Source organism: Anarhichas minor, unplaced genomic scaffold (assembly GCF_050575085.1).
Source record: "Anarhichas minor isolate MPS153535 unplaced genomic scaffold, ASM5057508v1 ptg000050l, whole genome shotgun sequence".
Lineage (NCBI taxonomy): Eukaryota > Metazoa > Chordata > Actinopteri > Perciformes > Anarhichadidae > Anarhichas > Anarhichas minor.
In genome coordinates, this window is record NW_027466496.1 from 522,668 (window position 1) to 772,952 (window position 250,285).

The 250,285-nt window shown below is 45.6% G+C and overlaps 3 protein-coding genes across 13 annotated transcripts; 1 reads left to right on the plus strand and 2 right to left on the minus strand.

The window, feature by feature from the left end:
• Positions 1-82,302: 82,302 nt before the first annotated feature.
• Positions 82,303-86,710, minus strand: bambia (BMP and activin membrane-bound inhibitor (Xenopus laevis) homolog a). Its single transcript, XM_076112622.1, has 3 exons — positions 86,078-86,710; positions 84,103-84,384; positions 82,303-83,370 (listed from the first exon to the last, which is right to left on the minus strand). Exons 1-3 carry the CDS (start codon positions 86,151-86,153, stop codon positions 82,952-82,954), a joined length of 777 nt encoding a protein of 258 aa, XP_075968737.1. The 5' UTR covers positions 86,154-86,710; the 3' UTR covers positions 82,303-82,951.
• A 4,586-nt stretch (positions 86,711-91,296) lies between these two features.
• waca (WW domain containing adaptor with coiled-coil a) lies at positions 91,297-112,662 on the minus strand. Of its 4 annotated transcripts, none has more exons than XM_076112511.1 (13): positions 112,425-112,662; positions 112,219-112,249; positions 111,189-111,381; positions 103,251-103,342; positions 101,415-101,530; positions 101,174-101,289; positions 96,265-96,513; positions 94,728-94,850; positions 94,439-94,587; positions 94,119-94,297; positions 93,471-93,672; positions 93,148-93,275; positions 91,297-93,042 (listed from the first exon to the last, which is right to left on the minus strand). In XM_076112511.1, the coding sequence occupies exons 1-13, from the start codon at positions 112,463-112,465 to the stop codon at positions 92,973-92,975; spliced, it is 1,689 nt and encodes a 562-aa protein (XP_075968626.1). In that variant the 5' UTR covers positions 112,466-112,662; the 3' UTR covers positions 91,297-92,972. The 4 variants fall into 4 exon arrangements, with proteins under 4 accessions (XP_075968626.1, XP_075968625.1, XP_075968624.1 ...); XM_076112510.1 differs by having other exon boundaries at positions 94,439-94,590; XM_076112509.1 differs by having other exon boundaries at positions 94,722-94,850.
• A 2,470-nt stretch (positions 112,663-115,132) lies between these two features.
• Positions 115,133-234,442, plus strand: mpp7a (MAGUK p55 scaffold protein 7a). 8 transcript variants are annotated; one of them, XM_076112540.1, is made up of 21 exons: positions 115,134-115,422; positions 132,068-132,139; positions 140,812-140,984; positions 153,872-153,990; positions 165,125-165,202; positions 172,861-172,941; positions 178,771-178,902; positions 192,899-192,980; positions 193,459-193,544; positions 194,231-194,305; positions 196,513-196,709; positions 197,292-197,356; positions 202,747-202,794; positions 203,539-203,559; positions 204,628-204,660; positions 212,315-212,485; positions 219,341-219,421; positions 222,690-222,783; positions 224,689-224,797; positions 226,534-226,677; positions 232,027-234,442. In XM_076112540.1, exons 3-21 carry the CDS (start codon positions 140,948-140,950, stop codon positions 232,204-232,206), a joined length of 1,833 nt encoding a protein of 610 aa, XP_075968655.1. In that variant the 5' UTR covers positions 115,134-115,422; positions 132,068-132,139; positions 140,812-140,947; the 3' UTR covers positions 232,207-234,442. The 8 variants fall into 8 exon arrangements, with proteins under 8 accessions (XP_075968657.1, XP_075968655.1, XP_075968656.1 ...); XM_076112541.1 differs by lacking the exon at positions 132,068-132,139 and adding an exon at positions 135,614-135,699; XM_076112539.1 differs by lacking the exon at positions 132,068-132,139.
• Positions 234,443-250,285: the final 15,843 nt, after the last annotated feature.

The window sequence follows — 250,285 nt, forward strand, 5'->3', positions numbered from 1 at the left end:
GAATTGGAATACATTTCCCATTCCCCTCGTCCTCAGCTGTACCTTGTGTTTAGTGCTAATTAGTGAATGTCACCATGCTTAAACACTAAAATAAGATGGTGAACATGGTGAAGTTATACCTGCTGACATGCATCAGCATGTTAGTATTGTCATTGTAACTTTCTAGCTCAAATTGCTCAGAGCCTCACAGAGCTTTTAGCACGGCGGTAGACTCTTAGACTTGGAAATAAAAGTGAAGTTAAATAAATGCCGACACCATGTCTTGTAATAGTGTCTTCTTCTGTAACCCTGTAATAATGTTAAGATACTTTTTTATCATATACTAGCTGTTTGTTTAAAATCCTACATTGTAAAAAAAACACACAAATGGATGTTGTCAAAAGTCGTATCAAAAAACATATTGCATACCATTTGAATGACATATTAGCATTAGCTAAGTGCTATATTAATTGGCTTTCGAATGCTTTTCATTTGCTTTTTGGCAGTTTGTGGCACTCGCCTTGTTCCTCTGCATGGCAACTCCCATCGAACGGGCTAAAACAAAAACAAAACAATTATTATTGACCCATGTCTGCACTCCACCTTATCATAAAACAATGCTGCAAACAGAAATGTGCACAACATACACATCAGCACCAAATACACGCCAACAGATGTTCACATCAAACCTTGTGTACATACAGCTTTTTATTGACGTTAGTTGATTCTTTCTGAGGTCCAGCATGAGCTAGCGGCAGCAGCATTTTATTATCATTTTTTTTTTACTTTCCAGTAGATGTTGGAGCACAGTTTAATTGCTGCATGAATCATGCTTGTTCTGCATTCCCAGGGCTGTGTATTAAATGCTTCATTAGACGGGCCAAGTGAACATTAGTTTCCAAAATCACTCCTCACCCCCCAGGCGCTGGAGTGTGGGTGTGATGTCTGCTTCTGGCTGCCCGCCCACCTGTGTCATATGGGCCGACAAAGAGTGTGTGTGTGTGTAGAAAAAAACGGTCTGATTGTTTATTCCTTTGCTTAAATGTCAGGAACTCATTGGCTCAAAGTATTTATTTTGAACTGAAGCTATTAAGAAGGCTGTGTGAACTGTGCTACCATGTGTTCCTCAGGAAGTACCATCCCCGAAATCTCCCCAGGCACTTATGACTGCAACCCTACAACTTAATTTCATGCTGCTCTTTGTTGATGTGCGTCACCCTGGGAGTGTTTTCCTGCACCGATTCAACAAGAAATAGTGTTGAGCAACTGTCAGAAGTCATTTCTATTAATTATCCGCACCTCTCATTAGAGCTAATCACCGCTCGTAGCATCTCTTTGCCAGTTGTGACATGTACGGATACACAGTTCCGTACATGAGTAAGCAAAAGACATTCACTGTGTGTTGGCAGCACAGTTGGTGGCCTTTAAACAAACGTGCATAATTACACTTTATTTGTCCTCTGTAATATACAATAAAGATGCTAACTAGACCCACCCTAAAACAGTGCTGGGAAACCAGCAGTCAGACTAAACAAACGTCTCCCATATAACAGAGGGTAAGTTATCAAGTTAACATGACTTAAATGAAACCATCATAAGAGCATATAAGAACATATCCACACAGTCAGACGTATAAAGACACTCATGAAAGGCATGTAAGCTTATAATGGGACTGCTAATTTTATTGGCCTACAGCAGAGCAGAGTGTAAACTCAACACCCACTGTAGCTCAGCTTTTATTTAACCACAGAGTTGAGCAAAATGATCTAAGTTTAGCTGTAAATTGGAGAGTTTTGACACACTAAAGATAGATTATTATATTTTGTTAGCTAGTGGCATGGGTCTCTAGAGGTTGCAATGTTGGTCTGTCGGTCAGGCTTCCACTTCGGTCCAGACTGAAATATCTTAACAGCTATTTGATGCATTGTCATGGAATTTTGTACGAACATTAATGTGATGGATCACTTTGTTGATCCCATCCTCGCATCAGAATACATTTTTCCTACAAAACTAAAGACATCCCCATCAGCCTCAGCTGTGCTTTGTGCTAATTCGCAATTGTTAGCATGCTAACACACTATACTAAGATGGTTAAAACACTGCACCTATCGTTGTTAGCATGTTGCCATTCTGGCAATCTCGGAAACCATAGGTCTGATTTAGCCTCTGGCGTCATTGGCCAATCCTTCTGGAGTTCCCATGTAGCCAGTAGATATCCGGATAACTGATATCCAGGCCAACACATTGTTTACAGTTCGATTAGCAACTTGAGAGGCGAGAAGGAAGCGAGAACGAGTTGCAGTTGATAGATGACATCACTCAGTTAAAAGTCTGCTACTAAAAAGCTAAAACGTCTTCACATAGCAGATAAATTGCATTTCAGCCAATGCCCTCCGCCGCCTTATCTCCACATGGGCTGTTTACCTGAACGCAAACAAAAGCCTGCTACGTGATTGGTCGGTCAATACTACTCGGACTACAAACCCGAATGCTTCCCACACCAAAATGATGTCCCGTTGCCTTAGGATTCTGCATTCAAAGGCTAATATCTGTTAATAGAGATAACATTAGTTTCGTTAGCATTGAGCTCAAAGCTCTGCCTCAATAAACAGCTGGCTATAGACTTCTTGTTTATATTCTTTGTCTTTTCCTTTGCCACTACTACATCCCAGTTGTTGTTCTGTTTTTGTCAATCGAGTTGGAAAACCAATACATCAAGTCTTTAAGAAAATGTGTCGCAAGAAAAATCAACACCAATAAATGCTTTAATGAGCTGACTGTACTGTAGGTCGTATTGAATATTCAAGTATATCAATGACAGCATGGTTGTCTATGATTTTAGAAATATCTTCAACCTCTGTAGAAAAATTAAACCTTTTCAACACAGAGGTCCGTGTGTCTTTAGCTGCTGATATTTGAAAAGAAATCCTTGTACAGACATACAATTTCCCTTTTTTTTTTTTTACTCAGCCCAAACAATCACACACACAGAGAGACAGTCAGCCGACTGAGGCAGACTAAGGGGCTGGGGCCGGTGGTTGTGTTGGTGCCGGGGGGCCCGGCGGGTTTGTTTGTGGTTTGTTTGCTGGGGTGGGGGGGAGTGAGGTTTACCCACAGCGCTTTCTCTGGCACCAGCCTGTCCCGAAGGAGAAAAAACCAGCCTCTGTTCCTAGACGGATGCTGCCGCTTTGGGGATGTGGCAGGGCAGATATGTGAGAGGAATACAGCAGGGGGTTATGAGACGGGACGGTCTGTTGGTCACTTAACATGTTCAGTGATTAGAGCATAGACACCACAATCATCCATGTGATGCCTTTAAGTGCCCTCAGATACACACTTAACACTTTATGTTGAGTGTGATTAAATGAGAAGACTGGCGTTTTAAAAATGAACTATATATTGTTGAAAAACCAAAAGTGCATTGCTTGACATTCACTACACTAAAATCACCAGCTACCACTGAGTGTGAGAAGAAAAAAGATAATGTGTGTGCGTGTGTGTATGTGTAGGGCTTCAGCTATTATCCACTTGGTCTGCCTCCACCATGATTTATTATTCTGTTTCCTAACAGAACCAGACAAGGCTCCACAAAATAAGCTTCCTAGTAATTGTCTTCTGACATGACGAGGCCTGGAGTCGGCCTCAAAAATATAAATACGCAGTAATAATGCCTGTGAGAACACAGCGAATTACAAAATCCACTTATCACGGAGGCAGAGAGATCATATGGACTGCAGCTGACACGGCAGCAGGAGGGAGGGGGAAAAAGAGAGAGAGAACAAAGTGAACGCAAGTGAGAGTGAGAACAAGAGTCAGACATCCGACACGGGAAAAAAATGTTTGAGAAAGAATGCAAACAAGGAAGTGGCAGACAGTCAGAGCTTGTATGGGCAAATGAGCAAACATTCATTTATATTCCAAGGAGCCAAAATTCAGTTATTTTTTTCCTCCCTTTTCTCTCCATTCCAGCCTCAGGGATAATAAAAGCCATCTTTATGTTAAAGTTTTGACTTTCAAAAAACCTAAATTTAAGCTGTCAAGTCAGCTCTGCAGTCACAAATCATCCTACAGAGGAGCCTACTGTATATTCCACTTTCATTTTTTGACAAAGCAAGCTTTCCATTTATTGAAGAAATGAAAATATGACTCATAGGTATTACCAACAAGGTCTTAAAAGAGAAATATCATGTGTGAAAAGGAGCCAGAGAACAGCTTAACCAAAACCATAATTATTATGATTCATAACACAAATGTGGACCAAAAGCATCATTGTGAGATTTGATATTCAAGTACTGAGCAGTGGGAACTTGACTGTTCCATACATATATTATTTACTTTTATGTTTTCCTGTCCCAAAGTTGTGTTTTAAAACAGATATTGATCAAGTCCAGTTCATGTCTTTATTGATTAATCAACACTGAAAGTGATAGGTTCCAGTCTGATCACAAAAACTGGACCATCTATGGCTTTTATGGGTTGGCATCAGTGAAACTGCATTAGACAAGGTCATATCGCAACACTTTTGTTAAAGTTGTAGTTGTGAGTAGGTGTTGCTGATGCTTCCTCTTCGGTGGCCCCCCTGACCTGTGGTGTTCCCCAAGGCTCCATCCTTGGCCTCCTTTTTTTCTCTGTGTAGATGCTTCCACCGGGAGACGCAACATTCACTACCATCGTTAAGGCCTGGACACACCGGAAGTTTATTTTGAAAATATATTGTGCTTGTAATGGGCAGAGAGTGACACACTTCCATGCCACGTCCGTACCTAGAGCGTCGTAGTTTGAAGCTTAGGGCCAATGACCGAGCGTCGTATTTGACAAGTTGGGAGTGAGAATGTGTTGGACTAAGTGTGAAAGCACCCTTTATTGTAATTGGTTGTATTAAAAGTAAAGCCAAAAAACAATTTCACACCGTTAGTTTTCAACTTGTACAAATTGAAAGTGATCAAGATTATTTCCAATATGTTTTATTTGTTATTTATACTCTTTTTGTTTACTATTATTGTTAAGTATTGCCCTGATTTATTGAATTGCTAAATTGTTTTAATCTATATTTTCAATATTTGATTATCAGATCATATATGTCCCTTAAAAATTCGACCATAATAAACAGCCTTCTGCCGCTTGGGTACATGTACATTGTTCTCTATATAATTCCCATGCGCGCTGCAGTTCAAACATCCTGACAGTTTGGAAAAGGTGGATCAAAGTGGATATTTTAGGATGGGCGTGGATGCTGAATAAAAGCAGAATCACAGAATCATCATTTTGTGCACCTGCTCCATTGTAAACACGTCAACCAAATCACACCGCTAATCCCTTACGTTTAACACACTTCAACAGCTCTTGCCTGCGCGGCTTCAAAATAAAGCTCACAGTCAACAAAATTACGAAGATGTCCATTAACATTTTGTGGCAGAGGGTTATTTTTAATGGGGGAATTGCAGTGCGTGTGCCAGTGAGATGAATTGCCTGGATAAAAAGATACTTAATTTCAAAAATCTTTCTTTCAACACTGACTTAGCTGACATTGCTCAAGCATTTTCACATGAGGAAATAGGATTTGCAAACATATATTCATTCAAATGATAATGTCGGCCCAAAAAGTGCTGTATTTTTAGATTTTTACAAATAATCCAAACATGGGAGTCAATTTTTATACCGTACAAGAGGATGTTTTTGTTGTGCCTGCCAAATGAAAACTTTCCCCAAAGAAATTACATCTCCTTTTTCGTGTTAATCGTGTTTTGCTTGCCTACTGCGAGTCTTGTTTTACTCCCTTTAAGCTGTGTCTAGAGGCTACGCTGTGCCATCCTGTTTGAGAAGGGAAATCTTTTAATTCAGGACCACAAACTCAGTGTTTACCCAGCGTGGCGGATGATTAGCCTGATGCTAACGCGAGCCAACCTTTTTTTTTCCTTTTTGGACCAGGCATTGAACTTGCTAATGTTGTGTTTATAGGAGTGTGCCTGAACATTAATGGCAAATTAGTTTAAGTCCGATCCAGAGGTTAAAGCAGCCCCCCCTCTCCCCTTCGCCCCTGCTTTTAAAGGTCTTGTTGACTGTCAGTTCAAATGACATTTGTTGCACTGTTTGGTTTCAAAGACTTTTCCATGTAATGGGTGTTCCTGTCCTGGGAGAGGTGAAGTGGGTTCATGTTTTTTTACTTGTGCGGCAAAGTTTTCCATCTGACAAAAAAATCATGGGGAAATAAATTGAGAGACAAAATAAGAGAGAAGGAAAGAGAGAGAGCGAGAGAGAGAGGGGGGGGGGGGGAGACAAATGACTTATGAGGAGAGCTTCCTTCCTCCCTCCGTCATGATCGGCCCCTCGGAGCAGCCTCGGTATTTTTAGCTCTAATCGGAGGGGAAATGCCACCTCGCGGTCCTCGGGGGTCGTTGAGGAGCGGGGAGGGAGCAGTCCAGTGTTTCCTGGCCCATCCGGAGCCACACCGACAGGGACACCCAGGGCCGACCCCGGGCCCTGCGGGACGCCACAGCCAGGGTCAGAGAGCACGAGCTTTCAGTGTGGGTATGTGAAAGAGTCAGTGGTGGCAGAACCGGACAGAGGCCCCTGAATTATAGATATTTCACTTCTTAGAGCCCCGGGGGAGCTGTTGTCAGGGGCCCATGATTATTCAGCAGAAATACTGTGTGTGTCAGAGAGGCGGAATGCATTTTCAGTTTTTTCTGTGCTGGCAAAACTTTTATTTTCTGTGTGCTGTTGCTGTATATCTGAATGAGAGTAGGCCTGTGTGTGTGTGTGTGTGTGTGTGTGTGTGTGTGTGTGTGTGTGTGTGTGTGTGTGTGTGTGTGTGTGTGTGTGTGTGTGTGTGTGCGTGCGTGCGTGTGTGTGTGTGTTTTAGAGCAGTAGTGGAAGTATTTCGACCCGTTATATAAAGAGCAATGTATAATTCGAAATTTCTAACTGAATTTAGACTTAAGATTTCATTAAATCGTGACCCCTACATGCAACACAGTCTCACGACAGTTTATGAAATAGTCACACTAAAAATGTATTGGTTTCAAGCCATTTCTACCTTTGCCGCTTGGCACAACTTCTTTCCGACAGTCAGGACGCTACAAAACAAAGTTAAGTTTAGGAAACAAAACTACTTAGTTAAGTTTAGGAAAACCGTCACTTAACAACAAATCTTTGGGACACGCACTGTCGAACATCGGTCTCGTGGTTGGGTGGTGTTTGCTGAACCCATCCATCTCCCGTCCTGCCCCACCCACCATAAGTGGTCTTTCTCGATATTTATTACTTCGTCAGAGCTTTGACAGTTACTACGCCACATGGATGCGTTTAATTTATGTGTCCACCACGAAAACAGATCCTACCATCGACATTGTTTACGTGCTCAGCGACACCAAAAAATTGACTGCATTTCGGAACTTTTTCAGCAACTGCCATGCGACTGTGCTGCAAATTGTTTGGAAGGGTTTTGACCCATTCTGACAGTTAAAAGCACATTAATTTAGCCCTACATTTTGACGACTTTTTCTCCAGTGACTCCTAATTTGCAGACAGGCTTTAGGTTTTTGTTCAGCTTCAACACAATTGCAAATTCGACCAGTATTTATCAATGGGGGGGGGGTTCTTGGAACAGTAAAACTGAGAAAAATTAAGAGGAACTAGAGGGAGCTCTTTTTGGAGGAGCTTGGAAAGGGACCTTGTGACTGCTTTGATGCAAATGCAAACTACCTTCCCAGCACAGCAGCCACAGCAGTCTTTGTCGAGACCGTGCAGCAGTCGGAATCAGGCCATAATCAAACCAGCGGCCCCGTGATTAGTCAACACAAGAGGACCCATTTATTACTGACTTATTGCCTGTTTATGAATGCAAAACAAATTTGTGGTTTAAAATTGGGCATGGAGAGTGATTTAGGAGGGAATCTTGGGCCGAGCCACCCTTCTGTGAGGAGATAAATACATGCAAATGTACTGAGATGCATTAGCAGCAGATACACTCTAATTAAGCGCCATGAGAAGTAGATTATCTTTCTTTGCCTTCTGCCACCTCATTAATCTTTTCCTCCAGATCAGATCTCAGTGAGCGCAGCATCGCTCTGCTGCGGTGGTGATAGATGGAGTGATTCCCTTTGATTTCAGAGAGCCGCACACGTCGGAACTAAAAACCCCGGATTCAAAGTAACCTTGGTAAGACAAGACCTCCCTCTCTGCTACTCTATTTGTTTTTATTTTGGGACATCCACATGCATACAATCAAACTGCAACCACGCACACAAACCCACAGTCCATCAATCTGATACAACACAAACTGTTGGAGGAGTTGCTAATCTTTAATCCAGATATTGAAAATTAGAGGCTCCTTTTTCAGGCTGTCTCTCTCTCTCTTTCTCTCTCTCTCTCTCTCTCTCTCTCTCTCAACCTTTTTCTTCCCTCCCTTCCGAATGGAGAATCCCTCTCCCAGATCCTCTGGTTAGGAAAATGTTTAGCGGTCGGCCCGTGCTTCCTGTAATTACTCCATTATTCACATCCCACTGGTGGGGAGAGACAGTAGGGCAGAGGGCGCCCAGGCTTTACCCCAGAGTGCGGCAGGGAATTCAGTGCAGAATGTCAGACGTGCACGCCGCACAATCGCCCACGCACGTGCAGCGCTCAATCAACGCTGCTGCAAAATGTTGCTGCACTTTACGCCCGTTTAAGGCTGGGCTCGAATGATTGAGAGAGATTGATGCCCAGCTGCAAAATGAATTTGGTTATGCTCTGATCTCTAAAGGATAACCCTCCCACACACACACACACACACACACACACACACACACACAGTGGTCATGTCAGTGCAGTTTTAATGGAGTGGTCAATCAGACAGAGAGTGAGCCAAAGCAGAGAGGCAGCCTCTCTATTGAGTTAGAGCAGACATTAGCACCAGGCCCGTCTCTCTCGCCTTTAGACTCTGTCTCCTCTATCTGCTGTACAATACAAAAGGGGCCAGCGCCGCGTTCTCCGACGCCCAACAGCAGCGACCGATCATAACCTAATTGGATTGATCTAACTTGTTTTCCGGCCCATTCAATCTAATTTGCCTGGAGCCAGCAGCCCAGAAAAAAATTGTCAATATGATCGACTCTTTTTGCTCTCGCTCTCTCTCTCTCTCTCTCTCTCTCTCTCTCTCTCTCTCTCTCTCTCTCTCTCTCTCTCTCTCTCTCTCTCTCTCTCTCTCTCTCTCTCTCTCTCTCTCTTCTTCTGTGGATTTCCCAAAGAAGGATGTGGGAGCCGGATGAGAGGCTGAACTGTGCAGGAATGCACAGATACTGACAGCAGTGCTGATGGGTGTGGAGGCAATCGAGTTTGTATTTAATTCAGCGTTCTCAGCCCTGGGACATTTTTATTACCACAAACTTAGGGTTAGGGTTCGCCATGTTAGACCTACGTCAGTGACATCCGCCGTAGCATCATAATTACGTAGTTTAGTGAAAGTGTAGTCGGATTCTCTAAACACCACGGGTGTCTTTAACTCCTCATGAATTGGTTAGGAATAGAAGTTAGGGGGTAATTTTTGAACTTTTCAACCGTAGCCTTAGACTCAGGTGTGACAGAAACAGCTGTGTGGTAATATAGAAATCCCTGAAAGAGAAATATTCCGATAGATCAACGTAATGCACTGGTCCCACATGGTTTAAATTACTCATTCACCTTTAAGCTTTCTTTGTAATGTCATTTAATGTTTTTGCTAAACTGTTGGATATTGTAAATATGGTTGTGGTATGTATTTTTTTAATTATTATTTTGTGTTTTTAATTTTTTTATTTGGTTGAAAAAAATCCATTTTATTTTTGTTGTGGGGAGCCTGGAGCAAATTCTTGCAGGTGTACAGGTGTGTTGATTGATGATCACATGATGTGTCCTTAAAAGGCACGCTCTGATGGAGGCTTCATGCTGAAATGGGTCAGATGATTTGCCAGCCGACTGACGGCAAATACATTTACTCACAAGATCGACGCGTAAAGTGACTCTTTAGCTCTGACTTTGTTTTTCGGTAAATACAGACCGCACCAGACGGACAGACTCAGGTCTACTGATCGTACACTCAACTTACATTGACCCCATATCGTACACGTGAGACTGATGAGACATGCTTATCTTTGGTCATCGTCATCACACAGACGACAGTCTGCTGCTGCATTTCCATACACTTGCGTCTAAACCGCAGAACACAGCATTACATTAGATGTAATGCTGAACTAAATGAGGTTTTGTTTCAGTCCTCTCCACACGCTCTCTCTCTCTCTCTTTCTCTTTCTGCCTGTAGGAGTCCTTGAGTGGGCTAAATGACATTTAAACAACAGAAACATTCAATTGAATCTCTCTCAGTCTGACCAGTCTGGCAGCTTTAGTTACTAGTTACTTTGTTATATTTTTCAAACCCTTCCTAAGTACCCAAACTGAACAACAATGTATAAAGGAGTTAAAATGAGCTCCAGCTTAAACATCTGCAGCAGAAATAATGATCCAAATAATATACATCAATAAAATAAAAGTAATGCAGCTGTATTCCATGCATGATGTACACTTATTTACGTTTTATTCCTAGTTTCCCGCGGGCCGGTTGGCGACAGCCAAAGGGCCGGGTATGGCCCGGGGGCCGTCAATGCTCAGGCCTGCTGTAGTCTCCCCGTAGAGGGAGATTTAGAAAGATGGCGAGAGACGGTGCGAGAGGCTGTTTTGACATGAAAAAGCCAAGAAAGCAATCCAAAAGATAAACAGTCCAAAACATCCTCAAGAGTTTGTCCTCGGTCCAAATCGACCCTTCGTCCAAAATTCGCAGCCGAAGCGAGCACAGGCCCAACGTAATCACAAGAGCCCTCGTATAAATTAGTAAGCACTCACCCAAACTGTTAAACTCTGGTTGACATCTGGGAGCGTCGTTAAACGCTCTGCATATGGACAGAAGAGCTTTTCCCTCTTTACGTGTGTTTACGCAGGGTGTTGGCATACGTACGTCTGTGTAAACAGACATGACTACTTCAGTGTACATTCAGCCCAGTCAAGAGGTTACAGCCAAATTCACTTGTCAACTGTGTTTTGTTTTTTTTCCAGCGGTGTAAAATGGTGCCTGGCTAAAAGTTGACAAAAGAAAACTGATCCGCGATGAAGTATCTCTCGCCGTGGCTATTGTGCGGACCCTCACAATGGTCCGTGTGATATGGATCCCTCTCAGACGGGCAAAGTGGCCACCTATTGTGAGAGCCGAGCACGCGGGATCCAAGGCGAGCCTCTCCCCTCAAAGCGGCCGGAGTAATTATGATATAATTTTTCTTCAGGATTTCAGCAGGTCTTCTCACTTTACTCAAAAGGCCCTGGAATTGGGCTGGAGTTCGGTGGCGAAAGCACCTCAATGCTGGAGGGTGTCGGGGTTTCACAACAGTTATGCAGAAATCCTGCTCTGGGAGTTTTTGTGCCGTTTTAATCTCTACTTTTAAATGTTGCCGATACAGTCGAGTCATTTTCCACTAAAGGTTCAAGACAAGCAGCAAGATTCTTTCATCATGAAGGTGCAATTCCCCCCACAGAAAGGGTCAATATGAATATAAAAAGCATTGTAATATTCAATTCAATCAATTTATATTAGATTAATACACTTTATTCCTTTATGTCTATTGATAAAATCTTTAATGACTCATTTTTACTCATTTTTCTGACACTCAGTGATGTGAACGCAAACCATTTGCCAAAAATATACCAAAGTCAAATAGTGTCCTGACAACCTGTTTGTTTTCTATATAAAATTGGAGATTGCTAATGGCAGTAATGTTGGCATACATTGTATTCACTAGCTTAGGACCCCGCCTCAGCTGAGGGCAAACCTTAGTAGATTATTTGGAGTGTTGAGGAATGGTTGATGGAGATTTAGCCCGTGGCGGTTTGGGGGAGGCTTAGCTGAGGATCCACTGCGGCTCCCGGGCCTTGCAGATCCCCCGGTCTCCATGAGGGATAGGAGGATGATGACTATGGGGTGAGATAACCTTGGGTGGAATGGTTTAACAAGAGGGAGGGAGGGTGGGATGCAGAAAGCACGAGCCAGCTGAGGCTTATTAGCTGAGGGTAGGTATTTGTAGGAGTGTGGCCGGAAGTGGGCGAGTGGCTGAAGTGTGGTCCTGCTCCTGAAATTCAGCTAAATAAATAAATACATTTGGCCTTCATTTGCTGTTATCAGAGGCTCTGGCATGCAAACTGACATCATCCTCCCACAGAGAACCAAAATGATATCATCACTAATGTCCCACAACGTGCTGACACGACGCCTGCAGCCAACAGGTTGTTCCTGCTGTTTACACAATAGGTCGTCACCGAGATGGACTGATAGTGCAGACTCCACGTCCTCCCGTCTCCCCTTGTCCTCACCACACAAGCCGACCGCTGCATGACCACATTTCTATATAACACAGAGTCGCGTATAGGGCAAATAGTAAGAGGCGGCCCGCGTCTCGGTCCCCATTCCCCTCCCTGCACGTACAGGGGGGGGTTAGGGTAAGTGGGGAACCTGAGAGATGGCCCATGTTTACCCAAAGCAGGCGGACTACATTGCACATGATAGCCTCGGTCTCCGAGGTTTCACGTCAACGAGGAACGCGGGAGCGCCAGTCTATTGATCTCATCCGCAGGGAGAGATAAGCTGTCGCCACTCATGAAGTCATTTCATAGGTTACATGCTGGGAGTTAGGGCAAAGAGCCAGTCTAGGTGGACTGTATACATACACCGAGCTATTATGTTGACGCTGATAAAACAAGACCATGACGGTAGCAGGTGGTCTGCTGTGGTATAATTTTCTTATTCACACACAAGGTTAAATCTGGTTATATTCCATATTTTATTGCCATGTTAATAGTTAATAAATCCAGTGAAAATACCCAAAACAGCTATGAATGCATCTGCTAACAAGTATTGTGTTTGTATCAAAGCCTTATACAGTTTCTTGCTCTGTACCATGGAGCTCCAGCGTGAGACTGTTGCACTGGGTGACATGCGCCTTCATTACCATGAACACAATGTAGTTTATTTTCACTCAATCTCGTACAATCCCAAGTTGTATCCATATCATCGAGCACTAAAGGACATTTTTACGACTCATTTAGAAAAGCCGTCGTCGGCTGGAAACCGATGACAGCTTGAGACAGAAAACTGACTCATGGAGTTTGAGCAGCCTGCACTCATTCTAGTCAATAGCCTTTGAACACAAAGGATAGGCTACTGAGATAAACGTTACATCCTTATCCACGGATATTCTTTTCCTTCTAAAAAATTGGTTATAAGTGCCCAGCTATTTTAGGAAAATACTGAACCTATATATATAGAAAATAAATAAATATATGCATATTGAAAATAAATATGTATTTGTAAGCCTTTTGGGGGAAAAAAAGATTTATATCTTCAGTAGGAACCAATGGGTTTGGGACTTAGTGCCACAATCGGACTAGGGAAGTCACAACACATTGTTGATTTGGGCTATTTCATGGAGTTTGTCGACAGAATATTTACAAAGATACACATTTCTGCATGAAATCAGGTACAGAGTACCAATGTTTTCAGCTCAAGTACGAACAAATTAAGTTTCTTTGCTGAAATGGGACTAGTCTTGAACAAATTCTACAGTAAAATAGAAACCCTCTTGAAACCCTATTCCTGCAATACAAGATGCATGAACATGACAAAGTGCTCAAAGCAATTAATCAACAGTAATTTAGCGGTTGTGTTAGTTTTGGTTTCTGTGCAACCACCATTCAGTTCTTCCCCAAGATACTCCGACAATGTTTTCAGAGCTGTAAAAAGAGGTCGGGGCCATGTGTTCGGGGTGAGGAGGTGGTTTACATCTGATGACTAACTTTCCCTTACCTTGTTTCCCTCACTCATCACTCTCATCGAATGATTATGGAGCCTGGAAAAAAAAAAGCACTCTGGATCAGATGTCATGTCAATTAAGTAAGACAGAGTCAAAATAAAAGCTGAACTAGTAAGCAACAGACAGCGGGAATAAGCGCATGGGGTTATGTCTAATTGAGGGAAATCTTTAAACGTTTGTATACTCTCTTCTTTTTCGTCCATATTTTTAACAAAAAATAGCCAGATGTCCTGCATAATCAGTCTGTGATAGATAACGCTGTCTGCTCCGTCTCCTGTCAAGTCAGCCCCCCCCCCCCCCTCCCAGTTTCTCAGCACACAAAAGAGGATGACTGACAACGCCGGCCACGGAGAGCCAGAAATCCATCTATGGATTTCAGAGTCCTGTTGCCCGCCCCTCCCTCCTGTCCCCACTTCCATTCTCTTCCCCTGGCAAATCAATTCTGTGCAGGGACTTTATTGACTCAGGTAGAGGGGTTTGTGATCCAGCAGTCAATGTCTGTGTCTGCACAGCGGAGGGAGGGCTGGAGACACACGGGCAGTGGGCAGCGTTAATGCAGCCCTCTCACTGGGGGGTCAGGGGAGCATGGTGTGTGTGTCTGAACGTACTTCTTCCATGCATATAAGCGCGCACACAGACACACACACACACACACACACACATGCATACTTTATGTCTGTGACTGCGCTTGTGTGTGTATCAGGCATCTTTATAGGAGCTGAGGAGGCAGGCCTGGGCCTCGGGGTGCTGAGGGGCAGACATCGATTATCAGGCTCCGTGGAGCCACTGGTCTGTCTCCACTGGTGGGAGGAAGGCTGGGCTGGTTTGCTGAGGAGCTCCTGTGGCTGGGGGCTACAGAGACTGAGACGGGCCGGGGGGGGTTAAATGGTAATGGTTGTTGATAGGTGGGGGTCTTCCTGCTTCTTTAATGATTAAAGGAGGATGTGACACCCTCCCTGGAGTCACAAGAATCCACCCTGAGGCGCTTTACTGCTACTGACCGTTGTCACAGCGCTGATACGCTGTTCTCCCCTGGAGCCTTGATCAAAGTGTTGATCACACCCGGAGAGACACTTTATTACTTCAGGTCACATTTATCCCAGTCGTCACACAGCTCCTGGCTCTGCTGAAGACCTTTCATCCGTCTTTCTTAAAAAGAGTAATGTGGTCCCGGGGTTAAGCCCAATCAAACCTTGACTGTTGCGGAAGCAGATGAAGAGACATGGCTCCTTTTTGTGACAGTGATTTGTACTGTAAAACTTTTGGAAGTTACTGTTCCTGTCAACAGATCAGAAAACACCAACACGGGACGTTTTTTTAAAAGTAGGGATGCACCGATCAAACTTTTTCAGTCCCGAGAACGATCGCGATACCCGGGCTTTGAGTAATGTCAGATACAGAGTACCGATCCGATACCAGTGTTTAATTAATAAGCTGTATGCCTCACTGTGTGGAAGTGACTTGGGGCATTCTTTTATTGTGAGGAAGCATCAGGCTTGGCTTGAGCATTGCTTTCCTAACTTATAAAACAAACTTTCACAAATAGATACATAGATATAAATGTACTGAACTGTTATTTTATTAAAGTAATGTTATTTGATATCAATCCTATAATCAGTATAGGACTATTATCAGTATCATTGCATTTTTTCTATGTTTTTTTCTACATGTGGGAAATAATGTTTGTGGTCTTTTCTAAAAATGTACCAGCCTTGTATAGGCAAAAGAAGTGAACACACGACATTCTGTTGAGCAAACTTATGTTGGAAAGGCTGGATTATCAGTCATTTGTGTTATTAGAAGAGTTCCAATGTTAGATTTTCTCTCAGAATCTGAAAACTCTAGTTGGGTTTTGGCTGTCTCTTGTTTTGATGATTCTTATCGGCATAGTTTTTGGTCTCTAAAAGGCCCATTCCTTGAAACTGCCGCAGTGCCGTACCAGAGCTTTAGTCCCGTGTTCCTGGCTCTCGTGAAGGCAGCATAATGTGGAGCGTCATTCTAGCTCGTACGTCTTGTTTGCCTGTCTGCAGCCTCTGTACTGTACAGCAGCGCAGGTCACCCTGGTGCCAGCCTACCTCCAGCAGCCCTTTGATCAATAGCGGCCCGACTGCCTCGTCTCTGCTCCCCCCATTCACTGCTCTTCAGCTCAGCCTGCTCTCTAACCCCTCCATGACTGGAGCCTCATTAAAAATAGATCACATCCAAATTACATTGATCTCTTTTACTCTTTTCATTTACTTTCACCGAATCGCTGCCCCCACCTCCCTCCTTCTCCTATTCTGCTGTGTCACGATGAGGAATCGGAGAGCAGATCTCTTACTGCGAAACACTGTCTTCTTTTCTCATCCTTGTGCACATGCTGAATTGGATGTTTTTCTGCAGCTACTCTGTGTCTTCAGTGAGAATAGCTACTTTTCAACCTGATGGGATGCACTTGGGCGCCCTTCATGTTTGCCTATTTTCATACAATACGCTTCACTTGTTTGGATGTTCCTTCTGCATTCTTGTTCAAATTGCAGTTTCTCCATCTGACTTGGGTGGCATTCCTCTGGGAGATAATAATGAGTATAGCTGAGGGCCGCCGGCTCACCTGGGGACTGCAGGGCGAGTCTGTACAGGCCGCTCGTCTCCATCACAGACCGACCTCACTGTGTGATGTGCTGATACCCAGCCTGCCAGGCCGGCTCTCCCCCGCTGCACGCATGCGCTCATCTTACTGTACGGTCCGCCTCACTTATTCTACAGTCACACTCTCATTCTAACGGCCTTGACACGCCAGCATTTAAAATGGCAAAATTTCACGGCAAAATCAGTTCATTCCGAGGTATTCGCCTCAAGCGGTGGATTTGCTTGTAAGGCCGAAGTAAATCCACATGAATGTTTGAGAGAGTTCAACTTATCTGATGCAAATTTGCGCAGGTAACACATAGCAAGCCGTCCTGACAGCGCTGCCCTTTGAGGGAATGTAGCCAGAGAGTCTAAAGTGGAGGACGTTAAAGTACCATATTAGCTATGAGTCAGAGTTTTAAACTCACTCCACAAAAGATGTTTTAGAGACAGAAGTCACGTCTCTTCACACAAGTCTTTTGAATAAGTCAGTGTGTATTTAGCATCCCTTTAGGAACCAAGCTGATTTGCTTGCTAGCTAACAGTTACAGAGCTCTAACTGTTGTCTTGCTGACTGTCACTTAGCTAGCTTGTTAGCTTCAATCTTAAATGACTTTTTATTGAATTAAATGATGTACAATCCTGGGAACAAAATGCCAGTGTGGGAGTAAAGGGCCCAGTACACTGTAAATAAAAATAAGCTTGGAAAGCTGTTGTGACTGACTGTTGCTAACATGTTCTCCGTCTGGCTACTATGTTAGCAGTTTCCAACAAAAAACTGATCTTCTTAAGATGAAAAGCTTTGTTTATTATTGGTAGAATATGTTGCAGTCTTTAAAATATTTGTTCACGTGTGTTCTGTAATGTAACTACTGTCTGAATGAGTAGATTAACATGGAAAAAGTATACCAGCCTGAAGGAATACACTAAGCCTTGAGGAACTGCATCCTCATTGCATAAGATGTTGGAAAGTAGGAACCTGAGCTCTTCCCTAATCCCACTTTTATCCCCTGTGCTCCAGGTAAGCCTGACCCGAGGTTATCTCTTAGACAAAAATGTGGGGATATGTTTCTTAAATCAACATCAAACTATTAACATTTAAGAATCCAGATGCCTTCTATATAATCTGTACTATGGTCAATTTGACATTATTCTTTCCTCTGCATACGATAAATTGGAACTCCTTTTCATTGTAAAGTGAAAATTGAAGGTATTGCATGTTGAATTTAATGTGGATTTTGGAGTTTTAGCAAAACTGAGTTTACGTTCTACAATCAAAATCCTGAACATTACGGGTACTTGATTCCAGTATTTTAGACAATATTAAAATGTAACTACTTATAAGGCCAACAAAGATTACGTATTTCTCCACCAGAATTAGTTCCTTGCAAATGCTTTGAAACAGCATTTAAATGGTAAATTGACTTCCCTCTTCAACCCAAACCTGGTCATTGGGAGCAATTTTGGGTTTCATATCTTGGTCAGGGAATCTTTGATATGAAGAAGGTGAACCGGGACAAATTAAAAGCTTTAAAAACATTTTTTTTTTTAAGTTTGTTGGTCTCTCCGTTAATCTGAATCTGTGTTAAAGACGAGCCATTAATAAGGAATTAGTGATTCATTCTTGATCGTGATGCAGTGGCAGATACAGATAACACTTTTACAAACATTTATCTCATTGAAAAAAAAAAAAGTATTAATAATAATAATGTAACATTTTAAAACCTGCTTAGTGCTTAAAAGGAAACACATTTTATCTGTCGACTTATTGAGCCGATTGTGAATGCTGCGAGAAGAACAAAGCAGTGGAAATGACTTGGTCAATGATGATGAATGGAGGTGACAGACTTCAGGTGAGTGTTGATGAGATGGTGAGGCAGAGGAGAGGAGAGGGCTGGAGGGAGCTATGGACTTTGAGCTCAGCAGAGGGAGCCCTTTTCTTCTGTGTGTGTGTGTGTGTGTGTGTGTGTGTGTGTGTGTGTGTGTGTGTGTGTGTGTGTGTGTGTGTGTGTGTGTGTGTGTGTGTGTGTGTGTGCGCTTCCGTGCATACAGTACATGTGGCAAAGTACGTATGCAGATAGTGATGAGTTTCTTGGGGAAGCGGCAGATCCACCTTCTCCTTGCATACTTTAACTTTTCACTTTGAATCTTCAAACATTTTGCAAATCACACTGTAAAACTGTGAACTGGGTTCTAGAGTGGGACAGAAAATAGAAAAAAATTGCAGCTTTCAGGAGACACAGCTCAGTGTCTGCACGGTTCCCTGTTCGAAACCCCCTCGACCACAGTGATGGCTGAGAAAGAAAAACACCTCTCACAGACGCTACAAAGACGGAACCTTTGGCAAACCCTGCGCTTACTATGTAAAACATACACACTCATCACGAGTCTTCGACACGGCAAATACCAGTGGCCAGATTAATCAAAAATAATGGACTGGCTGTGCTTGCTGATCCACTGAGTGGGCCCTTTTGCTGCCTTCATAAAGATCATAAAAGATATTTTTCTCCAAGTTTTGCTGCCTGGAGCTGTTCCAGAGTCAAGAAACCTGATCCACACCCTCGCGGTTCTGCGTCCACCAGAAATGACCTGCTCCCAAAAGTTCATAGAGGGAAAAGGTCTCTGAACGTCACACTTAATATCACACGCTTCTACACACACACACACACACACACACACACAAAGGGGCGGCTACTGGCCACAAACACTAGAGTAATCTAGTCACACAGTAGTTGCTGTTATCAGAAGATTCAGCCCCCACACACACACACCCTGCTATCGCTCCCATCACTTCTAAACTGCTATAAAAATTCCACTCATCCACACACTGTGGGAGGGGTCGCCTGGAGGTGATGAGGGGAGAGAGTTTCTATGGCGACAGTAATGAGCGAATGAGGTCGAGTGCAGGGACCCGGGGCTGCGATGCGCTTTGTGCCTTCCTTTTGTCCCCATAACAGTGGAAATTAAGGGACGCAGGAACAACAGGATTGAGTACACATGACCTAATGAGGGTCCAGCGTGGGCCAGTCCTCCGGGAGGGGGGGTGGGGGGGGGGGTTTGAAAATCAGGGGAATGTGGGTTGGAAAGTAGGAGGGGTGGGATTATGGGTCTTATGTCACTTTGGTGTTTGTTTTTGCTTGTGAACACATTTTATACTGTGCGGTGTCCTAGAAGAATATCTATAATATGAATGTTCTCCTGGATTGTTCTCCCAAACTTTCCATTCAAACATTTCTTCCCCTCTTTATTCTCTTTCCGTCTACTACTCTCTCTCTCTCTCTCTCTCTCTCTCTCTCTCTCGCTGCTGACTGCCCTGAATCGAAGTGACAGCAGCTCTCATTAAATACGAAACACCGGTCACATGCAGAATTGACCCCGCAAGTGTTCGGGCTCACCCTGTCCGTCCACCGGGCTTGACTCCCATCAGCCCCCCTGGGGGGAGGCGACCGAAGCCCCAGAGGTGTCAGGTATGGAGAGGGGAGGGGGTCAGAACGGATTGTTTTGCTTTGTTTTTAGCAGCGGATTAAATGGATTTCAATAGACCGCCTATTATCACCAGTTTATCCGAAATTAAAGTAGCTTTTTTCCCAAATATCCTCTTTACCAGAAAAGCCAAGTTTGTGGTGGCTTGCATGAACTCCGGTCAAAAAGTCCTGACCAACGACCCTCCAGTTCCCTCTCAGGTAAACACCATCAGCTCCGTCAACATTTTCGCTGTAGTTTGCGCTGTTAGCACCGCTAGCTGCAAGCCGCCGGCTAAGCTGTCGTTGTGGCGAGGCGATAAATCCCAAAGCTGTATATTGCACATTTAAATGATAAATTTACATGTGAAGTCATCAAGAACAAGTGTTTATGGGAAATCTCCACTGTCTGATCTGAAACGCGGGGGTCACTTTGCGATTGAGCGGTGTGTCAGAGAAGCAGGGCCCTTGGATGAGCCCAACTGAATCAGGATTCAGGATCAGAAACTGTTTCAGGAAGCCGACTCAGAGCTTAAAACCAAACCTGGTTGAAGAAGACATACTCAGTTACTTAGGTCAGACTTACTTAAACTTCCTTTATAAAACAGAAATACCTGAAAATAAGCCTGGTTTAACTGGTATTCTTGAACGGCGATACTTGTTTAGAGACTTGTGCAGGACTTTGTACATGCCGTGTCCGCCTGTCTTTCCGTCTGCCCGTCCGTCTGCGGACGAGGCCCAGATGCTGTGTTATTGCACTTGGCTGCCTCCGACAACTTAATGGGATGTTTGATTTCCACATTCGGCTTCCTGCTCGACATTTAGCCCTTTGATATTTCGGCTTCCCCTACTCACTACTCAAAACAAACACACACACACACACATATCAATACACAAACACAACGCTGACCTCACGTCACCTGCAACACACATTATTAATTTAATTTGCTCAACCATAAGCAAGGACCAAGCCAAAACACACACGGAGGCCGTCAGCTCTTGCTTGCAGGGGCTGGTTATTTCCCATAGTTTCCCCTTAAAGTGCGTGAAATACCTCTGAGTGGGGAAAAGGTCTCATTCCAGGACGGCCAGACATCTTGTTTGTCATCACTTATAGGCCATGAGGATGACCTGCTCTCCGCACAGCAGTATCACTTACACCCAGAGATGGCTATCGAGCAGCCGTCAATGTCTGCTCTCTATCTCTGTGGCATAAGATGATAAAAGACGTCTCCTTAGACTCAGAGTTATGGCCCCGCGTGACCTTTTTCCGACGAGTCCATTTTGTGTAAAGGACGTGAATGTTGCATTGTCACTCATTAGGTAGCACTGCCACTATTTATGTCTCTGTAGAATGGGCCTGTTTCTCATACGAAACGGCTAAGATAGTTAGCATAAATAGTGGCACCGGCAACAGAATAACACCACCCAGGGTGGTTTGCTGGTGTTGGAAATGGATCGTGGATATAAAAACACAACAAAATTATTAATTATGTAGTAATGATAATAATATTTAGTCATGTAGGAACACCCAGTAGTCAATCAATCAGCGTTTGTAGGTCTGTTTCCTGTTTTTGACGTGCCTCGCTCGGGGCCTCAGGTAATAACACCATCCTTTTAAAAACAAGCATGTGTCAGTCACACCGGTTTTAATAACGTCAAGAGTCTCGTAAAGTATCACATAATCGACACGTCTTTTGTTTAATGCCATGGCATTTGAAAGCAGACAATTGAAGAGTGTGAAACAGCACCTACACCTTGTGCGACATGTCAGAATGTGTATAGCTGTTGTCGGTCATCTTTAGGCGTGTTTGTTTTTCTGGCAACAGAAGCAGAACAAACGTGTGGCAATAGCAGAGGGCAGGTGGGGACAGATTTGGCCAGGACGCACAGTTTTGCTGTTGGCCAACTAAGAAGAGGATTACAATTAAGTTATTGGCTGTTTATTCAGGTTTTAAGATTTCTTTTTTTTTGTTACAAAAAATGCTTTGAAAATACTTCAAGTCGTATCGAAAATTCCCATGAGTCTAGACGGAGTTAGTCGCTTACCGTCAATCTTTGTGCAGTCCAAATATTAAGTAGAGAAAAGACTCATCTGGTCCAACATGCTGCATGTTGCCTGTAAAGCAAACAAACACAGCAACCAGCAACTGTGAGCACTCTGTGAACCCTTCAGGCTGTGTGTGTGTGTGTGTGTGTGTGTGTGTGTGTGTAATCAGAGATCATGCAGAAGATTATGCACATGTAAGTAAACAGAAGAAGCAGACGATTAGGAATTTAAAAGGAAGACAAACATTCCCTGACGCTGCATATGTTTGAGAATATGCGCAAGTGTCAAAAAAAGTTAATCCGTGTGTGTGTGTGTGTGTGTGTGTGTGTGTGTGTGTGTGTGTGTAGGAAGACAGTATGTGAAGACAATGTGCTCTGGCTCTGTGGACATGGTCCCTCTGCCCTCATTAGATGGTTAACCAGTGTCCAGTCAGGCACACACACAAAAAATATGGGCCCCTCCAACTGGCCATCCGTCTCATCTCCAGAGACAGCAAACAAACCTCCCCGCTGCATCGATCCAGCGCTCCAAGGAGGGAACACCCGCCGCAGCTCGAAACAGTCCAAAAATAAAGGACGGGTCAGAGGCATGAAAGGGCCGGGTTTGTTGAGAGAACAAGCAGGGAATGTGGGGGGGGTTTCAATCGATTCGCTACATATAACCGCATCCGACATGCATGTCTGTAGCTGCTTGCTAATTATGGGCTGAATCCCCACCAGGAGGTTTGTTGTGTCACGGGGTCCCAGGAACAATCTGCCGATTGTTGTGTGAGAAGATTGGTCAGACAAGGGCCGGCCACTTCCCCCCTACCCAATTATCCCCATTTAGTGGTTCTGCTTCAAGCTGCCTGGACGGGGAAGAGGGGAAAAAAGGAGGAAGCGCAGGAAAAATGAAAGACAGGAAGGAGACAGAGTTGACCACTGGGCCATTTTGTCAACTGTGGAAACTTGAACAGGCTGAGGTTTTTACTTTGCAGTGGCGGTTATTTTTTAGAGTGAAGCGAGCGATGGTTCTTGGCCTAATGAGCTCAGCTCAGCTCCCCCCCCCCCCCCCACCTCTACTTACCTAGCCAGTAGGGGCGAGAGGAGGAGGGGGGTGAGGGCGAAAAGGGACGATTATCAATTGAGTTAATGAGCCTGGATTGGGGTCGGGGCAGATGGGTTAGGGGGCAGCCTGAGAATTCACCCTTTCCCCCCTTTCTATCCTCTATTTCCTTCCTCCCTTCCTTCCCTGGTGACAAAAATAAATCTTCAGCAGGTGTTTTCAAAGTGTGCTGATTCCCAGTGATGGACTCCTGTTGTTAAATGCAGAAAGTGTCAGAGTCTCCAGACCTGATTGACGCTTCTCTCAGATCCCCGACTGCTTTACTGTAACTATTCACGACCCCTGACCTCTTTCAGTGAATACAAAAGAATGTAAGCTAAAACACACGCTTTGTGATAAATTTGTGGACACAGGATCTCATTGTCAGTTTAGGGCTAACTATATTTCTGTACGTTACGCTACAGCATTTTGACAGTATGCAACGTTATAGTGGAATTATGATACATCATAAAGCTATGCAGTATTATGTCTACAGTAACTTGCTTAACACGTAGCTAATATTAGCTCGATAACAGGCACATAACCCTTTGACAAATCTAACTTTTTCAGCTAGCTACGTGACATTTTGTTAGCGTTTCATCCCTTGGTTGTATGTGTTGCTGTATGTTTTAGGTGTGGTTTTTACAGTATTTACAATTTGCTACGCTACTGACTGACCCACATCATAGCCCCGTAGCGTAGAGGCAATGTAAGAAGCATGTCCCTTCGCAACATTCGTCACTTAGGAGGACCCATTGTGCGGTTGACTTTGTATTTCACTCGGAATGTGGAAGCTCGTGGTAAATAGTTTCCATTTGGAGTTCCATTCAAAAAAGTGCAGCTCGTTAGCCTAGCTTAATAATATTAGCATTTAGCCAGCAAGTAGAGGGGCTGGGCTAGGTCAGGCATGACTGTGAAAACCGCAGGACTGACAAAATGGAGAGTAAACCTCAGGAACATGCTTCATTTTTTTAGCTAGCTGAACAGAGGCTAGCTTGACGTTGGGACTTTGCACAAAATATATTTGTACTTATTTTGTAGTAAAAATTGATACTTTAATTTCAGTTTGACTTTAAAGCATCTTGTTTTTATCCCTGAGTCAAAGATAAAATCCACTCTGAGAGTGATAGTAGCCCTGTACGTGATTTATTTTCATCCATCCCCTTCTCGGTGTATTCATACACCCATGCTGGTGTGAGAGTGGAGAGGTGAGTCTGTGGACACAATGAACCCTATGGCCGAGGGTGGAAGGACAGAGAAAGAGAGGGAGGGGAGGTGTGTTTGTGTTCGGCCCGGCCTACTTAGACTGATTTCAGCCCCAGCAGCGACCTGCCGGAGCTCCTGCGCTTCACCCACTGAGCTCGCCTCAACACCCCGACTTGATCAGTCACCCATGTGACTCCGGCCTGGAGCCAAGAGGGCTAGAGACGGACAGGACGGGAGGGGAGAGGCAGACAGAGAGGGGCTTGACCTCATGAGATCGCAAACATTGCTCGCATTTATCAATTTCATTTCCAATCTAATAGAGCCAAATTTGGTGGCTGGGGATTTGCATCCAACCACTTATCTGGACAATTTATCAAGCGTCCTCAAAGGCTCCGCCCATTAGCAGAGGCCCACGGGGATGACATAGGGTCAGAGCGACGGACAAAAAGCCCCTTTCTGCATCTGCCCTCTTTAAAAAGCAGGCTGAATTTTTTCCGCCGCAGATGATAGCAGACTGCTGATCCCCAGCTCTGTATCAAAAGAAGGCCGTTTCCCACACTGGGGCCTGTCTCTTTCCCACAGACGACCTCTGAAAATGCTCTGAGCAGATAGCCGCGCTCTGTCTCGATTGGTTCAATACGAGCCATGCCGAGCTTATCATCAGCACATGCTGACACAACTCTCCACAGCCCCCCCCCCCCCCCCCCTCATTCGTTATTTTCGTTCTCCTTCATCCCAAAAATGCGTATTGTTTGCTGCAAAAAAAAGAGGACTCAAACAAGAGGGCTTTTTGTGTGACATTCAGGCGCCGACTAGAGTAAACACAGCTCGGCAATAAAAGAGCTCAGTTACATTTGTTATTTATTTGCTCCGGTCACTGTTTGCCGAGTCATGGCAATTTAAAATGCCCTCACATGGTGCGACGTATGAAACTGCATAAGCATTCGCATTGTCCGAGATCTGTCCATCTCCGTCTGTAGCATGTTTGATGTTTTCATGCACCTCAAGCAGCAAGACTGTAGCCTATTGTTCGGAGAGACTTACCACGAGAGACAGACGGGCTGGACAGAAGCAGAAGCGGCCTGGTGACATTTAACTGGCGACAGCGGCAACAGACTGTGACCTTTCAGCTAGGGGATGCGCGCTGCAGGGCCAGCACTGATCGTAGAGATAGGACTCCGTGTGTGTTTACGTAGGACACTAAAGAGCAAACACTGATGGCAGCGATGTCTCCATGTCTGTCTGTCTGTCTGTCTGTCTCCGTGACTGCAGTGATCCATAGCCACTGCACTCAGGGCTGTCGGTCAAAGTGGTAAAAGTTACAAACGCGTTGACGCCATTTCGATTTTTTTTATGCTCAGTTTATACAGCAATACAATGGGTGAAGTGTTTGTCTTTGCACGACCTGGAAAAATATGTTGTAATTTACTCAACCTCACTGAACCGTCGCTACCTCTCACAACGGAGTTTTCATCTGATTTTCTGATTGGTTTTAGGAGGCTTTTTGGGGCAAACAGAGTCAACAATGGAATAAAATTTAGTTTGTTCTCATAATGGGTAGCTTCTACTGACTAGTAGTCCAACAACCTTCAGCCCCTTGGACCCTCACTGGACAGAAAACCCACTAACACCCGCTTGTATCTGGCTTTTGTCTTTAGTGGGAATGATTACAATCAACATCCATTCCTTGGACCAATGTCTCTACAGTTATCGCGGGTATTTATCGGCTTCAGCGCCGATCAGCAGTGATGGAAACTTGTTACCAGGGTGGACACGCCAACTAGAGCCCCATTTTCCATTGCAATGCTATGTGACTCGTGTCAAATTAAATAATAAACCAAACCAAGTTATTATAATGTATTATCGTAGAAAACATACAACCAACATGCTGTCTTCAAAGCCACGAGACTCCAGTCAGACAACAGCATTTATTTCCTCACTGATCATCGAACACATTTCATTCAAAGTCGGCAGAAACAAAATAAAACTCATCAAAGCCGTCTTTGTCAGTCCTTCCACAGTTCTAACTCTGATTTGAGAGTTTGAAAGACAGACTGAATCAGTAACAGATATAAAAATTAAAAAAAATAAGTAACCACCGTAGCATTTCCACTGTTTTAATAGCCCTGATTTTGATCACACACCAGCAGAAAAACACATCAGCATACTTGTCTACTTACAATGAGAAGGGAGTCTAAAGAAATCTCAAATACGCGCTAATTTTGGTGGAAAATGGGTATTATATAGAAAGTTCACCTGGGGAAGGCTGGTACAAACAGACAGGGCTCAGAGGCTCCATGGTGTCCCGTTAGCTGTTTAGCACCCAGGTGCCACATGGAGCCTGCTTTAGCATGTGGGTGTTAGCGCAGTGATGGTGATATTCAGGAGGATTTCTGGCTTCCACTCATCTTTTGTTCCCTCTGCCTGTCAAGTCTTTTCATTCCCAGTGTGAATCCGCTGAAGTTTGAAGCCTTCAAACTTTGTCTTTTCTTTCTAACTATTTGGCTTGATATTAGGCATTGATTAGTATTATGTTATTATATTCTGTGCATTTGTCCGACCAAAGTTCATTTCCGTGTAAGTGGAGCTGCAATAAACTGTGCAGATTAGAAAAATGTACAAAGAAAAATGCCACCTTTCTGGGTTAATTAGTCGTTTTAATGTCTCATGACTCTTTATCTCTCTCTTTAAATGCTCACTCTGTCAGCGGCTCTCTCCTTGTTCTCACGGCCAAACTTTTCATTCTCTTGTCAGGTTGTACACTGTTCAATAAAAACCTCCATTTTACCTGGAGGGTGAAAAACAAATGCCAACCAGTTGGCTGTCTTTCAAGTTATTTTATATCCTGTCACCTGCTGTCTGTTGCCAATCAGGGAGGATCTCTGGAATAAGTGCTGCTGTAGCCCAGGTGACTTCATTCTCCTCTGATTTGGAGCCAATTGGTTGTCAAATGCCAATTGAAAAGAGATATTAATCAAACGTGCCCTCTCGAGAGGCATAAGCAATGCATAAATATTGTTGGTGAAGTAGAAAAAAAACAAGTAAAAATTCCCTTCTTTGAAATTTTTCTACTGCAGGAAAAAAATTACCCTCAAAAGACATTTTAAAGGGGAAGCGCACTCCTTCAGGGTCAGGCAGGTCAGGGAAATTAAAGCACCCCTACAGAAAACCTGTGTGAGCAGAAAGACTAAACACGTGAAGTTAACAAGAATTTCTTAAACACTATTCTTCGAAGTTTATTTTGAAAAGACACCATGCATGTTGAGTGGAAAGTGACACGCCGTCCCTAACGTGCACAGGTCTTCACTGCGGTAGTTCCCACAAGCAAACAGAGGTCAATGGCGACCATGATTTCCAAATTGTTTTTCTTAAAAATCCAAATCTCTCATTTGACTTGAGGGAGGAGATGAAGGAAGGAGCTCCGGAGCCAAAACTAAAAAATGAATGAACTGATGGTTTAAGTTATTTTTAGTTTTAGTTTTTTACCTGAGCTGCCACATAATCAAGCTGTCAGACAAAATGAAGGGACAAGTCATACAAGTGCTTAACAGCCATGCAGCAATTTTCTTACACCTCTCAAAGGTGTGTTTAGATTCCAGCTCTCCCTCTCATGTGTTTATTTCTGCCTTTATTTTCTTTGATTGAAATAAATGCTTCTCTGGGGCGAGAGAGACACAGAGGAAAAGTTATGGGAGGAAAAAAAAGAATTCCCTCTCCCGGCTCAGGATGTGATGTTGATGTGTGCCGAACAGGGTTCCACAAAAAGGTTATTGTGCGGCTTAATTGCGCCCAGTGGATTGTGACGGTGGTGGGGTGGTGAGGTAAGGGATCGTGGATCGCGAGTTGGGCCGAGGCCTTGCCCTTGTGCTGCGCCGGTTCCACAGCTGTCATCGCCTTATTGTCCCGCCAATTACCCGTAATTACTCCTGGCAGCGGCAGCGCCATTCAGCGGCGCTAACAAAGGACGCTACCTTCCTGCCTGTTTGATCGGGTAAAGCTGAGGATGTTGCAGTCTCGTCTGGAGGATTCACAGAGAGGAAGGACGTGCAGATAATCTGCTGTAAAGGTCAGTGCTCTCCTTAAGGTCAGGCCCCCTTTATAATAAAGTAGCTAACGGACGATTCATTCGGCAATCACACATGCTAAAAAAAGTCACGAATAAAGGTTTCTTACTTAACAACCTAACCATGCCAACAGCAACATTTAGCATATCATATGTAATTATTAATGTTCAAAAATCTGTAGTTGACTATGTTAATCAGTTGTTTACAACCTAACCCAGCAGCCGTTTTCCAGAAGTTAACAGTCCATTGGATAGCTCTTAAAGAATTAAAGAGCTAGCTAAAAAGGTTTGATTAATCGATTAGAACTCGACAGAAAAGAATTAGCAAGTATTTCGTTATTATTTCGTTTTTTGTTATTATTTTCTGGCATTTTATAGACCAAACGATTAATCTATTAATTCAGGAAAATAATCTACAGATTAACCAAAAATGACAATAATCCGTAGTTGCAGTGCCAAAAATGACAAGACAAGTGTCATGCTGGAGGAGGATTCTCAACAACCTGGCAACCCAAAAGTTGTTCTCATGAATAGTTTATCAAAGATCCATGAGGCCTTAATTAATAAATGATTCAATGTCCGTTAGAGGCCCTTAAAACCTCATTTCTCAGTCGAGTCACAGACGAACACAGTCGTTGCCAGTTGTGTTTGATAGTTCTGGCAACCTGATGCAACCAACTGATCAAACCAAGGATAGAATTTGAAACAAAGTGTTCCGGACATTAATAGATGTTTTATAAATGGTGCTTTTTGAAAAAGTGACACATTGTGAGAGATGAGATATTCAGTTCCCTTCCTGTTCCAGACTTTTCCTATTGCGTTCATTATCAAGGTAAATGTGACAACATGTCACCACATGGATTCTTCTAACCCCAGCTACATGTGCTGTGATGTTATGGTAGTGCAGTGTAGCAGTGTAGATAATTGGCATATAACTCACACAGTGCTCCGTGCGACATACTCTAAATCATCCCACAGTGAAGCCTCCTATATATGATACGGAGTACACTGCAGATGTTTCTACTCGCCTAGTTACCACCGCCCCGCGGATGTGTATCTGTCTGCTACTGGTTATCCGAACCAGGGGCTTAATGATTACAGAGGGCCCAGACATGTTCCCATGCTGCGGCCGATTTCACTGTCATTTTTCATCCGCGAGCGGCTGGAACGAACTTTACGGCCGCGGCTCCCTCACTCAATCATGTTTTATTGCTCCTCTGACCCTCGCTGCCGAGAGGAGATGGCAGAACACGGCGGGCCGGGGCCTTAAACCAATAATTATAAAGCAGCCCGCTCTGTCCGTTTAGCAGACAGCCACTTCCTCAGTTAATACACAAAGCTGGAACAGTGGCAGTGGCTCTTATAGAATACATAGATTAACTCTTGAGTAACTTACGCACAGTTGCACACACACTGCCAAGGAGATGGGTCGGCATTCGGCTAAGATTCATATTGTTTGTGCACAAACTGCAAAATAGTGGAAAAAGTGTAACATGCAATGGTATTATGTTTTTTAAATTTAAATTAGAGCTTTACAAATGCTAAAAAAAAATTAAACAGGAGCATGAGTTGTCATAAAGTCAGCAAAGCAACCCAGCAATGTCGCTAAGACAGCAATATCTCCCCAAAGGTAGCTAAAGTGCGCTAACAGCCACTTTAAGCTGCTGCTCATACCAGAAGAAGTAAGGCTGTAACGGTAAAATATCTTGAGTGTATGACTTGAGCAATAGCGCGTTTTATTGCTCATAAATTCAACTTTTCATATGCAAGGAGACTGTGTTATTTCTTCTCTCAAAAGCTACATAGTCTCACTTAAAACTCCCTTTTCAGTGTTCGTGTTATTTTGTCTACCCCCCCCCCCCGGAAAGTACAGACATCGCTGCCAAAATGCCGTATTTCTCGCACACACACACACACAAGCTCAGTAAACGGTGGCCCGCGGAACAAGGAAGTTCTATGAAAGTCACAAGTGAATACGATTCCGTGGCGTGACGCCACAGCTTTTACACCTCGCAGTGCCAGCGTCAACAGTCGAGCCCTCCAAACCGCACCGCGCTCACATCCAGGGACGCAACGCCGCACACTCAACTGCAGCGTTTCTTAAGAATCGGTTTATTAAGAAGACGGGACCTTCGACCTATTTGTGCGAGGCGAGACCAAGGTCAGCCGGAGACCTGTCGCCGAGCGGCTCACCAACACCTCTGCCGCGTCGGGCGGAGAGGCCAACATTTCTGACTCGGCGTGTAAGACTTGAACACAGAGAGCCGTGACTCCCCAAGCTGATGTAATACGTCCTGGAAGGCCCTCGTGTTGCAGTGCCTGGTTAAATTTCACCTCTTGCAATTAACTAGTGCACGCCCTGGTATATGGAATGTGATGTGTGGGTTTAATACAGTGAGTGCGGAGCCGTGACGTCCAAACAGACATCTTGGAAGTGACCCAAATCAGGGAGGACTCAGCTGAAGTGATGCCCGCTGCTATGGAGCTCAACTCGACTCCCACAGTCAGACCGAAGAGCCTTTCATTTTACTATCTGTTTATGTTAGTTGAAGCAGGGACCATTCTCCAGTCCCCCCCCCCCCCCCCCCCCTCAGCTCGGGTCTCCTGTACCCCATCCCATCGGATGGATCAGGAAACTCTGGATCCAGCAGCGTGGGAACATACTTTGCACACAGAACATACATGGGTGCACCCGTGCTAGACACACCACCGCTCCCCCCCCCCAGCGCTGTCCTCACCTGCGGCAATAACTTTGTCACGTCGTAAAACAAAAAAAAGCAGTGGCTAGAATGAACACCACTTCCACCTCGGCCTGAGGTGTTTTTTTTACTCGGACTGCAACTTTTGCCTGTGTCTCTCGCACTTGGCTCTGGGGGGCCCCGCACAGTTAACCAGACATCACAAACAGCTTCTCTTTGTGGATGCCACGTGTATTTCTGGCGGGTTTTTTTTTGGGGGGGGGGGGGGGTTGGCTGCGATATGCACAATGTTGCGTGTTATTTTTTACGCAAGTTACGCTTTTCATGTCAGGGCAGGGTTGCCAGTGGGGACGAGGGTCTGGTACCAGCTCGTCCCAGCTCTACCCGAATCTTTCCGTTCTTTTATTTCTTTCACCTCTCGTTTCATTCCCTTCTCGCAGAGCTCAGGGGGGGGGGGGGGGGGGGCGTGGGGTTAGAGTAGCGTTAGCTCACTATACGCACGGAACTTTCCACGTTCGTCAGATGTGCGTCAGCTTCCTATTTTATCACTGCACTCAGATCTAATGGCGCTTGCGTCTGCTCGATTGCCACGGTTTTTGATGGTCTGGCACACAACGCTCTTCCAGCGTGCCCCCTATAGCTCCAAAATGGCATTATTAAAGCGGTAGCTGACTTAATTCAAAAAGCTCCAGCTGCTTTTTATGCCTGTAATTATAACATTTACACCCCCACAGCTACCTATTCCGTTTTTGTTTTTTTCATTGAAAATTTTTCCACCTCAATTTTCAGTTACATCCTTAGACGAGTGAAGGAGCTCAAATTAAGAGGCCGCAGTGGCAATCTGGTTCCTATTTTTGGGACGTAAAAAAATCGAAAAATAAAGAGAAAAAGAACAGAGAGCGGAGCTGCTGCCTGCCACCACAGTGACACTAACCATTGCCATGTGTCTGTGTGTCTTTGCTAAATCCCCCACCTCTTTTTTTTCATTCCGGCTGCGTCCCGCTGCTTCTTCCCCTCGCTAAAAAGACTATAAACAGCGCGCATGGTAGCCGGGAGGGACTCGACAAGGTGCAAGCACTCGAGGCAGCCAACCACAGTCTTCCGTCCCAGGGCTCTGCTCCCCTTGATTGGCTGCGGCGGCGCACAGATGTTTCTTCTTTAATGATTTTTGTAGCCATTAAGTTAATAGTTGTTTATGGCAGTGAAATGCAGGAATGCGAGGGGTGGGAAGAAGGCTGGTGGATAGGGAAGTAACAGAGGAGGGGGGGGGGGGGGGGGTACATGGGATAAATATGAGGAGGGGGGCTGGCAGACTTTGGGCCAACTGCGGTGGAGACTGTGGGTTGACGTTAGAAGGGGGATGGAGACAGGGGCTTCACACGTACTCTGTCAGGGTGAGACGCTCACGCGCACTCGCTCACGGCCACATCATGAATGCAAGCGCTTCCTATTGTGGACCATCAAAGTCCTGACTATGGAGACCCAGACAGAGAGGCAGGTACATCATGTAGAATAGGGGTTTCCTTCTCAGACAATTCGGAAATCGAGATGTAGACGATCCGTTCCAAAAACAACGCTGATCTGTCATGAATGAAAGAAGAGGTTTGAGTGTGTATTTTGGAGTAGCGCCAGTTTACTTAAAAAGCGTCTCTGGTCAGTTAGCTGCTGCCGGAACTCAATTGTTCAGTTGAGTTTTTATAAAAGGGAAACTGGATAGCGCTTCTCATAACTACAAATCATAGTATGTGGACCACAAGAAGACTAGCAACTTCTGCAGAGGATAATGGGCTAATTAATTATAAAGAACATGTATTCCATGGACACATATCTGAATAAGAACACATATACACAATACAGGCCCATGCCGGAGTATAAACCATCTTAAAAGAGGGACATTTTAACTATCTGAGACGCGAAGAGATTAACGGTTACTGGAACATGTAAAGAAAAGGATCACTCTGCCAGAAGCTTCTCTCTCCGTGTGTACACGTATATGCGTGTTTGTGTGCGTATGCTTTCACATCATCATCGCACGGCACACATGTGGTACATTATGCATCCGTTTCCCTCGCGGCGTTTGAACTTTCTCTCAGACTTCTGCGATAATCCCACTTCCTCCTCTGGCTTTTTTTTTTTTTTTTTTTTTTAAAGCACCCATCTCAATCCAATCAGATGCAGTGTCCATAGTACTGCAGGAGCCCCCGACGTGTAAACACGTGAGTCAGCATTCAAACACAAACGGTTACTGCCTGTATTTCACTGAATTTATGGAGGGTGGGGTGGGGAGGTAAGAGCACCAAAATGGGCCAGAGTGGGGCCCCCCCAGCGAAGGCGTGGCCGGCTGGGTCAGAATGAGTCCCAGGTGTCCCTCAGAGGAGGGGGTAGCGTGGACGGGGCCGTGGCTATCGCTAACGATGCTAACACAAACCTTCTGTCCCCGGCCATATAAAAACGCTGCCCCCTTATTAAGAGGGGAAAATGAGGGATGGGTTTCCTCGAGGGGGCTCTGTGGAGCGTGACGTGGGGGGTTGGGGGACTGCTTCTACTGTATGTATCTATCAATCTGTCCCTCCCTCCCTCTCTGGCTCCAGATCGAGCGTGAATGATGTGCAGAGGCAAACCGCAGGCACATGTGTGTCGTCTCCGTGTTTGTTTGCCGATTTGCCGGTGTTTGCTTTAGAATCAGCCTCCGAGCGCGGCCCACATCCATTACACGAGGCAGAGTTATTCCAGGCCGAGGTGAGCTGGACCGAGACACAGATTATTTCCTTGTTTGCTAAAACTAACTTTTGCAACCGTTTTCATCAGTTAAAATGTTTTTTTCAAAATTGTGAAAAATTAACCACAGGCCCAAAAAGTCAGAAGAACTCATTTGACAAGAATGTAAAACTGAAAAAATGCAGCAAACCCGTACATGTGGGAAGCAGATCATGCTTGATAAATGACTGAAACAACAATCACTTATCAAAATTGCTTCTTAATTTCTCTATAAATTGACTTGTCGATTTATCAACTAGTCTGCTGGTCTCCTTTTTCGACCCCTTCATCAGAGCAATAAGTAAGAGTTTGGAAATTCTTCATATATATAGCTCCAAACACTGCGTAATCTTTTTATTTTTAGCTTTTGGGCAAAGAGTTACGAAACCCAGTAGAGACGCTTTGCTTTACACAAAACCTGGCTCCAGGCAACCGCAATCTAAACCTCTCTGTATCCAAGAATCTTCTCAACAATTCCACGCTCTCCCCGCACTACCTGTACGCATTGGCCTAATACCTCGGATTTAATGCTACACTTCACCTACCAGTCTCACCTCCTAAACAGCTGAGTGCTACATGCTCTGCCTAATCCCCCCCCCAAACCTGTTCCTATCTGCAAGCCAGCCACGTCCATCAACAGGAAATTAACCCCAGCTTCCCTGTAATGCGAAACAGCATCGGGCTCCATAACAGCAGTTCTCATTCACAAGTCTCACACACACACACACACATGCGCACGTAGTAAAAAATATGCCCCAACGCCTGGGACCGGGGGGTGAGGATGAAGTCATCAACGCACACACACACACACATGCACGCACAAAGAGAACCCCCCCCCCCCCCCGACGAGCCGCGTAGACGGCAGTGTTATGGCTTCATCGCGGGCGGACGTACAGCTGGGAATGTGGGACGTGCCGGCTGAAAGGACCTGGCTCAGGCCGAAAGTCTGGGAGAGGAACGCTGCGCTGACAGGAAGGTATGGACAGGAAACTCCAGGTATGTGCGTGTAGCGGGGAAAACAAACAAAACAGAGACGGGCATTATCATTTGTGGCTAAAGGTAAGAATGTAGTTTGTTTTGTGTGTGTTGAGGTGGGGGGGGGGGTGAGATAAGGGAGTAAACAGAAGGGTTTACAGAGATAGATATGTAGGCTTGATCTAATCAAGAGGAAAACAAATGAGGGCCTCTGATCCAAGTCCACCTCTATTGGAGCGGCAGGAGGGAGCGTCACCAGCGCTGATAAGGCCCCGTTAAGTAGGACATGTGGACTACCTACGTTCTGTTGTTGTTGTATTGAAAAAGAGGTCGGTGCTGCCTCCCAAGGAATGTAAAAACCCATCACTTCCTGTGCTGGAAGAGACTTTTTTTTTTCCTTCAGGAAAAGACCTTCGAGACGCAAAGAGTTCAGAAGATTTTTGTGATTTGTGTCAGATCAAGTGGGAGTCCTTCACAAAAGCAAAACAAAACATTTATTGATATCAAAAAAAGGTAACTGCATAACAATGCTAAAGCTGCGTCTAACAATCACTCCCTCGTTCACTCCCGCACAGCTCTCCCGCATGGAGTTTATTCGGGCACGAGGTCACGCATCGTATAAAATGTGGACTTTTAGCATAAAGTATTGTACGTAGGCTACCAAGTTGGAGTGTTTGAGGTCGCTATATAGTGGTTGCACTCAAAATTCAGACATAGGTTTAGAATGAAGTGATGACGTCAGATAATCTTGGAAATCGTTATCAAAATTACATTTCAGCCTGAATCAAAGTGGCGGCACCGACACAGAGAGCCACGCCCCCGCTGACGTGGTTAAAACACTTGGGATTTCTTGAATGTAAATGAACAGACTGACTGTGCCTGTTTGCACTCATCACAGCAAATGGGACAATTATTGATAAATATATACATATACAAAAAGTGGCTGATGTCCAATTCCTCCAGCATTGGCTGATTGGGACAGGATACAACACATAATTAAAAGCAGGGGGTGTAATTTTCAAACAATCTGCAGAGAGATTACGCAGCGGGATGACGTCTTAAAGTCTGACAACCTAGAGTGGTAGTTGACTCCAAAAAAAAGATTTGGGGGGGGGTGGAGCGAAAAAAACATGCTGCACTCAAACAACATCTGAAAGTGATCTACTTCTCAGCTACCGACTTTAGTCTGACACCGACCGACACTCATTTACCCACCAACATCCAACAGCAATCCCACGTCTAGTTAAGAGCCACGTATTGGAAACCACTCTCTCCCTCCCCATGAAATTAAATTCCTCTGGATCCATTAAGCAACCGTAAACCTCAATGTGGGTTAGAAATTCTCAAAACATATTTCCCCCCCCTCCCCCGACACCAAGTCACAGCTAAAAGTAAATAGGTACGGCGCGCGGGGCCACAGTGTCGCTTAACGCCAGGGATTATTGCGGAGCAGGCCGGGTGTGTTAGCTGCCGCTTTAAGGCTCCGCGCACTTCAAAGGAAAGGCGCGGAGAGACGGAGCAGATGTTGCCGATTTATTAACACAACAAGGAAGCTGCTAATGGTATCTGAGCTTTATTTGTGTTGGCTAATTACAAGGGAGCAAAGTCCTCTAAACTGACAACCGTGATAATGCTGAGAAATCTGTCTGGTTCGCTCTCTCTCTCTCTCTCTCTCTCTCTCTCTCTCTCTCTCTCTCTCTCTCTCTCTCTCTCTCTTGGGCCCACACTCACAGTCTGATGCGCCACGGCTTCAGGTCACAGTGGTCGGTGCAGCCCCATACAGTCCTCCATACAGTGCCATTGTCTGTGGACAATACACACACGGGGCTGTGCCGCGGTCACTGGGGCAAATACATCACACACACACACACTGTTGTCAGGCAAAAAAAAAAAAGACGTGGACTCCAACAGAAAACGATTCTACATCACAGTGACATTCTTTCACCGTTTTCTATTGTTTCATTAATGTTTTAACTGCAGCACTGTTATGCACAGTGTTTTGTGTTTTTTAGCCACACCTCTTGGGATCTCAATGACATTTCAGTCGCACCAACATTTTAGTCTGCACTGAAATATCTTGACAAATATGGGATGGGGGAGAAATAACCATAATTATGTCATAGTGATGTCATCAGGGTCATCTCAGCGAGGGTTTGGGGTCTAAATGCTTTTAAAGGAGAAATCGTGGTTTGAAATAATTATACCAGGTGAGGTGGGTCTAAATAAAGACACAATTTTCAGTTGCATTATGGGAGGTGATGGATATCAAGGTTTCAATACTAAGACAGGACGTAAGATATCTTGGCCTCTGCAGGATCAATTTTAAGTATTGTTTTTATCATCTCTCGCAATTCATCTTCATGGAAGTTGAACACTAAACTGCTGGACTGCTCCGATAATGACGCTTCAGCGTGTACGGGTTTGTATTGCAGGCCTCTTCCCATTTCACCACAGATGGCACCATCTTTTTATACATTTTGTTTCTGGTCTAAACCACAAATCTCACTTTAATTTACTCGTCTTCCCTCCCTCCCAACATCTTCATCTTCTATTCAGTGCTGGGAGCTGAAGGAATAATTTCCCATCCTCTCTTTACCACAATTTTTTTTCACCACCGTTAAGTGTTCCTTGAAAATGTCAACAAGAGTTCTCCAGGGTTCTTCTTACGTAAGCCACCAAACAGCGAGTCGAAGTGGGAGTCCAATCGAAGCCGCATGCTAACCGTTGATGTAACTGCGTCCACCGCTAAAGATCATTTGGTGGAACAACTAATTCTGGCCCCCTGGTTAACAGAGGGATGTTTTCCATTAATGGGAGGAGTAGGAGGGAGCACTCACGGGCAGACGTTAATGAGCCAAGAGGCCTCTGTTTGTGGATGTGTGTGTGTGTGTGTGTGTGTGAGGGAGCAACAGTGGGAAGCAACATGTTCCGCACAAACGGGTACATGAGTATGTATGTACAGCGTGCACATGTATATATGAGTGACAATTAGTAAAAATACAGTACAGTAGTGTGTGTGTGTGTGTGTGTGCAGCACTTTGGCATGTCTATCACATGTATCACACAAAGGTAAATCAAATCTGACAATGCTTTAACTTATCGTATGAATATGCAGTTGGGGATAGCTTTAGTCAAGTGATATGAAGCATTCATTTACACATACATTAATGTCTAAGGATACACACATTTGTTCAAATGTCAAGGGTGACATTTGCTATATATACCCTCAAGAAGGCTAACCCCAAAGGCTTTTTTGGGTGGGGGTTAAAATCATAGACTGTACATAAGAAGTGGACAAAGTCACCGTGATGTCACCCGTTGGTTTGTGGACTGCCGGTTCTGAAGCCTCAAATTGACGATTTCGCCGTCGCTATCTTGGATTACGGCCGTCGCCATGTTGTTGTTTTTGCAACCGATAAACTGACTGAATGAGAAGTGACGTAGAGACGCCGGATACGGCTCTGGTTGCGGCAGCGACCTGTCAATCACAGTAAGCCCGCCCTAAAGCATACTCCACTTTATGGTCTGTTTGACTCTAAATGGACCATCATTTACTAAATGAACAGGTTGTATTAAAGAAGACCTGAAACTAGAGATTGAGACCATAAACTCATGTTTACAATGTTTACTGAGGGAATATACTTCTATACTTCTATACAATCTGACTTATTTTTGCAACCAGAGGAGTCGCCCTTGCTGGTCAGTAGAGAGAATGCAAGTTGTAAGACACTTCCGCATCTTCACTCTGCAGAACCGGAGGTTGCCACCTGGTTAAAATCGTCGGTAGCAAAATGATGTGCTAATTCTACATAAACTTTGAAAACTATGAATAAAAAAATACTATTCAATTTAAGGAATCGTTTCTCATTGTCTTTGGTTTTCTTATTATTTACAGATATTCAATGATGATTTCTGGCTAATATATATGTAGATGTTGTCCAATCTCAAGTCTCTATTTGATTATGTGATGAGACAATACAGTAGTGTGTGTGTGTGTGTGTGTGTGCTTCATAACTAGTAATTAGCATACGCTAGGTCCCGTCCTAACTACCTTATGCCACTGCTACAGTGCCCCACCCTGTGTGTGCGTGTGTGTGTGTGTGTGTGTGTGTGTGTGTGTGTGTGTGTGTGTGTGTGTGTGTGAAAGAAAGGGGATGAGCCCCATTTGGAAGCCCAGGGGGGAATCATGGGGTAGTGGGGGTAATTTTCATACCTGTCCCATTGGTAATGGTGCACGGATTTCTCAGGGGCCCCAAATAAGACTGTAGGGATTAGATGAACCTGCTCTACTGAAGAGAGAGGAAGAGTTTGTGAGTATTAGCGTCCTGAAGAACAGAAAAAAGACATGAATGTACACAAAAATAGACTTGTTTTGTGGCTGCAAAAGCACTCTGGACCGACTGAAAAGTCTTCACACCGTGACTTATGCAGATAATATTTAATGCAGTTGAATCCAAGCCCTTCCTCAGTGTGCTAATTGTGCTAATAGGCTGTTTAGCGTGCATTAAATCATGTTTTCTGCATAAGTCACATTGTGCAGACTTTTCAGTTTGTCCTATAAGTTTTGAAGTTCTAGCCCCCTTGTGTGTCGTTTCCTATAAGACAGCCAAGCATGTATCTTAACATTCCTGTACTAAAGCACTTAAACATATGAGCTATGACATCGTCTGAATGCGCAAATGTGCGTGTAAGCATAATTACATTAAAGACTAATTATATACTTAATTTGACACATTTCGAGGTGAGGTTAGCTCAACTCAAAAACATCTAAATTGCACAACAATTTCAATTTTTGATCGTCACAATATTTTAGGGGTTTGATGAGTCGAAAATCGTCTGATCTTACTTCAAGCTAAAGTAAAGGCTCTTTGTTATTTATTTTTTGCTATAAAGAGACACATACAGACTAAGACAAAAGGTGGATCGGGATGGAAACAGCAAAGGAAAAGCTGGTTTGGAGAGCTGGAGGGTGAAAATTGCAGGAGTGGGATTATGGAAGATTACCGAGCAGGAGCATGATGCGGGGGCCAGAGAGAGTTAACTTTCATCAGGTCGCAGAAGACAAAGGAGCTGCCGGTGACGAGCCCGGGTCCCTAACAGCCATGCTGGATGGTGGATGAGGTGTTAGGGAATGGAAGTGTGTGTGCGTGTCTGGGGAGGCGGGGCTTATCGGGGAGGTTACCACAAAAAGTGACAGTGTGCCGGGGACACAACCCTTGACTTATAACAAAAAATATATTAAATTAAGGGTTTTCAAAATATCTTAGCTCCTTGCATAAATCAAAGCAGTATTTTTAACTAAATGACATGTGTAAGCACAAAATGTCAGTGTTGTCGACACACACACACACACAGACATAATGATGGAGTCAGAGGGGAGGTGTCCGGATGGCTGTTTGTAGTCGAACAGAAGCCTTTTTTTCTCGTGGCGGAGTGCAGGCAGACAGTCTAATTACACCTCTGCGCCACACCACGCTACTGTCTTACTGTAGGGTTAGCGCAGATGAAGGGCTTCTTTGTGTGTGTGTGTGTGTGTGTGTGTGTGTGTGTGTGTGTGTGTGTGTGTGTGTGTGTGAACAATGCAAAGTACAAAGGTGAAGATGAAGTCAGTCAGATTGGATATTTTGTTCAGTTTTTGTTTGTGTTTATGTCCTTTTAGTGTCAAAGTGTGCATTGAGGGTTTTTTCACATGCATGTTGGTGAATCAGTCACTATCAGCTACTGTCATCTCTCCCTCTCTCTCACTCAATAACTCACTCAACCAGGTCTGAGAGAGAGAGAGAGAGAGAGAGAGAGAGAGAGAGAAAAGCTGCCACTGTCATCTAATGACACTAACGGGCCATCTGGACTACCTCGACTTAGAGACCTTTACTCCCATTTCACCAGCCACACTGTGTATACAGTCACATACACACACACTCTTTCCTTCTGCCCCAAAATCTTGTATGTCTGACCTATCTGTGTATCAATGCGTGCAGTTGCAGCGGGTGATATTTAAAGTGCAGGTGTAAGCACAATAAATGTTCCACTGGTGATCACTGGTGAGCTCCCACTGCTCAAAGCTGTAATTCGTTGTCAGCAGGATTCAAACATGCACGGAAGAGCCTCAGTGGATTTCTAGTCCATCGCCTTGACCACTCGGCCACAACGACCCATGTGCTGATACATTCATAAAAATAAGTGTTATCACAGTATTTTTGTATGAATGATGGGATAGGGAAGATAGGAAAAGGACCAAGTCACATGGATTCAATTATTAAAGGACCAAAAATGAAGCCCTAGTAATATAATGTAATGTAATTATCCACATTTTAAAAATAATTGTATTAAATAAAATATATTTACAAAATGTTTACTGAATTATTATTGAAAATAAGTGTGGCAGTATTTTCGTATTCAAAAAAGGGGAAAGTTCATATTAATGTAAGAAAAAGAGAAAAGAAAAGGAGCATCAATCAATCATATACATGTATGTAAATAGGAAAATCTGTTAATGGCCCATGAAAATACACACGTGTTCATACAGAAACACGTAGACAGCACACCAGGAACACGCTCCATCGCCCTCAGAAGACGACGGACGCATCACACGGACAAATTCCTTTTATGTGCGAACCTACTGAGCGATAAAAATGTTTCCGATTGTGACGTAGTGACCCCTCGAGGACACGGCCAGATGACCGCATGAACCCCCATGTGGAACAACGCAGCCATGGATACTAAAACTACAAAATAACTCGCAACCAACTATAGAGAAGAGAGCTACCTAGGCAGGACCCCCCCTCCCGGACACACAACCCTCGGGCCAATTCCCCTCCGTGCTGTGATGGCCCTCTGTCTTGGGAGAGCTTAGAGCTGTCTCTCAGGTATCCCTCAGCTAAGACTTTAATCTCAGCCAGAAACTAGAGCCACACACAGCACTAATGGGCCATAATGGCTGACAAAAAAAACACACGGAACAACCTGCAGGGGCTCTGTGGCTTTTCACAAATCTGCTAATTCCACTGTCTCGGGCCTCGCTCACCCCCCGGACCCATTCCGCCCTCTTTATCTCTCTCCGTCTTCCTTCCTCCCCCCCCCTTTTTTTCTCTCTCCTGCTCGGTAATATTCTCCGCCTCTCTCTCGATCCTCTGATCTCGCTCTCCCTCTGTCTCTGCTGGCGTTGGGCAGGTCTGTCAGCAGCAGTTGATTCCATGGTCGGCTGCATACTTGCGTCTGACTGAGGCTTTGTTGTGGGACCTGCTGACCCCCCCCCCCCCCCCCCCACACACACACACACACAAACACTCACACACACACACACACACACACTTAACAGATTCTTAGTGTGTGTGTTGGTTTACCTGTGCACATAAGGAGGCTGTGAACGTGGGGTGTGTGCACCTACATAGGAGTGTGAGTGTGTGAATCCGATGTAAAAACCCGGAGCCAAGCGGCAGTAGCGGCTCCAGAAGCCGCGGGGCCTTTTTAAAAAAAATAAAACCTCTCTTTCTCTTGACTTAAGAGCTTTTCTCCTTCAGTAACCTGAACAGTTTATTATCCGCGGCGGCCATTCAGCGGCACAATGCGGGCGTGGACGGGCTGCACAAGTAGCAGGAGGCTTTGCGAGGTGTGTTTGTTTGATGTCGACGCTAAAACAGCTTGACCGCCCTTGAAAAACAAAACAAAACGCCGTGCTCAAGTAGCAGTCGCCCGGACTAGGGTTTGTTTTCACGGTCAACAGGATTTGATGTGTGTGTGTGTTTACTATGATTTCTCATCTCGCTACTGTGATGCAGGCTGAAAGCCTCTGCGGCACTAATAATCTCACCAATACATTTTTGATTTGCGTCCGTGACTGCCCCGTGGACGGAATGAGTATAAGACAAAACGCTTCAAGTTCGACATGTGAGCAGAGAAACATTGTGTCGTTCAGGGTTTGTGCTCTGTCTGACATCTCGTAATTAATAATAAATGATGATATTGATGAAATGTATTGATGGATTCACTGAACAAGCGTTCCCCGCCCTCATGACGGCCCCTCGGAAGGCTTCAACGGCAAAATACATTGACGTCAGTGATGTCGCACGTGAGAAAACAGAAAACACTCTTCTTCCTCCCCGTCATGACAGTTTTAACTCACAGTTGTCTCTCTCTTGCTGCCTCTCTAAAAGACACCAATGGCTGCAAAGACAAAAAGCCATCACTTTAACAAATACACCACCAGAAACATTTCAATGTCAGACTCAAGCAAACTCTCCCCGGAGTCCACCCGAATGCTTTTAGTCTTAAAGGAATAGCTCGACATTTTGGGAAATACCCTTCTAGGTAGTTGGATGAGAAGATTGATAGTCAGGAAGTCAGGAGCAAAGGCCCACATCTGGTTAGCGTAGCTTAGCATAAAGACTGGAAACAGCCTATTCAGTCCAAAGTAATAAAATATTTAATCTCTACAAAAACTGAAGTGTGAAAAATGACATAGATGTTACACAGGAGGTTATGTGTCTGACTACCGTATTTTCCGCACTATAAAGCGCACCGGATTATAAGGCGCACCTTCAATGAATGGCCTATGTTAGAACTGTTTTTATATATAGGGCGCACCGGATTATAAGGCGCATAGAATAGAATAGCGTCGTAAACGTGTCTCTTGAAAGGTGCCATTTTGGGGTCTTTATACACACAAGTGATGTTGGACTAGGAGTAAGCACAGTACCGGTGTTTACCGCGGTGCGGCTTTGTAGTTTACCAGTCGTACTGAAACATTTTGACAGAGCACCGTGTACAACCAGTATGGATCAACCAATTAACCAATTGATCCATATATAAAGCGCTCCGGATTACAAGGCGCACTGTCGTTTTTTGAGAAAATTAAAGGCTTTTAAGTACGCCTTATAGTGCGGAAAATACGGTACTTCCTGGACTAGTCACAGGAAACGTTTTCCAACTATCTGGCTTTTATCCAATCGCTGTGAAGAACGGCTAATCACAGGGCTGTGTGAGAATTTTATTCTTCAATTTCAAATGAGGGGGGGTATGACGACACCATGCGTCCCACATTTTCCCACGCAAACATACTCTTTGTCCCTGATTTGGTTTGTTGGGATCTGGTTCCATGGCTGTAGAGTAAAATATGAAAGTCATGGTTAAAGTCATGATAAACATCAAGCACTTCATACACGAACGCTATAATTACATATTTTTCTATATATTTTCTTTGTGTTGGTAGTTGATTTCCATTTGATAATTACTAGTTCTCTTCACTACCTATCATTGACACAGTCACGCAGGATGACACATCCTGTATCACTTGTAGGTCATTCACTGCTTCTTCCGTCTTCTCCTCCAAGCGAGTACGGGCTGAGTCATCGAACCATAAAAGCCACCACAAACTGCTGGGGAGAAACTTTAGCCGCCATTGTGCTCACGGAGATGCCAGTTTGGTGTAAACAATGCCAGCGATGCTACCGTAGACGAACAGGCGTCAAGCTGTCATTCAGATGTGGTTTCATTCAGACGCCTACCAGCCTCTGCTCCTGGGTGATGCAATATGTGTGTGTGTGTGTGTGTGTGTGTGTATGTGTTTGTATTGTGCTTACCTCACCTTTTTCCAATTTGAGTGGTTCGAGTCATATCTTCTCTTTTTTTAAGATTATAACTAACTGAGCATGACCAAACCCGTTTTAATGTTAGGCTAACGTTCACACTCTGAACTTAGTGCATACCACGTACAACAACCTGCAATTATTGGATTTATTTATTATATATTTGGTGTTTGCAGCACATTTGTATTTTTATTTCAAGTCAACAGAAACTTTTGATGGATTTACTCTCAAAAGAGAACCTGTATGTCAGTATTTTTACTGTGCATTGTAAATAAAATAAATGTGACAAAGTTATACATGCATTTCGTGTGGACTCTGGAAGGAAATGTGTTATCTGAGGATGATCTTCTGGAAGCTTCTCTCACATTCATCAAAGTCTCCCCCTCAGCTTGCTGGTGCATGCCCTCGCTGGATCCTTTCCCCGGCGTTTGACCGCTGGATAAGTTCAATTAGTCACTGTCTTCCAGCAAAACCAAGCCTAAACAACGCCGGACCCCTAAGAGTCAAGTGGCCTCCCTGGCTTTCATCAAAGTCACTGAGAATCTCCCTTTTTCCTCCCATTCGCAGGAAACTGGTAAGTCAGGGACAGTTCTCAAGTTTCATAAATAATGTTTGCCCTCCTTGAAAGGGAGGGTGGGGTGTGTGTGTGTGTGTGTGTGTGTGTGTGTGTGTGTGTGTGTGTGTGTGCCTGTATCCGTTCCCTGTGTGTGCTTGGACTCATTAGGAAGCCATATCAGAGTGTAGTTTCCCCCCACGGCCCAAAAAACCCTGCTCTCCGCCCGACCAATCACAACATGACCCTGGAAAGAACTGGTTTTAATCAGCACAGGTGTTTGTGTAGGTTCTACTTTTGGAGTATTTATGTGTGTGGCCTTGTGTGGGTGTTTTGCTCTCTTTCTCTTCCATTCATTCATTCAACAAATTTATTTTTAATTGATGTAAGTAGCTAGGAGGTACAACATAATTTTGGAACAGGAATGTGCAGATAGAGAGACAGAGTGCCCTCAGAAACCCTCGGACATCTTTGGCTTGGCATAATGTACCGTTTCATTTCAATCCAATGTGGAGAAATCATTTGCGGGGGGAGTCGCTCTCATGCCGCAGCTTGATGTGCTGCCTGTTTTGAGCTATTTCGGATGGGATTCATTGAAAAAAGAAAAAAGTTCCCTTTCCTGCCTCCGTGCCTCCCACGCTGGTGGATCTGGATGTGTGGTGGACCCTTGATGGATGTCCCTACAGGCGGGAGGGCAGAGATCCAAACTCGCAGCAAAATATGCCGCAGCAGACTGTCATATAGACAACTATGGCAGAGAGCTCAGACTGTAGGCTATTATTTAAATCCTATTTTCTTTTTCTATTCTTACGTTGCTGGTATTCTAGTTATTTAGTTTGCGTCTGCTCATTTCTTGCTGAAACTGTCTTCCTAACAGAGAGAGGGAGTTAGCTTGTTTGTTGCTATCACTCTCTTGCTAACAGTGTTTTCTCAGAGTTTTAGCTTTTTTCTTGCTAATACTTTCTTGTTATTAGAGAGTTAGCTAGTGTTTTCTTGTTTCTTGCAAATATTTTCCTGCTATCAGAGTTTTCTTGTTGTTGCTAACACTTTCTTGCCAACCGAGTGTCAGCTTGTTTCCTGCTAACACTCTCTTGCTAACAGTGTTTTCTCGTTTCTTGCTAATACTTTCTTGCTAACAGAGAGTGTAAGCTTTTTTGCTCTCTTTTCTTTCATTTCTGTTCCACTTTTACCCTCTCTCTCTTTCTCAAATTATTTAATTCTTTCTTTGTCTTTAATCTTTTGTTCCCCCTCTGTCTATCTGTCTCTCAACCCCACTCTTGCCCACTCTGTCGCTCGTTCAGCCTCTCTTTCCAGACTATAATCTTGGCTTGGGCTGCAGCATCTCCTCCTACCCTTCAATCTCGCACAGCCACAATTATGGCCACACCAAGCAGAGAGACTTCTAAATCATTCAGAGATGGTTTGGCTTCATGACTCCTTTATGTTTTTTCTTCCCTCCTCTCCTTCTTAAATAACGTAGGAGAGAAGCTCCATTTGGGCTGGTTCTGAAGGCTAAATTATAACTGTGCAGACGTTCTTCTTTTCCTTTTGATATTTTATCTTGCACTATTTCAGGCACGTTATAAAAAGATGGGTTGACATTTTAGGGGGAAAATGTGGGTTCCAGCTCTCCAGCGGACTTTTCTAAGATCCCAGTCAATCTGTCATACAGTCTGAACTTTCTCGCCAGGCTGAAGAAAGTGTAACTTTTTAGCAATGACTTTTAAGACTTCACTTATTGACAATGAATAGTCAAAGGTTCCTTGACAAATGAACAACTGCTTGCCGCCACATTTTTCCAGCTATAGTGACCAGCTCATGAAATCCTTAACACTATGAGTTCAAAGCTGTTCTTGATTCATGTCCATTCCCTTGTGCTTCAGGCATAGTCACACATGAGGAAAATGTTAATGGTTTAAATGAATGTTACTTTGCCTGCATGCCTGTAAACACAGAAGACATCTGTATATGAAAGGATAGAGGAGATTGTCTGGGTTTCAAGAACATAAAAGTAATTCGCTAGGGTTCCTGTAATGCTTTGGGGGGATGTAAACAAGAAGTGTAATGTTGCCATGAAGTGAGTGAGTTATAGTTGTGGGGTACACCTGAGCTTACATTTTTTAGCCTCAGGCTCCTGTATTGTGTGTCAGGCTTTGTTGACGGACAAAATGAGTAATTAAAGTTTTAAGAAACAGTCAATTGGCTTATAAAGTTTACTTCTATGCCAAATAACTCAATTTAACACAAGACAAAGTTACTAAAAAAAGAGAGTTAAATAAGTAAGGCCTGTGTCTTCTTCCTTCCATTTCTCATTAGAGGAACTGTCTGTCCTGTCTCCCTGGGAAAGGCCAGTGTACTCATTGGCATGCGCTTCACTTTGACCTGATAACCTGCGGAGAGGACAGACAGAGAGGAGGGAGGAGAGACAGCAAAGCAAGGAAAGATACAGGCAGATAGGAGGGTGGTGGAGGGACGCGTAGAATAAAAACTAACATGAAAGGAGAGTCAGGAAACACAAAGGGGGTGGGTGGGTGGACATGAAACAAATCTTCTATGTTTTCTATCTGCTGTCCATCAGTTTGTGATCCTCTGTAAATACATTTCATATAAGTTTATTTGTCCAGAGCGAATCCCTGCAATGTGGAGGAAAACAAAGTTCAAACAGCACTAATGTGATTATGGTGAGATCAGAGCGCTGATTCTATCACTCCCCTCGCTTCGAAAACACAAGCTCCACAAGCCACCCCTCGCATGTGACAGCGAATCCTAAAAGCAAAGAACAAGGGAGCCAGTGTGTGCTGATTGGATCAAAAAGGAGGTGGCTTGGATGTGATTTGTGGATAAATGTGATGAATATGGATAGTAGGCTGGAATATTTCTAACCATCTTGTATTAATCCCCTTTCAGGAGGATGTTGAGATTGTATGTTCTGCAAACCACGGATATGTTGAATGTGACCGCTTTTGCATGCGGTCAGAGCAAGTGACGTTAGTACAACGAGCAACATGCAGGGCAAGTGACGTGGTGTATCAAATGAACGTGACTGAAAGCTACATGGTGTAATAACGAGTATGAGAAGCAAGAATGACCACTAGGGGCGCGTGGATGGGCTAAACAAACACAGCAATTTCACCCAAGTGTCCCGTGTGAAACAACATGTAAACATTGACTTAATGGTTGATTTGTAACGTTACACTGTTGGTTCCGCTACGTTGTTACATTGTTGCACTACGCAGTTGCGCTACTGTTTCAGCACAAACCATGATCTGTTTGCTAACCTTAAAGGCAGGGTTGGTAATCTTTTCCAAATCATTTTTCAGATTTTTGTTGAAATTCTCATTACATCCTGACAGCAAACAATTCATCAAATGCTCTGACAAAAGAAAATAATCTGCTATCCTGGGCTGTCACAGAAATGTAATTTTTTTTCTGGCGACTGGGACATAGAATCTGTAACGCTGCTTTCTTTGACAAACTAATGGCGTTTGGATGTTCAAACAAAAAGGTCTCCACCACGCATATCCCCCTATTCAAACACAATGAATGCAGTCAGTTCTCTCACAGACGGCATTAGCGATTTTAAAACTGATTTCTGCGGTTGTAGGTTAATGAATGGTGAGCACAGGTAACCTTCGCCCCCATTTGTCAAATCTTAACAGACATTAATGAAAGACGTAGCCTAATCATTACAATGACTAATAACTCTTTTAACATGAGAGTATTTAATAAAAAACTTCATTTAATATCTCCCTGCTTTATATGAGTACATGGTGTGACCTTTATGTTAATGTGGTGGCATTTAATTAAGACATGCTGTGTTGTAAGTGTTACATAAATGTTGATTTCCTGTCATGACTTTTACTGAAAAGTAACTTGGTCACTTATTAAGACTTGCCAGCGCATTTACGTAATGAAGCGCATGTTTTATGGACTGTAGGTTGCATATAAAACGTGGATGCACAGTAAATCCATCCATACTCTTTCCCCCCGTGTTGCTCATGTTCCCCATCCGTACGCCAAACGTAATATGTTAAGAATTTGTTTTATGACGGTATATCATTTAATTGCGCATGTTAACCACAGGGACACGCTGCCAGCCATATACCTCCCTCCTTCCTGCATTACACCACACACGGCCACAGTCTCTCCCCCGCACAATGACCCCCATTTACAGTGCCCGCCTGCTCACCGTGCCTTGAGCAGACGGGGGCATTAGCGTCGAAGCGGCATCAAAGACTCGGAGGGATCTCCAAGGAGACGGGAGCTTTACGGTCCGACTCCAGTCGCCGGCTCCATCGCACCTCTGCATGTCAAACGGGCTCCGGGGCCCAACGCTGCGCGAGGAATGACGGAGGAGGGCGGGGGATGGGTGTTACGCGGTCTTTATATTATATTAGTGTTCATTCATGAGTTGAAAGGGAGGAACATGCCAAGGGTTGGCAGGAAACTGTTCCACAAGCCCCCCCCCCCCCCCCCCCCTTCTCTCCCTGAATGGGAGGAAGGCATTTGCGCCTCTGTTAGTGATTTAACAGGGTACACGACCTTGGGGGAACCTGGAGTTCGGAAACAATGTGGGGCGATATGGGAAAAGTCAAAACATAACTTTGGTAGAGCAACCCTGTAGGTTATGTAAACACATCCCGCTCACACTGCTGGCGAAATTTATCGACAGTCGGTTAATGGTTATGTGTTGTAGGTGAGCACATGGCGGAGCTGCAGGAGGTGCGCTTAAGTCTCATTCCATAAGTTGTAAAGTTACTATAGCGTGAAATTTGAGCGTAATGTCAAGAACAAAATACTTTTTATTGCAATGTAAGATGAATACGTTTTTTTATCCAAACTGACAAAAAAAACAAAGAGCGTATTAAACCCGGTGCATCCTGAGCGGGTGCCTCCCCATCCAGTCACATCTGGATCCATTCACCAAAACATTTTCAATGGTCCAACTGTTCACACATCACATTGAATGCATGCCCCCCCCCCCCTTCTGAAACAAACCAGGGCTTTAATGAATGAGCAAATATAAGCAAAACCAAGGTCACGTCTATCTCCGTGGTTGTGTCCTCGGCAGTACAGGTGCACCAGGGTGAAACCGTCTGGATCTGGCCGAGGCTGGTGATGATAGAACAGCTACTGAGGGACTATTGTGTGTGTGTGGACAGAGATAGTAGCCGAACAGCTGAGTGTGTGTGCAGCCGTGGCACCACCTGCAGCCCGCAGCCGCTTATCGGCTCCCATCTGGCCCCCGGAGAACAGACGGAGGAGGCACCTGACTCACCCCAGACAGCTGAGCTAAGCGAGGGGACCCTCTCACTTGGGCACAATGACTGGGGGGTTGGGGGTGTCAGGGGATGGAGACTGGAGAGAGAGAGAGGAGACAGCGGGACTGACTCTGGACACATGGAGCCAGTTTGCCTCACTAAAAGCTAGTGTCATGTCTGCAGCGTCTCTACCTTGTCATTATCTGTCCCTGCATGCCCTAATTTCAGCCCCCGTGGCTCCCTGGGACACCTATAATGATGGCAACGCAGAGGGGAGGGCTGGTGCCAGTGGAACAAGCCCCGGGACCAGCATCGGGGGTGACTCATGCTGTAACAAGGAGAGATGAGCACGCAACTCGGCCGGACATTCAGACGCGAGACACACACCGGGAAATTAGAGGTTTGGCGTGGCGCAAACGTGCACGTAAACACGCCAGCCACTTCCAATCCCCACCAGCTGCCACTCTGCGGGTACATAATCGGCCGAGGATGTCGCCCCTTGGCCTGGGGGACCCGCAGGCCACTCGGGGGGGGGGGTGTAAGCGCTGCATCCAGGGCTAATTCAAAGCTCTGCCGAGTCCAGCACCCCACCAGGCGCTGCACTTTAATGTCAAGGGGGCATGGGCGGAGCCTACGGTGCACCGCGCAATTATCAAGCATGATGGGACACGGAGAGAGTGGAACATCTGGCACTGGTGGACGCCCCTCTCTCCCTCCTCTTCTTCTTCTGCTGCACAGGAGAGACTTCCCTTTGATCTCCAGCTGGAGCTGTCTGCCATGCCTCTCCGCATCAATCCCGCCGACGCGGGATTAGCCGTCGTCACACGGCTCTCTACACAACCTACAGGCTTTCTAGGCCAGAGGTAAACGTAGGTTGTGCGTTCACCTATTAACCCCCACCTTTGCTTTACATAGCCCAGCACGTCCCCTTCTACTCAGACCTGTTTTCCCCTACCACAGTCTTCAGTCAGCAGTCCCAGCGTCTGTCTGTGTTTATCATTATTCCCGTAGTGGCAGACAGACAGGCGGACCAGTTAGAACAGGGTTTCAGTTTAACTTCAAAGTGCCCCGCTCTGTCACTAATGTCAGACATTTCTTAATGGGGGATGACTCATCGTCCAAACGACCAACAAACCGCTCCGTCGTCGTAACAAAAGGGTGTTCGTGCTTCACAGGCTCTGGCTGTAATTAATTCCGTTCTTATAACACGGACACACGGTGCGAGGTGAGTCACGGGGAGCGCAGCATTTGAATCAACCATTAAGTCATCTCCCTGTCTGCTTACATGGCTCATCTCTGATGTCTTCTAATGATTAGAGCTGTGAAAACAAGGCGGAAGGACATAACAAACGAGAGGCGGCCGTGGCGGACATGTGTTCGCCAGCACAGAACGCCACCGTGTCATGTTTGAGGACGTTACGTGACATCATATTCCACGCCGCCCTTTGTCCAACTAGGGATGTTTTTGGAGCAAGGTAATGGAAAACGGATGTGTCCTCTTAAAAAGAAGAAAGAACAAGGAACAACAAAAAGGAATGGCTTAATTGGAAAGTTAAACAAAATAGTTGAGAAAATCTCTGTGGCCTCTTTGAAAAAGGGAGGTTTCAATGGAGACCAGGGACACCGCCATTGAGTGAAACAAAACCATGCAAAAACCCAAGGGGGAGCGTTCCAGCTTCTAACAAAGTTGTCATACCGAAAACCATAAGAATGTAACTGACATCCCCCTGATGGAAATGCAATATATGTATATTTGAAAAAAAAAAAAAAAAATACCACAATGTCAAGAAATGAGGATTTATATCCTCTTGCTTTGTTGTGTGCAAATCAAATTGTATCCGATGACGAAAAAGCAGCGTCTTCCTTTTCCCGGCTCTCGGTTGCCCGGTGTCCAGAATTGAAAGGCATTACAAACAGATGTCTCACATTTGTTCACATGTGGGCCCCTCTGGTAAGAAAGCATAAAAAAAATGAATTGAATTATATTACATTTCTTTTAATAGGATTCACTGGCAGCTTTTCAAAGCCTCTGTCTCGAGGAGACATTTTCATTGGAGGAGAAGTATATTATATGCCTTTGAAATGCCAACCAACATGTGGCAGTTATGAAGTAAAGAGGAGCATCTTGGTTATTTTTCTTCCATTTCTGGCGTAGATACAATTCTTTTGACTCTTCCAGCAGACAATGGATTCACAATGAGAAGCTTTAGCACCGTGCCCGTGAGGAAACACCAACCTTTTGATTTAAATCCCTTGAAAACCCGACACTATGGTTACTGTGTTCTAACCGCCACAAATAACGTCTTTCACTTCTCTTTCTCTCTTCTCTAAATATAGGTTTGGGAGTTTCTCAGCTTTCAACAACTGGCTTGAGGCACCTTGAAAGGCCATTTCTCGCTGCCACTCCCCACCTGGAAATACACCTCCGAATAACATGCACAGCAGCTTACGTCAACTTTTCCTCCCGCTGATAGAGAGGGGAAAGGCGTGCAGGTAAAGGCTTGGGGAGTGGACTTGATCGGAGCCTCATGCCATGGAGACACAATGGAGAAGACACTGTACTTGTACATGGCTGTGGAGCCCCAAAGTGGTCAATATTAGAATGCATAAATCAATAATCTTATGAGATAAATCAATCGTGTAAAGCATAGAACTCAACCAAAATATTAAATTACTGATGAAACTGCACTCATAAGTTTGGACTAGTTCAGGTCAACGTAGAACTTTTTTTTTCATCAAGTACGCTTGGAACCTTTTACCAAATTTAGCCAGTTAGCTCTCGTTAGCTTTGGCAACAACAATGCTGAAGTAATTCTGAATCAACCAAGCTGGTGTTATAGATAAACACAGAAGGCTACACAGACACATAACTAACCTCCCTGTTTAGTCAGTCAAAGTGAGTGAAAATCAAGTTAAGAGCCAGTGTTAGCAGTGTCAGCTAGCTCCTCTCCGCTAGAATGAATACAATGAAAGACTGTGTCTTTTTACTCTTCACAGAGTTGTGTTCCTTTAACTGAGGAACATCTTTAGTATCAAAACACCGTCGAGCTAACTTTGAATTAGCCCGCCAAACATTAGCAAACTCATAACCCAGCCTAGCTAGTTAGCCGGGGTTGAGTTTTAGTAATTTCTTACACTATTTCGATAAGATAGTTCAGTCATGCTGTATTTCTTTCTCAATTTATTCATGCGGTGTCACGATCAGGCTTTGCCCTGTGTGTTCTGTGTCTTTGTTTCTTTCTGTAGCTCCTCACTCACCTAATCAGTTCATTCAGTGCACCTGCCAGTCACACTCACCTCATCAGCTCGTTAGTCTCACCTGTTCACTCTGCCTAGTCACTATTTAAACCCCTGTCTTTTCACTCACTCACTGCCAGATCATTGTGTTTGTTTTCCGTCCAACCTGCCCGTTTTGCTCGTCCTGTTCCCGGTTTTCCAGTCTGCCTGTTCTGCCTTTTCCTGCTGGATTTTCCCCCTCGTCTTTTGTCTTGTCCCTGGATTCCCTGTTTTGTTTTTGGTTGATTAAAAACCTCTTTTTTCACTACACCTGACTGTCTGCGTTTGAGTCCTCATCATGCCCCGTGACATGCGGTTATTTATTTTTGAATGAATTATGTATTTAACATAGAACATCCTCTGAACCACAAACATCGCTTCCTTCCCAGAAAGGCACCGTCCAAGTGACATACGCATTTGCAGGGCGAACGTGTAAATCATGTCATTACAACGCTTGAACAGGAAAGGTTAGGCCTAATTACATGCCTGCGGGGCGGCTTGGGGAGGAGAGGCGCCAAGGTGAGCTTCTAGCCTGTTTATGTAACAGAGGAGAATGTGCGGAATGACAAAAGACCTGCGACGGCAACGGGCCGACATGCTTTTTCACGGGGTTTAAGAGGCGGGTATAGGAGGATCCCTCGCCATTCCGCGCATTGCTCTCGGCGTGAAATGTCGTGTGAAATGACAAGCGAACAACAACACAAACTTTATGTCTGTCGCCGAGCCACTAATCACTAGCCACTGTTCCGCATTCCCCTACCGAGCATGTCACTTAAGATTGACACGTTTCCGTGGAGTCCGGCGCCTTTATCGCATCACTTCCCCCTCCACAGCGCCGGTATCTTGACACTGACCTTATGTTCAGCGAGTGAAAAGACAGAAAGAGGTTATGTTTGTGTGATATGAGTTGTAACATACCTCAACCCCCTAATCTGAGGCTTGTGTAAATATAGTCTCTAGGCCTGGACCACTTCAAACAGACTTGTACAGTGCGGTCTTTGATCAAGAGTCACTCCACTATTTGTCCAATAATAAAAGCAGTGTTTCATCGCCGCAACTTCTATGTTTTTCCTTCCAGTTTCTGGGGATTATCTCTGAAGGCCTCTCTCTCTCTCTTTTTTGATGGCGTCCTCTCAGGGTCACGCAGACACGGGTTTAGCGATAGGAGAAAGCGGCACCGGACCAGGAGATATCCTGGATGTGCTGGTATTCCTCTTCCAAGGTTGTCTCAGTGATTAACAGCAAGCACACAGCAGATAACAAATGAGAGCCTCCGACATGTGGAACATGTGACCCCCCGTGTTATCGTGCAGACAGATAGAGAGAGACAGGAGAAATAATTGGTGGGTGGGTGGTGTTTTTTTTAAAACATTATCACACAGAAAGTTATGTATGTTGCTGGGTATTATCAAGTGTTGGATAAGCAGGGACTACACAGAGTTGATTCAGTTCAGCTAAAGGAGAAATACATTGCATCATTCTCAGATTATGGCATTTTAATAACAGTAATATAAAAAAAACTGCATCCAAAATACTTAGTATTAGACAATCAAGCTGGTGTTTGAGATTATCTTAATCCTAAAAATTTTAAGGTTTTGTACAAGAATGAATGGTGAAAAAAGTAAAGTGTGCAAGAGTCATGACCATTTAAATTAGTACATTTTGCACATTTCATCTGTTTGCAATTGCGCAGTAGAAAAAGCCTTCAGTTTTGCTTCAAATTTCTGGCATTTCCAGACCTGCGACCAGCTGCTCTAGAGTCCTAAACCCCAGACATGAGTCAGCATTTTTGCACTTTTATGTTACCTCATCTCGAAGTCAATGGTTGTTTTTTTTTCCCATTGTAAAATTGTTACATTCTGAATTCCATTTTCAGTAAAGGATTTTATTGTAACTTCTCATAATTCTTGTAATAAAGCAGTAATACAACTCTGGTGCAAACACTGAATACTTGTCCTGAATCTGCAAAATGCAGAAGACAAAAGTCTAATCTACATGTTGCAGTCCACTTAAAAGTGATGCAGAGCTTTGACTGGCCATTGAACATTGTGTCACTCCAGAAAATCTCTGCACTCGATTGATCATCTTTTGTCCGTAGCAGCCCCTCTGCTCCTCCTCACCGTGCCCACACTCACCAGGCCTCTGTCCATCCTCAAGGCTCCGGTCCGCTGACGCTGGGCCCGGCTTGGCTCTGCCCCTCTGAACCCGAGGGGGACTGCCCCGGACCGTGGTGCGCACACAAAGAATTCATTGAGTGGCAAAATGCGAGGGGAAGACAGTTTCTCAGGAAAAGGACAATGGGCGTTCTCCTCCATTTGGCTCACCCTTTCATCCTCCGACCTCCACAAGAGACGCAATTGTTTGGACACCGCGATACGGGGAAAAGCTTTGGAAGACGCATCGCTTTTAATTAACTGTTGGTAATGATCTCATTATTGGGGCCGAGTGGGTTCCCTGGGCCCGAGCGTTGTGCACAGGGGTAAGTCTGGGGTCACCGTTCTGAAGGCCCCCACGCTAACCGACCAAACATGGAAGAATTTGTCATGCCGCCACGATGCATCAACTCAGACACTGTCAAACTGGACCGCTTTATTCAGAATGAAGGGAAATTATCTTTTTTTATAGCAGTTAAACAAACAGTTGGGGGTTACATTCTCCACAGTGAGCTTTTGCTCTGGTGTTTTCTGGCTTTTAATGCAGAAAGAGGAGCAAAAGTAGAGTCTTAAACTGCTGAAAGGACAAGAGAACACAACAAAAGTAAGATGACTAATGCAGTATGGGACTTTTTATATACATATATAAAATTTCAGTTAAGTTAAAATGAGTAATTAAAGAAAACTGATGCTCTCATGTAATTCCTACCTTCAACGTTCCAGGCATCTAGGCCTCTTTTTATCAATTTTCTCAGAGTAGGAAATCCCTCCAACCGACCATTGCTCCTACTTTTAGGACAAGAAGTAAAAGCTTTTTATCAACTTCCGTAACTTAAAGGAGACATCATGTTCATTTCCATGTTCATACTGGTATTTTGGCTTTCTACTAGAACATGTTTACATGCATTAATGAAAAGAAAAAAATCTTTATTTTTCTCATACCGTCTGAATATACGTAGGAAACAGTTTGGTTCCATGTTTTACTTCCTTTCAGCTGATGTCATTCACATACGCTGCAACCGGAAATATACCTTATATTGCATAGTTGTGACATCACTGACGTACGGAAGTCCTGACGGCTCGTTTAAAGGCACAGTTTCTGTGTGTATTTCTTCATGGATTGAGCGTTTCGATACTTTCACAGTATCTATATAGCATTTAGATCTGCTTTGAAGTAAAAAAAATTAAAAAATCTCACTTTTCACAATATTGGACCTTTTAATGAACGACTCCAATCTGATCAATTATTTTCACATACACATGAAAGTGTTGCTATTTTGGGGTTTAAAATGTTACTATAATTTAATACTCTGAAGAAAACTACAAAACGTCATCATGATGTCTACTTGAGGCTGAGACTGTCGGATACCAGTGAAAACATAATCTCTCCCAGGGATAGCTGTTGTCTTTTCTGAGGCTCTGCATAGAAATCATCATAAATACTAATGAAGTCTCACTCTTGAGGTTGGAGTGCAGGTCTTAACTCTCAGTGCAACTCCTAGGAGGGATTCTGAGATGTTCAATGAATACGGGCTCTGGACTGCTGGCGATGCCGAGGAAGGGTGCAGGTAAAGGAGACATTGGGGAAGGAAAAAAGACAATGAGGACAGATAGGAAAAGAAGGAGGCTCAGACTAAGGAGGAGAAACGTGGGGATTTTTTTTTGTTTTGTTGGAGAGTGTTCAAGGACTTATCTCCAGACAGGCCGGAGGAACTGCCGGCTTCCCCAGGGAAGATCCTCAACCACTCCTATCTGCCCGCCTCACTCACACTGACCTAAGATATCCCAGCACTGATATGTGTATCTGCGATTGTGTGCGGTCACATGATTGCCTCCATAAGTATATTCACATGCATTTGTGTATTTTGAGGGAGAGCAAAAGGGGCATTTTGTTGCTATTTTCTTGTTTATGTGCTCTGTGCTTATCTGATGGTGCAATGTGTTCTGCGTGTCTTCCTCTAGGGTTTGTCCTCGCCGTGGACCAACGTCTGTCTCTCTGCACGGAGCCTTATCTGCCATCGGAGAGGTCACACTGTGTGCCCTCGGCGTATCATAATCAGTTGCACAGAAAGTGTACCACTGAGGTTGTCTTTGTTTGTCTTGATGGGAAAAAAGACCTCATGCCAGACTTTCTGCTTTTTGTTTGTCTCGGAAGAGGAGCCACACATACAGACTTAATTATACCGTACATAACGAAGACCCGACACACACACACAACACCTGGAGGTTTGATTTGATGGGTGTGGTAAGAAAAACACCGAATCCATGGGTGTGGCTACTCTTTGCTCTAATTATGGGATAATGGTGTGTAACGTTCGTGTGCTTTGAAAAAATAGAGCAGCTAGGCGACATGTTTGGGGAATTCGTCCTTCACCTGAAGACCGAGCCTGCCTTTTGGCAATCATGGGAGAGGGATCCCTCTTCTGTTGCTCTCCCACAGGTCTCTCCCTCTTTTCTCCCCATTAAAGGGTTTTTTGGGGGAGTTTTTCCTGTTCCGATGTGAGGGTTCCGGGACAGAGGATGTCGCATGTGTACTGATTGTAAAGCCCTCTGAGGCAAATTTGTAATTTGTGATTTTGGGCTATTCAAAAATAAATTGAATTGAATTGAACCCTCAAAGTGCAATGAATGGTAAAAATTAGGGAAAGTTTTTCAATTTCACCCCATCTCCTAAAAAGGACAGACATGTACAACTAATGGTTTTGTAGCAGTCGCAGCGCTACCTGAACTATGTTTTTTATCAATATAATGTGGAAATGTCCAGAAATATTCACCATTGACCTCCAAATTGTTCTTTTTCTATCAAATAAGGTCAAAAAAATTAAAGCCCCTTGTGTGCATTCCTGTTTGCCTTTCCCTGCATCTGAAGAACCATGAGGATTTGGTAAATAGGCTGGTAACTGAAGAAAAAAAAAACAGCTTTGTTTTGGAGGCAATTCTTGTCCACGAACAACACAGAGACTCAGTGCTGATTACTGATCTGCGACTGCGATGTTACGTACAAAGTAGAAAAGATTATAATGTGCCGACAACAGTCCTTGCATCAGTCACACGGTTCCCGGATGATCGTAAAGTAGTCCCCAAGGGCGGGGACTTTTTTGAGGCCAGGGACAATAAGCCCTGGAACTAAACTCAGACTCTTGGTGCGATCCCAGCGGTCGCATACCCCTCCTTACTCTCCCTACATTTCCTGTCTGTCTCTACACGTTCACCTATCAATATAAGGCAAAAACGCTGACAAAAAAGAAAATGCAAAAAATGCTCCTGGGTTCCTAGAATAGTTTGTGCACGTGAAAAGGGCTAAAAGCAGTGGATTTCATTGGGAATCCTCAGGCTTCATTGAATGGTTGAAACTAAATTAGGTTGTTTAATTTCACATTTAGAAAGCATATAATACATTTTTTCAAATCAAAATGAAGTTAATAGAGTCAAAATCAAAGGGCCAAAACTCAAATGCCAGAAGCGACATTGTGTTGCATCCTGCTTAAAATCAACATTTATTGGCTTTTTTTTCTTTGACCAGCACATAAATATACATCAGTTAGATGTCGGGGATGATTAAAAGCCAACTAAAGAGCATTCCTGTAGTTGTCATAGCAGAATAAATCTCTCTTACTCGGAATCAAGGAGCACACCAAACAAATAACACATCGAAAATATCTTGTTAAAGCGAGAATGCTAGTTTTGTATGTGGCTGAAAGAACCTGGGGAAAGAAAATGCACTTGATAATTCTCTCTGCACTGCTCGGGGCCACGCGGCTAATTTAATTCAAGAGACTGAATTATTCTTAAAATCGCTATTCTTTATCGCCCGTGTCTCTGTTTCTTTGTTACTCCGTTTAGATAGCGTAGCCTCTGACGGGGACAAATAGACACATTGTTTATTTCATTCATTATTTGGAGGTTTGCCAAGGAGCCAATTACGGCTAATAGACCGGTCTGTGGCGCATTGCAATATAAACAGAACGTTTTACGTGCCCGTTAAAGACAAAATATGGACGTTTTCCTATAGCGGGGCTCTAACTGGATCCATGTAGGCCACAGCAGCTCTTAACCCGGAGCAGAGGGGAGACGCTGGAAGGCATGCTCGGGCTTCTTAGGAGCTTCAAAGGAGGGGCGTTTCCTGGACTTTATAAGACTAAACACAGGGAGAGCACGCAACATGGCGTGTGTTTAGAGTACCTGAGGGCTGCACATTGCGCACTCGAACATTGTATGTGCGTGAGGAAATTGGAGGTCTGTTGTCTTGATGAGTCGGTCGCCTTCTGAGACCCTCTTTCTTAAACACAGCGTCCCATGTCAAGTGGTGGACTAGAGGAAGGAAAGAGGAAGAGTTCCTGATAAGAATGAGATTAAACACTTCCATGCTGAGCCGGTGACTCTGAACGTCTTCAAGGCGTTCCGAGCTACAACAGAAACTGCAACAAGAGGATGAGCGGAGTCGTTACCAAGTGCCTGATTAAGTCCCGTCCTCCTGTCAAATCTCATCACTTCAAACACTTTCCGCCCCATCGACGTCCGGTTTGCTTCTCTTCTCTACAGGTTCTGCATCTGTTAATGCTTGCGAAACCCGTGGCAGCGTCACCGTAGGCATCCAAAACATCCAGCCGCATGCATCTGTAAAGTCCAACCATACTTGCTGAGGACTGTAGCCTGGGTGTGGTTAAACAGGACACCATCAGCCATGAATTTCTCTCTAATAACGTCCACTTGTAGTCATCCTATCATACATGGAACTATTAGAGAGTTGGTTCTCTAACGGTAGAGATTACTTATAGTGACTTCCTATCACTTTTGGTAAAAGTGCCTGGACGTTTTAAAATCAATTTTCACCCCAGATTTACATAAACCGCACATTCAAAAGTAGTCATGTCCTGAGGATCAAGACAGTTTACAGTAAACAAGGCCGGAAAATGCGGTCCAGTAATAGAAAGTCAGGAGAGTAATGGGAAAAGAATGCAAATAAGATGTAATTATGCATGAGTCTCTCTAAAAAGTCCTAAATGACATTAAAAAAAAGATTTCTCTGTAAATCAAATTTTCTCATAATGTTTATCAAAGTTTGTTATATGATATATTCCCAGATTTGTGTTTAAAGCTACATTAACTGAACATACTATAACAAATTTAAGTCCAATTTTCTCTCTCTTTTTAGCTCTGTTTTGGTCTCCACCAACTAAAGAGAAATGCTGTTGCTGCAGCTGAGTTGTTTTAGAGCGGTGAGAGCGAACCAAGACGGTAAAATTGCGACCGTGAAACCAAAACAATGACCTGCAAGAGGCTAAAAAGCTCAATATAGCAGAGGGGAACTGTGGAGTCAGGTGATCATTTTCAGAGGATTCATCTTTTTCTGTGACACCTCTCATTTGAAAATATGAATTAGAGTAGCTTTAAATGAATACCTGTATGTCGTGGTTGTTTGCCTCATGGTAATCAATGATTATTTATTTTGCTGCAGTCTTTGTTAGACATTTTTAGTTGACAAATCACAGGGATCAAGCTTTGCTCATACACTTTTCATAATTATACCTATGAAAAGTAATGCTCTGTAATTTGTATATAACCAATGTTATCCCTGCATAGGGAGGAGGTTGGGGTGGATCAAGCAACACCAGACTATCAGGAGGCCGTGGTTCGAGAGGTCAACTTTAACTTACTTGTCACGTAACTTCCGTACCTAAGTAATGCCACTTCCGTAGTTACAAAAAAAAAAAAATGACTAAATAACTTTTCTTAACAAATCACACCCGAGGACATGATACAGGTTCTCAAAAATTAGGTGTGACAGATTGAAATGTTTTTTAAAATGGGAATCCACAGGGACTCAACACAGAGTTCGCATGGACTTTGTATTGTGTTTATTGTATTCACACTTTTTAATGTTGTCTATTGTAAGATCTCCAGTTTAAGTTCCAGTTCTTTTCCCTCCCCAGCACTGGCGTCCAGCTGTGCATCAGAGTGGCCCTTGTCGAAACCTGTCCTGTGTAGCCGCTCAGTGATGTCTGCTCTGACTGGGATGGGTGCAGCCACAGCTAAAGCGTACAACAGTTACAAAACAATGACAGAAAACGTCCCTCTGATGTCTGAATGCTGCCCCGGGGCAATTAAGTGCCTCTTCCAATCTCTTTAGTCCCATTTTTCCGAAACGCTGGCTCGCGTTCGCACATTTGCTGCCAGTTCCAATTAGCCGTCTGTACACCCGCAGCCCTCGTTTGATAACAGAGACCATACATGCTACATGTTTTGTGAGTTGCGATGCCTGTTTGTTGAGCTTTGGGGCGAGTATGATTTTGATTAAATTTAGGGAAATGAGAGCTGGCTGACACCGGCTACTCTGTGACATAAAGAGAATGGTATTGTGTTTGTTGGACGGAAACCTCGCGGGCAGTACGGTTAGCTTTCACAACGCCGCCGAGTTGTTTTTTCAGACGTGTGAGGTAAAGCATTTGTGGCTTTAACGCTTTCCTCCAACACACATGCAGATATGAAGGTTATCTTTAGTTGTGTAAGTGTGTGTGTGTGTGTGTGTGTGTGTGTGTGTGTGTGTGTGGTCAAGTGACTGTGGCCCCTTCCTTTATCTTCATGGTACTCCCTTTAACAGCTGAACAAAATACCCCTAGAAGAAAGAATGAAAGTGTGTTTGTTCCTGTGCATGTGCCTGTGTGGACTGTATGTATTGAAGAACTTTTGTGTGTGTGTGTGTGTGTGTGTGTGTGTGTGTCTGCTGCTAATGGCTTCAGCGTTGAGTTGATGAAGGCCTCTGTCTAAACATCCCTCTGGGGTTTCTCAGTGGACAACATAAACACTGTTTACATAATGAAGAGCTGGGAAGACCTTCATCCCTCCCCCCCTCCTCAACACACACACACGCTTCAGCACATTCCTCCCCCGACCCTGCAGTGCCTACTTCCACAACTCCCCCCCTGAAAAACACCAATCGAAGAATCTAAATTATGAACGTGCTTTAATTAACACACACACACATAAACATCGTTGGCACACATACAGTAGCAGAGTGTTTGAACACGTACTACTAGCTGCTGGTGGGAGATGCTAATTGAACGGCCGCGCCCTCCTCTAAACAGCACTCGTCTTTCATTAAGCAGTTCTCCTGGGGAGTCCACCGGACAGCACAGTAAATATTTGCCTATTATCTGTCTGTACTCCTCTGCTGACATGAGCATTTGTCCCCCCCGCCCCAATCTCTTTTTTTTTCCTCTTTCTGCTTCTCCTTCCCGTCTCTTCTTCTACTAACAGAGAATGAAAGCGAAGAGCCGACAGGACAAACAAAACACTCAGGGTAAACAGTCCAAGAGCTGCTTGTTAAGCTTAAACACATGTCACACGCACACACACACACACACACACACACAAACTGGGCATTGTGGACAGAGCAGCTGCATTAAAATCCACACTGCACTTATTTACATCTGGAGGAATGACTTATTTTCTATTTTCTGCGACAAGGGCCTTTAAATGTTGACGTCGTCACAATGCTCCCCGTCGTGAACTGCTGTTGTCCAATTAAATCTTCTTTTCCTGAAAAGAGTTTTTTTGCGAGACATTGCCTTTTTTGAAAATGTTTCCCAAACTGAAAACATGTAATCCAACTAGGCCAACAACAAAATCAAACATTAACTAAATTTAATTTACAAGGATTTCCCCTGACAACAGCGATACAATATAATTTGGATGCAGTAGTGGAGTACAGTAGAATATACAACAGAGCACAAGTATACACCAGGAGGCTGTACTGGCGGACTATTGGACTTGATTACGTTTTGCAGTCACACTTGTTAACAACCACTTTGTTTACCACACGTCAAAGCTTCAAAATTCACAAGAGGGGTATTTACTGATGTACTTTATATTTTAGGACAAAACGTTTTAATCTCGTCAACCTTTGTTAACCACGGACCTTGTTTCAAGCATTCTAAATTCTTAATACACATGGACTTCAAGACAAGGGAATCAGAAGTGCAAAAATGCTAACTCATTAGCTATGTCACAAAATTCCTCCATTCTGAACAACTTGCATCGTAATGGAAGCAGACACTTCCTCAGTGCGTTACCCGTGGTTAAACACCTCGGATACCTGTTGCTGTTACAGTGTAAATTATACACCACTAAAATAAAATATTGACCATGAATTCAAATTAGATAAATCCCGTGGACTCCTCCCAGGACCCAGAATTAATAGTTAGATAACTTCGGTATTGGTGTGGCGCTCCAGCGAGGCGGAATGAACTTCAACTTGCGTTGAAGCACGGAGCCATTGCTCAGTTCTTCTCTGCTAAGCTCACAGTTTCCTTTTAACTGAGCTAACTACGGTTTTACTTAGCATGGCTGAATACCTTGTGTAGTCCACTTCGCAGGGGTCTACTAGGCGATCGTAACAACTGCTTCAGATTATAATAGATGTAAACCCTGTAATGTTCCTGTTGAGCACCTCAGGCTTCGGCATTATTGTGCTGTGCTGGGATGGAAACAGTGAGCATATGAGCACCAACGTCATTGCCGGCTACATGCTAAAAGCTTTGTATGGGCTGGCGAACTGGAATGTACAGTATGCCATTCTTTAAAATGATATTAATGCTTATTACATGCCAAACTGAGATTGTGGCTTGGTTAATAGCAAAAACTGAAGTTTGTAGATTTTGTATCAGTGCATTTGAGCTTGGGATGAACAGAGCCCTCTCTGTGGCTCTTTCCCGAAAAGAAGTCCCAAATCCCATAATGATTTATAATGTCAAGTAATGGCACTTCTTGAACCTTAAATAAGGCCTCAGCAAATGTAATGATCCAGGACATTTCATCATGTAACATTGCAAAGAGCCTGCAGGCTTCTCTCACACTTAACCTCCTTATACCATTCACTCTGCGCCTCATGCAAATGTTCACCTCTGTCTCTTGTCTATGTAAACGCCAGGGATCTATGTTTAGTGACGCGGCCATTATGAGCTGGCGCTGGAACAGAGCCCTTAGGAGAAAATGAATGGAGAAACCGGGGGAAGATGAGAGGTTTCTCGAGCTTGGAACGGCTCAAATGACAGGGTGATGGGACCTTCAAGAGCTGTCCCAGACACTTAAAGTCTGTGAGCTGTGTGGGAGGATAGAGGTCAGGCCTGCAAACTAATCAATGGTGAAAAGGTGATGTTTTTTAAAAATGGTGCAATTTGCAATTCCCTAGCATTTCATAAAAAACATAAAATATTTATTTGTACCTTCAATAATGAAGCTGCTAGGGATGAGGGATACCTTTTACTCATCTTACTGAACAAAAAGCTTAAACATATTTTAAATATCCAACTATATTTTGGATAAAGTATAACACAAATATCTGTAGTTCTTTATCTTCATCAATTTAAAGGCAATCAGAATATACATCAATAAAGGAAGGAAAGTTCAAATTGTTGTGTATATGACAATTAAGAACTTGAAATGTTTTACCCTCTGGTCATTTGCATTCACCAAAACATGACGGCTGACGGGAAAAAGAGCTAACGCTAGCTAAACTCCCTCGGAGACAGACACAGCCCTGAACGTGTGGGAGCTCCCAATGACTCAGCAGGTGTTGAAATAACATAGACGAAAACTACTTTCCAGGTGAAATACACATTTTACAACACAATGGGTCCTCTTAAAAGTTAAATGGTGGCCCTGTTGCAAAACAGGATAAGACTCCAATTAATTTTTATGGGATATGCGGTACGACATGCCCCAAATCAGGAGCGCACCAATGAAGCTTAGAAGCTTTTTCCAAAAGTGTTTGAACCTCTTTTGAAAAAAAAAAAAATGCTCATAACTGCATTGTCATTACGTTTGCATTCAAACAAAAGGTGAACACAATTCAAATTTCTGTTTCGCTTCAAGGGCTTTGATGTCAATCCTCCTGATGTGGTCTGAAATAATTATAGATGTGTCCTAGTGACAAATCAAATTCAAGTACAAAACCACAATGGAGCTGAGAAGGCAGAGCAGGCAGAGAAGGCAGAGCTTCTTCTATAGTTCTTCTATAGTTCAACTATTGTCCATATTGGATAACCCGGACCACCCTCTCCACCACCTACTGCAGGGACAGCGGAGCACTTTCTCCAACAGACTGATTCAGCTCCGCTGTCACAAGGACCGATACAGGAAAACATTCCTGCCCTCTGCCATTAGACTCTATAATAAATCACCTCTGGCCAGATCAAACACAAGACTATAACAATGCTACACTGCTTTTGCTGCTGCTGGTGATCTTGTGCACTACTGTTTTGTTTATTTTTTCCTACTTAGTTAATTTAATACGATTCTACTTAGTGTATACACTGTGCATTTTTATTACTTTATCTTCTTAAGTCTAATAGGTCCTGCTCGGTTATTTTATTTTATTACATTGTATATATTGTGCATTTTACACACTTAATATTTTTATTCTATTGTGTAACCCTCTTTGCTGCTGCCACAGACAAATTTCCCCTTGGGGATGAATAAAGTACTATTCAATTCTATTCTATTCTATTCTATTCAGCATTTCTTCATCATCTCTCAGTAGTCAGAAAGTCCCGTCGAGCTGGTTGAAAGCAGTTTTCGGGCGTTTAAATGACAGGTTTAGAGCTGCTGGAATTACACAGTTTGGTAGAAAGCTTCTGCTCCAGGAAAATTACGGCAGAAATGAACTGTTATTGTTCAAACGCCTCTCTGTTTTGGAAGGCGGCGTGTGGAGCTAGTGCTTCCGCGGGTTCACTATCCTGAGGGAACGTCCCTGACGAGATAGTGGTCGACCGTATTCGTGTTCTCACGCCTGTGTGTTTATGAAAGGAGGGGAAAACTTTGAACTCTGCACAAAAACCAGTTGTTCCTCCCTCAGCTTCACAGGTGTGAGTGTGTGTGTGTGCAGGCTTGTCACCAGGTGCTTCTTCTTATTTCTTCAGTGCTGCTCACAAACACTAATTATCGTGGTAAACCATTCCCAGGCCAGAGCGAGGTACACATTATCATGACAGCAAGCGCCTCTGGCACTGTACCACAGAAAACAACACCAGGGAGAGAAATGTGTCCAACAGAGGTGTCAGAAACTACAAGATGTTTGATTGGGCCTTTAACGAGCTCATAATACAGCAGAGCGCCTTGTAATGTTTCCAGATAGTACATGAGCTAACTGGGGGGAAAGATGGAGGAGGAATGACATAAAGTAACAACCCGACAAGCACCAAGGACACTAATCTTTAAATTATCCTGCGATGAATTGATTCCAATTTGTTGCTATCATAAATGAGCAAGTGAAACATACATTAAAGCCTGTTTCCCACGTACACATTTGTCTCGAGGCCAGGGAGCATTTATCTGCAACCTTACCGTTGTATTGACTGGAGAAACTAGGGGAGCCTAACGTTAGATTCTCCATAGAAGAATCCAGCGACCGCTATGCGTGGTCCACCAACTAGCGCCGCCGCAGTGGCGAGTTGTGCTAGCCGTGTCAACTGGTGACTTACAGCCGAATGAGTCTGTGGTTCTTAAATGTTTGGCGTAGATAATAAAGATGGGTGTATTTAAAATTGATGAAAATAAAATCAAAGGCTTTTACAAGGACATGTTTCGTTCATGTTTTTAGCTGCACATATTCGGCTGAGTCACCAGTTGAACACGGACACCATTGTAAGCTAGGTGTTATGTTTACTTTGTGGTCATTAGGTGCCCTAGCAACTAACGTTATATTTCACAATACTGCAACAGTTAGTTGAATGAGTTGATGTATTTTGTAGCCCCTGGACAGTGTCTTAGCCGACTAACGTCAGCTAGCTAAGTTTGCCACTACTGTCGAAGCACCTGAGAACCACACAGGTTCTTCCCGAACGCCTAGACATCGTTGCCAAAAATATGTTACATAGAAAGTAAAGTTAAAAGTAGAGAATTATACACCTAATAGGACAGTTTGCATCCGAACGCGTGTGTATTGACGTGTTTACCTCCGGTATTTCACAAGATTTGCGTTCAAGACAACCAAAGCCAGACTTATCTCCACACATTATTTTAGCGCTGGAGAAAGGTCTGGCTGAAGCCATCATGATTCCGCTCCAAGGGGGGAAAAAAGCTCAATGTGCAGGTTAGCTCCAAGTTTGTTGCTGTTGTTTCACGTTGACTCACGAGAGTTTGGCCGCGGGTTCATTTGTGTTAATTTGAGTCACTTATGCCAGACATGCCGGGGGGAATGGAGGGCTTACCTCCATGTAGATACAAACTTTTCATCAACCACGGCCGAAATGACTAATCCTTGTTAGTACATACGTTTTTGTACATGTTATGCAACTCCAAGACACATCCAACGCCATCATGTCTGGGTTCAAAACATCGAACAAAGGTGCTCTGTGAAATATAGGTTTTGCTGTGATTTAATTGCAAAAAATGGATAAACTAGGATGCCAAAATTGCTAGACAATGTTTATTGGTAAAAAGTCTGAATTCTGGCTTTTTTAGGTCCACAAGTGGAGAACTTTTTTTTTAGTTTTGGATCGCTCGTTGCTAGGCTCTGCTAATATTGTAAACGCTCCATCAACACTGATGTCATCTAGGCATAAATACATTTCACTGGGTCTTAGTATAGCCCCCACAGTGACATCTGTGGATTATACTAACAGCCTCTTCAAGTAATTGGGACATTTTTTTCTGGAAGGACATGTTGCTTTTTAAGAGTTTTTTTCTTCTTCACTGCTTCAAGCACGAATGTATTGGTTTGGAGGTAGAAATCTCACATGTCAAAACCAAAAAGATCTGTATGTCTAGATACCACTAGATGTAGCGTTTCTTTTTTTTTGGGTCTCTTCGGAGTCTCTGACCATTTCATTTTTTAATTGCTTCCATTTTGATGCATCTTCATCAGATAAAAAAGTTACACAACCAAACTTCGGACATGACGAGTGTGATGCGCCGTATGACTCCATATGGGATTGCTGACCCCACCCTGATTCAGACAATGTCACAGCATGATCACCAGTAGATCACTTCCAGTACCGTCCATCCTCTGCTAGCTCGTAGAGTTCATGCAAACGTCAAATATTTAATGACACGAACAGATTGTAATGCTACCACAAACTAAATCCACATATATTGCTGGTTAGCTTCGCCTGCTCTCTCCCTCCTGACTGTTGGAAGGCATTTACTGAAACCCCAATCATGACTTGACTCAATTAAGCCCTGAACTATTACAGATAATGTGGTAATAAAATGTGGGAAAACGCAGACGGGGCAGACATAATACCTCCCACCTGACCTTTACTGAGTTACCACGGTGAACTACAGACAGCCTTTCATTTCTTGTCTGATGTGTCTGTGGGTGGGTGTACATATGAGAGAGTGTATGTTAGTGAAAATGTCATACTAGCAGACGCACACATGTGCATTTTGCCAAATAACGCACTATGCTAAATGGATCTCATAAAGTCGCATGCAATTACGCTTTGGTTTGGCGCCTGTGGTAACAAATCAGGGCATGGAATTTATATGAATTCACCAACAGAGCTACACACAAGTGAGAAGAAAAAAAACAAAAAGAAAGAAACAAAAACTTCCAACTACCATCTCTGCATCTCACTGTGTGGTACCTTTTCCCCTGAAAACTCATAAAGCTGCGGCTTCGTCGAAAAAAACGTGTTACATTTTCGAGCCTAGTCAGCACCTCTGCTAATGGAAGACATAAAAATTGCAACTGTTTCTGTTTCTGTGATTACGAGCACAGGACGAAGAAAAAGGAGTGACGCTTCGGTCGCTGGTGAGTCATCGCAGGAGGACAGAAACCTGAACCGTTGCCATTAAAAGCCATTGTTGTGTCATTATTATGTTTGGACCGGAATTTATAAAGAAAACATCCCTTCAGCTTTACTAAGCTTTCTTTCTCAGCGACAGGAAGCCTGGTGACGTTTGAAACTGTAACCAAGCCTGCGTTCCCCCCCCCCCCCCCCCCCCATTCTTCCTCCTCCACTCCCCACCTTTGATGAGTGTAATTGGGAGTTGGTTGCATGGAAATGAAAAGGTAAGGCAGCCTCATGATGTATAATCATCGTGTGCAATAAATACTGAGAAGGAACAGAAGGAGTGGGCTGTTACAGCAGAGAGGAGCAGTTGGAAAAGGGCAACAACGGAAAAAAGAGACAAAAGCTGTACTGAAAAACAAGTTAACGCGTTTAAATGAGCAAACGGAGACCTCTGCACCTTTCTCTTTCTAATCCGCATGAATGTTAGTGTTCCTGCAACTGTTTCGTGAAGGACAGAGACAGGAGAGAGAGAGGGAGGTAGTCCGTAACATCTACTAAACTGTAGCTGGTAGGCTGCTTCAGGCTGTAACAGGATATCATAAAGAGCTGACCCCCCCCTCCGCCCCGCTGGGAATTTCTTCCTGTCTCTGCTCTCCCTGAGACAGTCTACCTGGCCTTCATCTCATTTTCTTTACATATATGCTTGTTTTCTTTGTTCTTTTCTTATTCATTTGCACAGTAGACAACTAAGCCCAATTGATGGTGATTTGATTTGGTTACATTATGACGCTGACGTAACGCGCCTCGTTTCACCGTTATTATCACTTTGATAATGATCACCAGATCAGCACTGCATGGAGATCATGGAGTAATAAGAAAAGCTGCTGCTTCATTGTGATCAGGAATGAATCTGTTACAAAGAACAAAAATTACGAGATCACATAAACAAACAAAATAACTAACTTTAACGCAGTAGAAGGAAAGTTTTTCCATCACGACATAGTTGACAGTTAATGTGAATTTCAAATCTGTGTGCATTTTTTTTTTTAACCTCTTTTAAAGAATTGTATAAAATACTGGATCAAACAACTTGTCAGGATCTGTAGTTTTTCCGGGACTGTGTAATGTTTCGTTTCCCTGACCTTCCACACGGGGCCCGACCACCCAGCAGACTTCACTACTTGTCAACATGGACGACACCCTCCCCTCCCGCTGGAGCTTTCCCTCCTCTCCTTCCTACAGTTGGGACAGAACGAGGAAACCCGAGAATATACGCTGTAGAGAAAAGAAAGGGGGGGGTGTAAGTGTTCCTCTGCTTTACGAGAAGCAGGTAGGAGCTGATTGGCGCTGGGATGTGTGTGTTGTAGCCAGCAGACATGGGGAGCTTGTTTGAGGCGGGGGGGGGGGTAAAGCTACCGTGGAGACAGACATGCAGGGGAAAGAGTTTCATTAGCAGAGCACTCAGCGGGGCCCTGTCACTCACTCTGCTGCTGGAGCACAACGACACACAACGGCTAAATGTGTCAACAGCACGCAACACCAAAACGCAATGCACACTGATGAGCAACAAACATAATATTATAACTAAATAGAGAAAATGAACCTACTTCTCACTTGATTTATTCCCTCAATAAACATTGTAAACATGGGTTTATGGTCTCCATCTCTAGTTTCAAGTCTTCTTCAATACAGCATGATGTTCATTTAGTAAATTATGGTCCCATTTAGAATTAAATAGATGGTAAAGCAGGGTATGATTTAGGGTGTGGCTACCTTGTGATTGACAGGTCGCTACCAGAGACTTTTCCGCAGTCCCAATGTGGTCACTTCCGTTCACTGGTTTCAAAAAACCAAGATGGCCACGGCCAAAATCCAAGATAGCTACGGCCAAAATGTCAAACTCAAGGCTTCGAAACAGCAGTCCACAAACAAACGGGTGACGTCACGACGACTACTTCCGCTTCTAATATCGGTGCTCCATTTAATACAACTTGGGTCTCATTTTTATATTTTTCACCATCAGGTTTTATGTGCTTTGATAACTCTGAACTCACCAAGTTCATTGTATGTATCCAGGAACATGGCGACATCGCTATAACAAAGTCCCATTGGGCAAGTAACACGAGCAGTCAGACAGGCCAACAGTTTTAACAACCGAGATGAAAAACAGATTTGATTCGTGCAATGCTTTGAATCCCATTTAAATATCTGCCCTGGCCGATGTTATGGCAAAGTCAACTTATCCCAACAAAGAGTTACTTTCCAGCACTAACTGAGCTTCACTTCCAATGCTGTTGTACTTGGGAGCGAAAACCCGCTCCCAGCTCACCGATGCCAATCGCATCCCCTGCTCTTCTTGAAGGGGGGTAATAAAATCCCAAATGTGATTATACATCAGCGGATCGGCGAGGTCGTGAGAACCGTGGTATCCCGGTCGTGTCGGTCTCTGCCTATCAAATCTAATTAAGTAGCTGCGAGGGAGCCCTCGCTGTCGAACAGGCCCGGGGGCCCGGCGTCTTGGACCACACGACTGCTCTCCTCATTGTGCCGACCGCTGCACCGCTCGGAGAGCTCACTGCAGCGAAGCCATGGGAACTGAGGGGAAATGTGGAAATCGATCCAGAACTGTGGTCGTGAATTTCATTTTTGGCCATTTGCTGATTTGCTGCTTACACTGGGAACCAATGCTACTGGAGGAAAAGCTGTTTGACCCAAGGCGATGCTGCAGATGCTTCCAAACGAGGGACAAATTGTTTCTACGAGCCGTGATCCGATGCAGTTTGGCACTGGGACGGGGCAATTTATCCTCGCCCCGTCACATCCATTTTTCTTTTTTATAAAGCCGAACTGGTGCTATTTAATCTCTCAATCCACCCATTTCACTGACGACGATGCTCACTGAGGAGATGTCATGTGTAAATTCACCGTGTTTGGGTCTGTGGTCGATGCAAACAGCGCCACTCTCCTCAGCAGCGCAGAGAGGAGGGGAAGCCTGCCTGTCAGCACAGCATCTGGTTCCTGTTTGCAGTTTCTTTTTTTAAAAGCTGTTGCCATGTGCCACTCAGCTCGCTCATGGTTTCCCCACCACCACCGCCGCTTTGCCATTTGCCTGCACAAACACGCACACTGGTTGACGCGGGTTTTGCTCAAGGACACTACAGTAGCAGCAAACAGCGCAGCGGAGTGCGGTTTCCTCCGTCCTGCTGCTGCCAAAACTAGCACACATTCTTTACCTCCTGCGACAATGTGCTTTTCACTTAATTCAGATGAGATTAGATGAAACTTTAACGACTCTTGTGGTGAAGCTGGATCGCTGCAGCTGCCACGTAATTGGACGCAAAACAAAAGATGTAAACAAAAGACCAGGCCGTATTAGCAACATAATCCTTTTGAATGCAGCGAATGTGGATTTTTGTTTTCTTTACAGGACAGTTAAATGCAAAAAGCACCAGAGGGGGAAATCAGAGGAATAGCCGACATAGTGTTTGTAATTCATGGAGATGACATCACACGGCCTTGGTCACGAAAACAGGGAAACGGACGATGAAAAATTCCTGGACGCTGCTGTGAGAACGGAAAAGTCTTGCCAGCAGCGGATATGTCTCTCACACACACACACACACACACTAATCCACTGGACGGGGCACACTGTGTCTCTTTCACCCACACACACACATACACAGCAGACCTACTCTGTGAATGACTAAGTGTCCAAACTGCTAAAGAAAACACACATATACTCACTATTCTGACGTTACGCAAGTACAACAAAGGGACTGGAAGTTTGGGAGGTAAATTATTCTGACCTGAGCTGATGTTTGGACATTTTCATATGTGTGTATATGTGTTTTTACACATGCTTTTGTATGTTTTAACCTTATTGTATATTTGATGATTCATAAAATACGGTACTCTGATGAAATAACTAAGACTCACCTGTTGAAACCCAAGGGAACGTCGCATTGACGCTCTTTCATACACACTTAGGAAACACATATGATCTATGAGACTCCTGCTGTATTCACAAACCTGACGTCACGTGACTCCTGTGTCTCTGAGGCTGCCAGACTGGGCTCGACTTTTAAATGCAGCGTTTTATTTTTAATAGGGGCAGATTCTCCTTGCAAACACCATATTAAAAGCAGAGACAGTTAAATGGGCCTCATGTTGTTGTTTTTTTCCACTGTGCCAGACAGAGGCTCTAACACGGCACCAGTCTGTTAGTCAGTTTATGAACTTATTAACGAGTACATCAGCGATATACAATGTCTATAAGCCTGCCTCGCGTGTGTTATTTATATATATATATTTTCTATATATGTTCATCTTCTTTCCCCTGTAAATAACAGCTGAATGTTCGTGTTTTCAGCTTTTTTTCTATTTCTGTGTAGATTGAGAGTCAAATTCCTGGTATGTGTGCTCGTACCCGGCAAAATAAAGCAGATACTGATGGTGCCAATCCCTCAGTGTGGCACAGAGAGGCAGGGACTGATACCAAACAGGATGTGGGTTTGATTATTCATTTTGTCAGATGGGGCACATGCTAGATGACTGCTTAGCAAGGAGACAGATAAAGCACTGAGCTCCCCCTTAAACCACAACTCATCGTTTTTTACATTTCTGTTGCTGTACCGATCAAACAAACAAGAGGCAATGTGTTAAATCAAAAACACTTTTAATTTTCCTTACAAATATTAAGACATCTATCATCCTCACACAACTTGCATGAACGAGAAGTTCATGCATAAGGTCTTTTCAAAATAAACTTCCATCTTCAAAGGAATCTACTCGGTTAGGTTTAGGCAAGACAACTATTTAGTTAGGTTGCGGAAATGTATACTTCCTCGTTCGACGACGTGGATAGCACACGGAATAATTGCGAGATAGCTACAAATTACGGCTCATTACTTTTACGTAGGTTTTGCTGCGAATGCTGGATGACCTCAACAACAATTCTTCTTTTTTTTAAATGCTGGAATACATTATATATAAACACATTAATATATATAAAAGGATAAACAGTCCAGTTGTCTCTGCTAAAGCTAGCCCAGGTCCCATCAAAGCCAGCCCGTACCAGGCCAGGCCTCCTGTCATCTCAATGGGACAGGAGTTAAGGCAGTGCTTCCTGTCAGACTGCGTGGCTCTCAGGTTCCACCTCTGGTCTAAATTATGCCTGTCTGTCCCAGACTGCCACACTAACCCTCCCCACACCACTAGCATCCCCGTGCCCACATCCCCCCCCCTGTCACTACTCCCCCTGCGCGCGGCTAGGAAGAGTACCAGATACCCTGCTGAAGTACTGGGACACTACTGACAATTCACCTCAGTGGAGGTAAAATTACAGGGTTAAAAAATAGGCTTAAAGTATCGGCTTGGGCTTTTCTTAGTCTATCCTAATACAATACTCACACAAAAGAAAGACATTTGAACTAAAATGAGAATGTAACTTTGGAAAATACCCACTTGATTTGGCAAACCCAGACTGCTAAAGCAACATATTAGTGTCCGTTACACTTTAGATAGGAATTATTTCAATGCACTTATGGCATGTGAGTATTGTATGACAAGAAACTTTTGGGAAATGTTATTTTGTCGAGAGTTGGATAAGAAGATTAACACCACTGTCATATTTTCCCATTCAATATGAAGCTACAATTAACAAAAGCATAGCTTAGCTTAGCACAAAGACTGAAACACAGTGAGACAGCTAACCAGTAAGCATGAAAGATTCTGAACAATCTTCTTTTTTTTTGCTAATGTTGTCCAAGCCTCCATCATGGAGTGTTTAATATAAGCTTGAGTTAGCATTTACTGCTAACTGTTTGAAAATATTTGGTGCAAAACCTCCAGAGAGGGTACACAATGTGTATTTTATAACAAGATATAGATAAGTAATGCTTTCGTAATAATATTCCACAATTTGAAACACAATTAGTAGACTGCAAAAAAGAATCTCCTCAGTCAAAAGAGTTAGTTTGTTACTTCCATCCCCCTTCTGACTGTGACTGCAGACTGCAGAGGTCTGCCCAGTGTCCAGTGGGGGAGACAGCCGTAATCTACTTCTCACTCTTAATGCTCCACAGATGAGGGACGCCACCACGGGCTCCACCACACAGGACGCTCCTGAGCTGGGCCGGGCTGAGCTGGGCTGGGTTAGGCACAGTGCGGCGTTACCGGGCTTGATAGGAGAGGAGAGTGACGTAGGTAACGCAGTAAAAGCATTTTCCTGTACGCCCCACGGGGGAGTGGAGTCAGAGGACCAAAGGGGTGGAAGGAGAGGATTATCACAAAGATCTTTTGAGAGAGAGGAGGGGGGGGGTAATGTTAAAAAAGGTTAGAGTGGTCACATAACCTCCCACACTGACAAAAAAAAAAGAAGAGAGCAAATGAAAGCCAGAGCTCTGGCTTCGAGCTCGCAGGTTATGGAATTATAAGAAGTGGCCTCGAAGATCTAATGTTTAATTCAGCATGTCTCAGGGCAAATCAAAGGACAGATGAAATGACATTAACGTGGAGGAGTTGAGAACATAGATAACAAAGCGTGATGGATGTCTTATCCTGCAACTCCAAATGGGTTTCAAACGTCCTTTTGTGGCTCAATCTTATGAATGTGGTTTTAAAAGATGGGCTTCGTTTGGACCCCGGGGGCAGAGGGGTGGGGCCCCCTGTTAGATATGATCTTCGGTGGGGCCGGTTTTCGTGCACGGGGTGATCTTTAACAACAATGGCTCATCTGAGAGGGACCGTAAACATGTGCCTGGGACCTTGACCCCGGCAGTAAACAGTCTTTCCACCTGATGATGAATAGCAGAGGCCGGGGCAGGGGAGCCGAGGTAAGGCCCGTTGTTCTCCCTCGTACCCCAACACGACGAGAACAGACTCATTCTAAAAGAGCTGAATACTGTATTTATTCTCTAATAGAATGTCTTTGAGGCTCTGCTAGCTACAGGGAACCTCCTGATCCTTAGCTCAGCGAGGGCAGGGGAAGCCCCCTGTTTGTTTTGCTTGACCTCTTCAAAGGCGATCCCCCGGAGACAAGCCCACGTCTCGACATATTTATGCTCGGAACTTCCCCCTTTTGTCCGAAGAGGTAAACGTTAAGAGCAGTTTTTTTTACATTTACCGACTTTTCATTTTATCGTGAAGTCATCCAGCTAGTGTGGCGCCCATGTTAGGTCTACGGATCTTGTTTTCAAATTTCTGGGGTGTGACGGGTGCGCGGTCAGATCCTCGTATTTAGATCGTGTGTGAAAACTGTCTTCGGCACTCGGAGCGGTTCCCCCGCTGAGAGCCTCACACACTGAGGTTAGGATGAGGTCACTTAACACTAAAAACCACCGGCCGCACCAAACCTGCCTAGAAAAAACACCACAGAGTAAAGAAACGTGTCCTGCCAGACCGGTTTCCCTCTGGATGCCAGTTTGACTCTTTAGGTAGCTGCACAAAAGACATAAAAAGGCCAGATAAGCAGAGGCGCTGCTGTTTATCTCTGCACGCTCCGGTTTCCAAACAGGACGCAGACTTGGAAGAGCACAGAGAGGCCTGGGGCAGGTCTGGGATCAACTGATGGACCAGGGACCTGTCTGGGGCGACAAGGCTCTTTGCTCAGTAAGACATCCGATTCATAAATATTCTGTGAAGGCGGTCCAGCAATATCTAAACACTGCTGAAAATATTGACTACCTGTGCCAGAATATTCTAGATGGTACAGTAGACGAGCTCGAGGAGCAGACTTTAGACATTCACGGTAAATGCAATCCAAGTGAAATTCTTTAGTATGAAAATACAACAATACTCCATGAGTTATGTGAAAGAATATTGTAAATACGCATCATTTCCTGTGAATCCCTTGAATCCAGCGCCGTAACGGCGGACCCCGCCACCGTGAGAACTATTATACAGAGAGGTAATTAAAGAAAGTAAATACATTCATCATTAACTATTGTATAGACTATAAATTTATTTTAAAAGCAAAGTTTGATTTTGGGACAATCTCAAGTATTGTAACTCATGACTAAACTAGTGATTATGAGTTATGAGGGTGAATAGTTGAATTAAACCTGACTTGAAATTGACAAACCTATTCAATTAAGTTAATAATAAAAGTTGGAGAGACTTTTGTGGTTGTTTTATGTCCAAATTATATAAATTGGTATTTTTACAGTGTATCAATTGCCGTAAAAGTAATTTGGCCAATGTCCATCACGTCAGTGTATCTGTACTTTCACAGAAAATAATCATCTAAAGCAGTTTACATTCTCGCCAACAGTGACTTTAAAAAAACAAGTAGAATGGAGTTTTTCTAATCAGGCCTTGACACCGACTCTGGTCTAATCGGGTGTGTGCACATGCCCGTATGTGAGTGTGCTTTGGGGGGAAGCAGATGAGGACGTGACGGGGGAGGCGCTGACCCCTAAGTGTCTCTGTGCTGCGGGGGGTGGTGGGTTAAGGGCCTCATGTGCTGGATCACTGGCTAACAAGTATCCGGTTGTTCCCCGTGGGGGGGGGGGGGGACGCGGCTGTTCTGGATAGACAGAGGTGGTGCTGATGTCGGCGTCTGTTGCTCAGTGATCTCCCACTGACATGCACAAACAGTCCCCGACTTTTCACATTCTAAATTCACCGATTCAAAACCCGGCTGTGTACATTCTGCTACGTCGATTGTCTCACTCAGCACCACATTATTAACTAGCCTGTTAATATGCACATCCCCAAAAAACACGGCAGCTCCTAAATCTTATATTTTGCATTGAACGCGTGGACGTCATGTCTATTAGCAAGTGCTCAGACGCAAACGTACAGATAAATTCATGTTGTCAGGCGGAGAGGATTTTTAGCCCTGCACTTGCTTTTATCACTCAGACTCCTTTGGCGGCGTGAAGTGGTGGGTCTCCTCTGTCAAAACACACGCCCGGGCGGTTTTTATGGATACACAGTCGGCCCAGGGTATTTAGTCTGTTAGAGTCTTGTAATCACATTTATCAGGGGGAGCTACGGGAGATTTGCTTCTCTCCGTGCGACAGCTAAAAGTTATCCATCTCCTTGAGGATAAAGTTTGGATGAGCCGTTTCTCTCTAAAGCTGAAAGCTAAATGCTAACACGAGGCAACGGAGTGGAGTTGTGTTTAGGAGACTGTCCTCTAACCAGAAAACCAGGGGTCAACCCTGTGTGACAGCGAGCATCCACCTGGCTGTCATTAATGTCAATGGGAAACCGTGGAGGTAAGAAACAGAGTACAGTAAAATCCATTGCATTCAGCATCCAGCATTGCATTGTGGGAGAATAACACCAACAAAAAAAAAGTAAAACACATTCAGAAATACTTTATTTTGTCACTTTTCCACATTACATACCTGCTTAGAATCAGTATGGAGTTGGTATACAGCTAAAATCCTGGAATATAACTTTGTGTATCGGTATTTAATTAGACCGCCGACCGTATGTTATCTTAGACCACTTCCTAAACTCCGATAGTGGTTCAACTTCGCTCGCACAGAGCCGTTGTCAGAGAGACGTCTCTGCTTTCAGCCCGGTAATCCCAGAGATCTACACCACACAATGAGCACGCATAACAGAGCCAGCCAGTTAGCGTCGGCAGCTCAAGGCTCACATCTCTGTTAGGTAGAGGAGGCTGGCCCACTGCCAAGCAAAGTGGCTTTATGGGAACCACTGTGATCGGTCCTCAGCGTGCACGCGACATTAGGGAGGTCACTACGCCCCTGGGCGGCTTTCCTGCTGTTACAGATTCAGGTTTATAATATATTTAATAAATATATAAAGATCTCCGTTTCGATCTCTTTGGCGGCACCTATGGCGACAAGCGGTAATTGCAGGTTTGTTTTAGTAGACCCGTTGTTCGCTCCAACGTAAAGCGCAAACTCTAGTGTGTCTGGCTAACTAGCATAGCATCATTTCATACTACTTTGTTTTATTGGGTTTTTTTGTGGGAAATTCTACCACTCACTTACAGTACATTATCCTATTCATGTCATCCATGAGTGGTTGGAGGGACCATCTGCCTCTCAGGGCAGCCAGAGGGGCGGTTGACATTGTTATACCATCTGTCCTTCAGGGGCCCCCGTGGCCCCCAGCTGACGGATAGAGGTCTACTGAGAGTCCTTGGCTGCACAAGGAGGAGGAGGAGGACACCACGTCGTCCATGAAGCTCCTGAGAAAAGGTAGACCTGCACCTGACAGTTCTGTGACGGCTCATCACCGAGGCCTAAAGCTCTCTCTCTCTCTGTGTGTGTGTGTGTGTGTGTGTGTGTGTGTGTGTGTGTGTGTGTGTGTGTGTGCAAATGAGCCACTCTGTTTGCACTTTCTTGCTGGACTTTGCTGAAAACTCTCAAACCTTTTTTTGTTTTTTGTGCTATTTACACAAGGTGACATTAAGCTTTAAGAAGCCCCGTCCGTCCCGTAAACATTCCCAACATTATTATTTTTCTTCTGGGGCAGATTTATATCTAAATGTTAACAACACACATGGGTAAATGTTTAGATGGGGGGTATACGAGGACATCCACTGGAGCCGCAGCTTCATCCAGTGGAAGGAAATGAATTGGCTAAATATTTAGATTGTGTCTTATCCCAGCAGATGTCTGTCACCACAGAGGATGATTTGTCTCGGCAGTAGTGCCGATTCGTCAATTAAAAATCCTTTTTTTGTTGTCTTCTGGAAGTTGTGTTTATTTTCTGGAATGTCTGTATTTGTTTGTGGTCGGGAACCGGTAAACAGCCTTCAAGTGTCGGTGGTATGATTTAGTAACCTGGGCTGCTTCTGTCCCGCGAAGAAGCTTTAGCCGATAGACTGATCCATGCATTGTTTCAGCGCTGCATCATATGTTTATATTTTAAGGGGGAACTGGTGAGGACTTGGAGGGGAAGGGAACCTATGCGGGCCTGTTGCTACCCTGGGAGGTGTGCCACCATTAATGCGCTCAGGTGTTAACAGGTTCCACGTGTGTCTACACTTCGTATATATTGTTCCACCACAGCGGGTACGAGGCCTTTTCCCGGGCCTGTGAGGGTTGCAGGGGTGTGGGGGGGGCGCACAGGCAGCACCTCGCAGATTCAAATCCCTTCGAGTCCCTTTTCACCGTGCTGCAGGAACGTCACCCATGTAAAGGCGGATAAAAAAAGAAAGAAATCAACTCCAAGACCAAAGAAGCTCTGGCAAACCGTGGCGGGGGTCGGCTTGAAGTCGCTTCAAAACAAATTGGGGCCCTTTTGACGGAGGCCGGTGAGACGCCTCGTTAAAATCTGCATGTGAATGCAAACAGCTTGACCGCCTAGTGCTGCGCAAAATGGCCAGATTGCTAATGACCGCGCCGCCGCAACAAAGACCGCTGGGTATCGGCGGGACGGGAGGAGGCCCGGCTATAGCAGCGCACTCCGGTGGTTGTGTGTGGTGGGCCAGGTGGTGTGTGCGTGTAATTGAAGCACAAAAGCAGCCACTCAAAGGAAAAAAACAAGTGTGCCCCCCCGTGTCTTACGCAGAACTGACGCCTCCTCTAACTTTTTTATGCTCGTGCGCGGCGATTTCCACGTCGCCTCCCGACACCCACGGGGTGAGCCGGCAAAAGTAGAATCAGGCTAAAGAAAACAGCAGTCACATTAGGCAGGCCAGGCGGAGGACATTGTTGTTATTACAAGGGTAATAGTCCCGGGGGAGGCCCCGAGCGCGGGCCGAGCCTCGCTAATGCAAGCTGCCGCTAAGTGGTTAGCAGCTAATAGTGTTTTCCTGTCCTCCTAATGGAAAGACACGAGGGTCACCGCTCAGCACAGAGAGACAGAGACGCAGACGCACACACACACTTCACCGACTCAACTTTAGACCACTTACAGGATGTCTTACCCACCGGTAGCTCCGGGTGTGAACTTTTCGCCGTTCCGCTTGTTGCATACACACATTTGGCAAGAATTCAGCCAGAAAGTAACTCGTCCCCCATAATGGTTCCTGTAAATCCTTCAACAGTCCTTGTATAAAGGGTCAATTCACTGAAATGATCACTTGAATTAGTAGCTATTTGCTCTGGATAATCCACTTTCTGCCCAACACGCAGCCCGCTGTGAAGACCGTTTCTGTGGATAATCCAGCATCGTAGAGGTTGCGCTGATGTCTCAAAAACCCAAACTATCTAACTAACTATGTGCATGGCCAGATACCACTTTGAGACGTGTCTAAACCAGCCTTTTAAACACAGAACTGGGTAAAGGATCAGGCTGCTGTTTGTCAACAATCCCAAGAGAAGGACATAACCAACAATACGTCAGTCCATCTGACTTCTCCTTTTCACTTCTGTACCATTTCACCAACCATTGAAGAGAATTTGAGATGCACGTCACAAATAAACAGCCGGGCGCTGTCGTTTTTAAGCAAAGAGAAGAAGATAGTGCATTTCTCTGGGACTATTTTCCACTGCGGATTAACACTGGTGTTTGAGTGTGTATGTGGGATTGAGTCAAAATAAATGTTTGTGCATTGTCATTAATAGTTTTAGGACACCAATGGAGCTCCATGGCACAGAAAAAAAGGCTTTTTTGTTGTTTTTCTGTCTTTTCAGTTGATTCTTTGACAAGATGAATAAAGACCATCAACCATTCCTTTGAAAATAAGAGCCAAGTAATATTTAAAATCCCTCCTCACTGACACAGGAGGGACAGTGTTTCTCACTGACGTCCAGGAAAGCAGACTCTGGGAGGCATTAGTGAGGATAAAATAAATAGCACCACCACTACTTCCAGGATAAATCCAACCAGTGAGGGGGGGGGGGGGGGTGTAACGTGACCTCTGGAGAGGGTTCAAGAACAACTGACAGATGTAGCAGCTCTACTGTAAAACAAGGCCACACTGTCAGGTCTAATACGCACACACACCTTTGTATCCCTGATTTTAACATGTAACACTTTGTGTGCCAAACTGTTATGACAGTAGCAGAGTAATATGTCCCCCCCCCCGTCGTTAAATGTTATGTGAAAAGAATGAATCGTGAAATAAATAAAAAATCATTTTAATGGAAGTTTTTTTTTCTTTCACACTCGCATTCAAGCTTATAGTCTGATCACAGAGAGAGATGTTGGACATTCACCCAGAACAAGACGCACACCGGTCAGTTTCATCAGACAAAAATATATATATATATATATTTCAAATCTTTACAATAAGCTTGAATCATGAAAACGTACACAGGAGGAGTGTGCGCACCAACAGTCAAACACTTTTTTTTGTACCCTGGCGTCAGTGTAAAATTTGTATTTTAAGCAACGACTTGTTTTGTTTTTTTTACAAATGTGCAAATAAGACAGATTTGGAATCCTTCAGCGCTCAGTGTGAAAGTCCAGGATCCTCCGGAGCAGTGACGGAGCTCTCGCTCCACCTCAGTTCTGCCCGTCTCCACTTTTAAATACAGCTCCTCGTTGCTCTGCCTTTCATTTTTTCAAGTAAAGTGCTCCTCTAGCAAAAAAGAATAAAAAATAAACACGGCATGAGATCAGTCTCGTATTTTCTTTCCGCCACTGGTTGAAAAGAACCAGCAACCCAAAAGTCCAATGGAAAAAACAAAAACATGGGAATGTCTTTTAAACAGAAGCAGAAGCCGACAGCGAAGAGGCGGTCCTGACAGTCACGTAGCTCCTGGCGGGAGTCATACAAACTCCAGCTTGCCGTGGCCGCTGTACATCCCCCAGTGCACCAGGGACAGGATCTTGTCGTTGCCCAGGTCGGCCTGCCTCATCTTGTCGCAGGTCAGGCAGCAGTTCTCGTGGCCCGTGACGGGCACCATGCACTCCAGGTCCAGCTTGGCCACGTGGCCTTTCTTGGTGTGGTGGCCGTGGAAGCTGTAGTGGAGCCGCGACAGCATCTGCTGCCGCTGGTCCTGCAGCCGCTTGTTCTCGCTGCGCAGCATCCGCAGCGCCAGCATGATCAGCAGCACCAGGATGAGGCCGCCGGCGATCGGGACGGCGATCACCGCCGCCCGGAACCAGACCTCCTTGGCCGAGGCCAGCTCCTGGACCCGGGTCACCAGGTTCCTGTTGCCGCCGTCGGGCTGGTACCGGCTGTGATCTGCACACAGAGAGGATCTGTTTTAACTGCATGCTCGCGAAACCACCGAGAGAGAAAATAAGACACACAGACGAGAGCGATGATGTGAGAAAGGGCCGCAAATGAGTCACCCGGCCCCGACTGAGAGCCAGGAATTAATTTGAGCTAATAAACCACAGCGCGCTCCGGTCAGGGGTCACGACAGACCGATCCCACAGGACGGCCTCCTCTCTGTCTCTCTGTGCACCTTTTCATTACTTCTGGCCAACATGCAAGGGCTGTCAGGGAATATCCATTCTGAGATGCTGCACATTCCTACTCAGTGGGAAAATGACATGGTGCACACACACTAATAAAAAGAAAAAAAAAAAAGAACGAATACATCTGATCTCTTTCCAAGTGCTTATTAAGGTAAACTGGCTGCTCCCTGGCTTCCCAGGCGGAGAGCTGGAGCCCATTAAAAGTCAAATTGAAGTTCTGTAAAGCTGGGAAGTAGAGGGGAAAAGAAGAAGAAGTAGAAGGAGGGGGCAAGGGTGGCCTGCATGTCCATAAACAGCAGAGTGTTTGAAGAACCCTAAGGCTCAATGTATTGCTTCTGGAACAGGAAAGAGGGAAATATTGAATATTTGCTGAGGAGGAATGGTAAAAATCCCCCCGCAGAGTGCAATCATTTTTAAACAGCTAAAGAGGATTTCAGTTTGAGTGAGAAACACAAACAAACAGCCCGTCAGCGGTGCGTGGCGTCTTCTTTACCTGTCGAGTCCCTGGTGTGCGCCAGGTCGTGCAGGCCTCTGTAGTTGCACATGTCGTCGTGACAACACTCCAGCGCAGAGGCCCCGGCGAGGACGTCGGCGGCCCCAGAGCTGCTCCCGCAGATGTCCGCCGCGTCGGCGACGGGGTCTAAACACCCGTGGGTGAGGGGGGAGTTTACGCTGAGCGGGTCCAGGACCTTGGTGAAGCAGGCGTTCAGCTCAGACTTGCACATGTAGCCGGTGGCCACGCAGTGCGGCGCGTCGCAGTAGCACCGTATTTCTCCTGGAAACACAAGACGAGGCAGAGTTAGGGAAACAAGCTTAGCTTTAAAACAATACTTTATGTCATGAACCTTCAGCTCCAGGTTGGTGTGTTTGTCAGGACTCTTTAGGGTTCATCAATATCACGGTGATTATATTCCTAACTTTTAGTAGTTATGTCAGCTTGTATAAAAGCATATCCTACAACAACAAAACTGCTTTACTGGTGTTTTAGGAGTTTAATCCTATCAAATGCAGCCTGTGGTCTGCTCTGCTTTTATTTTGAAAGCGTCTGCTATGTCCTGCCATAAAAACAGCCGGGTACCTTTAAAGACCCCATGGGAATATTCCACTTTTGCATCAATTCAGCAAGTATGCCTTCATTTAAGAGCTTCTCCAAGCAAAATGGTCCCTTTTTTTTGGACCGTATTATAAAACAGGAACCGTGTAGCTTATAATTAGTGGTTTGTTTTGCCAAAGTCAATTTCTTTCAACCCAAATGGAAACTTGTAAAGCGGAAGGGGAGGAGGGGGGGCCGGGAGTCTCCTCTTCCCCCCCCCCCCCACATTCGCACGCAAAGCTTTACTTGTGGTCATGACTGCCTGGAGGGGGGGGGTGCACACCGAGGTTCCATCTAAAGAGCTCCCAGCAACCTTATCATTACGGCTGCCTGCTCAGTCATTACTTCCCGTGGCTTCTCTGTTTTTCAGAGGAGACGTCTCCAAACATAAGTGTAGGCCCCAACACAACAAAAACATGACTTCAGATGTATTTAGAGAACTTCTATTTATGACCCCTTGCTGTCATCGTGCTGTGTAGACCTTTAATACATACAGTGGGATGTCTATAGTCTGCATTGGGGACAGTGACTATGTTGCATTATAACAAATGGGGGGGGGGGGGGGGGGGGGGGGACACATTGGAAATAGCTCCATAAACAAAGCAATAATTTAAAAAAAAAAAAAAAAAGGTTTTCCATCTGCTACATTTAAAAGCTGAGCTAAAAAAAAACAAGTTTGCAGGAACTAAACCGTTCCTCTCTGTGAAGGCAGGAGCACATTCATCAGATCAGTGCTTTCTCTGTGAATGATTGGAGCAGCAGGGCCCGGGCAGGTCATTTGGAGAATATTTCATTAGAGAGGAGAGGCCCCTTTGTGGGCTGAGAGGAGGGGGGAGAGAGAGAGAGAGAGAGAAACAGGCCGAGCACTGAGAGCCTTTTAGCCTGTGATCACTCTATGAATGAGTTTTAAACGTGAGTTTTCCAGACCAGCCGAAGTGAAACGGTGATAGTGTATTATCCGTACGGCTGCCATTTAATGACATTGGTTCAAAGAATTTGATTAATAAAGCACTGTTCTTCGAAATAAGTCTACTTTTGGTTAATTTAAGTCATTGCACTAAACGGTTTTGATCTAGGGATATAATATTGAACGTGTTGTGTTAATAAAACACACACTAAACTACTACAATTAGTTAAATTGATACAAATGAGGTTCTCTAACTCTCCATAGCAGTTTATTCCTGTTGTCTTTAGTTAATTGGGCTAAATGCTACGCTGGTTAGCTTTTTAAAAACTCTCGTGACAGAGTAAAGTCCGGCCCGGTGAGTGAGGTATAAACACGGTCCCGGTTCATCACGTTAAATGTCGCGGAGCCTGAGTTTTAGGAGTAGCTAACGAACCCAACCCGTCCCGTCCCGCAGAGCGCAGTGTGTACCTTTAGTGAGAAGCACAGCCATGGCGCAGAGCTCCAGTTGTAGCCAAATGGAAATGAAACTGGACTGGCGCTCCATTTACAGCAAAGTACTGCGCAAAAAAAAAAAAAAAAAAACGTCCTCGTATATCCAGTAGCAGCGGCAGAGAGTCCGCTGGGCGACAACAACAAAAAAGAAAAGATTTACATGGAGCTACGGCGAAAAGTGAGTCATTCCCGCACTGAAACGCGACAGCTCACACAATCTCTTCTGGAACAAACGAAAAAGTAGCAAAACCCACTCCGAAGTGTTTCCTCTCCCGCATGGAGACAGAAAAGTTTGTGTTTCTTTTTTAAAAGCGGTCCGACATTACAGGAGGAAAACGAAAAACACAGCGTCTTCTTCTTCAAGCCGAGAGAAGGGGGGGGGGGGGGGTAAGAAAAAAAGAGAAATATACTCCTGGGAAGAGAGTGAAATTAGATACAAAGTTGTCACCGCTGGTCGTCCTCTGCCTCTGTGTGCAGCCGGTCACGGCGAAGCATCACTTTTTGTATTCCTGGACGGAGAAAAGTCGGTGAAAAAGACGGGACAACTCCGAGGTACCACAAGACTGCACGCAGACTCCGGACACACAAGAGTTAGCAGTAGAAATAGTTGTGGTTTGTCAGAGCTCCGCCCCCTCCACGCTGATTGGTCAGACCAGCGAGAGAGAAGTCAGTCAGAATGCGTAATTACATTGTATCCGGTACTTATCGCGTTTTCAAAATAAGACAAGGCAAGTTTATTTCGACAGCGTAGCACCATTAAAAAATATGCACCACCACTACAAAAAATATGAAAGGGAGCAGCAATTGAAGTAGAAAAACATATGATAAAATAACAAATATATTAAAACTGTAAGTATTCAGTATCAATGTTTCATTGAAAAAAATAAAAACTGCAAACTTGTGTTTATGTTCAGCGAGTATCTGTTTGGGAAATGACTGACGAATGACTGGATAATAAGCTGCTGATAGCATTGTTATTATTTTTGACTTTTTGTCCCCTTAACGTTTTTAACATTACTGTTAGTTCATTGTTAATTTTTCCCTCTTGATGCTTTTATTTTTCTAGGCCACCTCATCCACATTCTGGTCTTATTTTTTTCTCTGTTACTCTCTGGCTTGATGACTCGGGGTCAGTCCAATCCCTTCATTCATCGTCCTTCACCTGCATAATACCATGTTCCACATGTTATTATTGGATTCCATTGGTCGGGGCAGCGGCCACTGATACTGCCGCCGGACTGTATCGCTGCATAGTTTGGACATTGAGATTACTAATAGTTCATTGTTTTAATACTGGAACATTTCAGTTGTAGACATTCTAACATGTGCCCTAACATATATGTAATTAACATATGTTTTAAATAGGCTACAACCCTTATTTGTGAGATATGAAACCAGCAGAACATAGAAAATAGTTTCCCAAAATACAGATCATTCTCCAGATTAGAAGGATAAAGACACTTCACGGACGTGTTTCATGGCATTGTAAAATAAAGCTGGAGCCCATGTATGTAGTCATCCCAGGGGTCCATTGAGTTAGGCCTACGTTTCATATCTGAAGCCAGTGTTGTGTAAGTGAAGCAGCAGCTATACCTGCACCGACACCCCGCTGGCAGCCAGCCGGGTTGAGCCGCTTCCCCTCCGGCTACCAGACTGCTGCTGCTGCTGCGGGGAGGAGCGAACAGACGTTCAGAGAAATTAGCAATCCAAAAGGACACATGGCGCCACCGAGACGACACACACGCGCACACACCCAGACACAATTGCCCTTTAACAATCGGCACACACGCGCGCGCGACATGTATCAGCAACCCCCCGGGAAAAAAAATCTGGCTTTAAAAAAACAACTTAGTCACTTAAAATAAGCTATATTTTTGCACGTTTTTAAGAGCCTTTTTTAAATTTGATATTTTTCAGACCGAGGTGTGTCTGTCAGAGCTCCATGCTCGTACAAGTAAAGCATATAGGCCGTAATTGTCCCGGACAGACAACAGGATGCGGATACCGCTTAAGGGAGCACAGAAAACTACTCACTGCAATTACCGTAATTATCTGCAATTCCAAGGAGGCGCCAGCGTGTATCTGCACTGAGGGCTGCGTGGAAAGGGTGGAGGTCAGCAGAAACACTAGTTCCATGCCGGACGGCCTCCTGCGTGCAGTCAATCGGTTTCTGTAATACTGGGTATGATTGTCTGTGACATAAAGCTGGTGTTCGACTATGGCGCCTAATATATGTTAAGATATAGACGACTTTTTAGTACATACGATGTTTGGATTCTTTATTTAGTTCCATTTAAAGTGATCAGAAAGGCCCCCTCCACTAGACTGCCAGCAGCAGCTCCATCTCCTTCAGCCTGCCTGTACCTGGTGGTGGATGGTCAAACATCACCACCCGGTGGTCAAAACTGGTATGAGCGTTTTTTATTTTACAAAATACACAGGCCCTCCAGCTAATTAAGTATTGTCCTTATAAATGAAAGGTTGAGGGACTTGCGAGAGGCATATCAAATAAAAAAAATAATGGCCAAGACATCCTGACTTTTAGTCCCATACTGGATCCTCCGTTACCCATAGTGCATTCTTCTTTTGTCAGACCTACCCTGCCCGGTGAATGCCCACACCTACACTTTTGTAATGCAGGCCTTACATGAAAAAAAACAACAACAACAACGTGCATGACATCACCAGGGCTATTTTTTTAGACTTGCGAGAGCTCCCTCCAGAGACACAGAAGACTTTACCAAACGGGTTTCACGGGCTGAGTGGAGCTCTTTGTGACGAGTAAACCGAACTCGATGGATAAAATCAGCAGAGTGCCCCTTTAAACCACTTTCATTTCTGACTGTAGATAATAAAGAAAGACGAGGATCTCCATCAAATCCTCGACACAAGGTGGGGTACGTGTTTTCTATCTACAAAACTGTGTGTCTTGTCATGCTGAGAGGATGAGCGTCAACAAGCCATCAGCACATGGGGGGGGGGGGGGGGGGGTGTATGTAAGTGGCCTTTTAGGGAGCATTACACCCCACAGGTTGCGTCGGCTTTCACACATTAGGAGACACTTGTAGGTGTGACCCGGGCACAGACTGTAGGGGCTTTGCTTAACAAAAGCGTCCCCACCCCCCTCCTGCCGGGGGCAAAGACGCTTCGATTTGCATGATGAGATGGTGGGAGAGGGGGGGGGGGGGGCGGCAGAGGTCAAGTCTACCTGAGAGAGGGGTCAAACCATGTGTGGATTTTTTTAAATTCAGCCCTTTAAACACCAGCTCCAACCGACCCCTCTTAAAGGAGTCCTAGGCGACCAAAATGACCTTATTTGGCCCACTTTGAAGATCTAAACCTGAAACTCTCTCTTTCTCTCTCTCCATGGTACACCAGGGCAGGCAGGCAGGCAGACAGACAGACAGACAGACTTCCTCCGACACCCTCCCCTCTCTTTGATGTGAGCCATATCAAGGTCTCCGTAGAGCCAGAGACAGGCAGACCGTCTCCTTCCTGACGCCATCCATTTTATTCTCCCTGAAGATAATGGAGCGAAGCATCAGAGCCAGAGAGGGTCCAGCGGTTACGTGGATCCGTACACTGTAGACGTGTCTGATGTCACAGATTTGGGTTTGGGGCCCACACTTTATCTCGAGGGCCTTTGAGGCAGAGAAACCGACGAAGTCCAATTTTGTTTTTCTCCAAGAGTGAATTCGGCAGCACTATGGTCCTCTTATCACGGGGGGGGGGTACTTTGTGGGCAGTCTGCGTTTGATCCTACTTTGTATCACAAGTGACCCAACAGTAGTACAGTTCTGCAGAAAGGAAGGGTTTGGTGTTTGAGTCGGACAGTTCATTCTTCATCGAGAGAATAATGGTTTGACACGATAATCTGTCTTTTAAAACATTTTGTCTTTGAAGTATTTAAAAAACGTGTTGTGAAGTGCAAAATACAAAGCAAAAACAAATGATGCGTAGTTGAATAAGGTGAGATGGTACGTACTTGTACTGATGAATGACTGTATAACAAAGATAATTCAACATGTTTGTTCAGCGGCCTTTTCAAACCGTCTTTGCCCCACATGCACGGTAACTAGTCTGTTTCCCAGCACTAACTCAGCTGTACGTTTTGGCTCATCGTTCTGTCAATGCAACAAAGTATGATGCTCTCGGAAACCCAAAATGTGAAGAAAAATGACACGGGCTCCTATAAAAATGTATAAATCGTTAGAGATGATCACTCAAAATGTTGCAATAAGAAAAAAAGTTTCCCTTTTTATAGATGCGAATACAGACGTGATAAATAAAACTATACTCCAGTCTAGTCACATGCAAAGTCATCGTACACTAATTTGTTTGTTGTGCCTCGAACATTGAAAGTCTGTGATTCACTAAAAAAAAAAATATATATATAGAAATGGAAGTTTTACGGTCTACAGACACAAGTTAATCTGCTCACATGACTTTCAACTGTTTGAAAGCTCTGTGTGAACGTTATTCTGTCTCATTGTCAGGGACAAGCACATGAAGCAGCTGCCGCCCCTGCTGGTAGAAGATGGTACGACACGTGACCTGGAGCCTGAGAGAGGAAATGCAAAGTATCGCACTAGAAATGAAATATAATATCGCATGCACAACATGAAAACATCCGCATCCGATTAGATCATGCATCACAACGTATGATCTAATATCACAACATTCTATATATGATGACAGAAGCTTAAGGTTCTCTATATATGGTGATCAGAGCATTAATATAGCAGCAAACAACTATGTATCTATGTAAAGATGCAGTGGAGCTGCGTGCATGCTTTTATTGCACGTTAGTGCACCACTGGTTAACTCATGCGGCGTCATCACATGAGCGTAGCATCCATCCTCTGGTTGGTTGTCACAGTCCACCTTCAGATACTCACAACCATGAGATCTCTTAACAAATCCCCCTGAGACTAGAGGAAGGTCTCTGTGTGCTCCAACATGTCTTGCAAGTTGAGACTAGAGGACAACAGATGAGCCACTCGATCTGACAACAATCTGCTCAACAGAGACCGGAGGTCCACCCAGTGTGAGACACGAGACCACCGGCAGGGGGCAGTGGAGATCACAGGTTGAACTCATGATGAACTTGATGTTTATTATGGTGCCCTACTTTATAACTGAATAGTAAGATGATAATAAGATGATTGACCATCAAAAACCCAAGAACAACATGGCCCTGGAGAGGCATATTTTATTTTCATTTGTCAATATACTTCAGGAAACAATATACAAAGCAATGATGTGGTCACCTTTACTGAATGTGTGGTGCGGTTCAGTTATAGACTCGATAGATAGTACGGTGGAGAAGAAACAAAAAAACAGGCCTTTGCCGCTTAGGACCCTGCTCTTCAACAGTGGGGAACAAAACAAGTAAGGGGGGGACGACGACGACGACACACCCCCGTGCACGACATGCTCATCCTCACCGGTCCAACGGGATGAAATGAAGTGTGGAGTGAGGCTGTGAGACTTAAGACTTCCAACAAGGCACTAGCGTATGAACCAAACCTCAACACACCCAAGAAAAATAACCAGCGCTTGCTTTAGTTCAACATCTTTATTACAATACATACATTTCACATTTCACCTTGTGACCTCTTGTTGCCCTGCTCCCCCCCTCTAAACCCAGAGCTCCACTCCTAAACTGCAAATGATGGGGATTTACCGCTCGCCACTACGACTCTTTATAAATAAAACTTTTATATTCTGCGTCGTCTTCTGAAAAAAAAAAAAAAAAAAGAATAACTCCACTGTATGTTAGCGACTGTACAAAAGGAATGAACCAGTGGTGGTGGGGGGGGGGACCAAAAATTGTTGGAACACAAAACAAACACTACAAAGGAGGGTGTGAAGTGTTAATGCCTCAGGAGAAGGTGTGTGTGTGTGTGTGTGTGTGAGAGAGAGAGAGAAGGGGGGGGGTCCAAAGCAGCACGCCATCACATCTCACGTTTTTTTTGTTTTTAAATAGTTTTTTTTTTTTTTTTTTTTTTTTTAAATCACTCACTCCACCACACCACCAGGCACTGCTTTTTTGTTTTGTTTTTTCCTAGACTGGGACATGCAGGGCCACCAGAAGCTGCAAGTAGATCACTGAACCGTTGCGAGCAGTCATGATAGACCTGCAGAGGAGGGGGGGGGGGGTGTTCACTGAGCCCCGAGTACAGGTTACAGTTCACCCAGAGAGTCTAACCAAAGAGTAGATCAGCTTACCGATATTTCATGAGGACAAAAACTACGTCGTGAGCCGGCGCGTTCTGCTTTTTAATGCTCGGCTTGTGTGTGTGTGTGTGTGTGTGTATTAATTCATGGCTTTGGAACATCCTCCGCTGACGTGCAGGTCGCGCATGCTCAATGGTTCAATGATCCATGAATTGACAAAAAAGAAAAAGAAAAGAAGAAGCTTTTAAGTCTGCAGACGAGTTAACGTGAAGGAGAGGCTAGCTAATGAATGTAGCCGCCTAGGCGTCGATTAGTTTGGATGTCAAAAGCTTTGATAGGCATGGCTTTCCATGGCTTCAATCTACAAAACGTATGTACAACATAGATAATAACATCTACAAGAAATCTACATTTTTTTAATCCACCGCCGTGGGGATGTTTACAAAACAGAGTCTTGTAAAGCCCCCCCCCCACTCCCCCATCTTCGGGTTTCCCTCTTGGTTCACCGAGCCCAGCGCTCCGAAGCAGACCCGACTGCAGCAGCTCCTGCGCCTGTTAAGACTCCAGAGGGAACCGAACAACCGCTCTCCCTCCAGCTTCCACCTATGTGCAATGGGTCTTACCCGCCCCTCCCCCTTTTTAAACTCCCCCACCCTCCCTCCAAACTCTCGCTTTAACTCGCAACCAGTTCTCAGACCATGAAGGAATTCTGATTCTTCAACTTTTCAAGTTCTTTGATTTGCTGTCTCAGAAACAATATCCTGTGGGAGAGACAAAGAAAACAATTGTTATTATAGATATTTTTTTTTACTTAAGCCAACAGGTGCGCCCCCCCCCCCCCCCGGGGACTAAAAACAGATTCTCACCTCTGCTCACGCAATGTCGCTTGTATTTCACAGACTCGGACCAAGGAGCGCAGGTTTTTGAGCTCGGTGCAGTTCTCAGACATACAGATGCTCCCCATGGTGTGAGCCTCTTCACGTAGTCTCGATGCCTTGATATCACACACACACACACACACACACACACACACACACACACACACACACACACACACACACACACACACACACACACACACACACACACACACACACACAGTTAAAATGGTGTTGCTGTGAATAACCACAATCAGCCCCCCCCCCCCCAAAAAAAAAAGAAATGAGGGGAAGGCGTCGGTGGTACAAACCTGCTTCTCGGCGTGTTCGGCGGGCCAGCCCTGCACGTGTTTGATGAGATTCTCATCGAAGTGGGCGGCGAGGGTGGGGGTGAAGGAGCAGGAGGGCCGTGCTGCTGAGGCGGAGGGGGGAGCGGAGGCAGAGTGGGGGGCGTTGCTGCTGCTGGAGGAGGAGGAGATGTGGTTGGGACCCGGGGAGGGACTCCTGTGACTGCTGCAATCGACACAGGTGGAGGAAGCGTGTGAGATGTTATGTTGAGGAAGAAACGGAGCAGAAATATGAAAAACCAAACATCCCTTCTTCCAATGCTGTGATCACCTAATACAGGTCTCTTAACAGCCACCTGCAGGGAAATTACTATTTGATCAAGGCTCTCAGTACAGCCGCTCAGTGTTAGTAAGGAAACAGGAAACTTGTACAACCTTCTTATCCAAATGTGGCAGAGAGACTGACTCAAACTAAGTCAGAAGAACAAATATTCTTCTCATTGAATATTTGTGTCAACAGCTCTGTGTGTGTGTCTGCCTCTACCAAAGCTAGGCACAGAGAAACACATTCTTTTTTCATTGTTCCTTCGATGGACAGCAGGTGGTGCCATAGCACCACACATTGAGGACAATCTACAGCCAGGAGCTCCCTTCTCATGCGTCGGTACCTACCCGTGGCGCTGGACGGTGCGCGGGGAGGCCGTGGTGGCGTCCTGACTGTGCTGCTTGTCGCTGGAGAGGGACTGTTGGGACGTGGGCGGGGGATGGGGATGGGGATGAGGATGAGGATGAGGATGAGGATGGGGATGAGGATGGGGATGGGAGGCCTGCTTCCCTGCTTGCGTGCTCACCTAGACAGTAAGACACACACCACACATCAAGACGGGGCCCCTCTCCACGGGAATCAAGATACAAGCTTGTACAAAGTAAGGATAGAAATATTCTGTCTGGATATTCATCAGAGCCTCTTTCGTTCACTCGGCTGGTCTTACTTTCGCCTGCGAGACGACGGGCTGCGTGCTGAGGAGGGGTTTGTGGGGACCAGCGTTGGTCTGTGGTGTGCTGATCCTCGGGGACACGTAAGACCTGGGCGACGAGGCGTCCGATGTTAATGACATGGGCGAATGGTTCGACTGCTGAGCTGCTGGACGGACACACAAACAAAGAGATGAGACAATCTGAAGGATCGCCTTCATCGTAAAGCATCTAACTCACAGAAAACAGAAGGTTCCCGAAGCAGTCACGACACAAGGCACTCACAGCGGTGGTACGGACCTTTACCTTGGTTGGACAGCTGAGCGGCTTGGGAGAGGATAGTAGTGATGTTGAAAGCCGACGGGCCAGCGGTGAGGATCTTGTGGAGCATCGACTGTAATGACGCTTGTGTGACAGCAGCGGTGAGAACTAGGAGACAGACAGACGCACAGTTAGCACACCTGCACGGAGGGTATAGAGTCCTGCTGCTTGAACGGTTACTCCGCTGCAGGGCGGTGAATTTGACAGAAATGTCTCCCGTGTACACATGTTCAGTAGCGATGCCATTTAGCTTGAACAGGCTGGGGTGAAACAAGTTGAACCCGGTAGCTCGCATGAATTTCGCTACATTTTTTTGGTTTAATTTGTTGTTGTTTTTGTCTTTGTTTTCTGTCATATGCCATGAGTACTTCATCAACATCGACCATCGTTTTGTTGGTCATCTGTTCTTCTCGTGTTGCATTTCGTTGTGCATCCCTGAGTTACGTAATGACAATAAATGATCCTTGAATCCTTATGAACATCTTCATGTTTATGACAATTATGCAACATTCATTGTGCACAACATGGGTTGGAAGTGAGCATGTTGTCATTTTTAGGTTTTGTTCACACTTCACCTCTGAGAGCCAATATGTCGTCTTTGCTGATGTGCGTACAACCAGCACTGACCAAATCAACACAAACCATCTAGCCACACAGCGTTTTCATAGTGGAGCCAGAACTTCAGCTGCAGAGGTGAAGTGATGCTCCTTGGGCTGGATAACAGAACTAAATCTCAGACAGTCTGGATGCACGAGGGCCCCCCCCCCCTACAATGTCAGCCAAGTTTTCCACTCAGTGTTGGCACCACACCGACTGTTGGGCCAGCCATTCATCGTGTACTCCGACAGAAGTGCTTGTCGGACGGCCAAACGGCATCTGAAACCTCACGTCACCCCGACACTGGGATTATTGGAAGGGACTGCGTCCGACTAGTGGGATTCATTTGTAGCCCCTCCCTCAGTAGCTGCTTCTAGGATAGACCATCTGAAAGTGTACGTTTTTATCTCCATATTTACAACTGTTCTGTGTCGCCGCTCGCTGACTGTTTGGAACAAATCTGCACACTTTAGCCCTCTGATGTGGTTGTACAAATAAGTCAAATGTCAGGAGTACACCGACCATGAGACAGTCTCTGTTCAAGTCCTAGTGCAATGGGGAAGTCTAGTTAGATAGGACCCAATAATACTGGGCTCAAAACCCACAGGAAAGGACATTGAGCACCGCAACTCCCATTGTCCTCACAGTGGTGTTGACACGTTAGTCTGTTTGCACAATTAAAGGCTGAAAATCAATGCGTGCATCCCCGTCTACTCCCTTGGAAGAAGGTTTATCATTTCACGTCAAAGCCTGCTGAGACACAGTGAAGTCAGACCAGCAGCTGAGGCCAGTGCAGCGTGTAGTTACAGGAGCGTTGCCCTGCAACTAGTGCTCCTCGACACACGGCCACTGCAGCTAGCTCTACGCAGACACGCAGTGGAACGTGCGTGTGTGTGTGTGTGCGTCGCCCCACGTTTCCTCTTACCTTCGTTAATTTTCGCCATGTCCACGCTGGCGTTGTTGAGCTGCAGGGCGGTCTGAAGTGCTGGGAGAAGCTGGCGAAGCAGGGTGGGGTCCTGGAGGAGCGTGGGGGTGGGGGATTGCAGCACCGGGGACACGGGCACCGTGGAGGCCGACGAGCCGGGCGGCCCCGATGACTGGTTCAAGCTCCCCGAGCCGGAGGACGATGACTGGGAGGCGAGGGACGCTGCAGGCTTCTCCGCCTGGGCAGACTCTGCAGAGAGGAGTCACTCCGTCAACAGAGAGTCTCACAAAGCAACTCGACCAACAGGCTCTAACAGACATCTGGCTCACCAACAAGCACTCTCAAAGGTTTATAGTCGGCAAACATGTGAATAGCGGATTAATTGCAGTGAACAGATATAAAGCAGCAGTGTGTTCACGTGAACGGAGCCGGTTAAAAGCATTTAACGGTGAAAGTCACGGCGAGCGGAGGAACTTCAGAAGCCCCCGGCGTCATTTAAGTCACACGTTTGGTTTCCCTGTAACTTATAATGACGGGATGAGGGTGGTGGACAAAACGGTATGTACGTTCAACGAGAAAGACATACAACAGTAATACATCGGGCATGTCCACACATTTGAAGCGCCACCATCCTGGTCTGTGAGCGACGGGGGCCAAGGCACCACAACAACAACAACAACAACAACGTATCATCGCAGCATTTAAGAAACCGTTTGTGGCAGAATCAGACCGGGCTAAAGCTATTTCCACATGTATTGATTGAACAGGGTTCATACACATTTTGACCAATGGATTTCCATGACTTTAAACCAAATTTCCATGACCAAACATTTTGTGAAATCTCGGTGTATACATGAAAAAGTGAGAAAATGTAGTATTTAAACTAAATGAGAATTCCAAAGCATACAGTATACCTTAAATGACACAAACGAATGAGAGACAATAGTTTGATTAAAAGAATAAACATTTATAAATATACTCTGGTTGACAGGCATTCATAACACTGACACATCAATAAGAGCTTTAGTAGGTAGTAGCATCCAGCTAGTGCACATATTGCTTTCCCTTTTGCAGTGCAAATTTTTCATTGAACCCTGTTACTGTATGGCTTCATATTAACTTCCACTGTTACTGCAAAATGTTAGAATTGTGGCCTATCTTCTATTTGCAATTAATATGCATTCAATCCAGTTCAATTATTTAAATGAAAATGATCATCTACTCTGGCTAAGGTACCTTATCAAGAGTAAAATAATAGCTGTGATCTATACACACCTCTGCATTAGCAACCCGCTGAAATGCAGGTACAGGCACCTTAACCCTCTCATTACTTCAGGGTTCTTGAGAGCATCGTGGGACTGTTAGTACACTGGCTGTGGTCATCACAGTGAACAGTGTGTACAGTGTGATGAGAGAGCATGTGAGCCCTTGTTGCTGTAGTTCATCTCCTTGGAACAGAGGCTGCGTTTAGCATACCCTGCCTTATCAATGCATTTAAAATACTGCGACAGCGGGAATCTATACTCACGTCTGTTTAGACCTCCACCTTTATCCAGGCCCACCTCCACTCACATCTCAGCCCTGCGTCAAGCTGCGCTACAGACAGCCTCCTCTTCCTGAAGCTCGTTGACCTCATCAGTATCTGGGCCTCATATTTCGTGGTCATGAAAGTTATTCTGACCACGAAATCATCCTCATTCTACTTTGAGTTAAAAAAAACAACCTGCAACCAGATGCGCCGGTGTTCCGGTTTAACGTTAATGAGTGACCGCGTGAACTGAACCGGAACACTTGGGGCTGCATGTTTCATCACGTTACGTTTTTCCTTCTAAATCGCGATAATGATGGACGTTAACAGTCAACAAACTTCCGCATGCAGTGGACATTAACTTAACCCAGCAAGTCTGAACGGTAACGGAACTTAAACTTTAACGGAGGGAAATGAAGACGCTGTAGACATCTGAACGCTGATTGGCCAAGACTCGACACGTCAAAGATGTTCTATTGCGAAGATCACGACATCACCTTTTCTCCTCATCTCACTCCAATCTGAGAAACGCTGGCTGGCAACTCAGCGTAAATGAACGACATGAAAATATGAATATAACAAATTTCCATGACTTTTCCAAAACCTTTGGGATTTTATTTTTTTCAAGCACTTTTCCAGGCCTGGAAATAACCATTTTAAAATTCCATGACTTTTCCAGGTTTTCCATGACCGTACAAACCCTGATTGAAAAGGAAAAGACTGACTCACTTATCACGGAGGAGTGGAGATTTAAAGTCCAGTACTGCAGACACGCCCCCTCTGTGAGAGTCACACAGACGCACACCTGGCGCTACCCTTTCCCCAGATAATGTAGATATTCTCATCTTTTTGAAAAAAAACCATCTTAAATATTGTGGTTTTCATGCAAGACTATAGCCCAAAGTTCTTTGCTTTAAGTGTTCTTGAAATTCTTTAATTAATAAATGGAAAGCAGATCCGAAAAATGATCCGATCTGTGACTCAAAACCCGCGGTACGATCCGAACAATGCGGGTTGTGATCCGTTGCACCCCTAACTTCTTTACATCCTGCAATTAGGAGTCTACGAGTCACGCAAAATAGAAAACATGGTGGCGGCCTGCTGACAGCGAGAAGCGCACCTTTGCTTGTTGGGTGAACAATGTGAAAGTCATTAAAAAAGATAAAACTGTGTGCAAACACTTAAGGACAACGGATCAGGAATCCAGCACACCAAACGAGTGTCCAGTTTACTTTTCCAGCGGCGTGCTTCATATGTGGTCAAACTTTGGCCTGCATGGTTCTGACTTCACAGCAGCCATGACCGAGGCCTTGAGGCTGCATTCAGACAGACTAGGACCTGCGTGAAATAACACACCCTTCTCATTTATCGGAATTGGGTCAGCTCAGCGCCAACGCAGGGTCAACAACCCTGTGTTTTTTTTTTTTACAATAATAATCAAAGTTTCATATTTACTGGTGAATAGCGTTCCTCTGATGTTTTGTGCGCCCCTAACCCAGAGAGGAGTGTGCTACAGCAGCGCTGCTGGGCGCATGTTGTTTTAGGGTCCAGGTGAGACGATGAAATCTGGTCGAGGAAGTCCAGTTGGAGTAAATGATTGTGTTCAATCTGACACCAGAACCCTTCATAACTGTTTGTAATTCAGACAGGATTACAGCTGTGGAAAGCTGTCGCAGTGCCAACTCTTTTATCTCTCCATGGACCTTGTGATCGACTGTTGGTACTCTGTTAAAAGTTACCAGGAATGTGCGCTTTCATGACGCAGCGTTCGGCCAAATGAGGTTGCATTTGACATACCACAATTTGATCAAATAAGTTTAAAACTACCGACATGGTAGGAGTACTGGTAACGTGTACAGCTGCAAAAGAAACTATATCCATGTATCGGCACGTCGTGGCTTTCTGCAGATAAAGGCTTTGGCATGAAATATAGGCGAGTGCCAGAAACATTCCCTCAGACACGACAGGTGGATAAGATGACGCGTGCGGGAATGTGAGGCGAAGTACTAACGAAGCAGGTGCCAAAACATACCGCAGAGTGGAGGTTTCAAAGATGATCGCTCAGCGTCGGTCATGTGAGGAGGAGTCAGATCGCATTCCTTCAACAGTACTAATTGAATTACTCTTGTGTGGTCGTATGTCGTCTTTCTGTGTATCAAACGTTCCAGAGTGTTTATTCATGAACACAATAGTGCTCAACTCTACAGAAGACAAAGTGGCGTTGGGAGTGGTGAACAGGCATCCAGAAACAGGTTATTCAATCTAATCATAGCTCAAGTAGCTGAACAGGAGTGCCGCTGTGTAGTAAAAATACTCGGAAACATTCTGCCTGTAATTGCCTCGTAGCAGCCTTAGAGGATCCTCGTCAGACGGCAACAGGAGACAGCGGTACCCGAGGGAATCTGGGATTTCAGGTGACTGCTGTGGCGCCGGTATGTATGCTGCAACAATGTGAACAACGTGAGCCGAGACAACTAGCACATCGGCTACTGTTGACAAAGCACATACCGAGCTCTGGACCACGTGCAGACTACGATTAGAATGGCGTCACTAGGCTTCCCATGCAATCCTGCATAAAAACTGAACTGTACCGAAACAGAAACTGTTGTCATGCTAATTGGTGATGCAGTTTGCATGAGAAAAGGCAAAGACACTTCGCCTGGGAACCAGATGGTCCTGGGAGCTCATGTTTTATTTGCTCTGGCAGATGAATTCAATCCGCCTCCGCTTTGGACTGACTTCCAGCAACGAGAGACCCGACGGGCAGATAAAACCGCTAACAGACACACTGATATGCTGTACCATCACAGCTCATCTCTGCACGCTATACACCGCTGAGATCTTTACATCACTCGTTTTGTTGCTCTCATTGGTTGTATGCCTAACTAATTGTGTTCAGAGGCATTTTGGTCTAGACTCCAGCCACGAAAAAATGATGCTAATAGTTATCTTAACGAGAACAACAACTAGATATATTTACCGGCAGAAGATCCATTAGAATCTTTCCCCAATTTAGACTAAATCATTTTTTAGTCACACAACACTAACTGGCCAAGAAGGTAATGGTTTTCGGTGCACCCTGGTTCAATCAAAGGGTATCAACAGATTAGTTCGAGGGCACAGCAGCACGTTGCCTCAAAGCCACATCAGCGTGCGTCGTTCAGCCATTTGTAGTCTCAGTCTTTTGGTAAGCAGTTCGTTAGCGTTCATCAGCCGTAGATCAGCTCAACAACGGTCATCATCGACTAACCAGTAACGGCAATGTGAGGCATTGCTCGGCTTTCAGGCACGATGATGGAGACCAAGATGGAAACACTAAATATAAAGACATGCCATTCACTAAAACCAGTCGCAGCAGACCGCGTGGTGTTGAACACTTACTTGCTCCGGTGAAGCCGGGGGCTGCCGATGCTTGCATGGCCTCCCTTCTGTAGTCTCTGTCTTTGGGGAAACTGTTGACAACCGCAGTCTTTGTTGCCTCTTTTTGCCTCTGCTCTCTGAGAGACACAAGATACGAGCGTGCATGCAAACAGATATCAGCCGTGTATCTAACCTTTACGTGACACTCATTCACAATAAAAGAATAATAAAATGTGTGTCCAATCGAGAGGTTTGAGCTTACCTCTCCAACCACTCTTTGGGCTTCTCCCACTGGGACACCTCCGTCCTGCAGTTGTAGTAGTATTTCTTTCCAGACGAGCTGATGTGCTCTGACCAGTCGTCACCGGGTTCGTAAGGCTGAGAAGAGGAGCAGATCTTTAGGAACATGAGGCCAGACGGACGACAACAACAATTGTGTGCGAGTGTGCCGAGGGGAGGTGATGCAAGAGCTTGTAATAAAATGTGAAATGTACAAGAGCGATCCACAGACGCGTCGTCAGCGCCGGGGCTGATCTCAGAGACGCAACGTGAAACACATTCATTATATTTGGGCATTTTGTGCTCATTTCCTTGCATTCGGTTTCCATTTTAAACTGTAATGTAGTACTTCATTGTGTTGTTGAATATTGTAATGCACAGCATAGTAACGTTGCTTTATTTATCATTGTTTAAATCACATTTATTAACTGAATGGGTTTAAGGGCTGTGCAAAAATATCAATATAGCTTACTATCCCGATAATTTTTTAACTGATAATACACATCCTGTTTCAAACGGATTTAAAATGTCCTTTAAACTGCCTTGAATCCCTGTAATGTGTGTCACACTACCTCCTCCTCCGCTTGTGTAACGCTAGATGTCGCTGCCTATTTCCTGTCACATGACCCGGCCAAAATCACAACATGGCGTCTCACAAGAAAGCGGCGGTATACTGTAGAGCGGCGCTATGTGATCCCGACTCGCCACACATGATGGATTGTGTAAATCCCTGGATTTACGGAGAGGTCGATGAAACCTGTCAAAACATGCCCCCCCCCCCCGCAGAGAGAGCAGCCCTTATGTGCGATGTTAAGACGACTAGACCGCAGAGTCAAATGTTACGGTTTACGCCACGAGAGCCGTACAGGCAGCAACACCGCAGAGGTACTGAAGACTGAACCCGGAGGAATGGGACATAAAACGGGAAAGACCACCCAGCCAGTGACAGAAAACTTTACTCAATGCACTTTATTTCATACGTTTATGATATCTACATGTAAGTTAAGAGTGGTCAGTGACACAATAGGAAACAAATACAGTACGTCTTTTATTTTCAGATGAAGTTGAGGCGAGAGCGTTTTAGTTCAGTGTGTTCTCTGCTGAGTGACTTTGTGCAAAGCAAATACCCTTTTAAAGTTTTGATGCAATTTGTCCGCCGAGTCATCAATATGTGATTTACGTATTAGACTATCCAGGTGGTATAATAAAGCAAGTTGTATTTTCAGCTCTATTTATACTTTTTTTTTTTTTTTTTTTTTTTTTTAAGTATTATGTATCGTATCGCAATATATTTTGCGATACATCGTATCGTGACACGTGTTTCGCGGTACGTATTTTATCGTGAGGTGCTTGCTAATACACGGCCCTAACAAATGGGATTACTGTCTCTTCCCGATATAATGGTGAGATATAGTGAGGGTGAGAGGAGAACAAAAATGATTTTATTGTGACTTTTGGCACAAGAATGTAAAGAACAAACAATAAAAGGACGGGAAACAAAATCAGCAAAAATCTTCCAAACATTTTGGTTATTAGAGGAAATGAAAAGCTTATTGTTTTTCTGCCGTTAAATGTTCGTATTAATCCCTGAGCCCAGTTTTCATTTGACAATATAAAACATTATACATTTCCAAGATCTCATCATTGTTATCGTAGTAGTGCTTTAATATTTCCCGCCTTTACAGCAAGAGTACACAACAAAACCTGTTATCAAAGCCGTGAAACTACAGAACAGCAGTCACTAGAATTCTCTTTAGTCCATCATCATCATCATCATCATCATCATCTAGCCCCGTGCTGAGGTAGAGGCAACACTTACTGTGTCTGAGGTCTTGCTGGGGTTAGGATGTGAGTTGGAGCTATGAAGGGAACTGTGGTTGTGAGAGTTTTCTTGTGGAGAATAACTGGTCCCTGCAACAAAAACACAAGAAGAGGGAAAGACCCCGTCAGTAACACACAACAACAATAGCCTGGCTGAGGACAACAACAACAACACACACCAGCCTGAGGCCGGCTGTGCTCAGAAACAAACATCCAATGCCCAATAACTTAATAACTTTTAGTCGTATGCTCAGTAACACAACGATTACCAAAACAATTTCAAAGAAACATTTTACTTTAAAACCGTCACAGTTCAGGGGTCACAATCGAGTGCACGCAGAATACACCGTTTGTAAATTGATGCAAATAATAAGGAGCTAAAGTTCACAAGCGCGAGAACCGCCTGAGCGTTTTTAGCTGTACCCTGTTAGCAACACCACACTATGACGAGCGCTAACGACACACAGAAGCAGGTTCCTGGTCAGCTACAACAGACAAAGATGGTGCCTGATGAGTAGTTGAGCTACAACGTCATCCGTCTGCACCGCTCTCATGCAAATGTTGCACAACAATAAACAAGCGTCGGTCACAGCATTGGCACTTTTATGGATGGAAACCTCGACAGAGGAGGAGCAGGATCGTAAAGTCGTAGCATCACGTAGCCTGCCTGAGTACTCTGGTTAATTTGATGTGGTATTGGGATTTGGTGGTTTGTAAATGTGGGTAGTAGCAGCAGTCACATTGTGGGAGTCATATATTTCTGGCACCGTCACCAAAGCTCTAAATCTGTTATCTGCAGAGTCTCACAATGACACGGCCACCATTTTGGACTGAAAACAAAACGTTTTTGTTTTTTTTCCTCCATATTTATGGAAATGTGCCACAATAATATAAATCTGGCAGCCTATTTGGAAAGGCAACAAAAGAGCATAGTGGTGCAGCATTTCTTTCTTATGGAAAACTCTGCAGTGTAGATGAACCAAGATCTATTTTCACAAGTCCATACGTGTTACTGCATTACTTTAAATGATTTAAAGATCTGCGTCGGTACTACGCTGCCTTCCTGGCGTTTCCGATCTGAAAACACCGCCAATGACGAGGTTTCTTTACATGCAGCAGAAGGTTATGAAGGATGCAAGAACAGGACCGGCATCAAGCTGTGGCGTAAACCAAAAGAGCAAAATCTACACATTTTACCTGCAGCTGGGCAACGAAAAAACATACAGCTCGCTGGTTATTATGGAAACACAAAAAGGAACATTTCTGTGTCAATACGAAAAACTGAAGCGGATGAAAAACAGGCATATTTTTCTCATTTTGAAGCTAGACAGGCCTGACCCAAAGTCAGTGCTGCGTTCTGGGTCTGTTTCAGACTGACCTTTGATCTCGTCGTCTGCTGGTTCAACAGGTGAGGTACACGCTGTTATATCGTGTTCCTCTTTAAACACTAACCCTAACCCCCAGGGTCACACATTAATGGGTGTTGTGTATTTGAACGTCAGAAATACATTCAAAGAGAGGCTGTTCAAATCACGCCCACAACTGATCCACAATGACGTTCCTCTTTCCGTCGACTCCGTTGCATCAACACACAGGGTTCGTCCCAGTAAATTGGTTTAGGGAGGTGGTAAGTACTGCTCAAAATACCGGAGATCCTTAATTCAGGTTCTACCTCAAACTAGAACCCTTCTAAGTGTGTGCCGGTTTGTTGTTGTTATTGTGATTTGTTAAGCTTCTCACATGTGCCGCTTCGGCTCAAATTCCTGTGAGCTGGAATGAGGTAGAAACATGACACTTGGACTAATAACTGGAAATGATGCTTCTGAAGAGGTATTACCTCATGGTGGCGGCGTTAATAACCCACAAAAATGTGATTTTCCAAAAGGCAACGCCCCAAGCTTTAACAAAAGCTTAAGATCTTATGTCTGGTTTTTTGGGTATTGACCAATGAATTTAAAAATGGCATCAAAAGGACGAGGCTCAGCACAAAACTTGACAAAAGTGAACAACCTTTGGGCCAATCGTCACAAAACGTGCAGGACACGTCTACTAGAGTATCCTAAACACTCTGAAAGTTTCATACCAATCAACCACTCGGTGGCCACAAACTGAAAAACAGTGCCAGCCCTCACGCAACAAGTCCGATTGAGTCGACACTTGACACACACGTCCAGCTGAATGTGCTCTACAGAACCATCACTCTGACCTCATAGGTCCAAGCACTACATTTTGGAATTTTCTGAAAACAATATTTTTGACACCTCCTAAACCATATCTCTGTTTGCTACCAAACGTTATGAAGATCATTATTGGAATAACAATGTTAAAAGTTATCATGAGCTTGTTTATATCTCATGCGGTTTTCAAGATATTGACCAATGAACTTCAGAGAGGGCGTGGCTAACCCCAAAAGTAGACAAAAGTCAAAAAGCCATGGGCCAATCACCACAACACTTGCAGAACATGTCGACAAGGGTGCCTGAAATATTCCCTGAAAGTTTAAATTAAAACGACGACACTTCAAAGTCAAAACTTGCAGGATATGTTTCATGATAATATTAAACCACATCTGTAAAACTAATCTGAAACCACTCACTCCGGGCCACCACCAGTTTCATACATGTCTATGAGGCGCCTGTGGTTTAGAGGTAGAGCACGGCAAGCAGAAGGTCAGTGGTACGATTCCCGGTCAGCACGCTGTGATCGACAACAAATAGTCCTAGTCACTGAAGACAGAATTAAAACCCACACAGCTGGTTTTACTCATCTTTGTAAAGCCCAAAACTCGCTTGCTGCCGCCTGATTTTGGCAGTTGAGCCGCTTCCTTCTGTCGGGCTGTAGAGAAATGGCTGTGATGTGATTAACTAGGTAATTCCTCGAGTGGAGAGTCGCCACTCTATTGCTCTTGTTGAGCCACAAAAACACTCACTATCACACAGTGATGCTAAACAGCGATGCGTCTCATCACTCACAACCGATCTTTGGCGGAGTACACACACCAACATGCAGAGAGCAATCAACACAACAGCCTCATTTTAGCCGAAACAGAACTGGAACCAGCAACAGCGGATATTAATCTGCTGCCGGTGCAGTTCGTCATTTTGACCGGCGAAAATGAGAAGCCTGCTACCTGAATGTTTACTACATTTCTCTCTGATCACATAAAAAAAGCGAGAAGAATCAGTAAGAGACTCAACAAGTTCATGGACTCAAAGTGAAAGAGGCTTTTCACATCCACCCTATCAATGGAGGAACTAGATGACCGTTTAAATATCTGAAACTAGAAACACAGCAACACTGTAACGTTAGTGGAGGTGCTCTTTACTTAAGGTGAAGTAGGGCGCCCCTACAATATACCACTTGGGAATCTTTTAACATATTTAAATTTCTCTTTAATCAAATTATTCGGATCCAGTAACACTGGACACCACATGGATGACAGGACATCTTTAGTTACTCAGATATTCTGGCTTGAAGAACATAAGTAATTCAGGTATCAGGCAGACATGTATGAACTCTACCACTGTTCTCACGCTGTCAACCAGACAGGACTGGTTGTTAAAATTCCCAATCATCATTTCACAGGAGCTGCACTGATCTCCTTTTTCCTTATTTAATGTTGCTCCTTCAAACAACTGGATTTCTCACCAAAACCTACACGTTACAAGATTATATATGAACAAATCATGATGGCTGTAGAATTTGCCTTCGTCCAAAACTGATTTTTAACCTTGAACGCACCATAGTGAAAGTCATTGCAACCGCCGATAGCGTTAGCCGTTAGCTCTGTTACAAGCAAGACTGTCGGTAGACGAGCTGGTTAGAGTAAAAGTGAAAAGTGAAAAAAAATTGCATTCGGGCCGGTTGCCATCGACAGTAGTGGTGTAACAGACCACCGTTGATCCGCGATCAGTACGGATCCTCCTTCACGGTTCGGCACGCACAAGCACCGCAGATTAATAACAGTTTAACGTTAACCATCACAGTGGGAAGTTAAGACGATTGTTATCCGCCAATATTCAGTAAAGTATGCGATCAGGACCTCATTTATGCTTTTCTAGACGCCGATCTGATAATGTTACATTGTAAACAACCAATCCGTGTTTAGATTGACATGAGGACAAAGGTTCTGTTTGTTTACATTATGATGCGTTCAGGCTCTGTTGAGTGAAAATGAGTATTGGGTGAAGGTAAATTATAACATTATGAGTCCACATGTGATCTCATAAAATGTAGCGTTGGTGAGAAACTGGTGAATAAATACAGATGTTTGAAGATGTTTTCACGACAACATAACTAGATATTAGAGATGAACTATAACCCGTTTACACGAGCTCTAAGCACCTTATAATACGTCATTAAAACTACTAATAGAATATTTGTTTTAATCAATGAAAATACAATCTTTTATTTCCTAATCATTTGAATTGTGTGTTTTAATGAATAAAAAAAACCACACACTATAAATGACTAGGGATTCCCCCCCCCCTCCCCCGACACCGGATAAGACAGTAAACACCCGGAGTATCGATAAAGTCCGGAGTTAGCGGTTCTGCTATCGGTACTTTAGAAGTTACTGAGTGAGATCTCAGAGGAACAAAACTCCTCTCTGTCTCCGGATCAGTACAGCGTGAGACGCACATCATGGCAGAGAGAACAAAATGATGGAAAGTTCGGCTACAGTTTACGCCAGTAAATGCTAATAACTGTTGCAATAAAACCCTCACAAGTAAGGGAGGAAACACCAGCAGTTTATCACAACATCTGGCCAACAAGCAGAACATCAATCTGTAGAAATGATCAGTTTGCTTCCGTTTGTGGAGCAGCCGTCCGTCCTCGCCCACTGCAGCTAACGTTAGTGATGCAGAGTTTGATCATAACAACAGGATAATAAATGAAAGCTATTCGCTCAGCTAATTGTTTAGCTCACGACTGTATTTTAGAGATTTGGGAACTTTTTGTAGATTGCCGGGCTGAGGCTGCAGCCATGAGTTGTTTGATACATAGTTATTAATAAAGGCAGCAGCTGTGTTGTTATGTTAGTGTTGCAAGTAAGATAATAGTAATAGTATTGATACTCATCCCTATAAATGACTAACAAAGTAAAACATTTAGATTTTTTTATGTTTACACAGACTTCAGAGCGGTTGAAATTATTTTTGGGACGGTGGAAAAAAAACAAACATGGTTCATCAATGATCAGCAATTAGTATCAGCGGCAAAAAAGATACGATCACAGATCTCTAGAGGTTATATTTGCTCCCCTTCTTCCTTCTGTGCTGATCTGAATCTCTAAATCGACAGCCGATCGATCGGCGCACCTCTACGGCCCTCTCTGGCATCATGACACCATTTCAACATCACCATGGCTGCAGCAGAATCATGAAGAAAACATGATCCACCCCCATCAGTAGAAAACACAGACGGTATTTTGCATGTGCAAATGACAAGAGATGGTTCGTAAAAGAATCAACATTCCCCAGTTAATCCTTTAAGCCAACAACCTATAGAGAACCCTCACCTGTAGCTGACATTACAACACCACTTAATGAGCTTCCATGGTTTGGCTTTCCTAACGGCTTTTGACTCTCCTAACGGCTTTTGACTCATCCCTGATACACCCCCCCCCCCCACACACACGACTCAGTATGCACAGAGTTGACAACAGGAAACGGAGCACTAAAGGGCAGCGCATGTTGGCAACGCATGACGTGCGTCAAAAGGACCCACATCCATTGTTACACACACACACACACACACACCTTTCTCATTTGCTCTACTGATCAGCACACGACAGCTAGCTTACTGCTACCGTCTGTACGGCAGTGCTGGCGTGTGCCTGATGCGGTTGTAGAGAGAGGGATTTCCCTCTCACTGCCCAGCGTAGTAGTTTCCCCCGCTGCCCATCGTACCGACTGCACAAAGGCGTACACGCTCAACGAGCTGTTCAGTCGCGTTATTCTCCGAAACGCCAGACGGCGTACAAACAAAATGTGCTGCGGAGAAGCAGGAAGAAAACGAGTGTAACCAGCAAAAAACGGAATAAACCGACGTCCACTATGACGAGGAGAGATTGTCACTAACTGTAAACTAATTTATCATATTCATGGACTCCTTTGTCGCTTTTATACAAGCCCTGGAGAGAAAGAAGTTAAGTGTTAAATGAATTACAACGAAACTATTTTTGATCATCATGTCAACAATTAGATTTGCTGCAAAAAAGATATACTCAAATGTAGATTTTCTGAAGATCTCCAGTTTCCAATGCAATAAAAAACAAATTGGCCTTCTTTGAGAAATCCTCAGGCGTATTAATGGTGCTTTTATCGGTGTGTATTTGTGACAGTCAAGTCTGAAACGCTCCGGGCTGATGACAGCGGTGAGACTCGACCGTAAAAGTTCAGTTGTGGGCCGGAAACCCGAAAACAACAAACTAGAAGATGCTAAAACACTCCGCAGTGGTTGATAATTGTTTGTTCTCCACTACAAGCGACATAACAGACGGCCATTTGACCTGTTGTGCGTATAAAAGTCTTGATCTAATACCCAGGTCCTTTCAAAAGCTTTGAAAACTACCAGTTTAAATAATATGCGGATGCTGGTCTGGATCAGGGACTCGTCTGTACACATCTGTGACTAAACTCAACTTTGAAATCCGATATTAAATCTTGGTAGAGGATACATTTTTTCTTTCATGTAATATATAAAACCTGAAAAGGGCAGTCGTCCAATGTAGTCCGTGTGCGTTTTGCCAATTTGCTAGTTTGATCACGATACATTAAAACCCAAATTTAATTTGATCAATAATACTCTGTCATGACGACCTGACCTGCAGTGGGATGACATGTCAGGCAGGTATTAGAAACCTAGTTTGATGCCGTCTAAGCCCCCAAAAAACTGTTTGATATAATAATAATAATAGAAGACGACTGAAATAATGAAAGCTCGTTCTTTGCTATTGTTTTTTAACAGCCTATGATAGTAGACAGTAATCTCAAACATTGTGTCACGTAAAATCTGTACAAACATCCCTGAATGTTTGTTTGTGTTCCTCAGGCTCATATTTTCAACTCTTGATCTACAGTTCAACATTAGCCCGACGCTTGTTTCACCAATGTATCACAGCTGCACACAACGTTGTGTGGAAACTCAACTGTAGCAGCTCAACCCAATGCTCTCATGTTAAACTAAGATTGAGCCCCGCACCACAACAATGCTTCGCTTCGCACACACACTAAAATTACACCGCACGCATGGCTCACACCGTTTGTCCGCCATTTAGTCAAATAGTGAGAAATGTTGGAAGGTTCTGTATCCTTATGTTATCTTGAAAAAAAAAAACACACACACAACAAACTAACGATGCAATACGATTTAAAACTGTCCCCCTTATAGAAGTCTCCACTTTGCATCACTCAAACCTTAAAATAAGTACTTCTGACACCGTCAGTGAAACCGTATATGAACCGTAAACAAGACGAAGAAACACCCATTACAGGATGTTTCCTTCAAAAGCCTGGATGTTTGCCCAGTGTGTGGTGTTAATATTCACCTCGATGCAGTAGATTCAAACGCATACAAAACATCTAGTTTTGCGGTGGTTTCGGTTACAGAAATCACAAATCAACAGCAGATAGGTCGACTGTTTAAGATAAAGTGCTTCTTGATCAAAATTGAAATTCGTTCGATTGCTCCATAAGTTCATCTACATTACGCTCGATCGATCCCAAACTACAACAGCTGGAATACCGACTACTTCAAAACATAAATAACCACCAAGCAGGCTGTGCCGATGTCTGAAGTTAAAAACAACAAGAAATAAACCTCACAGCTGCAGAATTTCAGTGTTGCGCGACATTTAAATATAGCCGTTATAAGTGAGCTATTAGTTTGCCATCTGAACCCAGTTTAGGTCCCGACGAGCACCGTGTCTCACCTCCGTCCCGGTCTCTGGCCCGGTGTGTGTGGACAGCCTTTGCTCTGCTGTGCCCTGTGCTGTCGATGTGCTTGTTTTCAGGGCTGTCAGACCTCCTGAGCATCTTGCAGGGAGGAGTGACATCGGACGAGTCTCGCATCTTCTCATGCCGGTGGTCCCCTCCTGGATGGCTCTTGGACGAGTATTTGAGCGCCTGTAGACACAAATCAAACACCTCACTGCAATCTAGCATTTTGTGGCGTACAACCGATTTCGTCGCCATCACGAGGTCTCTCAAGCCGGTGTCACATTCTCGTTTAACGCCATATTTGGCTGTTCAGAGTAATACTAACTCACAGTACTTATGCATCAAAGTTTTAATGTGTATGTTATTAATTTGAACAGCTGATTATTTATGATTAGAAAGCAGCAGATTCATCTGTCAATCTTTTCTCGTGCTACATAAATAAATAGTGATTCTATTGTGGCTGTAGTCGTTTCTCACTTGGTAGAAACGTACTTATGTATACTGACACATTATTAATTACTGATAATTAAGCAAACAGAACATTTTGTCAGACATCCAAGTGTTCGCCTTTTGTCACTGCGTACCACCCATATTTTGAGTTTAATCGTGTGTACGTGGTTTTGTGGGATACATTTAGAGCACTTTGATGTTTGCAGAGCTTAGCTAGCTGTATCCTTAAAATGACAGATTGCGGTCAGGCCCTAATCGGACTGGCTAGCGAGCGAGCTAATATTAACAAGCTATCATTAGCTTGAGCTGCAACAAAACTCGCTCGTACCTTTTCTAAAAACAGCCGAATTCGACGAATACATTGAGGCCGTGTTGTCTTTACCCGACAATGTCCACGTTAGGGAGTCTTTGCAGCGCTCAAACGGCAATTTCTAACAAAACCATTTACTTTTCACGTTATTTTCCGCACTGACGTGGGGCCTGTTGTGCTCTCCAGAAGCCTGAGCTAGAGTGCCCATCTTAATCTTATTTGCTGCTAGCAGGCTAGCTGGGCTACAGTTGGCTAACAAGTACCTGATAGGGCTGAGAATCTCTTCGGTCGCACCTGCAAATGTAAAGAAAAACAGTCGTGAACGTGAAGCTTCAAATGTCAACGTGTTGAGAAATTGTTGAAAGCGCTGCAACAGTTTCAAGCCCACTTATTTTGGTTTCAGTAAAAAAATGGCGGATTGTCAAAGCGTAGGAAAATCTGAATAAGTAACGTCAAAAAAGATGTTTACCCATCGCCGAGTCTCGGTTGTTTCCTTGCATACATTACCATCAATGCCGTGTTGGTGTGTTTGGAGTGGGATGTGAAAGATTGATGACGGTACTATGTTTTTCTGGTTGATTCAGCGACCTAAAATCGTCAATTATTTCAACTTAGCTTGTGGGTATTTTTCACTGCTATCGGCAGCACTGGTCGAAAGAGCGCCCTCACTCAGTCCATCTCCCACTCAGACACACAGCCTCTATCGGCTCACAAAACGTAGCGGCGGAGCTGCGCGTTGGGTTGCCAGATATTAGACACTCACCAGTATGGGAAAGCCTTTATAAATCTATTGTACCCATGAAAAGTGTCACGTAATCATATTATCATGTCACCAACATGAAGTGCGGTTGCATGTTGGTTTAGATATGGGTCCGTATTTTGATTTACAGTCAGCTACAACTATTACTTTTAATACAATCTTAGCACTGCTGCTAAAAACACAATAAAAACATTGGAAGAATGGAGTATCAAAACCCTCTAGTGTGAGTACTAGATGTCATGATTATGATTTTCCCATAATAATTTAAAAGAAATCGAGTATTTAGTAAATATCCACCAAATAGATGGACAATTGTGGGTATTGTACAGACCTGGCAACCTGACTGCAACCCCCATTCTCCACCTCCCCCTTCCGATGGCAACATCCGGGACACACACTGGCTGGAGCGGAGCAGTCTCAAAAACTTGTAAAACCTTTTATTTCTAACGTATTCTTGGATGAATTGTGATTTTCTTTCCACAATTGCATTTCTAAATGTTCGAATAAAATTCCTACGTAGTCAATTTTTCAATCAAGGGCTGTAGATATAAAGTTTTAAAAGCCATTAAAGCCATTAAAGGCCCGCAGAAGGCACTGACTTGATCTCTCCTGACATCTAGTGGTTGTAATGTGACATCGCAAGCATCAAAATAATTTATTTTAATATTTTGATTGTAGTATTCACTGTCTTTAGCTGTGATAAAAAAGGTTCTGCACGTCATTTTACATAAATAATACTATATAGATGGATAGTTACCGCAAATATACCGTAAATATATATCATAAAAGACTTAAAATATATAATCATTACAGAGGGCCACAAATTAGTCCCTCGGGAAGCATCCTTGGAGTACAATGGTACATTTGCAAGTCAACGCGCAGGCCTTTGTAATGAAACAGTGCATGTGCATGCAGAACAGTCTCTTCACATGTTGTGGCTGTGACCAGGTTGTATTGATGGTCCAGAGTGAGTATCTGTCAGAAGAGGGCTGCTGGGCTCCATTGTTCCCAGACAATGTGCCCCACGTCATATCCCAGGCCGAGGACAAAAGAAGCTGCGGTTCAGCATTTTGGCACACAACACACTTTAATGTGGGGACACAAAAGGGGGTGCTTCTATTGTTGGCACATTTCTGGTACTTGTTCACACACACACACACACACACACACACACACACACACACACACACACAGAGACAGACAGACGGACACACACGCAGAGTGCCTCTAATAAAAACAGAGTTTATGTGAGATTTCTCAGGATCAGTTTCAGGATCAATTTCAAGTTTTTAATGCTTTGCTGCCCCCTCCTGTAGGCCACTGTGCTTGACATATAAATACGACAAAATATAAGGTATTACATATAGTGCAGGTATTAGATGTGGTGCAAATATTAAAAGGGTGCAGAGGAATGGTGGAGGTAAATGTCAACAACAGCAGAGGTGTACTGGCAGTGTCCTCGTTCAGTGCTCAGTGGGATCACACCCACTTGACCGTGACTGAAGATACACTGATCTAACATCAGCCATATTTAGACACATTTTATTTTTTTGTTGTTGTAGAAAAATCAACTCACGTCCTTAAAGTGCCCTTTTCTGGTCTTTGACTACTTGTTGCGTTGTGTCTTAGGATGACCTGTAGGGGGAGGTATCAAACAATATTTCTCTGTAGCTCTAATATTAAAGCAGCAAAACCCAGGTGATAACCAGTCGCAATAGCTAACCACTCCTAAATAAGATACAATTAATCAACACAAATGATTGTCATGTTTAAATTCACTTTATTCAGATTATTATAAAACACAGCTCGATAAAATATTGTTTCTCTCAGGACCAGGGTGTAGAAACTGACAAAACATCAAAACAAAACATTATATTATAAACAATGCAATATATTATCTCAGTCCCTCTATATACAAGGCTATAGCTTGATAGATAGTCCAACATATGTACGAGTGAAATTATAACTTGTGTTTAAAATTAGGGGCTGTCTGGTATACAATTGATCAATCGTGTTGATTTGGCACTTGTTGCAATCGACTGGCATTATTTGTAAAGATTTATTTTGAAATCTTTCAGAATTAAATAGCAATTCACAACCGTCACACTTTTTGTAATTCTTTCTGTAAATGCAGCTTCTTATGAATATGTATAGATCTATAAACACTATATCGGAAAGAATGATGCTGTCCAATCGGGATTGTTTTGCTTTCTCTTCTTGGTGGAAAAGCGAATATACGAGGGAGGTGTCAGCTGTTGATTGACAGTACCCCAAGCCAATAGAAACACAGGAGCGAACTATTGACCACGCCTTTACAGAATACTGACCAATGAAAGAACAGATTGGGCGGCCTCTGTGGTAAAACCTATGGTGAATGCCCTGTACGGCGCAGATCTCAGACCAGTTTGTGTTGTCACATACCGAACCATTAACGTCGTGTCTAAAAAAAAAAAACCGTTTCCAAATCAGCGCCTTGACGGACCGCTTTATCCGTCTTGGAGAGAGGCACGGCCGAGGCGGAACATTTTTTGAAAGGTTGTGTTCAGCAGAAAGCGACCGAAAGCGGGGATGAGTTAAGGAGATTTAAAGGAACAAATCGCGCTTTAAAGTGGAGAATACAACAACAAGAGAAGTTTGGTTCTCGGAGGAACCACTGGAGTACATTGTGACCAGCAAGGAACCATTCAACTCCGACCTCCGATGCAAAGTGAGTAGCGTTACCAGCACATTGTATCTTGCTAAAACAACTTCAAATTTATCGAGCGAATGAAGACAAAAAGTCAGTGTGGATTATCGTAGTAAAACAGTGGGGAATACCGCCATGGCTTCATGTGGAATGCGGGGGATAGCTTTAATACGAGCACTCACCTAATGACAGAGCAGGATTACTAGACGTGGTGTGTGTGCTACTAAAGAAGTAACGTGAGGTTAACCTAGCAGCGAACTTCTCTAACCTAAAAGTTAGCTCGGTGCGTGATATTAAAGTAACTCTGGGAGCCTCGCCATGCTTTTCGACTTAACAGAAAACCGAACCTTTCGCTCCCTCTACGAATGTATGCATACTCCTAAAATGAGCAATACTTAATTTATTTAACTTTTTAGTGCCATTCGTTTCAATGGAATTTCACCTGACGTATTGTGCAATGTGTTCGCGAGACAGTGAATGGAGCTTTAGCGCACGGGGCTAACGTAAAGTGACGGAATTATAGTGACACGCTGTTATAGTAAAGTACAGAAGCTGCAGTAGCACCTCGTATTACCGCACAGCTTAGTATAGTAGTAGTAGTAGAAAAAACGAGTCAAGGGGTTGGCAAAAATTGACGCAAACCAAAAGTTCCTCGCGTCGCACATGACTTCCTCCTCCACCAGGAAGTACAAGGTGCCATGTATTATGGCCATCGAGGGGGGGATACAGCGCCCTTGTGCCTCGCGACGTCAAGTGTGGTGACACGGAGCTCGCGCCACTGGCTGACAGCGCCAAGCCTCGGAGCTGGCAGCCCACCGAGAGACTCAGCACTTGGCCGGCTTCCATCATCCTATCCCAACTCGGCCGTGTGTTTTGCATACTTAGATTTGTGTATGATAATGATAGGGGCACGCCATGTGTGTTTCTGTCTTACACCCACTCTTTATACCCCTGTGTATCTTTACTCTGACATGCAAGTGCCTAAAAACAGCCGTGATATCTTCTTTGATGTGGTTAAAAAAAAATAATAAAAAATCAGAGAGAGACCCAAGATGTCAGTAGTAATTTCTTGAAAATGCCATTCATTTGCATTGAGTCATTTGTTCCCCTTAGACGGAGTCTGCATTCTTCTGCGATGCACACACATGGTCGTCATTCAGGCAAAAGTGCTGCTCTCGATGTTTAGACGCTGGAAAAACAGAAGAAGTTCACTCTGATGTTAAACTGCTTGTGGAACGAAGGTTGGAGGAGCATCTTCACAGCTAAAATCAATGAACCAGAAAGCTGCCACTTGCGTCTAAAAGTGTATATATCTTTATTAATTTGTCACCTCGCTTATTGCCTTCCAGGTACAACGTCTGCATCATGTCCCATCATTCATTTCTGTTGTCTCTTGTCGGTCTCCCCGTCAAAAAGACCAAGGAAGAGTGTGGCAATGACCTTACATCGGCTCCTCGTGCTCTCACTGGGAGTAACCTCGGCCTTCTTTTTTAGAAGATGGTGGGAGCCCTTTAGTCTGGGCGGGGGGGAGGGGGACTCTCCCAGGAGACTTTGATTATAAGTATTTCAGTCCAGTTTATTACTCTGGCTTGTATTGTTTATGAGGTCAACAGCTTAGGCTTCATTATGCCCCTCGCGTCACATTGGTAAATGGACTCTTTAATTAAGAGTCATTGAAGGCCTCACACAAGTGTTCAAAAGAGCTGCAAAGGTTAGCTACCTAGTTGTCTTCGCTTGCTTGACCTGTGTGAGTGCATGCGACATGAAAGCAGATGCTTGTTTCTTCCCACACTGCTGGAGTGCGCGTATGTGTCGAGCATACCGTAGGCGGGCCGAGGTCAGGGCGGGGTCGGAGGCTGCGGCCACAGACGAGGCCCGGCGTAGGATTCTTTGCTCCGCTCTGTTTGTCTGGACAGGTGTCTCCGAGCTGGAGCTCCCCGCATAGCTCACATTCCCGGGGTTTTGTTCCTGGCTTGGAGGGGTCACCGGGTAGCTGGGCGGGAGGGTGGGAGGGAGGGAGGTGTGGGAACTAAAGAATGCTATGCTCAACTCCCAGAATTCCTCCGAGCGACCTGCTGATTGAGACAAACGCTTCCTGTCATCGCGGCGGCGCAGCTTGTGTTGATGAGAAAGCTGTCGGCAGCCCAATTGCGCCGTTCATGGCCAAGCGACAAAGCCAAAGAGTTGGCCTCCATAACTGCTTGTCAGCAGCGAGGCTATTTTCTTGGGGCTTAAGGGCGGGTAGGATATAGTGGTTTAAGAGTCTTAATCCGAGCTTTAGGTTGGATCCCTATCGGCTCACTGAGAAACACAGGAAATTGCCTTGTCTGAAGAGAACTGTCATTTTAAACCTCCATTGTTTCTTTCCCTCTACTTTCCTTTTTCATCTTAAATGTCAACCAGGGACTAAATAGATTAAATTGGGGTCTTAAGGACAAGTGGTAAGCAGTGGCTCCTCTCATTGTGACAGCCTGGACTACAACAAAGTCTGTTCTGGTACCGTAGTAAAGCAAGAAGACCAGTGCAGCCAGAGAGTTGGAATTAGAGTTTGTCAGATGATTTGGGCCTCTTCATCAAGCGTTGAGTGGTTTCCTGACACATTGAGGTGAACCAGCCATTGCTAAACTTGGCATCGTATGAAATATGTATACGACCACGCTGTTACAGTAGCTTAATCTAGTTTTAAAAAAATGTTATACTGCATATTTGTCTGAGAATCCTACTCATTACGCTTCTGCAGACCGTCAGTCCATGTTGTAAAATTGAGGTTTTGGTTTACTGCCGACTGACGTCTCATCATTATGGCTTCTGTTGAACTGAGCAGCATACAGAGGACCGCACATCTGTCTTTTCCACCCATTCTTCAATCCATTCATCCATCTATTTATCCACCCGTCCCGCTATCCATTGCATAATCGCCCGTCTCACTCGATGGCGCATCGCTAACTTGGACTTGTGAGCCTCCTGCTGATCCCGGACGGAGAGATTAAAGTGATGCACTTGGCAGGGGTCACAGATGATGAGCATCGCCGGTGGCGGTAACGCCGTTGTTGTTTTGCGCCTCCCGCCTGCCCCCAGAAAGGTGTGGGGTTTCTTTCGGCACCCCGTGAACTTCCTCGGTGCTGCGCTGGAATGAGCCCACCCAGCAAATGGCAGCCATCGGACACCTGCGTCGGGCCTCGTCGTATCCTGGCTCCAAAGCTGTGCTCAGCTGTGCCGAGTGAACGGCGGTAGCATTAATAACAGTACAGGGTGTGGGTGGGGGGGGGGGAGTCGGGCTCCGAACCCTCGGGGAGAAGCCATAACGTGTTACTGTATTTAGGTGTGGACAGGAGTGGTCGGAAAGTGCAGTGTTTTGTTACGGGACGCTGGTTCGGTCCTGTTTGAAAGCATGGATTAAGAAGTGCAGAAGCTCCAGATGCAGAGTACAGTGGTCCTCTCGTTCAGCCACATCTGTAGCCTCACTCAAAAGGAATTGTCGCGCGATCGAGTGGAGACGTACTTGAAGTCTGTGGCGGCTTGTAACTAATTTGTCAGTAGTCAGTGAAGGGTGTAGCCTTACACGGCGAGGCAGTGGGTTCACTCCACTGACATCAAGCTTACTTGTCAAATGTTCTTTTATTCATGAGGGGTTCTATGCAGGGCCCCCGCCTAGCATTACTACGACCATTCCCCTTATGGCTGCCCCGTGAATAATTCAGCACACCCGGAGCGAACGCAAAAAACAAAAATAAGCCAAAGCGTGCGCTTGTCTGAGGCTCTGTACGGGTAAATCGCAGCAGAGGACTTGGAGGCAGTATATAGCACGGCTCCCGAGTTTCCCCCGTCGGGATCTATGTCGCCTGTCAGCGATGGCTATCCGGTGCTGTATTGATGGACCATGAGGCTGCAGTATTCATGTAGCTTGTGTTTTGATATTTAGAGCTCAGTTACCGTACGCTCTCTAAAGATGACGGTAACCTGACCGTGCCGTACAAGCCACTATTCGCTCAGAGGTAATTAAAACGCAGTGATCTTGTAAGCGTCTAATGGTCGCACGTTGTAGAGTGGTGAGGTCACATGAAATGTAACATTCAGAAGAGCTTAATCCTCGGATGTTGTTTTGCGTGTTTGTACCATACGAGCCGCCTAACCCTCCGGTAAAGGATCCTAACCTTCACCGCATGACTCCTCTTGGCCTCCTAGCTGCGGTCATATTTTCTGTGTAAATCTAATGCCGAACCATGTGTCACTTCCTGCCTCTCGAGGTATCGATTCCACCCTTGACCTCGCTGCAGTTTAGGCATTGATTCGATGAGATGGGGGGGGGGGGGGCTGAATAATAAGGTATGCTGGGTTCTTTGTGACGGTGGGTGGGGAGTTCGTCAGAATACTGCTGATTAGCCCAAGAGGGTTTTTCTTTAGCTGCCTGTTTTGCTCTTAGTTGGTAGGGACTCCAGACGACAACTATAGGCTAAATCGTGTGTGTGTGTGTGTGTGTGTGTGTGTGTGTGTGTGTGTGTGTGTGTGTGTGTGTGTGTGTGTGTGTGTGTGTGTGTGTGTGTGTGTGTGTGTGTGTGTGTGTGTGTGTGTGTGTGTGTGTGTGTGTGTGTGTGTGTGTGTGTGTGTGTGTGTGTGTGTGTGTGACAAGTAGTGTCAGCTGTAGCTCTGCACACTTGTTGCCGTGTCTCCTGTCACCTCCTTCTGGCTACAGGCCCCGCGAGGCTGAATTTTCGTTTGCCTGTTACATGTTTGATCGGCAAAATGAGGTCTGTTTGTGAATGCGTGCTTTTGTCCCCCGAACTTGAAAGCATGTTGTCGAGCTCCCGTGTTCGCGCATGTTTGTGTGTGCGCATGTGTCGTGACAGGCATTCATTCTTCTTCATTACACTTGGCCCACTCTCTGCCTATTCCCTCATTGCCCATTGAGTGCAATTACAGCAATTTGACTGTGAATACCCCTTCACAAGAAACCATTAACCGTTAACTATGCAATCTTCACTCTCTGATGGCTCGGCTATTCAATCTGCACGGCGGCAGACAAGGGGATAGCATTGTGAGCCGTCTAAACCAATGGGACTCTGTGTGATGTACTCGGGTCAAGTTATGTTCTTAAACATTGCACGTTATCCTCCCCTAGGTTAGGCATTACTTACACGTCCACTAACAGACAGAGTTTAGTATCTTAAGTAATTCAGTGGTAACTCGAGGCCTGTTAGTCACATTACAGGTGACGAGAGTAATCGGACTAAACAGTCAGATGTGGTGGATATTTACAAAAACACGTATTTCAAATTTAGAAAAATTACAAAAGATATAATATATATATATGGAATAAAAGAAGCACAAGGTAATTAAGGAACACAGCCACCAAGTGAATGAGTATAATATTTAACATATTTTTATCGAACTAAATATTCTGCTTCAATCCATATTCGCTGGCGTTTAGCCTTTCACAAACCACATTTTCACTGCTGTCAAAAATCAGTTTGCCCTCCCGCTCGCCGAGCTCAAAGGACACCTGTATTAACAGGGCAGCCCCATAAATGAGCTTTTATGTAAAAATTGTGAAAAATCCTTTTTAGGGTGATTAAGTCATATAATATGACAAGACATTCAAAGCTTCATTTGAAAAGCTCAATAGAAGCCTCGTACGTAAAACAAATGACATTCGGTACGTCCCTAAAAGTTACGTTGGCGGAGCTAGTCAGTTTTTAAGGACTACTACAAGGTCTACACTCGATAGAAATAAAGAACCCTTCAGCTAATTTGTTTTCGGTGACACGCTTTTCCTTCCACACCACCATATAATTTGCCATGTTGCCAGTTCAATCAGTTTCGCCACACTGGGTGTCCAAAAGCTGCCTTCGGATGGCATTGGCCTGGATAACACCGTAGTAGCTGCGATAATTTGAGCCTAACGTTGTCACAGATGTAATTTGGGATTTGCCCTTTTATTTAAGAGGCGTGTCATTCTCTGCTGCCGATCATATGGTGCCCTTATATCAGAGGACGGGCCTCTCGGCGAACTCGCCCCTCACCTCACCACTAATTGCCAAGTAGCCTTATGGAAACGCCGTTGATCGGAGGTTTTTTGGCTCTCGTGAAATGAAAGTGTGATATTTATAGTTTGCTTTGGATGGTGGGGCCTTGATAACAGAGGTTGTGTGTGTGTGTGTAGGAGTAGCTTAGTCTGCGCGCGGTGACGGTGACCGCGTCATCGCGCAGTCTGTCGAGTCAGTTTAGATTTGAATGGAGTTTGAATAAATGGGCACCGCAGGGTGGAGTTGAGGTTTGTAGGATCTCTGGGTCAGAGAGTTTGTTTATGGTGTTTGTATATTAACTGAAAACCTGCAGCACATGCGACGCAATGGCTAGTCTTGATTTCTAAAGTGTTTCTAGAGCGAGTGCAGTTGAGTAGTGGATGGTAACGACAGAAGGCTCATTATTACGGCCCTTGTAGTGCTTTTTTTTCTGTCCACGCAGTTTCCTCCCTTAACTTCCGGGGTCGTCGAGACAAAGCGGCTCTTTCTCTGTCCCGTTTTTGAAGTCGTCCCTTCAGCGGCTGGATGCTAATCTGACCGACCATCAGCAGCTTCTGTCAAGGTCGGGGAAGGACAGAAACGGAGAGAAAAGACGTGGGTGGTGGGGGGTTGGTGGCATGGAGGGTGATGACTGGACCATTTTGCATCTGGTGAACAGAGGGGTATTGTGTGCCAGTGGGCCACTGTGGAACGGACTGCTTCTTTACAGGGTAGAACTGGTGTTAAAGATCCAAAATCTCACCGACCATCCACCTGAGGAAGGACTGGAGTTGTTACGATACCAGCATCGTAAATGCCTCTGATACAGCCTAAAATGCTGGATCGGTTATCGACGAGTGTGCATTCTTTGCACCGATATGATTTCAAGTTATCATATCATTTATCAGCTCATGCTACACAGTAACAACAACAACAACAACACGTGTCACTTGCTACCTGATCTGTACATCCTGCCCGATCAGTATGTGAAAAATAGTACTTCACACATGTGGTTGCACACTCGTGCAGCCTATTTATTTTTCTCTCATAATGCTCCATTGTGAACAACAAATCAGTGTTGAAATGGGCAGGGGGGGGAGCTAGTTAAAGCTAGCTGTTAGCAGCCGGTGGTCGGCGCAGTCCTGCTTCCCTAAATACCGTTAACGGAGTCTGCATTGAGTTGCATCATGATGTGTTAAAGCTCTATTCAGTAAAAAGGAGAATTGGGTAAAGGTGAATTATAACTTTATCATGATGTGTTCAAATTTAATCTAGTCAATTTTAGTTTTTTCAGCAAATGTTTTTAACTTACTGGATCTGAATCGGTATCTGGATGGAAAAATAGTATTGGAATGAAATGCCACCATTACCAATGTATCAAATTCAGACCTGCAGCACAGAAACGGAACATTGGGCCGGTTCCACGTTCCTTGCCCGTGGATCGTTCTCTTCTCATGATCTTTTGCTACGCTGTAATGTTGATTCTGTTTGAGTTTATATAACTATTGATGGGATATTGGGCTCCATGTAAACATCGCTAATACAAACCATCAGCTGTTACAGAGCAAAGGTCATCGAGTCACACAGGATCATGCTGTGAGCGAGTACAACATGGCGACACTAGTCACGAGGGTTACACACTCAAGGACAGGATTCTTAACAACAATTAGCCGACAGTGTCTTCCAGTCCTGCGTTCTTTTTGGCCTCGGCCAGCAAATGTCAAGTTATAATTTCATTTTGGAGATAATAACCTCTGAATGTGTATTCGTCCACTGTTCACCACAACGTGTGCACGTTGAGCATTAAACATGCGTTTCAAATTACCTGGACTTTTCCTGGACTGTTTTTAATCGGATTTATTAATAATTTATTCTTGAATAATTATTAAAAAAGTGTGTATGTATTAAACCCAAGGTATGTCTAAGCCTAGGGGGCCTATGTTACCTTTACCAGAGAGAAGTAGTACCACAAGAAGTGTAACTTCATGAAACATAAATCATTTTGTGTTCCTGTAAGGGAGTTTCCCAACAGGAACACCAATCAAAATATATATATGATATATGATCCCTCATGCATGAAGCTCCCGTTGGGTTCAAAGTGTTCAAAAGCATCATTTGAAAACTTTAGATAATAGATAGGACCGGTTTGGACATAATCCTAGAAGACTCGACACCACTTCTGATACAACAGCAATGAGTATCTACGTTTCGCCATCTCTAGCCTTCGACAGGGTTGAAAGGGGAACACGGAGAAGTTCTCAACAAACGAATGTGTCTAAGCAACCGGGACAGAAATGCCAGCTTCTTCCTCTTCCGTGTGTGTATTGTGCGCACCTGGGTGTATTTACACAGAGTGTGTGGTAAAGGTCAGTTTGCTCAGTGGCATCCTTTATGCTCTGTTTATTGTAAGGCCTGTAACTGTAGGTTTTGAGCATTTTCCGCTCCATATTTACATCTTTTTTTTTTGGGACGGTGAAGTTCGTTTCTCAGCACTGGCAGTATCTCATACTCGCTGAGGACAGCAGGTACTCCTCCACTGACTCACTGAGAGTTATCTGGGCTCTCTCAGCCAAATGATGAGGCTATCCACAAGATATGTTATCTAAAAAAAAAAAAAAAGTGACTGTGTTACAGAGATGGCTACTCCCTTTTGCACTTGGGAGATCTGGGGAATAAGTTTGTGTGAAGTGGCTCGGTACCCGATGTGTTCGTTTAGTCTCGATCAGCGTCCTCTCTTCTCTTCAGCTCCGGTCAGAAAGAGTTGTTTACTTGGCATCCAGCAAAGTTCACGAACCAGGAGGTTCCCTCCTGATTTGTGCAGATTCACTAGATTTCCCAGTCGGGCCCAAAAGTGGTTTCAGTAATACGAGGATCAGAAAAAGCAGTGACACAGCAGCAAACGTCCCACCGAGCTTCTCCACAGAGCTCAACCCCCTAACCGTTGCAACTTAACCTTCTGAAGCCTCTAAAGGGTGGAAACCGAAGATGATTTAACCCACAGTTAATTGGCTTCTATGTTAAAACCCACACTTGTTTTTAATTCTTCTGGGGAGTTTTATGTTTTATTCCAGGCTTAACAAACTGCCTCCCCGCGTCTCCGATTTCACTGACAGAGCAGCAGCGAGATAGAGACTGCGGGCCGTGGCGGAAAGCGATACCTCTCTCCGCTCGAGAGGAGGAGGAGGAGGAGGAAGCTCAAGCTTGTGCGCGGAATGTGGAGTAGAGCGGAGATGGGGAGCGCTTCAGAGTGAGGGATGATGAAGAGGTGGTTTAACGGAGAGGTGTGTGTGTGTGTCGGCGTAATCTCCGTCTCCGTGTGCCTCTTAGAGAAGCTGTCACAGACAATCGGGATCTTTATTGGCCGGACTAAATGTCCGTCAGCTCAGGCATCTGATGGAGGGGACAAGGGAGGGAACTGTAATCGATTCACGTGAGCGACACATTCGCCCCGCCATGTAAGCTCTCTCGACGGCCCCTTTTCAGTGCATTGTTAGAACGGTGATATTTAAATGAGGTGAGTCACATTTAGAGTTTGGGGGCGCCCGCTGAGACACTCAATCGAGGCATTGTTCTTTTAATGACTCCTCCCTACTTCATGCCTACGCCGCTCTTCCTAGCAACCAGAGCCAGAGCGAAACTGATCGTGGGGGGGGGGTTACACACACTCCTGTTATCGGTCTTACGTGTCAGAGTCCTGCGTAGCGGAGGGTGGAGGAATGTGTTAATAGGTGAAAGCTAACCAAGAGATAAAGGAGGAGGCCCTCTGATACAATCATGAGAGAGAGAGAGCTCTTTTCCATGCTGGATCATCCTGTTCTCTTCTCTCCATTCCCTGCCTCAGGTGACATCAACACACACACACACACACTTTCCCAGCAGCAGAAAGCGGTTGAGCTGCTTTACCGTACGTCGACCTCAGCTGATCTGTGTGCAAACACCTCTCGGTTGGTCTGTCTTCCCACTTTCTCACAGTCTCAACGGATAATGGCGTGTAACAGCTCGCCCCGTTGTTTTTTGCTCTCGTTCTCAGGAGTGCACGATTATCAGCAGCGAGTGAAATCGGCGCGAAATGCAAGGAAAGAAAGGCTTATGAGGAAACACCCAAGCAATGTTTTGTTTGCTCTAGGTGGTCCAGAGTGGTAGTAACTACGAGTCCACAAACTCTCCTTCAAGAGCCCAGTTCTGTTCATAGATTTATCGTAGTAATTTAGGTTTTATCTTGGCGGATTCAAGAATTAAATGCCCCTCACACTAACGGCTGATTCGCGCTCGAAATATATTAGTCGGACTTGGTTTGAAGTGTCGTCTGTCTGAAGGAGAAGATGGCTAAAACTGATGGCCACGCTGACGTCATAGAGAAGGGCAAGATGAGGTCACTCATCAGTGCTTTTTCGCACCAAAATTATTCGTCGTCTCTTTTAAACCCACGAAGAAAGACCAAAAAAAAAAAAAAAAAAGAGCTCGATGTGGAAGCTCAGGCCTCGCGTACTTGGATTGTCAATTTCGGAAAGTTACGTCTGTTTTTAAATCACAGTAAACTAAATATCTTTTGGACAGACATTTGAGGACATCCTCTTGAACTCTGGGAAACTTTGCAACAGTTATTGACCAAAGGATTAGGAGGGAAAGTAATTGTTGTGTGCCGCCCTAATATAATGACACAGCAGTAAGTGTATAACATTGAAAATGGCTCAGCAGGTCCTGCAAATTGCAGCTGAACATTTTTGTGGCTATTACAACCTGCTGCACACGGGCCTGTTTTTACACGCCGTGACCTGAGCTATGTGACTCTGCTTACCAACAAAAGATTAGGAATTAATTGTCATCGCAGCATTAACCGACGCCGATCTCAAAATCAAACGTGTCGTGGAAGCCAAATGAGATGTTCGGATCATGTTGTAGCTGCGTGTTCTTGCTCTGACAGGCTCAGGTCAAGCCCCACCCCGAGCATCTAGAGTTCCTCCTTAACACTTATCTAATCTTAACCACACACACCCATACAGACTGAAAGCACCGCCATCAAGCCCATCATCTTCAGCTTCACCCTGCAACCCGACTCTAAAAACAGACCTACACCCCTCTTCGCCTCGTTAATCTCTTTTAATTGGAGGGAGATAACCTGGGACTCGTCACGTTTCACCGCCGGACCACCACCACCCCCCCCCCTGCGGCAGAATTAGCCGCAGCACGGTTGGCATCGCCTCCAGATCATCCTGTCTGAGTTCCTTCTTTGCACAGAGTTTAATGACTTTGTAGCGGCTGCTGTGAGGGTCTGAGTGATGTCAGAGTGAAGATGATTTGTTAAGACGGAAGGCTTGACCCCCCCCCATGCACACACAGACACACACGGTTGGTAATTTGGGAGGCGCTGATCGCCCGACACTCTGCACGACACGCTGCGCCTGCTGTCACTGTCCCAGGGGGACGGCTATGGTGACCCTTCCAATCCCGTGTGTGTGTGTGTGTGTGTGTGTGTGTGTGTGTGTGTGTGTGTGTGTGTGTGTGTGTGTGTGTGTGTGTGTGTGTGTGTGTGTGTGTGTGTGTGTGTGTGTGTGTGTGTGTGTGTGTACTGTATATTATATATTATGACACTGGGTTGTCGGGATTGATTCTGTGGATCCATCCCATCTGCTCATGTGCGTTTGCGTCCAACCTCTCGCGAGTAATAACATCTCAATAAAAGGTTTATCAGAAGTACTTCCACACGCTCTTGCCGACATTAAACCGCGAGAGATGGATCGGTAAAGTCCTGTCTGTCGCTCTGGTTCCGGCCTGGCGCTGCGCTGACAGTAGCAGCCACCCCGACAGTTGAACGGTTGCACCCACGGGAGCAGCTTTAGCGACCTTTCCCCGTCGGTTCCGTCAGACTTTCTCCATCTGGTTGGGTAATAATAAGGCATTGACCGCCGCCTCATGGCGGACATGTTTGTTTTCTGTTAACAGCTTTTATGTTGCTGAATATGACGAGAAAGTCACAAGTTTACAAAAACAACAGTGCATGTGATGCACAAAAATAAGGTTTTCCCATTAGACAGGGCACTGATTGGCTATGGCATTTTACGCCACATGAATTAGCCTAGCGGCTAGCAGACCTCCTCACTCACAGCTCTTGTGCTCTTACTTGCTTTAAGTCGCTGCATCTTCCCGACACGGTTAACAGCAACATGTTGAATTTCAGCCTGTTTCTTTACGGCCCGACATCGTTGAACCAGAGCAGCCAGCGGACTGCCGAGCGCCGTCCCTCTGCTCCGCCCACACAGTGTATAAGCTCCGCCTCCCAGCGCGACACACGGTAACGCGGTAAAGACTCACACCGAGCCGGGATGAAACCAAACTCCCGATTATTCAAGATATTTCCACACCTTTACACAACGTGTGGCGTGCACACCCCCCCCCCCCCCCCCCTCCCAAATACTTGCAAAGTAAAAAATGCTTATTACCAATAGAATACAAGTTGGATTTAGTGTCGTGACGACACAGGTTGCCGATGTACAGTAGGTGTTGTAAAGACAAATGCAAGTGCAGCCGGTTTGCATAAAATCAAACCGGTTTAAGCTTGTGCACCGGACCGGACCGGCAAAACCGGTAACAGCAAACCCGACGCCCCAAATTTGGGGGCTCTCGGGCTCAGAACCCCTGAAAATCATATGCGGAAAATAGCCTGATTGTTAGCCAGTATTGTGGATTGGCCCAGTTTTTTTTTCCGATGAAACAGCAACGTATGGGCAACACCATCATATAAGTCACTTCTTACACACTCCAAACACAACTATAGGCTACTCATATAAGCATATATAAATCGTGGCATAAAAGCATGAAATCCTGGCCAGAAATCGCCGTTATGAGTACCGCAAATCAATGTTTGCACCCTGATGCTAGCGGCTACCAAGCCATGCAATGCATTTAATAGCATTAGCACACGTGGCCAAACACGTAACTAACTTCGGTTTTCCGATCCGTGGGAGCACTGGACAGCTGTGAGTGGTCAAACGTACCTTCGTGCTGCCCTCCGCCGAAAAAAATCGTAGGTATGTGGCCAAGTTTTATGAAAAATGAGGACAATAACGTCGCAGATTTTCCGTTTCAAAGCTGGAGTCATTGTTGCCAACTGCATACTGTTGACTTCCGACTTGTTTCCAGAATAAGAGCGGTCAAGCCAGCTTGGGCGAGTGGTCAGACTTCCTGCGAGCGGAAATTTAGGCCCGGGGACACGTGGCACTTCTTGCAACTTTATTGGTTGAAACTTCTGTCAATCAACACCAAATTCGACAGAGGCCTTCCTGAGACTCTGACGCGTCGAAGGAGGGCTTATTTACTGAAATCGACCGAGGATAGGCTGAGATACAGCCACATACACACACATGAACTGAGAAAATCCTATAGATGACAGCCAAAACAGGCTCTGATGATGTTATGAATCTCAAAATGATTCCTAACATCTGTATTTGGATGTATTGAATAATATGAGTGATAAAAAAAAGTGAAATATATAGTTATATAGTATATAAAAGTACAATGTAAGAGCTGCAACAGCTGGTTCGAAAATGATGACCTCGCTTGACCGCTCTCTACTAAAGCCTCTTATTCTTCACTTTATTCCACTTTAACCTTTATTCAATAACTACTGATCAGTTGTGCTATGATTTGGGAAAGTTTTAGGGAGCTATCTGCATTATTTCAATAATCTTTTATCAATGAAAGTGCTTTTTTTCCAGGCGAGCCTGATTATTTTCAATTTGAGCTGTGTAATGTCTTCATTTACTGTATTAACCAGCAACATATACACAATATTACCTATCTAAACAATCTCACAAGTGTTGTGATCTGATTATATCAACAAAAATTATTAAAATCGACCTTGTAGTTACAGAACTATGGTCAGTTTTGTAGGGCTATGCCATTTTCGAGCAGAGACCTACAAATAGGCTCCGAGCTTAAGTTAAAGAACATGAAATGGGCGGACTCCACCATAGCGCGTGGTTGATGTTGACCGCTGCTTAACGCGTCTGATGTACTTTCCAGTGAACAGAGTACGTTTACAAAACAGCTTGTTCAACTTTTTACCTCACATGTACTCACGCGGTACTATAGGGCCTTAAAATGGTTGATTACTTCACCGGATTTCGGAATTTCTCTTGTAAGAGAGAGAGGATGTCAGGCTGTAGAAAGCAGTGCTTGTTGACTGGATGCTAGGACCGTTTTTACATGTGCAGGTTAAATACAGAACAAAGATGGAGCCGCGTAAGACTTTTCAAGCTAGAAGTGCTCGGAGCGGCCGCACACAAAGAAGTCGTAGCTCTCTGAAAAAAAGATGGCGGGGCATCCTAAAGTCGAGAATTCTGTTCACACATGGTAGAAACCGTGGCTTTCAAAAGCGAGTCCTCGTCTGATTCAGATATCCGCATTAAACACCAGTCCACCAGTATCTGCTCCTCTTCGGACTTTGTGCACTTTGTGTAATCTCAACAAAAACATTCCCAACTACTCCCCTGATTCACAAGCACGGACATCATTTAAACCTGCCCCACTTTTTCCTAACCGCCCTTGTAAGAGGCCTCGTCTGTCTCTGGGCTCCGTGTGGGAGGGTGATTGAGGATGGTAGGGGGGGGGCAGTATTGAGGATGCCCAGTGGTTTGGAATTATTTTGCCGGAGTGAGTAATGGGTTGGGGGGGCGCTTGTAGAGGCTCCAGTGGGTGGCATGGTGGCCCCTGAAGGGACACAAGTCAGGATTTCATTACTGGATGACTAATGTGGCTTCTGTTTTTTGTTTTCTTGCTTTGTTTGTTTGTGTGTAAATCCACTTTCCATGAGAAAACCACTAATGTGGCTGCATGATTACATCCTTTTCCTACTTATTTTTCACAAATGTTTTTCCTCCATGTACAAATTATACAACTATTGTAGAGTGAAGCAAAGCAGTGATCTGACTGAGCTGCCTCTGAAAACCAGTTTCTCTACAGTTTTAGACACGATCTCGCTGCAGGGCGACTATTTATCGCTCTGGAATCTAGTCTCTGGTATAGAAAAAAGGATGCTACACACACACACACCAGCTGGGTGGCATCTAATAATTGTTTGTTTTCTATCATAAGCAGCTTAGCACCGGGATTATCAGCCGCTACAAGTTATGTTTCTGTGTCGCAGCGGGAGCGGTGGCTCCCGTCTTGTTTTTTCCAAGAGCCAAAACGATGAAGGACGGACCGTCGCTCCCTCTCGGTACCGGGTTTGGCTGTTCACTCGGTACCGGGTCTGGCTGTTCTCTCGGGTCTGGCTGTTCTCTCGGTACCGGGTCTGGCTGTTCTCTCGGTACCGGGTCTGGCTGTTCTCTCGGGTCTGGCTGTTCTCTCGGTACCGTGTCTGGCTCTTGTCTCGGAGCCGGACGGAGCCCCCCGTGCTTGCTGTGAGCGCTGTGGGCGTGGCTCTTTTTCCGGCTTAATCGTTGTGGTTCAAAAGCAGTGAAAACACAAAAGGACAAAAGAGGGACAGGTGAGCCACGAGACAGAATGACGGGGACAGATGCAGACTGATTTTTACAATACATGATGTTCTTCACATAAGCTTTTTTGCAATCAGACAGAATATTGCAGATCACTGACATGACCCCTGATTAGATTAGAAGATATTGAAGCAGCCCCCAAAAAGGAAAATAATCCCGTTACGCCTGTTTTCGTGCCTGAGTACTTCGGGATATTTCTTGCGTCAGGACGTCCAAGTTAAAATGCAGCATTTCCAAAAAGCCACCAGTCCAGGGATTAACAAAATAAAAGCCCTATTTTTAAATCTCTCTTTCACGGTAGTTTTGTAATCTAGTAGCTGACGCAGATGGGTGTCTACCTGCTCGCTGGGCTGCCCATTGACTCCCTTTAGCTTTCTGCTGGGATTTGACTCCGTCGCTGAGTTAATTGAAACCTCAGAATGAGTCGCCGAGTAGACGAGGGGCCGCGTTACTCGCTCATGTCTTAAGTTGTCACCGGAGTGTTTATCTTTCCATCTCCTGAGCGCGATAGCATGTTTATTTGGGTCTTCATTGGTGTAACCTAACCGGGCCCTCTTCACCTTTACTCTCCGGCTGTCCTGGGGTTCTAGCTCTGCCATCTGAGCCCCCATCAACTCTCCCCTTGTCCCTGTTTAGCCTAGCTGGCGACACAGGAGACCTCGGGGGAAGGGCTCTATGTATATCTGTATCAAAAACTGTCAGAAAACACTGATATTTTACATCTTTTTTTAATCTTGAGTCTTATATTACTATATTTACTTTCGTCAAATCAGGCAAAGTTCTGTTTGGGTTCATACAGCATTTAACATTTGTTAAAGTTTTTATTTTGTTAAGTGACACACTTTAGTTTATCGTATCTTGTAAAGCCAGACCGATACTAGATTTTTTAATAATAGTATTATTTATAGTAATAGTATTCTTTTTGCCAGGCTAGATACTTGGAGGCTAGACACTTTCATTCATTGTCCCCAGATGATTTCTTTTTTTGATTGGTACCAAGATAAGATATCCATATATATATTGATATTGATATTTTACAATTGAAAAATAAACTTTTTAGTGCCGTCTCCTGGACAATGACAACAGTGTTTCTAAATGACCACAGACATATCTTTGACTTTTATTCTTTGTATTATTCTTTCGGGCGTTTCTGCTTTATTTTGATAGAGAAATAGAGAGAGAGTGAGAGAGAGACAGGAAAACCAGGGGAAGACATGCAGCAGGGACTCCGCCTTAAAGGTACACTCTCATCCCCGGTAATCTACAACATGAAGCTGTATCTGCCTCAAGCTAATATTAGCTGGTGTGATACTCTCCACTCTAACCTGCTGCCTCGGGCTCGGGAGTTGGTTTGACGTGAGCGGATCCGTCCCTCAAGTCTACAATTTGAACACAAATGCTTGTTGATACTGTGACTTATTTTTGTCCAGATGTGGGCCATGCAGCTTTAGTGTGGTTAGGTTGTGCAGCTTACAAATAGACTGATGGGACTAAGTGATTTCTCCACCGCTTAGTTTTTTCTATCTCTCTCTCTCTCTCTCTCTCTCTCTCTCTGTTTCTCTCTCTCTCTGTCTCTTTTATCTACTTTTCCCCACCTGAAATTCTCTTATCACTCAATCTTTCTCACCCCCCCCCCCCCCCTCCAATCCTTTTGACCTACTCTATCAATTATGCATCCGTTAATGGGGCTCACTTCCACTTTCCCGCTGCAGCCCTGTTAACGTGTCTTGTAAACACACACACACACACACACACAGAGAAAGCGTGCGTGCGCGACGCGTAGACCGGACTGCGTTCCGTTGGCCTCTGCGTCTGTTACATCGCTTCATATCCCATCTGTCTGTCAAACCAGCTGTCTCTCTCTCTCTGTCTGTCGATCTGTCCGTCCGTCTGTTCACTTGCAGCAATATCTGGTGAGGATGTAGGTTACCCAGCAACGCTGGCATTTAGGAGGCCTTCCAGATTAGTGAGGTTTACAGCTACCTGCTGGTGTGTGTGTGTGTGTGTGTGTGTGTGTGTGTGTGTGTGTGTGTGTGTGTGTGTGTGTGTGTGTGTGTGTGTGTGTGTGTGTGTGTGTGTGTGTGTGTGTGTGTGTGTCGTTGCAGGTGCATTGCTATTTGCAGCTCAAATCACTCATCTGAAAATCCGTCGTCATCTAATTAATGTCAGCGGAAGGTGGAGCACATATACTGTTTATATAGACTCTAGGATTAACGCACCGGCCTCTCCCTCCCTATAAATACATACCATTTCACTCCGGCACGTTGGGTCCCACGTGGCCTAAAGTAAAGCAGTGAACACTCACATCAATGATTTTTTTTGATTAGGCAAAGTGTGTTTCGCCCCTCTGCTCCCCCGCCCCACCAAAAAGCCCCCACTCCATCCGTCCTCTTGTCTTTCTGTCCGTCTGTCGCGGGACAATTAATTCTGTCTCGGATTAATTGAAGTGTGTGTGTGTGTGTCAGTGACGGTGTGGAATGTGTGAGCGGCGACCGTGGTCTCTCTCCCCTCGCTGTTAATGGGTCAGGGAGAGACAAAGAGCTGCTGTGTGTGCATGGGAACCAGAGGGGATGGGAGGGAGACAAAGAGGAGGAAGTGGTTGAGGTTTGTATTTATTTTTTTACATTATGCGTTCAGTATTTTTACGACTCATCGCTCTGGTTTTCAGAGCCCAAGGTAACGCATTCAAATGACCCTGACTTAACCCCATGTTACTATGCAGACATGTGGTTTATTTAGTGTGTGTGTATAATCTGGGAGGTGGACATGTAATTTACAGTATTTATCAAACTGTTTTGATAGTTTTTTTAAAAATCTAAATTGGGAGTTTAGTTCCATTACTTTCAGTTCTACTGGCCTTTTTTATTTTTACAGCAGACGTTTAGGCTTGTCATTGCAGGAGAAGCACAGGTGTTGCTAATAACATTAACGATGGTTGTTTTAATGAAGTATCCTGGTAAGCCGTGACAGTGAGGCAGCATGCACAAAACCTATAGCAAGGGGCTATAAAAATACTTTTACTCCTCAGACTGCATTGGGATATATTCTATATCAGGCTGTTGTGTGTGTGTGTGTGTGCGCCTGCGGGGCCCCTCCTTTCTTTTAGTGATCAATGGGGCCCTGGCAGCCAGTGGGATGAGATTACTGGTGCCCGTCTTTACTGGCACCCTGAGACACATCGGAGGTCATGGTGAGGACAGAGACAAACTCACACAGTCAGACACACAAACGCACACACAAGAAAGCAAGCATGCAGAATTACACACTCTGCAACTTTCCACAATAGTTTTTTCCCCCCCCACAATGTGTGGTCTGGAGATGTTTAGTGAGCCGACTGCTCCCTCTAGTGGCCACATGTTGTCGTTGCATGTTGAAAGGAGACTGCACTCTGCAGTGAGTAACATTGTAGGTGGTTTGAGTGTTATTCTGTAAAACTAATAAGATGAGTAAAGAATTATAGATTGAATTCCTTTTAGTTCGGTCTAATTTGTGTTTCGCAGAGTTCCCACCATGTATGGACATTTCTGGAAGGACATTGTCATCAGTGAAGGTTCTGTGCAACAAGTTTATTGTTGTATAGGATGATCAGAAATAGCTTCAAGAGCCAATACCGTGGAAATCATGTCTGGTCAAACAGACGCAACACTTTTAAAAGAGCCTTTTAATACTCTTTGTTTATTTTATTTTAACTGGGAAGGACAAATACTCTGTCTTTCTCTCTGTTTACAATAGAGTTGTATTGTGAGGTCCAAAAAAAAAAAAGAAACAGAAGGAAGGGTGGAGCCCCGTGAGCCCTCAGGCAGGAAAAGAAACTTGAGTTTCAGGTTGAGCCGACACACCTGGTGGGCGGGTTTCATCCTGCACGGGAGGTTTTAGTGTGCGTTGCTCTGTGATAGTGTAGTGGCAGTGCCAGAAGCTGCTGTTTGTGTTGCAGGAAGAAAGTATCCCGGTAAGTTCCCCCCCCCCCCCCCCCTGCACAGCTTTCGTTTCCATTTATTTTTTGTCCTGGTTGTCTTCATGACCTGCGTTAGCGTAGCCTCTTCTTTGTTCGGTCGGATCAGATCTCTTAAATCTGTGGAATGTCTTTTTTTATCTGAGAACGGGTGTCTCTGTGGTGACGGGAATACTGTAAGGACAAAGTGACTTCAAATTGTGGTGATTTTCTACATTATTTTGGTTACACGTATGGAACAGCACAGATGTAAAGCCTTAAAGCCAGTTTGACACATCCGCCAGACATTCATTGTAGTATTCTGCAATAAATATCTAGCACACGAGAGACTTACAGTCTGTCACCTTGTGCCCTGACTCATATTCTTCCATATCAGTGAGCCCAGAGTTCCTGAAACATCGGTTCATTTCTCTTGTAAATTACACAGATCTCAATGAAATGTTCCAGCCAGTTGCGGCGTTGTGGTTCGTCTGAAAGGAGCGAGAATGACTTCATGCGTCTGGAAAGACAGGTTGACCTGAACACAGATTCCCGTCTGTGTGTGCTAACAACACACATGTACGTACACATGAGCGGCTGTGTTTTATGTGGAAACACTGGACCGCTTACGAGCAACACGTGGCAATAGTTCTGATCCTGAGCCGTCAATAAAAAAATCCTACCTGAGACCAAGACGAGAGAGCCGACTATTCCCATTTCTCTGTCAACCTCCAACCGCATTTGCTCCCCTAATCTGTTTCCATATGCTTTTTTTTTTTTAGGAGTTTTATGAATACACTACGGCTCATCCTTATTACCACTCCTCCTCCTCCTCCTCCAGTCATTCCAGGAGCGTCGGCCGTGCCAGGTACCGCTGAGCCTTAATTTAAGCGGCCCCAATCCCTCGTAAAGCTAACGGCTATTAACGAGAAGTCGCATGGCACGCGCCTGGAAAACGCAGGCCTGTCACGCGCCTCACGCTTAATAGGAATCGACGTGGTGACATCTTGGCAGCGCCGCGCCGAGCCAGGAGAAAGACATTATTCGACGATGTGTTTTTCCACAGAAGAAACAGAAAACGCTGGCATCAGGAGGACTTTCTTATGTCTTTCAGTTTCAAAATGTCATGCGGATGAACATTCCTCTCCGCCACGGTTTAATACATTGCAATTATGCACAGCCCATTGAAATGTAGTTCCACCGTGTGCCCGCGTGTAAATGAATGTTCGCCGCTACCACAGCTGGATACGCTGCAATTACACCCTTACGATTGTGTCATGTAGGGTTGTGTGCATGTGGCTGTAACTCTATCTACTTCTGTCTGTCTGACTTTGCACTTTGCGGTTCCTCAAAGCCAATATGATGTAGAGTAGCTGAGATACAAATTGATTTTACATCCAATCTGTCTTCACAGCTACCCCATACCAATACCCCAAGAGCTGAAGCTCCCCAACGGGGCCCGAAGTAGAAGAACAGAGTTTTTCCATCAAAGCAAAACCACGCGGTAGCACACCTCTCTTCTTCTGTCTCGCTCACGTCGAGCTCTTTTCTAAACGGATATTTAGGAGCCTGTTTTCGTGTACTGGGAGACTGTGTGCTTTGTGCCGCCTCTGTTGACCTTTCGTGTGAGCGCGCAAGAACATGCAAAAGGCAAGATAGCGTACCCATTTTGTATCTCGATAACGATATGCGTCACAGTTACTGTAATTGGTCTGTATGAAACAGCCACGTGGTTTGGGATAGTCTTGTGTGAAATGAATACTTGACAGATGAAAAGTATTTTGTCACTTAATTAAGAACAATAGTGGAAAATAATCCAATTTTCTGAAAAATTTGATCTAGAATACGCGCGCTTTTATCAATTTAGACGTCGTAATTGTGTTTCACAATCTTTCGATCTATGATTTCATCCCGATATGATTCCAATTAAAGGAAATAAATAGTCATATTGAATTATTGCCCAGCCCTAGTCCATGGTTTATTCCATCAGTACCAAAATGAATGGAATACCTAGTCAGTTTTGTAATTTTTCTTTGCTTATTCTTTGATCGGATAATCTCTCATTTATATCAAAATCTTGCTCTATTGTTTCGGCACAGTTCTAGTATGGCTGCTTACTTTGGCTTCAATTGGCAAAAAAAAAAAAAGCCCCCAACAGAACTTGCCTTCTGATTGGGGTTAATATTGGAGAGATTCATGAAAACTAAAAAGTAACAGCACATTGGACAATAAAACCTGATCTTCTTAATTTTACGAAGGACTTAAGATAAGTGGAGAACCAAAGCCTCACAATGTTGCAACACACGGTACAGAATTGGTAACCTGAGCAGGTGTCACGCCGACTGCCAAATAGATCATCTGTCGTCTCAGCAAGGACGGATAAACTCGGCGGATCGGAGCGGATCCCCAGACGTTGTAAAGCCGGTGGGTCGCTCTGGAGCGAACCGGCCCTTCGAGCCGTAACCAGAGCGGGTGTGAGAGCGGTTCCGTTGGATTGGCGTCTGTCATGCGCTGAAGAGGATCAGTGTCGTTCACGGTGGCCCAGTATTACCCGTGCCGGTTGCTGGCCTTCCTGTCACTTGATTGCGGGACAATCCAGGACAGAAAAACCCAACACCCCGAGTAGCACCCGGGGAGGTTTCAGCGGTGCTGAATGGCAGAGTTGACCTCTGGCTGTTGTAGCACTTCAGGCCCTCCCCTCGGGATCTTGTCGTCTTCTGACAACGTGCTCTGAACGGTGATCCTTCCACGGTCCAGTCCGCCCTCGTGAGGAAGGGAAGAAGCAAAAGGCAGAACAGTAAAACTGATACAAAGTTCTCTACTCAAAGCATATTTTCCTTTTGTTTAAAGGCACTTAAGAAATGACAGGTCTTCAGTCATTTCACCTCCTGACTCTGTTATTCCCGTCACTAACTTCATCAACATCCAGCTGAGAGTCGGGCGGCTCCGCCCCTCGACCTCCCAGCTGGACGGACAGGCTTGTTTTTGAATAGAGAGGAAGAATAACAGTCTTCCACACCTCCCTGTTTCCATCCTTCCACCCATCCATCCATCACCCCGGGCTATTTTCTCTGTAAACACTGATTCGACCTCTAGTTTCACACTCGGAACACGACTAAGCAGACACAGACGGCGTGTCCTGACATCCATACATGCAGGTCTTTTGTTGGGGGGGGAGAGGTGCTCCAGGTCCCGTCTCAGCTGGGTTTACTCCCTGCAGTGGTGAACGTTCCCACTAGATGGTGGCAGAACCATTTGAAGATGTCAGACTTCACAGCACAAGAGGCTGCAATTAAGCGAGCCCCAGCTCTCGTCCACATGGTGTCCCTTTTCTCCCCCCGTGACCATCTGATATTGTGTGATCTGAACAGACACGGTTAGAGCATTCTGACAGCGGGGAATGTTTCTTCAGGCCTGTCTATTATGATCCTTTTGGGCCCTCTTAAAAAGTCCCAGGTGTTCCCGGCTCTGGGACATGCTTCCTGGCCCTCTGAAAGCTCCCTCAAATGGAAAGATGGATCCCTTGTCAAATTGGGGAATATGTGGTCATTCCCCCCCTTTTTTTTTTTTTTTTTTTTGGATGGAACCAAAGACCGAACGACTGATATTACAGCGCGGCATACCTAAAGAGAATTCATGTCCCTTGTCTTTTCCTCAAGTCTGTCATTCCAATCACAAAGCCTTATGACAAAACCGTGCTCTGCGAAACACTGAACTGATTTAGCATGGGTCAGTTCTCTTGGCGCGAGCGCAGTGGCTGTTAGCTTCGGTTCCCCTGTTCAAACCGGCCTGCTGGAGAGATTTTGTGGTCACTGCTCGAGGCGCCGTTGCCCTTCTCTGCTGGTCGCCTTAACCTCTTTTACTGAAGTATACAAAGAGCCGAACAGAACCGACCTCCGGTTTCGCCAGGTTTGTGCTCATCCAAACGACTGACAAATCTGGCCTGCAAATTGACGCTGGCGTGACAGCGTAAGCGAGGGTTCTGAGTCCCAGATCTCCTCTCGGTGGAAAATCAATCCCCTCTTAAGTGCCGTTTGATGAATGCACCACATTTTGAACGTCTCAATCCAGACAAAAAAAATATCCTTTTCTGATGCGCTCTTTTAATGGCTTGCTTACCTGCTCACTCAGGCATCTTCTGGACCGTATTGTCGAGATGCTTTTTCCACAAGGCTCCACCCGGGGGTCTGCCGGGCCCTGAGGTGAGTTCTCATCGCATTATGTCAGACAGGCGTGGTAGCGCTTCGCCACGTGGGCTGCGGCCTTGGCAGGTTTTTGAGCCTCGACCTCTGCGTGTGTTTGTACAAAAACGCCAGGAAGTAGTCAGTCCGGTGCATCCGTCACTGCGGGGGCTAGACTGAGAACGCAGTCTAGCCGCAGTCTTGACAGAAAACGCATTTGTTTTGAATTTCCGCTTCCACATTTCGGCCACGTGGAGTTGGACGTGAAGTCACAGCAATTCAAACTTCCAAGTGTGTGTGTGTGGCCGACACCACCGAACCGTTGATGGGAGGGGTCCCAATGAGCCGGGAGGGCGCAGGTGTCTTGGCGGTCCCCGTCTGCAGCCAAGCGGTTCAGCCGTATAGCCCCACTGCGACTCAGTGTCTACCCACAGCCGGTGTTTACAACTCTTATCAACATGGGAGACGCAGGATGTGGCTTATCTAGCTGCTGTGTGTTTATTTTGAGCATTTTTCTTCCGGGGAAGTGAACAACTAACGGGACCCCGAGGCTGTACAGTCTGGGTAGACTGAGCTTGACTGGGCCACAGCACATGGGAGCTGACATATAACGGATCATTAAGCCGCGTGTTGTAAAGAACCGAAAGGCGCAGACCTAACTGTTTTCCATTCTCCCCGTTTCAGATAAGACTTAGCTGGGCCCTGTTGAGGTTTCTAGGGGAAGAGGCTGTGATAAATGTAGTGTACGTCGGGAGGAAGGACGGTTCTAACACAACATCCCACCTCACTCTCTCTCTGCCAATCCAGGTACGCTCGTGTGTGCCGCCCCCCCCCCCCCCCCCCCCCCCCATTGCTAGGATGATTGACAGGCTTCACAGGGCATGAGACCTACTGACCTCAGTAATTGCGATGACTAATGTAACAGGTTACATAACATTACATGTCACTCAGTCCGTTACAATACGATCACTCGCTGACCAGAACATTTCTAAAGTGAAATGCAACTATCTGGTGCACTTTGAGAGGATTTCAGCTTCTTCTCCACCTTCTCGTTTCCTGACCTACGTCTGACTCCCAAGTCTTGAGTCAGCTCTGCTCCGCTGTCTCGTCCTTATTTACACACATCGGCCGTTCTCCTCTTGTTGTGGTTCAGGAGTTTATTGTACGCCGCGACGTGTGTCCGCACATGTTCATCCAACTGCAGTGGGGAGATTTCAATGAGCCACGGGCTTTTTTTGTATCCGTGTTCTACAAACCCCTTTCTTCCTGTCCCCCCCCCCCCTCTATCTGGCTTTCCAGTTCAGCGCCATTATTTACGAAGCGATGCTTTTCCACGCCCGTTTGATTTTCTTCACAGGTCTGTTGCATTCGCTTGCTTACTTTCCCTCAGCGGATAAAGTTTCCCTTGTTTTCCGCTGGATGCTGAATAAAGCGTGTGGTAGCTGTGTGTGTGTGTGTGTGTGTTGCATTCTCTGAGTTGTAATGTGGGCGCTGGGTGAGGTGATGCTGGCTCGTGTACAAAGCAGGATGTTCAGCAACTTAGGGAAAAAGTGTTGGGTTGTAAACACCCAGAGTCAACTGTGAACGTACTGACACACACACACACACACACACAAACCGTTGAGTGAGTCATCTGCTGTCAATCGCTGGCTCGCCTACACACAAATGCATATGTGTGCTAGTATGGCAGGTATTCCTATCCCATAACACAGAACACAGTGTCCGTCGGTGACTGACACACACGTGCATGCGGCCGTCGGGCCCTCACAAGTAGGTTCTAAAATGCTGTTCTCTCGCAGGGCTCCATGGCTTAAAGCCCGCGCTCACATTCAGCCGGTCCCTGGGGAGAGCTGCCCCGAGGAGCCCACACCACCCTGACGCCCCGCTGCCACTTTCCACAGCCTGAGGGGAACCGGGAAGCAGCCGGCAGGAGCCATGCCTGCCCTGGCCACCGGAGCCGGCCACGAGCCAGGTACTGTACAGAGACCCCATCGGGCCAGGAACACAATCTCAAACGCAAGAATGTCTGCACAATGCAGTTTTTATTCACATTTTTTATGTCCACCATCACAGAAAAAAAAGCACCAATTGCGATTCCCAGTCTTACATTAAGTTAATACATTTATATTTAAGAGCCACTTAAATGTAACTTTAAATTAGAAATGATTTGCTCTCAACTTGTCTTAAAGCTGCTTTTTGTCGACCGGAGGGGCCGTTCTAAAAGCCCACTTGCACTTAATTTCGCTCCCCGACAAATCAAAAACACACCAATGCAAATGTTTGCAATTTACAGTTTAACTGTGTGTGTGTGTGTGTGTGTGTGTGTGTGTGTTGTCAGAATGAGGAACACGTCAAGCTTGTCAACGCCAAGACAGCTGCCAGAAATCACCACTTCTTCCCCCTCAGGAGCACTATCCTCCTCTCAGTCTGGCTTAATGGCCGGCTACATCATCATCTTACACACACACACACACACTCTCAGAGGACCCAACAAAGATAGCAGGATAGCACAAAGGACAAAAGGAGGACAGACTTTGTGTCCTGCCCTGATGGATAAAGAGCGTGTGGCCTTCTGCGTCCAGACTTTTAACAGAGTTGCCGTAGCCCCCGTCGTCCTGGAAAACTTCTGCAGACTAAAGTAGAAAGCCAGACCGTCAATTAGGATTAGAGTCATTTTGGGCAATTACCGGCGGGGGCTCGGGTTTCCAAATAAAACACGTAAAGACTCCTCCGGCCCATCTCCTCCACCTTCCCCCTGTGATGGTCCCGTGCAGGTGAAACGCGATGAACGTTTAGGTCACCGGTGAGGTCGCGGATACTTGTGGCTGGGCCCGGCATCGGGACTACAGGGCGTCGTACCAGCGCGTGCACAGAGCTCCGGTAGGATTACTCTCGGTATCAAAGTAACAGTTGAATTAAGAGATAAAGCTCCGTTGGGATGATGGATCTGAAATCTGTCGTATTTATGTTGTTCTGCAAGAGACAAAACTTTGAGCCACGTCTGTTGTTGGTCAGATCAGGTAGAGCTTGAGACGGTCTAATAAAACAATATTTGAAGGAATAATGACCGATCTATACATCTACCCTCTTCTCCTCCTCCTCCTCCTCCTCCTCTACTAATTCTCCCTTAGTAGATTATTCAAAGTTATATCATGCAGTTGTCTTGTCCTGGTTGTAAAGGCTGCTTTACAGTTGAGTGATACATATTCAGTGAACTTGCTTAATTAATGGAATAATACTCTTCTATTGCATTTAGAATGATCCATAATAGAAGTAAACACTATCCACACCAACAATTAATAAGTAAACACATGATCAGGGAGGGGGATTAAACCTATTATGTGACATGTGTATTGGGAATAATGGGGTCAGCCTGACCAGTTAGGGCAACCAGGTTCCAAAACCATCTCAGTGTGGACTCAAAATGAGAAAATACAAAACAAAAACAGGCAGATTTCTATTAATAATTGCTAATGTTGAGTCAGTGATTTCCGCTCAGAAGGACTCGGATTACAGAACTCTGTTGTCCACAAAAAAATGAGGCCAAAACGATTATTTTGATCATTATTGGGATCACGATTATCTAGTTTTTATTGCACTTTCACGTGCTACATCCCTGTTAATGTACAAACCTTTGCATCAAAATCAGATTTAAAATAAGGTTCGTCTTCACCTGAATTTAGTGTGTTTTTGCCTCTCTGCTCTACATTCTTGATGTAGAGCACCCCCGGTGGCTAGTGTAGGAAGCGTGTGATCTGCAACTAATATTCGATTAAATGTGCAGCCGCACAAAAAACAGAGTGCCCTCTTAAAAGATGTGATCATCTCCGTAAACTAGAAGTCCCAGACATATTACATAATGCATGTTTGACTCCCTGTGTCACTCGCTAGTCATTCGGCCAACGGTCACTCTGTTCCCGCTGTGTTTAGCAGAATAATAAGAAAACTAGAAAAATCAAAGCGCCATGAATTTGTTATACAACTGGAGGTAATCATGCCTCCAGTTCTCTTTATGGATGGCGGAGGACGTGGCTGACTCATCTTTTTTGTGTGAAGGACCTCGTCCACGTCGGCTGCAGCGGGACCCTCTGCGTTACTCCCGGGGATTTTGGCACGTAGGCAGTAACACCTCTGCAGACGAGCATAAATCCACCAAGGCTAACAATACCTCCTCCACATGCGCCGGCTGCCAGTAATCACAGAGAGAGACATGACTGGATGTTGCCAGTGCCTTACCTTCTTTTCATTAGCAGCCCTGCCATCTGCAGACCCGTCACCACACACACACACGCACACACACACACAGAAGATGAAGTACCGTGCTGGCGCTTTTAACATAATGGGGAAAATATTATCATTAATTTCACTATTCTTTAGTAGCAGCTCTCCTATTTCATCACCAGATTTTGGATGTGTAGATCTTATTAAAACGCTCATTATTGGAGTGTTTGGAGAGCAAACACGTGGGCAGACAAACGGAGAGCATATGTAAAATCACACTCGCTCTCTCTCTCTTCTCGTCCCCCCCCCCCCGTCTCGGCCCACATAAACAAAAGGCCTCTGTGTGAATTAGATTCTAATAAATGAGACCGAAAAAACGTGAAAAACAACAAAGTGTTGGAAAACTGACCTTTTTAAATATATGAGTACGGGGAGAGCTGGAGAGAACGTCCTGGTGATTGGGTTACCGTGGACTCATTTCACTGTGTGACTTTCATGAAGGCTTTGGCAGCAGATTAATGACGGGGGGGGGGGGGGGCTTTCAGTTGATGATGCTGGCCCTGCTCTCGTTGTTTGAAACATTTTCGTCTGAATGCATCCAACCACGCTGCTCTCCGTCCTTCGCCGTCCAGAAAAGCCCCGCCCCGCCTCACGCTTTAGGACGCCCGTTCTCGGGATCTGATACACAAACGCACACCAGTTCACATTCTAATAAGGCGGCCAAGAAGAGACGGACAGTTAGCTTTTAATCGTGCGAGCACCTCACAGGGCTGATAATGGGCAGCCCGCTCCGCAGTGGTGATAAGTCAAAGCTGTGCTCGGATTAACCTGAACACCCCCCCCCCACTACAAAAAAGCAATGCAGCTGCTCTCCAGGTCTCTCCTCCAGACAGCTGCTGTTTAGTCGTTTCTCCTCCTGTTCAGCCGTGATGGAGCTCTGTTGCGGGCTCAGTCGGGGACAGATAACTGTTACGCCTCCACTCAGTTTGGCTCTGCTCATCTCGGTTTATTTCAGCTCCCACTCTGGGATCTTCAGACAGTCAAACCCAGCCCACTCCTCTGTCTGCTGCACACCATTTATCTCCCCACTGAGCTCCATTAGCAGCAAGGTTACGTTTCGAGATTTATTTTTTACATTGTGTGAGTGGGTGTGTGTGTGTGTGTTTTGCTGCATTTATACCAAAAACCTCTACCTACCCATGGCTAGACAGTGTGGATTGCCAGGTTGCTATTGTGTACTATTTTGAGAAATTGCCAATTTTTATCCTTTGGTTGCACCCCAAAATAGACACATTTTCAATATGTGTTTCATTAGTGATATTTGAATATTGCTGCCACAGTCGGAACCAGAACCAGACAGAGCTGCTGGAGCTTTCAGAGGCATCTGTTTTCGAGACGATGGTGAAGCAAATTCAGGGGGGGGTGGGTGGGGGTAAAAAATTAAACTAACCATCAACATCACAAACAAACTGATTCAACGGACAAAGAACCAGATGAACCCGAACGAAAAAAAACAAAAAGTCTCGGGAGGAGAAGTATCCTGGCATCTTTGAGCCGGGCGGAAAATTATATCCGAAAGCATGTCCAACATGCACATGACATGTCACATTTTCATTATTAAGGGAAGCTTCACACGCAAAATGACCGTTTGTGTATCGGTTACTCACCGCATGCTACCTTGAACTTGTTTTTCTCGCATGCCTCAATGGTGAAAAAGTCTTAATGAACTGTTGTAAAACGGGGGCCGCGACATTTAACAGCAAAAATTATACATCAAAACATCTGTTCACAAACTCCCACAGTTGACAAATGACAACAAACGTACAAATGGTCATCTTGTGGGTGAACTATTCCTTTTAAGCCGAGTTTCGGCAACCAAAAGCTGATGCCTGGTTGCCAGCCTTGCAACCACTTTTAAAAATGAGTGTTTTTTTTTACCATTGCACCATCACAGGATGTCCAATCAAAGTGCCGAAAATCGGAATGTTGAATTTCAAGTTATCATTCTTGTCCTTTCTAAGTTAATGACTACTGCATACATACTTGTCCCATCTCTTGATGAGGGTTGTGCGGTAATGGCAGCTCGCTGTCTGCGGATGAGGAGCTCGCTCAATTGCTCCAACGTCCCCGCTCTCCCATCAGAGACCCTCAAGACGTACAACATCTGGTTGATGTCACTCGGAGGTCAGCGAGCCTCCTGGAGTGAGAGTGGGTGTTTGCTCCTTGTAGCCCCATTTCCTCCCTGCTTCTGCAGTTTTGTGGTAGAATGGTCCGTTTGGTGGGGGAGAGGTAGAACGGGGTAGATATCGGCGATTTAAAGCCGGAGAACTCAGAACGAACAGCTAGGTTTAAACCCAGTTTAAACTTATTCAAACTAGCATGTAATTCCTTTGAATTTGTATATTTACCTTTTTAGTATATTCTATATATATTCCTGTGTGGTGTCACACAACCACTGTGTCTCGTGAGATTGAGGTACGGCTTGGAATTTGATGTCCTGGCTCCAGTACCGCCATTATCCTGAAAAGCTTCTCCCGAAACAATGCCAATGGGCCATATATCCTTGGAAATACATCCTGCTGTCTTAATCAGTGATGGCCTTTTTACGAGCTTCTGGCTTAGGTCCTGAGGATGAGACAGTCGGACAAGGTTGTCCTCATCAACAGTGTTTCTTTATGTCATGTGTTTGGAAAAAAAGAAAGAAAAGTCAGATTTCTTTAAACTCTTAAATATCTTTATTAGTGCCAGCCTCAAAACTCCAGCATCAGTTGGGATAATATGTCATTTGTAGTCATGACTTTTCTAATTTTCTAAGAAAGCCTTCGTTCACCTTTCACGGCAGCTGGATTCTCAAAATGTCTCGATCACCCTAAATTCGCGGCTCACGTATCGCACCGAAATCCATCTGGTCAGTCTTCAAGAAATTTGAGGTTTGTGTCCGAACCACAGCGTCACGGACCAATTGGCGTCCCGTGAGGAGCTACTGGCAGCCACGCCGGTGTCTTCGGTGCGTGTCGGACGAGATGGAGAGGCGACCGTTCGTTCTAAACGACAATGGCGGCCCCTGAAGAGGTTAGTTTAGATGCTGCAATAGCATCAGTTATGTCGGATCTGGAGAGCATTCCTTCACCGAAAGAAGAGCAAAGGACGACACTGAAGGCTTTTCTCAATGGAAGAGATGTTTTCTCTCTTATCCCGACTGGCAAGAGTTTGATTGACACATGGTTCATACAATCACCTGTCAGGTATTTTTTTAAAGTGCCCTCCCTTTTCCAAAAAGTTTCAAATGACGACTTCTTACACGGGTCAGGTGAACATACATTTTGATGAACTAAACTCTCAGGAACATCCATGAAAATGAGGTTATTAACTGAATCCGATACATAAAGCTGTGGCCAGCCCTGCTCGGTGAACGAGACACACATTGGTGTGATTACTGATTTAGTCGTCGCGTAAAATCTGCTGGTTTTGACTGACTGGTCTGCCCAATAGTGCCGCTAACTCGACTGCCGGCTGATAAGCCCCCCCCCCCCATGTGCAATTACAGTCTCTGCATGGTGCCCCTTAAACCATACACCCGAGACCAGCCCGAACCATTTGCGCACACGCTCTCGAACACTTCTGAAGACCCCGGTGCCCTTTCATGAATCGTATTAAAGTTAACTGTGTTATTCCAAGCCGTACCTGCGTGTTCTATCAAGGTTTACGGGCCCCCACACTGCATTTAAAGATAAGGGTGGTTCAGCCATGCACAGCTGAGGAGGAGGAGGAGGAGGAGGAGGAGGAGGAGAAGGTGGGCGACACTCGCATGAAAGACTACACATGGAAACCTTGCGATTGGGACAACGCTTTTACCAGATACGCTAATAACTTACTGGCTCCATGTGTGCATGTTTGTGCGGGAGCGATAGATGAGTGATTCCAGCCATCTTATTCTCTCCAATCTTGAACTCTCCCTCCCCCCCCCTGATGGAAAAGGTGATGGCTCCATAATGATTCTGAGTTATGAGATGCAGACATTCCTATCCCTGTGTGGGATAAAATGCATACACAGAAACACAGATCTCTGAATTATATGAGCGATATGATTGGAATATAGTCATATTGTTTTTTTTTCTCTCTGTCAAGGTTAACAGTAAATTTTTCCATCCTGATGTCAAGAATCCAGAGCATCTGGCCTCGTCATAGGGAAGGTTGGGGGAGGACTTATGGTGGTGGTGGTTGTGGGTTGGGGGGAGCTGGGGAAGGAAGGGGGGTGGCGTTCCTCTGGGAGCTTCCATTTGTCGTGGTCCCTGGCCGGTAGCCGGCCCTGTGCCGCAGTGATACAGTACTGAAACACAACGATTTGTTGCCACTGGAAGAGCTCCCTGTTTCCAGTTACATCAGAATGAAAATTTCCACATCATTCTAGCAACAAAAAATAAAAAAACACAGGCAAAGGAAGCAGATGTAAAAGAAAGAAACCAAGTGAGTGCGAGTGAGAGTGAGAAACAATGACTTTTATTTGTTTGAATACGAAGAATTCTTTCTGTTTTTGTCGGGGCAGGATCACATCCTCCCCTCTTCCCGTCCAAGGCACACAGGCTACTAAATCGGTCACTGGCGGGCATTACATGCTCACTTGCATTAGAGAGAACCTGCTTTACAGGACACGTGCGCCACTTGACAACCAGGCAGTGGGGGGATGTTGAGTAATAGCCTGCGACTTTGAGAGTGAGGCGGTTGAAAGATTTAGAGAGCAAATTCAAAGCGCAAAATTTGCGCCGCCATTAACGCACGATCGGAATGAAAGCCTTTCGGGTGGTTTTGGCTCGCCCCGCCCCCGATGTCCCTGGAAGACTTGCTTAAAAAAATATGCAGCTGGCCTCGGCTTTGGACAGAACATGCGGGCCTGAGCCAGAGAAGTCTGCCGCTGGTCCACTGCCACAATAAGCAGAGGTGGCAGGTCGTTTTGGACGCGGCTAGGTTGTTGTGGCGTCTGTGTTTTGTGTACCGTGTTAGAGTGAATCTAAGCTTAGCTTGCTTGGGCTGGGCCAAACTCGGCCTCCTCCGCAGACATCGGGAGCTTCCATCCTGGCTTTAAACAGACAACATCTCATATATCTGTTTTTATCCACAATGCTGTCTCTTGTCGTCATTCGTCTGCCCGGATAGATATTCCTAACCTTTTGTCTTTCCTCCAGTATCAATGTGTCTCACTTGCCATCTTTCCTTACATTATATATCATTTGTGAATTGGAGGGAAATTTAACAACTCAGACCTGGACAAGATACCGAGTTCCCTTACTTTAACTCCCAGCCACGTTGCAGGTGCTTCCACTCAAGCCTCGCTCGTCTTGCGGTGTGATCGTTAGAACCGTTGTAGCCGAACACACGGCTGGCTCTCTTGAGGGATCCTATGTGCATTCAATTATGCTGATTAGACTTGTACTTTTGTCCCGGAGCTCTGTTTTCAATGTGCTGACAGCCCTTTGAAGCGTAAAGGTGTGACGAAGCATGGAGCAGAGGACGGGGCGGGGCACTTGCTACGTGATACTCGATGGCATGTTGAGAATGAGATGAAATGAAGTAAATGCCTTTTGAAAAGCTTGGCCTATATCCTGGCGCTGAAATGCAACTTTTGATAAGGTCCTGCAACCTGGATTCTTTTGTGCTCCCCCTGAATGAAGCATGATCTCAGCAAGGACCCGATTCTTTATAGGCCCTGAAATGACACACAAGCAGAGTTCAGCCCGCGGTAGTGAAACAGTCGATATATGATCGGAGTGACGGTTGATTGCACCTGGACCGGCCCACTGTGCTTGCTGAAGTCATTTTTCCATGCCGTGGAGATCGAAGTAACATCTTGCAAAAGCCACTCGCTCTTTTTTTTTTTTTTTACCCCTCCCAAACGGTGGAGCTATTCAGAAACCGTGACGCTGAAATATCATTGAAGATGGCATTTGAGGGCTCAATCCCCTGGCCTGAAGCGGTTCAGTCTTTGTAACCGGTAATGTGAGGCTTGTGGGCTTGAACGGAGCACGGATTCCTGCTGTTCCGTTCATGGCCCAGCCTTTATATATTACGTGCCTTCCCTGATTATATCCCAAGTAGAACACATTGTAAGTTATGTTTTAAAGATCACAGCGTCTGCTCGGCTAATGCATCTTGTAATTCTATATAATTTTATGTCTGGAAGGTGAAGGCATGGCCGCTTAATCCAGATAACCAATGCTGTGCTTTTTCCCTGCTCCGGCGTGCTCCTTTGCTAGAAAGAACGTTTTTAAAAGGGGTCAGGCTCTGGTAGGCTTCAGGACAGAACAGAAGCGGGACGGGGGCAGCGGGCTGATGACGTATCAGTCCTGTGTTGGCTGTGAACAAGGGGCCCTAAACACTTCTCCTTTTGTTTGGCACCTGACTCGGGTTAAATCCATCTTCCCGCCCACTGTCTGTCTCGACTTTCTCCCTTCGGAGGGAAAACGTGTTTACACTAGTGCGGGAGTCATCGCTGTTATTGTTATTTCTTGCCGTTGCAGAAAGCCATCACTCCGCGGACTTTTCATGGTGTTCCTTTTGTCCTGAGTGTCATCATTCTTCCTCTGTCTGCGCACACGCTTTAATCAGATGTTGTTTATGCCGGTATGTATCTCAGACGTCGCGTTCATTCACTGATTCTGGCTTCAATTTGTTTTCCCGTCGCTGCCCTGTCTCCGTCTGCCTGTCCCTCCACTCTCGGATGGAGAGTGAGGGGGTGAATCAAGGCCTTGAGTGGATTAGGCGACGCAGTCTGCAGCTGCTTCTCTTCCCGCCACCCCTATCTGCCGCCCTTTATTCTGTACAAATGGCCCTCGCACGTTCACAGTGCGGCGTTTTGAAATACTGAGGCGCTCAGAAAGCTCCCACGTGTTGTCACAGTTCTCTGTAGCAGTCTGGTGAGCCTCACGAACATTGCGCCTCTCTAAATGTGTCCCCGAATGATATATGAGGGAGTTCAATAACTCATTCGGCACCTGGGAGAAAGCGAAAGTGGGGGGGGGGAGGAAATTGAGTCGAAACCCAGCGTTCATTTCCTGCATCCGAACAAGTTAATTTTCACCGGACAGTTTGTCTTTATGTGTGTAGATCAGTTACAAGATGGAAGTAGGGGTCCCCCAACATGTAAAGTTATGGACAGACTGATAAATCTGTCTCGGCGGCCCATGTGGTCTAGTCTGGCGTGTAAGTAAACGGCGCCTAAGTTACAATGTCATATTTTAGAACCCATACAAGCCCTGTGTTTGTGGATTAATCCCTGTAATGTCTTGCTTTGCCCTAGAACTCCTCCATTGACCTGTGCCACTAGCAATTTGATGCATATCATGTTTAATGCATTTCATTGTCTGGGATTTGTGTGTGTGTGTGTGTGTGTGTGTGTGTTTTACATAAAAGGGATCTGTGAAAAACACTGTTATTTTCTTTAACCGCTGTTGAGGTGTAGGCGTGAGAGGGGAAGTGCTGTTTGGCAGTTTAAGTGGTCACTTCCTCCGTACGGGAAGCTTCGGAGGCCCCGGGCCCTCTCCGGTTTCTCTGAAGACCGTTTCGGCCATCCGGCGCAACATCATGCCGGTCTTCAGGACCTTTCTGGGCAGGGCTGGGCCAGCACTGGCCACAACAGAACCTCGTGGTCCACTACAAGACTACTGCCAGGTCCGCTACACACACACACACACACACACACACACAGCCGCCGCACGAGAGGGTCCAGAATAGTCCGGCCAAAACAAACCGAATGAAGCCAGACCAGCCCTGCAAGAAACAAGGCGGTCCACCCTTTAGCGGTGGAGGGTTGGCGCAATCATGTTCCCTTTCTTCTTCTTCTTCCCCCCTCTCTCATTTTGTCTGCCACTGTTTGCGCTGGACATGGTTTCTGATGTTACAGACCTATACGTATGTGTCGATACATCTGGCCCTGGATTCAGTTCTCTTTTCCACTTTTTTATAGTGTCCACACAGTGGTTTTACCACCACTGTGGTCACTCTTTGGCTCATTTCCTTTCTCTCCCTCCATTTCTCCTCCTCGCTTGTCCAGCCATACATTCTTACATTTAATTTCAGCTTTGCAGAGTCCTTGTTTAGCTCTTGGCTCCTCTGCAGCTCTTTTTCTGTTGTTGTTTGAAACTCTGGTTCACAGGGTTCAGCCTGACACAGTGACCCCCAGAAGACGAGCACAGTGGCAGCTTGTATTTTATCCATTCTCCCCATTATGCCGATTATTTCTTTGTTTCCCATAAGGCGGCGTTGGCGAGTGTTTAGGCGAGTGTTTAGGTCGTCCCAGCATGAATCGGGAGGAGTTGTTGTCAGAAGGAATAAAGAATTGAATCATTGCGAGTGCAGACAGGAGGGGAGACATTGCACCTGGGGAGAAAAATGCTTAGGGACTCTCACTCTCTCCTTTCCTCCCTCGCTCCCTTCATCCCCTCCTACTGGTATCTCACCGCTGCCAATAGTAATGACATTACCATATCTCCCCCCACACACACACACATTCACCGCCCTTCCTACACCCCTCACCTCATCCCATGTGTCTTTAAAAAGAATGTCTTTATATATATATATATATATATTATGTGAGATGTTCTGTTGGGAGTTGTAAATGTTTGAGGTTGGCTGGTGATGAGGACCACAGAACCAGGCGTCGGATGATCACACATACCGGGGGACAATATCACACACCGAGCTTGAGTAAAACCACGTGGGGTCGCTGTGATGGCTGGTGCACATGTGTCATGTCTATAAAAACCCCTCTCTCTTGTATTCCAGTGGCTTTTTTCCTCTCCTTCTTTCTCAACCACAGTGCTGTTGTAGCAGTGAGGCATGAGGCGCTAACACTGCACAGAGTCCACGTCGTGACCCGCGGAACAGGGAGGGAATATCCTCTTGATGCTCATCGATCTCCCCCTGAAAAACCTCCCAAATGGAAAGCAGAGGGTTGAGAGTGGCACATGACATCCATCCATCCGACTGCCCAGCAGCAGCACATGGCATGACATGAGCCAAGCGGTCGGCGCTGCCAGCACACACTTGCTCTAACCCAGTCAGAGCACCCCGCCAGTTCAGTCAGCCAGTCATTCATCCAGCCAACGACGTCAACCGTTGTTTTCAATCCATCATTTTTCAGGCTACGAATTACTCCGGTTGCGTCTGTGGAGCCTTTTTATTTCTTCTTCTTTTTTCTTTTTCCTCCTCCATCCTTCCTCTCTTCCACTCTCGTCCTCCGATGAAAGACACTCTCGGAGAGGTAGCCAAGTTGCTCGAGTTTGTTTTGACGTTTCGATGGCTCCTCCGGGCGAACGCGTTTGGAGTTTCTTCACATAAGTAGTGTTTTCAAAAGGTTTTCGACCACCGCGTGGTGGTTGTCTTTTGATGAGTTTGAATCTGGAGGGGGGGGCTTTTAATGGTGCATTTATAAAGGGGGTCTTTGATGCAAACAACCCAGCTTGACTGCACTCTGTATGGGCCTGACCCCTGGTTTAGTGGATCACAGCCACCCTGAAGACCAGAACAGAGCAACAAACGCGTATCTGCTACTACTCTCCATCGGTTATGCTCCAGGACTCTGTTGTGTTTGGAAGGGACCGCGCTCACACGCTGGTTTTGCGCTTCACCTCCTCCCCTCGGCTTAATCTTGAAACCATCAGCTCCGCAGTCTGGTGCTCTGTAAACTGAATTTGAAATAGTCATCTTTTCATTTTTTTTATAAGCTTGGTTAGTACAACCTCAGAGGGCCTTGCAGATTTCTGCGTGTGTCGTTCTGAAGCGTCGCTCATGCTACGGCCGGGTTAAATGCAAACGTCCACCGTCCTTGTGAGCGTCATTTTGAGTGTGGAAAAACGAAAGGATATTTCATCTTTAAATATAAATAAATACTGACAGCCACACAGAGTTCATCCTTACTACTTCTTCCAAAACTTCTGTTTAGCAAACCCACGTGCTCTTTACTCCAGAGACTGATTGTTTGCAGGCTTGAAGGATGCTTGGATGGGAAGCCATGTGTGCCATCTGTTTATAGTTCGATAAAAGGAAGGTTGATATTGAACTTTTCAACTGATCAAAAAGTGGAATTTCTAGTGTTTTTTGGGGGGGTGGGGGGGTTGTTTCTGATTGGGGACAGGACTGCAGTGTTCCTCAAACAGGAAAGGCTGGGACAATGGTGGGAAGTAGAGATTTGTGGGAAATGCTTTATTGCCTCTATGTTTCCTTTTCCTTCCAGTGACGAGCAAAAGAGCGGCGGTAACAGCCTTTTTTTTGTATTTTGTAGGTTGTAGCACGTTCAGGTGCATATTTATTTTTTGTGTGTTTATTGGACAGACAAAAGAAAAAAGATCCATAGCTGAAAATGACGCGTGTGTGAGCCTATAAGAGTACAGGCGTTCATGTGCATGTTTACAAATGCATACGTTGTCTTGACTGCGTTTATGTATTCCTGCACACGTACAGCAGTTATGCTCTGCTGTGTATTATCAAACTACAGATGTATGCACATCTGTTTCTATGCATGTGTTGTTGTTTTTTGCGTGTGACTGTGCATGCATGCAGTAATTCCTCCCACTGCCATGCTGACTCTTGATGTTTCCTCCCTCCCCCCCTCCCCCCCCCCCCCCCCCCCACCTCCGTCCACAGGTCTGTACGAGCTGCTGGCGGCACTGCCCTCCCAGCTGCAGCCCCATGTCAGCCGCCCCGAGGACAACACCTTCCTCCAGGACATGTTTGGGGAGAGAAGCCTCCACTCGCTGGTCAAGGTAAAACAAGAACAGGACACCTCCTTTCTTTTAGAGTGGTGTGTTGTGATGTTCTTCAGATTTTGATACTTTACGTTAACGCCAGGGCACTGCTGTTGTCGAAGAGCAAATTCATATCCCGTCACTGTTGAGGCACTTTATAAATGCTTACCATCAAATTAGTGATTTATATTTCCAGCACCGTAGAAAATCACGTTCTGGCAAATCCTTTAACCAGCATGCTATTCTAAAATGTTGTGATATTAAGGTTACAGTTTAACAGTTTAATAGTCATGAATAATTACATTTAGCTTGCAATCTCACCACAGGATCTGATAACTTTTAAACAAAGGCTCCTGCATATGGCCAGAGATGACGCTCCAACCGGGAGGCATAGAAAATAAACATTTAGGTGGCTTCAGAAAAGTGGATCATTTGTCTCACTGTTTTAATAATTTAAAGTTCTGTAATAAATATATTAAAAAAAAAAAAGAAATCTAAGTTATATGTCTCAGTTCAGACAGACAATATCTATTTCATCACTGGATGTGGAATCTCCATAAATCTGCGTCTCGGTCTACATTAGCCACCGCTATGGGACAGAATCCAAACTCTGTCCCCCCCCCCCACCCCTGATCCGACCTCTGCTATTCCCATAAAAAGCACGATCCCGCGTCATTCAGCCTCCCTTCCGTGCGGTCTCATTCATACATTGCTAAGTTTATTGTCATTCCGACGGCCTACCCTCCCAGATCTTCTGACTCCCCCTCTGCCAGCATGAGCGGGCCCGCGGTCCGGTTACTGCCTGTTAAACTGGATAGCCTGCAGAGTTTGTGGAGAAGATGAGCACACTTCATATCTTTATACGCTAGCAGACAGGCGGAGGTAATGAAAGTAACACATTCTGTCTGCCCGCCCTAACCTCATTTTCACTCGGGATCCTCTGCGATCGTCAGCCTCCTTTTCTTCCTCTTCTCCTGCTACTGGAAAGGGAACAGGAGGGCTTTTGTGCTTTAAATCAGCTTGTTTGTCTGTCCCTATTCAACCCGCAAATACATGGAACCACTGCTTCAGCTCGTCCTGTAGCTCACTGATGTAACCGAGAGGGCTTTATTACTCAATTTACAAAGAAAACGTCTCTAATTGGCGCTACATTTGACTGTATCCTTTGTGTATGGTCTCCATTTTGAAAGAATGCCCAACACTTTTCTCATGTGCTGGCATGATATATTCCCCTCTTTGGTGGTCTCTCTTTCTCTCCAGCCAGAATCATTATGTCACAGAGACGATTGAGAGAGAAAAATGGACATCATTTTCATCCCCTCCCTCTTGTTTTTGAAGAATTCCTTTTCTGCGTAAGCATGTTTGTTCAGGATCCAGGGTTGTAATGCGCCAACGTGAGCGTGTAAAAGTGCCTGAATTATGGCATACCTCAGACGCTGAAGCAAAACCCTGATGTCGGGTCTTGAGGAAACCAGACGGGTTTCATTTGATGCCTGGGATTGTTATGGATGGCCAAAGAATACGGCCTCTTGAACATGGATAATGATGGGCAGGGCCTGCCCATGTTCAGGCTCTCGTTCTCGGCCGGCCCCAAAGAAAACACTGCGTAGTGTGCGGCAGATAGAGTGATGCTAATGAAGGTGGCATTATGTTTCTGTGATATTTAGCCAGACATAAGGGTGGAGCACTCAATTCACCTCGCCCTCTAACCACCCCTGATTGTACCTGGCTAAACCTGCGAGAGTAAGGCCAGTGCTGTTGAAACTAGAGTGCCATTTCCTCACCGGCTCTTTACCTGGAGTACAGAAAGCTTTGCACCAATCTTGGGGAGAAGCAGATAGTTTTCCTAATCTTGATTGTACACAAAAATGATCAAAGAAGACACAAAGAGCTGCTCCACTGCTCTTATCCATTGAGAAGAGCCAGATGAGGTTGTTCAGTTATCTTGGATGCCTCCCTGAAGGTGTTCCAGGCACACATATGGAGAGGAGACCCCAAACCACTCCACACAACGTGAGGGATTAGATATCCCATCTGACCTCGGACACATTAGAAGCCCTCAGGTGCAGCTGGAGAAAGTAGCTAAAGAGAGGGAGTGTCTGGGTTGCTTTGCATAGCTTCCTAAGTGCCTATGGATGTGGATATACAGGAAGAAAAAGATGTCTCTGCAATACCAACCATACCAGTTTCAAAAGGCGGTGAGATCTTGGAAACAGTTTCTCCATCTTGTTTTTTTGTTTTAGTTGGAACTGCTTTCAAAGGGAAGCCCAACAAAAATGAGCTTAGTGATTGTGGAAAGCTGAAATGTCAGGTGTGCGTTGTGTATGCATGAAAGAAGGGTTGAAATGGTCACTGATCAACTCCCGAAAAGCCATTCCAAAATTTGAATTCCACTTTGATCACGTGCCAGCTAGATGGTGAGTGGCTCTCACTTTGGGGCCCTGCAATTCAGTAAGTATTAGTTAACCTCCAAGCTAATGTGACCCGCTTCACTATCGCTACCGTGGCAGAATGATACAGCAACAGTCATGTCTCGCCATCGCAGCCACAAAGTGATCAAATACATCAGTGAAACATCAAAGAACCACATTAGTTCTTCACCACATTGAGTTTGTTTTGACCACTTTTTTTCCTCTTCCTCTTCTGTTTAATTCAATGGAGAGAAACCGAGCTGCTTTTAGCGTCTCTTATCGTTAACGTGGAGGCATAAGTGGAAACTGCCCCGGACCAGACAAGCAGAACTACGTGTTTCCTCTGCTTTCTACTTGGTACGGAGACGCGAGCCAGCCTGTCAGCCCGTGAGCCAAATGGACAGACAGGCGGACATTGAAACACACAGAAGTACAGAACAACCATCTCGCCTTACAGCGGTGTCCAGCTTCAGGTGAACATGGCTAACGTCAGTGGCACACCATTAATAAAACCTTAATTGTCCCCTTCCTCTAAAGCCCCGCCGCCAAATCTCCACAGATTCCACCTTTTTTATTCCACAAGGCTGTGAAGGGGATACTTTGGGAATGGCTAAACAGCGAAGAGAAAACACACACACGTCATGTTAATCTGACAGACTCGGCAACCCAGGTCGCTCATATGGAAACGATCAAGCCTCACCTGGGTAATTATGAAGCATCGGTTACTGGTCAGTCTGTCTGGGGAGGAGAGGGAAGGACCAGAGGAAGAGGTGTCAAACATGGAAAGAGACACAAGAAAAAGACCTACATGAAGACCTAAACCAGACTTAAGTTCTCTCTGTTTCCCCTCACCTGCCCTCATCAGATGGTCGGGACAGCCTCTCACGTCCCTCCTAATCCCATTATGTCCCAGAGATGAAGCAAATATTTTCTAATATCATCTTTCAGCGACGGCCCCGGGGCCTCGCAAGTTCGCCTCATTTTGCTGACTTTTTTCATCGGTGCAGCATCAGAGCTGACATGTAATGCGAGCGCTGGCGCATATAGCTAGCATAGCTAAAACGACGCAGACAGTTCCCCCTCTTTTCAATTAAAAGGAGTTACTCAAGTGTGCTTTTTATAAATTCCACCACACTCACTGTTCCGCTGCCAAGTTCCAGCTCCACAAAAAGCCACAGGAAATATAATACAATATTCAATTTCCACCTGCCTCAGGTGGGGCTCTCTTTAAAGACCCAAGTTTCTGTCAGCAGGCCTTTAGCCAGGCCCCAAGATCCCTCGTTTTGTGGTCAGTCAGTTTTCCCTTAAATGCTGCTCCTGTTAGTTGCTAATAGGCTTGGCACTTGCAAACATCGTTACACAGCAACATCGATGCAGGCTTGCCAGTTTGTTCTTCAGTGCTGCAGGCCTTTAATGACATGTAAAGGTGCTGCAGCTGACGCTTGTGCCCAAGTGGAAAGTTTCTGCTATTTTTGGTAAATGAGCTAATTTTCAGACAAACTGGACTGTATTGCTTCAGTACCAGACTTGGTATCCCATGAATAACTGGATCGCACTCGAGGTAGCCCTCCAAGTTTCATGACTCACCACTGTAATGTCCGTAAACTCTACTCTTTGACGACAGCCATAGACTTGCCCTTTGGGCACTTATCTTATCCTTTCCACACCTCAAAACATACCATGCTGCATTACCAAGGAAGGTCACAAAAAAAGGAAATTGTTATAAACCTCTCACCCTGCTGGAACAGCTCTCTGTGAGTCATTTAAGCCCCACACCCTGTGTGCAGCACTGAAACCTGGCTGATAGTCTGGTTCAGGACTCAGCCTGTAAACCTATACCACCTCAGAGATCCACTCGTACTGTCTGTGGTCAGCACGTACTGCGCACTGGTCTCTTCTGATGTCTGTATTTATTATTTTGGGGGAACAGTAACCCTCACGGGGGAGTTAAGCAAATACCAGCAGGCTGCTTTGGAGAGGGGAGCTTCCATCCTTAAAAAGAGATAACCTTCATATTCATTCAGAGTAGATTCTTCTATTCTTATTTGGTTGTAAATGAAAGAACATTGTGCAGATTCTGGTTACAGTGTTTCAACTTGCCATTTGTTTCTAGAAAATATTGTTTCGGACACAAGCCGGCTGGTTATTTACGGTTTGAAAACCTCAGTTGAATCCAAAATAAATCTCCTTCCTTGCAATTTTATACTCCGCGCTTAGGCTACCTTCCAAATATTTTCCTAGGAGTTTAATGGTCGACTACAGCACGAAGTCGAAAGATCGTGCTCAATGTCCACAAACAAGCGCCTCTGAATTGAGCCAGAAGAGCTCGATGAACAGACCACGGATGGAGCCAAAGGCGAGGTTGTGATAGGGACAGGGGAAAGGAGGAGGAAAACTCCTTAGTGCAGAAGACGGGCTCGAGTATGGCCTGTTGACTACTGAATATACGTTAAAGTCAACCATTTCTACAGCACTGGGGATGGGGGCAGTGAAAACGAGGAGAGGCCTGCATATGTCCACCAGTACCCATTTCTATTACTCAGATGTCTGTATTGGTAATCAAGGTAAATCTCTGGAGCAATCCCACAACCATTATTCCAGGTCACTTTGGTTGACCCCGATGTTGTATTCCTTCGCCAAAAGAAAAGGACTCAAAGTGAAACCAGAAGGTCTACACGATACAAAGCCAATCTTAACAGGACACGGAGCATAGGAGCGATACTGAAAATATGGAAAATGAGGCTCCTGGTGCCATAAAGTGTATTTATATCTCCCACATGGCCCGAGAACTGCCTGAAGACATCATGGGGCTCACCTGGGGCTTTATAGGTAGTCTTCACAAATGAATATGTTGAAGTGACTCAAGGGTACTCGAATCGATCTGATTCATTAAGTCAAATGTGTTTGTCCTGGTTTCATGCCCTTAGTAATTCAGAATCCTGTTTCCTAACCCAATAGCTGCTATATATCACATTAATGACTTGCTTGATTGATAGATGCCACTTCCCGTGGCGATTATTTTGTACTGTACAAGGTTAGAGGCTGAAACACAACAGAAAACCGTGTCTCAAGAATGTCTTAGTACGTACGCAAGTGTGACTGTGTCCTGCTCCGTCCCGGCCTGACAGAATACCTGGTGTCAGGGGCCTCTCTGCTCTCTTCTCCTCAGAGCGCGAGGAGGAAATGTATCCCCTATCTAAATGATGTGGCTGTCATGGCTGTTGGCCAGCTGCCCTGGTCTCTCTCTCGCTCACTCTCCCTCTCTCCTTCGTCCATTGGATCTGCTGCTTGTTCCTAATTAGCTGTCACATTCTCCAGGCCTTTTCCACAACAAATGAGAGAGGCGAGCTCAGGCACCAGACCGCTCTGTATGGGGTCTTGGTCAAGGAAAGGTGCTGGGTTTGTGTGTGAATTCTCTGCTCGACAAAGCGGGGATACACATAGGCAGTCATCGGCATCTTTGTCCATTAATCAGCGTATGAGCCAGTGTCCTCAAGACCCTCAATGCACTGTTGTGGCTCAGGACCCCGGTCCAGGACAATACAAATTTTAATTGTCTGATACAATCATTGACTTTTTTTTACATGCACAAAATATTCATTTTATTACTGTAGTTTCAAAAAGACAATGGACCTCATGCAAGAACATTTCGCTTATCTAAACTTTCTCTGACTTTTTGTTTCGTACGGTGGGCTCGTACAAGTGTGCCACGTCAGCAAACGCACCTAACTTCAAACAACTGTGTAAATGACCAGCGTAAACGTGATGAAGGCCACCTGAATGAGCCTGCGCACATGAGATTTGTAAATGAGCGAGAACATTGATGAGTGCAAGCAAGTTCTCCTAAATCACTCATTCGAGCCACTTAAGAACAAATGTGGAGGTGTGGATCTTGCATGAGGCCCAATATTCCTACTGAGCTGTTTACAAGGCGAATGAAAATAACTATTTCACTTATATTCCGGTTTACGTCCAGAGGTGCATATTCTGATTTTTTATTTTTTTTTTAAAGTGGTTTTGTTTACCCCCGGTTGCGCGGTGGACTTGTTCGACCAACACAGTCTTTCATTACTTCAACCGTCTTCTTTAAATGGTTGGCGTTGCGGTTTTATTGCTAATATCCAGATACCTGTTGATATCCAAGTCTTTCACATTGTTTAAAAACGAAAGCTTCCAATCAGAAATGTGACCTTTTTTTCCTTAACCCCAGCCTTGCAAACTGTTGGTTTGTGTACAACGTACAGAACTGACCGTAAACAAGCGACAAAAAACCCCGTATATTCCGAATGCGCTGTATGTCTGAAGAATTCTCCCAAAACCCGAATGGTATTGGCATACCTCTCATACATTTGAAAGAAGCCTTTATTTAGAATATCCAAAATGGAATATGCTGTTAACACGACCCATATCAAATTCAGAATATTTGGAATAATACAAGAATATTAGTGTGCATGTCGTCAATGATTATAGAAAGTTGAACTGATTTCTGTCAAAGGGAGGCATATCGACGGGATCATAAAGTCTTGTGTTGGAGAAATTGTCGACAGAAACAAAAAATGCCTTGGCAGACCTTCCTACTACATTTTGGCAGATCAACCACCACACGAGATTATTATTCATTTGGAACGGTAGATCCACGAGGAAAGATTGCTACCCTTTGTGTAAACTGAGTTACCACTAATGGCAATGCCAAGTGGATGCTGTCGAATCTAATATCTGCTCCTTGATGACACTGGGTGGAATTCATTTTTGGTCCGTGTAAACTTGCTGGTCGCACCGTAAGCGGACTGATGCAGAATGGTGCGGTCATATCCTGGCTTGTTCACGAACCACAGCACAATGTCCAGGACCCGATGCCATCACGCCGGGTCCAAAGCCAGCACTTTGTAAACTGACCTACTGTAACAGACGAAAAAGCCAATTTTTCTCGAGTAAACGCATCATTTCACAGCTATTCTAGTTGCAACCCTGCACGTCTGTCTGTGATGCCCCCCCTTCCCGTCTCCCGAACTGGGTCTGGTCTACCAGGCCACGGTGCCTTGACAAGGTGTTCTGGATCAGACCGAGTGATCGGACCCTGGTGGATTAACGCAGGCCTGATACCGGATCCGCTCCGGTGGGTAGATACAGAAACAGGAGCGGGAGAAAGATCGTCAACCCCAACCGGTCCGGGTCTGAAGGTTTTCCGGGCAGTGGACATTAACCAGAGGCCTCGAGCTCAGGACTCCGAAGCAGAAACACTATCCAGCCCTGTGATCTCCAGACCTCTCTTTCTCCCTCCATCAGCCCACCTCTCCATCTATCAAGCTTTCGCTCACTTGCACGCTCTCTCCCTCTTTCTGCACCAGACATTGCTTGCTGTAGTGTGTCTGGATTAGCGTTCGCAAGGCATTTTTTTTGTCCTCATCATACCTCCACGTTGACATTCGAGGCTGGAGGCGGTCATTGTTCTTCTTAAAGCGTGCACTTTGATCATGAAGAGAACATCAATACAGTTAGTATTACTGAATTGTAAAGGATTGTTGAGAGGTCTCCAAGGTGTCTGACCCTTAACCCTCAACGGTGATCCTTCGCAGTGGTTGGAGCGCTTGTCTGAGGAAGATGAAGATGGATGTTATGTTTTGGTTCCAGTCCATCCTCGTTGGAATTTCTTCATATCAATTTCTTACACCGTGTTAGTGTTTTTCCTCACTTTCTCTCTCCTGTGTGTATTTTAAGCCCGCGGGGTATTTCTGGAAGCAAACACAACTTAGTCGGAGGCCTCTGTAGAGACAGGACACACACTGCTCCTTTTGTAGCATGTGTTTTTTTTTTTTTTTTTTTAAAGCTTTCTGTGAAGGTGCACATTCATTCATCTTTTCTCAGCCTCCACTTCAGCAAGCTCCCCCCCCCCCCTTCCTTAATTTGTAAGCATTTTGATCCCGACTCTTCAGCCTTATTTTGCACCACATTTCTCATCGGAGAAGCTTCAGAATCCCAGGCTTTAATTCGGTGGTGTGTCCAGGAGTCGTACTCTGGTTTGAGCGAAGCCCTCCTTGGCTGTAGCACACTGTCTCTCACTGTGTGTTTAAAATTGTTTTTTAAGGCCAGGCCACTACTCCCGTTTGCCAGGAGCACCGCTGCCTCACCAAAGGGGACAGGGAACGCGCTATGCACAAAGCTGGGTAATGACTTTAAAATACATCACTGCGTCATGGACAGGCACTTGGAACGTGTCCCGAACTGTAAATTTAAAAAAAGAGCATTTCAATCTCGCGTTCGCTCAGCGAGCGGAGGAGAAATTCCACAGTAACTAAGTAAGTCGAGGTGGTGGAGCAGCAACTACCTAAGCAGATGTCACTAGGACTGTGGTATGTTGGAGCGCCGAAGACACTGGCAACCTCTCTCCTTTATTTCATCTGTTTTCTTACAAAGACAGATCAGGACAGATGAAGTAACCGGAGCTGCCTGCCGGGCTTTTTTTATTTTATTTGTTTTACAGCTTTCTTCTGTAGAAGAACAGACCGAGGAGTCGGGAGCGCGGGGCGGAGTCGCTGGGACTTCTTGAACAGTGGAGAGTCAAATATGACGTGGCTGCGTGAAATGAACCAGATGAGGATGAAAATGTCCAGGAATTGCCCTAGAGTGGCTCTCTTAAATTTGATGGCATGAAACACAGAATGCATCAGTTTAACAGTGGAGTCCACGACAGCTGAACTCCAAGCGTGTACTTATATTTATGTCCATCCTTAGCCTTATCGCTACTCTCGTGCAAGTTCCCGCGCCTCAGCGGGCCATTGCAAAGCCGCTTTACAGCGTGCTCTCTCCAAAGCCGTTTGTCTAACTTCACATCCCGTCTGGGGTCCTCAAGCCGCAGCTCTATCGCCGAGCCGAGCGGCCATCCGTCTCCCTTTGGGCCTTCAGCAGATTACCTCCGTGACGCGTCTAATGCACCGTGTTTTATAGCCGAGTAATGTTCGGCTTTGCGCAGGGATTTGAACCTCTAAGCTGACCTTGAAACGTGGCCGCTCTGTTGGCCGAGACGCAGTCCTAACGGGTCGTGATTTATCTGTGTGGATAAGTCGAGCTGAGAAAGACTGCGCGGGTTTAAGGCCAACAGTTGGGCTGCAGTTCTGACGGGCAGAGGGGGGGCCGTGCTTATTCGAAGACATTTAACACGTAGTTGTGTCACATTTTTCTCACCAGAAAGTCCTAAAAGTGCCGTTGGAACGCTGACATACGTGTTATGTTGTAAATGACATCATGGACTCTGGTGGATATCAAAGACAGATGACAGACAAAGATTCAAATGAACTTATCTACACACTTTTTGCGAATCAGAACTTAAAACTACAACAGTTGATCAATTAATAGAATATTTATCAATAATTGAATTAATTGCAAAAAGTCAAAATTCTCTGATCTTAGCTAATAAATGTAAATATTCTCTGGGGTGTTTATCCCATCTTTGAATTTTAGACAAAACAAGATGTTAGAGGAAAAAACACTGATCAACATTTTATGACATTTTATAAACCAAACAACGAATCGAATGATCGAGAAAATAATCCACAGATTAATCAAATGTCATTAGACGGGAAATATCACATCCTCTGATATTCATCTGACAGTAGAGCTGCTACTGTAGAGTGACATCTAGTTTGTGTAGTGAGGAGGAAATACCATGTCTAACAATACCAAAACAGATGTTTTAATTGCACACAACATCTGCAGCTGCTCACAATGTGACAGCAAACAAACTGCTTTTCTTTCTTGTCTCTGTCCTACTGAGTCATTCTCTGTCGCAAATTGGTGTGTGTGTGTGTGTGTGTCTGTGTCTGTGTGTGTGTGTGTGTGTGTGTGTGTCTGTGTGCGCGGGCGATTTGGCCCTTCACACACCGCGTTGGCCCGGGGGCTTCTCTGTCACTCTCTCCCCAGGCCGGAGGGCCTTCTGTTCCACCATCGCACTGGAATGCTTTGTGGGACATCCAGCTGGAGGCTCCAGGGCCGGGGGCCCAGCTATCAGTCAGACCCGTGGCCGAGCTCCCCTCCACCAGGCCGGGGGCCGAGGAGAGACGAGTCGTCCCTGTCTGTCGTTCTCTGATGAGAGGAGACAGCAGCCTGTAGGCTGTCAACACATTCCTACACGGCTGCTCTTAAAGCGCAAAAAAACCCTGGATTGATTCCACCCTCTCCTCCACATGTCAGTTTCTGGAGCGATGAAGTGTTTCTCTGCGTGTAAATGAGCAAACACGAGAGCTGGGCCTACTTTCCATTTTAGCCTGGTCTCCAGAGATGCAGTTTTGTCTCTCAACATTGTGCAGTCGCCGCGCCGCGTTGAGGCTGATAAGGAAATGTTTAGCCAATTTAGCCGGACTGTTGAAATGATTTGGAATCCCTACCGGGCCACTGGGGCGTATCAAATGCACGGTGGAAAGCTGGAGTGTTTGTACAGTGGCTGAGCGAGCGCCGATACTTAGAAGCACTCTGTCGCACTCAGTCCTGTGGGAAAGAGCCGCGATTCGCCCGCCGTTGTGATGTACTGCGAGCGTGCGAGAGTCCGACATGGTGGGGATGGAGGCTGTGCATGTTTTCCGTACATGTGTGCTTGTAGTGGTGCACATGGGGTTCTGTGTGCACACTTTGCTCACATGGTGTGTTTGCTCTGAGAGGCCTCGCCGTGGCCTCTGCAGCCCGACATTGACCTCCTTCCTCTCGCTCTCTCGCTCTCTCTTACCGATTAACACAATCTGTCCTTTCAGATCCATGAACAGCTGCAGCTCTACGAAGAGAGCAAACCAGTCCCCGTCCTGGAGAGCGCTGCAGCTCTGGCCCATGAAGTAAGTTCTTGTTTTTGTTTTTTTGAAGGAAGGCTTCCATTTATTTGGTTGCACATACCGATGGGTGACAAATAAAAGGGGAAAAAAAACCAACACAAAGTCTTGGTCTCTGGGACTCTACTGGAGGGATGAACATCATTCTAGAAGAAAAAAACATCTTTAGGTGTTTAATTCGGTTGAAGTTTCAGGGTTTACCAACTTTTAAAATTGGGGGCAATGCCGGCAACCAGGCATCAACTTTTGGTTGCCAAAACTAAAAATGTGGTTGCCATTTTTAGTCACCTTTTTAGTACAAGTAATACATTATTTGTCTCTGCAGTTATATGAAAGCTTTACAATGAAAATGTGATAGAAAAGAATAAAAGCTTTTGTTTTTTTAGCTGATGATTCACAGAATTTGAATCTTAAGTTAACATGTCCACCTTCAATTCCTGGTATAGCACTAAAATAGCAGTCGTGCAGCTGTCGTCATGTTCTTCACAGATCCCTCAAAATGAATCCAGCAAGTCGATGGTTGCTGGTTCATACGTTCTTTCCCGTCCAAATTTAGATTTTCTGGAGGTTAGGGCCACCACAGATCCATTGGCCCTTGGATTGTGGGTCCCTCAAGTGACACCAACATCAGCTTGTCCATCATCTCTACTTTCAAAGGTGGCCTTCAGTGTGTCTTGATTAGACAGCTGAATCCCCTCCCCCGCACATTTTGGTGTTTGCTATATCTATTATCTCTATTTGTTACATTTTTAAAACAGGCGGCATCCTTCAGGTCTGATAAGTGAAGCCAATGCGGAAGTGCCCTAAACTAGCTTTCTCTCTACTGGCCATCAGGGGGCGACTCCTCTGGTTGCAAAAATAAGTAGGATTGTATAGACGTCTATGAGAAAATGACTCTACTTCACACTTCATTTATTACCTCACTAAACATTGAGAACATGAGTTTATAGTCTGAATTGCTAGTTTCAAGTCTTCTTCAATACAGCATGAAGTTCATTTAGTAAATGATGGTCAATTTGGAGCCAAATAGACCATAAAGCAGAGAATGCTTTAGGGCGGGGCTACAAAGTGAGTTGTCCGTATTTTAGTCTTACAAATGTAACCCTTTCCCAGTGTGTTTACAGTTCATGAAAGTTAATTATAACATTTTTGGTCACCTAAAAATGTCTTATACGGTGTTGAACTTAGCTCCACCCTCTCGTGCCACTTCTGGTTTCAAAAATCCAAGATGGCGACGGCCAAAATGCCTGAACTCAACGCTTCAAAACAGTAGTCCACAAACCAATGGGAGACGTCACGGTGTCGACCTCGACTTCTTATATACAGTCTATAGGTGTGGTCACCCTGACAGCCCCTATTGTTGAGCTTTAACTTTGTCCCATGTTTATTCTTATCAAACCGGTCTCTAGGACGCCACATATTCGTTATGTTCCTCTATTCCTTTAATTGAGGATTTTCCTTTAATTTATCACCCACCTACACTCACATTATGTCCCGTCTTGCATGGCCTGTCTTACCGTTTGTGTTTGAAAACCAAGTAAATGTGATCTGCATATAACCAAATCCAGAGATTTATTGCCTTAAGTAGAAAGGCAGTTTGTCTTGTTGTTTGTCTCATAGATGTCATGCAGATTACACTTCAGCTCACAAGTGCATCTTTCCCGGTGGCGTGCAGTAGCCTTGGCAGTGTTCTCTATCTCCATCTCCTCTTACCCTCGAGCGAACTGCGACCTGTCGTCTTCTAGACTCTCTCACTGTTGCAATAACACAACACCGCCCCTCTGCACCCAACCGCCCACTCATTATTGCCCAAACATCAAGACCACGAAAATCCGCCCCTGCGAGGAGAGACCGATAATCTTCCTGGGCCAGAAACCCGGATGGGAAGGCCGATGATGGATGGGCCCGCGTGACAGCAGCAGACAGACTACAGATGATCGTGGAGTTGCATCATATAAACATAAGTCTGGGGAAAAAGAAGCGGGTGCACCACTCATGGCGTGCGGTCCCTCTTCATTAGTTAACCTGTTAATGAGAAGTCAGCACAGAGACAATAATGGGACTTTCTTTCCGTTGGCCCCGCTGCTCGTCGTCAAGCTGTGAAAGATATTTAGTCTGATTTATTGAGTAAGCGTCCGGTGTCCCGGCATTTGTTACAGTGTTGTTCATCTGCAATATTTATTGAAACCCACATGTGCACATAAGCATGCAAGTGCCCCACACACACACACACACACACACACACACACACCTGTGTAAACCCAAGAACCAGCCTGGCACGGGGAACGGAGAGGAGGAAAAGCCCTTTTTACTGGTGTGTGTGTGTGTGTGTGTGTGTGTGTGGGTTTGTTTGAAATCCCCAGCTCTGTTTATTGTAATCAAAGTGCCTCCGACTGTTCCACCCCTTCCAGAGAGCCGGCGGCCATACATCATGCTAATTAGTACCGAGTCAAGGGGAGAGACGAGGGAAAAGAGGGGCTGACGTTTGTACAGTCGGTGAGGCGGAGGGAGTCCAGAGTGTCCCGAGGCCGTCACGAAATAGAGAGGCCGCCTTGTGGTCCAGAGCGGTTTTCCTGACCGTGTGGGCCGCAAGTGTCGGCGGAGGAGCCAGGACGTTCCATCTCCTGAAGGGTTCACACGCGCCAATACAGATCCCGGGAGTCCCAAACCACCCAGGACCCTTAACCCAAACCAGGACGGCCTATCTTGAATCTTTAGGCCCCCAAATAGACTTTTTATTGCTGCTTTTCTTTCTGTTCCTACCACTGCTGTCAGTCCCGACCAACCACAGAACACCAGAACAAGAATTCCACCAGATTCCGACAAAGCTTGAAGGATCGCTTCTGTTTCTCTTTCCTTGGTCTTTGCCTCCCCAGGTTGTGGCACGAGGCCACAGGCTGCCCAAGAGACCCCCCCACAACTATCAGCCTCCATCTCCCCTCCCTCTTACAGATCGTCTCTATCATTCTTTTTGTGAAATTACAGACTTTCAAATTCACGCTTCCTCGCGAATGCCCCGCAAAGCGTCTCCTCGGGATTATCAGGTATCGGAATAAATCCCAGAGATGGTGTATCAAAGCGTCTAGCAGCACACCGCAGTCCTGAGTCCCCCCCTTTCCCTCGGCTGGTCAGAAAAAAGAAAAAAGAAGTGTATTTTTAAAGCGGATTGTTTTTCACCCGTGTCACCGCTCCAAATGAACGCCATTGAAGTGGTGTTTGAGGGCTGAAGTGCAACGGGAGAGATCTACAGTGAGATGAAAGTCATTTCGGGCTCGGGTTTCGGGTAATGGAGGCTTAATTTATTGCCTCACATAAAACAACACTTCTGCCTCCGGGCTGCACTGTCTAGCACGCACAGCAGGTGACTGCCGCTGCTCCAACAAACGAGCACCGCCGCCCGGAACACGATCGATACCGGGCCCGGGGACTAGGCAGTGTATCACGCACGCATAAAGACACGTGTTTTATGGACGTACATGCACATTTATTACCGCACACCCGGTTTCTCTCCAGCCCTCATTAAGACTGAAATAGAAGCCGCGTTGTGGAATGCGAGGAACAGCGTTGCATTAATCAAAAGGGGCAAAATCAGCCTCGCACGTGAACCAGCTCTGTCCATCCAATCGGGCTCCATCAGCCCCGTCGGAAAAAATAAATGCTCAGCACGCCACTTCAACAGTAAGCTCAGTGCCAGCCTCGTTCCCGATCCGCGTCCATCACTTGAACCTTGACTGCACGTCCTGGTGGCTGACCCGTATCCTCAAATACTCCTTTTCCTTCTCTGGCCAACTTCCAAATATCTTTATTTTCACCCGTATCCCTGCTGTTACTCGGGGAGACCACTGGGTGCCATCAGAGGGCACTGGTCCTCAGTGCACACCTACAACTGGTAATGGGACAGAGACAGACAGACTCAGAGAGATGGGGGGGCTTCACCAATGTCAGTTTCTTAGATTACGCTAATTATAGCTCCACAGGCCTTCGGTAGGTCCAGCATGTACTTGGTAGAACAGCTTTCTCCTATTTGTTCGGCCTGATTAGGGAATAACCTTCATCACACACTATCTCCTAATGATTTAGTCTCCCTGAAACTTATGTTCTGGCCGACACTGATGGGATAACTGGTAACATTGCTGTTGCTCTTGCAAAATTGTGAAGAGAACAATGAAGGCGTTCCTTTCTTTAGATCGACCCGGTTAGTGCACCACTGTAAATGACTCTTCCTTACACAGTGCTAACAGCAGTGTGACCGGACCTCTGCAGAAAGGCCTCGACATTGTTAGATGTAATCAGCTGACACTTCTTTATTGGAACAAAAATGCTGACTCGACTTTGTCTTTTGTTGGGGGACAATATATCGGCCACTGACTTCCGTAATATAAAGGTCAGTTGTTACCTGTTATACACCCATAAAAGCATGTAGAGGTGTTTAGATGGCTGACTGAAGCCATTTGCAGCTTTTGTTTCTTCCGGTTTAACTCCATTTTCTTCTTGTCGATCACATTTTTATGAAGAGACTCTTTACTTTCCACACATATAACTTTTGTGTTTAAGCTTGAGAAAGCTCGAGCTGTAAACAAGCTCCCCTACGTGTCATTAACAATGGTTACAATATGGTAAGTTATGTAATTGCACCTTAAATAGTTCCACTGATGTAATTCATGTATTTCAAGAATAACCCCCCAAAAAATACTTTTGGATTGAAGTCACTTTTAGAACCATTTTTTTTTTTTTTTCTCTTTCGAAATTAGATTATTTGCATGAGAGAAATTCATCTATTCATTACTTCCTATTTAATTACATTTTTCTAAGATTGTGAAATCCAGTATTTAGACCGTGGCACTTTAAAACTTTTATTGAAACGTATAAAAATAAAGAATAAAAGGAAAACACAGTGTGTGCATGACTTCATAAATGCTGTATGAGAATGAATTCCGGTTAAACGCCTACGGTAGTCAACCGATGCGTTATTGATCAGGTGCATAATAAAACAAGCAAAGGTGCATTTTATCCATCATATGAAATAGAAAGGTTGGGTTCTGTTATTTCTAAATAAAAGGTTAGTAGCTTTAATATGTTTAAATAAAAGGCGCTTTGACATAAGGTCAGCTTGATGTATCGGCGGCGATACATCAAAGCGGCGAGGCCGTAGCCGCTCCGGGTCAACAGAGAGCTGTAAACTGACATGCTGGGATCAAACTTATCTAAACAGAGCAGTGCCTGCCGTGACATTTAACAAATGAAATAAACACGGTCTCAAAGGAGGCCGCCATCATTCCCACATTCTCCGTGAGGGTCTGAGGATGGAAAGTGTGACTCTTAACATGGAAGCATGAAAGGCAGAGAGCCGAGCGTGTTGTCAAACATGTCCCGTCCCTCCTCCTCTCTGAGTAATGGGACAAGGTGCTTTAATCGGACGGTTTGAGGGACTGGAGATTTACAGCTCTCCCTCTGTCTTTGTCTCCCCTCCCTTTGCTGGCTGCCGGCAAGTTGATGGATGGCGGCGTATCAGAGCGAGAGATGTCCCCCCCCCCCCCCACGCTAAAGACCCTGACCCCGATTGTCCCCACTCCTCCCTTTTCTCACACTTCCTCCGACCTTACACACTCCCAGACTCCCTTATTTTGTATATTTGAGAAAGTGAAGTAATGCAGGGTTGACCGAGGTTCAGCTAGAGGAACCTTGACCGCCGTGACTATTCATTTGCGCTGTCTCTCTCCCCTCGGGTGGTGGTGGTAGTGGTGGGGGGGGGGGGGGGTCAAAGCTAATGGAAATAATGAAAAGAGACCCCTCCTGTTTTTTGGGGGTAAAGTGACATAGTGTTCTCCCTAACCTCGCGCTAACCCTCGGGGCCCCCCCTGCCTTTCCCTCCACCTCACCTCTGTGGCTTTATTCCCGCACCGCGGGGGTCGTTCGTCAAACAAACTGGAGCTTTCTCCCCAACCTCTGTCATCGTCCGCCTGAAAGCAGAACGCCCCCCCCCCCCCCGCCTTATCTGTTAGGTGACGACAACAGAGGCACCAAAGTGATCCATGTGTGTCTTCACGCTTCCTTGCTGCACTGCTTCATGCAGTGCTTCGTTTTAACGTACATGTACACAAGCAGTGTTGATCGCCCTGTAGCATTCTCCTGCTTTTACTAATGTTTGTTTTATTACATTTTCGTCCACTAAGAGGTGATTTGTAGCTGTAAAGTCTCTTGCTTATTGGAATAGATTCTTACACTTATCTTCCAACTGTTTTATGATTTACGGATGTTTTTTTTAAATTTAATTTAATTTTTTCTTTTTTCAATTTGGATCAAGAAAAAGGGGCCATCGTGGTGCGCAACAATACATTATTCATTCAGTCTTGTTTGTATTTTCCCAAAATTAAATATAATACCAAATTTATTGCTGTTATTTATTAAAATGATAAACATGTACTGAGAGCTCCTTCAAGTTTCATTTTTCATTTAATTAGGATGACAACTAAAGATTATTTATTGTCAGTTCATCTATATTATTTCCTCCATTAATTGCTTATACTATAAAATATAATATACATCATACAATCTACATCTCTTTCATCTTAAAATATTGCTGCTTGTTAATGCAGAAGTGAGTGCAAAGTGCACCAAACGGAAATATAAAGACACAGATTGCTTTGATGTCTTCATGTTTAAAACACACACACACACAACATCATTTACAGCACAGGAAGTGTGTGCGTGCGTGCGTGCGTGCATGTGTGTGTGAGATCGCCGTTAGCTCTCCCTTCACACCGCAGCCCTGCGAGCTCCACTGGCCCTCTTTGCGCAGCAGACTGACAGCCCCCGATCCCCCAGCCTTTTCGGCACAAGCAGGGCTTTGTGTGCGGCAGGCTCGCCTCTCCGCTCCGCTCCACAGTCCAGGAGGATCGTCGATAAATCAGAGCGCGTGGCCCGGGGCTTTTTTTTTGGAAAGCTCCGAGTCGCTTCGTCTCGGAGCTCCCAGACATTCATCATCACGAGCGCAGCAGTCCAGCGCGGTCCCGCCGCTCAGGAGACGCTCTCACAGCTCCCATTGTCTCTGAAAAATGATCCCACCGAAGTTATAAATTGGATCGAGAGACGAATGGCAACAAGTGCGAACTCTAGGGCCCCGTCACGAGCTGTGGCCCTTGCCTTCCATTAAGATGCACCTAATTTAGCACAGTATCATCTCTCCCGTCTGATGGGCCGGTACCCTTGAGCATACAACTGTACTTATTACACATGCTTTGGAGCTGTGGTTCCAAAGCTTTTTTTTTTTTATTCCTACACATAGTATAATACTAATACTTTATCTGACACTCTGCACAAATACTGGGTTTTAAAATAATATTTTGGACTGCGTGCAAGTCAAATGTATCTTTTTAAAGAGGTTTATACACAGACTTTTGTATAAATTATCCAGTAAGTGTCTTATTATTATTACATTTTGACAACCTCAGATGAGACAAACTCTGTTCTTTGGTCCCCATTGAGGGGGGGCCCGGACCACAGGTTGGGAACTACTGGTAATAGTAGTTTCTATTATATTTATCTCTGCTGGTCATCACTTTTTGAACACAAGATAATGGGATTATTTAGCTTCCTATCAGCATGTTTAATTGCCTTCCCTGATATATCATATTGTAAATGTATTTGTGTCTTCTCCCCTGTAGCTGTCCGAGGAGCTGGAGGGGAAATCCGCCAACGGGGAAATCAAAGAGCTTCTCAAACTACTGGCCTCCCCCCACGTGAAGGTGAGTTTGGCTCCCGGTCAGTTCATTACAGCCTTTATTCATTTCAGCATTCAGCGACTGTTAAGAAAGCACAAGCCCTCTTTTGTGGAGGAGCACAGTATTGTCTTAAAAAAAAAAAACACAATCTTTGGCTCGTATTCTCACCGAAGTCATCACACAAACGGCGCGTGTCACTCGTTTGTGCACTCAAACTAGTTTGGCGCTTTGATCCGGCCCTAGTCTCGTCTTCACGGCTGCCGGGCCCCGCCGGTCTCTTTATCCAGACACAGACTGCTACAAAAACGGATTTACACATTCTTATTTTTAAATGCGTGACTTTGGCCGTCCGTCAGGCTCCCGCAGGTGTCTGAGCCAGACGGCGGGGATGGAGGGAGAGCTGGACGGGACTCCTTTCTTTAATGCGCTGTCGTCATGCTTATTTGGGCTCTGCCAGAAACAACAGCTCAGTATGAAGTCCTCTCCCAACACACACACACACACACACACTTATAGTACATTCACATATTCAATACCTCTCAGTGTCAAGGGTTGTGAAAAGACGAGGGGGTTCCCAAAAGGATCAGGCTCACGAGTCAGATCAACATGTGGGTTTTTGAACGTCTGCCCTAGTGATGTCATGATTAATCTCTCAAAATGAAAACAATACAGTTATACGCATATAGAGAGACTGACCGGCAAGGCGTGACAACGAGTTCATCACCACTTCACCAGTAATGCACGCACACCATCCCACGTAGACACACGATGGCGGACACACGCACTCCAAACACACGCTCACGCAGCCACTGTCCCGAAGACAAACGGTCCCAATCCATCACAGCCCCGGCTCTCCTACTTTGCTACGTAGGGACGTCGGGGTCTCTTTCGTCTCTGTCAATCCCCGAGGTGAAATGCGGCGGCAAACGAGCGCCACGCAAGCGTGCCTGTGTGAGAGATCTGCGCGTTTTTTTTAAATATTTCGATTGCGCTTACAGCGGAGGTATTTGCCGTGGCCGGGGTCAATCCATCAAAGCGCGGAACTCGCGAAGAAGTCATCGATCTTAAACGCTCGACAACTTCATCCGCCGAGGTGAAGGCAGCAGACGGGACTTTGGGCCAGCTACACATCGGCCAATATCATGATAGTTTAAATCGTTAAAAATACATTTATTTTCCTCTGAGAGAGAAGTGTGCATCAACTTAAAGCTTGTGTTTATAGTTTTTAGCTGACCGACACTGCTAGGTACACCTAGCGCCACTGAGCTCGCTAACGTCACAGTTGGCGTAGTTCAGTAGAAAGAAAATAGTTCCTGCATGAATCTGCACACAGCGTGTCTGTGGATTATCTCGAGTAACTGGGTCAGGATTTCTGGAAAGAGACATTGCTTTTGAGTTTGTCAAATGTATTTTTTGCCATCTAGTCCCATTATATTGGAGAGAAGGCAGACGTCTCTACGGTCAATAGCTTTAAAAGTAGGAAACTCACGGCAAACCGATCTAAATTGATAGATAAAGGTAAGAGGAAAAATATGGATTTTTGATTTTGGGGTGACCTGTCCCTTTAAGAATGGTTCGTTAGTGTCCCATCTCCTCTAAATGTGATGGATTCTGATGTTTTCAGATCTGTTGACTAATTATAATAAGAACTTAAGTATTGCTTTGTTTCACGCATCACATTGCTGTGAGATTATTGAAAACCGTACGCAAACAGAATGGGAATCTGTCCGTCAAAACACCAACGAAAGCTGGAGTCACAATCCGCGGATCCCCAAGCTTCAGTGTGTCCGGTTTAGATCGACAGCGCCCGTACCCATCAAGTTGAGCGATTGACATCTGCATGCGTTCCCACACAGTCTCTCTACCGCTCAACTTTTCCGGGCCTCAAACGCTGCTCGCTGGAACGCTCGGTCAACAATAGATCAGTTTCAGCACCTCTGTTCGGAGGGTTAGGGCTTCGACTGCAACATGCTGACGTGTCGGAGGCTTCTTGGCGGTTTGTCTGACATTGCGTCTCAAACTCTTATAGGCAGCATGTGTGCTTCGGAAATAAAGTATTGAAAGATCTCGTTCTGTCTCCATCTGCCCTCCAGGGCACTTGATACCGTACCAGCCAGCCCCGGTGTAAATCACAGGGCCGTGGGTGTAAAACACAAGCAGATGGCCGCTGCCTCTGAATGGCGTCTCTGTGCGATAGTAACTGTATCACTCTTAATTATGGCTGAAATGATCCATTCCTAGGGCGGGGATATAAATCAGGCTCTTTAAAAACTCTCCCCTCTCTCTTTCTCCTCCACGCTCTTCCTCGCCTCAAACATTCTCTTTTTTTTTTTTTTTACGATTTGCACATGAAAAAACAACTTTCAGCCGTATTAGCCCCCCCCCCCCCCCCCCCCAGTCGGACTAATATTGACAGTGATGAAAGTGCCAATTATGACGGATTGTGTGTGTGTGTGTGTGTGTGTGTGTGTGTGTGTGTGTGTGTGTGTGTGTGTGTGTGTGTGTGTGTGTGTGTGTGTGTGTGTGTGTGTGTGTGTGTGTGTGTGTGTGTGTGTGTGTGTGCGTGTGCGTGCGTGCGTAGTGTTTGACTCGAGGGCGGTGCAGCGGGCCTGAGGTTCAAGGCTCAGGGAGGGGGGCGGCGTGGGTGTCAAATCCCGGCTGGGCCCATAGAAGCATCTCCCGAGGCAGGACACACACGGCAGAGTCCTCCCCGCCTGGGCAGAGTGGTTACCCCCGCACCGATCCAGCACCGCCAGCTGAAAAACGAGTGGGCCGGTGACCGGGGCAGGGGGGGCTCTTTTAATGAGAGGCCAATGCCAGGAATGTACAGGCAGGTTTATTTAGTCAAGCTCTGTGATCTGTTTTTCTAGGATCCCTATTATGCCTAATGAACACAAACACACGAAACCGAGAAGAGGACGGGACGCCTGGAAAACAAGGGTGGCTTCGCTTCCCCTTCATCTTCCTTTCCGTCCCTCACCCCGTTCCCCCCGGGCTGCGGGCTCCATACGTGGCTACGACTCCAGATTTGATTAGGCGGCTAATCTGCCAACGTCGAGGCATGATGATACCCACCGACTCGTATCAGCCCAGGAAGAGAGCCCTCCACACAGAGACCTCTGTGTGTAAAACATTTGTACCTGCTCGCATGTCAACGGTCAGCAGCCAGGGCCGCGTAACCATGTGCTATCTATTAGCATGCAGCTGTTATTGCCACTTCCAAGAGAGTTTTTACAAGGAATTAGCTGTGGCTCTGTTACGGGTTGTTAGGCACGGCCGTGGGGGAGACTGTGCAATGCCAGACTCGAGGAAGTGCCATCGATGAGAGGACTATGAACGGGTCAGGATGTTAGGCCTGATGGATAGAGTTCAGAGGAAACTGCAACTGGCAGGTTAGTGGAGGAAAGGTGGAGGTGAGTGTGAGGAAATGTTTAGGGTTTCTCTTAACTTTGTTAGCTCTGTTTTGTGATATTCAAGTTACTACTGCGACAGCCACGTTTTAATCTGAAACACATTTGTGTTCAGTGATTAAACATCGAGCCTATAGATGGTCAGAATATTAGGGAAAGATGCGTGTTTTAATAACCCGAAGCCCAAGTTGACATGTTCACATTCCTTATTTGTTCCACCAAGAAGTCCATAATCCAGCGCTTTTCAGTTTGCTTCGATATAAATCAGAGAAAAGCAGAAAACCATTTTGCAGGAAGAGAAAATAAGAGTTGTTGATTAAATGACAAATGATTCCAGTACGCCTCCAGGCTCCAGTGCTGCACAGCGTCAGCAAAACACTGTATAGTTCTGCTCCTCACCAGGACCTCATGGGCGTCCCTCCCCCGCTGAGAGGCTGACGGACGCCTGGCTGACCCGCACGTACTAGGTACTATCGTAGAGCTCTGGGTGGCCACCGATTGCTACAATATGTGACAACAGGAGAATCTCAACAGAGTCTTTTGCAACACAGTTTCACGCCAATTATTGAATATTTTTCAACTGCAAAGATGCAAATGTCCTGGAAATTTGCACCAACCTGTGCAAATTTGTACATTTGCATTGTGTGTAATCGCGCGGGAAGTGTGCTTTGCGTTTGGTGTGAACACACTATTACAACGCAACATCAATGACGTCATCACTACAATGCAACACTGCAACTGCGAACTCTCCATCCGAACCTTGACGCGGTGCAGAGAACACAATATGTAGTGCGTTATATATCGAGCACAGGTTCGGGATCCCATTCAGTTTGTTTTTTATTTTTTTTCGACGTCATCTGCAAACAGTTTTGGTTTCCTGCGCTCCACGAGAATATTTTGGTTTCCTGCGCTCCACGAGAATATTTTAATATTATAATGACAGCATCCACAGACATACAAAGACAACACAGAGTGTGTGTTTATGTACGGTGCAGATGAAAGCCAGGAACGCAATGTCAGCCCTGTTCTGAGAAATGAACCAACTGATGCCGGGAACGTTTTGGGGGAAAACAAAAAAATACATGAAAGATAAAACTGAAGACGAGCAAACAACAAGAAGAAGAGAGAGAGGATTAATGGCATTTGAGAGAAGTTTGGACAGGAGGACCAAGACAACAAGAGAAATTCAGGGAGAAGGAGACAAAAATGGAACATGTTCTTCTGGGAACATCAGTCAATTTGTTTTTCCACTTTGTCTGGTCTGTAGGATAATTTTGAGTCGGAACCTTTTGTGGGTGAAAGTTGAAAGTAAAATTCTGCCTTTATTACAGACTGAACAGTTAACCCATAGGCCCATGAGTACAGTGTTATTAATCCAGACCAGAATAATTACTAATCCACAAGAAAGTCCCATGTACTAAACCGCCCTTTAAGGTCAGGACGAAGGGAATTAATAGACAGTCCTCACAAGTGTCCAAGACCAAGTGTCCCCCGTGTGTGCGTTGGTCAGCGTGTCTCCCTGTGGGTCCTGGCCACAGAGCTCCAGTTGCGTCTCCTCCTCTCATCTGCTCCCAGTTAGCAACATCTTGAGCGCTGTACTGCAGCATGCTCCCATGTCATAAAACACACTTCTCCTCTTCTCTTGCTCCCTCTCTCTGTGTCTCTCTCTCGCTCTGTCTCTCTCTCTCCCTCCCTCTCTCTCTCTCTCTCTTCATACTGTTGTCTGGCACATGGGGTGGAAGATGTTTTTCTCACTTTTCTCTCCCCCCTCCCCTCCTCCCTCTCCTCAACCACGGAAAAAGCAGCACGCGTCCAGCTGCGTCTCGTTGCGGACACGGAGTCGTTAAATAGTTTGAGAAATGAAGGTCTCAATGGCATCATTCTCGTCTGCTCGACATCTCTTTTTTATTTTTTTGTTTTTTTGTATGTCTGCTCGTGAACACGTGAAATATCTGAGGCCGCTGAGAACTTCATTACTTTGAGGCTGCCGCCGAACCGTGTGGAACATCGCTTCTACGAGTGTCCGCCAACTTCGGCACTGAAGGCGGTTGGTTGGCCATGGTTGCCCCCCCCCCTCTCCCCAACACACACACCCCTTCACTCGCGTTCCCTGGTTGCCTTTAATCAGAGAGACGTATGGAGGGAGAGTGTGGGCCTAATGACCATTAACGCATGTAGCTACAACCTCTGGCTCTGAACGCGTTCGAATCCATCACCCAGCGCTTGAGGGAGACACCCCGATCCATAACCGTCCTCCCTGCGTGTTCTCTGTCCTGCTCAAAGAAAGAAACCATAGATTGAACCCTTAATAGCATGTATTGCTACACTTTATTTGGCTAAATAGACCGAGGTAAAGCCGAGGCCTTTTTTCGTCTTGACTGATGACCCTTGCCTTTTGTTTTTTTCCCTCTCATCCACCCCTCTATCCCTCTCCTTCCTCCAGAGCCTCCTGTCTGTCCACGACACTATCGCCCAGAAGAGTTACGACCCCGAACTACCTCCGCTGCCTGATGACATCGACGATGACAAGGATTCCGTGAAGATCATAAGACTGGTGAAAAACAAGGAACCTCTCGTGAGTAGCGTTGGCAGTGGTCTTGAGAAATTATGTGGTTGGATTCGTACATGGCGGTTTCCAGCAGCTCCCACAGCTTTGAAAGATGGTTTTGAGAAGCTAACGGGTCATAAAAAATGGTGCGCCCCTAGTGTCCTGAGTGTCAAGGCCCCGACCGTGGGCCGCAACATTCCAGAGACGTTTTGGTTGCGTGTTGTTCCCCGATGAATGTCTCCAACATGACTGCATCATCAGGTTCTTTGCTATTTGTGTTCAACATCTTAATGCTGGGAAAATCCTGCTATCGAAGCTTTGTTTACTAATCCCCAACTTTCTGAACACCCAAACCAGCAATCACACCACAAGTCAAGCCAGTACCATACATGTTTTTTATCCGAGACACTTGTCTGCGGGAATCCAACCCACAACCTTGAAGTTGTAAGCGCACCAAAACCGACCACAATTGCCCAGCTCCTGGCCGCGGGTATTTTCAGCCAGTCTAGGCTCGGTGTCTGCGAACGGCTTCCTTTTTTTCTATCCTGGTCAACGTCGCTCTCTCATTGTAACACGCATCTCACGTCCAGGCTCTTCAGATGGCGTCCCGGACGTCAACAACCACTCGTCTGTCTCGGGGGGCCTCTTCTACGGTGGCGGCATCTTGGCCCGCATTCTCGCTCTCACTCCGCCCTTTGACCTGTGTGTGTGTGTCGTGCGACGGCTGCCATTTCCGCGCGTTCCCCCTGCTCTTCTCCACCAGTGCGGCACATTTGGGAATGGGCTTCCGGAACCCCACAGAACCCAATTGGCGCCGGTTGATTTTGTTCAGCTTTGCTGCGTGATTACTTTCATTGTTTCGCCATTGATGCGATTCCCTCGACTGACCTCAGCGCCCTGCGACGCATTAACACTCCGGTCCTCGGGCGGCCCGTCAAAGACCTCCATCTGTCATCTTAGCACTGTTGTTGTGTAGAGATGCCCCGCCCGGCTTTGATGGGCGCCGGACGTGCCCTGGCCCTCGGCCGCCTCTATTTTTCACTTTGTGGTTTTTCGCCCCGACCACCATCTTGGCTCCAGGCCGGCGCGCCCCTCACCACACCCCCGGGGTGGAAGGAGAACACACCTAAGCCATTTTTGGGCCCCTGCCTCGTTGCATGTTCCGCGGAGCTGCTGAGCGTAATAATGTGGCTTGTAGGAATTCTCCCTCTCGACACACATTGTCGCGGGCGCTTCCTGCTCCGGCCTCTCCCCGACTCTGATGTCAGATCACATTCCCTGAAACCATAATGTGATTTACACCCATACCCGGTCAGCTCCATCATCTAGCTGCTGTCCGTTACACGACCTGATTCTTTTCTGTCTCAGTGATTTGGCTCCTGAGAACATCTGAAGCGCACATTTACGACGTGTGATACCGTTACTGTACAATACTGAAGGTGTTATTTATGTTGAGTATATTTATGTAGTAATGCAATCGCCCAGTTTTAGTTTCTAGGTTAATGCTGCACACTTGTTATTGCGTGTTTCCAGTGTTCCTTTAGGGGTCAACACTAGGTCAGTTTTATAAATACCGGTCTAATTTAGAAGAGGTTGCATTTGATGTGGCTCTCCTAAACGCAATGTATCATCAGTATCACCGCAATATTGCAGCAGTGGCTGCTTAGTTTTCTACCAGTTGTGTTTCGTTCTGTTCACTCCCAGCAGGCTTTGATGCATAACAGGCTACAGAATTAGATTTATAGCAGGAAATCGAGTCATGATAACTCCCAACCTGCATTGGACAACACGTTCTAGTCATAAAGGGAACCACAACAGACGCTAACCTTTCCGTTGCGACTGAGTACACAGAAAAACAGGATCAAACTATGCAAAGGTATCTCGGAAGAAAGAGTCACCCCACTGCCGTTTTCTCCCAAGTATGTCTTAGCTGCCCTCTCGCTGCCCGTAGGACCCACAGGGCACCACCGCTGCCCACAATCTCCTGTGGCTATAATTTAGGCCTGGCTGTGGTGTGGACACAGTGGGATTCTTCTGCAGGGCATAGTTGTTCTGTGTGTTCATGAAAGAAAAGAATGGGTGTTAAAAGGTTGCTATTTTGGCTGTAAGCCATGTCAGAAATGTCATGGGTGATGTTCTTTGGGCTCTGAGACGAGGGCAACGTGAATCCCCTTAAGAAACTGCACTCTGGGGCAAGTCCTTGGGACCTTAGAGACCTACATCATCCTATTTGCATCCACACACCTTTGGGTCAAGACTCTTCACCGTCTTGTGACCTTCTGAAGAATTAATGGGCCCCGAGAGAGAGAGCGAGCAAGACTTGAATCCGTCAAATGGTTCCTGTGGGAATGGAGAATAATGCTGTAGTAAGCGTACAGCTCCTACTATATACCTCTGTGTAGCTAAAGGCTCTTTCACACCAAATTTGTGCTCCGTAGTTTGTCCGTTTATTAACTTTTCACACCTCAGGTGCCAAAGTGAAACCTGTGGAACTTAACTTTTTCAACTCCACGGCAGCTCTCTCTTTCTCCTAATGTAAAGACATTACCTCCTTGATCTTTAACCTCCTCCACTGCAAAAAAAAGGAGAAAGAAATACAAAAAGTTTGGACAGCATTTTAGGCTAAAGTCGTAACTCAAGAAAGAAGCATGTGCACCAGCACCGCATCACTCAAATTACTGTGGCTGTTGTATTTGTTATTACGATTTTTAAACGCACAACATGAAATTGAAACAGCCCTTCGCTCCGTCACACCACGCATAAATGTGCTGACATGTCGATGACATGCGTCAAAATCTTTGCACCATTTTGTGGAAATGGCCCTAATGGTCCTCACGTTACTTTGTCATCTGTGGAGGTGAAGTTACTGACCCTCTAACTCGGTAGTACGTTTAAAGGTCCTGCATCTACCTCTGGCCCCTGAAACAACTGTCATCCTGCACATCTTTAAAAAAGGTGAAACCGACCCTAATGAACGGTAAGATCGCACGTTAAGGAAACGGCCGGCGGGTCGGATGCTCGCGGTGAAGTCACAAGCATTCCACCAACCAATAATAAAAAAAAAAACTCTAATTGCGCCGGGGGTCCTCTCTCACTGCCGCACCAAATTGATTTGGATGTGCCCTTTAACTCGCAATTTCACATAATCAGCCTGCAATTCTCAAACTTGACATCATAACAACGCGGCCGTGCAATATTTAATTTCCTTTCCGTCTCTCCTTACTTTGCTCTCTTGTATTTTTTCCCCCGTCTGCCTTTGTCTCGTCCTGTACTGCTCTGGTTATTGTGGGGCTGTAGTTAGCCCTCTCCTTGTGACTCATCCATTAAGTTAATTGTGATTAGTTGAGTGGATTGTAGGCAGTAGCTCTGATTAATTGCTATCATTTCTCAGAGCGTGACTTCCTGCCACACTTTGGTGAAACTGTAAAAACTCCACAACTCCCTCTTCTTCTTCTTCTTCTTCTTCCTCCCCCTTTGTTCCAAAAAAACTGGCGGATTTATAAGCCCAAGTGTCCGGACAATGAAATAATTGGGTTTGGAGAGCGTCATAAACATACAGCAACATCAGCCCAGCCATGTCTTTTTATTTTTTTTTGATTGAAAGAATGTGTTATTTTGGATAAGGTTTCAGAACCGTTTTTTGGCGGGGGGTTGCGTCGGGGCTGAGCATGTGGCGGCGCGTATAGCTGATATACTGGTGAGGTTTGGCCTCCGGTGATTAAGTGTTTGAATGCAGACTGACTAATAGGAGAACTCTGGACAAAACGTTGGAGGGAGTTAGAATGCACTGGTGTTACACAACTCCATGTCCCCCAGCCAAGAAAAAAAAAAAAGATCCAGGAGGATGGAGAGACGGCCTGGAACATGAGCTGCAAAAACGTCTATAGTGTCGTCGTAATTCAGGTGTCATTTTCTCGGTACTGGTGTAGTGATATGTCTTTTTTTTTTTACAGTTTGTAATCGTCATTGTATGAATTACCGGCTAAAGAACTTGTTGATTTTTGCTGCAGCATCGCCCCGAAGAATTCTGAAAAACTCCGATCCTCTCTCACACACACACACACACACACACACACACACACACACACACACACACACACACACACACACACACACACACACAGGAAATGCGTTGCGTGGCAAAAGTCGACTTGGAACACCCACAGGAGGGTGCACCACCGCTGACCATCGGTGTGATGTGAGAACATCAGGGGCCTGCTGTGGCCCGTCTCTGTTCCCCTCATCTCTGGATGTTCTGGAAGTCCAGATGTAGATAGCAGACTTTTGGAGACACTGTTTTCGCGTGTGCTTTACACACCACTTGACGGTTCGCTCTGTGCGACTCAGTCGGTGCCCCCACCCACCTCGCCGTCAGAGCCGTTCATTCACTTCTCCCACTCAGTTCATCTGAAGTTTGTCCTCCTACTAGCACGCCATCTTTTTACTTTCTCCCCAAGTCTCTCTCGGCTCTCCCGAGTAATTTCTTTCATCTGGTTTTACTTTTAGTCCAATTTCGCTGGTCATTCTTGTGAATGTTTTTAGTGTAACACATTTCATTTGAGGTGGTGTAAAGACATTATTGCTTTTAAGAGGTTACGACTTTATTCTAAGGCCTTTCACCGTCCTTCAAGTAAAGATTTACCCCTTCTCCCGTCTCTGCAGCGTCTATGTGGACACCTGTCGTTCGGGAGTCTCTCCACATTCCTGCTCCGCGTTTGTATGAAGTTGTCATCGGCGGTGCAGAGTCGACTCGCTCACTCCTTCCATCCCCAGGTTGTTAGGCTTCATTAGCAGCCAGCTCTACCGCCAGGAATGTGACGGGATCGATCTCGGGTTCTATGGCTCTTCTCTCCGCTCGCCGTCATTGCGCGCACGGGATTGGCTTTCCCATCCTGACCGGGTGTCACCGAGGTTGCGACTGAATGGAAAGCGTGGACCGCAGTGTCCGTGTCATCCTGTTGGCAACGCCAGCCTGCATGGCGTCCCGCCTGGCACCGGATAGCACCGATCAATACGGCTGTGCCACCACGGGGGCATCTGGACTTCAGATTATACGCCCACGAATGGCACCAGTGCAGTTTTTGCACACACACACACACACACACACAAATGTAGATGACATGTCGGACATTATTATTGTAAACGCTCCAACCGCGTGATTGATGCCCGGTGGATATCCTTTACTTAATAAAGGGAGTCGATAATTGCGACGAGACAGGAAAGCCACACGATCGATTTTGTGACGAAGTTGTTTTTTCCATGAACAGCAGTCGCAGGAATGAGCCACTGGCAACTGGACATGCCATGCATTTCCCATCTGTGGCGGGCGGGCCTCCTCTGACACAATTGGGACGGTCGGATCGCGGCCGCTCTGATTCGTCTGGAAGCCCTCACAAACGCATTCATCCGGATGCTCTGAATGCCGCCGGCATTATTAGGTATTTAAAACTGCGCCGGTGTTAATGTATACAAACACAGGTTTACGCCCTGAATAGAGTTTATGAGAAATCCCCTGAGAGGCGCTCTTGATTGAGCCAGTTATCAAAGAGAGAGACCAGATAGATGTGTTTTTTTTGTCCCAAAAATAACTTTTTCTACTGTCTGTTTACATCAGAACGTGGAAAGCGAGGGGAAAGTAATGACACTCGCTGGGAATTAATGGAGCAGCAAATGAGATTAGAGCCGACAGCACACATGGTAGTGTTTTACAGATCGACCCGTGTGCTTTAAAAGCAATAGGTCTTTCACTTGATGGATTAGGCCGCGGCGTCCTGGGAGCGTTGCGAAGGAAGATGGAGCACCGACGCTCTAAAACAAGTGGAGAGCACTGCTGCTGGTGGTGTGTGTGTGTGTGTGTGTGTGTGTGTGTGTGTGTGTGTGTGTGTGTGTGTGTGTGTGTGTGTGTGTGTGTGTGTGTGTGTGTGTGTGTGTGTGTGTGTGTGTGTGTGTGTGTGTGTGTGTGTGTGTGTGTGTGTGTGTGTGTGTGTGTGTGTGTCCTAGGTTCAACTCTCTACCATATTCCCTGCTATAAAGTTTGTATTACTGTTTTTGTATTGTGAGCTAAGTTTTTTTTTTTGGTGTGTTTTTGCGGATGTGTGCACATATAAGTAACGTTAATACAGGTCATATTGTATTATTTATTTATTATATGTTGTAGTAATGGTGTTTCCACAGACGGATGGCATCCTGTATACGAAGGATATGCAGACGTATAAACATTTTATTACGTAGTTCTGTTTAACTTTTGCATGAAAAATTGTTTTTTACACAAGACCGTAAGTGTTGGTAATATAAATTCTGGACACTTGTTCACTGTACAGTAATCCGTTAAAAATGAACAGGCCTGCTTCAAATGTCACATTTGTAAATGCCAAAGTGACACGTTTTATAAAATGTCCATATTATTCTTTGACCTTTTTATTCATTCAGGGGAGTTTTCTCACAGCTACACATTTTGGCCTCTCTAACCTTTTAGACTAGAGACCAACTGCCAGCTACAGAGCCAGTTTCAAAACCTCCAGCAGGGAGTAGAGAGACGATCTGGTCTGCACCTCTGAGAGCCAAGACCCTACGTGATGAAAGGATGTTGTAATTATGTCTTCTATTGGGTCTCACAGTCACTGAATGCAAGTGAAATGCCCACTACAGAAAACAGAGATAAAAAGTAACGAGGTCCTTTTTTATAGTTGTATACCTGCAAATGATCATATCAATTCTGGATGGCGATGCTGCAGCTTAATGCGATTGATTCTACTCTCTATGGGAGTGAGTGATATGGATAAAAAACAGTAAATGTAATTATCTAAAATTTAAGTTAATGTAGATCTAAAAAAAAAAAGTCGGAAAACATGTTCAGAAACGGAATCTTTTTTTTCTTTGCCAATCCGGCAAATACAATCCATTCACAAAACCAAGGTATTTCATCACATTGATGCAAAAAAAATTAAAACCTACAATTTTGCACAATTCCGACTAGGAAAAGCCCCCGTGTTTGTTCCTATGCGTGTGCTTGTACAACACTCCCACCACCACCACCCTCGCAGCCTGTTGAGTCGTGAATGTGAAAACCCGCGCAGCTTCCAAAAGCCACATCTCAGGCATTCCCAGATCCTAATCTCACGGCCCCTCTCAAATAAAACCTCGTCCTCCCGTCGTGTGCAATCATACACACATCCCGGGCGCTCCGGCTCTTTTCGGCCCGCCGCTCCCGAGAGCCGGCAGAGCCCCTCGAGGCTGAATGCGGCCATTGTTGCCCTGCCGTGGGGCCGGGTTCCTCCTCGGCGGCCCCTGCTTCCCGGCCCACTTTGGAAATGAGAAGTGACATGTGAAAGTGCTGTTTTCTTTACGACGGGATAACGATGGGGAAAACACTAAACAATCCCAGAGCAGAGATCGACCGCTCTCTGTGACACAACTGTCTCTTTGTATGCGCTCATGCAGAGCTCTCAGACAACACACACACACACACACAGAGTACATAATGACTAAATATCTGGCACTGTCCAGCTTGTAGCAGAGAGACGGCGATTCCACTCAGTCTACATGGTGATTCATGCGGACAGTAGGGAAAGAAATACACACATCGGGCGAGATAGCCACACAGATTCACACGCCCAAAATTCACCCCCGGCACCTGTCTGAAGTGCTGACGGTGGACTGCTAAGTGTGTTTTCATAGCAGCTGGGTAATGACATGCGCTAACATTAAGGCTTAAAGAGGCAGAGGAGGAAAAGGAAATAGGGCCAGGAGGAAGATAAATGAAGGTAACCCTCTGCATCACGTTACCTGGCAGCTCCTCCTGGAACCTCTCCTCCTCCACCGTAATTATCATAATAATGACCTGCAATTTTCCTTTTTCTCAGTATACTTGTTAATTACTGGTAGGTCAGGACCGGGGTTAAGGCAACATAAAGGGAAACCGGAGTCTGGTTTAGTGCGAGAGTGGGAGTGAAGAGAAGGAAGGGCAGAGTCGCTTTTATTAGTCGCAATCACAAGTGAATTAATAAAGCAGGTTGGAAAGTCATTCCCAGGGGGTCACCCAGAGGGGACCGGCCAGCGGCGGCAGCCTCGTTGCATCAGCTCGGAAAAATAATTTGACGTTAAAACCTCTGGTACCTTTCACCGCTTTTCGGCTTCTCTTCTTTTTTCTTTTTCCTCCCTCTTTGTAACAATAATATAGATTTTCTTCTGCTAATTCTTTACAGCGTCGTATTAATCTTTATAGGTGACCGTGAGGCTCAAAGGATTTTCGCACCGTGACCGAATGCGCCAATATCGCATGATTTAACTCCTTCCGAGCAGCGCTGTGGCGTTTGAGGAAGTATGTAAGAACTCGTAAAAGATGCTGGACTCAGTGCGTGGAGCGGTCATGTGTTGGGGTGGGGGGGGGGGGGCTCTGTGCCATCTGAGTGAGGTAAGATGAAATGACACACTCCAACACCAGATATGATTGGAGGTAATTGTGTTTTAATGTCCAGGAGGCCCATTCCCACTTTTGTATTTGGTTTTTTCCAAGGGGCGACATCTGGTGCCAAGAACGCCAGCATGTGTTTCCACTACACTTGTATTTATACCTCTAAACACAGCAGTCAACACTGCAGTCGGCAGGAGTTTATTGTCGCTGTTACACTTTTGCCGTTAAGTGACATCATGTCAAAACACGTCGGTCTCTCCACTCGGGGCCACTCGCGTTTGTTTGCCCTTGTCGCTCTCAATTTGGAGGGAGAAATAATGTTTCGTCAAATGCCACGCCGTTAGGTTCGGTTCACGGGGGGACGATGATTCAAGCTTCTCGTAACGGGCCGAGGGGCCGTGTTTTAAAATGGACCGTGGAGTGGCTTCAGTTGTGGGCCCCGGCTAAGGTAAAGAGGTCCTCGGATACTTCCTTTCCACCGCGGCCCGCACCAGACAGGCCACACATAGCCCGCCCTGGACCCCGAGACGCGAGATGAGCCCAGCCAAGTCGACTAGCCAGCCATCTCGTCATCCGTACAACCAGAGTACAAGCCATCATGTCATCCAGCCATCCATCCAGTCCATCAGCCAGAGGGCACTCTAATTGCCCCGTGAAGACTTAGATCGCCAGAAACTCATTGTAGCCAATCCCAGCCGAGCTAGTGTGATGAGACATCCAGCTTGTCTTACCCCCTCTTATCTGCTTAAGTTTCATGGCACTACCGTGTGCTGACAGTTCCCTGGACAACGTTGCCTTCACTCCATTCCCTGTAATAAACACAGTCTCAGACATGAGGGGATCCAAATTTCAGTCCCGGTTTTCTCTCTTTTATAAAAAAAAAAAAGTGTTGTCGGCACTGTATGAGGTGTGAGCCATTTGTCATCACGTACTTAATGCGGCGGCCATGTCAGCATGTGTGCTCCGGTGCATGCGCCCGGGAGGGGCGATGGCTTGATATGGACGAGCGTCGCTCCAGTTCTCCTCATCGCACGGCGGAGACTAAGCCGTTGCATTTTGGCCGGCCCAACAATAACAATCGGAGGCATTTATGTGTTAGAATCGGGGGAACAGGGCTGGGAGCAGCCGGCTGCATATGGAGCTGATCACGTTAGGAGTAGAGGCTTCGGATCGCCTTACTGATGACTAATTGACCGCAGCTAGGAGGCCCTCTCCAGACCACGATGACCCCCGCTCTCGTCTCTATGTTTGACTTTGTGTTTCTGGCCTTGGACGCTTCACTTCTGGAGAGACTTGCCTCTTTTGTGTCTGATCCTATGCCCATCTAAAGTGCAAACAGCAGCAATGGCTGACAAAATGAAGAGAGAATCAGCCCCTGTCGACAACATCGCCTCTGTTGCGCGCCGTGCTATCTTTGTCCGCGCATTTGAGCCACTCGATGGTTAAGTGGCGCCTCGTATCTAATTGCTAACGTAGCGTAGCCCATTCATCAGCCTGAGCGACTGTCCAGCATCAATCATCCAGTCTTTTGAGGGTTTTCTCCTGGGCCGGTTTGGCCAGACTTCAGGTGGAAGCTCTCGTAAGAACGCACGCACAGACACGCTCGCGTGCACACGAAAACACACCTAAACACGCTGTCACTCATGCGTGCGTGTGCTTTGACAGTCGCAGACGTTTCACCCCCTTTCGGACTTCCTGCACTGTTTCCAGTGTGCGAGGGAAAAGTCTGAAATGGCTTCCATGTGCCAGCAGGCGTTGAGGTGCTTGGTGCAAACCCAGCCATCAGTTCGTGCTAATGCTCAGCTGCTATGCCAGGAAGCCCATCTTGGTGCTTGAGGGTCTTTACCTTGTTTCTTCCTTGTGTGTGACCCCCTCCCACACACACACCATGCAGCTTATTTAGGTTCTAGCCTGACCGTTTATGTATTTGTTTAACAGAGCAGGGACTCCTCATTAGTGGCCATGCTTGGCTGGATGCCGATGATAGCACCCATAGGGTATCAACGCACAGGGGGAGGTGATCCTGAGTTCAGGTTGTTAGATTCGTGCCCCCCCCTGCTGCCTCTCAGTGCTTCCAAGGCATTCGTCAGGCCTCCAGGAGAGGCTGGTGTTCCCCTGGAGGATTGAGAGAACGAAGGCCGACTGTAGATTGGAATGAGGTGGAGGGTTAAGTGTGGCGCTCCCGACATAATCAAGGATCAGTAAGAATGGGGTACTGCAGAACTTTGGAATGGCAAGAGAAAAAAACGTGAATATTTGAGGTGATGATTACAATCGTTTGTGGTCGATTTGAACCTCAACTTCCTGCTGCCATGTTATACTTATACCACGCTTCTGGGAAGACGAATCTAAATGTCTCTGTGAGCTTATGTAACGAAGGTTGGTCTACGTAACATAGGTCGGAGAGGCGCCGACGCTCACATCTCCCAAATCTCAACAACAATGCGTCAATGATTGGTTGATCCCAGAGAGGCTTCAAAAAGCAAAGATGCTGTCCGTGTAAAATTGCAGTACTGCAATACTACAAAAGCACTCATCTTCATGTTGTTATTAAGTTTTTCATTGACTTATAATGTCAAGCAAATCTACTGCTTAGACATGCACTTGTACAGATGAAAAAACATTCCTACATATGGAATAGGAGGGTAAAGGACTTGTTGAGGTGGGTATTGGCTCCAGTGAAATTCTCTCTCCATTACCAATATTCTTGTGTTTTCTTGCTCTCTCATTCGGTATTTCGGTATCTTGCTCCCTCATCATATGATTTTCTTCTCATTCATTCACTCTTCCTCTCAACTCCGACCCCCACTGTCTGCCTCCTTCCCTTCCCTCCCAGTGAACTTGTCAAGTCCTGGCTCTCCTCTGGTCTTCCACTTATCCTCCGGTCTGGCTCGCTCGCGTTGCCACTGGAGCGCTTTGGCTTCTCTCAGCTTTTCTTATCAGACGGAGCTCATTTGGCTACCGTACCGGGGGCTGAGTTCAGGCTGGGGCTGGCCAGATGAAGAGGGAGGCTCCCCCTCCCTTCATAACTCCCTCGCTGCTGGCTTGGCCTGCCCGTGAATTCCCATCACGTTGAAGGGTAGTGGGTCAGATGAGAATCGCGTCGAAAACGTCATCTGCTTCAAATAGCTCCTTGCGGAGAATCAGTGAGGTGTGAAAGGAAAATGAGAATGGGCAAATTTGTCCACTGACGCCCAAAGTTTGTTTCTTTTCTGCTGTGAAAACACGTAAAACGTGGTGGTTTCAATGGGGACGAAATGGTCTCCTTGCTTTCCGCAAGAGATCTGGGTTCGCGACCCCATCCGTTCGTGTTTGCACGCCAAATGTGCTGCTCTATAATCACCACTGCCACTAGCAGTAAAATTCTTAAAAGTGGTGTTTCTAAATGGCATCGGGGTTTCAGCGTGTGATTCAAGCCATATGTGTCAAAACACGACTTATATCTACGCACCATGTGTGAGCAGATTCCATAGATAGGCAGAGTTTATGCAGACAGCCTGTTGTCCTTACAAACTCTGAGTCCAAGGCTCGCTCGATCTCTCTCTCTCTCTCTCTCTCTCTCTCTCTCTCTCTCTCTCTCTCTCTCTCTCTCTCTCTCTCTCTCTCTGCTGTGTAATTAGCCTTTAGACTGCCACCAGCCACCAGGGACCCCAGGGGACACAATAAAAACATCCATCACACCACTGGCCATCAGCCAGCTCCAAAGAAAGGAGAGTCAGAAAGCAAAAGCGGAGAGAGAAAGTTAATGACCACATGTCTGAATACTCCTGCGAGAGTTCCTGCAGACTCCCCATCTCACCCTGTCCGACTCTTTCCCTGCAGCGCTCTATTCTTTCAGACACACACACACACACACACACACCAAAGGCTTCTCCGTCTGTCTGGGGGTCATTGCATCACATACAGCTGCTTTAAGTCACACTGAGAGGTTATATGCGACCCTGACACCGGGGTCTGACAGTGCCTTCCCCTCTCACTGACCTGCTCCACCGATTTCTCTCCGACTGCAACCTCTCGGGTTTCTTTAATTAGCCCCATTATTCTATTAGGTCCGCAGCTCCCCGCAGACCAAACCGCTGTCTTATCCCGGTGTCCTTCCCAATCTCCACACCCGAAGAAGTCCTTGAGGAAACCATTATCTAGAAGGAAAACCATTAGGTGTGAACAGGTCGTGAAAACAACCAAGATGACGTGCTAATGGCATCGAGCGAAGTGGCACAAACCAGAAGCTCCTTTGGTCTTTGAGGGTTTTTGTTATTTTGTATATCTCCTCCTATGCTTCCCATCGTTGGTAGTAGCCAGAACTACTTCGGGCCTGTTGCAGGAAGGCAAACATGAAAATGACACAAACCGGAGTGGCATTACACATGGCGAGCTTGTTGTTGCACTCCAGCGGTCCACCTGGGCAGCAATGGATTAGGACAGCTGAAATAAAGCACGGCCGGTTTTCTTTCTTTTTTTCTTTTTGCAACAGTAATAAAAACAATCTTCCGTGATGATGGGAACAGCAGCTAGAGAAGGGTGGAAGAATGAGTTGCAGCCCCGGCAAACCGTGCGTCGGCTAGACGCCGCGTCTGTCTGGTTCTGGTCGTCGGGGGCCACGAGCGAGGATGAAGCCGGGTTTGCAGTTCGCTATCCTGTTCCATCCAGCCATGCTGGTGCCTCAATGGTGTCCGTGCGAGGGGCCGTGACAGGTTGGCACCCATTAAGCCTATTGTTTTATTGTGAAGGGAAGAGGCTGTTTGGGTTTACTGGAAAATGCATCACCGCTGTCATTTCAAATGAGGAAGTCGAAACTCCATCCTCTACTCCGTGTGTCTTTCTGGCTGAGCACCAAGCCCATAAAGCAGGACGGGGAACGCTTGAGCAACTGTGTGTGCGTGTGTGTGTGTCCGCTGCCTCGCATCTGCTCTGCCCTCAACCATCTCTGTCCAGGCCATTGATGCTTTCTGCCGCTACCACTGCAGCGACAGAGTGATTCATCCGTGACAAACCCCTTCCATCATTCAATGAGATCGTTGGATCATTTTATCTGGCATGCTTCTTCTATGTATGCAAAATATAGATCTTTTATCTTTTCTCCCCTGTACTGATATTCCATTGGTTTACGCATTAAAATGATCTCTCACCGTGTTGTGTCCCGCCCCAAAAACTAGTTTCACAAGCATTTATGTCATAGCAGGGAAGTGGAAATGCCATGTCATTGTGTTTGGCCGTACTTAGCATATGTACCCTCTTTGTTTTCACTACAGATATTATGTGGGAGGTGCAAAGATCCACATTATTTTTAATCAATAGGGAAGTGTCAACTGAACAAACTGCATTCACCTATAAAAACACACCTGGAAAGAGTGCATCCCTGTAAATAAGACACCATAGATTGGTCACTTAAAAGAGGAAATCCATTTTTTTTTTTTCTGGAAAAGTAAGCATAAATCAGCCATTTTGGTAACAATGAGCATCTTGTATGTAGTTTACATACTTGAATTTCAGCCAGATACCTCATTTTGGGCTCTGATCATGTGATATTTGAACAATGCAGCTCTAAGCAGAGTGGAAAACCGGGCAGTTCATCCAAGTTTCATGTTATTCTCTGTGATGGCTTTGCAGGGAGCGACGATAAGGCGTGACGATCAAACGGGGGCCATCGTCGTGGCCCGCATCATGAGAGGAGGAGCAGCCGACAGAAGCGGTCAGTTCTATGCATTTTTGTCGAAACATTTGTACGTGTATCTGCATATTTACATCACAAACGGGATTACACCCAACGTGTAACAAAGCAGGCACGTGATCGGGAGTGATCCTCACGCCAGCTCCGTCCCGCAACGTGTCCTTTTCCTCTTTGTAAATATGCTCGTTAATGACGAGAAGACTGCGGCGCTCTGCTTTGCTGTCCACATGTTTTCTGTTTCGTTTTCTGTTCATTGTGTCCAGTCTGTTATTCCGCTCTGCCACAGCGACGCCAAAGGCAAATTTCCACATGTGCGGACAATAAAGCTTTGATTCTTTCCCAATCTCAAATGCCACCGCGAAGATAAACAGTAATCTGGTGTACTGTACACATCCCCGGGCTCTTTGTGAGCGCCGGACTTCTACACAGTAGCTCACTTATATTAGGACATTAGAATAAATGATTGTGGATGCGTAAACCGTGTGCTTGTGTGTGACAGGGCTGATTAACGTCGGGGACGAGCTGAAGGAGGTCAATGGAATCCCTGTGGACGACAAGAAACCAGAGGAGATCATTCGTATTCTGGTAAGCAATCGTACGTTTGTGTGTGTGTGACTGCATTCGACCCCATGTGTGTGTGTGCTGTCCAAGAGTTTCTCCATGTTTTTCAGCTCCAGTCCCTTGGCGAAAATAACATTCCTTGTTTGTGATGGCAAACATACCTCCTTCTAACTCACCCAGGACCACGTGCCTCCCGTCGCAGCGCTGAAAAACCAAAGCCTTTCTCTACAAGCCTTTCCTCTGCCTTTAGACCACATGCATCGAGCCACACGGTTCCCTCTGGATGACATTGATGCTTCGTAGTTTCCTCCGAGCAGGCTCCGCCGCAGGCCTCGAATACGCTCCGCCGTGGGCCTGAACCACGGCAGGGGCGGTGTGGGAGGCGGGGGAGGGCAACTGGAGAGGAAAGAGAGAGTCTCTTAAAGTCTGGAGGCGTTCGTAGACACAAAGGCCTCCGGAGCTGATGAAAGCTTTCAACACTCCGCCGTCCGTCCGTCCCCCCCCCCACACACACAATCACACACTCACTATATTCCGGCCAAGCAGAGTCATCCAATCCTAATAACTCTTCCATTGTTGAAAAATCAAACAGTGCTCTGACATATCTGACTTTCATTGGATTAGGTGCTGGACAGACAACTGGTGTTTCCACCCCCCCCTCCATTTGTACCTAAGCCGGTGTATCTATCTTGTCTCTTCCAATTACTCAGGCCCAGTCGCAAGGAGCCATTACCTTCAAAGTGATCCCCGGCGTCAAGGAGGAGGAGCCGACCACGGAGCCAAAGGTAGGTCTCCTCCTGGCGCAATCATTATGTTGATTGGGTTACACTCGTCCACTTTAAAGAACAGGGAGAGCTTCTCTGCTCCAGGATGATGCTTTCTTTTCGGTGGCTGCAGAACATTGTTTTTGAGCCGCAGTGAGGAAATGATGTCTGAACAAGGAAAGAGGATGTTAATGTCATTGATAGACCAGGGCAGGTTATTGGAATGTGTCAATGCACCCTATTTTTTTTTTTTAATGTTAAAGAGAAACCCTGATTTAGCTTAACCCATTGGTGCACGCAACAAAAAATTTCAATTTTCAATTTTTAAATGATCTTTGGGCAAAAATATGTAATTTTCAAAATCAAAGTGTTTGGCTAAAAATAATATTTTTTCTTATCATCTAGATAAAGTAATTGGGTTAAACACGTCCCTTTCAGCCATCCAAAACTTATCGAACCATATTTACTAACTCTTGTTTTAAACTATACACCGGACAAGTAACCACTTCAATCACCAAACTCAACATTTTTTGTTTTTCTTTACCGAATGACTTGGAAAACAGAGACTAGAAACGAGTGTCCCACCTTCTCTTCACTGACCCTAGACAGGGGTTCAGAGCCAGACCCAATGTACAGTATTACCTCTGTAGTATTTTACAGAGGTAAAATGGCCTCACAGCTGATCGACGCAATAAACTGCAGTCGTCGAAGACTCAGTGTGACGTGTAGAGAGCGGTCGCTGCCGCCCGGCAGCTTCAGTGTTGTTTTCTAAACCCTAGTTTAGATTATCTTGCTGAACAAAACGTGCAAGTATCATCGTTTGTTTGCCGCAGAACTTTTTTCTGCAATAATCCAAAAATAAAATTGATAACTCCCATTGGCTGTTTGTAGAGGGAACCAAGCTGACGCTAACTTCCACAAAAAACACGTCATCCCTGCAGCACTCTGTTGTCCTCATTCATGTGGACTGCCGCACCAGCAGACAGTAGCTTGTAATTCATTCTGAGGGTGGTTTAACTCTCACCCCTTTAACCATCATTCTCACCCACTGGGGGGGCTGATGCACCATTTCTCTCACACTCATCTATCAGTAGCGGACAGAGGCTGGATCCACGTGTGTGTGTGTGTGTGTTTTTTTTTTTTTTAAGCTCCGGGGTCAAAGGCAGGTTTCTCATAATTCACAACGCAGCCCTCCCTGCATGTGTCACAGAGCGTACAGGTCGGGGTGGGCCACTTACATCCTTTGTCATCGTGTTATGGTTGAAACCGTCTGAAAAATATGTCCGCCGGTTCCCAAAACTCAGCCGGTCCTCCATGACAATAGCTTGCGCTCTAACATCAGGCAGCGTGGAGGCATCAAAATGCAGCTAAGTGGCTGAGCATATACAGGCCAAATAAACCCAGCCAAGGGAGAAGTGTGTAGACGTACGAGTGCGTTCCGCCGGTCGGTTTAGCAGCCAAATCGGCCGTTATGACCCAAACAAAACAGCTCTGTGTGAAACATAACTTTACTACATGGCACAAAGCGCTCTTTAAATCAATAGGACATCGAAAAATGTCATCTCACACGTACTCGCACGCCTTCTCTCGTTTTCTCCTTCCACATGCGCTGAGGTGTCTTGTGAGCGATAACTCATCGTGACAGAACTCAATTTAGACAAGGAGACGCCGCGAGGTGCTGTAGGTCGCAGCTAGCCGCCCACAACCGGGGGGGGGGGGTGTCGTAGATTTTTCCACCGTAGTGTCCAACCTCCTTTGTGTTGATGAGTTGTGTCCACCCCCGCTGCCAAAGCAAATGAGACCAACTCCCTTAAAGAAAGAAAACAACTTCTTTTTCCCCCTGTTCCCTTAATGTGGAAAGATTACTGATATTAGATTGTGTCAGCGGATGGAACAAAGCCATTCAAACTGGAGCCTCTGACTCAGGAGAGGTTGAGTCTCGCCACACTTGGAAGATGGTGACGGGGCTTAATCCGTCCTGCGTGTTGACGGAACCACACAGAGGGACCAACTTTGCCCGCGTTGCAGGTTTCAACTTCTGATTGCAATGACCTTTCTGGAATAATCGTCCCGAGCACTGGTGAAGCACCTTCAGTGTTTGCCGCGGTGGCTTCCCCCCTTAGAGCTCACCCTCCACGCAGTGGAAGGGAAAAGGTCGTTTACAGTGAAGCGTCACTTTTTCCTGTTGTGCCCTCAATCCAGCTCTTTGTTTCCTGCTCTACGTCCAGGTGTTCATGAAGGCGCTCTTTGACTACGACCCTAAAGAGGACAAAGCCATCCCATGCAAGGAGGCCGGACTGGCCTTCAAGAGGGGCTCCGTCCTTCAGATCATGAGCCAGGACGATGCGACCTGGTGGCAGGCCAAACACGAGGGGGAGGCCAATCCCCGCGCCGGCCTAATCCCGTCCAAGCAGTTCCAGGAGAGGTAAGAGACGACCCCAGCTACCGTTGACTCTTCTTTGCTTTGCTGTCACAACTTTCACCCTCTTTTCTCTTTCTCTCGCTCCACGCTGCCAAAAAAAACGGTCTGGATTTCCGCACAATGCCTGGCCCCCGAAATGAGTAATGACAGCAAATGATAGCGCTGGTACGGATCCACTTTAGATGGCAAGCGGATGGGAAAAATGGCACATCAGTGTGCGCGCTCGGATGGCCGCACTTGATGTGCGACGCACTAGCTCGGGAGGCCTGGGGCAATTTTTTGGCAGCGTCGGCGAGCATCAGAGGAAAGTAGTGGGGAGAAAAAGAAAAAAAAACGAGGGAGGGAGGAGAGCAAAATAGGAGAGAGAGAACATACGCAAACATTTCACCCCACAGTTTTGTCAACAGAGTGCGTTTATCCTTCCTCTCTTCAATCCTTCTTTCCTTTCACCAGCTGACCGCGTGAAGCTGGTGGATATCGAAGCGTAGCAGGAAGTGTTTATTATCCCCCAGGCGGTCATGAAAACTGGTTTTATTGTGCCTTTTTTCTCTCTTTCTTCACCCTCCTCTCTCTCTTTTCTTTCAGGAGATTTGCACTGCGGCGACCTGTTGCGACTCTCCCGCTGCAGAGGACCTCTAGCCTTCGATCATGTAAGCATGCACTCTCCGTGATAGGCCCAGCACAGGACAACAGGCTGCGACAGGTGGGCGGGTTTAGGAGGGTTAGATGCACAAACAAGCGGTGGAAGCTAGGGGTGTCACTCAGGACTCATCCCTGCATTCCGAGGCCGCCGCCAATGCCGGCCGGCGCCGTTGCGCTGCTTCATGCCTGTCATCAGAGGAAGTGTTGTGTCTGGATTTGCCTTCCTGTCTGCTCCACGGTTCACTCTCCCGCCAGACTCTCTCTCTCCGCTCTGTCCACCTTCTTGCCTGATCTCCACGTGTTGACGCAGTCGGCTTTTTAATGCGAAGAAGAAAAAAAGGGGGAGGAGGTTCACCCTCTGGAAAACCTCTCAGAGCCGTTACACCTTCCAGCCAAAACACAGGCTCACAAGCTCGCATCTCAAAGCACCTAACGACAGATTGATGATCGGACGCGAGACTCACAGATGTGATATAGGCGCGGCGCTGCTCTGTGGAGCACATTAGCGTACCTTTTTATTATTGCGATCCAGTACCGTGACCCCAACCCTGGCCTGTCAGTGCAGGAAAAGTTCTGGTTTTAAGTTCAAGACTAGAAAAGAGCCAATCAGTTTAAAAATACTGCAGTTCAGTATTTTACTGCATAACTTTTAATTAGCCAGCCTGATTTCTTAAGAGAGGGCAAACAGTACGGACTTTGATGGTAATGCTGCGAGTGAACTTTAGAATAAAAAGGGCCTCTGTTTTGGGGTTTATGGGGCCACCAGTGGTGATTTATAATTGTCCTCTTCTGCTGTAAAGCAGTCGAATCAAAAGACAGAACTGTCTTCCAAAAGAAGCCTGACAGGAGTGTTGGTTTAACAGCAATGGTTGAACATCTTCACCACCTTCACTTTACATCAGCCTCCAAAAAGATATTCATATTATACTTTATTAAGTACACCATTCTACGAATCAGTCTCTCATCTTTCTGAAAATGTCTCATGTCAGACTAATGAGGAGATAGTAGTGTGATGTTTCATAATTGATTGCTTATTAAATAGAGGGAGGAAGACCATCTGTGGTTGAAACACATCAGTCACGTCCACATGAAATACAATAAGTTTGTCCTTTTCAAATTGGTCAATACTTTTCTAAATGCACACGGCTTCCACACCATGGATCATGGATCAAATGATATATATATGAAACAAAATGGATGCATCCAAATGTAACCGAGTGATAGCAATGATTTTTCTCTTAAAAATCTACTCAAGTAAGAAGTATGTTGCATTAAAACTACTCTGACGGGAACAATTTTACTAGAGTACATGTCACCGAGTAAATGAAACTCGTCACCTCTCACCACTGGAAGTGGTTACTCGGTTTAAAACTGCAATCCGTGAGCAAAAAACACACACACACACATTTCTCTCTCGTCCAGCTGCTGAGCTCAAAACAGTAACAAATATGACGCTTCAAGCCCAAATTGGCCAAATTTGCACTTCCATAAACTGTGCCCACCTGCGGGTCCGCAGGACTTTCCGTTACACCTGACCGGGCGTCCCCGTGAGACACTCCCCGACATGCAGCCCTCAAAATGACAAAGACGTTAGCTCTGATTTACAAACGCTTGCCAAACAGCAATTTGGTTTGTATATGGTGAGCTACAGCGCATGAATGGAAGCCCATCCAGCTGGCGTCGGGATTGCCCCATTACAATATGAGTGCCTGTGCGCGCCTGCAGCCATGGAGGAGGTGAACACGCTGCCAATATCTGCTGCGAGTGTGGCGGAACGCGTAGACGCAGACTTAAGTCTGCAGTCTTACTCACATCGGCTGTTTACTTGACATTTGCGCTTTTGGAATCTTCAAAACTTGGGGAAAAAAAGGGGGGGAAATCCTTTTTGCTACAAAGACTTTATCCATACGTCCTTTTATTAGTTATCCCACATCACAGTTCTCTACTACAAGCTTATTTGCAGAAAAAGCTCGACACACCTCTCCTTTCCTCCCTGCTTGCGTCCTTGCTTCGTCTTCACGTCTCTGCTCACATCTTCACATCCATAGCCGCACATTTAGCTTCTCCTCTGCAACGTACAGCTCGTGTCTCTCACCCGCGAGCCCTCAGGAAAAACACACCACGCTTGTACTTGGCTTCGTAGGCCCGCTCCGGTTTCCACAATGACCCCGTTGAACCGAAACCCAGCTTCTTATTGGCCATATTATTTTTCACTGTAGATTCCCACTTTGGGACGGACGTGTCCATTTGACTGCTTGTTTTCCCTTCAACATGGCGGAGAGCCCTTAATGTAACGTGACCCCTTTCAATATGCGGCTCCCAAATAAGCAGCAGAGCTACGCTGACCACCTCCAAACCCCAAAGCATCGGGGCTCTTTTTTACCTCCCATCTTAAGCCCTCGGGTGAGTTATGGATGTTGTCATTTCCTGGTTATGTTCAACCGCACACTGGCACGCATGGTGCACGAGGGCCAAAAATAGCCGGCTAAAAAGTTAAAGGCAGACAGTGCTGCACTGTTCCATTACTATTTCATTTTAATGGCCCAGTTCCTCCTATGAGTTATGGGATTTATACCCCCCCCCCCCCCCCCCCCCCCCCCTCCCCTTGCAAAGAAGGCAGGTGTAAAATGTAGTTTGCTGCGAGTCATACTAAAGGAACATAAGTCTCCTTTGGAGCTGTAGCTAAACTTTCCTCCTCATGTCATACATACTGTAAGGATTAGCTGAGTGCAGCAGCAGTAGTAGGAAGTCCCTTGACATGGCCCTCTCAGGACTAGATGAATAACTGGGGGAATGATAAGTTCACCCTGTTCATTCGCATCTCGGTGTTCAAAAAAAAAACTCAATTAGAGAAAAATGTTGGATCCAGTTGTGGTGTAAGTTGAGTGACTAAAAGTGAAAAACAAAAACCGCTGACAAGAAGAGGATTATGGACGGACTGAAGGCGGAATAGATGGATGGGGTCGCGTTCGGTAGCGGATGTGGCCCCTGCGGAGTGGCGGTGGCCGGGTCGGGGGAGACGGAGGGAGACGAAGACTTGGATCGGTGCGCACCGGCCTGGGCCCCGGGGCCATAAACTACAACCTAATTGAAGGACACCGCGGAGACCCCGCTGTTACCGAGCGCAGGACGGAGGTGGTGATTGAGTAGGGGGGTCCCTTGCTCTCGCTCTCTCTCTTTCCAGCCCGGGAGCTCCGTCGGCTGGAACAATATTGGTCTTGGCGAGCGGCTGCGGCGAGCGTTGCTTAACCGTGTCCATTTACGGCGAGGTATAAATAATCCCTCTCCTCTCGCCGTTGCGCTCCTCGCTTTACCTCGGTTATGAAACTGATGTTTAAAGTGCCATCAGTTTAAGTCAATTATTAACTCGGTACAGGGGTTAGATCAACTATTTTACATCTCTAGTTGTCAAACCTGCCTCCTCCCTTCTTTTTTTGTTTTACCCCCCGGCTCCCTTCCATCCATGCCTGGCCGTCCTCCAGCCTCCTCATCTGTTCTCTCTGAACACACGGACGTCTCTCTGGGCTTTCTTACAGCATGTCTGCTCCTCCGTCTCCGACATGAAAACCCCTTCCTTAATTGTTTGGTTCGGGTCGCAGTCTGCCAAACACGTGGACGCACTTATCGCTCACCTTGGGGGTTCTTTTCCACGTCTCACTCCATACATTACAGCGCCGTCCCTCTCACTCTCGCTCTGAGACGTTTTCGAAATGCCGCCAGAGGTCGGTCTTAAGTGGCCCCGAACCTGGCCCCCGTGTTCAGTCTATCCGTCCATTTCATTTGTCAGCTCACTCTTCGCAGACGCGGGAGCCTGTTTAGAAGCGCAAAAGGTGCAGCAGAAAAGTTCCGTTTTATTCACATAGGTTAGAGGCAGATTACCTCGCGGACACCACCCCTAAAGTGTTATAGATTCATTTGTTATTATTCCCTTCACGTTAAAATTCCCTGCACGTAATTTCATCGTGAGTATCCCACATTTTGTGATGTATAAAGTCAGCTTTTTAACGCAGACCTTACACTCGCGTGCCAGGGATTTGAATAATCAGCTCTGCATTTTGAGGGCCGAAAGACGCACGACAAAGCTCTCTCGCTCTGTGTCATCTGGAAAATTCCACTTGTCACAAAAAGAGACATTAAAGCGAGAGAGTGACAGCGTCCAGTTCGTTCAAGGAGAAGGCCATGTGTGCGCTGGCTGGCTGGCTGCGAGGGTGACATCAGCTCCATAACTCGGGGCCATTTACAGGGTGCCGACTCGGGGTCACTCCTTTGTCTCCTCCTGCCTCGCCAAGGAGATAGCTGAAGGATTGACACTATGCACACTGCTCCACAAAGTACAATCCCTAACAGTATAGCTACCTTCAATTTCATATTTCTCTAACAGGCAGTATGACTCGGACGATCGTTTTTTTACTCTTGTGATGATGACGAGGACAATAACGAGGATTGGTTTGATGATGACCTACTATTTAGCCCAGCGCCCAACTTGATTGTCTGACTGTTCCTGTTTCTTTCTGCTAGGTACCCGGGGGGGGGGGGGGAATGATCTCTGAGAGAAGAGCATTTAAGCTTTCTCAGATAGGCCGTGCCCTGCCGACTCACATTCTGCAGCGTAATCGCACGGTGTTTCATTAGACCTGGAATGCTGCTGTACAAGGCCACGAGGCCATTAGGCAAAATGCAAACCATTCCTGTGGCAGATAGGCACCAGATGAAAAGCCTCCCCGAGTTCAGTCAGGGCAGCACGTTGACGGATTTTTTTTCCCGATACCTTTATCATTCTCATATTGTCCTTGTTGTTTCCCCTCTTTCAAGTCTCCCTCTACAATTACCTCTCATCCTACTCGAAGTGGGCTTCGGGCGCTGGTTCGACTTAAACTGTCACATTACGGCGGGGAGGAGGGCAACATCAGTGGGGAACATTGCCGTGAACACTAACATGTGAAACAAGATGTCAGATAAAGGCGAGACACATTTGGCTCCGCACTTCAGACACAATCACGGCTCCCGGGGGCCCCGACGTCCTCTAGCGCGGAGCGACCTTCGAGGTGATCGCTCCTGACTGCTGTTTTGGCTGCTCGTTAGCTCCGTGCCGTGACGTAGCAGCTCCCTGAGCGTAAGGCGAGCCCCCGTGCTGTGGTCGCTGGTGTTATGTATGTTTTGATTTAACCTTGTTTGGCCAAAATGGGAACACGGGAAGGGGAGGAAGCATTTATAAGTGCCTCCAAATGTTCACGGCATCCTAAACCAAACACACACACACACACACACACACTGGTCCTGCGTCGGCTACCATTAAAGCCGTTTTATAACTGTTTTGGATGGCACTCTTAAACATCTGGAGTGATTTCAAATGCTACCTTAAACCCTTTTGAATGTAAATATGTTTCTTTCTGTGTAGTCACCGTGGCTGCACCACAGACATATCCCACAGACTGTGTCTCACTAGGTAACAATGGATGTCAATGCCTTGTAGCTAAATAGTAACGAGAAATGTTGTTTGGTAGAAGGTACAAGTTCAGTCTAAAGGCCTTTACACGCCGTAAATTGGAATGTTGCAATTGTCGCAAATTCACATCGCTGCCAGTATGGATAGTTTCAATGCGGAATATTCTCAGGTGAGTATTTCGCATTTTCGTGTTGTTTATAGTATACGTCACGCCCCCAATGTGTAAAGGCCTTTATAGTTTGATGTTCTAGTTAGCTCAAAAACATCTGAACATAAGGTCCAGTTACTAGCTTTTTTTTTTAGCTTTCAGCTGCATCTCTTGGTCTTCATCAGTGGATGGAGTTCACTCGGTTGTTATCACGTAACCTGGATAAAACTTGGGTTTGGGGGTCCGGAGTTTACACACGTTGTCCGTGTCATGACAGCTGAGCATACTTGACCCACTGATGAAGACCATGAGTTGCAGTTTGAAATCAGTTGAAAGCTAGTAAGTGCACCTTGAGCTGGTATTTTCTGGTTAAATTAATGTAGCAACATTACACAATGAAATATAATTTGAGAAATGACTCAAAACAATATTTCAATACGAATTTGTCACAGTATTGCGTACTAGTTTAGTTTATAACAGAGATACACAAACTAGCTTACTGTCACTGTGGCTCAAATGCCAGTATTTGACATGAGACATTAGGATGTTAACTCTTCTCTTTGTCCTTTGTTTGTCTTTTGTTTTGCTTTTCTAAGACGATGTGGCTGTAGAGTTTGGTAGGTGTCCTCTTCTTCTTCTTTATTCTCTCATCCCCGTCCCTCAATTTACTCTGTGTAATCCAGCAATTGCTCTAACTGTGACTCACTTCCATTCCTTGCTTCTATTGCTCTCACAGTCGAGGAGATCGAAGGTACTACTTGTCTCCCATTCAATAGGACGTTACTGACTAATAGCGTTGTGAAACGCAAACAGTAAAACCATTTGTGTGATTGGTTCACCTTCATAATGTCTGTGCATAACCAGAGGTCCACCTCTCACCTCTGCTCTCCATCCTCCTTGTTTTCATTTGGCCTGTCTCCTCATGTCAAAGCTAATCGCTCTTAAAGGGTCAACTTCTTCCCTCAAACACAGCGGAGAGTTCACAGTTTATTGGCTCTTGCCTTGTACAAAGACTCATCTTTCACCTGCTAGAGCGGACAGGAGAGAATCATTCCTTCACATGGACACCTCCAGTCACCTTGCGCCTGCGGAAGGCACTAATAATACAAAAATGATTCATAAACGTAAAAAAAGAAAACATCCAAAGCAATAGCCAGCGATGTAGTGGATTGTAAACCTTAAATCCAGTTTAGGCTAATTATTATTTTCATTAATAGGGTTTATTTCACGGATGAAAAAAAACTGCAAGGAACTTCTGAAAGATCATCCAGGACAAAACTTGTTTTCAGCTGTTCTTAAGTCATAAACACAGAAGAGAAAACAGTTCAGATCAGACTTGGAATCAGAAATGGATCAGCAGAATTTCTTCTTTTTTTCTCACTTGCCTCTCAGGTCTTCTGTAGGTTTTACTCACGATGCACCGACTTGAGGTCATAGTCAACCCCTCTTCTTATTCACCACTACGTCACTGGCTATCGCTCTCCATAAATAACACAAAACATCTCGTCAGATGTCTGTCTCGTGGACTGTACCTGTGTGTGTTTCCTCTTGTGTGTGTGTGTGTGTGTGTGTGTCTTCGTGGTTCGAGGGGTAGGTGCCTGTTTGCTCTCATGTCTGACTATTCTCTTTAACATGATGTTGTGCCTCTCTTCTGGCTTCTCCTTTCTTTCCCTTCTCATCACCAGAGGACGCTGACTATAGTAGCGGATTCCAGCTAGGTGAGAGACGTTGCCTCCTTCTCTTCCTTCTGCCCTCCGCTCCCTCCTGATGCAGCTGTCCCTTCGATGAATTAACAGTTTGGACAGTGGGCCAGGATTGTGTTAGATTTACATGAATCCTCTCCATTAATCCCCTTAGCCCCTCCGTCATAGTTCAGCCTTCATAGCGTGTGCCACATTACGAAGACATCATCAACCCTGACAAATAGTTATCTGCTTTTCATAATGTACTTGACGTGTTCCCTCTAACTCATTCAACTTGGACTCGCATGTGAAAAACACGAGGAGTAGTTCTGTAGCGGTGCAGAAGCCTACGGTGTGCTATTTCTGCCCTCTTGCTGACAGCGTGAGTCCACTGGCAGATCTCGTGGAGGATTTGCAGAATATAGTAGTTACCCTGTTCTGCCTCCGCTGTGGGCTTGCAGACGTCTTCGAGAACAGCTCTGGATGGGTTTGTTTTTTTGTTTTGCACGCTTTGTCCTGGAGGTCCGGCTCCGGCGCCGGCATCGCTGATGTGGTCCCGGTCAGAGTTAATGACAATTACCGTGGGCTGCTTTGGTTCTGCAGCCCTTTCCAGAGAGCTGCTTCCAATTCTGCTTCCAATTCTTCCAATTCTGCATCTTGTACAGAAAATGCTCCCCATCATGATTTTATTACCTCTGTCGTTTTCCCGACAAAATCATAAGGTATCGTCCCGCTGGAGGACCACAGGCCGTACCGGCTGGCTCGTACACAAATCCTCTGTCTGCCCGTCTGCCGTTTTTTCTTTCATTTCTGTCTCTTTACATCTCCCTCTGTCTCTCTCCGTCTCCCTCTCTGTGTCCCATTCGGTCTATATTCAGAGGTTGAGGTCGGGAGGTGAGCTCTCCTTTGCACACTACACCGTTCAGACTCCAGATTTCGCAGGATATCCAGTGCACACGCGAGTTTATAAATACGTAGTTTGAGCCATGTCTGCCAAGCTCAATCAGGGTCACTTCCCAAGGCCAAACCATGCCAAACACCAGTCCGTTTTTTCCACTCCGCTCTGTCCCCTTCAGGCTTGCCCTTACTGTCACCCTGCCTCCTCCGTGAGGTCAATGACCTCAGCCTCTCCTCTTCCTCCTCGGTACCCAAACAACATACAGCGCTCTAGTGGGTTAGCAGCATTTCTCGACTCCAGCAGCCCAGAACGAGGTTTAACTGAAATCAGAGAACCTCAGGAGGAAGAGAAGAGAGAGAGAAAAAAGAAATAGTGTAAGTTATAATAACATCTTCTCTATGCGAGTACTTGCTGCATGGCTTTTCAGCCTGTTGGATGTGGTTGTGTGATTTAGAGTTGGCCCGTCTCTAAAAGTTTGAAATCCTAGAACTTACAGATGCTTTTGCAATGCTACTGAGGTTGCATGGGGAAATAAAAGAGGCGGGGGGGGGGGCAGTTGTTGTCCTTAGTTTTTGGTTCGTTTTCCCTTCATACCTCTCTCAGTGATGCAATGTCTGTAAGGTCCTCGGCCAAAAGCGATCCTGGAGCACTACTGGGTGGGTGGGGGTGAGGGGGGGGGGGCGAGCAGATCCCTGTGCTCAGATGTTGATAGCTTTTAGAGCCAGCAGACTGGAGAATCAGACCTAGGAGGAGGAAAACTGCATCCCATGATGCCTTCTTATCAGGTCTTTCTAGGAAGCAGTGCTTTGAGACTTTTAACTCTCTACGGAGAATTAAAGAGCAGTTTTGACACCCAGGGCACTTTTCTTTTTTTTTTAGTGTAGAAGACGTACAAAGACATCTGTTTTTCCAGTGATCTGTAGGTGCACTCAGCTCGAGTCACAACAAGAAAATCCAAACACTAACTGTGACATGGGCGCATATGCACGGTGACACATCATTAACATAATCTCAGTAGTCACACACTGAATATCCAAAGAGAAAGATGGCTGGGTGGGTGGATGGATGGATGGAAGGCAAGCAAGTAGCTCCAAATCAGTTAAAGCTGAACGATCCGGGGCTGGAATATCCATCAGCCCCTCTCATTCCAATTATGTCCAAGTAATGGAAATAAAATGGTTAAAGTGTTATTAACTGAAGCAAAAAATGCTCGATTTCCAAAATGACAGGAGACCATCAGGCTGCCGGTTCAAGGTTAGGTTTGTTAGTCAGTTTTTCCCCCTGTCTGTATCCAAACATCTGTAGATTGAAACGATACACATTTTTATGGAGGGGTGCTTTAATCAGCATTAGCAACTCGAGTTGTTCCGATACCAGAGTCGGAAATGCCTCCAGTACAGCCTGAAATGCTGGATCAGGTACCCGCGAGCATGCGAGTCTACTCACCGACCCAATACCTCAATATCATATTATCTATCGGCTCAATTACTCCGAATGGGAACAACAGCAACACGTTCCACTCGCTACCCAAAGTCCTTACACCGATTAGTACTGCACACGTGAAAGAAGCTCCGAGACGGAAGCGAGCCGGCTCACTCATCCGTCATCAGCTCCAGGAAGAAAAAAACAATCGTCTGCATCTGTGCGAAAGAGCCATCTCGCTTCTTTCTCATCTTTCTTGAGATTCGCACATGCGCAATAGGGAGAGCGTAATGTTAGCCAGAGCTGGCAAAATATCAGCAATTTGGCAATATTTTACACTGGAAAATCTGTCAAACTAGATAATAAGAAGTTCTATGACATTCATTCTCTGAACGCATTTATTCATGTTTTACAAAGGGTTTAAGCCAAGTGAGGCCATGCAGCAATGATAGCAATCATGCATCAATACAGGGTACATAGTTATTTTTTTACACAGTGGTATAGATTCGGTTCTCTGTTTTGGCTGATACGCATGTTCAGGTATGGGACTCCTGACGGAAAAAATGGCATCAGAACATCTCTATTAGCACCAAACATTGTAGTTGTTTATAGAGTCTAAAAAGAGACGTGCAAGTTCCTTGAATGCGATTTTGTAGTAGAGCCTCTTCCCCATCTGAGCATCAGACTGATGAGACAAACAGGAAAGCAGGTATTACAGTACTTTTCGCCCTCAGAGGGCCCCTTTGGCATGTTGATGGTGGCTTCAAGGACTCCAGTAAAAGCAGAAGTACTTGTGTGTACGTGTACGTGTTGTTTTTTTTTTTGTTGTTTTTTGCCAACACATAAGGCATCAGGCATCGTTTTGAGACGAGACATTCCTCAGCCCAAAGAGCTGTGGGATAAGACGGAGGGGAAAAGCAAATAGCGTTTGACACAAATGGACCTCTTGCAGCCAACGGTCTAGAGCGCTGTTCCACCGTATAAGCCCGTAACACTTGGGTCGGGTACCACTTTCCAAATGCTTAGCGCGGGGGCCGTGGAAACTACTCCCAGAATGTGTTCTCCCCAGATAACACTCTAATGGGTTCACCACCGTGGACTGCCACACGTACATTTCAAATGGCAGACCTATACGAACTTTGCCTTTCGGCTGCATTGAACTCTTGACTGAAGCTTCCCTTAAGTCCGGGTGTTGGGTCATGCACTTTATGTTTACACTGTCGTGACCTCTTCCAGAAACGGTTAGACGTTTGATACGATCAACTATTCTGAGATCAGCCGTGGAGCCCACTGTACTGAAATCATTTTCACAGATGCCTGTTAACAGTTGTGCGGAGGGATCATTTGAAGGACACACGCCTGTCTGTCGTGGTATGTCCCCTTCCTTCTTTTCACTTGCTAGCCTTTCAGAATTCTCCTCTTGTCTCGTGGTCCCTCTTCTCTCCCCTATTGGTTCCTCTCCTTTTCCCTCCCAATTCCTCTCCTGATTCCTTTCCTCTCTGGATTTCTCTCCTTTCCTGATTCCTCTTCTCTCCCCTATTGATTCCTGTCCTTTTTCCTGCCAATTCCTCTCCTGATTCCTTTCCTCTTTTGATTCTTCTGTTGATTCCTCTCCTCTCCTGATTCTTCTTGGTGTTTTACAGTACATTATGTTGGCCCTCAAAGACATGGCTCAACTTCTGACTCTATAAAATGTGGGCACATTTTCCCTCGACACTCTAGCATGTTTCATTGTATTTTGCGAGCAATAAGCAGGCAGAGCAGTCCCTCTGTCTACCCCGGGCTTCTGTATTTTTGTCATTATGAGCAGCAACGCTCCCTCGTCCTTTTACTCAGTGTTGGGGTAATAACGGCTGACGGTGTGGAAAGCGTCCTCCGCCTCCCCAGCTGCCCGCCATGAGCCTTCCTCATCCCACCCCACCAACCGAGCCAGGCAGTGGGCACGCATAGTGGGGCCGAGAGAGCCGGTAATGCTTCCCACATTTGGTGCCCAGGAGCGTTACAGCGTCAAACCGCAGCGTGCGGCGTCGAGTCACAGGCGTAATGCTCACTTAATCCCCAGCTGCCATGCGCGCTTGATTCCATAGATGTCGTCTCCATTAGTCCAGAGGAGAGAGAGGGCCCCCGCCGGGAGAGCCAGGATGGCACAGGAGCTGTCAGCGCGGTCTCCTGTAGTTAGGCCACGGGCCTCAGACGGCGGCCCTCGCGGCACCGGGGCCTCGCAACAGGTGGTTTCACTATGAGCCTGGTCCTCTTAGCTACACCGCACGTTTTCTGTCTCCCTCTCTGCACTAAATGAAGTTTGATTGGAGGGGAAAATGACTTTTTTCTTATTCTCCGTCTTGACATCTCGCTGATCGCCTACGCGTGATGTCTGGAAGATGCCGGTATTGCTCTCAGGCTTCTCCTCTATCAGACGTCCGTAGGCAAATGCACGACTCAAGTTTTTTTCGAGTCATCTGTTATTTTTTTATGAGCATTTGTCTTGCTGCACTGTACTTCATTTTCTTTACAGTGGTAGCCATTTCCTTTTTTTTTTTTTTGCAGGTGCGGGTTCGTAGCAACGCACGGGATAATCGTGTCCGAGTGGGCAGTTTTCATTCGCCGTTAGGGTCGCAGAGGCCTCCGAGGCGCTTTCTTCACGCACATACTGAAAATTTCCTACGTGGCTGTAAGATATTATCACTCTGGAAAATGGGCTTGAAGGACTGCTGGCGACTTCCAAACAGTGTGCGTGTGTGTGTGTGTGTGTGTGTGTGTGTGTGTGTGCGCGCGCATGTGCTTAGTCACAGCTTGTGTTTACACTACGTTAAATATGCTCATCTTCTTTCCCCCCACTTTTTTTTACATGTTTCTGTTTTGCTGAAAGGACTTTGAATCATAGTGTGTGTGAGAGAGAGTGAGAGACGGTGTGTGTTGCAGTTTTGGCAATTGCCCAGTCACAGCCTGGTGCACACCATTAGGAGGTACGTGCGTGCGTGCGTGAAGGAAACTTTAACTCCATACCCCTGAAGACTGAACACTTTTGCAGAAAAGCACACACCATTTCGGAGGAAATTCAAAACAGATCTATTGTCGACAAATTTGATGTGACCTGTCAAACTATTGAATGAGGTACTGGATCTCAGTGCCACACATATCACGCATTCCTTTTCTACGAGTAAGCCTTATGCTGAGATCATCCTGTGACAAACGTGCCGGTGTTCCAACACAGCCGAGGCTTTCCATGACATGTCTGCGTTTGAACGGGACTCGTTCCTTAATTCTGGATTAAATTAACTCCCATCCCCTCTGTCTCATGCAGTCGCCGTCAGTGCTGAAGATGAGTGTTGTCGGGTGAGGATGGGGGGGGGGCGGGGGGGGGGGGGGGGGGGGGGTGCTGCTTGCTGCTGAATGACGCTTTGATTTATCCACCCTTAGGCAGCGCTAGAGGGGAGGGCACCGTCCGTTATTTGGATGGAGCTGTCTAGAAAGGTTTAAGTGATCTTGAGGGACACTAGATTACCGAGCCCTCCCCCCCCCCCCCCCCCCCCCCCCCCAATTGATAACCGCTGAGCCTCCTGCACCTGCGGAAAGTAAGAGGAGGTTGCCCTTGGCCCGAGCCCAATGAGATCGGAGCTCGTCATACTCTACGGCAGACAGAATTAACGGCTATCACAGTACTACTTAAAGCCTTATTAACCAGGAGTGTTTACATTGTGATCAATGGCTGACCAGACTGGGGTTTTTTGGGGGGTGGGGAGAAGAAAATTGACTGCTGGCTTTCAATAGGATATTAAGAACATTACACTTTTAATGTTTATTGTTATGATGTCAACCCGCTTGGGTATCGGTTACAGTCTGATGTCTTTACAGGAGAAATGCAGATGAGCGGTGTGTGTTTTTTCCACTGTGTGGCACAGACTAACGCTCCCCGGGTGGGGGTACGGGGGTAGGGTGGGGGGGACGAGGGTGCTGAATGAGTAGATGAACCGCAGGAGGAATGGCACAGACGAAATAAGCCACAACTTGCCCACAGTGGAACAAAGTCTACCCCCGAATGTTCAGTGTAACACTATATTCGGTACTCGGGCGCACGTGTACAATCCTACGTATACGAGCCCACGCGAAAAAACACTTTTAGTCTGTTCCAGTGACTTACGGCGTGTTTCATTTGTAACTCAGCATAGGTCCGTAACGCCATCCGTTATTGAGGGACTGTTCTGAAAAGAACAAGCCGAGAAGAATGCAGACTGTCTGTCTCTCTGTCTCTCTGTCTCTCTGTCTCTCTGTCTCTCGCGCACACAGCCTCGCAGTGGTTTGAAGATATTGTGGAAAGTATTAAGGGCAGCGGGTATCAGGAGCAGTTTTAAGTCCCAATTCTGCTCCCAGTCCATCATTTTCATGCCACCTTTATCTTGCATCGTATTTTTCAAGTTTAATAATTACTGATTAAAAAGTGGAATAATGAAAGAGAAGGTTGCAAACAGCCCGTGGAGGTAAGCAGAAATAGGTTATTAGAAGTCCTGCGTTCTGGCGATTTACAAATTTCTTTTTAAGGTTCCGCCAACATCTGCCATGAATATGAAACCAAAGTTCTTAAATTGGGGGGGGGGGGGTAAATGTCTCCCTTTGATCCGGTCGTTGATTATAAGATCAAGGCATGCCCACTCTTGGATTGATATGAGAAGCCTTCGTGACGGCGCACACGGCATAAACCAATCAGAGATGACGGCTGATGGTGGGGTAACCTTTCCTGAGCCAAACAACACTAAAGGACACACGCGTACATAGACACACTACAGCCGTTCATCAAATATACAGTCACATACCGTAGCAGTCAATTACATGACAAGAACATCTTTAGTTTCTTCCGTATCACACGATTAACTCTTTGTAGAAATGTGGTTTGAGAGACCACAGGATTCAAGATGTGTGGGGAAAAAAGGATGAGTCATCACTACCTTGATTAAAAAGGTAATATAATCATTTTATATATGTCGTGTCTCACAAACGTTGAAAGTCTTTAAACCTCACCACAGTCTCCAAGAGAAATGTGGATGCAGAAAAAGAAGGAAATTCAAATCCTCTGCATGTCACCAGAGGAGAATGTGAATAAGGGGTTTCGAGTGTGATATCCAGGGAAACCGTTTTGGCCGAGTGTCACGCTGTTCTTCTTTCACCTACAGCAAAGATAGCCGTCTGAAAAACCGAGCTGCACAATACAGTATGAGGTATTGGACGCCGAGCCGTGGAGGCGTTTGCCAAGATGCTGAAACGACCATGAATCACACAAATGTTTTTGGGTTGTTTTTTTTTGGTATATTTTAGATTAACGCGTCTCTTTCTGTCTCCTCTCCCCTCCTCTCTCTTTTTCATCTTCACCTCCAGCCGGGTTCAGGAGGAGCTTCCGTCTGAGCAGAAGGGACAAGAAGACCAACAAGTCCATGTACGAGTGCAAGAAGAGCGATATGTACGACATGGCCGACGTGCCCACGTACGAGGAGGTCACCCCGCACCGCAGGCCAAGCGGAGACAAGCACAGGCTGGTGGTCCTAGTGGGTGAGTAGAGGACTGGACTCCAAAATTTAAAATAAAAAAGCTATGATGTCACTGCTTACCTCACTGCGTTTGGGGGGGGCCTGTTAAACTTGGCACCGTAGATTTTAATAAAGCTCCTCACCTCCCAGCATGCAGATCACACTAACGACTGTGGCTCAGTGTTTCGCAGCCCCAGGTGGCCTGGCCTCGCCCTCCCGCGACCCAAAACCGCAGTCATCCAGGGCCTCGCCAATTTACACTTTTAGCACTCAGGGTAATCGCCGGAGTAGACCTCGGATTAATCGGTCACATTTAGTACACTCTAAATGTCCTTTCAATTTCTTTCCCCCAAGCCGATGGAATTGTTAACACTCGAGGAGCGGGTGTTACAAAAGCCCCCCGAAGAGCTTTACAACGTGCCAAGGTCTTGAGAATGAATTTAGTGGCTTCTCGTGCTGTATTTGCGGTTGGAAGACGAGCGTCGTCAGTGAACGCTGGAACAATATGCTCAGCCAGGTGCCACAGTAACGACTTCAATCTTTCTCAGCACCAACTGTGCTCGGTGAGCCTTTTTCACATTTGACTTTTTTAGATTTGTTACTCAGGACAAAAAATTTTAAAAAAATGGCAAGAATATCCCAGACACAGATGGAACAAAACATTCCTTAAATTTTCAGCGTGATTCCTTCCAATCTATTTCCATTCATCAAGAGAAGAGGTGCGCTCAAAAGTCTGCCCCGGTCTTTCCACAGCACTTTTTTAAACATTTTTTAAGGTTAATCTGGGAATGAACACCACTGGCAACAAGGTCTCTCTCTTTTAATTTTTTGTCCTCTCACGCATGCTGTCTGCAGAGTCCTGCTCCTAGCCCGATGGACCAGGCCTCGGTTCACACGGAGCATGGACTTCATCAGGCGCGTTGCAAATTAGCATGCCCGTTTCCCCGCCAGCATGCCACAGCCCTTCCACAGAGGATGCTGAACCTCTCCCGCCTGTCATGCTAATGTAAATATTTTTAATTAACGTCCATAATTTGGAGGACAACCTATATGGACAATTTCACACGTAATGAAGCGGAGGGCCAGGGAAAGATCTGCTTTATGTTGCCCTGCCTCCCTCTCTCCTTCTGCCTCTCCCCGGAGTCTCTTGATTTTCCTTATTCGAAATCTTTTCCCCTCCAAAGGTTACTCTGTAAGTGCTCTTTCCTTTTTCTGTTCAGGGGTGAGACACGTTATTCCTCAACATAAGGGCATGTGTTTTCTATACTCTTCATTTAATCTATTTGAGCAAGTTGATTCGTTTAGAAGGGCTGCGCGGTGGTGTCGTGGCTAGCACTGCAAGACTAGGGATGGGTATCGTTTGGGTTTTTTCCGATACCGATGCTAAAACGGTGCCTGAACCGATACTTTTTTCTTCAAATTGAACAATATATTAACTGTTTAAAGTATACTATAAATATAAATAAATACAAAACACTTGGCTTCAAACCCACAGCTTCAAACTTTTTAACTTCAAACTATGAACAATATATTAACTGTTAACAACAGTTTACAGTATACTTAAATAAATATAGATAAACACACACACACACACACACTCTGTACACACACTACAGCTTCAAACTTCAGCAATTCTTTTGCAGAAATATGAGCACATTTGCCTTCTCTGGCAAAATACGACACCTCTCCTGACTAATTTTATTTTATTTTATTTTATTTTATTTTACCAGTTTTACACCTCGAAGAAGAAGAAGAAGGTTTCGCGTCCCTGTGGATGTTGTGTTTATGAGCGGCAGCGCTAAGTACCCGGATGTCGATGGAGGAAGTCAGTAGCCTGCCAGCCGTTTGACAGATCTCGGTCTCGTTTTTTTAATAAATCATGGCCGAAGCTTCGCCAGAATGATGGAGGGGTTTGTTTCTAAGCGCGCACGGCTCGGCCGGTTGTAATAATACTATGAGTGAGGAGCGGAGGACCGAGGCTACCGTTACCTGCTGCCAGGACGGAGTCATCAGAGTAGTGTAAAAAAAGTATTTCAATCGGCTCAGGCACCGAAAGGAAGCACCGAAATCTGCGTTGCGTTTCGGTCCGGTAGATACCGGTCATATAGGAACCGGTGCTATATTGGCACGGGGTTTCGGTACCCAACCCTATGCAAGACGGGCCTGCGTTCGTTTTGCCGGGCTGGACGTTTGCATGTTCTCACCCGTGTGAGTGTGTATTTTTTTGCCCTGTATTCTACCAATTGACCCTTCAATTCACCATTTACATATGCAGTTTACAATGATAGTAATGGCAGTTACACCATTGAAATTCTCAGTCATTTGTTAAACATTGGCTCCTTGATTTTAGGCCGAGGCAGACACGGCTGCCGTTGTATGCACTGTTTGCACGCTGTTAGCTGTGAGCTGCCCGCTCAGCTGTCGCATATGCTCTGAACTTCGTACTGAGCACTTTTTTATTGTTTCCAGCTCACTCATAATAAAACAGCAACCCTGTAAAAGCTAAAGCTAAGTCATTTCATTCCAACGTAACCCTGTTGGGCTGCTTTTTTTCCTCAGAACAGAGCTTCTAGCTTTACCCTAAACTCTGACAGCAACTGTGACCGGCGTCCAAACAGTGGAGGTCCTCTTAGTGAACATGATATTTTTCTACATTACTCTATAAGCCCACATAATAACATAGCTGGCTAATGAAATGCTACTTAGCTCTGGAAGCCTACTAAGCTTGTTAGCTGGACATGCTAACAACTGCTAACTTATGTCAGAGCGGATAAACCCTCTGTAATCCATTCCTTACACTCCTGCTCCTGTGTTGTTGTTTTTTAAAAGGCTCAAAAGTATTTAGCTTTAACTCTGCATTACGAGTGTTGCTCTTACTGCAGCCCGTCTACAGCCTTTAACAAGTGGAGAAGCTAAGCAGCGAGTGGGGGGGGGGTTTAGTCAATGTAATACTGCATTGTTGTCGGGCTTGCAGACAGGACACAACCCTCCATGGCCTCCACATGACCCTCAGCCCTGCACTTTCTCTGCTCTGCCCCCCCCCATTATTATTTTTGTATCAACCTTCCCCCTCCTCCCCCAAAGCTCTTCAGGAATGCCTGAAGGCGTTGTTTTGTTAATGTGGACGCACAGGTCCACAGTACCCAGTAATGAATGACCTGCTGCTGCCCACCTCTCGCGCGGCGTCTGAGATGTGTTTCAAAGATAAATCAAGATGCTAATCTGGGTTATTTTATACATTTCAAATCAGACAGCCAATAAAAATATATCTTTACATACTGCGTGCATAATTTGACTAAACCACTGATGGTTTTTGAAGGAAATCTGATTATTTAACCTGACAAAATGCTGTGCTGATTTCCACATTTCCCATGTAACTTGACACACTGAACTTACAGTGAGATTTTGATGAATTGAAAGCCTTCAGTTCGGGGGTCTAGCCCTAACATATTTTACACACAGCGATGCCTAAGTGAATATTAACGCGGTATCCAAATATATAAAAGTGGAACTCCACTTCAACTCCTGATGAAAATCTAGTAGTATTGTAAATGCCCCGCGGTTACCACACAGCACCGCTGTCATCCTTTAAATGTGGTAGCAGCAAAGCCAGCGCTATGTGTGTGAGCAGTGCTGTAATAGACCCTCGCCCTGGATGCGAGGCAGGCTGGGAGGTTTGAGGCTGGGTCGAGGCTCTGGGGTCCAGACAGAGCAAGGGCCTCGCCGGGCCTGGCCTGGCCTCGGCCTCTCCGCGCACACTGCATGCGATGTGCTCCGCGCTTGGCCTGGAAGTTATCATCACGCTCGCGATATTTAAAGCAACTTCTCTAATGAGCGGTAATGAAATCTGCCACTTTTACTGGCACGGCAACGTGCAAGGCCAGGAGTACCGCAAGAGGGCCAGCGAGAGAGACAAACGAGGAGGGAAACACATAAACACAACAAGAATACGCCAGCTTTGCCCAGAAAATGTTTTTTTTTTTTTATTGTGGCGTTCAGATTTATAATGTTGCTGTTGTGTTGGGGCATTGTAAAAGACAAACAATGCACAAAGAGGTGGCGTGTTTAAGATCAGACGGTGGAACGGGACCACAGGGCACAGCTTCTGCTTGTAAAAGACCCGGTGGTGGGCCCCCTTGGCAGGCGGTGGCACAGCTGGAATAAGCTTTAATCGCCATTTAAGGTATTCTGATGAAGGCCTGCTGCCATGCATCATTGATATCACAAGTGGCGAGCAAGTCAGCGACGCACAAGGTGAAAATTGTTTTACGAGCGCGCAGAAGTGGGGGCCCGTTAGTCGCACCGAGGGTAGCCCGAAACGGCCCCCGTTGGCTCCTCTCCACGTCGCGGGGGCCCTGACATCCGAGTTCGGATTCAAGCAAACAAGCCTGTGTGGAGGCTTGAGGCCCGGCGGGACGGGCCGTCTGCACCGCCGCGATAGGGCCCATAAAAGAGCCTCTTTTTTGCCACGCTCTGCCACCTTCAGCTCCTACAACAACATCGGGCCCGCAGCCTCGTTCAAACAGCACCCGCCGCATTCCTCCCGCGCTCCCGAAACAAATACAAAATGAACTCCATTTCCTCATCTTAATAAATCACCCGAGCTCTCAGCCCCCAGGTACTCTGTTGGTGGATTTATTTTATTTTTATTTTTTTCCCTCACTGAAAAACTCCTTCTCCCCACCTAAGATTGATCGCTGTCTTCGCTTGGCCATGTGTTTGTTTATGAGCGACGGTAACCGCAGAATACTTCACACCGTCGCTCCAAAAAGGGCCTGGGTATTTTTCTCTCTCTCTCTCTTTTTGAATTCACAGTGCGAGCGCGTCGAGGAAACAGCTTTTATCGCTTACAGCAGCCGCACAATGGGACCCAGACCATGTGTTTTCGTGGGCAAGAGGTAAAGCGAAAAGCGCGGGGTGTGAATTTGTCCGCGTGTGAAGGCTGCCAGGGTTCGGAGATTACGCTTAAAAGAGCCTCGTTGTCTACACCTATTTATCAGGTTGTGGATCACTCCTGCTGGCTTTCCTGCTTCACACCAGATGAGATGTGGAGGAGAAGTGCAGATAGCACGAGAGGAAACAGGAGCCCTCTTTCTCTTAGAAATACAGAGCTCGTCCTTTTCAATATTTTCTCCCTCTCCCTCGCTTTCCGCCTAATCCGCCTCGCTGAGTGAACTCATTGTCCGTTTGTTTTAGAGGAGCGGCCTGCTAAACACATTTGCCTGGAGAAACGAATTTCCAACGGGGTTTTGACGCGATTGTAGTGCCTGCCCAGAACGTCAGGCATGCGAGGAATCCCGAGCCCGAATCGAGCACCGTCTCTCTTAACTGTCTCTCTGAACACCGAAAAACGCCAAGCCCACGCCACTTGTTGCTCCAAAACTGATATTCTTGTCCAGTCCGCTGAAGACATCGATGCCAGTCGGTTTGAATTAGAGTGATGTAGCACCAGTGTAACACCCACCGAAACACCCGAGATTCTGTCTTTCACAGATGGAGAGTAGAGACGGAGGGAGAACTTAAAATAGAAGAGAGAACATGTGGATATTGATTCACGAGTGTGAGGTTTGCCATCTTTTTTTTTGTGTTCCTTAATATCAAAGTTCCACAGATGAATCAATCGTCAATACTCCAATAACCTCTCCCGCCTTCCCTCTTTCTAACTCATTGCCTCAGTTTCCCCACTAGGGATGTGATGGAAAGTCTTTCAACAATACTGGAAAAAAGCTTTTCTGCCTCTACTATATACCTCTACTGTACCTATGATGGAGGTGTAGTGTAGAGACAACCTTGTTAAAAATGAACCTGTAACTGTAGTAACTTGCTTTTTCACATCAAATCAATTCTCTTTGCTCCAAAGGTTTTTACTGGGTTGATTGTGTTTTAATAGAATACGGAGTTAAATTTACTCTGTGGTAAATTGATTTAATATTACATAACACAAAACCTAAAAGAATACTTTCTTAGAAAAAAAAAAAAAGGGGACTCTGGTCTAAAAGGTAGAGTCAGCCTAATCTGTTTATCTGTTTATTAATCGCAGAGTGAAAATACACATCGCAGCAGCAAGAGGTAGGAAAACAGATAGAGAACTATTTGAATAAAAGAATAAATGATTTAAAGAAAATTAGGATATTATCTTAAAAAGAAAGTTGTAAAAAAATAAGAACTTTTCACATAGTATATAGAAGTATAATGACTAAATATAGTGCAATATGAAATAAAATCGTGCCAGATATGTAACTACAGCTCTCATAGTAATACTTATACTAGTAATATATCGTGGTGGATCATGAGCAGGCGTACTGTTGTAATGTTTACTTTTATTTAAAGGGACACCCCACCTATTGAAAATGTCCAACTGATGATGTCATCGGGGTAACCGTATAGACTGGGGCTTGAGACTACATATTGATAAAAGAAAGCCTGGGGTCTTAGAGTTTAAAAGATGTGGTTGTTTGCGAGGCAGCGAGGGTCTTGATACGCAGATGGGAGAGTTGCATGATGGGAAATGTAGGATCCAGTGTTTGTAGAGGTTGACCCATAAACTAGGGACTAAGAGTGAGGATATATTGGCCTCTGCTGCCCCAATTTCAACCATTCTTTTTCTTTTTTTAGTGTCCTTTTTGTCTCTTTTGAGTCCCACAGCTTTATGGAGGTGCAATACTTAATTGCTGGAGAGCACCTTTAATATGTTGCTATGTTCATTTTGATGCTACGTGATAAATCTGTTCGTATATTTATGTGATCATAGCTACATAAAAACATCCCTTGTAGAGCCTGTATTGGTGGCATTTATTGCACCACGTTCTCTGTGAGAGAAGGTAGTGACGGATTGTGGGACATCCGTCACATTACCGATCTGTCTGTGTTTGTGCAGGACCCGCAGGCGTCGGCCTGAATGAGCTCAAGAGGAAACTGTTGATCTCAGACCCCCAGCACTTCAGTGTGACCATCCCACGTAAGTTCTCTCCACTCAGGTTGGATCAAGCCCTGTTTGTGCATGTGTGTCACTGGTCAAATCCAGCATTCTCTCCCAACTGTGTGTGTGTGTGTGTGTGTGTGTGTGTGTGTGTGTGTGTGTGTGTGTGTGTGTGTGTGTGTGTGTGTGTGTGTGTGTGTGTGTGTGTGTGTGTGTGTGTGTGTGTGTGTGTGTGTGTGTGTGTGTGTGTGTGTGTGTGTGTGTGTGTGTGTGTGTCTGTGTGTCTGTGTGTGTGTATTATGTGTGAATGTGTGTTTTATACATTGTATCCATAAAGCTTAAGCCTTTTACCGGAGCATGGTTGTAGATCTGCTATTTATTGGCAAATCACTTTTTAAAGGGAATGAAAACACCGTTTGGCTTTCTCCATAATATGCTGCATTCACTCCAGCTCGTAAGAAAGCCAGGTGCATTGTGGGACATCGGAAAACTGCACATTGTAGGTTGAACAGCACAAACAATAATTCCGATCAAGCTGCAATAAAAAGGACTTTAAATTACGCTGTATAACAGGCTTACAAAATATTTAAATATGTTAAAGGTACATTTGCATAAAAGTGAATCCGGAGCACACAAACAAACATGCTATTTTATGCTTTTATTTTCTTATTATATATATTTCTTCTCTGTTTAATCGTAGTTAGGACAGAATGTATGAAGAGCAAGTAAATAATAATAATATATATATATATAATATATATATATATTGTCTTTAAATCAGGCCCCTTTTTTTTATTTCTAGAAAGTTAGAAATACATTTATTTATATTTTATTTTGTTTCAAATTTTTATTTTATTTTGATAACGAGTCAAGCTACAAACAGGAGGAGAGAGAGAGGAGTAAAACATGCAGGAAGTGGAACAGGGGCGTTGCATTCTTAACCACTAGGCCACAAGCAGTAACCAAACTTTATAGTATTTCTATGTTGTGTAAACATGTCTCGCAGTAGCCGAGCTCTCAGTACAACTGATGTGACCTCAGGACGACTTACTTTAAACACATCGAGATGCTCAGAGAGATGGAATAAGCATGAAAGATCGGTGGTGTTGGCGAGCTGCTGTTTTCTGGAGGAATGAAAAAACAACAACAACACTACAGCTGTGTTGTCATGGGGATTAATTGCCTCCCTCTCTACTGGTATCAATCCGTTTGTGCCAAAGAAGCGTCTTGTACACCTGTGGACAGAGACAAACACGGTGGAAACCAAATAAAAAAATAACCACTTTAGGTGATGGATGTTTATCTTAACTAACACAGTGTGTGAGAACGCTGCTGCTGTTTGAGCAATGGAGGTCCAGTCTGACACACACACACACACATAAAAAGGGAGCTGTCTGGCAGTGAGTAACCGGTGTCAGCTCCTCACAATCGGCCTGACGAGCACCGAATGACGGAGGAAACCGCATTTATCTACCTCCTGAAGACATGCCGTTCCACTGCCTCATGAATTGGCGCCGAGCTACCTGCTCTGTCCGTTCTGTCTCGGCTTGTTTCTCACTCTCTTCCTGTCTTTCTCGGTCTCCTTCCTCCTCTGCCTCAACGACAGCTCGCCACAATGAACGACATCCAAAACGACTGGCTCTCCAAGCTTTTTCAGTTCTGAGGTGTCCCAAAGCCAGCACATCGGGACAAATAAATCTTTTTGATTTATACATGTGAGCAGGGCGGTGGCATTAGTAGTTGCGTAGCCACCATCTGCGGGGCTCGGAGGGAAACTGCAACATGACTTTGAGGAAATACGAGCAGCACTGATATTAATTGCCGTGTTGTTTGCACACCGTGTGGCATAATAGATGTTTCCAAGTCAATGTCCCCCGGTATTAAAATCCCATCGGTGGGGCCTATTTTTTAATTTTTTTCCACTGAGGCATGTTAATTGTTCTCAAATGTGACCTGTGATGCTGTGTTTAATTGAGCCCAGACAGCCTCATTCTGACCCACATAGAAGTCGCACTGTGTGGCTGTCGTTGAGAGGAAGGAGACTCGGAAAGTATCTGGTCTGCCTCTTTTTAAATGTTTGATTGCTGCCAACGGTCACATGGATGCGTTTAACACTTGCTGTTGTTTCGGATTAAGCCATACCACCCTCCACCCCCCCCTTTTTTTTTGTTAATTTGAAAACCGGAGTTTTGGAGACCACCGACTTGTGGCCCCGCCGAAGATCTTTTTTTCTCCCTCTCACTCTGCTTGTCACTGTAAAATGTAAACCAGCCGTCTGAGGAACACAGGGAGCGCTGCAGTAAGCCATTAGAGTAGGGAGGTGAAACATTTTGATCCCAATCCAAGTTTACTGATATTTTCCACCGGTTTGGGATTGAACGGATGCACATTCTTTTGTCGCACTGTAATTATTTTCTGTGCCACAGAATAACGCATCGGTGGATGATGCCATTGGCCGTGTCTCGCACATATCTGAGTCTAAATATATGTTATCTTATGACAAGGCCAGTTTTGGCCCTCTCCTCGAGTTTTTCCTGTACCGTCGTCTGGCGGCGCGACGACAGAAAGCCGTTGATCTTCCTCAGTGTCCTCTCCACCGCAGCTGGATTTACGGCCGTCTTTCCTTCTCAAGCAAGTGACATGTTGGATAAATCACACCGTTGGTTTTCCACGAAGCCTGTGGATCAGTCTGGAGCGCGTAAAGGAAAGGCACCGGTCCGCTAACGGGGCGCAGCCTCGACACGTGCTGACAACAGCCTGGCAGTTTGAAAGTTTAATAGTTTTGTTTTGGAGCTGGTCGGGGAAGCGTCTGTGACGGGCCGCACGCTCTCCCCTCTGACCTTTTTGGAGCACCTTCCCCCGAAAAGAGCCGGGGCCCTTGACCCCTTGACCCTCGCAAGTCCTCCAGTGCGGCCTGCTCACGTTCCCTCCACGTGCCGCCTGTTTTTTACGGCCGAGTAAACGTGGAGACTTGATGTTAATGAGAGCTCCCAGTTACCTTGCAGCGGCTAACAGTGGCGGCTAACGCCACGGCTTCTGTTTCTACAAGAGACACGTTTAATAAGACGCAGTAAAAAAAAAGAAAACCCACCAAATGTCACTTAAGTGTCTGAGTTTAGTGCCGCAGCGCTACAGGTTGTGTGTTTTATAGTGCTGTTACACAATAATATATACAAGGGTTGGCACGGCCCAGCGTGCTGCGTGTCTGCCGCGTTAACAAGGGGCTCAGTTCAGATGCTTTCAGACCCAACAGTGAGTCAGACAGTCTGGGTTTGAGGTAATCACTCTCTCTCTCTCCCTCCCTCAGACACCAGTCGGGCCAAGAAGAACCAGGAGAGCGACGGCGTTGAGTACCACTTCATCTCCAAACATCTCTTTGAGACGGATATCCACAATAACAAGTAAGCACGATGTACGGTGTAAGTAAAGGAGAAAACTAAAGACTGAGCCAACAAACTGGTCAACCTTTGGATGGATTCTAACTTCATACAGTAGACATGGACTACATACGGTATGGGAATATCTACGAATTTGAAAACATAAAACCTCCCCTACAACTTTCCCACAGGCAGTGGTAATTCCCCCACATCGCAAACATATCTTTATATATATACTAAGTAAAAACATTTTCAGCTACACCGCCTTTATCGTGGTGGGCCATGAAGTTGTTTCCAGTGTCTTCAAATACTCATAAATAATATGACTCCATCTATTTCAGTCAATGGATTATTCACCACAAAGATATAAACTGTTCTGTAACATAAAAAAAGCAAATCTTCACGTTCAAGCAGGAATTTTGCGCGGTGGTCCGACGGTTCCCGACCAGCGCTCGCCGCCACCGTTCATTCCCCCGCTGTCTTCCGTGTGTCTCTGTAACTCGATCGCGAGCTGGCGTTGACAGGACGGGCCCCGTGTCGGTCACCGATCTCCAGATCCAGAGGTCTCGTGTCTCTGCCTCCTCCTTCCCCATCAGGCTCTCTCTCTCTCTCTCTCTCTCTCTCTCTCTCTCTCTCTGACCGCCTTGACATTTGCGGCCAACAAATTGAAATGCAAGTTGTAACAGTCATAAGAATGATTGATGCCTTTCTGCCGGTCTCACACGAGCTGGAGAAGACATACTGTAGGGGTGCACATGCAAAACATGTATGCACGCAAACACACACACGAGTGTGACACAGAGGGGAAGCCTGTGGTGGCCGAGGGCATATAGAGTGTCAGAGCATGCAGAGAGAAGAAGGGGAAAGTGGGGGGGGTTGTATATTTAGGCCGTGTTGCGGTGTGGGTCGGAGGCATGCGATGTTTTTAGGCGGAGTCGGAGGGGCGAGCGACAGAGCTCTGATGTGGGACATGCGGCGCGGAAATTACAGGGCAGCGTACATAGAAGACGAGGAGCGAGATGAACTTGTTTGCGTTAAGCCTCATCGCATGCAGCAGAAACAATGCAGGGACAGAGAAAGAAAACAACATCGTGCATTTAGCTCGAACGACTTTCCCAAGGGATGCCCCGTTCTGTGTCAAAACGGCAGCAAGATTCATGCTCCTTAAAATAGCCAAAAAACCTCCACTGGCTAACTCACCGTCATCCACACACCGTCTTCCCCCTCTCACGACAAACGTTTTTTTTTTAAATTACACAGGCTACTGTAAGCTCTTAAATGAATTTCCCATAACCGAAAATGAGGTTTCTTATAGAGCCTCCTTTCTTTAAAAAACGCTGAGTAAAACTTTCTTACATGGGCAATTACCATAAAACATTCTCTTTACATGGCATCAGTCACTCTGCCCGGCGCTCGTCATGAGCAGACTGCATGCATGAAACACTATTAGCTTCAAATTCTTTCCACCTTGTTACTCACCTCGCTGCCCGTTTTCCCTCCTTGTTTTCTGCACAAAAAAAAAAATAGACCAGTTTTTGTCCTCCCGCGACAGCTGATTGGTGTCAAAAGGGGGACGATTATCTGGTGGAGACGTGTTTTGCTTGGCGGGGTTAAAATCCTGGTGGATTAAAAGGAGGAAAGGTTTTGCTGTTTATGATCTGGTTTTTAAGTTCTGCTGGAGGATGCTATCTTCAGATCTGTCAGCGGTCGAGAGGGTAATCCTTCCGTCTCTGTGGATTTGTAGAGTTTTTATACATCAAATATCTCAGGAGTTTTGCTGACGCAGTCGACCAGATTGGGAAAAGATTGTAATGTCACTCTCTGAAGGGACATTAGTGTTACATTAGATAACTAAGCCCTGCTCAAAACATTGTGTTTTCTTACTTAACAATCCTCTCATCTCTTCTCTCTTTCCATCTCACCTCTCAGGTTCATCGAGTACGGCGAGTACAAAGGGAACTACTACGGCACGAGTCTAGACTCCGTACGCTCCGTCCTCTCCAAGAACAAAGTGTGCCTGTTGGATGTCCAGCCTCCTGTGAGTGACACAGACCTCGTCCTCTCCATCTCGCCGACAGTTGTTCCTCACTTCTCTGTTTTTTCTTGTAGCCTTGTGATACCTCAGAAGCAGATCTCTTTCGTCCCCGGCTTTCCTGAGGCCTTGGCTGCTTACTGGGTTACCAAAGTGTTTTTTTCGGGGGGTTTTACCGGGAGCAATTAACTCTAATTTCCTCTATTTGAAGATTTCCTCTTTGGCTTATGTGTCTTGGGTGTAGTGGTGATCAAACCCCACGAAACAATGGCCCCGGCTTGTCGCTTAGCCCGGCGAAACCCACCGTATCGCCCCCGTCCTCTGCCCCGCCAGCTCCTCCCTGTTTTCGCTCAGCGGATAATGACGGGCACTAACGCACCATTATATAGATTAGCCTGGCAGGCTTTCAAACCTGAGAGTCGGCCCCAGAGCCCTCTGCTAACGTCTGAGAGAAAGAGCCTATGGAAGCTCATGTGGGTGTTGCATTTATGTATGTGCTTTTCTTTTTTTACTGCATTTGGCATACAATTGTGGTGTTGTGTAAGCCCCCCCCACCCCTCTCTACCTCCACAACACGACTCATGGATCAGATCACTGGCTGTGTCGGAGCATGTTATTTCATACGCCTCCCAGTGGTTCCTCTCCTGCCCCTCCTTTGGCTTTTTATCCGTCCTGCTATCAGTAGCGGGTTTCAGACCCACCGCCCGTTAGCACGGCGGGACGCCCAGATTGCTAGGGGAGAGCCCGAAGCTCGCCTGACGCCACCGCTAACCAGCTCTGACCTCTCTCCCACTTCTTGAGAAGCAGATGGGCGGTGCCGTGTCGTGCAATTGTCACCAGAAATAAGAGGCAAGAAGGCAGATGTGGGCAGAAAGTTGTCCTCCAGTATCTTCCAAAAGAACCACATGTACTACACAAGTCCATGTGGCAGAGGCCTGCCCTTAGTTTCACAAACCATTCAACCACTGGTTGGCTTTTAAGGAGACACACCTCGGGCACAAACATTGTTTTTCATGCACTGGTCAACTTTGAGTTTTTGGCCATTTTTTCTCTCATAAGATGTCTTCTTTCAGACTAGTGGAATGAAAAACACACATGTAGGGGTTTATTTTACAGTTTACAATTTGCATTAGCGTTGCCTCATTTGCATATTTAAACATATTTCAGAAAACTTGTGATGCAAAAAATAATTGTTATTGTCAGTAATCAACTTGGGGAAGTGTTATGGTTATTTCTATTGGTTAATAGTTAAATTCCTCTATCCACAAATCCACTTACATACACCAAACACCTCTCTATGTTCTGAAGGTTTTTATGGAGGACTTTGTTCATATATCATTCATAGCCTGATTTATACAACATTCTATTCCTAAAAACATGGTGACATGGCTGATTTACGGAGTGATCCAAAGAGATATCCAAGATTCCCTCAGTAAAAAACAAAAAAGGCTAATATGTCAACAAAATGAAAGAAGAATTTGGAACCTGACTTTTTCCAATGTTCAGATTTCTGTTCTGTCTGATGAGATGATGCCAAAACAGTATATTTAAACATACATTTTCAAAAATATTAAAGTAAAATAATAATGATTTCTCATCTTAATGTAGCCTAAGTAATCAACTGGGGAAGTCTCACAGCGATATATATTTGTTATACATTGTTGACCCTATTCAGCTGTAGTGTCTCCCCTTCACCCTTCAACACACAGCAACCCGATCTCATAATTCATATTTATTTCCAGACCTTAAAGCTCCTGCGGACGGCGGAGTTTAAGCCCTTTGTCGTGCTGGTGAAGCCTCCAGCGCTCGAGAGACTGAGGGAGACCAGACAGAACGCCAAAATCATATCGGGCAAGGACGACAAGGGGTCCGCCAGGGCTTTCACGGTAAGAGGACGCGAGGGGAACGTTTATCTCTCACACTGAGTCCGACATCGATCAGCATGACATGTTGTCTCAGATGAGATTAAGTTAGATGAAAGTTGAATGACCCCTGTGAGGAAAGTGGACAGCTACAACAGAAAATAACAGGAAACAGATAATAGGATATACAGTAAGTTAGAATAAGGAGGGATTTTAAACAAGCGGCCGGGGAGATACAAATGGTGTTCAACCACAATGCAACCATCAATTATAGTTATTTATGAAGCTCTATACAATGATGTCATAGTGTAATACTGAAGAAACACACAGCAGATTAGCAGCAAGAAGAAATACCAGCAACACTATCTGGACCCTGTGTGTACATTATGTGTGTGCGTGAGTGATGAGGTCATCCCTCACACGCCTCCATCCCGGCCCCCGATGCAGATGAAACCAATTAGCCTGCCTTTGGTGCTGCTGCCGGGTGGGGGTGGATGATGGTTTTCCCAGCGCCGCGTGTGAGCGAGCGCGTGTCTCGCTCGCCTGCAGGCAGCGCGAAGGCCAAGATTTCGGTCAGCGACACACACACCGCGGAGGAGAGAGAGAGAGAGAGAGAGAGAGAGAGAGAGAGAGAGAGAGAGAGAGAGAGAGAGAGAGAGAGAGAGAGAGAGAGAGAGAGAGAGAGAGAGAGAGAGAGAGAGAGAGAGAGAGAGAGAGAGAGAGAGAGAGAGAGAGAGAGAGAGAGAGAGAGAGAGAGAGAGAGAGAGAGAGAGAGAGAGAGAGAGAGAGAGCGAGCTGTCAGAGAAACGGAGACGAACTGGCAACGTGAGGATGAGTGAAGAAGTGGAGACGGTGATGGGGTGTGAGCCGCAGGTGTAAATCCAACATGGCGGGCAGAAGTGAGACACCCCTTCCAGCTGTGGTTTTGTATGTTTCTTTATTGGAAACGTATGCAAATCACATGTGAACCATCAGTTTGAACTCCTTTTAATATTCCCCACCTCCTGCTTACTTTCCCATCCCTCTTTAGCTCCCACCCCTAGATTAAAAAGTCCCTGGCTGCCATAACCAAATTGCCAAATCACTTAAACATTTAAAGTTTTACTTTTCATTGACCTCTGGTCCGCATGGTACGCATCCGAACGAAATCAGGACTTGAAAAAAATATACCTCTTCAGTGCTGACCTCATGTTGCAACTCAAAAAAAATAAAAAAAACAATTCACAATGTTTGACCATTCCTAACAGCCTTCTCATTCCACCACACAATGAACTCGGCTCCCCTTCATGTTCTATGTGAAGCAGCAAAGGGGCATGATGGGAAAGCCTGGGCAAAGTTCAAGTTCATGCAGCTCCCAAGATGCATCTGTATTAATGTTAGCTGAGGTAGCGTCTATGTTATAGCATAGCATACCATAGCATCTATGGTAGCGTTATATGACACTGAAAGGCTCTTGTTTTTAACTCGAGTCATATTGTCGGCACTCCCCAGACTCGTCCTCCCCCCTCAGCGTGTCACACACACACTCAGGTGCTGCCGCCACACATGCAGCGGGGGGGGGCGTGCAGCTCGGTCACAGTCGAACACAATGTCCCGTCGATATTTGACTTCACTGCCGGACTTTTTAAAACCTCGCTGCAGACACAAAGTCAGCTTGCGCTAGTCGCACATCGGTCGGCCCCCGTCTGCTCCTCGTCTCCCAGCAGGGGTCCAGAGAACGATGAGCTTTAGCCCTCAGAAACAGGATGGTTACCGACAACCCGTGCCGGAGCTGTTATTACTCTCTGTCCCTTTACTAGCCTCTGCTATTCTCTCAAGACATACAAATGCGCCTCCATAAAACTCAGCCGGGTAACAAACCGGGTTCTGTGTACATGTTCCTCGGTGTTTGCTGTCGAGCGAGGTCGTCTCAGACCTATTCTGTCCCCCGCCAGCTGTATTTCTCTCTCTAAAAGAGACAGGTCTGCTTTAATGATGAAGGCCGGGGGGGGAACAGTCGTCTCATTGTTTCAGCAGAGCAGTCTGACTTTATTTGGAGCTGGAGATGATTCGGGGGGTGTAGCTCTTTTTAAAAGGAGCTGAAGCTCAATGATTCAGGCTGTAATGTGATGTTACCGCAGTCATTTCAAGCTGATTTGTAGAGATCTGCTTGGCTTTGGATGCTTATTTAGAGAAAGAGAGGACAGGCGTGTGTTATGTAGATTAATAAAGGAGGGGGGGGGGGGGGGTGGGTGATACGCACGCTGTTTTGTGCCACTGAAATAGTCCTGTAAGGCGACGTTTTCCTCTTAACACGGTAAAACGGACACAGTAAAATCACAAATAACTACAGTCAGGAAAATGATTAAACAATACAAAGCCATAAAAGCTTGACAATGATTTTAAAATCTGCAGCCCAGACAAGCATCAGTGGTCAAACCAAACTGGGAGTCAGCGGCCTCATTTTGTGCAGTAAAAACGGCCATTTATCCAGAACGGAGCACTTAAACAGGCGCGAGACGCTCCATCGTTTCATGTGGAAATTCAACGATCTAATGGCAGCGTGGAGGAACGATTTCTCGTTTATCCAGTTTGGCCCTCCTTAAAGTGGCATCGGCTCAAACTGCCCTCTGAGGAGAGCGATTCCAGCGCGGAGCAGCGGACGCCAAGAGAACATCCACTCACCCCGCCCAGCTTTCCGTTTTCTCTCTTTACATCCGTCTCTTTTCCTTCACCCTGCATCTCTCACTATATTCTCCCCACCGGTTCTCATTCTCTTTTCCATCTCTCCACCCAGCTCGCTGTCCCTTAAGCGGCATCCCGCTGTGATTAATGTTCTTTTACCTGGAACGGTCTAACGGGAGACAGACACAGTGACCCCACTGACGGGCATGGAAACAGCACTCTCACACACACAAAACAGCTCCCTGGGTATGTTTAGTTGCCAGGAGCGGTCCGAGGTGTTGTGTGCGTCGCACGCGGCGGTCATCTGTGAAGTCCCAACAGTGAGAGACCGGATTTCGGTCCAGATGACGAGGAATCCCAGTCCCGCCGCGGAAGACTTCTCTCCTGCGGCCCAACAAAACCCTCTGTCTGAAAGGGAGATTATTTTTAACAAACAGAAAACGGGCCTTTTTGCCGAGTGTCACGGCGAGTGAGTGTTTATATTTAGCCGCGCAACAAATCCATTACGAAGCGGAAAACCCACCAGAAACATTCTGAAGCGAATCCTTGGCTTGGGACTTTGAAGCTTTAGCGAGGCTGCGTTTATGTGCGTACACATTGCGAGCAGCTCCGTCCTGCTTGTGTGTGTGTGTGTGTGTGCGCGCAATTTGAGTTTCATGCGCATGAATGTGCATCTGTGCGTATTTATAATTGTGTGTTTGGCAAAAGGGGCTCACTATAAAAACCATATCTGTCCAGAAATCTACAGCTGAGCGTTTCCAGGAAAAACACGAGGCTAAATCAGTGCAGCCACTTTAGCCCCGCTGTTGCACCCAAAGGCCGCACCGGCCAGGACCCACAGGGCTGGCAGCCTCGGAGGGGACCACCGGGGAGAGATACCTGGGCTGTCTCAGAACGCTCCGTCTATGAATACAGGAGCCGCAGATAGGCGACGTGTTGACTCCCACCCTGATAAAAATATGCTGTTTGGCTACCCCTCACAGTTAGCACGTGGTTTTGTTCTGTACACTGGACAGCTGATTTGCATATGGACCTGGAAAAAGCCCCCCCCCCCCGAAGGACCCCTATTTAAACCTCAGTGCAGCAGCATGCAGGGATTTCATGCAGCTCTCTCGTGTTGTGCTGACGAGGCACCTTTTTAAATGGATGTGTGCTTAACAAAGCGAACCCTAGCCCGTAATATGTCGTGAACTAGCTCATTCATTCACCCACTGAATTAGTAAACCATTACTTAATTTAAAGTGGCAATCTCAAAGATTTTCATTTATATAAAAGTCTGTTAAGTCAAGGTAACACATTGAGCCTATGACCCACTGACGAAAGCGTTGCAATATTTTTATAATTGCAGTATTATGAACTGGACGTGACATTCCCCCAAAAAAATACTGTATTAGTTTTCCTCCATTAAATACACACAAAAAATGTAACTTTGCACACAATTCTGAAAACTGACATGTTAGTATGGAAGGCTCATTAGAATAAGAACTACCTTTGCAAAAGGTGCGCCATATTTCTCTCGCAAGCCAATCAGAGCCGACCGGGCTTTTTTCAGCATGTGGTCTTAAAGAGACAGGCGCCAAAACGGAGCGTTTCAGACGGAGGGCGAATACAGGTGTATTCAGACAGACCGTGTGAGAAAAATATGTTTTTTTTAACACCGAAGAGTGTAAACATGTCCTAGTAAAGAAAAAACTGAATACAATTACGAACCAGAAAATAAGCTTAGACATCCTCTTTAAATCATCAAGTCTATATTACAACGCCCCGCCTAATATAAGTGAATTTATGACTTAAAGTCGATATGAAAGTTGAGTGTGTGTGTAATGCAAAGTGTTAGTGGAGTCCTAAACTGGATGGAGTCCCAAGATGTGTATTCACTTTATTGTATTTCTTAGTTTAGAACATCTAAACACGAGCTGATGATCGAGGTGTGCCTTTGTACGTGATGCTTTGGAGGAGGACAAGTTGTAAACGCTGAACTCTCAAACAAAGTCATGAGTTGAATCGCGTTTTGATTCTATCAAATGGAGTCTAGAGTCATCTTCTGTATACACAGGAAGCTTTTGGAAGATCGACCACGATCGGATCTGTGAACGTGTGCTCAAATGTTGTGATATTATGAAAGAAAACGACGCACAAATCATTTTCATCGTCACATTTTTAGATCTATTTCGCACACAAACTTCTGACCTTTGAGAAATGTTCGGCCGGGTTCAGGCGGTCCGATCCCTCCCAGTCCTAACGGTGGAGCAGCGTCGCCGTAAGCTGTCATTTCCCCATCGCGCATATAAAATCCAGATCGGCTATAGTGTATGTTTGACATGTCTGTCTTTTGGAAATGCCGGTTATGTTTTTGTCCCCTGCTTATTTTGAGGACTTTTTTTTTTTTTTTTTTTTGTATTTTCTTTGTGAATTGGACGACCGTGTGAGGAAATGATAAAAATTCCTTGAGGTCGGGTTGCTGCACGGGGAGCTTTTAGTGCGTGGTCTGTGCCAGGGTTCATGTGTGGGTACCGTGTCTCCGGGAGGTTATAAAGGGCTTCACACGGGCCACTTTGTGTTTATTTACGTATTCAAGGCCGTCTATTTTGTGTTCACAGTATGTGAATTTATCTCCCCTCCTGTTTACCGAGGCTACCCTCGGTTCCTCCCCCCCCCCCCCCTTTGTGTCTCTCATCTTCTGTCTCTCTGTTCTCACGCACACTGCAGGAGGAGGACTTCCAGGAGATGATGACCGCCGCCCAGACGCTGGAGGCCCAACACGGCCACCTGTTCGAGAAGGTCATAGTGAACGATGACCTCTCGGCGGCCTTCGGCGAGCTCCGGTTGGCGCTGAAGAAAGTGGAGACGGAGACCCAATGGGTTCCGATCAGCTGGACTCACTCCTGAGATCCACACGGACTGTACGAGGAGAAAAGGGAAGGGCTTTGGCGAAAATATGCAGGTTTTTTGAAAATCTTTCTATGTCTGCTAGTGTTTGGGGGGGGGGGTGGGGAGAACGGGAATAAAACTGCTGCGTCGCCATACCTGAGCTGCACGGAGCAAAAAAAAGAAAAAAGAAGCTTTTGCGTGAGATCGGGCTGGATTTAGACCTCTGTCGTAGTCTGGATGCGGACCTCCAGGTCCGAGCAGATCCGACAGGGGCCGAGGCTGAGGGGCGTCCGTCCAGAACGCGGTCCTTGGACATCAATCTGGGTCTCAGTCTGGGCCGCACAGCCATGGCAACGGGGTCGGAGCTCCTCGGTCCAAAACCAGAACGTGGAACGAGCCTGGACCATTGCCTCACCAGCGAGTCCTGCCAGCACATCAGCAACCGCGCCAACCAGGACTCCATTTTTAGTGTGTTTATAACATTAGGCCATTAGAAACCAAAGGGATTGACATATTTCTTTCTTGTTGGACAACGTACATGCATATGTCTGTAAAAGAACATTTGAGGGGGGAGAGGGGGAGAGAGGAAAACATATTTGCCTTCTGTCTTACTGTATTTCTGTGCTTCTATAATGCTTCCATAACTGTTACTCCAAACAAAGCACCGTCCGGTACAGTCCCGAGAAAGGGCAGTAAGTGTAATTTTATTTAAGAGAAATTAATATATTTTCTAATATCCGCCTTTTATACACGTATCCTGACTCCTGATCTCAACTGTAGCCACCGATCTGACAGCTCCTCGCACCCGAGGCGTCTCGTCTTTCAGTCAAGACTAGTTTTCCCCCTACAAAGCACACAGAGAGCCATTTTTATTTAGGTGTTATATATTCCATTTAGGAGCATTATGAAAAAAGCCCTTCAAACGAAGGTGCCCAACATAACAGCTTTGCCATTTAATGTCTCAGAACTGGACACTTTTTGGCAGTCTGCTAGAAGAAAATGTTCACAATTGTGTTTTATTAGGGTGGAGTCTTTATTTTTATTCACATGGCTGCAGCGAGGCTGCTAATAGAAGGTCTGCAGCACACGTCCAGGGTTCTAACTCAGAGAAATGCTAAGTAGCTGCCCTGGACTTTATGAGCATTAGAAGTTTATTGCTAATTTGAGTCCTATTCCCGGTCTGACTTACTTCTTTTTTTTTTTTTTTTTTTACTTCTAACTGATTTTCACAGCAGCCAGTTATTAATTCTAGCTGTATTATTATTATTATTATTACTGTCACTAACAATGGTACAGCCCTGGTAGCTTCTCCTTTCTTTGCTGATGAATGATGAAGAGCAATATTTGACACTTTAAAGGAATAGTTTGCCACCTTACTTATATTGAGACGAGAAGGTCGACGCCACTTTCATGCATATATATTATTGATGAACCTTGAGGCGATTAGCTTAGCCTAGTTTAGCTTGGCATAAAGACTGGAAACGGGTCAACTGCTAGCCTGGCTCCGTCCAAAGATCGGAAATATGCAGCAGCTCTAAAGTTGTGGTTTTATGAACTTGTGTTTTCACTCTGTGAACAATTTATTTATTAATTTGTAAGCTTTAAAGGAGCTGCTACAGGTATATTTTTTTAAACTGTGGCGAGAGCCAGAGTGGTTGTCTCCCCATGCGTTGTGTTTATGCTAAGCTAAGCTAAGCTAATTATCTTCTGCCTCTGGCTCCATACATAGAGTACAGCCATGAGTGGTATCAATTACAACAATAAGCATATTTTCACAAAGTCAAACTGTTCCCCAAACGATGTATTTTGACCATTTGGTTTTTATACTGTGCGAATGAATTTCCTCTCGTACACTAGCTTTATGTCCAGCTCAGGTTATACTGCCCAAATTTCTTTATGTTCGTTTATTCTACCTTTTCCACCCACTGTAATATTTATACATTTGATTTATGTCCATTTAAAAAAAAAAAAGGGTAATATGAGTGTTCAGTAATGACACATTTTAAAGGGACTTTTTAACGCCCCGAGTCTTTAATTCATTTTAGTGTCACATTAAATCCCCTCTTTATATATTATTTCACTCGTTCACTTGTTCATATTTCACCCCTCTGTCATCTACTTTATCGATCAGAATCAGATTTGTACAGTCTCCAGAAAATATTTTGAATTTCCTGCTGTAAATGAAATGCTGTTGTATGAATTGACATTATTCTTGATAACTGCTACATTTTATATTAAAGAAAATCCAACTAAACTCGTACGTGCAAAGATTGAGAGCAGTGATGCGTGTTCCAGTGTTTCTGGGATTTCTGCCCTTGAGTGCCTTTTTTGTTTTAGAAGAAGAAGAATATTGCAGCCACGTCTTTCGGCTGCTGCCACAGAAGTTCGCTCCGGAGTTCACAGTTGTGTAAACAGAGCTGACACCTTTCATCTCGTCAGTGAGTAAATTTGGCCGTTACAGCTGAATTATGAGTTTCTGAATATTGCAGTACTTTTCCTCACACTGCAATCACCTTTAATGCATTTTAAATAGTGATTTGGCTTCCTGGTGGCTCAGCTGGCTGGTGTCTTTATAGTCTGACCTGTCATATGAAGACGAAAAAAAGAACCTTAAAAAAATGAAATTCTTGAAAAAATAACTATTCATCTGTCATTGCAGATTTTCATCCAGCTCGTACATTCCTGTAAATGTATTCAGAAACTTTTTGTCATCACCACAAGTGCACTTGTCTTGCCAGGTTTCCATTCAACGTCATATTTAACACATTTTCAAACAAATGTTCTTAAAATCAGCAAAATAAAATGCACATTTCCGCCCACTACTGTCATATGAATGTTAGTGTTAGTTCTCCAGTCGGATGCTATTACAGCAGCGATGACGTCATTAAAAATGCGCGAGTCATAGCTCAAAGGAATGAAAAGGATGCGGAAAACGTGATGGTAATATGACGTTAATGTTTGTTTCATGTATTAATTTGAGGAAAATGGAGCAGAAACTTCATCAACATCATGGTTGTTTTATTGCACTGCATCGTTGCTTTTATGGATGCACCAACTTTTCACCTCAGCCAAGGTAAATATTTTGAGTTGTTTTTTTTTAATATCCGGTGTTGCCACCCTCCGCACACAAATTGAAAATGTACATAAAAAGACACTTTAGGTTGTGACATCCAGATGGAGCATGAACTCCTAAAAGAGTCGCTGAGGATTTGTTGGATCGAGATTGAAGCAAAGGGCCCGAATCCAGTTACTGCTGAAACCACAAACGAGAACGGCGCGGCTCAATTAAACCCCAGTGTCCTGCTGCAGCTGTGTGCCAAATTACTAACTCAGATGTCACTGGACCTTTGAAAACAGTGGCTCTGGGAATGAGTCGGTGGGGGTGGTAAAAGGAGGGCTCCTGAGAAGTCCGGCCTTCAAACCAGCGACCCACTGGAGGATTCAACGGGCCTCCGCTTGATGAGGTTCCAACAAAAATCCCCCACCGGTCCAAATCAGGTTGCCTAACCTTCACATTTCCGCTTTTCCGCTGTGTTAACTTTGATGGCTGTGTGGAGAGGGGGGGGCGGATAAGGACGCAGTGAGGTTGAGGAGCAGGCGGTGGCACGGGAAGGTCAGGAGAAGGTAACGGCACTCACTCAGTCTCAGTCCGAAAGAGAAGAACCCGTTATTATTCCACGTCTTGATCTCTCTTCAGGTCTTTCTCTCACTCTGTCTTTCTTCTTAATTAGAATAACAGAGTGATGGGGGGGGGGACTGGAAGGCTGCCAGCTGTACGTATGTGTCTCATCATGCCCCCTGATCTCAGGCAAGTTGAGTGAGTGAGAAAGGTTTTCCCCTTCAAGCATGTTCAGCACGAGGCGAACGCCACACTTGCCTTGTCCTGGGTAGTTTGGCGGTCGAGGGAATGCGTGGACAGGGACATTCTGAAGGTTCTAAGTGAGTGTAAATGGACCCTGTTTCCTCTCACGTCGTCACACCAAAGGGCGGACCAGGGTTCACGACCTTTCTTTTTTTGCCAGGGATCTCTAGAGTAAAGGTGTCCCAGTCTCAGACTCGAAGGAGCCGATGTAGCTGGTTCCCTCTCCGGTATTTTGAGTATTCTGCAGTCCTCGCTTCAACCCGTTACACTCAAGTTTGTCTTCACCTAGTACCTCACACACTGTATGGTTTCCCATGCGCTTATTTGGCTCCAAGTGTGTCGAGTTATGTTTTGATAGCTCTCCAGTCGCCCTAAAAGGGGAGTGACGCTCCCTGGACTCCCGAGACTTGTTCCTGTTAACGAACGATGAGCGCCTGATTCACCGTCATCGCAGTTGGTAACGGACGTGCTGTTTTGCTTCCTGGTTCCTTGACGTGTCTTCAGTCTGCGCTTCAAGTAGCCCACGCTGCTGTCAAGAGCGACGGGAGCCCGGATGCTGTGCTTTATTCTCCTTAAAAATGGGGACGACAGAAACACGTGTTCGCAGATTAGGTTTCTCCCGACACGGATAACGAGAGGAATCGGTCACATATGCCAAGGTACTTTAGCTGAGTTATGATGTAATACTGAAATATACTACGTGTGTACATTTGTGCCTGTGCATATATGATGGATAAAACGGAACGGTAAATGCCACTGCCCTACAGTAAGTAGTAGCAAAAGAAAAGAAAAAAAGACGCTCTCATAAATCTTCATATCGTTGTATAAAAGTCTGCCTGCAGCCCCTGACTGATTTAAGATAACAAATCCCCGGTTCTCTCTATTCATCTTCCTCCGTCATCTCTTGAAGAGTGAGCTGCCGTGTGAGTTAAGGCCAACCGATGGCTTCCACAGCTCAGACATGAACACTGGCGCTCACCGGATCAAAGACCTGCCTTCCTGTCTAACCCCCCCCCCCCCCCCCCCCCCTTTTTGGTCCGACAACTATAATCGTTTGGGAATCTGAGGATTTATAGTGAGCGAAGTTCGGCTTTTATCTCAGATCCCGTGGATTAACGTTGCAGTAATGTCTCATGAATCGGTCTCTTTCTTGCCCTTTTGATGTATTTATTTTTACGTCCATAAATCCTTTATTAACTGAACCCATTGTTTGGGAGCTGAGGGCCCAGAGCTAGACAAGCGGGGGCCGAGGCAGGAGGAGAAGTGGGCCCAGTAGACGAACAAGGTGGGATTAAGTCGTGGAAAAGTCCGAAATCCCGTCCTGTCCCGGGCCCAGCGGCATGTCAGAGCGGTTCCCGCTATGTCCACTTGACACATTTCGGAAACCATTAAAGCGAAACGTCCCAAGTCTCGCCTTACGATATACGCTGCAATCATTTCGATTTACTGCGTTCAAATTACAGCGTCAGGGCCAATATCCTGAAACGGGACTCCATGTGATAAGTCCCGCCCGTGTAGCAAGACAAATTGTCTTTAGCATCAGAAGAGGGTAGGCGAGGTAAGAAGGAAGGGGGGACCCATGCTCCTGCTGAGATCTCTCATCATTTTCATAAGCGCTCATCCTGAATAGGCCTTTCTTTTGGAGCCTCTCGCTTCACTTTCTCTCGGCGTTCCGCCATCCTGCCCTTGCCCAGCCTTTCATGTGGTGACTCAGTCCATCACCGCGGCTTTACCGTAGGAGCAAGCCAGCGATGCCGCTCTGTTTTCCTCATCCCCGGGTAAATGCCCTTGACCATAGGGAGACTTCTGTAGACTAATGGGGCTTTAGGCCAGGAGCTTCCGCCCACCCTGTCTCCTCAGCCTAATTAGCCTCCACCATTACCTCATGTCTGTAGGCAAAGGTCTTCGGGGCACATTACCTTGAGCTGTATTTCTCAATTACAGGACTTTAAGAACTGTAACGTAGAGGGGGAGTGAACAGGGGATGCCCTTCATTCCTCCGCGGGCCAGAGAACGCCTTTTTCACCCTGATGAGAATATGTGGCAATCATAACAACACGCTCGGTCCAACAGCCGTGGCGCAGTTGGTCATTAATGCGGGTTGACGTGTTTACACGCTGCCCGCTGGGGCTGTGCAGGTTAACTCGTCTCCGCGTCCACATTTTGAGAGCGAGACCAAGGGGTAAAAGTTCATCTGGAGGGTCCGTTGCGCTAAAAAAAAAATTCCTCTGACACATGTGGAGCTAAAGCAGCGTACGGGGGCCGAGGTTGCACAAAGGCGTTGACTATGTTGGAGGAGTTCGGAGCTGTCCACCTGTATTTTCTTAAACTTTCTCCACGGCCTTCCCCCGAGCCTTGTTGGCCTCTATCGAAGCAGCTTTAATTACACAGACTCTGAACTGTCATCTTTAAAGTTGGAGCACTCTGGAGGTCAGGACCTTCCTCGGTGTGCTACAAATTAGTCCCAACACTGCCATGATTTCCCCTTGTTAGGGTGAGTGAGAAAGGCAAAAATAAAAAATGTACCTGCTTTCCAAATGTGTCTGTTTTTCATTGCAATGACGCATTCTTTTAATAGTCTGCGTTATCCTCGTAGGTTTCCAGCAGCGCTGCCGTTGGAACGGCTTTGCGCAACTTTGTAAAACCCAATACATGCAAATGTAAGTAGCAAAACAGTGTTTCTCCATCCTCCAACTATACGCCACTCACATGGAATCCGGCAGTGCGTCCAGCTGGGGTATGAGAGCCCAGCAGCAGTAGCCACGCTGACCCTGTGTAATGACGGTAAGTGGATTACAAGGAGGCCCTGGTCATTGGTCATTAATATTGAGTCTGCTAGAGTTACCTCCATGTGACGGCAGCTACACCACAGGGACTGAAGCACAGGACCTCCAAGATACCTGAGAAGCTCATTGCTCTGTGCAGGACCTCAGATGTGACTGACAGGCCCCTGAAACTAAAAAGGACGGCAGAGAGATTAGTGTGGACCATTTCTGTTTTGGGGTTAATAGTTGATGATTGAGTATAGTATAACCCTACCTGTGCTGACCTCACCACTGTCGGCTTAACATTGTTCATAAGATGTTTAGCATTTCCGAGTCTGAGAGGTGAATTTTGTATGTAGTGCTCTCAAAGTTGATGAAAAAAATATCAATGACTAATGCAACATCTTTTCCATAAACGGTGGCCCGTGCATCCTCGGTCACACCAACATTTAGGATGGCTTAATTATTATTATTATATTATGGCAAAAATGGAGGAGGCTGTTGTGTTGTAGCTTATTAGCAGTGTTGCACCATTCACTTTTATTTAACCTTTCTTTGTTAAAACCAACACAGTTATGTTTTTTGACTGTAATGAGGCAGGAACGTATTGTACCGTTAGCGACATGCTAACAGACTCGGTGCCTTTGTGACCATGCTTGTGTCTGGCTAACGCTAGCCGGTTCCCAGCTGCCTAGCGTGTTAGCTCCCGAGCTACAGAAGTTCACCAACCAGCACGGTGAGCTAGTCTGTATACATTAGCAAGCTTCTAGCATTGCCTATATCACCATAATGTGCAACGTTCTGGTGTGACCGGGCCTTTACTCTTACTATTAATATACTACTATTTGTATAATCGACAGAACATGCTGTGGCAGATACCTCAGAGAGAGAGAGAGAGCTCAAAAACTAGACAAATGAAACCAAACTACATTCACATGCACTTAACAATGTCACGAAGACAGAGTACCAATTGAGTAACTTATTGTGATGTATTGACGCTTTCACCCTCAACCTACAGTGAGGTAACGGCTCTTCTTTATCCAACTCAAATGGCGTAGGCATTGGGATTTACTCTAAATCTAATATTTGGTCCTTTGTGCAGGTGTGCAGCCTTTATGGCTTTTGCGCAATAGCCTTGATTGCCAAATATAACATGAAGTACATGTGTGGTCTTGACAACATATGTGAGCTAATAAGAATGAAATGTTGGATTCCCCACAGAAATGTGAGGACATAGGGTTTGATTAGCTCCACAAGGCTACACGTCACCACGTTATGAATCTCCACATTTAAGAAAACAGAGGGACACATAACGAGCCGTGTTCGTGAATGCAACAAGCGCTACCATGAAGCCCCAGAGGTTGAGTGAATGTATATCTTTTCGCTGATGTGGCTTCACGCTGCATGTGAAGGTCTTGTAACAGACAAGCAGACACCACGTTGTTATCGCCATGTTCTGGGAAACACGGCGACATGTTAGGAGCTCTTGGCACCTCTGTATCAACAGCACGCTGGGCTGACGGGGCCTCAACCCTGATCATGACAATCGCAGATGTACCGCTCAGCTTGTTCCCAGAGCCTAAAAGACCATGGCCTGGCCCCTGAACCTTCACAATCCACACGTCGTGTTTTGACATGTTGTCATCCTCTTTTTGATTGGCTAGGTGGAAGAGCACAGTGGGGCTGGCACTCGCTGTGCCGTTTCTAATCAAGTTGGCCTTGATGGCTTGCCTGCCCACTTCAGAGGTACGATGAGAACTCACGTGATCCGAGAGCAGGATAAAAAAACAAACAAAATCAAGGCTGTGAGGATAAAAACAGGGACCAAATGAAAGCAGGGAGAGAGACTCTTTATTTTATTTTTTTTTATTTTTTTGCAGAGGAGGCATAACAAGAAACAGCGTGATTTTGTAATGGGTCATGTCCCTTTACGAGGTGACGTAATTTCCAATAAAGAGCCTTAGGTCCTGCAAGGAACCGGGCCTGTGGCATTTCCAATATATTATGTGTTGAGTAGACAGGAGACATGGGCTACCAGGCGCTGTCTAGGCCCGACCTGGTGGACGGAGGACAGACCTGCTCCACGCAACATGTTAAACTGTCAAAGCCACCGTGCACTCGCATGAAAGAAACAGGGCCCTAACGCAAACAACCCATAAAACGGGTCCCCTTTTGCTAACTATAAACAGTTAGTTTTACACTCAAGTGCGACGGCTTTCAGAACTGTGAGGCGTTTTTGAGGAAACGCAGCGTGAAGTCGAAGCGGGAGTGGTGTCAGGAATGGAAAGAGATGCTTAGGGCCTAGTTAGTCGGAGTCTGGAGGCGGGAGAGCAGACGGGAGTTCATCCCAGCCACTCAGCCAGAGCCTGTGTGTGAGATGTGCTCGCAGGTGTTGATGGCGGGGAGTGGTGCTGCAGCGGCTTAGGGAGCAGTTGAGGTTTTGGCTGCGGACAACGGGCCCTAATGAATGATGCTCCACAGGCGCTGGTGTGCAGCCAGCCAGGAGGTTGAGAGAACGGAGCGCCCCTTTAACTGGAGCCATCTGAAAGGAGGAAATGCCCACAGTACAGAGTCTCGCAGCCTGGCACTCTGACCGCTCTGCAGCCCTCAAGAAAGGCTCCCGCCGCGAGACAACCCCCCCCAATCCCAGCCTGTGCAGCAGAGCAATAGCAGAGCTCACACGCAGGCCAAAGACAGACTGATTAGTCCTCGGAGCTTTGTGATTAGACTACATTGTTAACATTGGAACAGCACCGACTTTGACTGCCTTTTTCGTGGCTTATTGAAAACTTACAGAAACATATTGTATTTCCAGAATTTGTAAGCTTCAAAGGGGCTAGCCGGCACACTCCCTAAGTGCAGCTGTCCTCTTTGAGCGCTCCACAAGGCTACTGTTTGACAACAATAGGCAAGTGATAGCGATTACCTGATGCTCAAGCTATGCCTGTTGGATCATATACATTCCAGCTCCTGCAATAACTCCCCCAGACTGTTGCTAAAGACCGGAAAGAGGATGTGCCAAAATGTTTGAGTTATACAAGGCATTTAATGGTCCTGAAAATATCGTGTCACGTATTAAAAGTACTCATATAGGACTTTCTCTACTGATGCTACTGGCAACAACTTTACTGAATTAACAAAATATTATGATCTTGAAATCTGTAACTCTTTGGCACAAGCTCAAACGAAACAAACGTCTCTTGCATCGGCCCATATTTGACGCTGATTAATTACACTAGAGCTCCTCGGCTACTTTAGAGTTCAGTGCGTTTTACCGTTTGCCAGTAAAAAAAAAAATCTTTCCCCTGTAAAACGCTCTTCCCGTGCAGTAACACGGTCAGCTACACAGAAATAAACCAAACACGATATTGTACATCTGCGGTCAACGTCCAAGGCGTCCCTCCACAGATGGCTCATGGGGTCGACCGAAGACAGTCGTCAGTCATGTCCGATGACACTGCAGGCCACCCTGTCAGCCAGCTGATGCTGGACTCACTGGGCTGTGTATACTCCTGCTGTGGCTGCCTGTTAATCACAGTATGAGGTTGGCTGATGCGCACGAGGGAAAGGCCAAGTGACGGTCAGGCGTGTCTTGGAATTCGGCATGGTGAAACTTCAGACAGGTCTCCCAAACTTTTAACATTCACATTGGACACAAATTGGCCTCAACATTTTCTTCCACCTTGTAAAAGTGATGCACTCCACATTTACCCACCCGTCTGCTCTGCGCTGACTTTCTCCAGCGGACAAAACATGTTCAAGACCGGCGTTCTCAAACCTCTTGGTCGGGATTCCTTGTGTTACATACGATACGATCTCTTAACCAGGCGGCAACCTCCGGTCCTGAAAAGTGAAGCCAATGCGTAAGTGCCTTAAAATTGCATTCTCTCTAATGGCCATCAGGGGGCGACTCCTCTGGTTGCAAAAAGAAGTATAATTGTATGCAAGGGGCTATATTACTGGAGTTCCAGTGAAGCCAGCAGATATCCAGGTCCAAAGCTTCCTTTGCTGTGTGCTGCTCATTGTTTACAGTCCTTTTAGCAACTTTAGATGCGAGACTGGGGTTGGCGCTAAGAGACAACATGTGCGACCGGAGTGTTTCAAAAGTAACCAGTTGACAAACTCATTTTAGACCAATAAAAAGCTAAATCATCACAAAAAGATAGGTCATTTTGCTCTCCGCACCGTTAACCTGCATTCAACCAAAGCCCGCTGGAACGGGATTGGTCGATGCTCGGACTACAAACGGAAACCAGAACGTTTCCGATGCCAAAAAAATCGTGTCCCGTTGCCTACAGGTTCTACATATGAATGCAATTTTTTTTTAACAATTACTTTTGGAAAATGTATTAATGAACTCTCTTGCCGAGAGTGAGATGAAGGTTGATACCATCTGTGCATTAAATACACATTTTAGGAACAGACATGAAAGTTGTATTGGGTCCTCTAATCTAATTCTCTGCAAATTTCCCCGCTGTGGGACTAATAATTATCTTATATTAACCCTCGACAAAAAAAGCAAATAAGCATAATCATTGAAGATTACTTCAAGTGGGCCATATATTCATTTTTTCCTGTATAATTGTATCTCCCCAGGCCTCTAACTATGAAAGCAGTAGAGCAATGTGAAAAAGGGCAGGTCCTAAGTAAATATGGCTTTAATTGAGGTGGTCACAAGATTTAGATCATATGTTTATTACGGAACCAAAATGAACTACATATAAATAGCACACAAAGACAGGGAAGAAATTAGATTTTAAAATTACTTTAATTGGATATAAAATGAATAAAAGGATAACAAAGACTACACAGAGCAGTGACAGAGGTGTACTGGTCTGTGCTCAAAATAAATGATGTGATGAACAACAGAGTTGTCTCCGGGCAAAGAGTCCTCCCTAAATTGCATTTGTCTGTTCACAAGGAAGTCTCTTTTTCTACTTTCACGGGGATGCGAGACTGGGGTTGGAGCTAAGAGATTATGTCTGATTATTTCCAAGGAGCAATATTCCTGTCTCTGTCTTTCTTTCTTTTCCTGATTGGCCTGGCGGCGCCAACGCTGGAGCTGCACCAACACAAAGGTCTCCAGCAGCACCTCGTCTCTAATGACGGGAGGACAGGGGGGACCGGCCTCTTCTCTCGTTCACCTCTCACCACATTTAACAAGTCGCCCTCTTCGTCTGTTCCCACCCTCTCTCCCCCACCCACGTCCCCCAGCTTTTCCATTTCCATCTTCCACTCAACATCTATCTTCATCTCGGTCCGCTCTTTTCACCCACGTGTTCGTCTTCGCTCCCTTTTCCTCCAAAGAAAGAGGAAAAAAGAACGTCCCACCGCTCACTCCTCTCCTCTCCCTCCTGGCTCTTCATTACCCCTCGCCTTGCCCGCTTGCCTGTTTTTTAGCTGCTACCTCAGCTCTCTCGTCACCCTGAGACAGGGGAGGGAAAGAACAAAGGGCCCCTGATGTCTTTCTGGAGAGGTTATACGCCGAAAGTCAAACTGTATTACGGCTCCCCGAGCATTAGCGAGTGAGGCAGCGCCAAAAACCTGGACGGCCTCTCAGACCGCGCTTTCAAAATAACAATTACGCTGTTGGAGATGAAGCGAGGGAGACAGAGGAGCAAGGAGGTGAAGGGAGGAAGAAAAGAGAGGGTAGATCTGTGTTTTTTATTTATTTTCAGCACGCTGAACGTCTTGAAAGAGTAGAACCAGCTGCTATCTCCGGGGCGAGTGGAAGGGGGAGCGGAGGCAACGCGATCGGTCTGGCAGAGCGGATTTTGCCAGCTCAAGGGTATTTAGAGGCCTTTATCTAGTAAACAGGTCAAGGTGGGGCCAACGTATCCTCACCTGAACCAGGCGAAAGACGGCTTTCACATTTGCTTTTTCAAGTGATTGTTTGGGCGTCATTGCTTTTATTTTGATCGCGGATAGAGAGGTGACATGAGGGAAGAAAGAGGAGGAATGACACGCCGCATTGTCCCTGACCGAACTTGAACCCGCAATGTTGTTATTACTGTACATAATCAGCGTCCAACACCCCAAGGCCACATTACTAACCAGGCAAAGTGGGGCCCCAGACATGAGAATGTCCATTGATTTTTTGGTGATGTAATTGCTATTTTCTTAGTGAATTTGCACGACATCAATGAGATATCAACTAAAGTGTTTCCTAATGTTGTGGCCTTGTCTTGCAGAGAGGGCTTTGGGTATGCTTTAAACGCTCCGGGAGGGCAATATGGTTTCCAAGCAGTGGTGGACACGACCAATACATATCATACAATAGATGCACAAGACATAAATGCATGCAACGTACGGTAGATGTCATATTAATATTGAAATGAGCTATAAAAGCACCAAGAGTCAGTCAGTCCTTTGTTAAAGTGTGTGTGATAAAGCGTTCTTGGCATACTCTCCAAATGGAAATCATTAGAAAGCGAAAGGACGACTCAGACTTAGGATCTTGCAACTGTCGCGTAGATGATGACGCAAGTGACGTAACAACATCAATAATGTGAAAGCTGAGAGGGGGGGGGGGCAGTAGTACTCAGGCCCGGTATGACGCAATCATACCTTCTATGAAACCCTAGGTTGTTTCGTTTGCTGCCGATGTGGAGCTTTAATCAGCTACTCTGAATTACGTGTTCTGTATGTGTTTCCACTTGGTGCAAAATCTCTAGAAAACAAAAGGCTTCCAATTGGTCAATACAGGGGTTGCATCTACAGCCATAAAACTGTAAGCACTGCACTAACCAACTCAGCTCACCAGCCTTGAAATGTGATGTCGTTAACATGGCTTGCTATGCTAAATGACAACCTGCAGTTTTAAAGCATACACTGTATCAGCCGGTCAAGAGGAGCTGGGGTTATTCCAGTTCATGGTAATATGATTTTTTTCTCTCTCTAAGATATGTTTTGTGGTCACATGTGCTTACTCAGCTTTTCTGGAAACACATAAAAGCTCCTGGAGAGTGCCTCGATGATTCCCCGACAGGAGCCATGTGTCGCCTTGCAGAACTGCAACCAAAACAAACAAAATGTGTTTTAAGTCATGTAGCTGTAGACGTTGTCATTGGTTTGCCCCAGAAAGCACCATGGCTATAAATCTTGAGTTGCTTCTATATTTGGCGAGCGTCCGTCCACTCCAAAGAAAGCACTGGCACTAAGCGATCGCCACTTGAAATACATACTGTACACAGTATTTGAAAACCACAATTGCAGGTTTATGTCCATAAGAAGCTCAAGCAATGATATCGTTGTATAAAAGAAATATTCCCAGCAGTATCAGGTTTTGTTTGCCGAGACTCATTTAGAACAGATTTTGATTAATTTTCTTGTCGTGAACATTTTGCATCCAGCTTTTAGGACAATTTGACACATTTCATTATCTCCGTTTTTCTGGTCAGACCAAACAAACCAAGATTGCCTCATTTTGATGGATAACACAGTGATGATCTCTCTGCCATGCCTTTCCTGTCCGTCTGTCTTACAAATAAAGCAGTAATGCCAAAAAACAAATCTTTAAAAAAAACACAACACAGTGATTGGTTAATGTGGAGATATTTCTCATGCTGTGTGTGCATTAGGAATAACTAGGTTTGGTTTTCTTTGGCACTAATGTCTCTGCGTGGTCATGGCCTCTTGTTGGCGTCCCTTTTACTGTTCTCTATTTTAGAACCCCGCATGGATTGGTGCGACACATCTCACAGGTGCTCATTACGGCGACCGGTGTCGCCCGTTTCCTTGTCTCTTGCTTCGACCGCGCGGCCACGAGGCGCACTGAACCAGATTTGACGCAAAGCCTGTACAAACATCAGACCTCATTGGAGGATGTGAAGCCATGCATGAAAGCAGGGGTTAAAGAAAAATACAGGAGATACGCTCTCCAGCTCCTTTCATACCAGGAACAGGAACAGTAGTCGGCACGTCCCCCCCCCCCCCCCCCTCATCATCACTACTTGCTACTCACGCACAGCTTTTGTGTGTGTTTACTCTGAGTGTTAATGGAGTGTTGTGGAGATTTGGACACACTTGCGAACGGATGCAATCACGATGTCCATGTGTACAGAGGCCGGGTCGGTACCTTTTCTCAGTGTGTCATCAGCGGGGTTTCCGTGCAGTTCAATCAGCGACTGAACTCAAGCATTGGAGAAAAAGCACGGCGAGCAGTTGTGTTTATTATGCCGTATTAAGTTTGAGTCAGAGGACATCTAAAGAGCGAGCAGGTGCTTCTTGAGCTGGGAGCTTATTTGTTTTACTTTGTGAAAGGCCCAGGCTGGGGAGAGCGTTTCATTTACTCCCTGTTAACGAACAGCAATTAGGCTCCCTAATGAGGCCCCGGGTTAGATGTATTAAGACCCTTGTTTATCCTGCTTTCCTTCCCTTTTCCTCTCCTTCGCTTTGTTTTTCACTGCGTCACAGTCGGGCAAACTGGGACACACGCAGATGCACATATACTTTACGTCAGCTCTGTCTGTGTCTGAGTTCCACCTGCCTTCAGCCCCCCCCCCAGCTCCAGGCAGATTCTCAATGCTTCTTAATTTAGAGGAGACAGCTTTCCCCTTGTTCCAAATAAAATACCTGAAATGGGGGGGGGGGCAAACTCATAAATCCGCTCCTCTAACAACAACAACATCCAGAGGGATCTCTCCTGATGCTAGAGATGAGCTACTACTTCTCCTCACTTCCTGGGGGATCCTTGGTGATTGATTTACACGCAGGCTCAGTCCAACTTAACCCAACGGTTTAGGAGACAAAGTAGTTCCACCTGCTGTGCCGCTAGGCGCGCCAGGCTGAAAGGGATAGGTCTCCACGCCACTGGCGCTCCTGACGGACAGTGTGCCAGACGAAGCAAGTACCAGAGGAAATCAGTGGTTTTCATCGGGCCATGAGACACCTTTTCTCTCGGGTCAGCCTCAGGACATCGTAGGTGGGCAGCTGCTAGAACAATAAGGACACACATTTGTTCTTTAAGAGGGAAGGGATTTAATCACTGACTGAAAAGACGTCATGTATCTGGGAGAATGCTTGGTATCACCAGGGGCGTTTCTAGGATTCAAAGAAAGGGGGGGCTTAGCCCCAAGGGGAGTGGCATGTTTGCGCGCACAGTGTGCGGCAATTTTTTTTGGGGCCCATTTGGGGCCGTGGATATCCATTGTTTCACAGTTCATAGATTGGTTCAATCAGAAAGAGTGTGATTTTGCTCTGTAGTTTTGCTTGCATTCAGTATATGATAACACAAGAGACAGAATTTCAGGGTCATAGTGAAATTTGACAACACAAATATGAACTTTTCTCAAATAAAGAGAGAAATAATTTTCCTGCTTGTAAAGGAAAGACGGATAAACTAGCTTTCATATCCGCGTCACTCCCAAATCCTAATTCTTAAAGGGACTGCACACAATGGATGGAGACTGGACCTGACAGTGTCAACTTTATATCGTTAAGTATCATGTTAGGCTATTGGATTGTAATTTGAAGGGGGAGAACATACAAACCAGAACGCATGCACATATGTAGCATGTTAGAGTTATAAATAACTTGTCCATGTGAGAAACAATAGTTTAATTTAATGACATCACCAAAATAAATTAAAATAGGCCTAACGACGCCCCTGGGTATCACACAAGCTGCCTTCCATTGAGCATTGCCTTTATCGTACTTGCAAATGATTCTCATTATATGCCACCATGTAAAGTTGCTGTCCTCATCCACTTTAAATGGATATTTGGGGAAATGTGCTCATTTTACATGTGAAAGAGAGATTATAGGTATTGCTATTTGAACATTCAGATGTCTGTATTGGTGGCTTTTATTTACCTTTGACTTTCCATGTCAAGAATAAGGCTTATTAACTTTGAACTGAGTGAACTCATATTCTGTGTCTAAACAGAGAGTATCCACACAAATAGACAGTGTTCACCAGCCAATGTTTGTCTGCAGGACACTGCCAAACCAGTAGTGAGAGAGGAAATAGGCTCTCAAATACGCGGTCATGTGGACACTCTAAAAGGAAAGCAAACAGGGATTTTTATTATTATGACAACGTTTAACTTGACATTTTAGAATTTCTGGCCTTGCAAGTCCCAACACCTGCACATCCAAAGTTAGACTTCACACAGGTAGATTGCAATTGCTGTTAGTGCACATATATTTATAATTTGTATATATTTGTATTTGTATTCCTAACATATATTTTCCACCCACCCTGCATGTCACTGTACACATTGTATGTGCATGTAACAAATCAATCCACGAATCAATATGCTACTTTCCAAACAGTCTAAAAAAATAAGAAAAGAAACACAGTACAACACAGTAAAGGTAGAGTTTCTGTGTTGCATTGCACCACATTGCACGTGTTAAGTTACACCTAGTGGGTTATTAAATAACTCATGTTAGTTATACGGTTTCGTTTACATTTAGATATTTCAAAGTTTGGCTTTGGTCATTTTTGACCCAACTCGCTTTCCGTTTTATTTGGTTGAATCGTAGCAACAGCCAACGGAGGCGGATGAAGCTGTGTGGATGTGTGGTTTCCATGGATACCTATGAGGGCAAACTGTAGGTAAAAGTTTTGAAATAGAAAAGAAGCTCGAAAATACTCGGTAAGTTTGCTCTAATGTAGATGTGTAAACGTAACAAATCATCAGAAACATGTACCGCGTGTGTTATTGACGAGGGGAAGTGGTAACTGGTTGTAGTAACGTTAGCTGGAGGCTGTTTATCAGCTGTGCTAACGGGGCTAAAGCGTAAAACTAACAGCTATAACGTAAACTAACAGTTAGCTATAACGCTAAACGTTGACATTAACGTAAAGAGGGACTTAACGCTATGTGCGCAAATATTCAAACAGTATAACTAGAAAAACGTTAAGTTAATTTAAAGTAAATACGTTACTGTCAACTCCCAACATTAAAATGTTCACCATGAACATAACGTCATCATAGCTAACTTTAGTTTTTATTTATTTATTTCATATTTACGCTTTAAATGCAGAGTGTAGCCCTTCTATATAACGTTACCAGCTCTCTCAACACACAGGTGTGCTGTGAGAAAACACCTGTCTCACAACAGTTACTTAAAGGTAAAAGCCGGGTGAAATAGGGTGATAGGGTTATAGTTTTGTTAGAATGTGCTTGACTGACAAGCCCTAAGGATTATATTTTCGAGTTTCTAAACCTTTTCATGGCTCTTTGACCCATTTTGAAGATCTTAAACCGTAGCAGTGTTTAAGTTGTCACATAAATATTAGTACGACATGCTATTAAAGGCCATTTCTTAATGGCATATAAGCATACATTACACACATGTTAAGCACAGCTTGTTTCATTTTTGACAGAAAATGTAATAGTTCTGCAATAAATCATTCTTTTTTTTATTATGAATTAATCTGACAATTATTTTCTCAATTCATCATTTGAGCTACTGAAGATTCCAACTACTTCAGTCCAAACCCCCAAAATGATTCAATTCA

Coding starts and splice junctions, on each gene's coding strand:
- bambia (XM_076112622.1), bottom strand. CDS start 86,153: ATGGAGCGCCAGTCCAGTTTCATTTCCATTTGGCTACAACTGGAGCTC. Junction 84,385..86,077: donor GGCTGTGCTTCTCACTAAAG/GTACACACTGCG, acceptor TTGTGTTTCCAG/GAGAAATACGGTGCTACTGC. Junction 83,371..84,102: donor GCACACCAGGGACTCGACAG/GTAAAGAAGACG, acceptor CTCTGTGTGCAG/ATCACAGCCGGTACCAGCCC.
- waca (XM_076112508.1), bottom strand. CDS start 112,465: ATGGTAATGTATGCAAGGAAACAACCGAGACTCGGCGATGG. Junction 93,673..94,118: donor CGCACCGTCCAGCGCCACGG/GTAGGTACCGAC, acceptor TGTCGATTGCAG/CAGTCACAGGAGTCCCTCCC. Junction 93,276..93,470: donor CCGAACACGCCGAGAAGCAG/GTTTGTACCACC, acceptor TGTGATATCAAG/GCATCGAGACTACGTGAAGA.
- mpp7a (XM_076112540.1), top strand. CDS start 140,948: ATGCCTGCCCTGGCCACCGGAGCCGGCCACGAGCCAG. Junction 165,203..172,860: donor CTGCAGCTCTGGCCCATGAA/GTAAGTTCTTGT, acceptor TCTCCCCTGTAG/CTGTCCGAGGAGCTGGAGGG. Junction 219,422..222,689: donor CTTCAGTGTGACCATCCCAC/GTAAGTTCTCTC, acceptor TCCCTCCCTCAG/ACACCAGTCGGGCCAAGAAG.